Consider the following 288,358-nt stretch of genomic DNA (forward strand, 5'->3'; position numbering starts at 1 on the left):
GTAGCTGTATACATCCTGGGGAGGTTTCCTGGGAGATTGCTCCCAGCCTTCCTTGACCAGACTCAAAGGCCCTCTTACCGGGTGACCGTATAAGAGCTCAAAGGGGCTGAACCCTAGAGACTTTTGCGGCACCTTACGGTAAGCAAACAACAGGCATGGCAAGAGGACGTCCCATTTCCGCCTCATTGGTTCTTCGAGACCCATGATCATGCCTTTCAGGGTTCGGTTGAATCTCTCAACCAGCCCATTTCCTTGAGGGTGGTAAGGAGTGGTGAACTTGTAGGTTACCCCACACTCCTTCCACAGAGACTTCATATAGTTCGAAATGAAGTTGGTGCCTCGGTCTGACACCACCTCTCTGGGGAACCCCATCCGGGAGAAAACACCCATCAGTGCCCGTCCCGCCACGGGGGCCGTCACTGTTCGGAGAGGGATGGCTTCCGGGTACCGTGTGGCATGGTCCACCAAGACCAGGATAAACCTGTTGCCCAGGGCTGTCTTGGGGTCCAGGGGCCCAACAATGTCAATACCCACCCGGTCAAAGGGGGTGCTGACCACTGGAAAAGGTTGGAGGGGAGCCTTCTGCTTCCTTCCGCTTTTCCCACTTGCCTGGCAAGTGTGACAAGTCTTACAATGGATGTCTACATCCCTGCACATCTGAGGCCAATAAAAATGGGTGACAAGCCTGTCATAGGTCTTGTCCTGCCCCAGATGTCCAGCTAACGGAACGTCATGAGCCAAACCCAGTAGGAAGGCTCTGAAGCGCTGGGGTACCACCAGCACACGGGCTGACCCAGGCTCAGCAGCCTTAGGCTCGCTATACAGGAGGTCGTTCTCCCAGTACACAAAATGTGACCCTGACGGATCACCTGAGGATTGGGCTGAGGCCTGCTGCCTCATGCCCACAAGAGAAGGGCACACTTTCTGTTCCGCACAGAATTCCTCCCTGGAGGGACCACCATCCTGCTGCCAATGGGTCAGCTCGGGCAGGTCTCCCAGTTCGGCAATTTGTTCCCCTGTGGGCTCCAGGGCATCCCCCTCAGGGTCTACCTCCTCCTGGACCACGGGAACTACGGGGGCCGGTTTCCCGCGCCTCCTGCCTCTTCTCGTCACAGCTGGGTCCTGGGCCGTACTTTCAGGCTCCGGGACCCCATCAACACCCTTACTCGCTGTCATGGATCGAGTGGTTGCACACACCCACTCTGGCACACCCAACATTTTCAAGTGCGCCGCTCTCTCCACCTTAGCCCAAGGGGAGTCTTCTAAATCATTGCCCAGGAGACAATCGACAGGCATGGCGGGCCTCACAGCAACCTGAAGAGTACCTGAAACTCCCCCCCATTCAAAGGAAACCTGAGCTACCTCACACTCTTTCTGGGAGTTGTCGGCAGCTATCACGGGGTAGAATGCGTGGGGAACCACCTGCTCTCTGGACACCAAGTGACACTTGACAGCTGTCACACTCGCTCCGGTGTCTCTGAGAGCTTCCACTCTATGGCCATTAATGGTCACCCACTGCCTATATTTACTAGTGTTACTAGGCAGAGGGGGTGGAGGGACCATTTGCATGTCTCCTAGCGAGACCAGGGACATTTCTGCGGGACCCCTCCCACCATGGACAACCATCTCCTCCCCTCCCAGGGCTACACTCGCCAACTGACGGGGGGTGCACGCGGCGGTGCATTCGAATCCTTTTTGGGACACTGGGGGTCATAAAACCGGTGTCCCACCTGCCCACAACCGTAGCAGGTTAGGGGGCCCCTATGAACAGGTTTACCCGTCGGGCCCCTGGCTTCTTCTCAGGGGGAGGCTGGGAACCTTTCCCTTGGTTCCCTTGGGGATTACTTTGGGGCCCTTTCTGAGACTCCTTCTGTTTACCCTTGTCCCCCCCACTCTTCTGCTGGGAACCCTGCCCACCTTTGGCTGAGTCTCCCACTGGACCCTGGTGGACCCTGGTACTGACCCAGCGGTCCGCCTCCTCAGCAAGTTTTCTAGGGTTAGATATCTTGCTATCAATAAGGTGCTGGTGCAGCTCTGGAAAACAGTTATTAGACAAATGCTCCCAAGCAAACAAATCATAAAGAGCTTCATAACTTTCCACTTTGCTGCCCTTTACCCAACCATCCATGGCTCTGCAAAAATAAGACACATATTCAACCCACGTCGTACCAGGCAACTTCTTACATTCTCTAAAAGCTTGTCTGTACTTCTCGGGGGTTAGGCCATACCGCAACATTAAAGCATCTTTCATATGAGCATACGACATCCTATCCGCAACAGGCATGTCTAACAGGGTATCTCTTCCCTCATTCACAAAGCGACCCCACAACCCCGCTCCCCAATTCTTCTCAGGGACCTGGTGGGCCAACAATGCTAACTCATATGCTTTAAACCATTGACCAATATCTTCATATTGGTGTAATCTTTTATCACATCTTTCGGAAAGTAAAACTTACTTTCTGCAGGCCCAGATGGAATGCTGCCACCAGAGGGATTCAACTCTAACTTCTTAGCTTGGATATCCAGCTCCCTCAACCTGGCTTCTCGCTCCAAAGCTAACTTTTCTCGTTCAAACTCTAACTTTTTGATCTCCAACTCAGCTTCCCTTCTACCTCTTGCATTTTCTAACTCCAACTGCCCATTTATCTTTAGCCTTGCCATTTCCATGTTGTAAGCTCGCTGTTTCGCCCTTTCTTCTCTTTCTTCAGGGGAAAGACCTTTGGAGGAAACACTGCTACCGGGAGAGGACACAGGCCCATTCACTGGCACCTCCTCATCCCCTTCCCCTGTGGGTACCACCACCACATCAGAGGGATTTCTGGACTCCCACCAGGCCTGTAATGCTTTGCGAAAATCATCTTTTCTCGAGAGGCCTGTGGTAGGAACTTTAAACTGGTCGCAAAAGTGTTTCAGCTCATCTTTCTTGTATTTCTTAAGCTTATTCCTCTCAAACTCCTCCACAACAACAGCAGGGGCAGTGACTCCGTTGTCACTCATGGTTAAAACTGGCAGTGATAAACTATAAATGTAGGGCTTGCACAGCGGTTATTAACTCGTGGTATTCAACAGTTGATTTGTGTAGCGTGCAAACAGGGTCTGGCGCTGTCTGTACCAACCAGCGTGAACTCGAAACTAATACACAGCTCCTCCCATTGGGAGGGGACACCCAGTTGCACCGCTCTTGCTTATGACACAAAGTCTTTCTCAGTATTCAAAAAGTTAATCCTTCCTCATTGTGGGGTTCCAAAGAATATTTTATTTATCATTGAATTTTCTCATTCAGCATAGATTTCCAATGGTATATATTCAAATATAACAGAGTCCAATAACACTCCTTCCCCTGCATTTCGGGCTAATCCTGAAGCCCTTCCTCAGGGGATACTAGTCCGTACATTAGCGTGGTAGCGCTGTTTTGAGTGCTCTGGTTAACAAGCGTGCTTCCGCGTTACAGTCGGGAACCCCCTGGTTCCCGACTGTAACGCGGAAGCACGCTTGTTAACCACGCTAATGTACGGACTAGTATCCCCTGAGGAAGGGCTTCAGGATTAGCCCGAAATGCAGGGGAAGGAGTGTTATTGGACTCTGTTATATTTGAATATATACCATTGGAAATCTATGCTGAATGAGAAAATTCAATGATAAATAAAATATTCTTTGGAACCCCACAATGAGGAAGGATTAACTTTTTGAATACTGAGAAAGACTTTGTGTCATAAGCAAGAGCGGTGCAACTGGGTGTCCCCTCCCAATGGGAGGAGCTGTGTATTAAAACTGGCAGTGTTCAAAAAATCAAGCTTCAGGAAAGCGTAGAACAAAAAATAGGATCCTTCCCAATTAGATTGTGACTGCGTTATGGTCTGCTTTCACTATGTAGCGCACACTAATCACTGTACGTGAGTCATAAATGCAAGGTCCAAATCCTCACCGCTGCATCCAATTATCGAACCGGCTGTCTCTAGTTGGCAGAGGTATGCACTTCTGACAAATAGGGACACTCCTTTTCTAGTCAGGGCAAGGGGATCACACCCTCCGATAACTGCTGCTCACCCCCTTGGTAGCTTGACAGAGCAGAATAGGCTTATCTCAGAGGCTGTGCGTTAAGCAATTATGACCACATACAGTAATACAGTGAATACACTACAAATGGACGCGACACAGTAGTATTATAAAAATAAGTATTTTTATATAAGGCTTAGCACAAGACCAAATAACGAAAAACTGTACACAATCGGAATAAATACGTTGGGAAGGGAAAAAGGATAGTTCAAAGGTAGTTTCTTCTTTAGCACAAAGTCTTTAGTATCAAGCAAATCTTCTTCTTGGAAACACAGTTCTTAGCAACAGGGTAACTCACATGGGAGCTACACGACGTCGAGGCCAAGATAATCCAAAGGTTCGGCGTCGACCGCGAGGAGCGCTACGTCGAGCCTGAAATCACACTGACCCCCAACAGCACAGTACCTTTAGAAAAATGAAGCACACGATGATCAGCGGCGTCGAGCAATCCGGCGTCGCGTCTTCGGTGTCGATCAGGCCTCAGCAGGCGTCGTCGTTGATGATGCGGTTGCACAGAGTGAGCAGCGCTCACGGCGTCGAAGGGCACACAGGTGATGCGATCAGCAGCGGTGCGGACAAGAGGTCCTCTGGAGCTAGAGCCGTACTCCCACTCACTGGCGTTGCTGCTGGCGTCGGTCGGGCCCGGCCTCCGGTCGTCGTGATTGCTGGTTCTTTCAGAGGTGCTGGATTCACGCTTCCAGCAAATAGCACTTTAGCAGATGAAGTCCTTTAGACCTGTGACTTCAGCAGGAGACTGGCACTCTTCCAGTCCTTGGAGATTTTCTTAGCAAGCGTGAGAGTACACACACAGTTCCTCTCTCCTGGTTCCTTGGCAAAAATAAAGAAGCACTGCAGGATTCCCCCAACAACAGCACACTGGCAGAAGGGGTAGGCAAGTCCTCAGATTAGCAGGCCTCTTGTCCTTGGTTACAGGGTTCCTTGTCAGAAGTGATCTAAATTCTTGGTTCAGGGGTCCTTCTCTTATACCCCTTTCCGGCTTTGATCCCTTTGTCCATGCAGGGGGATTTCCCAACATCCTGGGTCTGTTGTGGGTGGAGCCAGGCAGAAGCACCTGGCCTATTCACTGAGCAGGGCTGGGTCCTCAGACGCCCAGCAGGAGGTGGAGCCAGCATTGACACTGGCAGGAGCAGAGCTATCGGCCTCCTGGCAGGAGGTGGGGCTAGGATCGTCCATGGCAGGAACAGAGCCATCAGCCGCTTGGCAGGAGGTGGAGCCAGCATTGTATCAGGCAGGGCAGGCTATCAGCAACTACTCTCCCCCTACTCTCAACGCAAATGTCCCACTCATCCCACACTGACTCATCCAGTCCTGTGGAGCCACCCAGCTCCTGTCACACACACGCAAGACCAGCAGAAACCAGAAATGGTTAGACAAGAAAATAGACACTTTCTAAAAGTGCTATTTTCGAACCCAGAGTCCAAAAACCATCCACACCAACGGATGCGTAATTAAACCCCGAGTTCAGGGATACCAAACTCGACATTGCACCATGCTCCCCGAGCCAGCTAGGATCATAGCATTAATAATCCCGGCGGCCCATTCTACCCAATGGAGAGCAGGCTACCTCGCAATAGTGAAGAACGAAGATGGCGGTAATTCACTATTAGGACATGCCAACTTGGTCAGGCGTGTCCTACCTTATACTTACAATGCACCCTGTCCGCGGGCCTACCATAGGGGTGACTAACATGAAGTCAAGGGAAGGTTTGAGGGGCTGGCAAGCAGGTATACTTGCGCAGCTTGCGTGACAGCACTAGGCTGCACGTGGGTCTCGCAATGACCGACCCGTAGACATTCTTTTACGAGGCCGCTCCTGTGGGTGGCACAACACGTGCTGCAAGCCCACGAGCGGCATTTGTATTTACAAGCCCCGGCACTCCTGGTGCACTAGACTAGGGACTGACAGTAAACAAAATAAGCCAAACATGGATACAATCAATACATCAATTTAACATCGGGAGCACTTGCGCTGTGGCACTGATCAGCAGTGGCACGGCGCCCAAAGCATATACCAGCAAAACATCGAAAAACAGTGGAGGCAAACAGAAAAAATGGAGGAGAGATTCAAGCCAATGATGTCAGGTCTAACACGCCTCTTTAGTGCTGCATATATGTACTGAAACCTACAGTTATTTATTCACCTATTTATGGTTGGTGAAACATGGGTGAAATACCCGCAGGAACAAATGCCATGTTATTTGGTTGTCTCCTTAATGCGTTTTTACAGGTGCTGTCAAGAAGCAAGGCGAAGGATAGGCCTGTGGTTTTCTGAAAATATATTTATCTAATATCTGATATTTATTGAATATTTACTATTCATCTAACTAATATTTATTGATCCAATATTTAATATCTATTGATTATTTAATATCTATTCATCCAATATTGATTGCAAGTTTTGAGACATATGTATTTTAAATGAGTGATTTCCCTGATCCTGCTCTATCTATCTATCTAACTATTTATCTTAATACAAATTACTTGTTTTTATACAAGCACTGGAGTGGAGTCATTTATTGCGTGCCCATGTTTCTGTCTCAGTGTGAGTGTGTGCTGCATGATCGCTTAACACATGTGCTTTCGGATGCCTACCCGCTCATGCCATGCTACCCTAGTGGGCTGGTGACCCCAGTTCCAACACCCTTGCACCGCAATTGTGTCACTTTATGTGACGCAACTGTGGCGCAAAGAATGCGCCCTATTTACAACGTGACGCATCTAGGAGATGCGTCACGTTGTAAAGCCCTGCGCCATAAGGAGGCGTTCCTGCGCAGGGGGGACGTTCCTGCGCAGGAACGCCTCCTGAAAGTGGCTGAGTGAAATCTATCAGATTTCACTAAGTCACTTTCAGGCCAATGCTGCGTCAAAACCCTGCGCCTGCTTGAAGCAGGCGTAGGTCTTGATGCAGCATTGTGTAGATGGGGCACCCCGAGCCTTGCTGGAGCTGCGTCGCGCTTGTGACGCAACTCCAGCAATGCGCCACATTCCTGGCGCAGATGTGTCACGCATCTGTGCCGTTTTTGCACCATTGTGCGCCGCATTATAAATGCGGCGCACCATGGGTGGCGGAGCTGTGGCGCACTGTGGGGCACGTTAACTGGCGCATCCCTGGGGATGCGCCAGTTAACATAAATCTGCCCCATAATCTTGGAAGTGATTACATTTTTGTAGGGCATTTTAACAAGGAATGAGTGCCTGCTACCTACGAGTCTCAATGGCAATGTTGTTCTTGAAGAATTGTGAAATGATACATTTCCGTATCTCTCTACAGAGACCACACCGTAATTTATTAGTCGAAAGGTTCACTAGAGTGTTGGTGATGTGTACAGCCTACATACAAAAGAGGAAACATTGTTGAAGCCTCGAAAAATTGGTATACATATCGGATGACACCTCATGTTGCAACTAGAATTTCTCCTATGGAACCACTGAAGGGAAGAAAGGCTTCATAAGAGCTGAGCCCATTTTGCTTGATTTTCAAAAGTTGAAGTTGTCAACTGTTGTGTGACATGTAGATTAAAGCTAAGCACAGGGCTGATGAAAAATATGATAAAGTGCAAGACAAAAAACATTTGGTCAAAATGAGTGTGTATGAAAGACTAGTGAATAAAGCCTCCGTAAATGTCCTCTATTACTAAAGAAAGGTTAATGGAATTTTAGAGAACCAGTTAGTGTACAAGAAGTCAAAGGTAATGCTGTGAAACTACGAAAAATAGTCAGTGATGGCACATGGGGAGGCTGACAAACGTACCTGACACAACCTTGTTAAATTGCCAACAAGAACCGGTTTTTCTTCATTAGGGTCAAGCTTCTTCTGCAATGTCTTTCAAAGGAGCTCTTCAAATATGTTCAGAAGCACTGCTCATTTTATTCTCTTCATCACAGCAACCGTTTTTTGAAGGGCCATCTCTAAGGCTGACAGATTTATTACTGAGGTTGCTTGGAAGCTACAGAGCTGCTAGCATTGGAGTTTGGACCGAAGCTGGAGTCTCTACTTCGGCTCAATATCCAGTTATTTTGTGCAAATCACTTATGGGGATATTGCCAAGGACCAGCAATACCAATCGCAAATGCCAGTGAGAGGCTTGTTTTATCGCCACCTAACCCTGACAACTATGTCATGTTAGCGGCGTATTAACAAGCCGTCGCTACATGGCAATAGTATCAGGGAACGGCGTTGAAAACTGGTGCGAAAATCAGTGCGAAGGCGATAGGAAATACGGCGTTATCAGGCGAAAACTACCGATAGGCCCATTAGCATCAAAACAACACACGTCAGCCTGTCCAACATGAGTTTTTTTGCCTCTAAAGCAAAAAATAGCCTATCAGGCAACATCCAATAGAAAATAGGTATAAAAACCAAAAAAATGCCGAATGGAGATGCCTGGACCAAGTGCAGCACACCTCAACAACCTCTGCAAGCCACCCAACATCCAGAATGACCAGGATGAGAGCCAGGATCCCTCACTGGACCTGCATCTAGAGCCTGGATGCCTCGCTGGACCAGCGTCTGGAGCCTGGAGCCTGGATGCCTCACTGAACCTGCGTATGGAGCCTGGATGCCTCGCGGACTTCCGTCTGGAGCCTGGATGCCTCACTGGACCTACATCTGGAGCCTGGATGCCTTACTGGACCTGCGTTTGGAGTCTGGATGCCTTGCTGGACCTGCGTCTGGAGCCTAGAGTGGGATGTGGAGGAGCTGTGGAGTCGATGAGCCGTGCCGATAGATACAATTGCTCATACCTGGTGGTGAAGTCTGGCAGGTCGCATGGAGCCACGTTGCTGACCTGTGTGAGAAGACGGCCTTGCACACCTTAAAGCTGTTAATAGTAGAGGCGCTCCTGCGCACCAACGTAGGGAGATCTGCTTCACATACTATGATCCACCACTACACCGGATTGCACGGAGGAGATTACCAACGGTGGGTGCTGCCTCTCTGCATCACAGGCCGGATGATATTGGGCTGGCCGGACGCTGTGGAGGGTGAGGCCCCAAAGCTGCAACGAACTTGTGTGGCGGGAGCGCTGCAACTTCACGCCTAAGAGAGAGTGCAGCGGATTGCACCACAGTGTCAATGTTGAGGTAAGGAGAAGGTGGGACGTGTAGTGCAGGACGCCTGGGGGTCGAGTCGCCCAGGCCTAGCACACGTAGATGACACACCCCCAGTGGCAGCTCATCCACTATGGCGGAGGAGCGTCGCCCCACTGCTTTCAAGCAGTGCAGACAAGGAACAATCATCACATGATGATAACTTACTGATGATACCGTGCTATGTTTACTTTGCGGGTGGGAGGGTGGGTAAGACTTCTCCAAGCACGGGGCAAGGCAGGGGTGGATTGACATGTCCACTCAAGTGAGCAATGACTTTTTGGTCGGCCCACTCAGGCCGCCCAAAGCAGTCATGCGCACTTCCCTGTTCGTAATGCAGGCTGCGTTACAGCCTGCATGGAGAACATGCCCACCCCTCCAGCCCCTGGCTGCATGCCTTGTCCCGTTGCCAATTACCAATCCCACCGCCGCATCCCAGCATTGTGATTGGCTCAGGGGAGGGAGCCTGGCTGCCTTCTACCTGTACTGGAAGCAGACGCAGGAGAGCAGGAGCAACAAAGACACAGGACCCGGCTTTGAGGTAAGACTTCCCTTATTAAAATATTTACAACACCTGCTCACACACACATCCCCACGTCCACGCCCCATCCAGTGTTCTTTCCAGCGTTTACCACCTCCCAGCTGTCCTGCCCCCCCAGCACTTCTCAATGGCGGCCGCTGTGCTCCCATGCACAGCGGGCGTACCACTCGTGTGCCAAAAGCACGTACGTGGTTGCAACACATGCCATAACATTGCATTCAATTCCGAGGCATACTAATACTAGGCACATTGCAACAGTAGAGTAGGTGTTGCATAGCGGAGACATTAATATCCCTATTCCCACTTAAGTGAGAGCAAACCTAACCTTTGCACCCCAAACTCAACCATGTACCCTGGAATTCCTTTGTGACCATAACATACCTAAAAATCAAATTTGACCCAAACGCACACCCCATTTTCCATATTTTACCTCAAAACACACCCCAATTGCCTATTTTACATCCGAAACCCATAGCCATCAACCCTGGACGCCACCTCGCCTGGACCAACCTCTGCTCCGGTCCGGACCTCGCCATCGCCACCACTGACAGTTGCAGTATCACCCACAAGGAGCACCCAGACAATCAAGGAGGAGGCATTGCCATCACCTGCAGAAACACACTCCGACTGACCCCGCACTCTAATGACCCAATGGTGATCATGGACCACCTCAACTCCCAGATCTGGACCAAGCCGAAGCACATCCTCTACGGCACCCTCATGTTCAGGCACCCCGGGCCATGCCCCCCCATTCTCCAATACCATTGTAGACCTCATTACACCCAAGGGTCTCCCATCCACTGACAACATCCTACTTGGTGAACTCAAGTTCGACCAGGCCAACCCCAATGACCAGGACACCATCCCCTCCTGGGGAAGGTCCCCTTCATCGGACGCAAGCAGCAAGTCCCCTCAACAAGCCACATAGCAGGACACACTGTCGCGCACATCACCTCCGCCAGCGGGAACTTCAACTACAGCCACAACTTCGGACTCTCCTGGAATGACCATCATTGGTAACATCACATCTTCACCTTGCCCACCGGACGCCATCACCATCATCACACCCCCTTGCAGCTGGATCAAGGCCACTGAAAAACATCTTGTCAACTTCCTCCGCACCAACACTCTACCAATGCTTACAGGCGATGACACCACAGTGCGCAACCACCACCGATTGATCTCCAACAGCGCCGACATTCGGGCACTCCTCATGAATGGCACTGGGTCAGTACCTTCCGCCTGCCTGATTGCAGGTGTGAGGAGGACGCAGTGCCACAGGGATAGGCTGGCACCATGCATTGATGGAGTTGCGTCATGGTTGGGACATGATGGCAGCAATGCATGAGTTTAGCTCAGTCAGATACGTCAGGATTCCTGACATATCTGTCATTACTTGCGTCATGGAGCGCTGTCCAGTGAATACAGCACATCCATGCTGCGGTCCAGCACCAAAACCTGCTGAGATGAGGCCCCAAGTGTTATCCCCATTTTTAAGACCAGCTATTTTCTGGTCTTAAGTAACTAACTCTAACAGCAGTTAGGGACAGTTTTTTTGGGTCTTCAGATCTTCAAGGATCCCCTTGTGGATATGGAGTAGTGGGGTTTGCAGCTGTTTTTGCATGGAAACTCCTCTCCTGCATATAATTATTGCTACCGGAAGTAGTGATCTTTACAACTGACGTTTTAGCCTAAAAACTGTTGCTAACGTCTGTTAGCCACAGCTTGGTAATAGGGTGATAAAATTATTGCGGTGATAACTCCTTGTGAATATGCCCCTTAATCTCTTCTTGCCTACAAAAACTACATTGAATGTGCCCTTGTGTATTGTAACTGGTGCTCATGTAAAGCTATTCAATACTATATAAAACTGCAAAAAAACTAAAACATTAGTTGCATTACGTTTGCGTTAATGCGGTAAGTATTCATACAACAATGCAATATATAATGTGCAGATATATTTTGTTTATTTAGTGCAATTATTAGTGATCTACATTATGTGGTACGTTTACTAAACGTTCAGGCAACGCAGGACAGCAAGCAAAGTTGCTGTGCTGCGTTGCGTGAAAAAAAGAGGAAAGAATTGCAAAATATTAAAAAAAATGTGTGAGGTGGACCACCCGTAAGGAAAATACGAAGGGGTGTGCATATAATGGACCCCACCGATATGTGGGGGATGGTCACGGCTGTGATGTAAAACAAAAAGTAATAAAGGCGGCCAGGAACGGAAGTGGTGGTTCCTTGGCCAGTGACTAACGTAAATGAGCCTGCAACACTTTATGATATTAGCAGCCAGGCTGATCTTGCAAGGCCTACACCAAAACAGAACAGATAGGCCAAAATATCACAAAATACCAAAACTGAAATATCAACAGGTAAGTAAGTCTAGATATTTTTTTATACCTAACTCCACATATATGTACCTACGCGGTACATATGTGTTTAAGGTATGTAGATGTGGAGTTAGGAATAGTAAATCCCACATTTCCCTAAATGTACTTACATTAGGGAAATGTGGTTCTCTCTATATTCTGTTCTTGATAATTTTGCATCAGCGATATTCTGGGTATCAATATTCAGTAGCAATATCCTCTTTGGAACATATTGCTGGAGAAAAACAGGTTTTATCTTTCTAGTTACTTGTGTCCCATCATGTTGTGGGTTTATGCATTGTGTGAAGAGGAGCGAGCACAGAATACTTTAGCCAGTGTAATATGATCTATCAAATCCAGTGGAGCAGCATTTGAACCCTCCCTCTCTCAATACGGCCTGATAGCTTTACTTTTCATGCTTAAAATATAAAAAGAAAAAATCCTATAATCAAAGGTGCCTCAGCCTGTGTGGCAACAGGTGGCACAGTAACCTATAGACCACCAACATCATCCTTGGCACCAGCACTTAATTTGTCCCAAAACAATAAGTTCCAGGGCTCTCGCCAGGAGGCCACTGCATCTTGAATTACATATTGCCCCCATCATGCTGCCAAATATATTAACAAAACAACTGCTAACCATCATATTCCTAGAAGTGTCACATCTCAGAATATTTTAGGCCTCCAAACCTAAATGAACGGCTTGGGCGGCAGGTAATAGCATTTTTTAATGCACATTGGATTAATAGGTACCTGTTGGTATAGTAATCTCTAAATTAGCCAGCCACACCACTGTAGCAGACTGCCAAAAGCATCGGTGTTGACAAATAAGTGCCGGTGTTGGAAAGGTGGGATTTTTATCTCTAGAATCAGAATAGTATCTCTAGAATCCCGCCACAGGTCGACTAGACCTTTTTACCTTTCATAGAGTGTAAAAGGCAATCTCTTTCAACAGAGTAGTATCAATTCGAACCATCCCCATTGCTTTCCCCAAAGAACCACTGACAAAAAGTCAAGTTTAAAGATTTATTATAAAGCCAAAAGCAGTTGTGTATATAAACACCTCAGTAAAAGGTTCAGAAGGTAAACAGACACTAATACAAACATGATCCTACGGAATAGTCTCAATTGACTAAGAAACAATACAAGTATCAATTCCAAAACCACCAGACTAGCAAGAATTGCTATAATCTGGGTTTTAGTAGGCATCGAAGAAAAGAAGAAATACATCTAGATTAATCTGTCCCTATACTATACTAAGTGACATCCCTACTTAACAAAGTTCCCTCCTAACAAAGGTGTCAGCCGTGGTGACTTCCAAAGAAGCACACTCACTTGGTTCAGACTTAGCCTAAGAACCCATCTCGCATAGAAAAGCTCTCTGCCTACCCAGCATCTTTCTTCGCCCTCATGCGCATCTGCTCTGCTCTCCTTCGGGGTGCTGTCCCTAATAAAAACCCACAATATGGACGACACGCCCTTAGGTACGCCCATCTTGAAGTATTAACTTTCAAAGAAAACTCCATTACGACATCTTCATCCTTGTTCGTTGAAAAACGTCCCTGGGTCCCAGAGTCTTCTCCTCTTGAAGTTGCTTCCCTAAATTCCGCAGCCACTCATCCATGTCTAGGACTACAATCCTAACGCTCATACACAATGGGCCCATCTCTACTATCTCTAGTTAACCTTGCACCTGCAAAAGAACGCACATAAATCGATTCAGAGTTCCATGCTACTTGAAATTCATTTTCTAAAGCAACCTTCTAGGAAAGACATTTCCATGATTTAATGTGAAGTGAAACACTCTTAGTTCGGCCTACACAGTCTTTCTCCCCACCTGGGCCTCTGCACGTTTTCGGGATATCACATTCTAACATTGGCAAACATTTTCCCGTTCATTAGGCCTTCATCATTATAATAAAAAGAAAACATTTTCTAAATTAACACTTCTATGTCGTTATATCAATACAATAGTGAATTTCTAAACAAGCATTTATACATCAATGACTTATCGAACATCCTTTAAATGAATTTGTATTTCACTGCAAACAATATTTCTAAGTTAACATGGCATTAGTACTTTCAAAACACTTCACGTTACAGCTATGTGAATTCCGGCACATGGTTTCATAGATCTGCGTCACATTTAAACATGGTTATAATCCTCTATATATGTGGGTGCTGATTACTCATGAATATGGTGCACCCCTACAATTTCTAACACAGTTTTGCGCTCTCTCAGTCCCCCCTTTGATGACCTGTGTCATCACCACCAACCCAACATACCTTAGGGAAGGGACCGAGCTACACAGGACTTGTCGCAAAGTTGCCTCACCTGAGCATCTCTAATGCCCCTAAACTACGATATTGATTGTCTTGCAAGTTTTCCATTCTCCTTGCCAACCTATTTGACCTATACCATTTATACAGTTTCAGCAAACCCCATATTCCGATCACACATGCCACTATGATGGTAAGGGGTTTCAATATATATCCAAGGAAACTCCTTCCCAGGCTTGCAAACCAGTTTCCAACACTTCCAAATCCTTTACCAACTTTCTCCCATGCATTCTCTTGCGTCAAATCCTCAATTTCGTAATGAATTGCAGTAATGTTACATATATATTTCTTCAGATCCTTGGAATTATCTGGAATATACGTGCAACATTCCTGAACCTTTAAAAGTTTACAGACTCCGCCCTCTTTCGCCAAAAGAACGTCTAAGGCAAGACGGTTCTGTAAAACCATCGCCCTTATCGGCAACATCTCACCCTCAATCAACACCAATGATTTTGCTGTACTCATTGACCATACATCCACCACAGTTGCCAACCGCCGTATCTTTACGTCATTCAAGATCACTCCCAACATTGGTATTGCAGCTCCAAACACATCCCCCACTATTGCACCAGCACTCTCTCCTCGCTTCACCCTCGTCAATTGTCCACCTTCCACCAGAGCAAAGTCCTCGGTGTGGTATATCTTAGGAAAAATAATCGCCAGGTAACATGTCCCATACCACTTATCCGGCAACCTCACGTATGCATTTTTCCCACAGACAAAGTACACCGTAGGGATCACTTGCATCACACTCTTTAGGAAATCCTTGGTGTAATATTTTAATGTGAAAGTGTGTTCACAAGTTGTCTGGCCCACATACACATTTTCATAATATGTCTTCGGTCTGTGAAGGCATAACTTCCCTTTCTGTACCTCGTCCAATGCTATTGGACCATAACTTCCCCTCGTCTTGTGTAATTTCTCTTCATCAGTCCAATCTACTTTACATTGGCCTGACGCCTGCAACTGCTTCTGTTTTTGGTACCTATCCTCTACCTGTTCTATGAACTTCTTCTCTACCTCTGCCAATGAACAGGTCAAATTGTGTCGATGAGCATACAAGGGGTCTATTCCTCGCGTTGGAATGAAAAAGTATCTAAGTCTATCCTCTGACTTATAATAGTCCCACTTGTTCAAATGCTTATAGTTTGGGACTTCCGGTAGCACAGCATCATAATTCGAGAAGAAATATTTAAAATGATTCCGCCCATAAAATATGCTAAGCAGCAAACTACATGAAATTCCATACGTCAATGGCAGGTGATGGTATCTAATACCCTCGTCTACTGAAGCTGGCAACTGCATACACACATAACAATCTTTCGCTTCCATCGCATCAATGTACTCATACAACAACTTGGCATACGCATTCTTTCCAAAGTTTCCTTTGGACAAATCTGCATGTAATCTACGGCTTTCTTCTGCTAGCAAAGCTTTCTCGGCTCCTATGTTTACCTCTTTCTGGCTAAGAGTGGTGGGTGTAGGTGTTCCCTCGACCCCCGCTTCCTGCCCTTGTGGTGCTAAATAGGAAACTAAAACTACTAAGAATATAAAGAAAATCACTACCCCTATAAGTGTGCCTATAATACATTTTGCCCTACGAGTCGGGTTCCCGACTTCCATGGTCTCAGACAGTGTGATTCGTTTCCAGCAGCAACACCAAGTCTCTTCCTTGGCCTTATGAATTTCTCGGACCACACCTAGAAGCAGAGATCCCCTTTCAAATCTTCATTTCCATTTTGCATACAGGTGACCTTGACCCTTCTCTGTCCTCTAAGGGATGTCCCTAAATTTCTTCTTCTTCTACTCGGCTCTAAGTAATTTCAACAGCTATTTACAAAGCCTTTACTGATCAACTATGAGATTTTCTCCAACTGCACAGAGTACATAATCCAAGAGTTCCATGCGAAGGACTACAGATTCATAAGAAGGTATCTCAGGGCCAAATGTAGGAAAAACGAGTCTATTCAGGATTAAGTCATTTATCTTGCTTAGGAAAGGGGGATTAGGAATCGTGATTGTCAGTATACCTTCAATTTCCAGTCCAGGTACCAACAGTATCACTTCCAACTTAACATTGGGAGTCTTATCGGTCACAAGCACCGACCTCACCCTCCCGGATCTCAGTACATCTGGCATTTGTCAAAGGGTAGGTCCACTCCGGAGTGGCGTATCTTCGACAAGGTACTCTCACCCTCCTTGATCTCCTCGGACCTTTTTCTTCTGATTCTTTGTTTTCCCCTTCCAGGTCTGATTCTTCAGATACAGGTGCAAGATCTCTTTCAGAGGTCAGCCTAACGTTCAGCCTTTTCCGCCTTTCAGGCCAACTTGCCTCTGTGTTTTTCACTCCTCTGCTTCTCGTCGGCACAACCTGCTCATCACTGCCTTCAGCTCTTTCAGGGTCGGGATCACCTTCACAACAGCTTCCCCCTTCAGAGGCGGATTCTGTGTCACTGCTGTCGTGATCTCCCTCAGCTCGGTCAGATGAGTTACCAGCTTCTTCAGACGCCCCCACAGCTTGACTTGTCCCCTCTAGTGGATCTTCCTCCACAGCTGGATTTCCTTCAACGAGAGGAGCTGTTTCTTCCAGGGGCGCTGGGACTCTTCGAGTGTGAGAAGCATGTATCCAGTTCGGCAATCCACCACACTTTACGGCAGTGTTCGTCACCAGGATAACTTGAAACGGCCCTCGCCAGCGCACATCCAAGCAGCTCTTCCGCACCAGGACCCAGTCACCGGGACATAGGTCGTGACAAAGGTCTCTAGAAGCCGGGATTTCAGCAGTCTGCACCTGAAGAGACACAGAATGGATGACATCAGATAGTCCCTTGCAGTAGTCAAGAATCAGATCATCTGTGATATTTAGCAAGGCTGCTGAAGGGACGGACGGCAATCTCATAGCTCTTCCCATCAACACCTCATGAGGTGAGAGTCCTGTCCTCCTGTCTGGTGTACTACGCATGCTCATTAACACCAATGGTAAAGCATCTGGCCATTTCAGGGACGTGGATGAGCACACTTTCGCCATTCGAGCTTTGAGGGTTCCATTTATTTTCTCTACTATGCCAGAAGCCTCTGGTCGATAGCTACAATGCAGTCTCTGGTCAATATTCAGTGCAGAGCAGAGCATTTTCACAACTTCACTGTTAAAATGTGTCCCTCTGTCCGATTCCAAAGAGGTCGGGACCCCGAATCTAGGCACTAACTCCCTCAACAATAATTTTGCTACTGTGAGTGTATCGCACCTACGAGTTGGGTATGCCTCAACCCATCTGGAAAATACACATACAATCACCAAAACATATCTGAGGCTATTACACTTCGTCATCTCAATGAAATCCAGTTGCATTCTGTTGAAAGGCCCTCCAGACCTCCCAACATGACTTAAAGTGACTGGTGTCCTTTTCCCAACATTCATTTGTTGACACGTAACACATCTCTGACACACCGCTTCCGCAGCCGTTCTAAACTTGGGATTGTACCAAGTCTGCCTAAACACTCGTATCATTGCATCCCTTCCCAAATGCACAGGACCATGTATCTGTCGAGCCATCGGGCTCACTAGTTCATTTGGCAACACAGCTCTCCCATCAGCTGAAATCCACAAGTCCAGATCCCCTTGGTACAACCAGAAGTCACCCACACTCTTTTTTCAAAATCTGACGCTTGTTCCAGCATCTTCCTCATTTCATCCCAAGTATCTGCCACTTCAAGTATCATGTTTAGCTCGGTCCCTTTATGCGTTCCCTCAATGACTTGATCAGTAATTGAGTAAGCTTGTTCTGCACAATAGCGTGCAACTTCATCCGCATAACGGTTTCCCAGGGACACAAAATCAGCACCTTTGCTATGTGCTGTACATTTCACCACAGCGATTTCTGCTGGACCCTGCAGAGCTTCCAGCAGTAACCTGACAAATTCTCCATTCCTAATAGGGGAACCTGATGATGTCATGTAACCCCTTTGAGACCACAACTGACCGAAGTCATGAACTACACCAAACCCATATCGGCTGTCGGTGTATATGGTGACTCGAATTTTGTTGGCTGCCAAACAGGCACGCGTCAACGCAACTATCTCAGCCACCTGAGCGGAGTGTACTCCTTCTAAACAGGCAGCTTCGATTATCCCATGAATCGTGCAAACAGCAAAAGCCGCCCTTAAGTGTCCAGCACTGTCTCTTATGCATGAGCCATCTACAAAGAGAATTTCATCAGGGTCTTCCAATGGCTCATCGACAATGTCTGGTCTAGGTTTGGTGCACAGTTCAGTCACCTCAAGGCAGTCATGGTCTTCACAATCATCATCTAACACATTTGGCAATGGCATCAACGTAGCAGGATTCAAAACCGAGCACCTCTTTAGGGTCACATTCTCCGCGGCAAGTATGACTTGCTCGTAGCGTGTGAGCCTATTGTTGGTAAAGTGCTGCGTTTTGGTCCTGGTCATTAACAGCTCTACTGAATGTGGAACATGTACCACCAATGGATGCCCCATCACTATGCTTTCACACCTCTCAATGCTGACACCTGTTGCAGCAATGGATTTGAGACATCCGGGCAACGCTGCGGCTACTGGGTCTATGGTAGCCGAGAAATAAGCAACTGGTCTACGGACACCTCCATGATCTTGGGTTAAAACTGCTAACGCGCAACCCTCTCGCTCGCAGCAGAACAATGAAAACAATTTGGTGTAATCAGGCTTTCCCAGAGCCGGAGCACGGCACAAGTCCTCTCTCAACTCAAGGAAAGCCATCATGCAGTCTTTGTCCCATGGTACCGGATCACTCACGTCCTTGAGCGTCAGTTTCTGCAAGGGCTTCGCCTTCAGGGAGAAATTAGCAATCCACTGGCGACAGTAGCCAACCATTCCCAAGAACATTCTAACTTCTCTCTGTGTAGAGGGCACCATCATTTTCATTATTGCCTCTATTCTGTCAGGAGACACTTTCCTTATTCCCTTTTCTATTCTGTGTCCCAGATACTGGACTTCAGACAGACAGTACTGTAACTTGCTGGGAGATACCTTGTGACCATTTTCTGCCAGATGGTTCAACAAAGCGATGGTGTCTATTCTACAGGCATCTTCTGTTTCTGATGCAACAAGGAGGTCGTCTATGTACTGTACGAGAACCGAGTTCTGGGGCAGTAATAGACTCTCAAGATTCCTCTTCAACAATTGATTAAAGATCGATGGGCTCTCTGTATACCCTTGAGGGATACGACACCATGTTAGCACGCGATTTTCCAGCTTAAAAGCGAAAAGAAATTGGCTTTCCTCATGTAATGGTATTGAGAAGAATGCCTGACACAAGTCAATCACTGTGAACCACTCAGCCTGTGCTGGAATCTGAAACAATATCAATGATGGATTCGGTACCACTGGACAGCATGGAACAACTATGTCATTCACTTTTCGTAAATCCTGCACAATCCTGAACTTCCCTCTAGGCTTCTGCAAGCCCATGATCGGAGAGTTACACGGACTGCCCATTACTTCCTTCAGAATTCCCTGTCTAATCATAGATTCAATCACAGGCTTTATTCCCGCAATTGTTTCTGGAGTCGGCTTGTACTGGGGTGTTCTTGGAAATTCTGCATTAGGTCTCACTTGAATCTTAACTGGCTCCACACCTTTGATCAATCCAATCTCCTCTCCTGTAAAGTCCCAAACTTCCTGTCTGACTGTCTCTCTCAAATACCAGGGGAGTTCCCCCACCGTTAATGCAGGATACAGTTCTATGCACACACAAGTGTTTGCAACCTTAAAGGCAGCATCATCATCATTCGTTTCTAGCTCCACTCCCTTAGGTGTACAGTGGATGGTGCAATTGAGTTTACACAACAGATCCCTTCCCAGCAGACACACAGGACTAGAGTCGCACACCACGAACTGGTGGTTGTCCCTAAAATTTCCTATTTTTACTGGGACTGGCTCAGTCAATGGGTTTGTCATCCTTCTATTTGCAACCCCTACAACCTGGATAGTTTGTCCGGAAAGTGGCAAGTTAGGAACTACTGCGGACCGTGCGGTAGAACGAGTAGCACCCGTATCCACCAGAAAGGTGGTGGGGTGTCTGGCTACGTCAGCTTCCACAAAGGGTCCTCTTTGATCTATCTCTAGCACTGCTCCTAAAGTACAATCTTCCCCTTCACTCAGGCACCGCCCTGTCACTGGGTCAAAGTGGTAATACTCGTCTCCGTCTACCAGGAGAGGCATCTGTTGGTAAGCCTTGTTCCCTGCTGCAATCCTCGGTGGCTGGGGAACTGGAGCTCTAGGAGCGGAAGTCCCTCCTTTTGCCGCCTTGAGCTTAACTACTGTTGTTCTCTGCACTTGCGGAACCTGACTCTCCTCTTCCTCCTCCTGTACCTGGTTTTCTGGGTTATGAGGAAACTCGCGCCTCCAATGTCCGATCTCGTGACATTGATGACACCTAGTTGTCTTTTTCAGAGTCGCCAGGTCCACCCTTGGCCTTGGACCATCCTCGCTGTCCCTTTTCTGACCGCCCGATCTTCTTCCTAATGTTCCATTTCCAGACTGACCCTGTCCTCCCGGTTGCATCTGGACTAGCATTAGCTTATCTTTGAGCTTCTTAGTCTTAGAGTCTATCTCATCACTGCAGTACCTTGCATACCTCAGGATCTCGTCTAAAGGTTTGTTCTACCAACAAATCAAATGTTGTTGTATCATTAGACAGATCTCGGGTCTCAGTCCCAAAACAAACTTGGACACAAACTGTCCCATGTCCTTCGGATCCATCACATCCAAGCCACTGCACTGCTTGAATATCTGCAACAGTCTCTCATAGTACTCATGAACTGTCTCCTTCGGTTCTTGCCTAGTTCGGTCTATTTTCACCCAATCTATGTCTTGTGGTGGCACCTTTGTTTTTAACCACGTGATCACTTGCTCGTATTTTATCATTACTCTTGGGGAAGGTCCATTTGTGAGTGCGTCTCGTTCTGGCTCCTCTGTGGGCCATTCAACACTGATCTTACATGCTACCCACAGATCTACCGGAACCACAATGTCAAACAATGTGTTCAAATCAACCCACAGTACCTTCGAAATCTTGACAAACCTCTCTACCTGCTTGTACCATTCTACTGGGCTCTCTCTCAACTTGGGAAATGTATTCGTGAAAGCAGCCAAATCTCCCCTACTCCAGGGTACGTGCACATATCCTCCATGAACTACTTCCCTCAAGGGGTATGCTTCTGCATGCATTAGCCCTGCACCTGGAGGAGTCTCTATAGTGCTCCGCCTAACACTCTTCTTTTTTGACCACCTTTCCTCCCATTTATCCAGTTGGACCCATGTTCGGATTCCCACTATTAGTTCTCTGATGTGGGTTTTTAATCCGATCACCCTCTTCTCGTCTAGATCTTGATCTGAGTACTGCAGCCTATGGCCACCCTGCAAGGCCTTTGTCCTGGTCAGATCCACTGAGTATTTGTTCGCTAGTTCCGTTAGCTTCTCGTGAGCTGTCCTAGCTCTGCGAGTAACATCTTTCGCTACAAACAACAGTTCATCTGGTTCGTAAAGTTCTATTCTTTCCAGGGGTATTGTACCTTCCACTATCTCCTCCACCTCTGATTTAAGTCTCAGCATCTATTCTCCTTGCCTTTATTGCTGCCCTCAATGTGCCTTGACTAGAGGTTTCACTCGAGTCTCTCCCCTTACATTCCTGACTCACTCGTCTGTCCTCCTCGGGTGTGTTATGGGGAGCACTTCCTCGCTCCCATCTTTCACGGTCCCAGTCTTGTCTTCTATCTGTAGATGCAGGGGGGGACGCTCCCCCATTTTCCTCCCCCCTATAGTCCCATTCATGCCTGCTTCCATTAGACGTTCATCACCACCCCCTTTTCTGAATCGTTTTTGGCCACTATAGGTGTGGCAGGGTATACTCAGACATGAGTCCCTTTCTCACTGCACCATCAGGATTCAAGCAAGCCGGGCCGAAGACGGCTGAAATGCCAGAAACCGGTCCCCAGTAGCTTGTTTCCTTTCTGGTGAAGAATTGGCTTGGTAGTTTAGTCTGCCCTGTTCCCATGATGCACTGGGCCAGGGACAGACTGATTTGCATATAGCCAGGTTCTGAGCTGGGATGGTGCAGTGAGATAAATAGCGGTGATGGATCAAGCCCTGATCTTTGGACTGGGTAAGAGTGGTCTGCTTAATTCAGACACTCTGTTCATCACCACCCCCTTTTCTGAATCCATTAGACGTACAGCGGGACACCCCCCTGTTGTCCTGACTTTCATTGCCATTTCCATCCCATGACCTGTCGCTTTGGGTATCCGCGATCGTCTCCCAAGTTCGCAGATCTGGTCTTAATTCTCTGATCGGTCTTGGCCGGGGCCCTCTCAAATCCATCGGTCCCCTTAGACCCCCCTGTTCTCTGGATGAGTCTGCCGATGCTGCCAAAGGGGCGCTCCTTTCTACAGGTCTGGACCATTGGTTCCACTCGTCAGCCACATTACTTCTATCTTCGCTGATATTCCTTTCTCTATCTATTTGTGGCAGACTCTCGTTTTGTGTCTGTTCTGGGTTGTACACTGACACTATGGGACCTATGGTGACAGGTACCGTAAGAGCATCTTGTAGCCTTTGAGCGCTGGCCCCCTCTTCACGGTGTACCTGCTGTACTGTGTATCTTCCCACTACTCTCACTTCTGGGGTCCGTTTAGGACTCCACCGTCTACTACAGATGTCTCCCTTCCTTTTGGTGGTTGTGACCTCCCTTCTACTTCTGGATTATATGGAGGTGGTCTCTCAGGCAACAGTCTCTCTATCAGACTGTCTTCTGTTTCACTATCATCATCCTCTGTACTCTTTTTCTGCGTTTCCCCTGCATTGACCAACAGTGGGTACAGTCTATCTCCCTCTATGGTCTGCACTCTCCACCTCTTGGCCAGTGCATCCCACCTCGCATCCTGTACCGCCCTAACTGATCTCTTCACTGTCTTCTATCCCTGTTCTTTTCGTGGGCTGCCCTGATCCATGTATTTAATGCTTCAAACTGTATTGGTCTAGGCAAAGGTCGCAAAGAAGACATAGTCGCTTTTAACTGGTACAACACTTCTAGTCTGAATGTCCTGTACCTAGGAAAGGTCAATTCCTCACTCCCGTCTGTCATCTTACACCAGTTCTCAAGCCACAGTATGGTATGTAACCCAACATTCGTAGCCATGTAATGGGCTGGCGTATCCTCGGGTGGAGCCTCTTCCCCACCCCGAGGTTCTAGCCTCTTTTCTCCCGAAAAACAACTTCGCAATCCTTTTAAACATTTCATGATGAAACCCACAATTTTTCCTTGTTTACTATGCTCGTTTAATTCACAATGATAATCCACCAATCCCAGCGCGGCTTCACTCTAACCATCCTATCACAGCGCGGCACTTTCTGACGTCACTCGCTTCCCGCTAACTGCCCAATCTCAGCGCGGCTCCACACTAGCCGTCCTATCCCAGCGCGGCTCTTTCTGACGTCACTCGCCTCCGTTTTGCAGCAGTTCCCCTCCTTCCTCCGCTCGTCTCTCGGTCATGCATGCGTCCCAATCATACACTTGAAATGATTACTTCCGACCAAGCAACCACTTCTTTTAACTGTACGGCCACAGTCTAACTGTAATTGTCACCGACTTTGCAAATGTCCGTCCGTTTAACGACCAGACAGTCGCCTCTCTGATAGGTTACATACACACGGCAACTTCCGACCAGCGTCCGTTTCCCACGCATTCACACATTCGTTCCCCCTATCTCGGTCCTGCGGGCGATCAATGGTACCTCATGACCCCCTTTCACTGGTCGACAATTACTGTAGGTGTTCGATGCACCTGAACCACTTAAACTCTCCTTGAGCTTAAGATTTTCACCGGTTGCGCGCGCTCACAACCTGATCTCCTTTCACACTACAGGCACTCAACTCCGCTAGACAATACAATTCAACAACACAATGCACACCGCAATCTAACTCGCTTGACCCTTTTCATACTCACTCTCTTACGACCTGCTGCTTTCTGCCTCACCGTCACTCTCCGTCATTTTCCGTGGAACGCCATCCTCTGTCCGCTGCTCTATGGACGCACATCTCCAGATCTCTATGGGCCTTGGGGAACTCTTAGCCTACTCTAGATTACCCTCACTCCAGAAGATAAACCATCCTACTCTGCTACCAACTGGAAAGGTGGGATTTTTTATTTCTAGAATCAGAATAGTATTTCTAGAATCCCGCCACAGGTCGACTAGACCTTTTTACCTGTCATAGAGTGTAGAAGGCAATCTCTTTCAATAGAGTAGTATCAGTTCGAACCATCCCCATTGCTTTCCCCAAAGAACCATTTACAAAAAGTCAAATTTAAAGATTTATTATAAAGCCAAAAGCAGTTGTGTATATAAACACCTCAGTAAAAGGTTCAGAAGGTAAACAGGCACTAATACAAACATGATCCTACGGAATAGTCTCAATCGACCAAGAAACAATACAAGTATCAATTCCAAAACCACCAGACTAGCAAGAATTGCTATAATCTGGGTTTTAATAGGCATCGAAGAAAAGAAGAAATACATCCAGATTAATCTGTCCCTATACTATACTAAGTGACATCCCTACTTAACAAAGTTCCCTCCTAACAAAGGTGTCAGCCGTGGTGACTTCCAAAGGAGCACACTCACTTGGTTCAGACTTAGCCTAAGAACCCATCTCACATAGAAAAGCTCTCTGCCTACCCAGCATCTTTCTTCGCCCTCATGCGCATCTGCTCTGCTCTACTTCGGGGTGCTGTCCCTAATACAAACCTCACAATATGGACGACACGCCCTAAGGTACGCCCATCTTGAAGTATTAACTTTCAAAGAAAACTCCATTACGACATCTTCATCCTTGTTCGTTGAAAAATGTCCTTGGGTCCCAGAGTCTTCTCCTCTTGAAGTTGCTTCCCTAAATTCCGCAGCCACTCCTCCATGTCTAGGACTACCATCCTAACGCTCATACACAATGGGCCCTTCTCTACTATCTCTAGTTAACCTTGCACCTGCAAAAGAACGCACATAAATCGATTCACAGTTCCATGCTACTTGCAATTAATTTTCTAAAGCAGCATTCTAGGAAAGAGATTTCCATGATTTAATGTGAAGTGAAACATTCTTAATTCGGCCTACACAGTCTTTTTCCCCACCTGGGCCTCTGCACGTTTTCGGGATATCACATTTTAACATTGGCAAACATTTTCCCGTTCATTAGGCCTTCATCATTATAATAAAAAGAATACATTTTCTAACTTAACACTTCTATGTCGTTATATGAATACAATAGTGAATTTCTAAACAAGCATTTATACATCAATGACTTATCGAACATCCTTTAAATTAATTAGTATTTCACTGCAAACAATATTTCTAAGTTAACATGGCATTAGTACTTTCAAAACACTTCACGTTACAGCTATGTGAATTCCGGAACATGGTTTCATAGCTCTGCATCACATTTAAACATGGTTATAATCCTCTATATATGCGGGTGCTGATTACTCATGACAATTACAATTACAATTTCTAACACAGTTTTGCACTCTCTCAGTGTCAAGCACTAGAAACCACCAGTTCTAAAAAAGCACTGCCCTAAACTATATATGGTGATTGTGGACTACAGCTGCCTGAGTACAGAACAATTGCAATTGTGCAGTGGCCCACCAACATGTGAATCAATTAGTTAGGACCAAACATCCTGGTCTCTGATAAGCAAGAGCCATCAGGTAAGAAGGGGTCAGGATGGGAGAAGCTTGACTTCATGCTGGTGATCTGGAAGGCAGTCCAGGGTGGGGCAGGCAAAAAAAGGGAAAAAAAACATAGAGAGGTTCTCGCGTAACTAGAAGGAGCAAGTTAGCGCTCTAGTCTATCCACTGTAAACGCCTACTTAAGGCGCCCATGGCGCGGACGCGCTGAGGAGAAGTTGACTGAGGGTCAGAAGCGCTGTGATACTGTCACATATTTTAAAACGCCTTTTATGCTGCCACATTTGAGTAAAATTGCACTGAATTGTTTTAACTACTGTTGTTCCATTTTCATATGTTTGTCATAATTAATACTCACTGGATTCACAGCCTACTAAATTTTGGGGGTAGTTGGCCTGACTTCACGCCAGTGATCTGGGCGGCTATCCAGGCCGGAACAGCCAAGAAAAAGGGAAAACACCATAGAGAGGAACCAGTCCTCTGGTAACCAGAGAGAGCAAGTTAGTGCTCTAGTCTATCTACTGGAAACACCTACTTATGGCGCCTGCAGCATGGACATGTAGCAGATTTGTGCAGCGGGCGTGCTGCTGGCACACCAAAGGCAAGCCCGTCTTGCCCCATCCGTGCCCACACAGGGCCAAGGGCCAGGAACCCTGCCCATTTTACGCCAGGACCCCCCAGGCACGTACAATATAATACAAAAGAGCTATCACTACTGAGACCAATAGTTGCCGCTCAGTGCGCTCACATTTTCACTGCAGACAGTTTAATTGACAAGAGGACCATCTGAGGCCATTGTAAGGCCACTGTAAGTAAGGGCACCACAGACAAAAATCCACAATCACCTAGGCCAGAAGAGCATGCTCAATGGATAATGGGGCTTATAAACAGCAAATCTCTCTCTGGACACAAGATAGAAATTAGGCGTCTAATCGAGGAGGAAGATCTAGACATACTTTTCGTAACAGAGACCTGGTTTAAAGACTGCTCTGCACCTGACCTAGTCCGATTAGAAGACAAGATAGGGGGGGAAGATAGGAGGGGGGTGGCCATCATTTATAAAGATGAATACCAATGTTTGAGCTCACGCTTGACCATAATCAACTGTGCGATAACACAATTCAGTATCAAATTATCTCCCACCTATACCTTCTCTAGGAAGGTTGTCTACAGGACTCCTGGTTCCTGCAACACCTTCCTAGAGACTTTCCCTGACCTCATAGCAACTACTATTGCCAGTAAAGGACCCAGACCGCATTCGGGGACTTTAACCTACACCTAGATGAACTTGGTAACGCTTCCACCAATAGATTCACTCAAGATATGGAGGCCTTGCAACTTAGATGGATTATGCGATCTGGCACTCATGAAAAAGGGTACATATTAGATGCACTTTTCTCCAATGAACCTAAAATAAATGTAGGTACTCCTTTGCCAGTTCCATTTTCCGACAATTTTTTCATTCTCCTTTCCCTAGCCACAACTCAAACTCAGCACACGTTCCATAGCTCCATTAAGGCAGGTAGAAAATGGCCAAGGATCATACCAGATAATATGATTAGGACCTTGGAAGCCCAGACTCCGAGCCTGACAGGAAATCTTTAGGAGGTAGACAAGATATGGTCTGATTGGTTCAACCTAGTGGCAGAACAACGTATTCAGAAAGACAGGCCAAGAACTAACCAACCCAGGAAAAAATCTGCATGGTTCAACCCTCACCTAGCCTCTTTGAAAAAAACATGTAATAAAAATCGAACTAGATTGGGACCAAAACCTATGACCCTGACACCAAAAGTCAATATAAGAGGGCCATTAGACACTAGTACAATGAAATCGAACAGGCCCAAGCCAAGCACTTCAAGGAAAGAATCAATTCAGCCCTCAAGTCTTAGAGGGAACTTTTGAGGGTCATTCGATCCCTAACCTCCATCGAACAGGAAAGTTCCTCTCATCCGTACTCAAAAGAGCGATGCGACGAGCTCGCAATTTTTTTCAAAAACAAGGTGGAAAAGATCTATATATCCATTCAAGGGAGCGCTGATACAGACAGCATAGATGCTCAACTTGGAATCTGAGACCTTCTGGGAATAGATAAAGGGCCAATCCTACATCATTTCCTGGTGTTAAGTCAGATATCCACGACCTCAATCTTGAGGAATAATAAGACAGGCTCCCTCCAAGACCCAGTTACCCCAAACATCTTACTGCAGGGCGGTAATACAGTACTGGACACTACACCTAAACTTCTCTCGCTGTCTCTTACACAAGGGATAATTCCCAAAAATTGGAAACACGCCATAGTTCGTCCACTACTAAAGAAACCTCATTTGGACCCTTCAGATCCGGGAAATTATAGGCCAAAACATGGTGTTGCACCACACTCAAATGGGATTTAGACCACAACATAGTACTGAATCGGCCCTGGTGGTGGTCACAGAAGAACTCAAGGGAATCCTTGATCAGGGGGGTGTAGCCTCAATCCTGCTACTTGATCTTAGTGCAGCGTTTGGAACTGTTGATCATAACACCATGATCTTCAGACTGAAGGAGGCAGGCATTGGAAACAGTGCCCTAAACTGGCTGTCCTCATTCTTAGAATATAGATCATTCCAGAGAATTGCAGGCGAGCACCTTTCAGAAGTCATACAAGTATCATGTGGAGTCCCACAGGGATCCGACCTGAGTCCTATCTTATTCAATCTATACATGCAACCGCTGGCAACCACAGTGCAGAAATTTGGTCTATCCATCGTATCATACGCAGATGATACCCAGCTGGTACTATCGGTTATGGAGGGCCATCGGTCCAATCACAACTAATTGGCCCCCTGCATGAAAAAAGTAGCTGAATGGATGAACAGGTGCAGCCTAAAACTTAATGGAGACAAAACAGAACTGATGTTCCTGGGAAACAATTCTGTGCCCAGGAATATCATTAGCTGGCCCGCAGAACGAGGCAGTCCCCTATTCCCAAAATTTGCATTAAAAACCTAGGAATGGGGGGCGTGGCCAGCCGCCAACGAAGATGGCTGCCTAGAGAGCGAGCTCTGCTTCACCCACCTCTGTCCCCAGAAAAAATCCGGCCTTTTATCTGACCTGAGACGGGTACATTTCAGTGCCCCTGACATCGGAGCTGAAGAGCTGCAGGACTGTGCCTCGGCCGGGCCCCGATTCCTCTCCGGCCCAAAGATACAGCCTCGGGCCTCCGCGCCGGACCTGGTGGCGAAGGACTGGAGCCTGGGGCTGGGGAGGCGAGACTGCTGTGGGCCCTGGCTTGAGGCCTAGTTGCCCAGGAAATAAGGTGCAGCGACTTTCCAGGACTTACGACGTCGGAATCCCACGAGGTAGGAGGACACTGCGTGGTGTGTGCTGCTGCCCCGCCTCGCGGGCACTGAGGGGCGGTGACTGGGACCCGTGGCTCCTGATCATCGGAGGCCCGTCCTGAGGCCCAAACAGAGGGGAGTTGGTGTACTAGCGGGGCTGTCCCACGGGGAGCGCTACCCACGGTGCAGTCAGCTTAGGGCCTGCACAAATTCAATATCCTGACACTGCCTGGGCCCCTGGATAGACGAGTCTACACAATCCACGTGTGAAAGGAAAAGGGGGCCCGGAGACAGTGGTACCCCGGGGGCACCTCCCTGACGAGGAGTTAAAGGCAAGATAAAACCAATGTGGCTTGACCTATATAGAAGGCATCATACAGGGCAGGCCCAGTAATGTCCTGTACAAGTTGAGGAGGCGATTCCAGACCTCGAAGTAGGGGGGGCGGCCCCTGTGGGAGGGGCTGACTGCCGGGCCTGCGCCAACGCTCCTCGGACCTGGCGGCTGACAAGGAACTCCGCCGCACGGCAACGGGGAGGGGCAATCTTCCATTTCGCCATTACATATGAACGCAGCCTGGGGTGGCCCTGAGAGACCTGAAAGGCGGCGTGGCCTGACCCGAGGAATAGAGGTCAGTGCTCACTGGGCATAGCAGCGGACGAGTGAAAAACGGAAGACCTCCTACTCTGGGGTGACACCTCAGAACGGTCCGTAACGCCAGGTGTGGCAGCTGGAGACCTCACCACTACGCCAATATGAGGCCGAAAGGTAACGCAACCACCCAAACCAACAAGTTGGACAAGTACCTGGTGCCTCTGGTGCAGAGCCAGGCGGGCAATGCTTCTGAAGACCAGGCTCCCCAAAAGGAGGCCACCCTGACCTCGCTAATGGCGGCGATCCAGACACTTGGTACCAATGTGGAGGCTAAAATGGACAAAATCTCCATAGAAGTAAATCTCCTCCGTACGGACCTTGGCAAGACCACGGAAAGATCCAAGACCAACGAATCGGATATCAAGGCGCTTCAGTCCTCGTCGAAAATCCTGGAAAAGCGAGTAAGCGAACTGGTACACCAGCACTGGAAAATGGCTCTGAGGCTAAAGGATCAACAAGGGAGGGCCCGTCAAAGCAACATCCGAGTAGTGGGTGTCCCGGAGGAAACGGAGGGGCCCAGCGTTGAGCTATTTCTGGAAGACCTCATCCTCGCCCATCTAAAGCCAAAGCGCCTGTCAAAACTTTTTACAGTTGAACGAGCCCACCGTGCGCTGGTCCCTAAACCCAAACCGGGGCACAGGCCAGGACAATCATTGCAAAAATCCTGAACTATAGGGACCGGGACGCCATCCTTCAGGCGGCGAGGCAGAAGGGCGACTTGCACTACGAAGGGGCCATGATCCGGGAACGGGGACTCAAGTATATGATGTTCTTCCCAACTAAGCTGAAGGTCATCGTGGGAGGTAAATCCCTGTTCTTCACATCACCGTCGGAGTCCCAGAACTGGCTGTACAGCGACTCACCAAACGAACAGACGCAACCGGAGGGGGGAGCATGAAGAGACACCCAGCCTGCCTCCCCAGGATCGACAGCTGAGAGGCCAGAAGTGGATGCCCAGAGCCAGCGTTCCCTGGCGGTCAAGATCGGCCAGCCCCAAGTGGGGACCTAACCAGGACAAAGAAGGTCGCTCAGGGAGATGAACACTAAAGGTGGACCCTGCTGAACTGTAATGTATAACCTTTTTGTTGGGGGACTATTACCACACATCGAAGCTGGTGGACATAGCGCTCTTTGCCTTCTATTCCAGTGTATGTTATATTGTGTCTTGGGAACAGTAGTTCTGTGCAATAGGGGGGCAGACGGGGTGGCGGCTAGAGTTGGGGCTGGCGCACTCTTCCCCTACAGGAGTCTTAGCGGGAGGGGGCGTTCTTCTCACTCCTGAGTTGGGGTTGGGCGAAAGGCGCTCTGCTAATTGGGGTTGTGGGTAGTTTGAAACCTACGGAGCAGGGAAGCAGGGTGGGGGGAGTTGTGGTAGGGGGAGGGCAAGTTTTACGGGGACCAGGGAACTGGGGGGTTTGTTGTCTGGGATGAGTGGGGGAGGAGGGGGTGGGAGTTGGGGTGGGGGGTTTGGTGAGGGGCAGGAGGGGTAGTTTGGAATGGTCACACCAGAATTGCGTAGATACATGTGTACAAAATATCGGGAGTCACGGGGCGGGTGTTTCAATTAGAGGTGCGCACTGTTATGAAGGTGGATAAAAGCCTTAAGTTAATGAGCTGGAATGTCAACGGACTGGGGGACAAGCTTAAAAGAACTATTGTGTTGCAATTTGTTAAATGGCACCTCCCCGACGTATTACTACTGCAGGAAACTCACCTACTGGGTAATGCATGCCACGCACTCAACAGGTGGGGATACTCCTTGGCGGTACATGCAGGCTTCACCTCTGGGTCAAGACGGGTGGGAATACTTCTACGTCACTCATTTCCTTTGGTTACTGACCAGGTATTCACTGATCCTTTAGGACGTTATGCGGCCATCTCAGGGCGCTGGGAGGGACGCAGGATAAACTTAATTACAACCTATATCCCACCTGGTCTCCAAACCCAATCATATCAGGACTTGGGAAAGTTGCTCCTCTCTATTCCTGAGGGGCTCCTTCTGGTGGGGGGCGACTTTAACGCTGTGGCCTCGGGAACCCTTGATAGGCATCCCCCCCGGAATACACCCCTGGGACACAAATGGCTGTCTGACTTCCTTGAGGCCTTTGGTCTTACCGACCTTTGACGCCTCCGCCACCTGACGGACATGCAGTACACTTTCTTCTCCGGCCCACACCTTTCATTTTCCCATATAGATTACGCACCTCTGCAACCCGACATAACGGTCCGTGAAATCACCCATCTAGCAAGAGGGATATCTGATCACTCACCATTGCTCCTTCACTTCTCCATCGGTGACAAACAAGAAGGTTGTGTAGCGCCGATTAACGCGTGGCACCTCTGTAGCGAAGATGTGAAGAAAAAGCTCACTCTTTCGATTGAACGATATTTTGAGGACAATGTGGGCACGGTGGACACATCGGAGGTACTCTGGGAGGCCTTTAAGGCAGTGCTGAGAGGGGAGGCCCTCTCTACAATTGCTGCTCGCCGCAGGGACCGGGAGGAGGAAATAGTCACTATTGAGAGAGATCTCCTTGCGCTTGAAACAGTGGCTCAAACCGGAGGAGACTCGGGATGATCCACCTGATGCAACTCAAGGCGGAAGAGTACAAGGACCTGGCCACCGACGCGGCTAGGACAATGGCTAAATATAGGGATGGTAGAATCTATGACCAGGGAGACAAGGCAGGGAAACTTATAGCCTGGCTTGATAAGAAGCAACAGGCTCAGAGAGTGGCGGCAGAACTCAAAGATAACTCGGGGATCGTCATCACTGAACCCCGTGAAATAGTCAGGGAATTTGCGTCGCATTACCAAAGAGTCTACAGTACGGGCTCTGACAGGCCGGAGGAGGACTCGGTTGCCATGTTGACCGATATCCTTATGCCCACCCTCTCTGAGGCCGAACGAGATACCCTGGAAGCGCCACTTACAGTAGACAAACTGAGTCGGGCGATAAGAGAGCTCCGGTCGGGGAAGGCACTCGGGCCTAATGGTCTGCCGATAGAGCTGTACAAGCTCTCGCCGGATGGCATCAGTCCCTACTTGAAGCGTATGTTCGATGAATCTAAGGAGAAGGGCATTCTACCGCCTAGCAAGAGGCCATCCCGAAAGAAGGTAGACCACTAGACTCTTATGCCTCTTACAGGCCTATTTTGCTGTTAAACGCGGAGCCCAAAATTTTAGCCAAAGCTCTGGTAAATAGGCTAAAACCTGTTCTGCCAGCTCTGGTCCATCCGGACCGATCGGGCTTTATGCCCCTGAACACTGCACTCAACCTCCGGCGGCTCCACGGGGTGTCTGCTGGGAAGAGCGACACTCTTCAAAATCATGGCATTGCCTAGGTTTTTATATGCCCTGCAAAATTATCCGGACGTGGCTCCGAATTCCTATTTCGCGTCCATTGAAGCCACACAGAGAGAACTGCTATGGTCTGGGAAGCCTCGTATTTCACTTTAAAAATTGACCATGGGTTGGTTTGATGGCCGCATTGTCATTCAGTACATCCGAAAATACTATTGGGCTGCACACCTTTCGGCCATCAATCAGGGCACATACTGCGACGGGAAGGACCCTGGATATGGAATGGACCGGTGGCTGCTGCCGGGGGGTAACTTCGAGGCTGCACTCTATTCTAAGCCCGGTAGGTACCAACTCACTGGGCCCACACAACACTCGATTCAGTTATGGCACATTGTACAGCGTAGGATGGGTTCTGCTGATACACTCACGATGGCCACTCCGCTATGGGTCTCTGAGAGGCTGGGAACTCTGGGTCGAACTAAGGGATTCCGTAATTGGGACCTCATTGGTATTTCACACAATAAAGATCTGTGGGGCCCGGATGGAGTAGTGTCCTTTTGCCTCTCTTCAAACTACTTATGAACTGGCACGTACAGAACACTTTCGATATCTGCAGGTCAGACACTCCCTCCAGGCGAATATCCCCTCAGGAACTCAGCCCCCTGACTCCTCCCCCCTGGAGGATAGACTGTTAGATGGCCACCTCCCCGAACACGCCATATAACTCACGTATAAGAAAACTCCCCAGACCTCTTACTGCCACTCAAGGGGAAATGGGAAGCTGACGGTCTGGAAATAGATGACGAAGAGTGGAGGACTGCGCTCGCTTCCCCTAAGGAAGTAGCTATATCGGCCAGGCTCCGGTTGATTCAGTTAAAAATTCTCCACCGAGCATATTTCTCAGAGACCCGACTTCAACGAATGGGCCGTATTGAGGATGGGCTTTGTAGAAAGGGGTGTGGTGAAAGAAGGACCTTCTTCCATACCCTGTGGGAATGCCATGTGCTGCAGAAATACTGGAACCGGGTGGTTCGTTGCATGCAAGATGTGTGGGGGTGGTGTTGCGACTGGAAGCGAAGAGATGCCTGCTAAACATTTGGGAACCCACTGATCTGTCGCCTCGAGGGAGGCTGTGGGTCGCACTGGCTGTGCCATAGCCAAAAGAAACATAGCTAGACAGTGTGGGGCAACGAGGCCACCGAGACTGGGCACATGGAAGACTGACATGGACTGGTGCATGCTTCAGGAGAAAACTGTGTATGTGGCACATGGATGCCCGCGAAAATGGATTGAAGTTTGGTCCAATTGGAACGAGTATAGAGGCAATATATGTGATCCTCCTCCAATTGTCCCAGTTGATGAGCAGCTCGAATTGTGAATTGATATGTGATGCACTGCTTTGATTATTTTTACACAAGTAATATTTCTTCTGCTTTGTGTCTCCTGATTTGCACATATGATTATGTGCAATTTGGAAACAAAGAAGCAGAACAGAAAAAGAAGAAATACAATATTAAAATAAGAAAGCCACAAAGTGGGTGGTGCAGTGAAACAGCATGTTATGCTTCTTTGTTTCCAAAGAAAAATTGCACAATGAATAACTGAAAAATGAGTTGAAATGGATGAAACCCAGTGAAAACATCAATAAAAAGAACTTTGTTCACTCAAGATAACTTGTACCGTGCTATCTTCTACGATCAAGCAAAATATAACCATTGATGGGAGTGAACTGAAATATTGGGAAAGGAGGAATACATGCTTGCAACCCTTTTTACCTATGTTCTCTAGAGGCTGGGGAGGTCCAGAGCCTTGAGTAAACTTTCCTCCAAGAAACATTTGGGATTCATGTCCAGTCTCAGGATTCCTGGACCTTATTTTCCTTTTCTCATTAACATAAGATGCATAGACTTAATATCTAGCTCGTTTTAATTTTGACATTGGGAACATTTAGTATTTGTATAATATAATGAAATTGGTGCATTGTCACTTGTTTCCAGATTGATTGACAAATAGACCGAATCGTGAGACCAATTGGAATATCTACAGCAATCGCCGTCACCACTCTGAAAATCACTACATCAGGTATATTAGAAATATATTTCACAGAGCGGAAACACAATTAGAATATCAACAAGCAATTTCAGTATAATTTGTATATTTCAATTGCAGAGTGTCAATTTCGACTTTTAAGGCTTGGAGCATCAAGGAGCTCCTTTGAAATTGAAACAATTGTGCAGAATTACCTTCAGATTGGCCTTTTCGCTAAAAGTAAGCATGTAAATGTTACACATCATATCCCTACCTTCACATGGAGAGGTTGGGATAATTAGTATACTTGTTAGATTTTGAAAATATACAGCATAATGTGGGGGTCGAAAATGATGATCACTAAACATATTTGCCTCATGTATGCTGGTTTGTTTGCACACAGGTTATCTTTGTTTTGTTGTTTGGTTAATGGATTAGAACTGAATTAAAATGTCATATTTATAACTGTATGCATTGTTCTCATAGGGTCTTTGCTGGATGCAATTTTTACTGTCCTGAAGTCTGATAGTCTGAGGGCCTTTTACCACAGAAGACCGAAACGTCGACTGTACCGTCCATTTCCCCAATATTGGTTATACTTTAAGTGATTGTTGTATTTATCAGGAGATACGTCACTTTTTTGATCAAATCTGGAATTAATGTTTTTGACTCATGAATTATAGGTTTAATTGCAATTTACCTTTTTCATGTGTTTGCATTGGATTAATTTCAGTTATGATTGTACCCTACCTAATGTTATTTATATATGAAAATATATTTATATTTTGATTATATGATATTCCCTTGTTTGTCCTGATTTTGTAGTTTTTGTCTCTCTACGCATTTATTGCAGAATGTATTCAATTAATTTCACTACTAGTTCAAGATTTGTTAAAACTGACCTATCCAAATATTCTGAATACAAGCTATTACAAGTTGCAGTGCTTAAGTAAAATCTCTTGTTGGCACACCTTACCCGATACTATTTATATTGCCCAAGGCTCCAAGGGTTTATTGGGTCTCCCCACGTTACTATTCCAACTTTCTTAAAGTGACATTCTCAGAAATGCAATTTTAAATCCAACTTTACTATAAGTTGTGTTTTTAAATTGTCAGTCCAGAGACACCAAACTCGAAAGGTTTATCTTTCCCAATCTGAAATTACACTCATAAAGTGTAATAAAATAATCCCTATGTTAACCTATGTGACGGATAGACCTTGCAGTAGTAAAAAACGGATTTGAGTTTTTCACTACTTGGACATGTAAAACTTGAAAGTACATGTCCAACATTGTAAATACACTTCACCCTGTCCTAGGGGCTGTCCAGGGGCTATCACAGGTGTTGCGTATATGTATTAAAATGTAAGGTTTGTGCCTAGCAAGAGGGTTAACTTGCTAGACACGTACATTTACAAAAACCTCACACTCAGACTCTGCAATGGCAGGCCTGAGATATGTTTAAAGGGCTACTTAAGTGGGTGGCACATCAGTGTTGAAGGCCCTCTAGTAGCATATAACTTCCAGGCCATTGGCTCATGTTGTGTACTTTACTATGAACTTCCATTTGTGGATAAGCCAATGTTACCATGTCTTAAGTAGAGAACAAATGCAGTGGTAAATTGCCGAAAATCCTAAAGCCAACAAAAATGTAGTCAGCAAAACTGGAGGTCAGAAAGCAATAGAAGTCAGGGGAAACCATGCCAAGGATGTCAGGTCTAATTGGCAGTGTAGCCTCCCCATGTGCAGGAGTACATTCAAAGTGAAGGCCAGTCTCCACATACACATCAAATAGCCATTTTAAACTCGCAGTGCACAGATTAAGCCTTAAATTCTAAGTGACGTTTCCCTGTTTCGAGGTTTAGTTTCAAATGCTCAGTACAGCTTCCCATTAGCAGGTTTAGTTTGAAATTCCCAGTGCATACTCTTCATGCATAGATTGTCTCTTGAAGGCCTCTTTCACTGTACATAAGCTGAAGAAAGTGCAGGGGCCAACATTTTCAAGCCTCTTTCTTCAAACTCCTACATCTTGTATGTCACATATACAGGTTCTTTTTCACCCTGCTTTCTCCCTTTGCCAATTTCTTCCCATTCTTCTCATCGCTCTTCTTTCTGCCTTTGCATCTCTTACTCTAGTCAGATTCTGATGATGTTAACGGTTATGTTTATGGATTAGTAGAGCACATGGCTGCCTTAAGGCTTCCCAGAACTGAGGAGAAGGTGCTGTCGGGAAAAAGGGGAGTTATCAGGGGAACAGCCATGTTTTTAAACTTTTCCTCAAAATTAGTTCATCTCTTAAATGTCACATTGCTTTGGGTAAGGAGTTCCACATCCTGGGAGCCAAGTGTGGGAAAGATCATCCTCCCCATCTGGACCTCTTAATTTTGTCATCTTCATGAGTAGGTCTGAGGAAGATCTCCGAGACCGACCAGGAACATATGGAGTAAAAAGAGTTATCAGTTAAGCAGGACCCTTGTTGTTCAGAGCTTTGTGGGCTATACATAAAGCTTTAAATTTGATCCTGGCTTGGATTGGGAGCCAGTGCAGTATTTTAAGTAAGGCTTTAACTGACTCTTTTCTGGGAATACCACAGAGCATTCTGGCTGCAGCATTTTGAACCGCCTACATCCTATTCACTACATATTTGGGAGAGCCCAGATAGAGGAAAGTGCCGTAGTCCAGCCGTGACAGAACCAAAGCCTGCACTACAGTTCCCCGTCTCTGTTCAGGGATAAGAGTTAAAATCTTTTGAATCATGCAAAGAATCCCAAAACAGGTGGCTGACAGTTTTTTGGCTTGTATTTCCATGGAAAAGCTGTGGTCTAGCCACATTCCCAGGTTTTTTTTAAAAATTCTTTTTATTAACAGAAATAAAGTTTGATGGTCATCACAGTTATGATACAGTATAATCATATGTTCACCAGGTGTATATGGCACTATAGATATGACTGCATGTAAGTTGGTTACGGACAGCTTGTCTTGCAATACTATCATTTAGATATACAAGAGTGATCACTAGACTTCGTTGTAAATAATGAGTATACTGCGGCAGTTAGCATCACTAAGATGGCCCCCACGTTAGGAAAACAGTGGCCTTAACACTTTCGGTCTTTCCACGTTTAAATTCCAGCTGCATAAATTAAAAAATGCATTGCCACAGCGGGCCGTCTGCACGTAGACTGAACGGAGGATCGCTGCCTGTTTTTCCATTCGCCTTGCGAAAAATAAGTTAATGCTATTATGAGGCTTGGGGGCAGATGTATCAAAAAACCATTTTGCGAGTCCGTAATAGCGATTTGTAGCGAATCGCTATTTCAGAATCGCAAAATGGTATGTAACAAAAATATTGCGAGAAAATAGCGATTTCTTAAAAATCGCAGAAAATAATGCGGGAAATGTGCGAATCGCATAATTGCGATTTTCGCAATTTAAGAATTCGCAAAAACGGGAATCATGCAATGCTGGAACAAGTTGATGACATCACAAGCAGGAAGTACCAGTGATTGCTTGCACCTGCTACCCAGAGCCACACCCAGTGGCAGTTGGAAGAGTGTGCTGAGGCAGAGCAGACCTGTTTGTTCAGCAATGGAGTCACAGAAGTCACAGGAGGAGCAGCCAATTGAAAAGAGAAAAAGAAAGCAGAAGTTTTCAGAAAAGGAGAAAGAAGTGCTAATAGAAGAAATGGTGTGTAACCATGAGGACCTGTTTGGGAAGAAATCATTTAAGGTACCTGACTCCAGGAAAAGAAAAATATGGCTGGAGATCCAGGAGAAAGTCAACTCTGTAGGAGTCACCACTCGCTCCATTGATGAAATCAAAAAAAGGTGGTATGACATGAGACTCAGATCCATAGAAAGACTTGCGGAGAGGATCAAAGATGCCAACCTGACAGGTAATGGAACTTCCATGGTGGACAAACCCACACCCCATGAGGAACTGATAGAATCCACACTGACAACTGAAAGTGTGAGTGGAGTGGCTAACATAGACAGCTCAGAACCCACAGCAACAGCACAAGGTAAGAGGATTTGAAAGTGCACCCATGTTTGTGTACAAAGAATGTGTGTGTGTGTGTGTGTGTGTGTGCACTGCATGTAAGATTACCATTAGTCCATTAACACTGTGAAACAAGAACAGAGCAATGCATTATGGGAGTGGTAGTCCCATTGACATAGTAACACTCTCAATCATAGTCACTTATATTACTTTTTAAATAGGGACTTCGTAATGCTGAAACAGTGCAGTACAAGTAATACTCTGCCATGAAAATTTTTAATTTGTCATGAACACAAATTCATATTTTGCACTCTACATTCACAGGACATACCAGTGAGGACAGGACTGACAATGATGTTGAATTGTCACCTCCCCATGTGATGTCAGATATAGAAAATGAAGTCACTAATGCCCCTGTGACCATACAAAGGAAGCGCCGACGAGTTCTACCTCTAGAACCAATGGGAGAGGATGAAAATTCAGATGTAGAAGCAGTGTCCAATGAGACAGTCACTGTGTCCTCCCAAGATGCACAACAGCAATCACAAAGTCCAAGGAGGGCACGTGCATTCCGTCTTGAGCCATCTGTAAATAACACAGGACAAAGTGAAGTAGTGACAGTGTTTGCAGGCCTTGAGCACAACATGCTTGATGTACAACGCCTTCAACATAAGGCACTGAGATCTATCAATAGGCAGCTAGTCAAATCCAACAAGAACCAGGAACGCATGGTTGATGCCATAGATAAACTTTGCCTGACACTTGTCAACACAGAGGAGGCACGGAACAGGGCTGCACAGGCTGCGCAGGACACAATGCACAACTACACCAAAGCCATCAACAGGCTATGTGCAATCACCAGCAACTTCACACGTCGCAGTGTTAACATGCAGCGTGAATTGAGTGAATGCACACGTTCTGTTGGAAAAAGTGTGGACAATATGACATTGGTACTGGAAAGTATGCAAACAACCCACTCTGGTGCAAGGGCTCTCCTGTGCTCGGGAGAAAGCGAGGACAACTCCAGTAGGAGTAGCAACAACCCCACACCAACAAACATCATGGTGCAACGCAGGAGTGGAAGGCGTTCCACTACTGGAGCAGAGCAAGAGGCCATGCCTCCACTTGAGCAACATGCTGCCAGCCGCCAACGGAAAAAATGAATTACCATGTTGAAGTACCTATGCAGCAGTCATGCATAGATACTATTTTTTGTTTGGTGTTAGTAGTATGGATATGTAAATTCACAATGATTAGAAATAATTTAACATACATATAGCACTGTTTGCATGTTCTGAATAAAAGAACAATAGCAAAGTGAAAATGGTGTTTAGTTTTTTTTCTCACCTAAAAATAGTTACGTGTAATCTCTGCCCTCCTTTGACGACCAGCCATGGCTCCTACTCCGGCCACTGCCATTCTTGGGGGAGGGTTATCATCATCATCATCAGATATGTCTGAGTCACTCACTTCAATTTCTGTGCCTTTGTGGATTGCCATGTTATGCAGCATTGCACATGCTGTCACTATTTTGCAACATGTCTCTGGATTGTATTGCAATGCATCTCCACTTTTGTGTATGCGTCTGAAACGGCTTTTCAGAATTCCAAATGTACTGTGAAAGTTGAAGGAATTGATGTACATAGACAGCATTCATTCCCCTTCTTCTCCCACTCCTCTCCCTGTGAGCACCATGAATACCGTAAACTATTGACCGTATCACTCTGCCAGTAAGAGCCCATACCTATGTGCATATGCACAGCCATTCTAGGCACCATGGCCTTTTACCCGTTGGAATCCCCGGCTTCCCTCCTGCGCGTATCTTACACCCCCTCTCTCATGCGTAGTCCATGAAACCCTCTCCCCCTGCGCGACCCTGCTGTGAAAGGCAACTCTCCTGCTTGACCCGCACAAAACCCCCCCCCCATTCCCTCTTGAAGAGGCATCCTTCGCCTTGGCTGACGTAGCCCTCCCCAGCTGCACCTGACTGCCCCCGCTCTCTCTCATGTACGGGTCATCAGATCTCTCTCTCTCTCTCTGCGTGACTCTGTCCCTGTGTCCACCCTGGCTACCCCTCCCTTCTCCTCACATGGGCAAGTCATAAACCTTCTTCTTCTGCAAGACCCTGTCCTTGAGAGCCACGACCGCGCCTGACCAACACCTCCTTTCCTTCCATGAATGCCCCTCTGTTGACAAGCCTTCCCTCCGCGCTCGATTGTCCACGCAGCATGAATACCACTCATTTGATGACCCCTTCCCCCAAGCCCGGCTGACCACACATGTCCGAGGCCATCGCCTAAGCCAGGAGATACCATTTACTGCCCTTATTGTATGAAGTCACTCCTCTTCAAAGGACCCACTATTGATCCTGGCCACCCCACCCCCTGGCTATGATTAGGCGCGCACATCCTAAACTGTTGATGAAACACTCAGCTGCGTGATTGCCCTCCCCTCTTATCAGCAGGTCAAGGGTCCCTATTGTGAACACATGTGGGGTAGGATTAACAAGAGGATTATAGGGTTATCTTTCCTTCGTTTCACAATGCTGTGACTGAAATACCAAATGTTTTGTAAGGTATAAAAGGTTGAGTCTCAGCTCACTTGTTAGAGCACCTCCCGAAAGACACTGTGTTTCGTGTCGGAAATGACTGGCTCTCCTCATGAGAATTAAACTCTGTTCCTGATTCCTGCTTCCAGCGCCCGTCTCTTTATTTGATAATTATTTAACATGGGAACTAAGAGGCGGTTTGCGCCAGCGGCCTGGGCATCGATAGAATTATGGGCTCATTTTCCACAATTGGCGCCCAACGTGGGGCCCATCAGTGACATGGGGTTCGGTAAGAGAGATCCAGACGAAGAAGTGAACATCTAAACGATCGGGGTATGCCTGCCTTGAGAGGGCCCTCGCCCGGCTGCCGATCAAAAAGAACTTCACCAATTCTGAAAGGACCTCTCTTGAGTGACCTATTGTCCTGACTGGAATCCCACAGGAATGCTACATGGAGTAAGAGAACAATCGGGCGCTGGAGGAGGAAGACGAGGAACTGTCCGTATGGTCCGGTCCGGGTAAGATTAAGTAGGGTGTTTTTACGCCTGATTGGTAGGGTGGTTCTATCCACCTGATTGATTGATTGTATTGGAATCGGTATTTGTATACTGATATTGTTGGTATTGGTTCATTTAGCTTTGAAGGCTACTTGACATATTGGTTCTCTTCTGGAGAACGAGACATTCTCTGTTTGCAAACAGCGGCGAATAGGAACGTCGTCCCTCTTTGCAGATAGAGAAGGGTAGGTAATGCAGACTTTTGTCCCCGTTGTAATCCGTCATGCCTACTTTTCTCCCCACTGGATTGTTTGAAATCGATTAACAATCGATTGTTGCTCTTTGAGATCTTCCCTGTCTACAAACTGAGACGAGTAGAAATATTCTGTCTTCCTTTCTGGATAGCGAAGGGCAGGTAATGCAGACGTTTGTCCCCGTTGTAATCCGTCATGCCTGTTTTTCTCCCCACTGATTGGTTGGTTGCCTGGACATTGTTGTTCCAGGAATTGTTTCGTTTGAGGTATTTTCTGCCTGCAAACAACGTGGAGTAGAAATATTCTATCTAGTCTTTGCAAGTAGTAAAGGGTAGGTTATGCCCCTTTGTGAATTCGTCAGTCCTACCCACTCCCCACTGTTTGGTTATTTGGGGGGTAGCTCGCATGGTCCGCCCAGGAGACTACCCTTATGGAGGACATATGCTCCCCGCTCATGGGCCATTTAGTGGTAGTAGACCATCTGGTCCGTCCAGGAGGCTACCCTAGTAAGTGGAAGTACATCGCTCGGTCTGTCCAGGATGATACCCTAATGAAGGAATATATGTTCCCCTTTTGATCGATAATCTAGTTCCACCCCGGACCATTTATTGGAGGGAACTCGTCTGGTCCGTCCAGAAGTACCCCCTAGTGAAAAGGACACATAAAAATATGAAGTGATCACCGTTCCCTACTAACAGAAAACTTTAGCTCGAAACACGCTAAGGAAGAGAAAGAAAAATAAAAAGAAATCAGGCTAAGTCAGTAACCCCCTGATGAGCTTTTGACTTCGCTAAAAATAAGAAACATTAGAAATAGTTCGTAATAAGAAATGTAAAATGGTGAGAAGTTTGAAAGCAAAAATAGCCACGAGGTAGCTAGGCTTCACTGCCTATTCCTGCTCCCAACATGTCTGCCTCATTGCCCGCCACGCCCAAATAACGGTCACAGGAAATAGAAACAATTCAATAGGTACCTACCCCCATTCCGGAAGCTCCCGAAGTGCAACAGGTCCGCGGTTACGCCCATCCGGAAGGCGAGGCCTCGAGGCACGAGGGGCTCGCCTGGCCACGGTCAGTAGGAGATGATGTTGGGCAGGCGGTCCAGAGAATGGCAAGGACCTCTCCATCTCTTCTCTTCTGCCGCCCTGCAGGCCGCGGGGAGAGAGGGGGCTGTCTTGCCTCGGCCGCCGACCACCCCTCTCTCTCACCCGATCCGGCTTTCGTCGACGGCCGAAGCCAAAGCGAGGATGGCGGCATTTCTTTCAGCTATAATGGCGGCAACTACACCCAACGCCTGACAGTTGCAAGTAGTCCCGTCACATGCCATCGCCTGCATAGTTACAGGTAGTCCCGCCACATGTCGACGCCTGGACAGTTCCAGGTAGTCCCGCCACATGTCAAGAGAAAAGGGGGGGATGTCTTGCCTCAGCCACCGACCCCCCCCCCCATCTTCAATGGCTGGCACGGCCAATATCGAAGCGACGGAGCCGAGGAACGGCGCGGGGTCGCTGGAAGGGGGAGGCGGCGCGAACGAGCCTCCCCCACCTCCCTCCAGGTGGAGGCTTCCAGCGACACCCCAATGCTCTTTGCTTAAAGAGGGTCAACATCAAAAAGCGGTCTTCTGCCCAGGACGGGCACGCACCCCATGCCTTCTCTCCTCAACCTTGAAGATTCTATGAGAGCCGGGGGGCACCCCGATCCCTCCTTATGGGTGCCCCCGCCCCCTTCACTGGGAACCACGACATCGGTGCAACTCCTGCCGGCGCCAGCGTCGGATTGGAAATGGCTAAAATGCAGCCACGGCACAGACTTGTTCAGTTCCGGAGGAACACCAGAATGACCCGGTAGGAAAATTGTTGCCGCCCTCCCCACTCTTTGACTCATGGTCCATATTTGTTAGACTGTTAACCACATAGCACAAAACTTTTTGAACTGCCAACGGAAGGTTCTGGGCCAACCATGCGAGACTAGAGACATTCTGACTGTGCTGGAACTCGCCTGACCCCATCCAAAATGGCGCCGGCACAAAATGAGACTTTTTGAATAAACTTTGTTGCACCCTGATTGCGCAGCTTTTTGTCCCGAGATATATATGCAGTTTTGGATAATGAAAGTAGATATGAAGGATATTGAGTATGTGCTTGGACAATGAATTGACTTAGGGTGGGTACTGATTATGAGTTGGAAAATGAATTGGTGTAATTTAGACAAAGAATGAGTATTGGATAATGAATTTATGAATTTATTAAAGATGAATTACTGACATGCATCATGCTTGCTCTGTAGGGAAGTTTTAATACGATTCTATTGCACTGCTGCACTTTTATGCAATGAACTGCCACCAACTTCGTTCTTCTTATGTACAGTTTCAATCTGCTTCGTAGCCGGCCCACTGAGTTGTAGGCCTGTATTTGTACCTCAACACTTTTTATTAAAAGTATTTTGAAAAAGAAAGCATGGTTGTAGCAGTTGCATTAATGAGTTTTGGATGTCTTACTACTGTGAGCGAAGAATAAGTATGATGAAAGATGTAGATCAATAGGATCAGATATTTAGCAGCTACATTGTGTGTCACAGGCAGCCAGAGAAGTGTTTTAGACACCCTTAAAACGACACCACAGAAATGCCACCTGGCCGTCACCCTTGCACCCGACAAAGAGGGTTACGACCAAGTAACCCATGTAGATATGCAGATCGTCAATGATTATCTATCTGACATTACTGGTCCCTCTGGGCTTAAACGCCAAATGGTAAAGAAATGCAGTACGCGGAGATAGGTCGAGTATGTGGTAGGTAAAAACATTTTCGGACTACTGCATGCTGATGTACTTTGAATGCTGCCCCCCACCCCTTCTTTTCCCTCCCTTCTGCAGGTCACGTCAGAACGTCGGCTGAAATATGGGAGAACGATGGTCGAAGCACCGACGAAAAGGGAAGGAGGGAATATGTGCATAGTCCTCATAACGATAAGTTTTTTAAAGACGTAGACTTAAACATGACTGTTCCTCCTTAGAACATAGCAACTGGGAAGATGGACTGACATAAAAACTGGACAGGTACTGAATGACGAAAAATTGACTGGAAATGACGCGTTAAATAATGTAACTGGACGTTTGACTCGGTAGGGAAAGGACAAGGAAAAATATACGGGTAAGGGTTACCATGACACCACCCGTCTGGGAAGTTGGAAATGTTGCTGATGTTCAAAATACACTGCCCCCTTTCTCACACTCTTATAGATATAGCCAAGCTGTCCGACTGTTACTTGCCGTTGCCTCAGCCTGGAGAACTTCCCACCAAAGGAAGGAACTGAAAAATGGTTTAAAATCCAACCATGGGTAAATAGCGCGACCAGGTTAATTTCTGATCGACCAACCGAGGTGTGAGTATTGGTAATTGGGAACGCTCGCAGACGTGACAAGCGAGAAGGAAAAGGAGGGAAGGGTAGAAAGAGCTAAGCACATAGACAAATAGGATAGTAAAGATACGTAGGATATAATATGGAGTTTGTTGGCCACCTGTTGTTTTCTGTTTTGTTGTGAATGTCTTATATATGTGTAGTACATGTGCTGTCTTCCCTGTCTGAGTATGTGTGTATGTAATGTACGGATTTATGTCTTCCCTCTGTCTGTATTTGCGTGTTACCTGACCTTTGCTGTTCTGTGTTGTGAGCGCACTAAATGACCTATTTTCGTACACGTCTCTCTCTCTCTCTCTCTCTCTCTCTCTCTCTCTCTACATGTCATACGTGTACCGAATGGCTCATTTAGATTGCGGACGACTCTCACTCTCTATGAGAGTCTCCCTATTTTCTCTCCCTCTTTTTGGTAAAATTGTGCCCCACCGGCACCAGTCTGATTTGATACATATTGAACGCGAAGGTGTTCAGCGAAATTGACCGAAACTAAAATGATTGTATCTCGCCATATTACTGCCTCTCCTTTCTGCAAAATGAATGAACTTGAATTGGCTGAGAAGGAAAGGACAGGTAAGACGACTAAGGTCCCCCAAATCTGGCCATTTATAGGGGAACTGTATGTCAATGGCACCTCATAGCATCATCAGAGACGAACGCCAGCGTCTAGATTGACCCCCGAACGCCCAGATTGCCCTACCCCCTTCTTCACCCAAGCGCGAGCACCCGATGCATCCCCGCCCCATTCTTAATCGACCCCCAGCTACTGTCCCGGATGTAAACACAATGACCATGCGCAACTGTTGTCCCTCGAAAAGGGAAAACTGTTTTTTCCCTGACTATCGATGATAGCGCCCCCGCCCTGTTTGAAAAGGTTAGCCAGCCTTGAAGGGAAATGTTAGACTGTTAAGACTCAGGTTAGAAAAGACGAGTCTCCCTGGAGGCTCCGAAATGTTGAAATTTGATGACATACGCAGTTGATGAGAGTCTGACTTTCCTCCATATGCGACCTGTGTAGACAATGAATAAAGCTTGGCTTGAATTCAGTAGGAATGCCGACATATGCACTGCTTGGTAAATGAATCTCTGACTGTGACCAATGAGCGTATCTCCCAAATGCGTAGAATTGAGGGAGGAATTCACATGCGTAGATGTCTTCTTCTGCCATTTCTCTAAAACCTTGTCTTGTACCTATTCAAAGATTCACGAACACCGAAGGAGGTGGGTCAGATGTGATGTACAGCCTGACTGCGGATCTTGGGACCCGTGTGACCTCGACCAAAGGTGGAGCCGCAGAGCAACAGGATACGGGACGAGACCGCAATTTCAACGTGTAAAATGAAACATGATGGGCCGCCTTGAAGCCCTCCGTCTGCTAACCCACGTGTGCCTGGAGTCTCTGTCCCCCTTCTTTGGGCCCGATTGAGGGGCCTGCCTGCTTGTCATCCTTTGCTCCCTTGGTCCCTCTTGTGTGTCCCCGGAACCCTGACCCAACTCCGCCCTCCCTCCTATCGACTATTTGAACCACACTCACCCTCTTTTCCACGTGACTTTTTGCCAAAAGGAAGAACCGCATTCATATGGGAATAGGGTGTTGCCACAGAAATATAGGTGCCGAGCATAAGGCGCCGCCGAACGGATTGTTTAGGGAACAGGACTGTGGTCTAACAGCAGAGGACTGACCGCACCCTGCAACGCGAAAGGATAGAACTGAGCTGGACCCATAGCTCCACCGCCGGTGCTCAACAGCGCCAACGAAAGTACTCGGACTAGAGCCTACCAGTGATGGCTCAATGATAAAAAGACACTGTGACGAAGAAATCTTGTATATTGAACTGAATTCCGCTCTCAACTACCTGGTCAAAACTGTTCATTGGTCACATTTTTAAGTTAGAAAGATTTATGCTATGTAGTGCGTTTAATTGTCAGGAACACAACGAAAATGCAATTTCCTATGTGCTGCATTCTGCCCATCACCTCGACTGTCTATGATTGTACGCCAAATGCTAGTATCGACAAAATGCTAATTCATCAACGATGCCTGTCTACCTGTAAACCCATCAATTGCAAAAATGACTGCTGTTATGTAAAAAGGGGCGACTGTGAAAGTTGAAGGAATTGATGTACATAGACAGCATTCATTCCCCTTCTTCTCCCACTCCTCTCCCTGTGAGCACCATGAATACCGTAAACTATTGACCGTATCACTCTGCCAGTAAGAGCCCATACCTATGTGCATATGCACAGCCATTCTAGGCACCATGGCCTTTTACCCGTTGGAATCCCCGGCTTCCCTCCTGCGCGTATCTTACACCCCCTCTCTCATGCGTAGTCCATGAAACCCTCTCACCCTGCGCGACCCTGCTGTGAAAGGCAACTCTCCTGCTTGACCCGCACAAAACCCCCCCCCCATTCCCTCTTGAAGAGGCATCCTTCGCCTTGGCTGACGTAGCCCTCCCCAGCTGCACCTGACTGCCCCCGCTCTCTCTCATGTACGGGTCATCAGATCTCTCTCTCTCTCTCTGCGTGACTCTGTCCCTGTGTCCACCCTGGCTACCCCTCCCTTCTCCTCACATGGGCAAGTCATAAACCTTCTTCTTCTGCAAGACCCTGTCCTTGAGAGCCACGACCGCGCCTGACCAACACCTCCTTTCCTTCCATGAATGCCCCTCTGTTGACAAGCCTTCCCTCCGCGCTCGATTGTCCACGCAGCATGAATACCACTCCTTTGATGACCCCTTCCCCCGAGCCCGGCTGACCACACATGTCCGAGGCCATCGCCTAAGCCAGGAGATACCATTTACTGCCCTTATTGTATGAAGTCACTCCTCTTCAAAGGACCCACTATTGATCCTGGCCACCCCACCCCCTGGCTATGATTAGGCGCGCACATCCTAAACTGTTGATGAAACACTCAGCTGCGTGATTGCCCTCCCCTCTTATCAGCAGGTCAAGGGTCCCTATTGTGAACACATGTGGGGTAGGATTGACACGAGGATTATAGGGTTATCTTTCCTTCGTTTCACAATGCTGTGACTGTAATACCAAATGTTTTGTAAGGTATAAAAGGTTGAGTCTCAGCTCACTTGTTAGAGCACCTCCCGAAAGACACTGTGTTTCGTGTCCGAAATGACTGGCTCTCCTCATGAGAATTAAACTCTGTTCCTGATTCCTGCTTCCAGCGCCCGTCTCTTTATTTGATAATTATTTAACATGGGAACTAAGAGGCGGTTTGCGCCAGCGGCCTGGGCATCAATAGAATTATGGGCTCATTTTCCACAGTACGTTCTATTACCCCACGTGTGGACCGGTGTGCCCTGTTGTAGCGTCTTTCACTTGCATTTGCAGGATTCAAGTATGGGGTGAGTATGAAATCACGCACTGCGTAGGCACTATCACCTGCAAGTTAGAGAGGAAAAAGTGACTCTAAGTTCCATTACATTGGTTGGGTGGAAGGGAGGATGGATGAGTATTACTTACCCAGCAGGTATCCATCTCCAAACTGACCAGCACTGAGACGTCTATGTATTGCACTATGTCTGAAGATGTAAGAGTCATGTGTACTCCCTGGAAACTTTGCCACAATGTCCTGGATTATGTATTTCGCGTTGCATATGACCTGGATGTTCAGTGAGTGGTAGCTTTTTCTGTTGCGGAATACATATTCAATGGCTGCTGGTGGGGTGATGGCAATATGGGTTCCATCTATGCATCCAATCACATGTGGAAATCTTGCAATTTGATAGAAATCCAACTTGGCTTCCTGTATGGCTTGATGTGTATTTGAAAAATATATATGATGTTGAAGTCTACTGATCATTGTATTCAAGAAGACATGGAAGAAACGTGATAGGGCACTCTGTGAGACTCCACCAACCTCTGCTATTACTGTTTGAAAGGAGCCAGAAGCCAAAAGGTGCAGTGAGCACAATACCTGCACATGTGTTGGTATTGATTGTGTTCTGGCAGTTGGGTGTGTCAAAAATGGTTTCAATTCAGTAATGAGGTCAAGAATGGTGTGAGGATGTAGCCTGTATTTTTCATATATCTCCTCCTGTGTCTGCTGGAACAGCGTAATGCGTAATCGGAATATCCTTTACTGACGTTGTCTTCTTTGGCCAAGAGCTTGGATGCGCATCCTCCTGGCAATCAGGTACAGTCCCGCCATTTTGGAAACAGTGAAAATGCATTCTGGGTGTTCATTTATAGGTTTTTTTTTTTACCACCTGCTTCTACCTGGTGTTAATAGCGATTCCTTAATGTGCAAAATAGGCAAAATCGCAATTTGCGAATATTTCTTACATATCCATGCGAATTTCGCAATTATGCGACAATGCAAAATCGGAATTCGCTAATAATTCTGCGATTTCTCCATTCTCGCACATTAGGAATTCGCAAACATGCGAATTCCTATTGTGCGATGCGAATTCTTTCATACAGGCCTATTTCATTTTTGCATGTCGCAAACGCTGAAAAATAGAGATTCGCAGCTTTTGCGACATGCAAAACACTTGATACATCTGCCCATTGCTGTCTCTTAATGCGAAGATTCAACTGACATGGAACTTTATTTACTCAACCATAATACTGTGGTTCTTTCAGACGATTGTTAGATTGTCATTGTAAAGTGATTCAACTGAATTTAATGGAATCTCCTGTTGATTTAACCAGATAGCCATGCGATATGATTATAACTTTGAATGGCTGATGTATCTTAGAGTATACATGCAGCAACATTAATTAGCCATTGTCAGCGTTTTTTATCATCCTTGGAACGTCGTGAGCAGAATGCAGTGATACTTTTCGATACAACCTGTAGAAGGATACACTGTCATCTGAACGCTAAGAGTGAGTCAACTGCTTTTGAAGGTAGGATTTATTCCCTGTTGATTCAATCAGATGTGCATTTGAAACGAGTAAACTTTTTAAAGGTCTTTTTAATTACATATCGCCTGTACGGCAACAGCAAACAGCCATCGCTATTCTATATCGCTGCGCAAGAACTGTGAATAGGTTGTAGTGAGACTCCACGACTTGACCTTTAGCAGTCTCTTTTGTCACCGTGGAGTAGCGTTTGGTTACTCAATACCAATTTTAACATTCAGCCAGTGAGGAAAATATAAGTATATTGGCGATCCTCAGGTGTCAACGAATAAAGCATGCAGACGGGACTGAATGTAACATCTAAGTGAAGTTCCTCAAGTAATGAGATCATATGAACAACTTAAATAGATGAGTAACAAGTAGACTTACGATTCCAATATCAGAAGTTCTACATAAGATGCATAGACTTAATATTTAGTTCGTTTTACTTTTTACATTGGGAACATTTAGTATCTGTATAATATAATGAAATTGGTGCATTGTCACTTGTTTCCAGATTGATTGCCAAATAGACCGAATCGTGAGAGCAATTGGAACATCTATATAAATCGCCGTCACCACTCTGAAAATCACTACATCAGGTATATTTGAAATATAGTTCACAGAGCAGAAACACAATTAGAATATCAACAAGCAATTTGAGTATAATGTGTATATTTCAATTGCAGGGTGTCAGTTCCGACTTTTAAGGCTTGCAGCATCAAGGAGCTCCTTTGAAATTGAAACAATTGTGCCAAATTACCTTCGGATTGGCTTTTTGCTGAAAGTAAGCATATAAATGTTACACATCATATCTCTATCGTCAACATGGAGAGGTTGGGATAATTTGTATACTTGTTAGATTTTGAAATTAGATGAAGATACATCATAATGTGTGGGTCGAAAATGAGGATCACTAAACATATTTGCCACATGTATGCTGGTTTATTTGCACATGGGTTATGTTTGTTTTATTGTTTGATTAATGGATTAGAACTGAATTAAAATGTCATATATGTAACTGTATGCATTGTTCTCATCGGGGTCTTTGCTAGATGCAATTTTTATTGTCCTGAAGATGGTCTGAGGGATTTATACCACAGAAGACCGAAACGCCGAGTGTACAGTCCATTTCCCCAATATTGGATATACTTCAAGTGATTTTTGTATTTATCAGGAGATACGTCACTTTTTTGATCAAATCTGGAATGGATGTTTTTGACTCATTAATTATAGGTTTAATTGCAATTTACCTTTTTCATGTGTTTGCATTGGATTCATTTTAGTTTGATTGTACACTACCTAATGTAATTTATATATGAAAATATATTTATATTTCGATTATATGTTATTGCCATGTTTGTCCTGATTTTGTAGTTTTTGTCTCTCTACACATTTATTGCCGAAATTATTCAGTCAATTTCACTACTGGTTCAACATTTGATAAAACTGAACTATCCAAATATTCTTAACAGAAGCTATTACAAATTGCACTGCTTAAGTAAAATCCCTTGTTGGCACACTTTACCCTATACTTTAAGAAAGTTGGCATTTTCTTACTTCAACCATTCTATGTTTCTGCCTGTCTCTAAATACACGTCTGGGGTGGATGACAGCTGGACCTTGTGTATTCCCTCTAGACATCCACACACAGTGGGAGCTGTGGTGTGACTCGATAGGCCTTAATGGTCCATAAACTGGCTCAATCGGGGGGGGGGGCGCAGCTAAGCAAAGCCCCATTTACACCTGAATAGGCTGTGCCTTGTCTCCACACAATAGGCCTAAAAACCCCATATTGTCACTGCAGCCAGCTTGGAACCAGGGCAGGGGAGGAAGGGTATTTCCTCCACTACAAAGCCACTGTCTAGAACAGGCTTGTAAGCTACTATTAGCTCTCTAGCTACCTGTATGTATCTCTCTTGTGTCCAGCCCAGCCTACTAAAATAGAAGTTTTTCATTGACTGAATTAATATTTGTATGCCAACATTGAAAGGTGCGTATTAGAGAGACAAATGTGTGTATTTTCAGGACTGATAAGCTGATATTTGAATTTCCAAAATATATTTGCAATTGATATTTGAGTGATAAATCATGTGGCATTGACGCAGTTTATTACAAATACTGTTACCTTAGTGTCAGGGGCATTTAACTATAAATGTTTTGTATTGCCCACCTAAAGGCATTCCAAATTGGCATGGCCTTTTTTACATGACTGCTGACAGTTTTGTCTGATGTACTGATGTCATCACTGAGGGTGATTTTACATACAGTATACACTGAAGTAATCTGTTTGCGTGATCACAATTACAACACTAATATTAGTAACTCAGGATGATTTTTATTGATCATAAGTAGCTCTTTTTACAGAAAAGGTTGAGGACTCCTGGTCTAAAAGCTTCTCCCACCTTCCAGAACTAGGGTATAAATACTGGAATTCAGACACCACCACTTCAGTACACTTCTTGACCTGTGGATAATCTGCCAGTAAGAAGGACGTCTGCGCTGCTGAAAACACTGTCACTCTCCTGGACTCTTCCTCTGCTGTGCTGACCTGCGGCCTGCTGCCCTTCTTGCCAGGTAGTGAGAAGGACTGGACCTGAATCTCTCCAACCCAGAACCAAAGTGACTTCAAGGGCTTGCCTCACATTTTCTGAAGCTTCAGGGGCACAAAAGATTTCCAACTCACCTGCTACAACACCTGGACTCTGCCATCTGTGAGTCTACCTTGCCAAGTGGTACCTCCCCAGTCCTGGTAGCCTGGAAGTGGATCTAAGGTCCTCTGTCTTCTGTGGTCCTTCTTGGAATTTATGACGGACGGCCAAAGCCTTGCAAAGCAACATAGCGCAGAAAGTGCACCAGGATTTAAGGTACTTAGTTCAGCGGGTGCAGGTAGGTCCCTGTAGCTGGCCCATGCTCCATCATGGTCGGACTGAACTAGTTACTTTGTCCCGGTCCGGCACAACCAGAAAACCATATTTGGTGCTGTTAGAAGCCGGCGTTCCGGCGCTCACTGCTGTAGTCAAGTGCGCAACCCGGACCCCCGCTCCCAAGTTAGGCCAAGAAAGGACACTGTCCGAGATAGCCCTGATCACTCCCTTAGTAGCTTGTCACGAGCAGCCAGGCCTATCTCCAAGGCACGAGTGTTCAGTATGTGCAACCATGCCCAAAGCAATCCCAATGATGTCACCACAAATGGACTCCACACGACTTTGTATAAAACCCGTATACTTTATATAAAAATATATACAAAATGACCACACGATACAACTCCCACATATATACACTTGGTACCATTGTTTCCGGTGGGTTGGGCGGTCCTAATGCCCAACCACCGCTTCTAACCAACAGTTAAGCTGACTTTTAACCATTCTCAACAGGTTAAGTACGTCGTATTACTAGATTCACACATGTAGGAATACTACACTACTTAACGATAGGTTCCTGTACAGTGCCACAGTGAAACAATGCAATGCATAGCCTCAAGATCATGTACTGGGTCAACACAAGATAATGCAACTCGGTTCGCTACTAGCATGCCCTGTTCAAGGAAGAAATACAGCAATGCATCATGCTGCAAGTTCGTACAGTGCGATAGGAAGACAATGCAATGCATATCACCACCAGCATGCCCTGTGCAAGGAAGGAATAAGGTAATGTGTCACAGTGCAATTCAGTACTGTGCAGTAAACAACAACTGGAGTGCGCTACGCTGTGATCCTGTATCCTGCAAGAGAAACATAACGTAGTATGTTGTGCACTAACCCCTGAGTTCGTTAAGCACCTCTAGTGTCAGACGTTGTCCAATAGTTCAATAGTTTGTTAGTACTTTGTTGCCCCCAACACAGATCAACGATGACACCCAAGTTCCACTCCGGGCCCTGTCCCCTGTACTGCCCCCTCCAGGACCAGCACAGATCAAGATCTGGGCCAAAGCAACAGGCGCACACAGCTGCCAGCAGCGAAAGGTAGAGAGAGTGTCCCTCCTGGCCCACACCCCGCCCCAGGCGATGATCCACTTTACCTGGGGGGGCACGACCCCACTCTCCTCTCCTGCCACAGTAGTTTGGCCTTACTCCAGAACCTTGTCACCATGGGCAAGGAGCGCTCGGGCCAGTAGATCAGCTCCTGCAGGGCTGCCGGTCCATGCTGCCAACGTTCAGCAGAAACTCCTTCCACGAAGCCTTACACATGACGCTGGTGCTACCTCATGTTGCCTTTAATGGCCCGATCACTTGGCCCTCCTCTCCAGTGCTGTTAGGACTTCTTTGCCACTATGTCCCGGCACTCTTCACTAGTGCCTGGATTGCACTGCACCACGCACCCCCAGCGCGTCCCGAATCCACAGGCGCTCCAACACCTGTAGCCGCACCAATACACGCATCCTGCGCAGCAGCGTCTTGATCCGCTCCGAGTGTCCACGATCTCCTTAGGCACCCCTTTGGAGGTCTCAGGCTGCCATGACACGGTCCCACCACTGCGCCACTTGAGACTTCCTGGAAACTCTTATTTTCCTGTGTTTCCGAACAGGGAGCTAGCTCACCTTGGGCCCTTGGTGTACAGTACACAGAACACAGCCAAGTCCTGCTCAGGAAGAAGGGGGGACATGACCCACTGCAGCGCCCCTTCAGTCTCTCCTCGGTCAAGAGCTATAAACTGCCAACAAGCCCCAGATCACGAAGCACGGTTCAAGTGTCTCCCGCAGCCTATTCAGCAACTCCTCCTGAGGCAGAGGATTTCTTCCCAATCGCGGACAGGTCAAAGACGCCAGAGACTCGACCAGTCCACGGCGTCTTCAAAGCTCTCCCAGCACTTCTTTGAACGATACCAAGACCATTCTCGACAACCTCATCAACATAACCAAAGTCTTGGGGTTACAGTTCTTCCAGTTATACCCCTCATTGTCTTTGAAGTTCCCTTGTGCTCAGGGGTCCCCGACCCCTTCCTAAATCAGTCCTGCGTATCTCCCCCCAGTGTCACTGTCCTCTGTTTGATACTGGGGTCCTGGATCTTTAATCACTCGGAGGGAGATGGGTCTATTGTTTTATGGCTCTGAACCAGACCTCTTCAACTCGCAAAGTCTCTCCTTCTCCCTGCACCAGGTGCCGGGCAGGCTGGCGCAGTCTCCACCCCTTCCCCGGGGAATGACCTCCCTTTCTCATCTTTCCCAGATCCAGGCAGGCAATTCACATTCTGCTGAGACACACAAAAAGGTCTAAAGCACAAACTCAGCCATTTTCTCAAACAGCGGTTTCTGGACACACAGTGACAAAACCATCTACCCAAAAAGATGCGTTATGACACTGTGAGTTCAGACATACCAAACTTCACTGTTCCATTTTCAATTCTTGGGAAACTAGGGTAACAGCCTCCCTCATTCTGTCCCATGGGCAGGATGGCCTTTTACCAGGGAAAATGAAATGGAGTATTTTCCACTGTCAGGGCCTAGCACCCACACTGGCACAGGTCCTGCCTTTTACCTACATTGCACTCTGCCTAGGGGTTACCCAGGACGTCCTACAGGGGTGCCCCATGTGTATGTAAAAGGGAAAGTAAGGCCTGACAAGTGGTAGCACTTGTCAGGACAGCATGCTAATTTAGCATAATGCACGCAGGCTGTTAGACGGACCGGGAGGGTCGGCCGAGGTTACGGGGAGAGGTCTCCAGGGAGAGCCGTCTCCAACGACTGTACAGATAAGTAACTTCCCCCCCACAGACGGACACCACACAAGGTTGAAGGTTAACGAGACTTTATATGCAATTCTTAGGTTACGAGGATGGATACAAGGAGGTCTGGACTCAGGGGTCCCCTCGGTTCTAGTCTCTGGTTTAGGAAAGGGGTAGCGGGACAGTCTTAGTTACCAATGAGTACAAAATAGCTCTCAATCCTCGAGCTCGGCGTTCTAGATGATCGGGCCGTGGAGGAGCCAAGCAGGTCCCGAGATGGATGAAGGAAGGACGACGGTCCGCGGCGGAGCCTGCAGGTCCCGATGGAAGATGACGGTTACAACGGTCCGCGGCCACGCCAGCAGGTCCCGACGACGATGGAGGATGAAAGTTACGACGGCTGTGGCAGCGCCAACAGGCAGGACGATGGTGCACAGGACAGAGCTATGGCAGCGCCAGTAGTCCGTCCAGGATGAGTTCCTCTTTACGTCTCTCGACTCCAAGATACAACTGCCTTCCTGCTCTGGAGCTGCCCCAGTTATAGGGCTGGCGTGCTTTGATGTCCGGACCCTCGCACTTGGAGGTCGGGAGGTCCGGGATGGTGGAGTCCAGACACCCAGCAGGGGGGTGGAGCCAGCGCCCGGGGAGGCGATGGGCGAGCGGCACTTGGTGGGGGAGAGCCATCGGCACCTCTTTCTCCCATTGACTTGCCAAGTAGCCCGCTCACCTCCTGGGTGGAGGGTGGTGCCGGAATGTCTGAGGCCGGGCCAGGCCCAGGGTTGAGGTCGATCGGGGGCCAGGCGGCCTCGTGGTGGAGTGTCCAAGATGGCGCCCCAGGCTGGGCGCGTGGGCCGGCAGTGGATCGGACCCTCGAGGTCGGCAGGCTCGAGGGCAGGGGTCCCTGAGGGGACGGAGGACGTGCAATGGTGGTGTGTGATACTTGCGGGACTGGGCTCAGGCCTGGTTGGGCCGGGGGAGAGCGGCCCTTCATGTGGCCTGTCCAACATGCGTCCCCCCCAGCTGAAGGCGGGGAGAGTTACCCATCCTCTTGGGGACTCTCCTCGTCGAGGCGGAAAAACCGGGACAGGCCATCCGCGTTGGCGTGATCTGGCCCAGGCCGGTGTTCGACTGTGAAGTCCATACCTTGCAAGGAGATGGACCAGCGTAGCAACTTTGGGTTCTCCCCCCGCATATGCATCAGCCATTGCAGGGGTCGGTGGTCGGTCTGCACCCGAAAGTGGGTGCCGAAAAGGTAGGGCCGGAGCTTCTTGAGGGCCCATACCACAGCGAAGGCTTCCCTCTCTATGGTGCTCCAGCGTTGTTCCCGTGGTAGGAGTCTCCGGCTGATGAAGGCCACCGGTTGATCAAGGCCTTCGGTGTTCACTTGAGACAGGACTGCCCCAATGCCCTGGTCGGAGGCGTCCGTCTGGACGACGAACTCCCGGCTGTAGTCTGGGGCCTGGAGCACAGGGGCGGAACACATGGCGGCCTTTAATTGTTCAAATGCAGTTTGACACTCTGGGGTCCAGGTGACTTTCTTGGGCTGGTTCTTTGACGTGAGTTCTGTGAGGGGCCCCACTATGGTACCATAGTCTTTTACGAACCTTCGGTAGTAGCCCGTGAGGCCCAGGAAGGCTCGTACCTCGGTTTGGGTGATGGGGGGCTGCCAGGCCTGGATGGCGGCAATTTTCAGCTGTAGCGGGGCCACTAGGCCGCTTCCCACCTGGTGTCCGAGGTAGGTTACAGACCCTTGCCCAATTTGACACTTGCTGGCCTTGATCGTGAGGCCAGCTCGCTGAAGGGCTTGCAGCACTGCTCGGAGGTGGTGGAGGTGCTCGGTCCAATGGTGGCTGTATACAGCGATGTCGTCTAGGTAGGCGGCGCTGAATCCTTCGAGCCCCGCCAGGACCTGATTGACGAGCCGTTGGAATGTTGCTGGGGCATTCTTCATGCCGAAGGGCATGACCGTGAAATGGTAATGGCCATCGGGGGTGGAGAAGGCAGAACGTTCTTGCGCCCGGGGTGTGAGGCCGATCTGCCAATAGCCTGCTGTCAAGTCGAAGATGCTGAGGTAGCGGGCAGCTCCCATTCGGTCGACTAGTTCATCTGCCCGGGGGATGGGGTGCGCGTCTGTTCTGGTGACCGCATTCAAGCCCCGGTAGTCGACGCAGAACCGGAGTTCGGGTGTGGTGCCGGGGGCAGCTGCTTTGGGGACCAGTACGACAGGGCTGGCCCAGGGACTGTCTGAGGGCTCGATGACCCCGATCGTGAGCATCTTGGCTATTTCTTCCTGGATGCAGGCCCGTACCCGGTCTGGCACGCGGTAGGCCCGGTGGCGGATAGGGGGGCTGTCCCCGGTATCCACATCGTGCACACACCAGGAAGTGACACCCGGGGTGAGGGAGAACAGGCTGGCGAACTGTGATAGGAGGGCTTGACACTCCTGGCGTTGTTCTCTGGTGAGGGCCTCTGAGAGCCGGACCCCATCCACGGAGCCGTCTTGCTCTTGAGTCCGGAGGAGGTCAGGGAGAGGCTCGGAGTCTTCTTCAACCCCAGTGTCTGTGGCCATCAGGAGGCTGAGCTCTGTTCGCACAAAGTGGGGCTTTAGTCTGTTAGCGTGGAGGACCCGGAGAGGGTTCCGGGAGGATTCCATGTCGATGAGATAAGTGGCAGGACCCTTGCGCTCTATCACTTTGAAGGGCCCCGTCCATTTGTCTTGCAGGGCGCATGGCTCAGTGGGGGACATCACCCATACCTGTTGGCCAGGTTCGAATTCAATGGATGAGGCATTCTGGTCATACCATTTTTTCATGTCCTCTTGACTGGCCTCTAGGTTGGCCTTCGCTAGTTCTCTGAACCGCCGGGTCTGGTTGCGGAGGGTGAGGAGGTACCGGAAGACATCTGGAGGGTTCTTTAGCGGAGGCATCTCCCAGCCTTCTTTGACGAGACTGAGCGGCCCTCGCACTGGGTGTCCATATAGCAGTTCAAATGGGCTGAAGCCCAGGGATTTCTGGGGGACTTCTCGATATGCGAAGAGGAGGCACGGCAGCAGCACATCCCACTGGCGACGGAGGGGCTCTTCCAACCCCCCGATCATTCCCTTTAGCGTGCGGTTGAACCGCTCAACGAGTCCGTTCCCTTGAGGGTGATAGGGGGTTGTGAATCTGTAGGTGACCCCGCACTGTTGCCAGAGGGACTTCATGTATTTGGAAATAAAGTTCGTGCCTCTGTCGCTGACGACTTCTCGGGGGAAGCCCACACGGGAGAAGATCCCCATCAGGGCCCGGCCGACCACCGGGGCTGTCACAGTTCGCAGAGGAACAGCCTCAGGGTAGCGGGTGGCGTGGTCCACTAGCACCAGGATGAATCGATGGCCTTGTTTTGTGCGTGGGTCCAAGGGCCCCACAATGTCTATTCCGACTCTCTCAAACGGGGTAGTGACCACGGGAAAAGGTTGCAGGGGAGCCTTTAGTTTGCGGCCGCTCTTCCCACTGGCTTGGCACGTGGGGCAAGATCGGCAATGCTGGTGCACATCGTTTCTCATTTTGGGCCAGAAGAAGTGGGTCACTAGGCGACTGTAGGTTTTATCTTGTCCCAGATGTCCTGCCAGGGGGACATCGTGGGCCAGGTTTAACAGGAAGTCTCTGAAACGGAGGGGTACCACTAGTACTCGGTTGCTCCCCAGCTCGGCGATTCTTTGCTCGCTGTACAGCAGATCATTGTCCCAGTAGACCCAATGAGTTCCGGGGGTATCCCCTGCGCTTTGGGCGAGCGCTTGCTGGCGGAGTCCCTCGAGGGAGGGACAGGTCTTCTGTTCTTTGCGAAATTGTTCTTGCGTGGGCCCCCCTTCTTGAGGCCACTGGTCGAGGTTAGCGAGGTCGGTAGGTTGAGCTGGTTCGGCGGGAATGTTACGGTCGGTGTTTTCGGCCGGGGCGACCGGAGGCGGTGGCGCCGGCCATTCGGGTTCTTCTGGCTGGTGGTTGGCACGGGCGGCCATGGAACGGGTGGTGACGCACGCCCAGTCTGGGACGCCCAACATCCCCAGGTGTTCCTTTCGCTCCACGGCGGCCCACGGAGAGCTTTCCAGGTCATTGCCCAGGAGGCAGTCTACGGGGGCATCGTCTCGGACCGTCACTTTCAACATGCCGGAGACCCCCCCCCATTCGAAGGGGACGCAGGCCATCCGACACAGGCTCTCCGAGTTATCGGCTGATCGTACAGGGCAGAGAATGTTCGGTAGATACTGTTCTGGGGCCACCAGGTGACAGCGGACGGCTGTTACACTGGCCCCGGTGTCACGAAGGGCTTCGGCCTGGTGTCCATTGATGCTCACCCATTGGCTGTACTTCTGGGTGTTAGCGGGTAGGGGGACCCGCGGGACCATGTCTTTCCCCCCTAAGCAGGCTAGAGTCATGGCGGCTGGCTCCCACTCTTGATGCTCTTGTTCGTACTCTTCTTGTTCCTCGGAGATCTGTTCTTCCCCTAGGGCTGCAGCGGCCACTTGGCGGGGTCTTGGGCTCTGGTACTGCGGGCAGTTTGGGTCGTTCGCATAGTGGCCGACTCGTTGACATCGGTGACACGTGACATTGGCTCTGTACCCCGGTCGCGCTGGGGTGCTGCCCCGGTTGGCCGGGGGGGTGGTGTTGGTAGCGGGGGCGACCGGGGCGTTGTCTCTTCCTCGCCCTTGGCCCCCTCCTCCTCCTCTGGGTCGGTGCTGACCATTGTTGTTCCGGTTCTGTTCGTAGGACCCATTCCGGCCCACTCTGGTGATCTCCCACCGGTCAGCTTCGGCTGCGAGCTGCCGGGGATCCGTTAACTTGCTGTCGAGGAGGTGTTGGCGGAGTTCAATGAAGCAATTGTTCGACAGATGCTCCCATACCATCAGGTTAAATAGTTGCTCGTATGTCGTGACGTTGCTTCCTCGGATCCAGCCCTCGAAGGCTCGGCTAAAGTATGTTACATAGTCCACCCAAGTTGTACCCGGGATGCGGGTGCAGTCTCGGAACCTCTGACGGTACATCTCGGGTGTGAGACCATAGCGGGTGAGGAGGGCCGCTTTCATATGGTCGTAGGAGGTCATCTGGTGGTCCGGGAGCTGTAGTAGGGTGTCGCGGCCCTCATTGAGGAATCTTCCCCAGAGACCGGCTCCCCAGTCGCTTCTATCGATCCGGTGTGCAGTCATAGCGATTTCATAGGCTTTAAACCATTGCTGGATGTCGTCCTCTCTGAAGTATTCTCGGACAACATCCTTGGGGATGTGTACCTTTTTGTCTGTGGCCCCTGAGGTGGGGGGTCGCTCGGGTACCCCTGCTTCTTTATTCTGCTTGCGTAGGTTGATCTCGGCTAGGTTTCGTTCGTGTTCGTACGCTAGTTTTTTTTCCTCGAGCTCCCTTTGTCTCTGTTTCTCCTCTCTTTCTTCTCGGAGACGCAGGTGCTCTAAGTTGATTTTTTGTTCGGCCAACTTAAGTTCAACGTCCATTTTAAGTCGGGCCATTTCTAGTTCGTGTAGTCGGGTCCTTTCTCTTTCCTGGATCTCGCCTTGCGAGAGACCCGTTCTTTGCCCTTCCGGGGCCGTGGTCGTTTTTTCTACGGTGCTTTGATCAGGGGTTCCGGCAGCCCCGGTTTCTGCCCAAGATTCTAGGGCATGCTTAAAATCGTCCTTGGTACTCAGTCCGGTGGTAGCGATACCCAGTTCGATGCAGAATTGTTTAAGTTCACGATGGTTGTACTCCTCCAATTTCTCCATTTGGAATTTCTCGGTTGATCCGCTCTCTTTCGTGGTCATTGTGACTTCGTCGTGGGGTGAGCTACTCTCTGTACGTTTATGCGGTGATTCGGATCGCGCCGCTGGCCACCAATGTTAGACGGACCGGGAGGGTCGGCCGAGGTTACGGGGAGAGGTCTCCAGGGAGAGCCGTCTCCAACGACTGTACAGATAAGTAACTTCCCCCCCACAGACGGACACCACACAAGGTTGAAGGTTAACGAGACTTTATATGCAATTCTTAGGTTACGAGGATTGATACAAGGAGGTCTGGACTCAGGGGTCCCCTCGGTTCTAGTCTCTGGTTTAGGAAAGGGGTAGCGGGACAGTCTTAGTTACCAATGAGTACAAAATAGCTCTCAATCCTCGAGCTCGGCGTTCTAGATGATCGGGCCGTGGAGGAGCCAAGCAGGTCCCGAGATGGATGAAGGAAGGACGACGGTCCGCGGCGGAGCCTGCAGGTCCCGATGGAAGATGACGGTTACAACGGTCCGCGGCCACGCCAGCAGGTCCCGACGACGATGGAGGATGAAAGTTACGACGGCTGTGGCAGCGCCAACAGGCAGGACGATGGTGCACAGGACAGAGCTATGGCAGCGCCAGTAGTCCGTCCAGGATGAGTTCCTCTTTACGTCTCTCGACTCCAAGATACAACTGCCTTCCTGCTCTGGAGCTGCCCCAGTTATAGGGCTGGCGTGCTTTGATGTCCGGACCCTCGCACTTGGAGGTCGGGAGGTCCGGGATGGGGGAGTCCAGACACCCAGCAGGGGGGTGGAGCCAGCGCCCGGGGAGGCGATGGGCGAGCGGCACTTGGTGGGGGAGAGCCATCGGCACCTCTTTCTCCCATTGACTTGCCAAGTAGCCCGCTCACCTCCTGGGTGGAGGGTGGTGCCGGAATGTCTGAGGCCGGGCCAGGCCCAGGGTTGAGGTCGATCGGGGGCCAGGCGGCCTCGTGGTGGAGTGTCCAAGATGGCGCCCCAGGCTGGGCGCGTGGGCCGGCAGTGGATCGGACCCTCGAGGTCGGCAGGCTCGAGGGCAGGGGTCCCTGAGGGGACGGAGGACGTGCAATGGTGGTGTGTGATACTTGCGGGACTGGGCTCAGGCCTGGTTGGGCCGGGGGAGAGCGGCCCTTCATGTGGCCTGTCCAACACAGGCCCTACACTGAAGACCTGTGTTCCCTCTCTGCGCATTTCATTAGTACTAACTCTGGCACACACAGTGCACATCACTTAGGGATCTTGCTAGTAAGGCAAACATACCAATCAGAGACAACCAAACATCACTTCAATGTATACAGAGAACATCTATACTTGCACACTGATTAGCAGTGGCAAGTACTTACAGCATCTAACATCACAGCTCTATGTCAGGAAAACAGTTTAGGGGAAAATAAAAAAGTTTATGTGAATTTTAGCCATCAAGGCCAAGTCCAACAGGTGCTTTGTGGGTTTATTTGGTAATTTTACCAACACTTTAAAACTGCACTTCTGAGGATCTACTTTTTGAATGTTTGTCATTTTGGTCTTCTTTTGTTCATTAAATTAAACTCTATTTTTCTAACCAGGTGTGGTATCTTTTTGGGTGGTGTTTGCACAATTTTGCTGTTTGAAGTTTTGACCAAATACTGTACACAATGCCTCTTAGGTTAAGCCTGACGGCTCTGTGCCAGTCTACCAGAGGGCGAGCACAAGTTAATTTAAGGTGTGTATCTGACTTCCCCTGACTAGGATTGTGGTTCCTGATTGGACAGGGTGCATACCTGTGCCAACCAGAAACCCAGTTTCGAACACTGGCCATGTAAGACCTCATATGCAAGTGTGGATGCTGAATTTGATATTTGAGTCTCAACAAACGGCTTCACCTGACAATTCAAATCAGTGTCTCCCCACTGGTTATCAGCATTAAGCCTTTGAGGCAATAGATGCGCTTGAAGAGGCTGCACTGACTATTTTAAGAAAAAAATGTTAATTGGAAGGCTGCATTAGGCATCCACTGCAGGCTACACTGTATATTACAGGTCTCTGTTAGGAGCTCACATAGTTCATTTGATTGCTTCAGAAACACCTTTGACATGGACACAGACCCGTTGGTGGCACACAAAGCACTGACATGAGCTGAAAACGAATGCTGACACATGGAAAGGGGAGAAGTACATCATCTCTACTATATGAAAAACTGTAACAAATAATTCTAACTGGCATCACAAAGCTGAGAGAGCTCTGGTTCAACTAGGAACTGCTGGTCATGGAATGGGTGACAACATTAGAACAGACCAAGAGAGTGTACAGAAACTCAATGTTTTAGCAACTCATATTCAATTATCTACACCAAACCTACCTGTCCCCTGAAGGCTTAGGGATGGAATTCATAGACACACATGACACTTGCACTAGATGCAAAGCTCTCAGAGCAGACATTTTTCCATATGTATGAGGGTACCCCAAGATTGAAGACTTTAGGGCTAAAGAAGTATCTACATTGTCAAACCTCATGGAACGACTCTTCATATGTAGACCTAAACCATGCCTACTGGGTCACCTACCTAGATCGATAAAATAGGCCTGCACATTAGACACCTCCCATAGAGGTATGATTGAAAGACATACTGAGATGAGCCAGAGAAGAAAATGAAGCCTTTACCAAGATACAATGATGATTAAGCAAATATGTGACTTTTAACGCATGACACATCAATTTTAGCTGGTGACACAAACAATAGGCCACCATGAACACTGTGACCAATCAATAGGTGCAAACTCAAAATTAAATCCCATGCCATCACCTCATGGACTACATCCTGCTCGGGGACCTGAACTTCCACCTCGAAAACAGCCAGGACCCAGACTCCACCACACTCCTAGAGAACCTCTCTAACCTATGACAGAAACAGCTCATCAGTACTCCCACCCACAGAGCGGGCCACACCCTCAACCCCATCTTCGCGGTGGGATCAAACATCCGCTTCAGCCTCATCACCCAGCCCCTCTGTATGAACCACCACTGCGTCCATTTCACATTCAACACTGCCATCGCACCCAAGCCCGCCCCACGCCTGCCGCGACTGAACTGTAGTTAGGTCACCGAGGAACACCTGAACTCCGCCCTCCTCCTAGACCCCCCAAGGCCACGACCGACACCAACACTGCAGCCAGGGAATTCCACCGCTTAGTCTCCTGCTGCGCCAACAAGCTGGCACCTCTCTGCCACACCACCAAACAATGCCCGCTGATGGCCGCTTGGTTCACCACCCAACTCCAAGAAGCCAGACTCTCCTGCAGACGCTTGGAGAAAACTTGGCGGAACCAGAAGACCACAGAAGCATGGAACAACCACAAGAGTGAAAATTTGGAAAAGGAAAACACCGGGCACAGTACTGTTAAACTTTAGAAAGGGCATATGGACTCTGAATGTCTATATGTTATAATTCTTTATAAATGTCATCAAAGGAACCATTTTGTTTAGTATATTCATATTTTATTCTTTTTTTGGTATAACATGATTATTATGGTTTAAATACAAAAAAAGCTTCCATATCAAAAAGTTACATATACAAAATTGCTAAATACATATTACCAAATAGTAATGTTTTGAACCACAATTACATAATCATCTGATACTCTGATATGACATTAGACAATCTTATGACTATATCTCCTAATACAATTGATCTGGCACATTGTGGTACTCAGAGATTCATAATAGGTCTGTGGCCGATGGCTTGATAATTTGCATAATTTACTATAATACAATGTGCAGAGATTCGTGACACATGTTGAATACAACGCGTTTTGGCAATGCCTTCATCAGGACTACGTCACAATGGGTTACTAGACAGGGAATATATAAAAATAATTTTTATTCCAGAGTAAAACATAGCCCTTACAGATATTTATACTATATACATAAAGACCTATACAAACAGCATATAGCTAGTCATGAGTTTCAACTATAGAACCAGTCCTGAAAACCGGGAGAATCTCAATTGTGATTGACTAACATGCTCATGCAAACTAATGTGTTTGGTTCCTGGAACCAAAGTAATATAAGAAAATAAAAAATACTCTATTCTCGTGCATATTTCTACTTACGTCAAATTCAAATTATTCATGCAAAACACAACCATGGATGACCACAAGTGGTGTGGTCGAGCCATTGTAGTCACAAGTGCGCTTAGTATGAATGAAGTAGTCCAAGGGTCCTTATTCTATGTCAGGACCGGAGGCTTCAGATTATGCTATATCTTCCTTCGCTTTATTAACATAAAGACTCCACAGCAGCTTAGGAAAAGATATATAATAGTAACAAAAATGCTTTAAGGCCTAAAGCATTTGGCGGAACATTCAACAGATCAAAAACAACAACTCCCAAGAGTCTCTTTGTATATTGGCAGTCCATAGTCCTTCCACTCTGTCCATCACCGCTATAAACCCGGCCTTCTCTTCCTCTTCCTCCTCTTTCTTCGCTGCTCCCACAGCCAGATAAGTGCTTTGCATGTTTCCTTTATGGTTTTACTGATTGTATTGTGTGTACGATCGTTGGGGGACTCACCCCATGGTTTATTTTCCATTGCAGAGTCCCCGGTCGCGGGAACGTTCTATCGTTCCTACGCGATCTTTCTTCCCATTTGTGTGCAGTGAGTAAGTAAGCCGCCAGGGGGCGCCCTCGCGTCTCGCCGACCCTTCGGCGCGCCTCCGCAGTTACAGGGGCCGTGCCGTGGAGTCTGCTTGCGCAGGAGCCAACCCTCGCGTACCCCTCTGACACCTGGTGATCCGGGTCTGTACCTCCCTGTGTTCTGACGCCCTTTTGGGGTCTGTATTGCGGCGCTGACCGCGGAAAACACCTTCGGGTGAATTTTGTGCACCTCTTTGATTGTGTGTGGCTTGGCGCGCTTGAGGGGTGCGGAGACTCGGTCCCGGCGAGGAGAGTCTGCGCGCTGGGGGGTTGGTGCAGCCCCACCTGCCACGTAAGTTGGCCCACAAAGTGATCGCAGCCAGTTGGCCTGCCCATATTCGAGACTTATCTCGACTAACGCCCTTCAGGGTGCCCCGGAATTATTCCTGTACTTCAGGATGGAAGGAGAGTACGAGGAAGAACCCTACTCCTACCTGCAGGACGACGAATTTTACCAGGCGGTGGATAATTCCATTTACCGCTGCGTGACGGAGGTGGTAGGGCCTATGGAGGACCGCCTCTCCGCCCGCATCGTGGAGGAATGCGCGAAGCTGGCGTCCGCACATGTGACTCCAACCCCCGAACTCCCGGGGACATCCGGCGGGTTGCCGCCCGCACCGAAGAGGCCCTGTAGGGAAGGCCCGTCCTCGGAGGCCCAAGGAGTGGACAGGGGCGCGTTTGAGCGTCTCCGGGACGCCTTCCTGGCGAAGGCAACGGCAGTGCCCCCTGCTCCCTTGGCGCATCCGGGTGCTTCAAGGGACGTGTCGACGGCCCCCGCTTCTCCTGTGTACGACTCTCCAGACACCGATGACGACGGGGAGTCGACCCGATCTTGGCTTCCGTCGTCCTCTGCCAAGGAAATGCCACGAGATGAGTCGGGCATGCTGGACCCGGACGAGATCGTCCACCCACGCTCCGCGGCTTGGACACCGGGGGAGATGGTGGCAAAGTTTGTAGCGGGCAGGCTGCGCAAACCGCTGGAGAAGGAGGCAAGGGGTTGCCTGCGTGGGGAGTGCCCTAGACCAACTTTGGAGGGTAAGGTGGCCATGACCCCGGAGTTGGATGCCAAGATGGCCACCTTCTTGGCGAAATTTATGAAAGATCCCAGGAAGGGCATCGATCGGTCCTGGCGAGCCTGCCAGGACAAGCTGTTGGATGCGGTAGGGCCTGCCACGAAGATCCTCGATATGGCGGAGGAGGCGAAGGCAAATGGCACCATCATTTCACCGGAGGTGCTTTATAATTGGGCCCAAAGGGTGATCGTGTTCCTAGGCAACGCCAACTGCGCCCTGTCTACTGAACGGCGGCGTTCGCTCTTGATTAAATTGGATCCGAAGTTGGGGGACCTGGCCTCGTCGGAGGCGGGTGCAGTTGCCCAGGGAGGCCTCTTTGGCGAGCCCTTTATCAGGGAGCTGGGCAAATTCGTGAACACGTTGACATCGCTGGACAAGGCTCAATCCAGCATTAAGCGGGTGTTTCACCAGCGTTTCTCCGGAGGGGCCGGTCGCGGTAGGGGCCGCGCGACCGGCCGTGGCCAGCAGGCCACCAATAAAGGACAAGGCTCCGGCAGAGGCCAATACCAGACCTCAGCAAACTTTAACAACTTCTACCCCACCAGGGGGCAGCGCTTCGGCGGCAGAGGGTTCAGGAAGAACTCTGGACAAGGAAATGCCTCCGGTAAGTGTCCTTTGTTTGGATCAAGTTCCAATTGGGGGGAGGTTGGCAACCTTTTACGAGGAGTGGGAATTGCTCACTGCCGACGCTTGGGTCTTGCAAACTGTACGTGGGTTCCACATAGAATTCTACGACCAGCCCATGCAAGCCGTGCCCCCACGTCCAATGGTGTTTTCAGAGTCAGACGCGCGGTTGATAGACGGGGAGGTCTTGGAACTGCTCCACAAAGGGGCCATCCACACGGTTTCCTCAGCAATGTCTTCTTAGTGGACAAGACAGATGGGGGCAAAAGACCTGTGATCAATCTCAAAGAATTCAACGGGTGGTTGATCTATCGACATTTCAAGATGGAGGGTATCCACCTCCTTCGAGACGTGCTCCTCCCTCATGATTGGATGGTGAGACTGGATCTCAAGGATGCCTATTTGGTCGTCCCCATCCATCCCCCGCATTGTCGTTTCCTTCAGTTTATATGGAACGACAGGGTGTTCGAGTTCACCGCACTGCCGTTCGGTCTGTCGTCGGCCCCCTGGTGCTTCACGAAAGTTCTCCACCCAGTAGTGGAGTTTCTCAGAAGTCAGGGGGTCCGAATGTTGGTGTACTTAGACGACATCCTCCTCATGGGGCAGTGCCCGGAGGTGTTGGCGGGCCAGCTTCGGCAGGCCGTACACCTTCTCCAGAGACTGGGGTTCGTGATCAACGGCTCCAAATCGGTTTTGGTTCCCACTCAGAAGATCATCTTCCTGGGTTTCGTGGTGGACTCGGTGCAGGCGGTCTTGAGCCTGCCGGGTCGAAAGGTCGCGAAAATACGACACCTGCTTCGGCAGACGATCACCAAAGATCGCACTTCCTTGCACCATATCGCCAAGGTTGTAGGGCTTCTGTCGTCCTCCATCCAAGCGATTTTCCCAGGCCCCCTGCATTACAGGGCGCTCCAGCGTCTGAAGGCGCACCACCTACGTCGTGGGATGAGTTACGATCAGTGGGTTCCCCTCACGGACGAAGTGAAGGAGGAAATGTCCTGGTGGCTGTCTCACATGGAGGCATGGAATGGTCGGGCGATCTTCGGATCGGCCCCGGACCTCGTCATAGAGTCCGATGCCAGCAGGTCGGGCTGGGGCGCCCGGTGCGGGGATTTCTCCACCGGCGGCGCCTGGTCGTCAGAAGAACAACGATTGCATATCAACTGTTTGGAGCTCCTGGCGGGCTCCTTCGCAGTCCGTTGTTGGACCAAGGATTCGGTCAAGGCCTGTGTCCTTTTACGGATGGACAATGTTTCGGCGGTTCGTTATGTGAACCATCTAGGGGGTCCTCGTTCCCGCGCTTTGGCGGATCTGGCGAAGGACTTCTGGGACTATTGCCTGTCGCGTCACATTGCGGTGACGGCAGAATATCTACCGGGTCAGGCCAACCAAGTAGCGGATTGGCATTCCAGACACCTCAGGGACGCCAGTCAGTGGAAACTGGATCCGGGGGTCTTCCTGTGGTTACAAACTCTCTGGGGTCCGTTTTCGGTGGACCTGTTTACGTCCCGTCTCGACCACCAGCTGCCGCGTTTTTTCAGCTGGAGGCCGGACCCTCTGGCGGAGGCCACGGACGCCTTTCTACAAGATTGGAGTCGGGAACGGCCGTTTGCGTTTCCCCCGTTCTCCATGATAATGCGAGCGGCGGCCCAAATACGCCGCCAAGGAGCGGAGTTGGTGTTGGTTACACCGCTCTGGAGGTCTCAAGTGTGGTTTCCGGTTCTTCTGGAACTTTCTTGGGATTTTCCAATCCTACTCCCCCTGTTTCCTCTGCTCCTGACAAATCCGGATCGGGAACCGCATCCTCTCATCACGCAGAGTTCTCTCCGCCTCGTGGCATGGAGGCTCTCAGGAGACGCTGGTCGCTCCCAGGCCTTTCGGGGTCTGCTGAGCACTTGCTCTCCAAAGCATGGGCCGATAGTACGACGAAGCGCTACAGATCCCCTTGGCTTAAGTGAATGCGTTGGTGTCTACGAAGGGATTTGGATCCCTTGGTCGCAGGCCTCGTTCCCGTGCTGAATTTCCTGGCTCACCTAGCCGACAAGGGCTTGGCCTATAGAACAATCAATGCTATTCGATCGACGATTTCGGCAGGCGATGTCAACATCGATGGTCACCCAGTAGGGGAGCATCCTTTTGTTTGCCGGCTTCTGCGGGCTATTTGTCTCGCGCTGCCTCCTGAACCCAGGTACTCCGTCCTTTGGGACGTCAATTTGGTTCTGAACTTGTTCTTGTCCTGGCCGGCCAATTCCTATCTGTCCCTTAAGGAACTGTCGGCAAAGTTGGCTATGTTGTTATGTTTGATTTCTTGTAGACGCGTCTCTGACGTGCGCGCGCTGGATATATCTGCACGCATTTTTTCCCCGGATGGGGTAACTTTTACCGTGGGCCGACGCACCAAAACGTCGTCGCGATCCATTTCCTATCCAGCTTTTCTTGACACTCCTAAGTTGTGTGTTGTGCAATGCCTCAAATGAGTGAAGGAGACAGGAGTATAACCCATAGACCAAAATGGGACTGGGTGTGTAAATTATAACAAGAAACAATGTCCCACTAGGTATCAATAACAAAGACAATTCACATTTTTTGCATACAGTACGTATTGCAAGAAAGGAACACCAGGGAGTCTCAATACGTTTTTGTGAAAAAGTTGTTAATCACCAGTTACATTAAACACGGGAAGCACAGTTAAATGCAGCACTGTACATGAAAAACATCATGAAGCAACCCAAATAGCACTTGGTGAAAATGTGATGACGCAGTGATAGTGACGACGCAAGTGAAAGTGAAAAAACAGCGTGGTCGGCGCAAAGTGATAAAAACAATCAATTACAGGCTTTCACATTAAATATATACAAGTGGACAAGTTCAATTTGAGATGGTGATAAGCCTATTAGTAGTGCGCCGTGAAATCGCGCTGTTGTTGTCGACGGCGTTTCGATCCTCTATGATTCGGGATCCTCTTCAGGACAGGGTTGGCGTTGAATTGGGGTGCTGCATGGGGAAATAATTAATTTTAGGAGATCGGGCATGAAACGGAGGCTAGAAAGGGAACGTAGAAGTGAGCCGAGTGATCTTGCGCTTCACAATTAGCATGAAGTCAAAAGAGGGAGAGGGGGGGCTGGGGATGGGGGGGGGGGGGGAAGGGAAAGGTATTATTAATTCGTGTGGCCAGTGATGGATGGAAATGATTTATGGGTGCTTAGGGATGGTTGGACTAGGGTGGAAGAAAGGGAGGGGTGGGGGCGGGGGATAAGTGGGGGGGGAAAAAGTTTAAGTTGGACAAACCTGGAAATTCGATACAATAACTGGATCCAGGGGTCGGTCCTTCACAAGTTAAGTGTTCAGGAGCCTCGTGTGTTTTAACGAGTTTAGTTGCAGGTAACTGTGGGGCGCCTAAAAATAGGAGAGGAAATGCATGGATCGGTCTATGGGTTAAAATCAGGCAGTTAGGCAAAGGTACAGTTTGTCCCTAATATCAACGGATCAATGTGGTTTCGTAGGCAGGTTACCTGAATTGCTGGACGATGAGCGTGAGGGGATCACGCTGGGCGAATAATGATTCCTCCGTTTTAAGTGGAGAGCCTGAAGGAGGAGGGAAAGAGCGATTAGGCGCGTTGGTGCAGGGCCCGGAGCGGCGATGGCACTTAGCGCGTTGTTAACGGGACAAGGGGTAGTCAGTTACCTGGGTGAGTCAGGTCGTGGCAGCCGGTTCAGTCTCGGCGGTGGCGTCCCGCGCGAAGTAGCGGGGTGATTGCAGTTCGGTAATCCGGAATCCTATCCTTGGACATTTCAAGTGCCAAGGATGCAGTGTTTGCGAACTCACTACTAACACCAAAGACTTTTTGTATAATGAGAAAAGACATGAGCTCACATGTCATACCAACTGCAAAACCACTAACGTGATTTATGCAATTCGCTGTCCCTGCGATTTACTTTACATTGGCCAAACCACACAAATGGTGAAACAGCGCATTATCCAACACAAGAGCCGAGTCAACTGTCAAGTACTGTCAGCCCCCCTTGTTTCACACTTTATTGAAAAAGGTCACCGGGACACTGACATTAGGTGGCAAGTAATTGAGCATCTCACACTTCCAACCAGAGGTGGCAACATAAACGCACTCCTAAATCGTGCTGAATGTAAATGGATCTCACTCACAGACTCCGTAAATAGGGGCCTGAATACTCTTGATGAATGGAGTAGCACGGTCATTACTTGAACCCCCTTGCAATTCCATGAATGTCTCCTTTCCTTCCCCATCCCGACCATCACTATGAGTCTTGTGAAATTACAAATACTTATATAAATTTCCCCTACCTTCTATACTAGAATTCTGTCATATTCTAAACGTCCAGGTAAAATGAGCGCTTGCCTTTTAAATGTGTACATTGTGATTTGGCTCGTAAATTGTTTTCACTGTGACCCTGTAATATGAGTCTAATCATATAGTCATTCTGATGCAATTTGTGAATTCTCATCTAACTGTAATTGCTGCAGTGTGTTGTATGAAATATTTTCACCACGTTTACCTACTCACACGACTAGACTCAGCCTATGGGCGGTATCTTCACTCCTGTGTCCCTCCCCCTCCCGCCCCCCTCCCCCTGTAGCCCCACCCCCCTCCGGACCGGTTACTTCCTGGTTCGATTACCGAACTGCAATCACCCCGCTACTTCGCGCGGGACGCCACCGCCGAGACTGAACCGGCTGCCACGACCTGACTCACCCAGGTAACTGACTACCCCTTGTCCCGTTAACAACGCGCTAAGTGCCATCGCTGCTCCGGGCCCTGCACCAACGCGCCTAATCGCTCTTTCCCTCCTCCTTCAGGCTCTCCACTTAAAACGGAGGAATCATTATTCACCCAGCGTGATCCCCTCACGCTCATCGTCCAGCAATTCAGGTAACCTGCCTACGAAACCACATTGATCCGTTGATATTAGGGACAAACTGTACCTTTGCCTAACTGCCTGATTTTAACCCATAGACCGATCCATGCATTTCCTCTCCTATTTTTAGGCGCCCCACAGTTACCTGCAACTAAACTCGTTAAAACACACGAGGCTCCTGAACACTTAACTTGTGAAGGACCGACCCCTGGATCCAGTTATTGTATCGAATTTCCAGGTTTGTCCAACTTAAACTTTTTCCCCCCCCACTTATCCCCCGCCCCCACCCCTCCCTTTCTTCCACCCTAGTCCAACCATCCCTAAGCACCCATAAATCATTTCCATCCATCACTGGCCACACGAATTAATAATACCTTTCCCTTCCCCCCCCCCCTCCCCAGCCCCCCCTCTCCCTCTTTTGACTTCATGCTAATTGTGAAGCGCAAGATCACTCGGCTCACTTCTACGTTCCCTTTCTAGCCTCCGTTTCATGCCCGATCTCCTAAAATTAATTATTTCCCCATGCAGCACCCCAATTCAACGCCAACCCTGTCCTGAAGAGGATCCCGAATCATAGAGGATCGAAACGCCGTCGACAACAACAGCGCGATTTCACGGCGCACTACTAATAGGCTTATCACCATCTCAAATTGAACTTGTCCACTTGTATATATTTAATGTGAAAGCCTGTAATTGATTGTTTTTATCACTTTGCGCCGACCACGCTGTTTTTTCACTTTCACTTGCGTCGTCACTATCACTGCGTCATCACATTTTCACCAAGTGCTATTTGGGTTGCTTCATGATGTTTTTCATGTACAGTGCTGCATTTAACTGTGCTTCCCGTGTTTAATGTAACTGGTGATTAACAACTTTTTCACAAAAACGTATTGAAACTCCCTGGTGTTCCTTTCTTGCAATACGTACTGTATGCAAAAAATGTGAATTGTCTTTGTTATTGATACCTAGTGGGACATTGTTTCTTGTTATAATATAGTGCAATGCCTCAAAGCATATGAAGATCTGACCTTGGAATTGCGCCCCCCGGGCGAACGTCAGTTGTTGATTGCCCTGCGGAAGCCACACAAAGCTGTCTCCTCCCCCACTATTGCTCGGTAGGTGCGGTGGGTCATGCAAGAAGCAGGCATCAATACGACTCTCTTTGGAGCACACTCTGCCAGAGGGGCCATGGCCTCTAAGGCGTTCTCAGTGGGTTCTCGCTTGGAGGATCTAATGCGAGCGGTAGATTGGTCCTCGGATTCCACCTTTAAGAGGTTTTATTTTAAGCCGGTGGTGGATTTGGCCCGGTTGGTGGTAAGTAAGCTTTAAACTAGCATAATCTGAAGCCTCCGGTCCTGACATAGAATCGAAATTTGCCTAGCTTACGTAACGGTAAGTTTCAATTCTATTAAGGACACGGAGGCGAGGATTATCCCACCCAGGCTACACAGTGGTGTCTCAACCCACCCGTATGTCAGTAAGTAAAGCGTTTTCCTTTACATTGTCTGTACTGTATTAGTCACTGAATGCTCCTCGCCTTATTGTTGCATTCCTGGGCCACCTCGCTTACGCTGTTCCTTTTTTCGACAGGCAACGAGGGTGCTAAGCAGGATCAATGAGGTTTAGGCGTGATCTGCGCGAAGAAAGAGGAGGAAGAGGAGGCCGGGTTTATAGCGGTGATGGACAGAGTGGAAGGACTATGGACTGCCAATATACAAAGAGACTCTTGGGAGTTGTTGTTTTTGATCTGTTGAATGTTCCGTCAAATGCTTTAGGCCTTAAAGCATTTTTGTTACTATTATATATCTTTTCCTAAGCTGCTGTGGAGTCTTTATGTTAATAAAGCGAAGGAAGATATAGCATAATCTGAAGCCTCCGTGTCCTTAATAGAATTGAAACTTACCGTTACGTAAGCTAGGCAAATTTCGATTCTTATGCATCTACCCTCATCTATATGGTTGGTTGTGTTAGTCTATCTGTAAATTTAATGATATAAAATATTACCTTTGCTAAACTCTCATTTGTGGATGATAGAATTGGTGCGTACTTATATAAATGGATAAAAAGACATGCCCCTTCGATGTGGGGAACTGTATAAAGATAAAAAGAAGAAAAGAGCAATAGGTACATATTTAGTCTAGGATTGGTACTACAGGTTCTCAAGATTAATATCAGGCCACTCAAGTGTGATGGGGTACTATTTACCTTAAACCAAGGCGTGAAAAAAGTTGGCCTCTATATGATGGCTGAATAGTCAAGTCGATTTAAAAAATACTGTCCTACAAAATAACATATTGAGATCCACGGTTAATGATATGTAAATCACAGGGGTCTCATAGCAAACCATCCTACTTCATTATGATGGATACGGGTATTAAACCTATAAAAGAATCTTACTTCTATTATTGCAAACATGCTCATAACCTAAGGTGTCACACTCTGTGGATGCTTCAGGATCTGCCTTGACCGTTAGTCTATAGTATGAATGAGGGATATCCTTACACGGGGGACCTACCTATGTTACAAAAAATAGTGTTCTTATTAAACCCGCATTCTGACTATTGTTGTTTATTACAGTTATGGAGATTTATATTCTTGCACTAACCTTGTGGTGGGAATCTTGAGCAGGAATTTTTAACATGTACTATTATTTTCTATGATCGAAATGAGTGGGACTCAATGGCAGCTGGTATTAAGTTTACCATGTCTCCAAAACTGCAAAGAAAAGAGGCAAACAAAGGTATATGTCTCTATACTGGAGAACCCATCAATTGCAATGTATTTTCTATATGTCCCTCGTATCTACAACCCTTTTACTAATCATCACTAGACCTTAGGAGAGGACGGTGACTGATACTTTTATTAAATATAAGAACAGACACAATCACAATGGTGTACTACATATCTCAGCCATCGTGATCGCTACAATTATACTATTTGTTAAGGCATCTGCTCATGTCACTATATTTTTTCAATTAACTCTGTGCTCATCACTATACACTAAAATAAATGGAGTAAAGAAAAATAGGGAAAACAAATTAGGCATGTATATCCATGAAACATTGATGTACATCTGAGCCCCATGAGCTGACGTGCTACCGTCAGTTGTGAATCTTGTGGCGTCCTCAATGAATGCTGGTGGTGCAAGATAATTAATATCAGGGAGGACAATACACATGGTCAAGATGCCACCTTGTGAGGTTAACCCGAAACCAACATATAGACATTCAGAGTCAATATGCCCTTTCTAAAGTTTTAAAGTACTTTGCCCGGTGTTTTCCTTTTCCAAATTTGTACTTTCCTTGGTAGGGTTATATCCTAATTTCCAGCGGCCCGTTCGATTTCCAGTAACAACCACAAAAGTGCCCTGAAGGACTACCACCAGCATATTATAAGGGTCACCAAAAGGACCGTCATCAGAGACAAAGTCAGGACCTCCGCATCCAATGTCAAGAAACTGTTTAACGTCATTCAGCAGTTTGCACACTGTCTCACGTCGCATGCAGCAGTTTGCAAAACCCACCAGCGAAGCCACTGACGTCACACCCTCCCAAGACTTCTGCGACAAACTCAGCTCCTACTTCCACCTGAAGATCAAGACCCTCTATGAAAACTTCAGTGAGCCAGCAGAAAACATCACCACACCACCCACCACTGCCGAGAAGCAGACCATCACCTCCTGGGCACCCGCGTCCGTCAAGCTCATTGCCTCAGCCATGAAGAAGACGCACACAGGAGCCCAAACGGAGCCCTGCTCCCACATCTTCCACAGGACCGCAGCTGTCATCGCACCCAAACTAGGACAAGCAATCAACTCCTCCCTCATATCCAGCATCGGCCCAGACAACTGGAAGTGTGCAGAGGTGAAACCCCTTCTCAAGAAATCAACAGTCGACCCAACTGACCTGAAGAACTACCGGCCCATCTCTCTCCACTCCCTCGCAGCCAAAGTCACCGAAAGACTCGTGAACGCCCAGCTGACCGCCTTCATCGAAGAACACTCCATCCTAGACTCATCCCAGTCTCGCTTCCACAACAACCACAGCATCGAGACCCCCCTCTTCGCTGCCACCGATGACATCCGCATGCTGCTAGACCAGGGACACACCGCAGCCCTCATCCTCTTAGACCTCTTCCACACTGTCTCATATCGCATGCTAGCCGCAAGACTCCACAACAAGGAATACAGGGATCCGCCCTCGACTGGATCCAATCCTTCCTCTCCTGAAGAACCCAGAGGATCAGACTCCCCCCTTCCTCTCCGATCCCACTGACATCATCTGCGGAGTACCCCAAGGATTTTTACTAAGCCCGACGCTCTTCAATATCTACATGGCCCCCATTGCCGCCATCATCAGACAGCACAGGCTTAGCATTGTATCCTACGCCAACAACACCCATCTCATCCTCTCCCTCACAAGAACCCAGAAAACACCAGACTCTGCTTCCAGGAAGGAATGAGAAACGTAGCAGCCTGGATGAAGTACAGCTGTCTAAAGCTCAACTCTGAGAAGACCGAGGTCCTCATCCTCAGACCCTGCACCTCTGCCTGGGACAACACCTGGTGGCCCTTCACCCTCGGGAGCCCACCCACCCCGACAGACCATGCTCAGAACCACAGTATAATCCTAGACTCTTCCCTCTCCATGAACCGCCAGATCAAGGCTGTCGCATCCACCAGTTTCAACTGCCCCCGCATCTTCCGTAAGACCTTCAAATGGATCCGCCCGACTGCAGAAACACCGTCACCCACGCACTCATAACCAGCAGACTAGACAATGAAAACGCACCCTACGCCGGAATCAACAAAACTCTTCTACACAAACTCCAAACCATCCAGAATGCCGCAGTCAGGCTCGTTCTAGGGACAACGAGCCACAAACATATGACACAAAACGTACAAAGCCTGTACTGGCTCCCTGTCGAGAAGAGAGTCACGTTCAAACTCCTCACCCACGCTTACAAATCCATCAACATTGGATCCAATTACCTCAACTACCAAGTATGTTTCCACGTACCCAAGAGGAACCGATGCTCCGCTGACCTCCCCCTGGCAGTGGTCCCTTGCATCCGCAGAAACCAAACCGTCAGGAGACCTTTCTCCTACGTTCCAGCCAAAACCTGGAATGAGCTCCAGGTCAACATCAGACACTCCCCAACTCTCCACATGTTCAGGAAGGACCTCAACACCTGGCTCTTCAGCTGACCCGGAGCTGCCCCCTAGCGCCTTGAGACCCTCACGGGTGAGTAGCGCTCTCTATAAACCACTGATTGATTGATTAAATATCTGGGAAGCACATCAGTGATATGACGAACATCTAAGAGTGGTGGGCAAGCACTACAATACCAAAAATATGAACTGAATTTAAACTCTTCTATTCCTGCTATTATAAATAATCACACAAGACAGACCTGCCTGTCCAAACTTATTTTGATTAAGTTTGCATGTATTTGTTATCCAATATGCTCTTATAACAGTAACACCTGCACAAATACATTCATCTTGATATATACTGATTTGTACATCTTTCACTTATACGAATACACAAAACCAATGCAGGGCATTTATACAAAAAAAACACTCAGACTTTTTTTAAAAATCTTAGTTATTACCACCACTACAGACTAGCACATCCTACAGACACCAAACCCTGTATCAAATATTTGTGAAACACTTGTGTCAACTCTTTAATTAACTAATTAGGAGAGTTGATGCATAAGATTGGGACTGTCAGTCTTCATAAAACTTGGTGAGTCTTTGTAAGACTTGGTCCAAGGCTAATAAAGAAATCAGCACGAGACAAGGATTCCAGGTTAAGGCAGCATGGGTTTGTTCTAAAATGTATTCATTACAGAAAGCAAAAGTAATTAGTTAGTCATATAGGAATAGGAATTGAACAAAATAATCTAAGTATAACTCTTCACATTCAAATTAGGTATTATTTCTAATTATTAAAACTCACCTGCACTTGTAACTTTTATTGTATTGTAGCAGATAAAGAGGGAGTTTCATGTTGCCTATGTGATGGATTAAGTGCAAGCTGTTGCTGAATAATTATAGGACCACATCATCTCCAAAACAATACCAGTGAAATGAATACTCGAATTACTAAAGATCTTAGTATTTTATAGTGAAAAAATGTGCAAAGATCTAAAAAGTTTAATGGGAAGCTTGGTGCTGCATCTCAGCAACTCACTTTTCCGTGTTTGGTTTTATTTTGCAGTTCAAGGCCACTGCTCCTGCCAGGGCTCGACTGGAAGCCCACGGCATTCCTGGCAAATGTTGTCAGACAAGTCCCGGTACGGTGCACACCAAGTGCAGCGACTGAGCTGACCACTACAAAGGGGACTATGGGAAACTCTCTTGCCAAGTAAATTTGGGAAAATGGCACATTCTACAATATATTTGTACCATGCGCCAGGATACAACAATCTTCAATGATCCCCTCACTATCGCCCGCAACAATGCCTCTCATCTCTCCATAGCCCCTCTGTCACACATATTCAATTTGTTTTATAGCTCCTCTGATACCCGTGTAGGGTGTCAGAGCACTTTACATCACACACATACAGAGACAATGAATCATACTTGTGTAAATCAGTATATAGAAAATGCTACACAAGGCAAAAGTGACTACAAGGTGAAGGAGTCACATGTCAATCATAGTGGTATGCATTTTTTAAGAGTGCTTGGTCTGGAGAAGCTCAAACTCAGGATTCAGAACATAACACAGTGGTTAGCATTGACTTTAATAATAAGAACTTATTTCTAGCCAGACAAACCGTTTTACCAGCATCAGGATAATGAAAGACTGGGCAAAAAACATAACTTACTAACTTGTAACATGCAGTTTGCATGCAGCTCTTTGATGGCAGTTCATAGCTTACTGTACTAGATTCCAATTGTAACATAACGTGCACAATAACCCAATAATCTCAGTTATAAAAGCAGTAACCTACTGAGCTATGCACATAAAATATTGTTTCTTTAAATGCATGCTACACATTATTTGCAGCAGGCATATTAACCATGTGCACTCCCTTTGATGAGTCAAAGCTACCACTGGACGATACTCCATTCTCTCTAAAGCAAGTACATTACTCACCGGAGTTAAGTTGGCACTTTTATTGTTGCCCGAAAACTGCTGATTATAAAAGGAACTTTGCAGTGCTTTTAAAACTGCTGAGTGATGACCCCTTGGGAATTTGTCACGGACCCCTGGGTGAACGAGGTCCACAGTTTGGGAACCACTGCACTATGGTATATTTAAAAAAATCACACAATTAACTCTCTCATTGAGTTTCAGTATCTTTACACAATAGATGTTTAAATTGCTTTGCTGCTCATGTCTAACTATTCTTAATATATATCATTTGTCCACACTTTTGAGTATCTAGCTCGGTGGTTCCCTACTTGAAGTCCGGGGAATCCTAGGGGCCAGCAAAGACTCCTAAGGGGGTCCACGACTACTTAGAAAATTAATATCAACAGATCAATAACATGTATATAAATAAAGAACTTAAATGTACAATTAAACATTTTAAAACATACTGTATATGTGAAGGAATTTGAAACTTGAGGCCAAAAATTAAATTAGTATCTTCAGATTGATTCGTGGGAGCAGTGCAAATGCATCAAACAGAAAACAGTATGAATGATGAGTGGCCGTGTTAGACCTGGCATCTTTGGCGTGATTACCCCCTTCTTTTTGCCTCTGCCTCCTGTATTTTTGATGCTGTGCTGGATTCGTTTTTGCTGGTTTAGATGCTTTGGACACTCTGCCACTGCTGATCAGTGCCAGAGTGTAAGTGCTCCCTATGTAAATTGTTATTCTGATTGGATATACATGTTTGGCATATTTGTATCACCATGAAGTCCCTAGTAAAGTGCACTGGGTGTGCCAGGGCTGGTGATGACAAATGCTACTAGTGGGCCTGCAGCACTGATTGTGCCACCCACAGGAGTAGCTCTAAAATGGTGTCTCAGGCCTGCCACTGCAGCGCCTATGGGCAGTTTAGAACTGCCATGTCCTCCTGGTCAGTGTCCCCACTGACCAGGCCTAACCCTTCCCTTTTCATGCACATCAGTCACCCCTATGGAAGGCCCAATGTACCCCCCTGGGCAGGGTGCAGTGTATGTGAAAGGTAGAGCATGTACTAGTGCAGGTACCATGCTCTGGTAGTGAATTACAGCCATTTTCGTTTTTCACTATTGTAAGGCTATCTTGCTCCATAGGTTAACATGGGGGATGCTGGCTACAGTGGTTAACAGCATTTCTTCCCATAGGAACAAGATAGGACATAAGTATCTAGTATCCCTGAACTCAGAATTTAATAATACATCTTTTAGGAAAGGTGGTTTTTAAATCCTGTGTTTGAGAACAGCACTTTTAGAAAGTTGCTGTTCTCTTGTCTGACCCTTCTGTGTGCCTGGGCCTGTTTGTGTATTGACTGTCTGGTTTGTGAGTGACAGGGGCTGGGGAATTCCCCCAGAGGCTGGATGAGTCAGCACTAGGCTGAATGAAGAAATTGCAACCTGAGTGGTGGGAGGAGTTAGCACCTGGGCTGAATAGGGCTGTGCCTGCCTGCCACAATGCTGGCTCCACCTCCTGCTGGGCGGCTGACGACCCTGCCCCTCACTCTGAATGGAAAGATGCAGCCAGCAAAACAAAGTGCTCAGGATCCACCCAGAACTGGTTCAGACCGGGCTCAGGGCCCACATGCACAGAGAGAACAAAGACTTTAGGGGTATAAGTACAGGACCCCTGACAACAGAAAATTAGATCATCCTGGAAATCAAGAAGGAACCTCTGCCAAGGAGAAAGCTGACTTTGAAGAAGGAAGACTGTCCTGCTGTTGCTCTGCCGGACTGACCTGCTGTTGCTTTGCTGCCAAGGAGAGGGGAAGGACTTTGCTGTGAGCTGTGTCCCCTGTCTTGAAGGAATCTCCAAGGGCCTGAGAAGAGCTGGCTCCCTGTTTTGAAGTCCCAGGAACAAAAGGACTTCACCCCCAGTCTCCCTGAGCTCTGCTGAGAGAGTTCTGTCCTTCCTAGAGTGCTTGATCCAGTTGTGGGGCCTCTGGAAGTTGAATCTGAGCTGGGAAGCTTGAGACTAAGCTGAGAAACTTGTGAAGCTGAAAAGTGTCGCATCGCTCGCTTGCGGAGCGCATCCCCGACAGTGCGAGAAGTTTCCCGCCGCTACGAAGGTCGAGATCGGCGCAGCGTCTGACATCGCTGCCGGAGCCGTCGCACCCTTCGTTTGCGGAACGCACCAGACCGGTACGGGAGAATCGAACATCGCTGCGAGTGTCGTCGCAGAGCCTGTCGTCTGGGTGAGAACGCCGCGCCGCTTGCTTGCGGACCGCATCACTTCGCTGCAGAGATCGCTGCAGAAGCATCTCACCGAGGAGCTGCGAGAGAGAGAGGATCACCGCTGGACCGCGCATCGTCGCCCCGGAGATCGTCGCAGCCCCTACGAGATCATCGCATCGTACCTTTGCGAGAACAGACTTCCCACGGAACCTACGCACCGGAATCTACGCAAGCTGTTTTCCTCCCCATACAGACCGGATTCGTCGCCGCACGCCCGCTGCTGCAGCGGGGCTGTCGCATCGCCTCCCCAGGGTCTCAGGAGTAACGCATCGCTTGTTTCCACTGCACCAGCTTCCTACTTGTGGAACTTTGTTGCATCTAAAAGGTACTGTGAGTAAACGTGACGCAACTGTGAACTTTTCACGCATCTGTGGATCATTTGATCACAACTTAAAGAACTTTGATTACAACCTGAAGAACTCTTTTAAAACCATATCCTTGAATTGTGTATGTTGGATTTTTGCCGTTTTTGGTCTTGTGTAGTTTAGAATAAATATCTTTATTTTCCTAAACTGTTGTGGAATCAGTTTGTGGTGTTTTCACTGTGTTACTGTGAGTGTTGGTACAAATACTTAACGCATTGCCTTTGGTTAGCCTAGACTGCTCAGGCCAAGCTACCTTGAGGGCGAGCAGGGGTTATCTAAGAGGGTTATCTCCTCATCCTGACTAGAAGCAAGGGTCCCTATTTGGACATTGGTACCTACCTCTGCCAACTAGAGACCCCCAGTTCTAACATTGGTGGCAGCGGTGGGATTTGAACTTGTATTTGTACTTGACCCACAGTAATTGGTGTACATCACTAGTGAGTGCAGACCATTACGCCACCGCATACTACTGGTTTTTGAGTTCTTGAATTCTGTTGTTGAGTAACTCTTCGAAAAGCATCATGTCTCAGAATGGGAAGGCACCCAGTGAGAGGGCAGAAGCAGAATTAGAGTTTTGCATTGAAGATTTGTGTTCATACAGAGTTGAGCAACTGAAGAAATTCTGCCTTGAGTTTGAGTGCCCCATAAAAAGCACCTACAGAAAGGAGGAGCTACAGAGAATCTTGAGAGCCCATTGGGAGGCACAAGAGGAAGATGATGTGGATGTAGAAAATGCTTTTCAAAGCACAGATCTGCCAGTGGGCAGAGTAGGCTCAGGAGCTGGCAGCAACCACTCCGGTAGGGGCCTCACCCCAGAAGAGTTACAGGAAAATCAAAGAATAAGAGAATATGACTTGGAAGTCATGAAAATGAAACTGAGGCAATTGGAGTTGGAGAAAGAAAGGGCAGCGGAAGACAAGAGAGAGGCCCGCGCCTTAGAGGAAAAGAAATTGCTTTTGGATCATGAATTGAGAATAAAAGAGCTGGATCTGAAAAATAAGGAGGTGGATGCCAGTTCTAATGGTGGCAGCGCGCAGCCAGTGCATGGGGGTAAAGTATATATTCCCAAAGACCTGGTACAGAATTACCATAGGAGTGAGGATATTTATGCCTGGTTCACTTCGTATGAAATTGCATTGAAGATGAATGATGTGCCTGACAAGTATTGGGGGGCGGGCCTGTGGAAACATTTTGAGGCATCTGGGAGGAGTGCTCTAGAGCCTTTAGAGTTGACAGGTGCCATGACCTACCCCAATATGAAGGAGGCCTTATGTCTCAGGTATGGCCTTACTCCAGAGCAGTACAGACTGCAGTTTAGAAACTCCAAGAAGAAAGAGTCTGAGACTTGGATGGAGTGTGTGAATGGGTACTCGCGTGCACTGGAAGGTTGGATGAAGGGCAGTAAAGTAACTGATTTGAAGGGGTTGTTGCATTTAATCAGTTGGGAGCACTTGAGTAGTCTTTGTGTTCCAGAGCTGCGCCAGCATCTTTTAGACAGCAAGCTGACAGACCCCATTGAGCTTGCTAAGGAGGCGGACCGCTGGTCCAGTACCAGGGTCCACAAAGGAATTGTGGGTACCACAGCCAAAGGTGGGCAGGGTCCCCAGCAGAAGAGTGGGGGGGACAAGGGTAACCAAAAGGAGTTCTCGCAAGGGCCCCAAAGTAGTTCCCAGGAAAAGGATTCCCAACCCCCCAAGCCTAAACAGCCATGGCCCTCTAAGGGTAGGCGGGACAAGAGAAATAACCAGGGTCCCCCTACCTGCTATCACTGCAACGAGGTGGGCCATATTGCTCCGAAATGTCCCAAGAAGAAGCCCGCACCCACTGGTGCTCCCGCCCCAGCATTAGCTAGTGTAGCTTTGGGTGGGGATTTGGTTTCTAGTGATTGGGGAGAGCTAGCAGTCATGACCCTTGTCTCGCTAGGAGACCGAGAGATGGTCCCGGAAACCTTACTGCCCTCTAACACTAAAAAATATGGGCAGAAGGTGACCATCAATGGGAGGGAGGTTGAAGCTCTGCGAGACACCGGAGCCAGTGTGACATCCGTGAGGTGTCAGTGGGTGTCTGATGAGCAAATCATCCCTGGCGTACTCCGCCCTGTAGTGGCCGCTGACAGCTCAGTGCGCCTCTGCAAGATAGCGAAGGTTTCCTTTGAATGGGGAGGAGTCTCTGGTCTTTTGGAGGTAGTTGTCAGTGATGCCTTGCCTGTGGACTGTCTGTTAGGCAACGACCTGGAGAGTTCTCCATGGAAAGACATAGAACACCGAACTCACTTGGAGATGTTGGGTCTGCCTGCGTGGATCTGCGTGACCACGCGTGCTATGGCAGCCAGTAAGGGTGAATCAGCAGAACTGGAGCCTGAAACAGTGGCCCAGAGACCTGCCAGGAGAGGAAGAGGCAGAGGGCGCGGGAAACCAGCCCCAGCCGTTCCCACGGTCCAGGAGGAAGCAGAACCTGAGGGGGATGCCCTGGAACCTACAGGGGAACAGGTGGCCGAACTGGGAGACCTACCTGAGCTGACCCATTGGCAGCAAGAGGGTGGTCCCTCCAGGGAGGAGTTCTGCCAGGCGCAGAAGGAATGCCCTTCCCTCCTCTGTCTGCGGCAACAGGCTGTAGATCAGGCAGCAGGCGGAGCAGTCAAAGATCACTATGTTTACTGGGAAGGTGACCTACTTTATAGCGAGCCTAAGTTTGCTGAGCCCGGTGCAGCCCGTGTGCTGGTGGTACCCGAGCGCTTCAGAAACTTCCTAATGGGTCTGGCTCATGACGTGCCTCTCGCAGGACATCTGGGGCAAGACAAGACCCTAAACCGGCTTGTCACCCACTTCCACTGGCCCCAGATGAGGAAGCACGTCGGTTCCTTTTGCAGATCTTGCCAAACCTGTCAAGCTAGTGGCAAGACTGGAATGAAGTTGAAGGCCCCCCTTCAACCCTTCCCAGTGGTGAGCACCCCTTTCGAGCGGGTGGGCATAGATATCGTAGGGCCCCTGGACCCCAAGACAGCCTTAGGCAACAGGTTCATCCTGGTCTTGGTGGACCATGCCACCCGGTACCCGGAAGCAGTCCCTCTCAGGACAATCACAGCACCCGTGGTGGGCCGTGCATTGATGGGGATCTTTTCCCGTGTGGGGTTCCCCAGAGAGGTGGTCTCCGACCGGGGTACCAACTTCATCTCTAGGTACATGAAGTCTCTGTGGGAGGAGTGTGGGGTAACTTATAAGTTCACCACTCCTTACCACCCTCAAGGAAATGGGTTGGTTGAAAGGTTCAACCGGACCCTGAAAGGTATGATTATGGGCCTAGCGGAGCCCATGAGACGTAAGTGGGACGTCTTGTTGCCATGCCTTTTGTTTGCCTACAGGGAGGTGCCTCAGAAGTCCTTAGGGTTCAGTCCCTTCGAACTCCTGTATGGCCACCCTGTCAGAGGACCTCTCTCGCTGGTGAAGGAGGGTTGGGAAAAGTCCTGTGGGAAAACCCCCCAGGATGTGTTCAGCTATGTGCTGGCCATCCGCAACCAGACACAACGCTTCAGGAAACTCGCTCAGGCGAACCTGGAAGCAAGCCAGGAAGAAATGAAAAGATGGTACGACCAGAATACCACTCTGGTCGAGTTTCAACCTGGGCAGAAAGTGTGGGTGATGGCGCCAGTGGAGCCTTGCGTGCTCCAGGACAAGTGGTCTGGGCCATACGAGGTGGTGGAAAGGAAGAGTGAGGTAACCTACCTGGTTAACCTGAAGACTCCCAGGCAGCCCCTGAGAGTTTTGCACGTGAACCGCCTCAAACCACACTTCGAGAGGTCTGAAGTAACCATGCTCATGGCTACAGATGCAGGGATGGAAGAGGATAGCGATCCTCTCCCTGACCTCCTGTCAGTTAAGGAGCACGATGGGTCAGTGGATGGTGTGGTCCTCTCGCCCACCCTGACCCCAGAACAGCAGAATGACTGTCGCCAAGTGTTGGGTCAGTTCTCCTCTCTGTTCTCCCTGACCCCAGGAGTCACCACCTGGTGCGTCCATGATGTGGACACTGGAGACAGTCTGCCGGTAAAACAAAAGTTTTACAGGGTAGCCGACAAGGTCAGGGCCAGCATCAAGGAAGAAGTTTCCAAGATGTTGGCGCTAGGGGTGATTGAGCCCTCCAGCAGCCCCTGGGCTAGCCCAGTGGTCTTGGTCCCCAAGAAAGCTGCTACCCCCGGTGGCCCGCCAGAACTCCGGTTTTGCGTGGACTACCGTGGGCTCAATGCGGTCACGAAGACTGACGCACACCCTATCCCCAGAGCTGATGAGCTCGTGGATCGGTTGGGAGCTGCCAAGTACCTCAGTACGTTCGATTTGACTTCGGGGTACTGGCAGATTGCCTTAACTGATGGGGCCAAAGAGAGGTCAGCATTTTCAACGCCAGAGGGGCACTTCCAGTTCCGTGTCATGCCCTTTGGGTTGAAGAATGCCCCTGCCACGTTCCAGAGACTGGTTAACCAGGTACTGTCCGGGCTGGAGGAATTCAGCGCCGCATACCTGGATGACATTGCTGTGTTCAGCTCCACGTGGGAAGAACACTTGCAACACCTCTGCGAAGTGTTGAAGGCTCTGCAGAAGGCAGGCCTCACTATCAAGGCCAGTAAGTGCCAGATAGGGCAGGGATCTGTGGTGTATTTGGGACACCAGGTAGGGAGCGGCCAGGTGGCGCCCCTACAGGCAAAGATTGATACCATTCTGGCTTGGGAGCCCCCCAAGACCCAGACAGAGGTGAGAGCCTTTTTAGGACTCACCGGGTATTACAGACGGTTTGTCAAGGGATATGGCACCATTGTCGCCCCCTTGACAGAACTCACTTCCAAGAAGTTGCCCAAAAGAGTTGACTGGACTGACGCCTGCCAAACTGCTTTTGAGGCCCTGAAGACTGCAATGTGCACAGCACCGGTGCTCAAGGCACCTGACTTTTCCAGTGAGTTCATAGTTCAGACGGACGCTTCAGAGCATGGTGTGGGAGCAGTACTCTCACAAGCCACTGAGGAGAATGGAGACCAGCCAGTAGCTTTCATTAGTCGGAGGCTACTCCCCAGGGAACAGAAGTGGAGTGCGATTGAAAGGGAGGCTTTTGCTGTGGTCTGGGCTCTGAAAAAGTTGAGGCCCTACCTGTTTGGGACTCACTTTCGTGTTCAGACCGACCACAGGCCCCTCAGGTGGTTAATGCACATGAGGGGTGAAAATCCAAAACTGTTGAGGTGGTCCATCTCCCTACAGGGAATGGACTTTACGGTGGAACACCGCCCTGGTACAGAACACGCCAACGCTGATGGTCTGTCCAGGTTTTTCCGCCTTAGTGAAGAGAACTCCCAAGAGGGTGGGTAGTTCTCCCCACTTTCAGCTGGAGGGGACACGTGTTAGACCTGGCATCTTTGGCGAGATTACCCCCTTCTTTTTGCCTCTGCCTCCTGTATTTTTGATGCTGTGCTGGATTCGTTTTTGCTGGTTTAGATGCTTTGGACACTCTGCCACTGCTGATCAGTGCCAGAGTGTAAGTGCTCCCTATGTAAATTGTTATTCTGATTGGATATACATGTTTGGCATATTTGTATCACCATGAAGTCCCTAGTAAAGTGCACTGGGTGTGCCAGGGCTGGTGATGACAAATGCTACTAGTGGGCCTGCAGCACTGATTGTGCCACCCACAGGAGTAGCTCTAAAATGGTGTCTCAGGCCTGCCACTGCAGCGCCTATGGGCAGTTTAGAACTGCCATGTCCTCCTGGTCAGTGTCCCCACTGACCAGGCCTAACCCTTCCCTTTTCATGCACATCAGTCACCCCTATGGAAGGCCCAAGGTACCCCCCTGGGCAGGGTGCAGTGTATGTGAAAGGTAGAGCATGTACTAGTGCAGGTACCATGCTCTGGTAGTGAATTACAGCCATTTTCGTTTTTCACTATTGTAAGGCTATCTTGCTCCATAGGTTAACATGGGGGATGCTGGCTACAGTGGTTAACAGCATTTCTTCCCATAGGAACAAGATAGGACATAAGTATCTAGTATCTCTGAACTCAGAATTTAATAATACATCTTTTAGGAAAGGTGGTTTTTAAATCCTGTGTTTGAGAACAGCACTTTTAGAAAGTTGCTGTTCTCTTGTCTGACCCTTCTGTGTGCCTGGGCCTGTTTGTGTATTGACTGTCTGGTTTGTGAGTGACAGGGGCTGGGGAATTCCCCCAGAGGCTGGATGAGTCAGCACTAGGCTGAATGAAGAAATTGCAACCTGAGTGGTGGGAGGAGTTAGCACCTGGGCTGAATAGGAATGTGCCTGCCTGCCACAATGCTGGCTCCACCTCCTGCTGGGCGGCTGACGACCCTGCCCCTAACTCTGAATGGAAAGATGCAGCCAGCAAAACAAAGTGCTCAGGATCCACCCAGAACTGGTTCAGACCGGGCTCAGGGCCCACATGCACAGAGAGAACAAAGACTTTAGGGGTATAAGTACAGGACCCCTGACAACAGAAAATTAGATCATCCTGGAAATCAAGAAGGAACCTCTGCCAAGGAGAAAGCTGACTCTGAAGAAGGAAGACTGTCCTGCTGTTGCTCTGCCGGACTGACCTGCTGTTGCTTTGCTGCCAAGGAGAGGGGAAGGACTTTGCTGTGAGCTGTGTCCCCTGTCTTGAAGGAATCTCCAAGGGCCTGAGAAGAGCTGGCTCCCTGTTTTGAAGTCCCAGGAACAAAAGGACTTCACCCCCAGTCTCCCTGAGCTCTGCTGAGAGAGTTCTGTCCTTCCTAGAGTGCTTGATCCAGTTGTGGGGCCTCTGGAAGTTGAATCTGAGCTGGGAAGCTTGAGACTAAGCTGAGAAACTTGTGAAGCTGAAAAGTGTCGCATCGCTCGCTTGCGGAGCGCATCCCCGACAGTGCGAGAAGTTTCCCGCCGCTACGAAGGTCGAGATCGGCGCAGCGTCTGACATCGCTGCCGGAGCCGTCGCACCCTTCGTTTGCGGAACGCACCAGACCGGTACGGGAGAATCGAACATCGCTGCGAGTGTCGTCGCAGAGCCTGTCGTCTGGGTGAGAACGCCGCGCCGCTTGCTTGCGGACCGCATCACTTCGCTGCAGACATCGCTGCAGAAGCATCTCACCGAGGAGCTGCGAGAGAGAGAGGATCACCGCTGGACCGCGCATCGTCGCCCCGGAGATCGTCGCAGCCCCTACGAGATCATTGCATCGTACCTTTGCGAGAACAGACTTCCCACGGAACCTACGCACCGGAATCTACGCAAGCTGCTTTCCTCCCCATACAGACCGGATTCGTCGCCGCACGCCCGCTGCTGCAGCGGGGCTGTCGCATCGCCTCCCCAGGGTCTCAGGAGTAACGCATCGCTTGTTTCCACCGCACCAGCTTCCTACTTGTGGAACTTTGTTGCATCTAAAAGGTACTGTGAGTAAACGTGACGCAACTGTGAACTTTTCACGCATCTGTGGATCATTTGATCACAACTTAAAGAACTTTGATTACAACCTGAAGAACTCTTTTAAAACCATATCCTTGAATTGTGTATGTTGGATTTTTGCCGTTTTTGGTCTTGTGTAGTTTAGAATAAATATCTTTATTTTCCTAAACTGTTGTGGAATCAGTTTGTGGTGTTTTCACTGTGTTACTGTGAGTGTTGGTACAAATACTTAACGCATTGCCTTTGGTTAGCCTAGACTGCTCAGGCCAAGCTACCTTGAGGGCGAGCAGGGGTTATCTAAGAGGGTTATCTCCTCATCCTGACTAGAAGCAAGGGTCCCTATTTGGACATTGGTACCTACCTCTGCCAACTAGAGACCCCCAGTTCTAACAGGCCTCTATTGAATTTAGAAACGCTCCAACCTTTCTATTAAAATTAAAATGTATATTTTGTTTTATTTATATGTGTTTGCGAAATTAAATAAAATGTGTCATCATTTGTGTATTTGTTTGCTGAATGCTTTTTTACTGCATTTTTTGTGTTTTGTTTTGCAGTACAAATTGTCGACAATGTTTAGGCCAGGGCTCCCGGCTTCCAGTAATGACTCAGTGGGGGTCCCGGCTTTCCAGTAATGATTCAGTAGTATGTGTTTTTCTTCCTTGTCATGTCATAGTTCCCAACCAGTATTGGCACTTTCACTTTAGATGTTCCCATCCGTATCCTTTTTCACCCTTCTTGAGTATTATTCGTTTAGCAAGTTATTAGAGGAGGTGTGTTAAATTTTAGGACATCACTTCTATGGGGAAATCTCTCCAAGTTGCATGACATTTAGGGAGTTTTATCATGTTCTTTTTTAAACAATTACAGGAGAATATGTCAGTAATAATTGCCTTTTTACTGATTTCTTTTTTCTATTAACAATTTAAGTGAAAGTCATAGAAATATGTTCGCTTTTTTTACTAAAGATAACCTCATATATTCCCTTTTGGTTTTCCAGCAAAATGGGAAGGTTTGACTCAGTTGTTTGGCTTTAATATGATTTTTCAATTGAAAAATATATTTTGTAATTTATCTTGAGTGGTTAATCACCAGCTGATCAATGTCAAATTCCTAATATTGTTTTATTTTTTTATTTTATCAGGCTGTTTCTTCAGAAAACTTGAATTAAACCTTCCATTTTCGTTTAATATTTTCATTCTTAGTACCTAGAACTCACTTCTTCTCAATACTAAAACTCAGCTGCTCTCTCCCAGCCTTCAGGTAAAACCTGAAAACTCATCTTTAGCACTTCTTCCTGATTAATGTGGACCATCTCCTCAAAATCCTTACATCCAGCCATTTATGATGCAACCTTATTATTGTGGCTGCTACTCCTCCTTCATTGCTGGGTAATTTTCTGTTTTCTATGCCTAAAGTTCGGTTGCTTTTATGCCGTTTCTACTACATTATAGTGTAAAGGCCTGAGTCTGAGGCAAGGGTGAAGGAAGAGCCAGCCACCCAGGGAAGGCAGCAACCAAGCCCAACCAGAACAGACCAGAACATATGAAAAAAAGGGTGACACAGCCGCAGGCAGAACCAGGACCAGAAAATAAACTAAGATTCAGTACTCACCACTGGGGCAGGCAGACACCACCCCACACCGACTACCCCCACCAGCCAGCCCAGGAGCCCTCCACCAGACCAGTGACGGGCAAAGAGGAAAGGTCTGCAGCATCCGGCACTCCCATGCGGCCCCACAGCTCTAGGGAGGAAAAAGGGAGAAATGCAGGACCCCACCCTCCAGCCAGGAACACCGGGGAGACGACAAAGACAGGTCTGAGTCATCCCACAGCAGCGCGTCTTCCAGACTGGCCCAGCCACAGGAGGACGCAGCCTCCAACCCGGAAAAGAACGGGAGGACCGGAGCCCTGGCCACAAAGTACCGACCGCCAAACAATGTGGCTTCCGCCAAGCCCCGCGGCCAGGAGACCGCGCAGCAGGACGTCGAGGACAGCCCAGCAGCCCGACGAAGACATCCAAAGTGCAAGAGTTAAGTGTAACCAGCAAGATCCACATCCCATTCTGTCAGAAGACAGAAAAAAAGAACAGGCAGAATGCTGGTTTGTTACAGTTTATGTCCCAGTGGGAGGGGGTGGGGTTAGGTGTCTCAGTATTCTCCTGTTCTTTTTTCTTTTGTGAAGATGGTCATCTACACTTTGTAAGGAATGAGACGAGGACTGTAGGGACCGGGAGGTAATGCATGAGTTATATGTGAAGCACTCAAGTGCGGGTGCATTATATCAAATAGTTTAAGAAATAAATTACAGGAGAGATTTCCCGTACCCTTCTACCTACAACACTTCAGTATTGTTTTGACCTTGAAAAATTATAGAAAATAACAACAAAAGAGTGTTCCTGTACAGTTAGGATGGAGGTATGCACGGAGCACGAGGAGTCAACAAAGCCCATTTGGTTTGTTTTTAAAGCCCTCACTCACCGACCTGGTTGGTGACTTGCTTTATCATCGGGCCCCACCGGGTGTGACCGAATGTCACCCCGGTGTGCTGCGACGCCAGAATTACTGCGGAGCTGGTCTTGTGAGGATGGAGGGGCTATGTGATAGGTAACGTGAAAAGTGTGAGGAGTGGTGGTTTAAAATTGCCTTGTATGTATCAAAAATTATTTAATAGGTGATCATCAAGGACAAAGTTAAAAATGTGATGGTAGACAAGGCCAACTAATTGGATGGTCTTGTACCAATAACATTAAGTGAAAGTGTAGTTGGTCAACATGTTTCAGCCGGTGTGGTATAATTAACCTGGCATTCGTCAGGACCTAGAGTGTAAACCCCGGTGGTATGGGCACGCTAAGGCCCACCCAACCGTAGGCCTTGAAAGTGAAAAATAGTGTCTGTGAAGTAAAAAAGAGGAGGGCTCCACCAGCCAAAGGCGGGAAGCGAACAGCCTCAAGTCTCTAAAATTCAGAGACCAAAATTAAAACCTGTGAAGATAAAAGGTACAGACAAACATAAAGAGAGACAAACAAGAAGTTAAAATCATTTGTCAGTAGGCTCACAGATTAACGCCTGTGACTTGTGCTCAGAGTGCCATGGGGTGCACAACTCATACAAACTAGCAGAGGTGCTGCCTGTGGTCAAGACTTGAAGGTTAATAACTAAGCCTTTAGTTGTGACTGAACAGTCTCACGTGTGGACTATTAAACTTGCCAATAGTGCAAGTGAGAATGGGGGGTTGTGGTGGTGAAAGAGGAGGGGAATGGCAGTGTGATAGGCATTCTCACACAACTCTATCACTCGGGCGATCAATGGGCCAAAGGCCGGTGACCACTCAACAAAAACTTTAAGGGTGAGAAGGGAAAGTTCTCACTTCACAGGGGATGATATTACACCCCATAGACCACGGGAGGGGGGGGACAGCGCTTTTTGGCACATCCTAAAGTAAGAGGAGACAAAGGATAGAACAAGGGAAAAACACTGTCAATCTGCTGCAAAGAGTACTTAGCTCGTATAGTCTGTGGCGGTCGCGGTGTCACTCACGCCCACTACGCCAGTCTCCCGTTGATACACCTGATCAGCCCTCGGAACCGGGTCTCGCCAATCCAGGCTTGAGGAGTGCGAGCCGTTTTATGGGAATGGGTAGGTTACGCTGCGACTGCGCTTCCGGGTTGGGAGGCGTGTGTGATGCGCATGCGCCATAATTGATGGAGTAGAACGTAAACAGACTAGAGAGAAGCGTACCCACTTCCGGGTTGGAAGGTTTGTAGTGCGCATGCGTAGGCAAGGTTCAGTTTCATGGAACAAATGAATAAACAGACTTGAGTGGGCATAGATATAAGTTCATGGAGTGAAGGAGGCAATGCACAAGTTATATTTGGTGAAAGGCATGAGAGACTGAGTCTGAGTTTATTTGAGGACAGAGGCCCAGGGTATATCGTCATTGAGACCATTTGTGTGAGTCCCCAAGCGGTATACCCACCTCCGTTCCTTTTCAAACAGTCTGTCTGCAATATTAGAACCTCCTGTGATTTGAAAAATTATAGACAGCACTAGACTTTCTAAAATGATTCAATTTGTCAGATCCCTTGATTTAGACATTCTGCTCCAACATCTCTATGAACATTATTAAAATTGAATTAGTGTTGAGAATATTAGAAAGTATCTTTACAGGTTTGCTTCTTGGACACATTGGTTTTTGTTAAAGTTTGTGATTGAATTCTGGAAAAGATCTTTTGAAACTAGGCTTCCATTTGCCAGGCAGTAACTCTCTCCTACTGCACCCTGCATACTCTTTTTCTGTTTATGCACTTTGGTCATTGAAGTTTTTTAAGTGCATGTTCACTGATAATTTGTTAACTGTAGTAAGCATGCTTATGCTTAAACGTCTGAAAGAATAGTCTTGACAACTTCACTGCAGAGTCTTTAATCTCCCCTAGGGTCACTGTGTGTTTTAACAATATACTCTGATTATCTGGATCCTTCTAGTATTCCCTGTCCATAGAGGTCATACTCTTTGTACAGTACATATTGCTTCAGACGCTCCGGTAGTGGGAGGAATGTCATAAAGACAGGGCATCGCAGCCGCAACCGCCCCATGCAGTCCCGGATCTTCAAACGGCAAAGATGTTTCAAGGCACGAGGATTCACTGCAAATAAACAGAACATGTTAGCTATTTCCCCAGCTCAACATAGCAGCATTAACTAGAGATATATCACATTTTGTTAACATAATTAGACTCCTTTGATTGCATTCTTATTGGAAACATGTTTGGATATCCACATGCATCCAAGATTGCATTGATATACAGTAATGAGAAGACCTGTGTTTTTTGTCATCAATATTCCATTCAATATTTTCCATTTAGAAAGGAATAGAGATGCACACTTGCAACTCATCACGGGTACAAAACAGAATATCTCGAAGTATAATAATATGTTCATTTACTATCAAATGTAATATCATATTCACCTACTTGCAAAAACACCATTTTATGTAAGCAACTCTAAAAATTATGAAAAAGAGCTTTTTAAATGATCTGAGGAAGATATTGTATTTTCAAGTCAAGCTATTCAATCACAGAGCAGTGATTGTCACCTGTTGCATTCTGTTAACTGGTACTCTGACCCACTGAAGCAGACATAGACAACAGCAATCTATCACAGAGCACTTATCATTTGGTGATGATGGGAGAAAAGCGACCAAGGCTATCAGAGTGCTTTTCTGTCACATTCATCACCTCTTTCCTCTTCCTGAAGTAAACATATAAACAAACATACATTTTTGGAGTCATGAAACACCTCCATTTCAGATTAAGAAAGTAAAACCTGATAGATAACTCCAGGGGTGTAGGACATACAAAGCACCCTTCTGAGAGAGTCTACATGAATGTTCTTCTTCCCTAGAATATTTTGTCTGTCAAAAATGGATATTCGTGTCTAGGCAAAGAAACAATATCTTGGTCCATTGCTGCTAGCAACTGGGATATCATACCCACCTATTGGATTGAAACTATTTCAGCTGCAAGATTGTCTGTCTTTAGCAGAACCTCTCTCTGAGGGTCCACTAATACCTGGTTGCATTTCTATTTGCAGACAATCGTCTGTAGCTTGAAGGCATTGACATTTTATTTTGATACCACAGGCTATGGGTTTTCAAACAACCTGTAGCCTCCAACCAAACCATGGCATTAGTAGGCACTATCTCTTCCAGGGTCTCCAACGGAACCAGTCCGAACCTAGATTCATTGCAGCTCCTTGACAATCATCTTGGGGTCACACCTCAGTTAGCTCAAATCCATTCTGGTGACCAAGAGACTAGAATGTGCCACACAAGGGAATTAGGAGCATTCTTCTTGACACAGCAAACAAAGATCCATATTGCCTTGTTTCTGTGCCTCGAGCCAGTGTCATGCAAGCAACTGGCCTGTTAACTGGACAAACTTATCAGGACTGCAACTTCTTGACTCTCACAGGATGCAGAAAGGCAACATGATTTAGCCTTGTAAATTCCAAAAAGTTTAATTGAAACCAAAATGCCCTATTCTTTCAGCATGCGTTAAGGAATTTTGATTTGGTATCCACAAAATGTTGAACCTTTGGTCTCTAGAGATGATGTTTTCCCAGATACATTAGTTCAGAAAAATATTGGTATTTTAATGAAAAAAATGAATCCTTTCCCCCAATGAGTGTTTTTGCTGCTTCTTATTTTTAAACAGAAAATCACCATACTGTGCCCTATAGCGAAAAAACAACACTTCATCCTAAAGTACTAGTAAATTATAAGCCGATATCCATCCCTTCCTTTTTTACAGTGGCGGCTCCTCTACTAAGGAAGAGGAGCGTTGCCCCACTGCTTTGCAGCAGTGTACATTAAGTAAAAAAGAAAATCAGGATAACTTGATGTTATTATGTTTTTATTGTTTCCTGCTGTGGCAACTTTGCGGGGCAGGTCAGAGCTGCTCTGCTCTCAGAGCAGGGGGAGTAGTGGTGGGCACTTTGAAACTGCGATAGAATGTTTGGCTAGCCATCTCTGCATGTTCTCCACCCAGTTTGCATTACAGCCTGGGTGAACATCCCCAGGCTCCCAGCCCCTGCCTGAGCACCGAACCAAGGCGGTCAGAGCAATTAAAATGCTGCACAGCAGCACTGTAAATGGCTTAGAAGACCCTGGGTGCTTCTTGTTCCAGCCTAGCACAGAGGAGAGACGGAGAAGAGATGCGGCGATATGGTACGCTTTTTATTTTTACACCGCCTTGTCCTCCCCACCCCCCTGCACCTTCAATCTATGCCAGCCACTGTGTTGTAAATGGTATACACCTGTTACAACGCAACTTTTACAACTACCTGTACATCCGTTGTAAATGTATTATGTTGGTTCTTGCCATAGTTCTCTATGATCCTTAGTCTCTATCCACTTTCTCTGTTCTAGAGTTAGTATGCTGGCTTTCTACATTCTATCTTCTGCTGTTTGTCAGTTGTGAAGATTGGTCAGCAGGCGTTGGTATTACTTTTGCTGTACTCCTGATTAAACTCAGAACTACTTCTCCTTAACTCGTTGAAGTCTGGACTCATTCATCTACAACAATTTTGGCGACGATGGGCCTGCTGTCCTACATCGGAGAAAGTTGTTTAATCAGATTCACGCTAATATAGTGCATGTTTCGTGTCAGCAGAGATATCCGACTAGAAACAAACCCAGCGATTTCCTTCTCCTTTCAAACGGTGAGGAGTCAAGTATCGGAGGGTGTTTTGGTCGATATCAGACATAAGGAATTTAAATTATCTGGAAGACTGCATCGCAACCCCTTACCTGCATGTAGTGCGCGCAATCTCCTAGCAACGCTCCAATGTTCCTTCTGCCACGGAAAGCTTCCACCTTTCAACCTGGATGACGATGTGCCAATGTGACGCATCACGTTGATCTCTACGTGTGCTCCTGGCCTCGTTTTTGTCTGGCGGCCATTTTCAATGTTGATTTCATGTTTATTCCGATCAGTTTCAGCGATTTTTATCGGAGTTTCCACAATTCTCTACATTTTGGGATAAATTCATCTCCCAAGTGCTGTGCATGAGGTAACATTATCTTTAATATTCATTTTGATCGGAAATTCGAGGTGGAAAGCGTTTTATTTACCTGTTTACTGTGGCAAAGAGAGAGTTTTTGTTTGCTCATAATACAAGAGTATACTTTTATAATTTAAGCAAGATATGGCACAACAAATTAACGTCACTCTTCCCCCTCCATTTTTAAATGAGCCCGGAAATCCTTTAATTTCATGGGAGGACTGGTTTATCATATTCGATATTTACTTGGAGGCACTTGATGGGCAGGAGTTCTCTGCAAAGAGGAAAAAAGCTATTCTCTTATGTACTTTGGGCAAGGAAGGACAAAGGATTTTTAGATTTTTACTGATTGCCTTGCTTGCAAGATAATGGTCAGGCCACGCCTGATGAGTACAATGAAGCTATTTCAAGGCTGGAAGTCCGATTCTCTAAAGAGGAGAATCTTGTTATGAACCGTTATAAATTTTATATGCAAAAACAAAAGCTGGAGGAGTCTATTGATGATTTCGTTGCACGTTTGAGAGAACTTTCCATCAAAGTGCAAATTTGGAGCTTTGAGCTATAAACTTATTCGTGATCAGTTAATTGTGCAGTGCAATAATCGCAAGATTCAAGAAAGATTGTGGGCAGCAAAAAATCCAACGTTAAAGACGGCTATAGAGCTTGCAAAAGTGATTGAAGAGTCTGAAAAGTGTATAAAGGTTATTGAAAATTCAAAGAAAAAGAGCATGGAACAAGAAATTTCAGAAGTTTCTGAGAAGGACTGTGACTGTGATGTTGAGCATAGTGTAGATGCCTCAGTGGCTGTTGTTAAAAACAAATTTAAGACCAATGTGAAAAGGGGTATCTCCACTAATAAGTTTTGTACAAGATGAGGGAGTAACTCCCATTCTTCAGAGGCTAGGTTCTATTTTGCAGCCAATAAGGAGTGTCTCAAGTGTAGTCGTCTTGGTCACTTCTCAAAAATGTGCAAGACAAAAAATAAACAAAAGGTTGCTGTAGTGAAAGATTACATGGAAAATTATCCGTCTGTGAGGAACAAACTTTTAGTAGTTAATGATGTTGCTGTTGTCAATGTTGATGACAAAAGACAAAATAGGCCTAAAGCTGTCTTTATGATAGATGGGTGTGAAGTGTCACTCATGGTGGACACTGGTTCACGCTACACTATTATTCCTCAGTCCACATTTAAAGAGTTGTGGGGTAACAAGCCTTTACTACTGAGTGACATTTCTCCTATGGGGTTCCAGGGAGACACCACAGATATTGTGGGGTATTTTGAGTCTGACATAATATTTAAAAATAGATCTACTCATGGTAAGGTATACGTATCATTTGATGGCCCTCCGATCTTGGGGTGGGTCCATCAATATGATTTGTACATTATCATTAACCCAAGAGCACGTGACCAAGTCATGGTTTTGGAGGATTTTCCCACTCAGTTAGAGGACATCTCTATGGAGACTATTCTTAATGAGTTCTCTTCTGTTTTCAAAAATGAGTTCGGTGAATTAAAGGGTTATTCTCATCTTATAAAACTAAAAGACAATTGTCTACCTGTTCAGCAGAAATTGAGAAGGATTCCTTTAGCTATTAGGCATGATGTGAAAATTTTGATTGAAGAGATGTTACAGAGTGGAGTTATAGAACCAATGGAAAGCTCTTCATGGGTTTCTCCGGTCGTGATTTCTAAAAAATCTGATGGAAAATTGAGATTCTGTGTTGACCTTAGGTCCTTGAATAAATGTGTCATCGCTGACACGTTTCCCTTGCCAAATATAGGCGAGTTGGTCTCCACTCTTGACAGTGCTAGATTTTTCACTAAACTGGACCTCAAGAGTGTATACCATCAAATTAAGTTACACGACACTTCCAATCCAAACACTTCACTGCTTTCGTCACCACTGAAGGAATTTTCCAATTTACACATCTTCCCTTTGGCCTCATTTCAGCGGCCAGTGTATTCCAACGCATGGTTTCAGAAATTTTTAAAGGGTTAAAAAAAGTTTTTTACTTTCAGGACGACATACTGGTTTTTGGTAATTCTGTTTCTGACCACAATCATATGTAAAAAGAGGTTTTGTATAGCATTTGTGATGCTGGTCTTACATTGCGTAAGGAATGTGCTTTTCTCGTGGAACAAATTGAGTACTTGGGTCATGAGATTTCTGCCCTTGATATCAAGCCAAAGAATGATCTTTTGTTAGCTATTCGTGCAGCTCCTCGTCCTGTGGATAAGGACCAACTTAGGTCATTTATGGGGCTGATAAAGTATCACTCTAAATTTGTAAAAAACTTCTCAGAGAAAATCATTAGTTTGAGGGCCCTTCTCAAGAAAGGGTGTAAGTTTGTCTGGTGTTCAGAGCATGACTCTACTTTTAATAAAATCAAAGATGATATTTGTGAGGCCAATGTGTTGGCACCTTTTGATACCAAGCGTGTCTCTATACTTATGGTTGATGCGAGTGCAGTTGGTTTGGGTGCAGTGCTTTTACAAAGATATGGGTCAGAGGAACGTCCTATTGCTTTTGCTTCAAGGACTTTAACAGTGTCTGAACAGAATTATAGTGTGATAGAGAAAGAGGCTTTGGCAGCTGTTTGGGGTGCACACTATTTTGGCACATACTTATGGGGGTTCAGTTTTATTCTAAAAACAGATTACAAGCCATTGATTCATATTTTATCTCCGGGTGGTGCGATTAGAGGTTCACCTAGATTAGCTAGATTAGCGGCAAAGTTGCAGGATTTTCATTTTGAGAGTTTGTATGTTCAGGGTTGGAGGAATGTCCAGGCCGATTGTTTTTCAAGACTTGCTATCAATAATGAGGAAGACATTTCACAGCTTGAATGCATGGATGAGAGTGTAGTTTGGCTTGAGGATGTTGTTTCAATTGGTGAGGGTTCTTTTTCGCAAGATGAATGGATCGAAGCTATGCAAGGTGATCAGATCTTGAAGGAGGTCATTTCTGTGCTTAAACAAGGCTCTAGGAGGGAGAGTTGTCTTCCGGTGCTTGTTCGGCCTTATGTTAAAGTTTTGGATGAACTTTCTACTTGTAGCGATAATTTGTTGTTGCGTAATGACAAAATTGTTCCTCCTTTAGGTCTTAGAAACAAGCTTTCCTCAATTGCCACGAGGGGTATCTTGGGCAAACGTTAACTCAACAAAGATTGAAAGCAAATCTTTGGTGGCCCGGGATGGATTCCCAAGTTTCTCTTTAGGTTGAACGTTGTGAGACTTGTAAAGAGGGTGAAAAGAGGTTGAAGGTTGCTGTTGGTTCATCCATGGGAAAGATTTTTTCTCCTGATATTCCGTGGCATACTATTTGCTTGGATTTTATTAGACCTATGGATGAACTTAAATCACACCAACGGTTTGCTATAGTGTGTGTTGATGTTTTCAGTAAATGGTTGGTTGTTGAGTTTGTGAAGGATATTACCACAGACACTACTATTAAATTTATGAAGTCACTTTTTCAAGCGGAAGGTTATCCTAGTGTCATTGTCAAAGATAATGGTACACAGTTTGTTTCACACAGTATGTGTTCTTTTTTGTCTTATTGCGGTGTGTCTCATCATCGTACTTCTCTCTACAATCCACAAGGCAATGGCCTATGTGAGAGGATCAATAGACTTGTTGAAGGCACTATCCAATTGGCTTTATCCAAAGAGGGTAATGTGTTAGACCTTGTTTATGAAATGATTTCTCCTTATCGCACCACTGTTCATTGTGGAAAGAGTAAGTCTCCTTTTGAAGTAATGCGTGGCGAATTCCGGGGACTAAGTTTGTTCCTTGTTGGGTGAAGGATCTTATCTTATCACCAGAAATTTCTCTCTGGATACCGAGGTTTCTGGTGCTAAAGTTTCTTCTAAAATTACAAAAGGTGATTTTGTTAAAGTAAAACCAGGAAGGATTTCCAAAGGTTTGACTAAGTTTGGAGGTCCTTTCTGTGTTAAAGAGGTGTATCCTCATTATGTCGTTCTCTCAAATGGGGAAAAATGGAACTTGAGGAGAGTTGCTTTGTATAAAAAAATAATTTGTCTGATTCTAATGTTTGCTTGATAGATTCTGTTCCCAATTCTTACAATAATAACAGAAGTAGATGTTGTTCCCTTCTCTCTCCTTCTGACAAGTGTAATGAAGGGGGTGGTGATATCTCTGATTCTGGTTTTGCACGTTCTCATAATTCTATCATTGAGAATGTCAGTGCAAAAGCTCAAAGGTATCGTAAACCACCTGCTTACTTAAATGATTATGTTTGTAATTAGTGTATTGTTTTTAGTTTTGCAAATGGGGGAGATGTGTTGTAAATGTATTATGTTGGTTCTTGCCATAGTTCTCTATGATCCTCAGTCTCTATACACTTTCTCTGTTCTAGAGTTAGTATGCTGGCTTTCTACATTCTATGTTCTGCTGTTTGTCAGTTGTGAAGATTGGTCAGCAGGCGTTGGTATTACTTTTGCTGTACTCCTGATTAAACTCATAACTACTTCTCCTTAACTCGTTAAAGTCTGGACTCATTCATCTACAACACACTGCTGCTTTTTTGCCAAGATCACAGGAACAATAGTAACTGAACAATCGCAGAATTATTTAGAACAAAATATTCTCTAGTTTTTATCCAGACTTTCCTTCACTGAGACGGAGTAAATCAGCATTACTTGACATCAGAAAGTAAATGCAATTGCTATTGCTATGTGGTTGGGCCACTCAGCTAGGTTTAAACTATTTGAATTACTTCTCCTTTTGATACCGAAGACCCTAGCTGCTGTGTAAGGGGCTAGAGTCAGTTGTTAATGGCAAAGCTATAGATTGAATCTATTCCCTTTTTTTTAAATTGTGTACAATGTGACCAAATGGGTCCATTAAATCAGTCACTCCTAATGTTTCATGTAGGGCATGGGTACTCACAAACTTTCCCTCGGAGGCCAAATTTACAGTGTGGTTTTTGGCAAAGGGCTGCACCGATGGGGGTGGGGTCAGTGGGGGGACGGGGCTAGAGCAAAAAAAAACCTGTGACCAAGAGGTTGAACACAGGCCCCTGCAGCGGAAGCACTACTCCACTGAGCCATCAGACCCGGCATACACATGTCTGTCTGTCTGTCTGACCGTCTGTCTGACCGTCTATCTGTCTGTCGGTCTGTCTGTGTGTCTCTGTCTGTGTGTCTCTGTCTCTCTCTGTCTGTCTGTCTGTCTGTCTCTGTCTGTGTGTCTCTGTCTGTGTGTCTCCGTCTGTGTTTCTCTGTCTGTGTGTCTCTGTCTGTGTGTCTCTTTTTATCTTTCTGCGTGTCTCTGTGTCTCAATCTGTGTGTCTGTGTACCTTTGTCTGCGTATCTCTGTCTGTCTGTCTCTGTCTGTCTGTGTGTTTTTGTCTGTGTGTCTCTGTGTCTCTGTCTGTGTTTTTCTGTCTGTCTGTGTGTCTGTCTCTGTCTGTGTGTCTCTGCATTTCTCTGTGCCTCTTTCTGTGTGTCTCTTTCTGTGTGTCTCTGTCTATCTCTGTGTCTGTCTGTGTGTCTCTGTCTGTGTGTCTCTGTCTGTTTGTCTCTGTCTGTGTGTCTCTGTCTGTGTGTCTGTCTGTATCTGTCTGTCTGTCTGTCTGTGTGTCTCTGTCTGTGTGTCCCTGTCTGCGTGTCTCTATCTGTGTGTCTCTGTCTGTCTGCATGTCTCTGTCTCTGTGTCTCTTTGTCTCTCTCTGTGTGTCTGTGTGCCTCTGTCTGTGTATCTCTGTCTGTGTGTCACTGTGTGTCTCTGTCTGTCTGTATATGTGTCTCTATCTGTGTGTCTCTGTCTGTGTGTCTCTGTGTCTCAGTCTGTGTGTGTCTGTCTGTCTGTCTCTGTATGTCTGGCTGTCTCCGTGTTTCTCTGTGTCTCTGTCTGTGTGACCCTTTCTGTGTGTCTGTGTGTCTCTGTCTGTCTCTGTGTTTTTGTCTGTGTGTCTCAGTGTCTCTGTCTTTGTGTATGTGTGTCTCTGTCTGTTTGTCTCTGTATGTGTGTCTCTGTCTGTGTGTCTCTATGTCTCTGTGTGTCTCTGTCTGTCTGTGTGTCTCTGTCTGTGTGTCCCTGTCTGCAAGTCTCTGTCTGTGTGTCTCTGTCTGTGTGTCTGTATGTCTCTGTGTTTCTTTGTCTCTGTCTGCGTGTCTCTCTGTGTGTCTGTTTATCTCTGTCTGTGTATCTCTGTCTATGTGTCACTATGTGTCTCTGTCTGTGTGTCGCTGTGTCACTATCTGTGTGTCTCTGTCTGTGTGTCTCTGTGTCCCAGTCTGTGTGTCTCTGTCTGTGTGTCTCTGTCTGTCTGTGTGTCTCTGTGTTGAACTGTGTCTCTGTCTGTGTGTCTCTGTCTGGCTGTGTGTCTCTGTCTGTGTGTCTCTCTCTCTGTGTCCGTATGTCTCTGTGTCTCTTTGTCTCTGTCTGTGTGCCTCTCTCTGTGCGTCTGTTTGTCTCTGTCCGTGTATCTCTGTCTGTGTGTCTCTGTCTGTCTCTGTGTCTCTGTGTATCTCTGTGTCTCAGTCTGTGTGTCTCTGTATGTCTGTGTGTCTCTGTCTGTGTGTCTTTGTCTGTGTGTCTCTGTCTGTGTGTCTGTATGTCTCTGTCTCTATGTCTGTGTGTCTCTGTCTGTGTGTCTGTGTGTCTCTGTCTGTGTGTCTGTGTGTCTCTGTCTGTGTGTCTTATGTCTCTGTCTGTTTGTCTGTGTGTCTCTATCTGTGTGTCTCTGTCCGTCTCTGTCTGTGTGGCTCTTTTTATCTTTCTGCGTGTCTCTGTGTCTCAATCTGTGTGTCTGTGTGCCTTTGTCTGCCTATCTCTGTCTGTATGTTTGTCTCTGTCTGTCTGTGTGTTGTTGTCTGTGTGTCTCTGTGTCTCTGTCTGTGTGTTTCTGTCTGTCTGTGTGTCTGTCTCTGTCTGTGTGTCTCTGCATTTCTCTGTGTCTCTTTCTGTGTGTCTCTTTCTATGTGTCTGTGTGTCTCTGTCTATCTCTGTGTCTGTCTGTGTGTCTCTGTCTGTGTGTCTCTGTCTGTTTGTCTCTGTCTGTGTGTCTCTGTCTGTGTGTCCGTCTGTATCTGTCTGTCTGTCTGTCTGTCTGTCTGTCTGTGTGTCTCTGTCTGTGTGTCCCTGTCTGCGTGTCTCTGTCTGTGTGTCTCTGTCTGTCTGCATGTCTCTGTCTCTGTGTCTCTTTGTCTCTGTCTGTGTGTCTGTGTGCCTCTGTCTGTGTATCTCTGTCTGTGTGTCACTGTGTGTCTCTGTCTGTCTGTCTGTATCTGTGTCACTATCTGTGTGTCTCTGTCTGTGTGTCTCTGTGTCTCAGTCTGTGTGTGTCTGTCTGTCTGTCTCTGTATGTCTGGCTGTCTCTGTGTTTCTCTGTGTCTCTGTCTGTGTGACTCTTTCTGTGTGTCTGTGTGTCTCTGTTTGTCTCTGTGTTTTTGTCTGTGAGTCTCAGTGTCTCTGTCTTTGTGTATGTTTGTCTCTGTCTGTTTGTCTCTGTATGTGTGTCTCTGTCTGTGTGTCTCTATGTCTCTGTGTGTCTGTTTGTCTCTGTCGTCTGTGTGTCTCTATCTGTCTATGTGTCTCTGTCTGTGTGTCCCTGTCTGCATGTCTCTGTCTGTGTGTCTCTGTCTGTGTGTCTGTATGTCTCTGTGTTTCTTTGTCTCTGTCTGGTTGTCTCTCTGTGTGTCTGTTTATCTCTGTCTGTGTATCTCTGTCTATGTTTCACAATGTGTCTCTGTCTGTGTGTCGCTGTGTCACTATCTGTGTGTCTCTGCCTGTGTGTCTCTGTGTCCCAGTGTGTGTGTCTCTGTCTGTGTGTCTCTGTCTGTCTGTGTGTCTCTGTGTTGAACTGTGTCTCTGTCTGTGTGTCTCTGTCTGGCTGTGTGTCTCTGTCTGTGTGTCTCTCTCTCTGTGTCCGTATGTCTCTGTGTCTCTTTGTCTCTGTCTGTGTGCCTCTCTCTGTGTGTCTGTTTGTCTCTGTCCGTGTATCTCTGTCTGTGTGTCTCTGTCTGTCTCTGTGTCTCTGTGTATCTCTGTGTCTCAGTCTGTGTGTCTCTGTCTGTCTGTGTGTCTCTGTATGTCTGTGTGTCTTTGTCTGTGTGTCTGTATGTCTCTGTCTCTATGTCTGTGTGTCTCTGTCTGTGTGTCTGTGTGTCTCTGTCTGTGTGTCTGTGTGTCTCTGTCTGTGTGTCTTATGTCTCTGTCTGTTTGTCTGTGTGTCTCTATCTGTGTGTCTCTGTCCGTCTCTGTCTGTGTGGCTGTGTGTCTTCTGTCTGTGTGTCTCTCTCTGTGTGTCTGTATGTCTCTGTGTCTCTTTGTCTCTGTCTGTGTGTCTCTCTCTCTGTGTCTGTCTCTGTCTGTGTGTCATTGTGTCTCTGTCTGTGTCTGTGTGTCTCTGTCTGTTTGTCTCTGTCTGTGTGCCTCCGTGTCTTTGTGTGTCTCTGTCTGTGTTCCTCTGTGTCTTTGTGTATCTCTGTCTGTGTGTCTCTGTCTGTGTGTCTCTGTCTGTTTGTCTGTATGTCTCTGTCTCTGTGTGTCTCTTTGTCTGTGTGTCTGTGTGTCTGTGTGTCTCTGTCTGTTTGTCTGTGTGTCTCTATCTGTGTGTCTCTGTCCGCCACTGTCTGTGTGGCTGTGTGTCTCTGTCTGTGTCTCTCTCTCTGTGTGTCTGTATGTGTTTGTGTCTCTTTGTCTCTGTCTGTGTGTCTCTCTCTCTGTGTCTGTTTGTCTCTGTCTGTGTATCTCTGACTGTGTGTCTCTGTGTGTCTCTGTGTCTCTGTGTGTCTCTGTGTATCTCTGTGTCTCAGTCTGTGTGTCTCTGTCTGTCTGTGTGTCTCTGTATGTCTGTGTGCCTCTGTCTGCGCGCCCCAGTGATCGGACCTAGTCCGTTTTCACTGTTGTTAGTTCACCAAGAGACAAACGCGTTTTAAACTCGGATAGCCCGGTGTTGGGCTTGAAATCGGCAGGGAGTGTACGTAGGAGCTGGTGATAAGCTTTAAGGTAAGAAGTGGCGTCCGCGAGGGATAGCGGAGGTAATGTTTTGAACTAGAAGTACGAAGTTAAGGAGTGTTTTATATTTGTTGTAGGTGGCACTTTGAATAGATACGGAAACGCGGTGGTTTCCAACTAAAAAAGAATCGAGGTAAGAGGAAGCTTCATGAGGTGGCTCATTGGTTTCAGGGTGCGGGTAGATGAATTTAGCAGGCATTTATAGTTAGAATTTTTGTTTACAGGAATTACAACTTCTTGGTTCTGTTGTGAGTATACGCATTTGTTAACACATTCACTCTTGAGGTGAGGTGGTGGAGTTTCCAGTTTTAACAGTGCATGATGTTGTCATTTTTCCTCTATATGAAATGCAAAGTGATTGTTCGTTGTTTTGTGTATCCGAATGTTTTTGAAACTTGAATCTGATGAAAAATGGATAATATTATGAAATTGCTGACATTAGATGTTCATATTTACAGGCCCCTGAGGAAGAGTCCAATTAGGACTCGAAATGCATCGGGATACATCAACTATACGTTGTCAAGAAAGACTTTGTTGATACAGTGAATTTTTGAAATGTTTTGTTTTTCGAATATATGTTGGAATTTATTGAAAATGAACTGATGATTAAATATCATACTTTCAAATAAGAATGGTGAATTTGGTTATGTGAAAACTTAAATTGAAAAAAATAGGATGAAAAATTAAAATGATGATATTTCTAGTGTGATTCACTAGCAGCAACAGTGCGCAGGGGTTGAGTGGTCCATCCACTCAAGTTAGGTTGGTAGTCTTCCCAGCGCTCTGCCATCTCACCCTTAATATTTAATATGGATAAGATTCCCCTGACATATGTGATTATGGCTCATGGTCTTCGGTATCAAATGTGCACAAATTATGCCCACATTTTAGTAAAACTGTTTCCTGAGTCCTTCAATGCCTCTGCAGTTATTGCTTGCAGAAATGAAATTAGGCTTTGGCGCCTTATTTATATCAGGGTAGCGCTTTTTTTGACGCAGTCAGACTTAAAACTTTTTAAGCATTTACAAAGCCAGGCAAATGTCGTCACTTTGTGTTAGGTAGGTGTTGCATAGGGCGGTGCATGGGCGTCCACACATGGAGTTTGACATAAACTCATTTACATAGAGATGTAGACATGATTTGCACCACAATGGTGCACCGGCCTGAGGATGGTGCAATGAGGAGAAATATCGGCATCTCTCCACCTTATTTCATCTTTTCATGCACAGAGAGGAAATAGTCTCAAAGGATAGTTTTGTGCAGGAAGATACTCCTTCCTGCACAAAAATTATCTTTACCACAATGTAGACACACTTGCCCTATGGTGAAACAGTGCCTGAATCGGTAGTAGGCAGCCCATTTCTTTAACGCATGACACAGCCATGCTTTCTCCAGGTGGTGCAACGCAGCACAGCAACTTTGCGTGCTTCGCTGCGCTCTGCCACCTCTTTCATAAAAGGCCCCTGGATGTCAATGAACCAAGTGTTCAATTGCCAATAAGTTAGAGCTTTTGTTCTCCAGTTTAGGTCTGCTGAGTCTGGTAAAACTACCATACCGTCGCAATCAGTAAGAATGTTGGATGTTCTATCTCATGCTCCTCTTCATTTGACAATCAGATCACTAGTTACTAATGCTGCAGACAATCACTTCCATAATCTGTCAAAAGGGGTCCTGTAGGTATGGGCTGCACATCGCATTTTATTAATCCTTACTGCGTTTTTTTCTTCTGCTCAGAGATTTATTTAATTGTACAAAATGTAATTTCAGCAAGTAGTGAAAAATAATGCCTACATACTGTACAACCGTTTGGGGAGTTTTAGCATCTGTCTGATCATCGTAGAATACTTGATTGGCCGCTTTTAAAGGAAATTAGTATTTTCATTTGAAAAACTCTACAGGAGCATATAATCATTTGGTTCATGGATGGTATTTTGCATAGCGCCAACCTTGTTGCAAAGGTAGCAGAGTGCTCTATCTGGAACATTAGCAGAAACATTGGGGCATATTATCAAGGGGGTTTATCTCCGCTTTTTTGGCTTTAAAAGCCAAGAAAGCGGAGATAAAATTATCTCCCTATTACCTAGCTGTCACTAACACCAGTTAGTGACAGCTAGTAGGAGATAGCGACCATCTTGGGCCCCACTTTGCATGTCAGTGATATTTATCACTAATGACATGCAAAGTGGGCGTGCCAAGATGTTAGCGACTGGAAACAGTTGCTAACATCGCTATCTCCTATTATGAACTTTTGGAGATATTCGCGCTAAGCACGAATATCTCCAAAAGCTAACACCTGCCCTGAGCAGTTCTTAGCCATGTTATCCAATGGGAGGTGGATAACATGGCTAAGAGCATTAGCTCGGTAATGCATGAATATCGCGGACTTTTCAGCGATATTCATGCTTTGCGGCGATTTTTATCGCATTTGCGTTAAACCTTGGTAATACCAAGGTTTATTTGCGGTAAAAATCGCCGCAGCTCAGCGGTAAATTTTTCTCTCTAACCAAGCAATAGCGATAATTATCGCTATTGCTTGGTAATATGCCCCATTATTATTATTATTTTTTATCTCTAAAGCACATGGCTACCCAATGGGCCTCACAACGCTAGCAAACTATACTAGTCGCCATATCATGACAGTGAATTAGATGACCAGTAAAGTTTCCTTAACGTTCTCTGTAACTTAATAGCCAGTGAGTTTCATAGTTTGGGAACCAGGTAAGCAAAAGACCTACCACCACCTTTTGATTTATTGACCTCGGGAATTGTCGGGAGGCATAGAGCAGTAGTACGCAATGTCCTGTTGGGTATTTAAGGATGAAGCAGATGTTGTATTAGCCACAGGCCCTTGCTGTGCAGAACTCATCATCATCACTTTATTTTGCCATTACAAAAAAACGGCATAAAAAGTATTCTACATACAATACACGTAAAATTGTATTAATCATAAAGGCTTTAAAAGTACAAATATATGTACCGTTCATTAAAAGTTTCCAATTAAAAAGATATGACTTGGTACAACACAATTAAAAAGAGAGAAAATGGGTATGTAGAGAATTCATATGTTAACTTCAACGTATTCATAATGCGGAAGTTGTTTTCTCTTTTTTATGGCACACCACAAAAACAAAGCCAAGCAATAGCATGTAAAAGGAGTGTAAGAATAGAGAGCTGGGCAACATTGTCTGATATTAAGACTACGCATAAGCGGGAGGATATATCTTTTCCTTTCCTCGTTATACAGACTGCTGAAGAATAGGAGATGCAGTTCCACTTGACGGGACCGTGCATAACCTGGGCAAAACTGAAAGGGCATCCACAGAATAAGAATTGCAAGGAAAGCCTAACATAAAAGGAATATACTTCAAGCGAAACCTCAGCAATAAGTGTCTGTGTTGTGTGTCATTGGCAACCAAAAATGGACTGCGGCAGTCCATCGTGGACAAGGTGAATGTAGTGTGAGTGCTGAAGAGGACAATGGAAGAGGTCAAGAGGCGCAGGAATGACGTCAAACACAAAATCAAGTTGAAACTCGCCAATAACCAGAAGGCAGCAATCCAGACTGGAGGAGGGAGTCCTACGCCACAGGAGTAGCTGGACGATATGGAGGAAATGGTGTCCACAGCCATCAATGGGGAGATAGTGGCTGGATTCGGGGGACAGGACACTGCTCAACATGACTGGACCCAACAGCAGCAGGGTGAGTAACGACCAGGGACTGGGGGGATGAGGTAGAAGGGCGCAATGGCACACATGCACAATTGAGCTGAGCACATCTGCAGACAAACCATGCCCCAGACCACAACTCCCACCAATAGACCAATGTATCCAAGTATGCAACATCTCAGCACTGTATAAGCACAGAAGTCAAAGGCACATCACAGGAAAGGGATAAGGGGCAGCAAAATCAGAGCAGCGGGCCCACTCCCCCAAAATGCAGCACACACACATAACATGCAGAGCACACTGACAATAATGTGGCACAAACTGCAACACGCAATGGAAAATAGAGCTCCCAGGCAATAGTTAACATATGCAATGCAAGAAATGAGTTAAGAAAATTGAGAAATTAAAAAACAATACATTTTAATTATATAAACAAATACATCTGTATTGTAGTAAAAAGTCATGAACCAATGACGGTAATTAATACATACCATAAAATAATTGATTACACTTACAAACCGCAACACGTCCACAACAGAACACAGGACACAACTGGTGCCGACTGGGTGTAGACACTGGCCAAATCACAATTGGCATTGCAGGGAAATGTGAGTTGATAATGTACAAGTCTAAAAACACACACGTCTGTTGTCGAAATGTCCACTGTCCCCATCAAATAGGCAGCTCCTCCCAAACAGCCACGATGTACACAGTCATGCAGTCTATATGTAAACATGTAAAAATGCGACAACATACATGTGAAAACATTGTTAAACTGCATCTCCCCTTCACATTGCAGAGGGGGAATCAACACCTCCTACAGAGCAGCCCGACCCTCTCTTCTCTGATGAAGAAGAGGACCACCACAGCTTCGACTGCGACGCCCTCCAAGAGTTCATTGACAGCCTCCGCAGCCCACCTCCAGGAGCAGGGCAGCCCAGCGGTAATGAGGATACCGCCACCCCCTGCACAGACCACACAGCAGGCAGCACCCACCACCACGGCTGCCGCCCAGGACCCCCATGAAGAACACATGGCCTTTCAACGCATTGTGTTGGGGTGCCAGGAGCAGCTGGCTGAACAGGTGCGGGTGGGCTTCGACCGCATGGCAGGTAAACTATATGCCATATGTGGGTGTCTAAGTCCCATCAGGGACCACTCACAGTCCCTAATGGACACTCACAGTCCGCTCCATGCTCTCCAATGGACCATGGCTGACATCGCTGGAGCCCTGACTCAGAGAATAGAACAACTGTCCAGTCAGAGTCAAATCAAATCAGATGTTTGTTAAACACGACTACTCACCTGTAAGGGTCTCAAGGCACTGGGGGTGTGGGGGGGGTTCACAGGTGCCAGTCCATCATGGAGGGGTCTGTCGAAGAGCCAGGTTTTGAGGTTTCTTGCGAAGATGGGGAGCGATGTAATCTGTCTGAGATGGAGCGGAAGGTCCTTCCAGGCACTGGCCACGCGGAAGGAGAAGGAGCGGCCTCCCGATTTGGTCTTTCTGGTGTGGGGGACCTCGCGTAGGAGAGCTCAGCTGATCGTAGGGTCCTTTGAGATGAGTGGAATTTGAGTCGGCTGTTCAGGTATGCTGGTCCTGTGTTGTGGAGGGCCTTGTGAGCGTGGCTTAGTAACTTGAAGGTGATACTAGCTTTGATTGGGAGAGCGTGGAGTGTGCGCAGGTGCTGGGAGATGTGGCAGTGGTTTGGTAGGTTGAGGACAGGTCTTGCGGCAGCGTTTTGGATATTCTGTAGCTAGCGGTGAGGTTTTTGTTTACTCTGGCATAGAGTGCATTGCCGTAGTCAAGCCTGCTGGTGACCAGGGCGTGAGTGACGGTCTTTCTGTGTTCGAGGGGGATACATTTGAAGGTCTTACATAGGAGGCGGAGGGTGTGGAAGCAGGAGGACGAGACAGAGTTGATCTGGTGGTCCCTTTTGAGCTCTGAGTCCAGGATGATTCCCAGGTTGTGGGGGTGGTCCGTGGGGCTGGGTGGGCTTCCGAGGGTGGGGGGCCACCAGGTGTCGTTCCAGGGGTCTGGGTTTGGGCCCATGATGAGTACTTCCATTTTGTTTGTGTTTAGTCGTAGGTTAATGTTCTTCATCCATTTTGCGACAGCTTCCATGCGAGTGGCTCTAGGTAAGTCCCATGGGAGTTGGGAAACATGCAGAGGTTAATGGAGACCATGGAGCAGGTGAATGCAGAAATGGCCATGGCTGCACACCAGCGAGTGGTAGCTGGGTTCCTCAATGACTTCAAAACCATCCTCATGGCATTGCTGCCACAAGGCCTGGCGCTGATGCATGCTGCTGCTACCACTCCATCCACATGTCTGCCCCCTGAAGTGTCAGTGTCACACAGTGTGGAAGACATTCCACCTCCGGCCCCTGAGGTGTCACTGCCACACAGTGCTGGTGAAAGGCCAGCACCACCCACACGTGAAGAACATGGAATAGCAGAGGACGAAGATGCAGATAAAACCGCCTTCATGATGAGAAGGACGCAGTAGCATTCATCTCCGTCATATGGCCTGTTTCTGCTTGGTTCTTCCCTCTGCCTCATCACCTTCCACTGTCCCCCGATGCACCCTTTGACACTCGACATGGACTGCCATATACTGTTTGATTGCCAATGACACAACAATCAGACTGCGGACTGAACAGTTCCTCTTCCTTTGGACTTGTCATTCCCTGAAGGACTCTGGCTGACCCTCCACGGGCCAACATTGTAAAGTGGGGTTGGCACAGCCCTGTACTGCTCCAGATGCAGCACTCCACTGAATGTGCATTAAACATTCCCAATCACACAGATGTGTTGTGTCTATGGTCTTTCAAGTGTGGAAGTATGGATGAATGTAGAGTCAGCAAATTCCTCTTACGCCCATGTGGCTCATGTCGTTGGACTTGAGTCACAGGGTGACACATTGCCGAAGGCAGGTCCGGGTGGTGCCGACACAACATGTATGTATGCATTTGTAACTTCCTTGTCCAGCCTCGTACAGAACAACGCCCAGAGCCCCGGGATCATTGTTCACACTCCTACGCAGGACTTCCATAAGCCAGGCCAGCCCACTTCGCTTAAGCTCACAGGGGGGACGGCAATGCTGCATGTCCCAGGTCTTCCCTGTGGTGATCTGCTGATGACAGCATGCCACAGCCACTCCCTCATGGCTGGTATTCACTCACACCACACCCATCCAGCACACGCATCACAGGACATGTGACCCTGCCAATAAAAATGGGCAGGCTCACATGCACGATGCCATTTTCAACCTCACTTGGGGTGTATCCGTGTGGTGTGTATGGGGGCCCAGGGGCCTGCAATATCACATTCCGCTGGCCCGGAGGTGACATGATGGCATAGGCACCACAATACCCAATCTTAGAGGGTCCATGGCTTGTGGGGCACAGACTTGGTGGCACCGGATACACTGCAGCCGGCACAGGCTCACCGTCACGGGACAGTGACTTTCGGTGAACTGAGGTAGGGGCAACTTAGGTGCTGAGCGGGTGTGTAGCCTGCAATGATGCCACGTCCCGGCAGTTCGGACTGCTCAGGTTTTGTGTGCCCTGCTGGCCCGTTGTGTAGGCCTGAGCCAGTGGACAGTGGGGGCCTACCGCCACGTGGCGTTCCCTCCTGGATCACAGAGTTAGTGGCACCAATGTGGCTGAGTGGGTGTGCAGCCTGCGATGATGATGGGTGCACTGGCATGTCCTCTGCCATGGCGAAATCAAAAGTGAGACCTGGTGGCCTGGGGAGCGAGGCTGCATGATGCCATGTCCATGGGCACCGGGCTTGTGGCTTGCAGCGGCACGTGATGGGCCCTCATTTCTGCACACCAGTGGCAGAATGTGAGGAGTGAGACCTGGGTGCGCAGGGGCGGGCATGCACCACTGGGTGGCGGGTCGGGCTGGGGTGCATCTGCCTGGGTGCACAGGGGCAGTCATACACCGATGGGCGGCGAGAGAAGATGGGTGCATCTGCCTGGGTGCGCTGGGGCAGACAGGCAATGATGTTGTGTGCAATTGTATGTACATTGCCATTTATGTATCTGAACTCTGTTTCATATGATGTATCTGTTTCAGATGTGGGACCTGGTGAACTGCACTACATACCGGCACGTGGTTGGAGACACACTGGTGGCAGCAGGTGAGCAGTGTGGCCTGGGTGCGCAGATTCAGCACTCTGTCTCCCTGTCCATCTCTTCTGTTATCTGTGTCTCTCTCCCCCTCTCTGTTCGTCTATCTCTCTCTCCCCCTCTCTGTCTGTCTATCTCTCTCTCTCCGTCTCTATCCATCTCTCTCTCCCCTTCTCTGTCTGTCTTTCTCTCGCTCCCCTCTCTGTTTGTCTATCTCTCTCTCCCCCTCTCTGTCCATCTTTCTCTCTCTCTCTATTTCTCTCTCTCTGTATCTCTCTTTCTCCTTCGCTCTATCTCTGACCTTTGATGTGTGCAAGATACACCTTCTCATCATGATGATTTGTCTTGCAGGCAGCGACCTACGGATTGTCCTGAGGGCAGCTGCCATGTGTCTTCATTTCTGTTCTGTGTTCATTTGAATAAATTGTCATTTGTTAATTCGAAGGTGAATGTGTGCTGCTCATTTTTGTGACGACACATGCATGTCACCAGATGTGATTGTGCGACATCAGGCAGATTATTTAGTACACGATTCTGTGTAGTTGATGTGGCATGTCTTTGGCCGGGGGGAGTGCCCGGGGAGGGGGGTCCTGGGGGTGGTGGCAGTGGGTGCTGTGGTCCTGTTGGGGCTCCCTGCTGCATGCGCAGTGGCTCCATGGTATCGGTTGCCCTTCAGGAGTGGCTCTGGCCTGGGCTCCCTTTTGTGGTGCAGGCTGTGGTACGACTTTACATCAGGTCAGAGCAGGGGTTAATTTCCTGCTGCTAATGCGTCTTACCTCATGTTTTTGTTTGTATCACCGATCTGGATGGTTGTTGAGAATGTTGTGGAGTGGTGTTGTCGTGGCTTTTGGCACAGGAACGCCTACTCTGCATCTCATTAGCGATAGTTGTGGGTGACATCTGTGGAGATGTTTTTCGCATCTGCTATTGCAGGTAAACTGGTGCGTTGGACTGTTAGCACCAGCTTGTGAATGGGGTGATAATGTTATTGCGACTTTGGCTGCGATAAAGTGCAGGTAACTCTGCGATAACTCCTTGAGAATATGCCCCTCAGAGTCCCATCTAGCTCTCTTTAGTTTTTAGGTCTCGCCAAGGCAGCGCATGTGCTATCTCATCGAGAGATGCTGTATACAGTATAGCGGGGAAGCTCTGCCCACTTTCCGCCTATCTTTTTGATTGCCCGTAATTCTAAATGCTGCATTCTGATTGGTTTTCGGCAATTTAATCCCGCCTCCTGATGGCAATGTCGTCATTTTTCTCCTTCCATGGCTATTGGCCCCTTTACTTGGAAAACGCTTTTGCTCTCCTGCCTCCCCAATCCCTCTCACAGTCCGTGACTTCTCTGCCCACCACCTCACCCCCCTCCTCCTGTTTGTACATTCTTGGACGCACGCACTTTTGTTTAAAATGCAATAGGTCTTGCATAATTATGAGTCCTATTGCATTTGTAAATGCTTTTTTTCTCCTGGAGTTGGCTGGGTGAGTTCGCACTATATTTTGCCTGACCTGTCCAGCCTTGTCCAAAATACATGCACATACAACTTTTGTAAGATGTTCTAGGAATTACGGCTTTCTATAAGAGTCTCTATCCTGTCAACACTTTTTGGAAGACACTGTGTGGCCACGCGCTCCTACCAGGCGACAAAGCCACCACACCCCTTATATAACTGCATACGTCAAAAGTTATTTTTGCCTGGGCTATAGTGTCAGGGCTTTTTTAGAGGCTTTATAGAGCTTTCTGTGAAATGTTAAGGGTGACACAGCTTTGTGAGTCACTACATTGTTAACTAATTTGTGATACGCTATAGCATGACACGGAAATTTTTGATGAGGTGCTCTTTTGTCCATGTCATTGATGCAGACTGGATTCACTATAAAAGATCCTTCATAAAAATGCACTCCTCGGACTATACATTACCAGACTATCCCGTTGAACCCATTTTCTGTGCGAGTGGTGCCTTTGGTGCTTAGACTCTACTTGCACTGAAGGACGTAACGATTTGCTTCTCCTTCTGTAAAAGTAGGATTTTGAGTAGAAAATGCATAGATTAAACTTGTTTTGGACAAGGGTATACGCCTTACAACGCATAATTTGAGATTACTGCTACTAGTCATCTGAACTAGGGTTTCGAGGCGCCATTCTGTCTCTGACATAGCCACTGCTCCAGTAATTTGGAAGTATGTCTGTCCCTAACTGCCACTGTCGTTGGCCTTCGGTGCACCGGTTCGGATGACAAGTTGCTGTTAGTCACTAGGTTGCGTTCTAAAAAATGTGCATGAAAGTGTCCCCGTGCATGCGCAGTCAGCACGTGCATATGCGGGGCACGTGCACATGTGGGAAGCACCAGTGGGTTCGGGTCCGTATGCCAGGGCATGTGGCAGAGAAGGGGCTTCCATGGCAGGGGCATGGCGTGGGCATGTTTGTTGTTTCCCCACATAGGGTCTATGGCTGGCTTTGACCTGCAGCACGTGTTTTCCTGAGGACTGTAGTGCCCGCGCACCCACAACTGAAAACACACACTGGGCAGCAGAGCCCATCTGGTGCTGGAGACTGATTATTAAACATATTTAGTTCAAGTTTTCAGTAAAAGGTGAGCTCTGAAGAACCCTGCTCCGGACTGCCCTTGTGGTTAGTGTGTACGACCTCGTGCAACAGGTACACAACTGTTGGGTAACCACCTGGTGAAAGGAGAGAAACATGAATATGAGCATGTGTTAGCAAAAGGGGGTTTAAGAAGCGGGATGGGGTTCTAACGCTGTAAGTGTTAATGAAAAATCATTTATTCAGCTCAGATCAAGAAGGGGCTTATGTACAAGCCTCTTGCACCGTAAGTATATCACTTTTCTCCATATTCCCCATTTTCCCCATATTCCAAGCCCCACTTGGGCTTGGAAATAAGCCTTGAAGTAGGAATCATGGCTTTCCGCCTGACTAACAAACACCCATGGGGCCTTGGACGTTCAGAAGCGTTATGTCCCCCCCAAAAGCAAGTCACCGAATATTATAATACCGCGAAGTCACACCGGGTATCGATTCAATCAATCAATCAATCATAGCATTTGTATGGCGGGGTCTCAAGGCGCTGGGGGGGGGGGGAGGGTGGGTCTGCTACTGCTCGAAGAGCCAGGTCTTGAGTTGCTTCCTGAAGGATAGGTGGTCCTGGGTCAGCCGGAGGTGGATGGGGAGGGAGCTCCATGTCTTGGCTGCCAGGTAGGAGAAGGATCTTCCTCCGGTGGTGGCTCTGTGGATGCGTGGAACGGCGGAGAGAGCGAGGCTGGTAGATCTCAGCTGGCGGGTGGGAGTGTAGAAGGTCAGGCGGTTGTTGAGGTACCTGGGGCCCAGGTCGTGGAGAGCCTTGTGTGCGTGGGTGAGGAGTCTGAACGTGATCCTCTTGCTAACGGGGAGCCAGTGTAGGTCTCTCAGGTGTCCGTAGATGTGGCTGCGTCGGGGGATGTTCAGGATGAGTTGTGCGGAGGCGTTCTGGATGCGTTGGAGTCTTTTCCGAAGTTTGGCTGTGGTTCCGGCATAGAGGGTGTTTCCGTAGTCCAGTCGGCTGGTGACGAGTGCCTGGGTGACCGTCTTCCTGGTTTTGGTGGGGTTCCATCGGAAGATCTTTCGGAGCATATGCAGGGGGTTGAAGCACGACGACAAGACGGCGTTGACTTGTCTGGTCATCGAGAGGGAGGAGTCCAGGATGAAGCCCAGGTTCCGAGCGTGGTCCGTTGGCTTGGGAGCGGTGCCCAGGGCAGGGGGCCACCAGGAGTCGTCCCAGGCGGAGGGAGATGATCCCAGGATGAGGACTTCCGTCTTGTCTGAGTTCAGTTTCAGGCGGCTGTTCTTCATCCATTCGGCGACGTCTTTCATCCCTTCGTGTAGACTGATTCTGGCGGTGGTGGGGTTGTTTGTGAGGGAGAGAATCAGCTGGGTGTCGTCGGCGTAGGAGATGATGTTGAGGTTGTGTTGGCGTGCGATGGCTGCGAGTGGGCTCATGTAGACATTTAAGAGGGTGGGGCCGAGTGATGATCCTTGTGGTACGCCGCAGATGACTTCGGTGGCCTCGGATCTGAACGGGGGGAGGCGGACCCTCTGGGTTCTTCTGGTGAGGAACGAGATGATCCAATTCAGTGCCTTCTCTTGGATTCCGATGTTGTAGAGGCGCTGCACTAGGGTGCAGTGGCAGACCGTATCGAACGCTGCGGAGAGGTCCAGGAGGATGAGGGCCGCTGTTTCCCCGTTGTCGAGCAGGGATCTGATGTCGTCTGTGGCTGCGATGAGGGCGGTCTCGGCGCTGTGGTTGGCTCAGAAGCGGACTGCGAGTGGTCGAAGGATCCGTTCGTCTCGAGGAAGGCCGCAAGCTGTCTGTTGATGGTCTTCTCGATGACCTTTGCAGGAAAAGGGAGGAGCGAGATGGGACAGTAGTTCTTGAGGTCGAAGGGGTCCGCTGTTGGTTTCTTCAGGAGGGCGCTGATCTCGGCGTGCTTCCAGCTTTCCGGGAAGGTGGCGGTGTTGAAGGAGGTGTTGATGATGTCCCGGAGTTGGGGTTGCGATGATGGAGTCGGCTTTGTTGAAGACGTGGCGGGGGCAGGGGTCGTTGGTGATCCGGAGTGGATGGTGCTCATCACGCTGGTGGTGTCTTCGGTGCTGATCGGTGTCCAGGTGCGGAGGGTGGTGGTGGGGGGCGTTGGCTCGGTGGTTGGGTGCATGGTCTGTGCGCCGAAGCTGTTGTGTATGTCGGGGATCTTGCTGTGAAAGAACAAGGCGAGTGAGTCGCAGAGGTCTTGCGAGTGAGTGATGTTGTTGTTTCCGGCGCTGGGGTTGGAGAGCTCCTTGACGATGCTGAAGAGTTCCTTGCTGTTGTGGGCATTGTTGTCCAGTCATTCCTTGAATGCTGTCTTCTTGGTGGTGCAGATCAGCTGGTGGTGTTTGCGGGTGGCGTGCTTGAGGGCAGTCATGTTGTCTGTGGTCTGGTTGTTGCTCCAGGCTTTTTCGAGGGTACGTCAGGTCTTCTTGGAGTTCTTGAGTTCGTCAGTGAACCAGGAGGATTTCTTGCTGCCTGGTATGCTGGGAGGGGTCTTCAGTGGTGCGAGGATGTCTGCGCAGTTGGTGATCCACTGATTGAGGTTGCTGGCTGCTTCGTTGGGGTCCGTTGTGCTGACGGGAGGGTTCTGGCTGAGGGAGGTGGTGAGCTGGTCAGCGGTGATCTTGTTCCAGCTCCTGCGAGGGGCCTGTTGCGGGTGGTGGTGGGTCGTAGTTCTTCTGAAGTTGAAGTGGACACAGCTGTGGTCCGTCCAATGAAGTCCGGTGGAGTGGCTGAAGGAGATGTGCTTGCTGGAGGAGAAGACGGGGTCAAGATTGTGGCCGGGGCAGTGGGTGGGGGTGTTCACCAGTTGCTTGAGTCCGAGGTTGGCGAGGTTGTGCAGCAGGGTGGTGGTGTTGGTGTTGTTGTTGTTCTCCAGGTGGAAGTTGAAGTCCCCTAGGAGGATGTAGTCAGTGGAGGGGACGGCGTGCGGGCTGATGAAGTCTGCAATGTCTTCGCTGAATTGTGTGCGTGGTCCCGGGGGTCTGTAGATGAGGGTGCCTCTGAGGGTGGTCTTGGGATCGGTGTGTATCTGGAAGTGGAGGTGTTCGGCGGCGGTGTCGGTGTCGTCAGAGTTGGTCGTGATGCGGATGGTGTTCTTGTGTACGATGGTGCCTCCTCCGGGCTGGTTGACGCGGTCCCTCCTGGTGATCTTGTTCCCGTCCTGGATGGTGATGTTGGGGGCTGAGGAGGCGTTCATCCAGGTTTCCGTGAGGAAGGCGACGTCTGGTGAAGTTGTGTTGAGGAGGTTCCAGAGTTCCACAGCGTGTCTGTGGACTGAGCGGGTGTTGAGCAGGATGCACTTGAGGTGGTTGTTGCTGGTGCTCGGCTTGGTGGGTGCGGTGCATGTTCGCAGGTCGTATGTCCGTCGGGTGGTCTTGCATCGGCGGGGGCCAGGGGTCCTGGTGCTGGGCGCGGTCCAGGTGCAGACGGGCGCAGACGGGCTTGCCTTCGGCGCACAATCGGCGCTTCCGCTGCGCGCGTCCGCTGCGCGCGTCCGCTGCGTGGTCGCTCCAAGGGGATCATAAGAAGGAGCCGGGAGGGAGGAGCAGCTGGGTGGCAGGAGCAGGGCGGCGAATGGGCGGGCGGGGGGCGGGCCGCAGGGAGCCAGCACAATCAGCAGGATTTTAGGAAAATATTGCGCCATCTTTACACAGTGCTCAGCTCCCCTCGTTGTCCCCAAATCACTGCGAATCACACTTTACCCAGAAGCCACTTTACTTTCTCATTGTTGAGCTTATGGTAACTATATAGCCATTTCTTCTAAATAAAATGTTCTTTAAAAGACAAACGCTGCATTGAAACAGGACATTTCATGCTTCGGAAGATGGATATAATGGTTCGTACTGGTCTGCAACTCAGCACTCATTTCCAGCTTCACAATAACTTTTGTTTTCAATATCATTTTTTGTTAATATTTTTCTAAAGGCCTTTGTTCTTTTAGATTTATCTAGCACTATGTGCAGCACACAGTGGCTTTAGCTGCCTTTGTTATGAAAGCAAACACACACAAAAAACAGAATGCCTTATCTATTTTTGTGAAGTGAGTAGCAGGAAAGAAAAAAAACAGCTTATGTGAAAAAAATGTACAATTATACACTTTTTTGAGATCTTTCTTTTTGGTACCTGTTAGAAATTGGATTTTTGGTAGGCTAGGGTGCAGGCCAAAGCCAGGCAAAAACCACCACTCTAGTCAGGATAAGGGAGTTGCACTTCTAAAATAACCCCTGCTCACCCCTTGGTAGCTTGGCACGAGCTGCCAGGCTTATCTTAGAGGCAGTGTGTAAAGCATTTGCACATAATCAACAGTTATGCAGTGTACGCACTACAAAAGGACACCACACCAGTTTAGAAAAATAGCCAATATTTTTATATACTTTGACAAGACCAAGGGCCAGATGTAGGTACATCTAATTTACCGCCTCTTAAATACCGAATCATACCGATTCGGTATTTATGAATCAGTAAATTAGAAGGAGGGAGATGTAGGTAATTTTTTATTTTGAATTACCGATTTTGTAACATTCGGTATTTACCAATTCGGTAAATACCGAATCGGTATTCACCTTTGATTCCTATGGGCTTTGGAGCCCATAGGAATCAATGTGAAATACTGATTCGGTATTTACCGAATCGGTAAATACCGACTCCAAAAAGGGTGCAGGGTGTGTCACTTTGACACCCTCTAGCACCCCAAGTGCAGGCTTGTGTGCCATGTGGCACACATACATGCCCTAAGGGCATGCCTGTGTGTCACATGGCACAGGTGTGCATGCACAGATGTGCATGCACACCTGGATTCTGTATTTTACCACCCAATAGGATTGGGTGGTAAAATACCGACTCTTAAGGGCCTGTGGCACTCTGTGGAGTGCCACCTACATCTTGATTTACCGAATCTGTAAAATTACCGATTCGGTATTTTACAGAATTGGTAAGTTTACTGATTCGGTAAATTTACCGATTCTGTAAAATAATGGCCCCTACATCTCAATCACCAATTACCGGTCGGTAACGGTCACGGGATCGTGGGCCAGCTACGGTGTCAGGAAGACCCGCAAACAGTACCTGTGAGAAATGCAGGGCGTTGAGGCCCTTGAAGTCACTTGCGTTGCAGGTCGAGCTCCTCTCTGGTGGAATCAGGAGTGCTGGCGCCAGCAGGCGTCGGGTGCTACAATGCGAAGGGCAGCGGTGCAGCGTGCGGTGCCCCCAGGTCACGGTGCGAGCAGCGGCTCAGTGGTGGTGTCAGATGGCGGCATCAGTGAGACAGGGTCACGGTGCAAGATGGAGGTGGCGCTCGCCATGGTGCTAGCAGGTCACCGTGCAAGCAGTGGTATCATTGTTGCAGAAGTGCTGTAGTCGGCTGACAAGCGGGAGCCGATGGTGCCCGCGTCGGTAGGCCAAGGCTGCGGAGCGGGATGAGGGCGGTGCGTCGTGTGACTTTTGAGCTGTGCCCTTGAACCACGGTGCAAGCAGTGGCATTGATTTTGGCGTGGAGCTCCAACGTCCGGGAGGCCAAGACGTCCTTGTGAAGCAAGGCGATATAGAGTGTGGTGCCCACAGGTCGCAGTGCGAGCAGCAGCCCTGTGGCGGTGTCAACAGGCGTCCTCAGTGTGACCAAGGTCGTGGTGCGGCGTTGCGGTGGTGCTTCCTGCGGTGCCAAAGCTTCGGCGTGAAGCAAAGCGGTGCGGTGCCCACAGGTCACGGTGCAAGCAGCGACTCGGTGGCGGCATCAACAGGCATCGTCGGTGAGACCAAGGCTGCGGTGCGGTGTTGTGTTGTGGTGGTGCCCTCTGCGGTGCCGTCAGGACACGGAGTGGGCAACGGCATTGTAGACATCGTCACGTTGCTTTTCCTCTGTTTGCAGCATAAAAACACACAGTCCCCAGTGCTGCGGGCAGAAGAGCTTGAAGTCTTTGTTGTTCCTAAGACTTCGTGAACAGAGGGTAAGCTCTCCATCCAGCCCTTGGAGAGACTCACAAATTAGGTTGCAGAAAGTCCAGACCAGGCCTTTCACTGCCCAAGACAGAAGCTGCCACTGCAAGTCAGCCCAGCAAAGCACCCACCAAAGCAGTTGTTCCTTTTTGCAGCTTCTCCGGCTCTTCTTCTTGGTAGTCTTATTGATCCAGATGAGTTCTAAAGTCAGGGGGTCTGGGACCCAGAATTTGTATCTAAAAATCCTTTGTTTTTTCAGGCAGAGGGTGTCTGTGTCTGGCCAGATCCATTTCTGCCTTCTCTGGTGTGATTTCCAGCAGGAGGTGGAGACTGCATTGTCAGAGGCAGACCAGGCCCTTTGAGGTGCAAGAAAATCTCCTCCACCTTCCCCCATCGCAGCCCAGGTCTATTCAGCCCTTTCCTGACCTACCTAGACTATCTGGAGCCCCTCCAGCCCCCCAGCCTTCTGTCATCCAAAAGCCAGACAGGCAATCCACATTCCAGCAGAGGCACACAGGATAACTGAGCAAGAAAATAACCACTTTCTAAAAGTGGTTTTTTCAAACGCGGAATGTAAAAATCACCTTCACTAAAAGTTGCATCTTTAGATTCTGAGTTCAGGCATCCTAAATGTTATTTTCTTACCGAATTTCCAGGGCCAGTTATGTTTATAAGATGTTATAAACAAACGTTCCATTCTGTCCTATGGAGAACTGGTAGCCTTGCAATAGTGAAAAAATAAATTGGCTGTAATTCACTATTAGGACATACCACACACAGCAGGGCATGTCCTACCATTCACATACTTTGCACCCTCCCCACAGGGGTACCTTGGGCCTACCTGAGGGGTACTTGACATGTAAAAAAAGTGAAGGTTAGGGACTGGCAAGTGTGTGCACTGGCGAAGTCGACATGGCAGTTACAAACTGCGTGCAGACTCTGCAATGGCAAGTGTGAGTTTCGTTTTAAGGGCTACTAACAGGGGTGGCACAACCAGTGCTGCCGGCCCCGAGTAGTATTTGATTCACCTACCCGGCACACGAAGTGCACTTTACTAGGGGCTAACAGGTAAATGAAATGTCCAAACATGGAAACACTAATTATTATTACAATTTACACAGAGAGCACATGCACTTTACCACTGATTAGTAGTGGTAAAGTGCCCAGAGTCCTAAAACCAACATAAAAGGGTCAGGAAAAAAATAGGAGGGAAAAGCAAAAAAATTGGGGATAACCCTGCAAAAAGGGCCATTTCCAACAGTACCAGAGCCACATTTACGATTTTGATTTTTGATCCTGCAGTGAGGTGTCGTCCTCCGTTAATTGTTATTTGAAAAAAAACTTGTAGCGCAAATAAATATGTAATGCTTCACAATCACACAACTGTGATAATGATCATGTTATTCCTGAATTTGACTAAATTTGGAATGCACTCATCATCGAAATTCTACTAATACTTTTCACAAGTGTTACGGATTATTTCTGAAGCCGATGCCGAGACAAACTTTTTTTTGCTTAAAGGCCTTATTTCGTTGGGGGTTCTGTATTTGGTGATGGTGTAGCCGCTTAAACTGTTATAAAAGCAAAGTTATCAATGCAGAAAATACCTGTCACCCGATAGGTTTCAAATAAACCCCAATAAAGTCCTGTTTCACTACAGCAAATATACTTGTGGTTGCTAGTGCACCAGTTGGCACATAACATCTTATTTTTAAAGTTTCATTTTTTTTTCATTTTCCAATCTTTATTTCGGCCATTTGGCCATAAAAGATACACAATACACATATAAAATCACAGGTAATCATTTCGTAAAAGAATAAAAACCATTGGAATACATGTGCTAAAAAATGCTATACAAACTATGCATCTAAAAGGATTTTTTAAGAGGGACCCAACACCTTTAAAATACGGTTACGCGTATGCCAAACATTGGTTAGAAATTTTGTTAAAGCAAAAACAGTTGGGCCAGAAATATCAGATTTTAAAATCCTGTACATAGGTGCGTATTCCCTGCAGCCCATATTCCTTATCAACGGGAGAAGCCAGTATTTTCTTGCTACCTTGTAGGCTGGGCAGAAAAAAGCCACATGCAAGTCGGTTTCCTCCGTTGTATCACATACCGGACACTGCTTTGTGGTGGGAGCCGATGACCAGGCGCTTGTAAAGGACCGGAAGGGCAGTGTGCCGTATCTCCATTGGAGAAACAGCTTTCTGGCAAGTACAGGGAAAATAGGATCCAGTGCCTTCTCAAACCTTTACAGATCCTTGCTTTGCAGAAATACGGAGGATAAGGACCCTTCTTCCTGGGTAGCTTGGGCCCTGGCAAATTTGTGTTCGTGAAATACATTAGCCAGGGACCTTTTGGAGATGTTTAGTGCGGCATTCGCCGGCTCAGTCCATAAATCAGGGAGCCCTAATTCCATGCAAGTGACTTGGATGTTTTTGATCCAGGGGATATTGAGCGCTTTTGGGTGATTCAAAAGTTCAACCAGTTCTGCCCTGTATTCTGTAAGGTTATTGCTGCTCCACAGCCTGCGCCAAAAGGCTATGGGTCTCAGGCTTATTTCATCTGCTAACCGTCGTAAACCCAAGTCAAGCCTCAAGGGGAGGAGCGGGGTGCTGGTCGGGAGTGCGGCTATCTGTCTTATAAACTTGTTTTCCGTTAGTGACAGACTCCGGCAAGGTGTGTGACCCCACAGTTCCACCCCATACATAATCGCTCCCCTAGCCTGGGCCTTATATATCTGGATTAGTGCCCCCAATGGACGGTATGTTGAACCGGTCATCATCCGGGCGATACCTCCAGTGGTTTGGATGAGTTTGAGGTTAGCCCTACTCTGATGGGATCCCCAAGTCATGGTTTCGTTAAGAGTCACACCAAGGTATTCAAAGGTGGCTACTCTCTCGAGCCGTACAGCTCCCAATTGCGGATTTGGCCGCAATTTTTGGCTCGGATTCAAGACCATGAATTTGGTTTTTGCCGCATTAATTTCTAGCCCCCTGTCAGTACAGAAGGCCACAAAGGAATCCAGAATCCTCTGTATACCCATGGGAGTTTTAGATAGCAGCAGGGTGTCGTCCGCAAACATAATTGCGGGCACCCTGCTGCCATTTAATTTGGGGGCGTCAGTATAGTCAGTGGCGTTCAGGTGGGCGATTACCCCGTTGACGAAAAGACAAAACAGGGTCGGTGCCAGCACACAACCCTGCCTTACCCCCCGGCCAACGGGGAATCTATCGGTCGGTTCCCCCGACCTCCCGCACCTCACTCGGGCGTAATTATTGTGGTGCAGCCTCTGTAAGATAAATAGGATGTCCGGGGGGACGCCCATCTCTGCCAGGACGCTCCAAAGTTTCCCCCTGGGCACCAGGTCGAAGGCGGCCCGTAAGTCCACAAAAATTGTGTACAGACTACCGCCCTCGAATTTTGCTGCCCTCCAATAGATTAGGTTTAATCTGAAAACATGGTCCACTGTGGATACCCCCTTCCTGAATCCAGCCTGGTAAGGACTAAGGGCACCCACTTCCTCCATCCAGTCCTGGAGCCGGTTCAGCAGAACCCTACCAAACAGTTTCTGTGCCACGTCTATTAAACTGATTGGTCTGTAGTTGGCTGGGAGGAGAGGCGAGCCCTTTTTAAAGATGGGGACCACCTCTGCCCCCAGCCAAGTACTAGGGATTTCCATGCCGCCGAGCACTCCATTAAAAAGTGCAGCAAGGTAAGGGGCCCAGACAATGGGCTCCTGTTTAAACATGTCCCCTGGTAAACCATCCAGTCCTGGCGCCTTTCCGGAGGCCAGAGCTGAAATGGCAGCAGTGACCTCGCCCAACGTAATTGGCTCCCCTTCATAACCCGGCCAGCCCACATCAGTGTCAACAGGAGATTCTCCCGGCTCAGAGCTGTATAGGGACTGGAAGTGAGCTTGCCACACCCCTGGGCAATGTTGGGCTCTAGTGCTGATTGTAGATTCCCCGATCCCCCGTTCACTATCCTCCAAAACAGGCGTTGATTTTGGATCGCTAGGGCCTTGGTGAGTTCTTCCCACTGGTTTTCCTCCCATTCGGCCTTAGCATGGGCAACGAGTTTCTTATAAGCTCGCCTGCTTTGCTTAAGGCTATCCCCCCCTGAGCCCTCCTTGATTAATCTGAGGAGTTCTGTTTTTGCCCGTCTGCATGCTGGGTTATACCATGATGTTTTGCCTTGCCGCCCCCCTCTTGGCTTCCGTGAACTACATGTGAAATGAGGTGCCGCAGCTTTTATGAGGTCCTCATGCGCCTTGTACAGTTTGTCCTGGGAGTCTTTGTTATTTACCTCGGTATCCAAGCTCCCCACAGCTTCCAAGATGGGAGTTATCCCTTCATAGAGCATGGGGAGTTTATTCTTGCTTGTAACCAAGTGCTCCCACCTGATTCTTCTCCTGCTATTATCCAGGAGAAGCGCAGGATTGTTCCCTTCCGCGTTGGTCACGGGAGCTTGGGGGCCAGGGTGAGCAAGGTCAAGCTCAAGTGCATTGTGGTCACTGTCGGTCCTTTCCCTCACCCTAAAGTCCTGGATTGTCGGCCACTTCACCATTTGAGCCAAGACATAGTCCAGACGGGACTCTCTTCCCGGTCTATTGTAGGTGGTTTTACTAGGTATGTCGGATTTCATTCGCCCGTTGCAAGCTCTGATTCCGAACTTTAAGGTGAGGGCTGTAATTTGTAGTGCTAGTGGGGTCCAAGCCTTCGGGGGTGGAGCTTCCACTAGGGGCACTGCCCATCTGGCCTCTTCTTCCGATGATAACCCGTCCAGGAGGCCTGGGAGTGGCTCGAAATGAGAATTAAAATCCCCTCCCACTACATAGAAAGAGTCACTTGGTAGATCAGATATATAGTTGGAGAGTTCATCTATAGTCAGTGATTCCTTTGCGATTCCCGTTGGCCTAGAATAGATGTTAATGAACAAAAGTTTGACTTGGTTGGGCCATAATAATGAAACCACAAGGATATCTTCAGAGTTAGCCGACAACCGTGTGGCCACGCAGCCCAGGTGAGATGCAACCCAAGTCGTAAGCCCCCCTGACGGACGGCCTTTGCCTTCCCACCTCGCTGGAATGAAGAATGACATGTAGCCTTGGTGACCATAGTCCTCTCTGGCCCAGGTTTCCTGGAACATACATACATCTCCAGTCTCGATATAATTTGCCCAGTCCGGATCACCCAGTTTATTGGCCAGTCCAGCAACATTCCAGCAGATTAGCCTCAAATGTTCAGGGGTGTCAGTTGCCGCGCCAGGAGGGTTGGAAGAGATGGTTCCAGACTCTACTGCAGTCGGAAGTTTTGGCACATTACCAACAGTAGGGGCAGATGGCTCAGAAAGTCTACAGGAGCCGTTCTCCACAGGTATTGTCATATTCAGTATTCCAGAGGTGTTGTCGACATTGTGGGCAGATAGATCAGAAAGTCTGATGGTGCCATTATCCAGAAACACTGGATCATTCAGTGGGCCAAGGGTTTTACCAACAATCGGGGTAGATGGCTCAAAAAGTCTGCAGGAACCGCAATCCCGGGTCACTGGCTTGTGAGTGGAAAGTCAATCGACCCCATCCAAGCCATTCAGGCAATTGAAACGGTTGAAGTGAAAATAGGGTGTGTCCGGCAAATGAAGATTTGGGCGTTGTACATAATCCTTGTGTCTGCGTCTACGTTCCACCCTTGTCCATTCATCATGCGGTGGAGCATAATGCATGCGAGTAGGGGGGAAAAAGAAGGATACTGGAAGAGTCTGAATGGTGGAGTCCAGTGATCTATTTATTCCTTCACAGATGTGCAGAACAGTGCCCGGATCTTTAAAAGTTACCAAAATACAATCCCCTATTATTGTTTTTCTGGTCTTCCCTAACCAAGGGACCCTTCTAACCATAATAATCTCATTATTAAAATGCGATGGCAGGGGTCGATTCCAGTTTAGCCATTTAATGACCTTTTTCTTTAGGGATTAGTAGTCTTCATTTTCCCCTGATCTTAGATGGGGGGCACCTGCTAGGACCACCGTTAGACTATTAGCTTCTGGGGGGAGATCTGGTCTCCGTGGTCTTTGGGCTGGTCGGCCCGGGGAGAGTAAAGGGGCGCTGCGAGCTTCTTGGTGGCCATCGTTAATCCCTAGCTGGGAGCTTTGAGGGACAGGGTCTATTGGTTGTGAAGGCCTATTGGTTGAGTTACTGCGCGGTGCCTGGACTGAAATAGCCATTAATGGCTGCAGTGGGGGGGGCAGTAGACACACTCTGTGGGGGGACTTTGTTGGCACCCTGTGGGGCTCCTATTTTAGGAGGGTTTCCTGTGGGGGGGTGAGGACCCACATTTTTGGATTGCTTACTAACTAAGGTGTTCAAGGTAGTAAGAGATGTCTCTAATAGAGTGAGCCTAATCTCAACTTTTTTGAGGCTATCACTAATAGGCTGCAAAAGGGAACGAAGTAGGAATTCTATACTCCCTATAGATGTGAGAGGGGGAGTTGTATTGGATGTATTGGCTACTAGGTCGTTGTTAGTATCAGCTATGTTGGAACTTGGGGCCTTAGAGGGAAGAGCGATAGTCACAATCTCCTTGTCCTTCCCAGGTTGGAGTGCGTTTATATGTTTTTTACCAAAATCTAGATGGGATACTTTGGTTTTCCCCCGCCCCCCCATTGACTTCCTACTCCGTTTGCTAGGTGGAGGCCTATGCAACTCCACCACAACACTTTGTTTTGGCTTACTTTTCTTAGTTACATGCAAAGGGGGAGTTTGGGTAACCAAATTAACGGGGGTGACACAAGTCATGGGAGGAGTTGTATCAATAGACTTTCTGGACACCAACCCAGGGTAGCTAGGAATTTCCCGAAGTAAGAAGGGGAAATCCTCAAGGGTCGGGGGATTTAAACTATTGGGGGGCGTACCTTCCTCTTGGGAAATAGGATACGGGATGATCTCAGTCAAGGGTCTGCTCTTCATAGACTCAATGGAGCGCCGCCGCTCCGCCCTGCGTCTCTCTAGAGAGTTTTCTTTACCCGCATCTCCCTTGGCAGATTTGAAGTAATTGTCCAATGTCCCTGTGTTGCTGCCCCCATCCCTTAGTGGAGTTTCGCGTGGTGTCGGCGAGGGCATCGCCTAATGAGAGTGGTAGTTGGAAATAAAAGGTAAGGGATATGGCCCAGCCCGGCCTCCTTCGGCCCCTGACGGCCACAGACGGTCCCGCCCTTGTCCCGGGTTTTCCCCGGCGCTCCCGCACGCTACCGCGCAGCGGTATAGGCAGTATCAATTTATTAAGCACAGCGGAAGGGGAGGAGCAGACAAGGAGAGCGGCCCAGGTGTTGAGAGTTGGGTCTGGCAAGCGCTCCTGGGAACTGTAGTCCCGGTCCAGCGCCTGCTCTCGCTCGCAGCCCTGCCTGTCACTCGCCTTCTCAGGGACACCGTCGTACTTCCCAGCAGTTCTTGATGGATCGCCCCACACGAAGCGGGACCCGCGCAGCGGGTTCCGCGAGAGGTAGGCAAGTCTTCACTGGGTTTTCAGATGCTCCTTCCAGCAGGCTCCAACAAATGGCAGAATAAGGGTCCCAAGTGCTTCACAAGCGCCAGAGTCTTTAAGCACAGGGGAAGGGGAGGAGCAGACAAGGAGAGCGGCCCAGGTGTTGAGAGTTTGGTCTGGCAAGCGCTCCTGGGAACTGTAGTCCCGGTCCAGCGCCTGCTCTCGCTCGCAGCCCTGCCTGTCACTCGCCTTCTCAGGGACACCGTCGTACTTCCCAGCAGTTCTTGATGGATCGCCCCACACGAAGCGGGACCCACGCAGCGGGTTCCGCGAGAGGTAGGCAAGTCTTCACTGGGTTTTCAGATGCTCCTTCCAGCAGGCTCCAACAAATGGCAGAATAAGGGTCCCAAGTGCTTCACAAGCGCCAGAGTCTTTAAGCGCAGGGGAAGGGGAGGAGCAGACAAGGAGAGCGGCCCAGGTGTTGAGAGTTGGGTCTGGCAAGCGCTCCGGGGAACTATAGTCCCGGTCCAGCGCCTGCTCTCGCTCACAGCCCTGCCTGTCACTCGCCTTCTCAGGGACACCGTCGTACTTCCCAGCAGTTCTTGATTGATCGCCCTACACGAAGCGGGACCCGCGCAGCAGGTTCCGCGAGAGGTAGGCAAGTCTTCACTGGGTTTTCAGATGCTCCTTCCAGCAGGCTCCAACAAATGGCAGAATAAGGGTTATTCATTTTACATGTCTGGGGAGAATAGTACTTGTGCATTCCTTGTTTGCTGTATTTATGTAAAAGGTGTTCAGTAAATAAGGGTACTGTACTGACGGAGCCACCCGGCCCGTCCACACACGCACGCACCCAGCCAGGGGGCGGGTCAAGCCCTCAGGTATAAATAAATGGGCGCGAGACCGTCTCGAGGTCTTCGGCCCCTAACTGCTAGCCAGGTGTCTGAGTCGGTTATTTGCGCAGTGTATTTTAGGCCCCACTACGAGGCATAGGTATCCCCTGCCCCTGGCAAATACTACAGGTATTAGCTAACAAGCAATAATGAACTCATCGTAAATTAGGCGCGAAAAAACCCTGCACTCTGGACATTGCTGATGTTAAATACCCGGGACTCCAATGTGCCTGGTTTTCACGTGTAGGACAAAGTACACTTAAGAGCTATTCCAGACGTGCGTCTCCAACCTTTCTTGATATTGTGCATCAACATGTATCTAAACCTCACACTCTCTCAAACGTCATATATTAACCAGGACATATTGAAGCGGTGCGTCACTCTGCGCGTGCACCCACAGACCGTGTGATATAACCAGGAGGTGGTAAAGTGAACATTTCGCTTAGCCAGTCTCTCGGACCTGTTTTCTTTCCTCCATATCAGCATTTTTAAGTGAGCCTGTTTTTTTCGGCACTTCATCCCCGATGCCCATTGTATTGGTGGAAAGAATTTTTAAACAAGCATTTGCAATGCAATAGGTCTTGCATTTACGCGATTTTAAGCTATTGGCATTGTACATGACAATGCATTTTCTTTATGTTAAAAAAAAGGCGCTGACATTTACAATGTCAATAGCTCAATTTCATGTAAATGCGAGACCGATTGCATTGCAAATGCTTGTTCCGTTATTAACTCCTTCAGTTCAGAAATATTAGTTATTCCCCACACGCCTGCCCCATATGTGGCAACAGATATTGATTTTGCCTCATAAATCTTTTTAATTGTATCTATGGGTTTAGATGCAAGTTTTTTTATGAATCTGAACTAAGCCCCTATACTTCTCTCCATTAGAAGTCCTCTGTTCACCATCATATTTTGCCATGTATTTTTTGAGTCAAATAGTTATCTCACATAGGAAAAGGCATCCACCACCTCCAGTTTTCTCCCTTCTATAATTAATCTTGGCTGTTTTTTAAGTCTTACTCCTGCCATAAGCACATAAGATGTAGCTTAATTTACCCTGAGGTCTAGATTCTTCATGAATTTAGTATACATATCTATGAGACACTGCAGTGCATTGCCAGTCCTTGTCAATAACACCATGTCATCTGCATATAGGAGTTACAGCACTGGAGAAAAGGAATTTGGTATTGATGTGGGAAAACCTTCATGTTATAACTTCAGAGATCAAAATGTAATAGATGGTCCGTGAAGAAAACTCATGATCAAATTGGCCCATTTTAGTGTCAACTGAATTTATTATCTCGAGCATGTTAGTTATTAGTTGTTTATTAAGTGCATTGCCATATTCTTTGTGCCTGACATGGGGACAGGATCCCCGAGGTCATCAGTCAGGCCACAGATGGAGGAATTGGCCCTAGTACAACTATGGGTGTTAAAATCACCCATCCATATTATGTCAAGAAGTTTATGATGAGATTTTATAAGATGGCCAATATCCTTCTCGATTGGTTCTAAAAACTGATGCAGTTTTACCTTCCAAGTTGTTGCTATAAAAGTTAATCCTCCCATTGCGACATTCGCACAGAAGAATATGGTAACTAGGTGGAACATTTAAAAAAGTAATTATCTTAATCCTAGCTATGTTGGCTATTAAGGTGACCATGCCTCCACTTGGGTGACCCACTCTAGAGGTCACCATATCTCTCTGGAAGGTGCAGTACCCATCTAAGCTGATCTGATATATTTCCCATGTTTCTTGGAGACATAGGATGTCGAAATTTGTTACAAAAGATAGCCAATCGGGGTTGTTTTTTTTCCGGTTGTAACCCGCTATGTTTCATGAAATTATTTTTAGGGTTTTGGAAGGTACTCTCAACATGAAAGTTTTCAGCTGACTAGCGGATATAGTATGGGAACCCTGGAGCTCATTAGTAAGTTCAAATGATACAGGTTATCAGTCGCATATTTCAAGATCACTCAGAGCTGCAAATCAATTTCTAGTAGGCAGAGATAGAATTCAATGCATCACAGTGGGGATTGGAATAATGAGGTGAGTCGACCCTGGACTGAGTATTTACAGCCTACCTTTGTGATTTGTAAAAGAAGCCAAATGGCAGTGCAAAAATTCGAGTGTCAAGCTGTGAGTTGTTAGGCAGTGTGCTCAATAAATGCTCAACCAACCATTAGCTATTGAAATTTACAACTATACAGTCCCCCCTATGAATTTTGGGCCATAGCCTATCCAGCTCACTCATCTGGCCATAGTAATATGACTGTATAGCTTGTATCTACCCATATGAAATGTTGACAAGCAGTTTAAGGTCTTCTCCATCAATTGTTCCATAGATTTTTGCTGATCTGATCTCAATTCGGGGATATTAAGTAGAATAATTCAAAAGGGCATGCTGCTGGTGGTAATTCTAATCTACCAAATAGTTTCCCTCGCTGTATTTGTGGGACCACAACCATAGTAAGTAGCAGGCCCACTGGCTTCACGCCCATTACTACCCACAATGTTACTAACAAAACTTGCTCTCCCTATTTGGCAGCCATTTAACAGCCCTAATGCTGGTAATGTAGAAATGGTCTGTGGGGCGTGATGGCTCTTTATTACATTTCCTATGGTAGTCACAGCCACAAGTTGCCTTTGATTGTCTTAAGGAACACCCAATCTCTCTTTGGGTAGTATTTGTGATGATTAAGGTTCAACCTGTGGGTATGATGCAGGAAAATGAGTTGGATGCCCAGTGGGCAACTGAGGTTGTATTAGATTGCCCTTGTGCACCCTTCCCCTTTCTGTTTGGTCACAAGCCAGTTCTGTATTAAGTAAGAGAGTTAATTATACCTCTATTTTGGATAGTCTACTCAAAAGCGGCTCCAGAAGTGAATTAAAAGTCTGTTCCAGTTTCTGGCATAGGTTGTCTCCTGAGAGTAGTGGGTGTGAGCTAGGTGCAACATCAGAGTATGCACCCTGAGATGTATCTGAGAGAGTAATGTTAGGGACTTAAGATGTATTGAATGACTTAGATGTGACAGCTTTCATGGCCCTCCCCCTTTTTCTCTAGCTGGGTTGTTCCTCTAAGGGACTACTATCTACCCCAGTGGTCTTAGAATTCTTAGTCAAGGGCCACATGCTAAGCACTGTATTATGACTAGACAGTTCTTCTATGGTGGCCACTCCAGTGGAGTCAGAGATTTCAGTAATAGATCTTACCTCTTCCAATGAGAGATGACGCTCCGTAAGCTCAATCTCCTTAGAGAGCACGTCCGCTGCTCTTAACAGAAAAGGGTCCAGCGTGTTGATGATTTCCCCTCCCGGTTCAGGAGCCTTTACTTTTTGCTTAACCATTCCACAACTGGAAATATGCTGGGATCAGTATCTAAAATGTTAGCGGGCTTGCCCAGCTCAGCCTCTTTTGGGCGATGATGAGTATGGACGGGCCCGCATTTAGCACGGGCTTTGCACAAGCACTACCTTGTGCACGTACCACAGGATGGTGTCACGTTTTTAAGCGTGCTCAGGTTCAGAGATTGGTGGGAGTAGCAGTCCCCGCAGGAGCCCAGTAATTGCAGGCACAGCCTTTTTCCCCTCTAGCGGGCAAAGTCAAGTCAAGTCAGAAATTTATATAGCGCGCTACATACCCAGAGGGTCTCAAGGCGCTTGAGGAGGGGAAGGGAGTTATTTGTCGAATATCCAGGTTTTAAGTTGCTTTCTGAAAGCTAGGTGGTTCTGTGTGAGACGTAGGTGGGTGGGGAGAGAGTTCCAGGTTTTAGCTGCGAGGTAGGAGAAGGATCTACCTCCCATGGTGGATTTATTGATGCGAGGAATGGTAGCGAGGGCTTGGTTGGAAGATCGAAGCTGGCGAGGGGGGGTGTAGAAGGAAAGTCGTGTGTTGAGGCATTCGGGTCCAAGTTCGTAGAGTGCTTTGTGGGCGTGGGTTAGGAGTCAGAAAGTAATCCTCTTATTGACGGGGAGCCAGTGGAGGTTTTTCAGGTGGCTAGAGATATGGTCTTTGCGTGGGATGTCTAGTATGAGTCTGGCTGATGCGTTCTGGATGCGTTGGAGTTTTTCCTGGAGTTTTGCGGTGATACCGGCGTATAGGGGGTTTCCGTAGTCCAGGCGACTTGTAACCAGTGCATGGGTGACTGTCTTTCTGGTTTCGGTGGGGATCCAGCGAAATGTTCTTTTGAGCATGCGGAGGATGTTGAAGCATGAAGATGAGACTGCGTTGACTTGTCTGTTCATCGAGAGAGAGGAGTCCAGGATGACGCCCAGGTTTCATGCGTGGTCCGTTGGGATGGGTGCTTTTCCAAGGGCCTCTGGCCACCAAGAGTCGTCCCAAGCGGAGGGAGAGGTGCCTAAGATAAGGACTTCTGTTTTGTCTGAGTTCAGTTTCAGACGACTGTGCTTCATCCACTCTGCTACCTCTTTCATGCCTTCATGTAGGTTGGTTTTGGCGGTGTTGGGGTCTTTGGTAAGTGATAGGATCAGTTGGGTGTCGTCTGCATAGGAGATGATGTTGAGGTTGTGTTGGCGAGCGATTGTTGCGAGGGGGCTCATGTATACGTTGAAGAGGGTGGGGCTGAGTGAGGAACCTTGGGGTACGCCGCAGATGACTTCAGTGGCCTCGGACTTGAATGGTGGGAGGCGGACTCTATGGGTTCTTCCGGTGAGGAATGAGGTGATCCATTCCAGTGCTTTTCCTTGGATCCCGATCTTATTGAGGCGCTGTAGGAGAGTGCTATGGCAGACTGTGTCGAAGGCTGCGGAGAGGTCGAGGAGGATGAGGGCGACTGTGTCTCCGTTGTCTAGTAGAGTTCGAATGTCGTCTGTTGCTGCGATGAGAGCGGTCTCCGTGCTGTGTTTGGCTCGGAAGCCGGATTGTGAGGAGTCGAGGGATTTGTTGGTTTCGAGGAATGCGGCTAGCTGGTTGTTGACCGCTTTTTCGATGACTTTGGCCGGGAATGGAAGGAGTGAGATAGGACGGTATTTTTTGAGTTCTGTGGGGTCAGCTGTGGGTTTCTTCAGGAGGGCGCTGAGTTCGGCATGTTTCCAGCTTTCCAGGATGGTTGCGGAGTTGAGGGAGCAGTTGATGACGTCTCGGAGGTGTGGTGCTATGATGGAGTCTGCTTTGTTGAAAATGTGGTGAGGACATGGGTCTGTGGGGGATCCTGAGTGGATGGAGTTCATCAGGCGGATGGTGTCCTCGATGGAGATTGGGTTCCAGTTGTTAAGGATGTTCGAGGAGGGTGCAGGTACGGAAGAAGATTGGGTGGGGTAGTTTCCGGGTTGGATGTCGAAGCTGTTGTGGATGTCTGCAATTTTGTTGTGGAAGAATGAGGCTAGGGAGTCGCAGAGGGCTTGCGAGGGGGTGATGTCGTTGGAGTTGGCTGAGGGGTTGGTGAATTCTTTGACGATGTTGAATAGTTCCTTGCTGTTGTGGGCGTTGTTGTCTAGTCGGTCTTTGAATGCGGCTTTCTTGGCAGTCCGGATCAGTTGGTGGTGTATGCGGGTGGCGTTTTTGAAGGCGTCCCTGGTGCTGGTGTTTGGGTCTTTTTTCCAGGCCTTCTCCAGGGAGCGACAGAGTTTCTTGGATTTCTTAAGATCATCATTGAACCAGGAGGCGTTTTTGCTGCCAAGTTTGATTTGACGTTTTTTCGGCGGTGCTAGGATGTCGGCGCTGTTGGATAGCCATTGGGTGAGGTTAAATGCTGCTTGGTCGGGGTTTGAGGAGTGGGTAGGTGGGTTTTGAAGAAGCGAAGAGAAGATCTGGTCGGTGGTGATTTTGTTCCAGTTTCTTCGTAGAGTACGTTGAAGTCGGTTGTGAGTGGTGGTTTTATTGTAGAAAAAGTGTACGCAGCTGTGATCCGTCCACTGGAGGGTAGTGGTGTGACTGAAGGAGACATGTTTGCTGGAGGTGAAGATGGGGTCGAGTGTGTGACCTGCGATGTGGGTGGGCGTAGAGACAAGTTGTTTAAGTCCGAGGTTCGCGAGGTTGTCCCGAAGGGAGGTGGTGTTGCTGTCGTTGCTCTTTTCCAGGTGAAAGTTGAGGTCTCCCAGTAGGATGTATTCCTCGGAGGGGAGGGCGTGTGGGGTGATGAAGTCGGTGATAACGTCGCAGAATTTTGCACGGGGTCCTGGAGGCCTGTAGAGGAGAGTGCCTCTGAGTGTGGTCTTGGGGTCGGTGTGGATCTGGAAGTGAAGGTGTTCGGCGCTAGCTAGGTTGACGTCTGAGCTGGTTGAGATGCGGATGGAGTTCTTATGGACGATAGCGATGCCTCCTCCTGTTTGGTCGATGCGATCCTTACGGATGATCTTGTATCCTTCCGGGATGGCAATGGTGATGTCAGGGGCTGATGAGGCGTTCATCCATGTTTCTGTCAGGAAGGCGACGTCGGGAGAGATGGTGTCTAGTAGATTCCAAAGTTCAATGGCGTGTCTGTGGACTGAGCGGGTGTTGAGCAGGATGCATTTTAGGTGGTTGGTGTCGGGTCTCTGCTTGGTGTCGGTGGATGAGGAGTTGGGTTTGGTGCCGTCGAACTTGCAGGAGTTGCATGAGAAGGGTTCATGGGTGTGTCCAGGAGCGGCTTGGACGCAGTTGGGGGAGCGGCCGGGGTTAAGGGCTAGGAGGGTGGAGGCGCCGTAAGTAATGCGGGAGGGCTGGGCATTGCGAGGACCAGGGGCTCTGGCGCTGGGCGCGGTCCAGGCGCGGACGGGCGTAGACGGGCTTACCTTTGGCGCACCTTCGGCGCGAATGGGGCGCGTTCGCTGCGCGTGCGGACATCGGTCATAAATGGAGAGAGGAGGGGGCGGAGCATGGGAGGGGCAGCAGCTGGGAGGCGGTAGCAGGGAGGAGGGGCGGGCCAGGGAACAAGTAAACAAGATGGAGGGTCAAAGGGAGAGAAAGGCAGGGGCAGCAGATGCACCACGGCACCGGGGGCACAAATCAGTTCCCAGCGTGATGTAAAATTAAATAAATAAATCCCAGCGCGACTCAAAATAAATAATTATTTCACAGCGCGAGTCGAAATAAATAATTAATTCACAGCGCGAGCGTTGGCAGCAACAAGTGCCGTGGGCCTGCGTCAATCTTTTCAGCATTTTACTCAGGGATAGGGGTTGGCAGGATAATTAGTGCCCAGGGGAGCCCAGTAATTGCAGGCACATCTTTTTCCCCCTCTGGCAGCAAAACCCACGGGAGCGTTGGTGGTTACAAGTGCCATGGGCTGGTGTTGCGCTTTTAAGCATGTTACTCAGGCGCAGGTATTGGCTGGAGTACTAGTCCCCAGCGGAGTCCAGTATTTGTAGTAAATGTAAGGGGGGTCCCCGTGGGAGAAGGTTATGAACAATACCAATTTAAAAAATTTCAAAAGTCTAAGGTGATGGTTCAAAAAGAAAAGAATGTTGTCATTTATTCAACAACACAACATTATAATTGGTGAAACATTGTTGTAATCATTACAAGAGAAATGAAAAATCGAAAAATGAAAAGGCCCCAATATGGGAGGAAGGAAAGGGAAGGGGGTGCTCAAAGGTTGTGAGAAAGGTTAAGAATATTACACAGATTTGAACATAATGTGCATCAATACATAAGTCAACAAGGAATTAGGAATTATTCCAAAAACCAAACGAGCCTATATCAATTAAGGCCAATCTTGCAAAAGTACTTCAAATAAGGACGTTCTACGGTCACATGAGTGGTTTAATGTAGGACAGGGGATGTGCCGGACGTCCAAAAATGAAGAGGCGTCGACGTTTCGATCCCTTTGTATAGGCTTAATTCAGTCCTTTGCCGGGGTCTTCATCAGGACCGTTACAGTGGGGGAAGGAACGGAAGGGGGCCGTCCTGTCTGAAAAATTGAAAACCAATATCAGGAATAGGGTATTAAGGTTAAAAACTTTCACAGTCACTGTCCTGTACACCATAAGGGTGACTTATTTGAAAACAAACTAATACCATGGAGTCCGGGTCATAAGGACCTCTGGACTGGAGGGACCAAGAGTTGAGTAGGCAATAAATCAAACTCAAACCCATTAGTGTACATTAGAAATTATCAGAATGCACTACTTGTTAAAACGAGGGAAACATTAGCCAACGGAAGAATGAAGTCCACTTAGAGTAGGTGGATCACTAATGCACTCAGTTGAAGAAACCAGTACATTAACATGGTGGACAAATGCAATGAATTGTAAGTGATTACCTTGAGTCAAGTTAACCACACTTCGTCAAGATAAACGTCAGCAGAAACAATTGGCAGCGTGCTGGTGTAGTAAAAACAGCTGGGCAAATCTAGATCAAACCAGATACTATGGGTTATTGATAATTAAGACACTAGTGTTGTAACGTGCCGAGTCTCAGAGGGTTTAAAATTACCTAAGTTGCAGTTAGCCGCCTTGCAATAGGAGGAGCATCAAATGAAAGTAATTGCTGTAAATAGAGGTGGACGCCGCACTTGTTAATTGGCAAAATGACTGGTGAATCTAAATCAAGCCAAACGTGTCAAGACATTAGTTGAAGGAAAACGTCTTACTAATACACAACGTAGTGATGTGTCAGAAACGGGCCACATACGCGTAGGTCCATACCTTTTAGTGGTGAACCAGGAAAAACAGGATATACGCGGCGGTCATCAATTGACTGTTAAATCTAAATCAAGCCAAATGTTTCAAGATATTAATTTAGGAAGGTGTATCTATGATACATAACATAGTGATATAGTAAACATGAACCACTGTGGCATTAGTCCGTACCTTTTTAAAGGTCCACGTAATGACTGTGTGAACCGAGAAAGGGTGCACTCGATGGTCGCCAAGAACAAAGGTCGACTGGGTGCCTCCACAATTATCTGAAAGGTTAAAGTATAACAACGTTTTACCTTTCTAAAGCTATTCAAAACGTGTACACAAGAGCGCATCTGGTTACACACTTACTGGGTACACAAGAGCGCATCTGGTTACAACACTTACTGGGTACACCGGGATCGAGGCAACAGGACTTCTTGCTGCTCGTAAAACTCCGAACTCCGTCAGCCGCTACGCGGAGTTTAGGGGCGGAGCCTATGGCGTTACTTCGCCGATAGAAATAGAAGAGAGGTTGTCGTGTGTGAACAAGGTGGGAGGGGAATTAGGTAATAGTAATGCATCGTCTCCACCATGCTTAACAACTATAGGTGATCCTAGACCAACAAGGGGTGAGATAGCTATATTTTGAATTAAGCACATAAAAAAGCCTAATTTATTCACATAGAAAATAACGCGGTATTGATCAGTGGAGCCTCAGTCATTGACTGAATAAAGAATTTTGATATTGCTCATCCCAAGTATCCAAGTTACTTAGCCCATAGTCATGTTGTAAAACACAGTACTCGCGCACTACCCTTGCAAGGGAGTGAAGGCGAGCTGGCACATGATAATTTGCCATTAGAAATAAATAACACACCATTCGACGTAGCCGGGAAAAGGTTGAGGAACCAGAATAATCCATTGTTATGATGTAAGACATTGTTCTCGCGCACTACCCTTGCAAGGGAGTGAAGGCGAGCTAGTACATGATTGTTTACCATTAGAAATACATAACACACAATTAAACGTGGTCTGGGGAAAGGTAAGATTGTATTACAGAGTAAAACCAGAGGATGAGAATACTCGTGCACCTATCAAGCATGGTGGTGTAGACGAGTAACCAAAAATGAATTTCCCCCTCTGGCAGCAAAACCCACGGGAGCGTTGGTGGTTACAAGGGCCATGGGCTGGTGTTGCGCTTTTAAGCATGTTACTCAGGCGCAGGTATTGGCTGGAGTACTAGTCCCCAGCGGAGTCCAGTATTTGTAGGCACAGCTTTTCTGCCTCTGGCAGGCAAAACCGACCGGTGCAGTGACGACTCTGCAGAACTCAATGAGCTATGTATAGGGCCTTGAACTATATCCTGTTCAGAACAGGAAGCCAGTGCAAAGAGGCGAGTGCTGCTGAACAGATGTAATTTCAGCAAAACATGGACCACAGCATTTTGTAGCACTTGAAGTCTTCTCACAACACACTCAGAACTTCCACAGTAAAGAGAGTTGCTGTAGTCTATGTGACTCAACTAATGCTTATACCACTAGTGTCTGTGAGGACAAGGGCAAACACTGTAATGTTTTCCTAAGTGTTCTCAGGATACCAAAGCAGATGGCACCTAGCTTCCTCCAAGGTAAGCTTATTGTCAATTCAATACCCCAAGAATTTATACTGCTTTTTTGGGGATGGAATGACTGCCTAATGGTTCTGGCCTGTGCAACGCGGCCCAATGATTTAAATCAATTCCAACCACTAGCACCTCCATTTTAATCCCATTAAGCTTCAGACAACTGGCTGATATCCATTCTGCTACATCATTCAAGTAAGAATTATGCCAACCAGAGTCTGCATCTGTTTCAGGGGTAAGACAGATGGCAATCTGCACGTCATCTGCATATGACTCTATCGAGAGACCAAGCGATTGTACAATTTCAGCCAAGGGACAGTCATTCAGATGAAATAAAGTAGGGCTCAGTGAAGATTCCTGAGGTATTCCAGACTTTAGAGTAGGGATTTTGAGCAAAAAGGTTTCTTTTAGGCCTGGAAACTCCTGCCATCTAAAAAGAGGCAAACCTTTTCAAAGTTAGGCTAACCACTCCTGCCTGGTCTAACTTATGTACTCAACAAGGATGTGATACAGTATCAAAAGCCACACCGCGCTCTAATAACATCACTGCCGCTGACCCACCTAGATCTACTATTTTTCTCAGTTCTTCCATAACAACTAGAAGTGATGTCTCTGTGCCTCATCCTGGCTGAAGCCTGTTTGGGTAATGTGAAACGTATTGTGCTTTTCCAAAAAGGATGCTAGCTGTTGGTTGACAAATTTTGTAACACTTTACTTATACCCTGCAGCATGGATATTAGCCTGTAGCTATCAGTTAATGAAGGGTTCAATGATGACTTCTTTAATAATAGTCTCACTACAGCAAGTTTCCAGGAAGACTGCATTATACCGCTCTGAAGTAATGCACTGAATATGTCTGGCAAGACCGTGTAAACTACATTTTCCCTTGCGTAACTGCAAAAAGTGGGGCAGGGTGCAACGGGGAACCTGCTTTAACTGTCTTCCCATGACCGTCCACATCTTCTTTCCTAACAGACAGATATAGTATCACTGGACGAGATGGCAAAGAGAGGGCCTTGCAATGATCTGCTTTATCTGCCAAAGTAGCATACATATTGTTCATTTTATCAAGGAAAAAATTGGGCAGCTCACTGCAATGGGTTTCAGACGGAGGGGATAGATAGATATAACAAAGAGCAAACCATTTGTCTGTAAAGCTTTAACAGTAGAACTAAAGAATAAAGAGATGATTAGAAGTTTGTCTGATGGACAATCTTGAATAGTAAGGTTTGCAGGTTTTTCTTGAAAGAGAAGGTCTTGGTTGAATCTGATGTTCTCAGATAGCTGGTTCCATAGTCTGGGAGCAAGGCATGAGAAGGTCTGGTTTAATGTTTTTCTCTTCAGTCTGTTTTATGTTGTAACTCAGTATGTGCCCTTTCTGCTTTTTGATTCATTTGTATGTGATTGTTGTGTCTTTTTTCTGGGATAGGTGTGCTGTTTAAATTTAAAAAATACACATGTCAAAAAGAGTCCTATGGAACTTTCTGCATTAACAGTAGATGAAGCCAGAGTCCTTCAGATTAATCTTCGAGGTGAATATTAGGAGGAGTTTACATGGTTTATAAGTATACCCACTTGTCTGACAAGGTTTAACATCATGTACTAGCCAGTCTGGGGTTAAAAACTGATTGATCTGGCATGCATTAATTCCACCAGTGGAGCAAGAACTTTCATGAATGGTCATGGTGAGGATTTCAATCCATACTATAGAACTTTGAACTGCAATTGGGCACTGAAAAGTGTAGGAACTTCTGATGAGACTGGGAAACTAGTATGTAGGTGTAGATGTTCTCCTGACCTGGAGAAGTGAAAATCTTCTTGCATTATCATGCTGTAAGAAATAGGATAGCTGGTTGAGCGGGAACCCTTCTGAAGCAGCAACCACCATTCATCTCAGGGTGAAGTCACAAGCAAACCTTACGTTAACCTGTGTTCAACACTTGGGTAGCTTGGCAAAGAGCAGTCATGCTTAACTCAGAGGCCATGTTTTAAGTATTTGTGCAATACTTCAAACAGGAACACAGTTACAGTACACCACAAAAAGAGCCCACAACAGAAATGGAAAAATAGGGCAATTTCCAATAAATAAAACACCACCAAAATAACACAAATCCAATCAGTAGAACCAGGGATGTTGAATTTTAAATATTTTAGTAAAAATAGCGCAAAAAGGCATTAAATGCCAACTGTGGCTATCTGGTCGCGCCAGCCCAGGACAAAGTCTCGAGCTCAGCATGAACGCGATGGAGCGCAGACCAGCTACATAGACCCAGTTAGTCCTGTTGAATAAACTAGTTCCAAACCTTGATTGCGGAGTGCTTTAAGGATCCGCGTTGAAGATGCATCACGCAGCCAAAGCGATGTCTTGGTTTCGGCATGCGGCGATTTGAGGTTCTATTGCATCATCATCAAAGATCCCATTGACAAGGGCTTGCAATGCGAAGTCAAGAGTTGGGGATGCATTGCACAGTCCGAGCAATGCGTCGGTTCTGAGGAGCTGCAAGGCTGTGGTGCGAAGTCTGGCGTCATCGTTAAGGCTGCCATCGATGTGGAATGTGAGGGCCTACACCGTTGATGCGTCCCATAGCAGCAGTTGCCCTGGAGAGATGGGCTGTGTTGGATGCAGGTTTTGTGTTGGGTTCCATCAATGCAGTAGTGGTGATGTGTCAAATCCACTTGGAGTTGCACCATGCAGCAGAGGAGATGCATTGGTTTTGCTCGGTTCACAGAGGATGGCAGAGCACCTTAGGTCCACTTCCAAGGGTCCAGGCTTGGGGTGTCACCACTTGACAGGGTAGACACACAGATAGCAGATTCCAGGTGCAGGTGCAAAGTTGTTGGAGCTTTCTGTCCCTAAGGCTCAATTCAGGAGGCCAACCAACTAGCCCTTGGAGTCATTATGGAGTTCTGGGGTCAGGAGGTGCAGGTCCAGTGCTTCTCACCCAGTCAGGAAGGCAGCAGGACAGCACAGCATAGCAGCAGTCCAGCAGAGTGGCAGTTATTCAGCAGCACAGCAGTCGTTCTTCCTGGCAGAGTATCCACAGGTCCAGAAGTGTACTGAAGAGTTGGTTTCTGAGGTCCAGTATTTATACCCAGTTGTGCCTTTTAGGTGGGGGAAAGCTTCTAGAGGTTTTCCTTTGAAGTCTCCAGGCATTCTAACGTCTGTGTCCTGGCTCCAGATTAACTACAGGGGATATGCAGTCCTTTGTGTGGAGGCAGGACTATTAAGGTGTAAGTGAGGAAGTACCCACCTCCTTCCTCCCATCCTGCCAGTTATGGCCCATCAAGCCACACCTAAGTTCCTTATTGTATGTGGTTGTAGGAGGAATAAACAAAGCTGTCATCTACACCAAGTCATATGACCCAGGTGCAGGCTACAGGCACTATATGGTTACCGGTGGTAAAGTGCCTAGAGTCCTAATACTAGTACAAAATAAGTCAGTAAAAATGAAGGTGGAATCAAAATGTTGGGGGCAATACCATCCTAATGCTGACAGGGCTAACACATGCCAATTATAATCCAAAAGGTAACTCAATTTCCATACTTATTAAACATCTTTAAATTGATGATAAAGCAGAAAGCACTAATAGGATTCACAACGAGAAAGAGAATGTAAACATTTCTTAGCCAAAGGTTGGTAACAAGATTGACTGCTTCCTTCTTGGGAAGGTCATGGGACCACAACAAACAACTTTGCAGTTACAAGTGCATCAGAAGATATAAAGAAAAATAAGACTGGATCCCTCCTGGGAGATCACAAACTCTGCCCTTTGAGAGTTGCATCTAGACGTCAAGCACCAGATGAACACTTGTTAGAATTTTGGCTTCTGCAAAATAATCTTTTGTTGTGGCACAGTTCCGCCTGATTCTTAAAAATCGCCCAAAGGGGAGGTTATCATGTAGATTATTTGGGCTGGTGACTGGTATATCTCAATAAAATATTTTTATGAGACAGAAACGTTGATGATTTCTCCTCATTTACATGACTTATGGCATCACGCTGGTGCTGAGTCCTCAAGATTTTGTAAATAAGGAACTTGGAATTTTGACTGTGGATTGAAGAACCCACACAGTGAAGAGGAGCTTACACCTCTCGAAGGTCCCTGGATTTAATTTAATTTTGGTGTAGGTAGGATCTTTTTTGGTGGCAACAGTGTTGATTTATAGTTCTATCTTAATTGTTTTTGTTTGCTCTCATATCATTGACTAAAATATTTGTGTATAACAGTACGTCGTCATTCATTTATGTCCATATTTCTATCAAGGAAAGTTGGATGTGTTTACCAACACTGATGTGCAAATAACTCCTCCAGGAACATTTTGTCATTGGCACTAGTGGGCTTGCAGCACTGATTGTGCTACTCACACAAATAGCACTTTAAACAAACCTATAAGTCACCCCTAATGTAGGCCCTAGGACGCCCATAGGGCAGGGTGCTGTGTAATCAAAAGGTAGAACATGCATGTTTAAATTCTGCATGTTCTGGTAGTGAAAAACACCCACATTACTTTTTCACCAATGTGAGGCCTACTCATCTCCTAGGTTAACATAGGGAATTACTTATTGCACTTTATAAGCTGTAATTCTTGATTTAGAGGGAGTAGATCTGTCATGTTTCATGTCACTGGAATGGTAATGATAAATCCTCTCTGTGCGCATGCAGCCAGTCTCCAATTCACCTCTGGGGTAGGTGACAGCTAGGCTTTGTGCATTGCCTCTAGATAGCCACGCACAAAGGGAGCTTATGTGTGACTGAGTGGCCATCTGTAGCCTGATGGGCCATCCTGGACAGGATGTACTTCCAAATGTGTTGCAAAATGCATACTCTATTTTGTAGCTCTTTAACGAGATTTTGAAGTAAGAGACCCCAAATATTAATCTGTTATAACTTTACCTTGTTGTGTGCAATTTAATAATTCTTGAAATCACAATTGGCATAGTTTGCCTTAGCGAACATATTCAGGGCTTTTGAAGTACGTAGGTGGGGGAGCGGACACACCTGAATGGGTTGTATCCTGTGCACACACAAAGGGCTGCATATCCCTCTGGATTGAGTCTAGAGCCAGAGCTGGGAGGGATACCTTTGTGGACTTCAAAGGCCATCTTTAAAGTCAACCCCACTTCAAAGGCGCAACTGCCCGCCAGCTCCGCTCCGCCAGCCTCGCCCACGCCACTGTCCCACGGATTCGCAGAACCACCACCGGAGGAAGATCGTTCTCCCACCTGGCGGCTGAAACATGGAACTCCCTCCCCGCATACCTACGAATGACCAAGGACCATCTCACCTTCAGGAAACACCTCAAGACATGGCTTTTCGAGCAGTAGCAGCACCCCCCTTCAGCGCCTTGAGACCCTCACGGGTGAGTAGCGTGTTCTATAAATGTTCTGATTGATTGATTGATAGAAGTACTGGGACTCTGACCATACCAACACAGTACACTTCTGGACCTGAAACCAACTTGCCTGGAAGAAGAACTGCTGTGCTAAGGACTGCCACGCTGCTGGACAGCTGCTCTGGAAGGCTGCTGCCTTGCTGAGATGGCCTGCTGTCTGCTGCTCCCCCTATATGCTACTTCATCACTTAAAGCTACTTTACACATTGGCTCTTAAATTAGGCTTACCTGCTCTGTGCCAACCTACTAGAGGTTGAGCGCAGGTTAATTTATGGTGTCTTATCCGACTTACACTGACTAGGATTGTGGTTCCTGCTTGGATACGGTGCATACCTCTGTCAACCAGAAACCCAATTTCTAGCAGAAAGTAATTACAAGTCCCAATACTTTCTGTGGTGTGACAGGCAAACCTTAACGGTTCCATGCATGTAGGGACTCACTCTCCTCAAACATTAAGTAACTGATGGCAAAAAAGATATTTCATCTCAATTTCCATATAAATTGACTAAAGAGCTTTATATAGTTGATTGTTTAATATCACATCACCTATCATTTCTCAAAACACATATAGTATTCATATAGTATTCATCGGTCCAGATTCCTCCTGTTTGCTGCTTGCTGTTGTGCTTGGGGGGCTCACGGGGAGAGCCACGTATCACCTGCTGCACCTAAAGAAGTCCAGTGGACAGCCTGTAACTTGGAGCACTGCTAGGGAGTGGACTACTACTCACATCTCGCCCAGCAGTCAGCTACCGATTCCTGTTTCCGCCTCACTGACGGCAAAAGTGCGTCACGCACTAGTGGCCCCGTACTCCTCGGTCAAATTACCTGCTTGCTGTTATGCTGAGGGGGCTCATGGGGAGAGCCGCATATCACCTGCTGCACCTAGAGAGGTCCAGAGGAGAGCCTGCGACTCGGAGCACTGCTAGGGAGTCAGCTACTGATTCCTGTTTCCGCCTCCCTGACGTCAAAAGCATGTCGCGCACCTCTCGATCACCTAAGCAAACTGTAACTCGCTCCAAATGTCAAAACTCTCGGGCTAATGTTGGAGTTCACTCTCCTCCTGCCTATGTCAAGCCGCCCACAAAATGGAAAAAAGGGGGTCGAAGATTAGCTATAAAGCCAACTTACACTATCTTACAAGAGGTTGCAACAGCCTCCATACTTCAATGGATGCACTGCTATAAGAAATGGAGCAGTCTTTCATCCGCTTATTTCAGCACCTTTCAGACAGGCTAAGTAAAATTGAGGCAATCTTGGAGTCCTTAAATCTAACTATAACAAGCACCAACTGTCACATTCGGGATGGGGCTATAGTGACATCCCTGCCCTCTGAGTCTACTGTAATACCTCAGCATTCCTCAACCATACGGGATAGTGTGAGATATGATAGTGAGGCCCTTAGCTCAAGAGGTCCACAATCAGCAGGCCTGAGGGCAGGTGAAGTTCAAAATCATCTTCAACCTTTAAATATGCAAGTCACTCACCCCCCCCCCCTCATCACTCCTCGCATCCTTTGCGACCACAAGGGGCACCTAGCCCATCTTTATCATCTTTTCCATCAACAGCGTTACGCCCCAGAGACTCTGACATTGGAGCAACGAATGGAACAAACATACCTTATGATTTGAGATTGGACCTTCCCCTCGCTGCCTGCCCCTACGTCATAGTCCTGGCGAACGTTCCTAAGCTAGCGGTTACTCAGACAGAAACCCCGGATCAGCTTATTACCAAGGCATGTCACTGGATCAGTAAACATGGGGGGGTCGAAGGGAGTTATTATCGTGTACTCTAATGGCATGACAGGTGGCATGGATAGGGAACGCTCAGAAAACCTTTCAGGGGAACTATGCGGTTGTTAATTTTAACTTGCATCATCTGGTTCAGCATCTGTTTGGGCGCTTACCTGATACAGCTACTCAGCAAACCCAGATCCTTGCATTTCCACTTGGCTTCATCTACAGACCTGATAGACCCTTTAATAGGGCCCAATCTTATTTCACCTCACATAGTAAAAACTATCAGGATACCCCTCACTTTTCCCCAGGCTGCCCCTTTACTCACCTCCCAACTAACAACCGGTTTAGCTCCCTATCAGAATTGGACGGGTGTCACTGACAGAGGGGGGGAACAGGACCATTACTAATCTACCTCAAAGTCCTAGGGACCTGGGGCCGGACTCCCCTAAATCTCCTTTGGCAACTTCCAACGACACACCCATTCCCAGCGAATATGTTAGACTAGCCTCTTGGAATATTGCCGGACTAAGGTCCAAAGTGTCTAACTTAGATTTGTTAGCAATCATCAGTAAACATGACCTTCGTTTGCCTCCAGGTAACATGGGAAATAGGACCAATCTATCTAGATGGCTATCGCTCCTTTTATACTCCAGCCCGCCCTTCTGTCTCTGGACGTGCCAAGTGAGGTATTTTAACTTTGTTAAAAAACACCTTATAATTAGCAGACTTATCATTTTCTAATGTTTTTCCCTACTACCATTTTCTTTATTTAAAAGAACCAAGTGGTGACACCATCCTTTTAATCAATTAATATATTAACAACTTCAATGCGATCATGAAAGAGATCATTAATATGTTGGAAAGAGATGTTAAAAATCTCTTTAAGAGTCTTAAGCAGAATTCAGTGACCACCACGCTATAATTGCTAACCTGGTATGGGGAGGAATTATACCGGAGCAGTCAATACATATTAACCCAGTGATAGCAAGAAAAAATGGGATAATTCTAAAATGGGAAAGGATAGCTAAAGAGAAACTTATCACAGGGGTTTTCGGTAATAGTCTTGATGACATTATGATCTGTCTAGCAGCAATCATTAATCCAATAACAAAAAGAACAGCCTTTGAGAGGATACTATCAGAGGCTAAAAAGTTATTAACTGCCAAAAACTTTCACCACTCTCCCACTAATGGAAGCAAAGGAAGCAGAATCCCTAATGGATAAAGTGAATCCTCAAGAAAGCCACATTTGCCATCCTACCATCCCTGATTAATGTCTTGAATCAGTCTCTGGAGACAGTCATTGTCCCAGCGGCATGGAAACATGCCATTATCAAACCACTGATAAAAAAAGCCAACGCAGACTCATCACAGCTAGTTAATTACTGCCCCATTTCCCTGCTGCCTTTTGCGGGTAAGCTGGTGGAAAATCATGTTAATAAATCCTTGGTGGAGTTTCTGGAAACAAATCAATGCCTCCACCTAACCCAGATGGGATTCCGAGCACAACACAGCATGGAATCTGCCCTGGTGGTGGTAGTGGAGGAATTTAAGGCATCATTAGATATGGGGAATTCAGCTGCCTTACTCCTCTTGGACCTGAGTGCTGCCTTCGATACGGTAGACCACCACATTCTACAAAGGAGACTCTCAGACATCGGGGTACAGGGAACTGCGCTCAAATGGTTAACATCATTCCTGGAAGGACGAGCATTCCAAGCCTTAGAGAACACAACCTTCTGAGTTGTGGGGTACCACAGGGCTCCTTGCTGAGCCTCACACTTTTTAATGTGTACATGGAGCTACTAGCGGAGATTGTCCAAGAAATTGAATTCTTCATGACGTCCCTTGCGGACGACACTCAATTGGTGACCTCCCTGGACCCAAAAAACAGTAGGGACTCCAACAGACTATAACCTTGTATGGAAAGAGTCAAGGAGTGTATGACAAAAAGTTGCTTAAAGCTAAATGGAGACAAAACTGAGCTAATAGTCCTTGGGAACAAGCAAATCCCCAGGAATTCCATAAGCTGGCCAGATTGAATAGGGCCTAAAGAAACTATCAAAAACCTGTATTTCTAGCTAGACAAAGATCTCTCTATGGCAACACAAGCTAAGAAAGTTGCAACAACCTGCTATGGACTCCTAAGAAGTCTCTGAAAGATCCTAAATCGAATCCCTATGCAGCACAGGAAGATGGTAGTCCACTCTGGTTATGTCGCGGCTGGATTATGGTAATGCACTATACCTGGGGGCACTGAAATATGTGACCCAAAGACTGCAGGCGCCCCAGAATGCGACAGCATGGCTACTGTGCAATTTTCCTACTCGAGAGTTGGTGAAAACACACCTAAAAGAACTACACTGGCTCCCCGTGGAAGCCAGAGTCAAAGCTCTACCCAACAGAGGCCCTAGGAAAACAAAGAGTCTATTATCTCCTTACACTCCAAATAGGCACTTGAGATCAAGTTCAGAAGGGTTCCTAAAACCAACTAGGGCCGTAAGGGAGAGGGGGGCAGGAAGATCTTTTTCCCACCAAGTCTACAAACTCTGGATCTCCCTGCCACACGAGCTTCGAATAATAGACAAAGAAATGTAGTTCCGCAAAGCAACTAAAACATGGCTGTTCAAACAATATCTCTAAGACCTGCCCAGTCCCACCTAACTAGCTGTCTCTTAGCGCCCGGAAGCCTTAGAGCAGCCATGCGCTCTACAAATCCATAAAAATAGTAACAATAATAAAGCCTCAACCTAATAGCTAATAGTCCTTGGGAACAAGCAAATCCCCAGGAATCCCATAAACTGGCCAGATTGAATAGGGCCTTTCTGGGCTTACCTGCTATTCGTGAGGAGCCAGACTTGTGCTGTGTGTTTTCCTGCTTCCAGCCATCTACATCAACTGTTCGCGACACCCGCTTCGCGGGTGCCGCTCACCGCCTCTTTTGCCCCGTCCTCCCTGGTGTGAGCGGATCCACAGTCCGTGGTGAGTAACGCGCTCCCAGGTTGAGGATTATAACAACAGTTTGTGCGTGGAGCCTACCGAGGGACTGCGAGGTCCAGCAGCCTCAGCTGCACACAGCTGCTGCCTCTTCCCCCGGCGGCCACGCCCCCAGCCTCCGCATTTAACACCGCCTGGGTTCCTGGTTCACTGGCGCTTTCTGGGCTTACCTGCTATTCGTGAGGAGCCAGACTTGTGCTGTGTGTTTTCCTGCTTCCAGCCATCTACATCAACTGTTCGCGACACCCGCTTCGCGGGTGCCGCTCACCGCCTCTTTTGCCCCGTCCTCCCTGGTGTGAGCGGATCCACAGTCCGTGGTGAGTAACGCGCTCCCAGGTTGAGGATTATAACAACAGTTTGTGCGTGGAGCCTACCGAGGGACTGCGAGGTCCAGCAGCCTCAGCTGCACACAGCTGCTGCCTCTTCCCCCGGCGGCCACGCCCCCAGCCTTCCCCTTCATTACTGGCTTCAGTTCTACCGCGACGCGGGACGCGCGCGGGGCGACTACCGGGGCGAAGACCGGGCAAAGAGCGGGCCGTTTAAGGCCGTTCAAGGACGGCAGAGGACGGCCCTGGCCCAGAACTCTTGTGTCTTCGCCCCTGTCTACCATAACGTCTAAAATGTCGACCATACGCAACAGAACTCGAAGTTGCGCGAAAAAAGCTACGGCGGTAGCCCAGGTGACTGGACCTATTGATCTTTTTATTTCACGCGTGCACGAGACTATTGACCAAAGTATTGTATTATTGGAAAAAAGAGTCTCTATGGACCTTGCAAATGCTAGGCGCTCATCCTTGGGCCCTTTGGCTAAGGTTAAATCTCCTGCGGTGCAGACATTGAATAATTGCTCCTTACCCGTAACTATGCCTACTAACAGTGTTCCGACTGTACCGAATACTGTCGATCTATCGGTTGCCCCATCAGACTCGGATCCGTCCTTTGAAGACCTGGAGGTTACACCAGATCTAGAAACCTGCCAGTCACCTGACAAAGGGGAGCCGAGTCTGAGTGGGTCTAATGATACGGAAACAGTCCCTGTACCCACTGTTCCCCGGAGAAGGGCTCCTAACCCGCCTAAGGTTACATCGAAGGGCAAAAGTAAAGCAAAAGCACCAGTTAGGAATCACAATTTGATTTCCCCCACTCCACAAATGACTTCAGGTATTCCGTGCTGGGTACAAAACATGGTTACTGATTTAAAACTAGACCTTGAAGCCACTTTAGCAGCACAAATCAAACCTTTAATTTCTAAAGTGGATAGGCTTACTTCCTTAATACACTCCAAATGGCCACAAAAAAAGCAGGGACAAGGGCATGTTCAGTTACAAGGGACCACAGAATTAGCCCCCGAATGTTTAACGAACATCCAGTCCCCCAAAGACGTACTAACTAAGGTTCAAGGTAATGCAGCCCCTGGGAACCCAGTTATATCCCTTGAATCGCAAACAGTGAACAACTCGGTCCAACCAATAACTGTATCGATTCCAAAGGAGAATGTCCCTGTTCTGGCGAACCAACACTCAGTTGTTGATAACATTGCCACCACAACCATTCAAGCTAAAGAAGTAGCAGGGAAACCCAATCCAACCTCTGCACAAAATAAACCTGAAGGGCCTAAGCCAAAGCAGGCACGCTTCAGGTCTATTAATTTACCACCAGAGGTTTCTCCTTTTGTTGTCGTGTTGACAGCAGTTCCCCCATTGAAAGAGGGAGTAAAAGAAACGTTTACCGAGCTTAGAAATAAATGTGCACAATGGCTCCATCTACATAAACCCCTACCTAATAACATGAACGGTGAAATTCTTACCGTGCGTAGAGGGGATTGGGTGGGCAGAAGTAAGAAATCAATAGTAGGGGACGTAATAACTGTTAATTTTAGGGATGTAGGGGCAGCAAGCTATGTATGTAATGCACCCAATAGTGGTCCTGCGACCCAAATTAAACCACTTCCTTTGTCGTATTTTTTACCAAAGCCTGCACGACCTAACCCTCCCTGTTCCACTTTTCAAAGTAACAGTGGCCCGGGGTTTTTTCCACAGCAAGCCGTTAAACCTTGGCTGCAACCACCTTATCCGCCCCCTTTTTTCCCACATTATGTTAATTTACAGCAGCAACTATCAAATGCCTCACCTTTTCCTATGCATCAAGTCAAAGCCCACTGGCAACACCCTTTTCATTTTCCGCCACCTGTACCTCAGTCTGCTTACCAATGGCAGCAATCTTTTCAGCCACCACAATTAGACAAACACCCGTGGCAACAAACGTGGCAGGACCCGCCCCACTCCCAAGACCCCTTGTCTGCACAATTCGCCCACCCAAACAGATACGCCGTGCTAGATGAGGTAGACTGACTTAGCCCTCTAGAAGCACTGGATCTAAACATCCTTAAGTCCATTCTTGATAAGGAGTGTTCCTCTTCCTCTGTCACGCCTCCTGCTGTACCTCACGAATCTACTATATTGTCACTACCAACACCTACCCAGTACATAGATAACCAGGGTGGCTCTGATATATGTATAACTACAGCTAGCCCGAGCCAAAGTTCAGTTACCACCTTTCGGGAAGAGGGTCCTGCCTTTCTACCACCAGCAAATCAGTCGGAGCTATCTGTTGTTGGTAATCCCGGTAAACCAGCAGGAATCTCTCTTATTTCTTGGAACATCGCTGGTCTTGCCGGCAAATTAGGTACACCCTTTTGGACCAGCTTCCTGGGTGAGGGATTTGACCTAATCCTACTTCAGGAAACTTGGTGTCCAGACCCTATTAACATTGAAGGGTATGCATCCTTCTGTCTTAGAGCAACCAAATCTAGCTCGGGAAGGGCTAAGGGGGGACTTTTATTGTTAGTGTCAACCAAGCTGTGTGACTGTACGGTCAAATATAGTACGACCGTGGGGACATACAGCCAAGTTATTAGGATGGAGTGTAGGAAGAATATTGACTTAGTCATTGTTAATTTCTATAATAATATTTTTGATACTACAAGGGGGGATATTTTACCGCCTTTAGAAAGGGAAATCATTAAGGCTCTGGACATCTCGAAAAGAAAGGCTGAGGTGGTTTGGGCTGGTGATTTTAACTTGCAGCCCTGCCATCTGTCCAATGGGAACATTTGTGGCTTCGATACAGCATTAAAAAGCCATTGGGGAGACCAGGGGGGGAGGGAGGATTCTCCCCACTTTAAACACTTTCAACACTGCAGTTATGGTTCCACTATAAATAATATGCTAGTCACGCTAGACATGACCCTGTTAAACTGCAATGTCAATAATCGGGCAATTACATGCCCTACATTTACAGGCAGAGGTGCAGGTTCATTCATAGATCATATTTTGCTGTCTAGCAGTGGAGATTACACGGATTTGTATGTGAATGAAGAAAGTCTCAGTGACCACAATAGCTTACGTGTTACCCTCTTGGGGCATGGTACTTCATTGGTTCCGGGTGGTAAATGTACAAATGATATAGTACCTACTAGACCTAAGGGCTTAAGGGTCAAATGGACTGGTCTAAATTCCAAAGTTAAACAGAAGGAGGTTGTTACTCTCTGTAAGAACCAAATTAGTTATTGTTTGGATGATGACAGTGACTCTGGCTGCTTAATAGATTATTTTGTATCCATGAATAGCATTATTGATGGTATTTTTACTAAGATCCCGTCAGCTAAGGGCGGTCCAAAGCAGGGGTGGTTTGATAAAACATGTATAGTCGCCCTCCGCGACCTAAAGAATGCGCTAGGCACTAGACCACGTGTTAAGACGGAGATACAATACCTCAGGGCTTGTTATAAAACAGCCATTGGTAATAGGAAGAAGGTATTACAGTCCGAGGCATGGGACAAGCTGAGGGAGGCTGCTGAGACCAAAAACAGTAAACTTTATTGGGAAACAATTAATAGCCCGTTTCTCAATAAAGAAAATGTTCCAGAACTGACCTCTCACGTGGCATGTAGCGACTGGGTTACCCATTTTTCTAAAATATTTAATCCAGAAAGGTCAACCTCTGAGTTATCTCCACCAGATCTAAGCCCATGGTTGCCCCTTTCGATGGATATAACACTAGATGAATGCCAGGAAGCTATCTCTTTAAGTAAAGGAAGCAAGGCCCCTGGCCCTGATGGGGTTCCGCTGGATTTATACAAAGACGAAATAGCGTTATGGGCTCCCATTTTGACGCGGGTTTTTAATTGTGCAGCTGAAAGTGAATTTCCCTCTACTTGGGGTCAATCGATCATCATTCCTCTACATAAGAAAGGTGACAAGTCAGAGGCCTCTAATTATCGTCCAATTTCATTATTGGACGCCTCTGTAAAGGTGATGAGTAGGATTTTGCTGAAGAGGCTAGAAGACTGGGCAACTGATTTTAACATTTTAACTAGAGTCCAATATGGCTTTCGCAAAGGCCTGGGTACACTGGACCAATGCGTTAATCTGGACCTTTTAATCAGTAAATATACTGTGGCTAAAAGTGGTAACCTCTTTTTATGTTTTGCTGATCTGAGCAGCGCATTTGATTTAGTTAACCATAATATTCTCTGGGAGGTTCTGCTTGATGCAGGGGCACCAAGGGAAATAGTGAATTTTTTAGCTAGATTGTATGAAAAACTTTCATGTAAAGTCCGCTATGGCACCCTTGGTGAATGTACCCCGTTTTTTAGAGTGTCTCGGGGCATACGTCAGGGTTGTGTTTTAGCCCCGCTTTTATTTTCCCTCTTCATTAATGGTGTTGACCGATCCCTGACTGACATCCCAGCAGATGCCCCTGTGATTGATGGTAAACCTGTTCCGCTGTTACTTTATGCGGATGACGCTGTTCTTTTATCTCGAACACAGTTGGGCCTTCAGCGCCTAATTGATAATTTCATGCAATTCATTCAAGCTAGGCGGCTTCGTGTGAATAAAACTAAGACATACGTAATGTCATGTGGTCAGGCAGCCAAGCAGGTTAAGCATACCTTCTTCCTTGACAAGGAAAAGCTAACTTCTGTTAAATCCTTTTGTTATCTGGGAATAACATATAATAATAGTGGGTCTTGGAACGCGGAATTTGATGCCGTAAAAATAAAAATGCTACGGTCCACTAGTAGCATATTTCGTTTTGCCTCCAAACTCGGCTCACGAAGTATCTCTGATATGGTGAACATATACAATGTATGTTGTGTTTCCTCTGCTCTGTATGGGGCAGGGGTATGGGGTCACTGTGAGGGTATTTCCCTGCAGAAGGAGGAAAACAAGTTCTTAAGGAGGCTGTTATGTGTTCCCCCTTCTGCCTCCATCCAGTTGATCCATGAAGAAGTTGGGATCGAGTATATTTCTGACTTAGCAGCAGTTCGGCCACTCTTATTGTGGCGTTCTATTTGGGCTAAGCCAGAGACTCGATTCACCAAGGACATTATCCTTGATTGTATAGGTTTGGACCACTCCTCACGTGTATTGTGGTTAAGATACATACATCGTTGGTATCTACTTCTTTTTAACATTGATGTGTTCCGTGAGCCTGAAAAGGTTGTCTCCATTTCAAAAAAAGAAATTAAGATCACGTTCCTTAATTTCCGAAAGGCCGAACGAGACAAAGCCGTTGGCAATCTTGTTACTATGAAATTTTATAAAGACCTAAATCTAGTACCCGGATTACAACCCTATCTTGTATTTGTGACTCGCCCTTCTCACCAGTATGTCCTAACACGGGTTAGATTGGGCATTGTACACCACTTGGTTGCCTTTCCAAACACTAAAACTAGTTCAAACATACCCTGTCCATGCGATAGCACCTCCAGGCAAAGTAGTTGCCATTTCTTGCTTTTTTGTAAATTTTATCAGTTTTTTAGGTTAAAATACCTTAAACCCATTTTTATCAAATATAACATTTGTACCACACAAACAGCATTGATATTTTTATCTTCACTAGAGAACGAGGAGACTTGTTTCTTTTTGGCTACTTATATTTTAAAATGTACAGCTGCCAGGAAAAGTATCGTATTATAATGTTGTTTACTTACCTGTCTGTACTTATGCTATACAGCTGCCAGGATCTGTTAATGATGATATTACTGTTAAACACTCCTGTCTGTATATATATGCTCTCACTTTTATGATCCATATCAATTCCTGTAATTAAGGTATTATAAAACATAAAGTGGTCCACTGTATTGAATGCTTACTTAATAATTTTAATGTACAGTTCCCATGAAAAGCCTAGTGAGCAACTCCTACTGATCCCCAGCTAGTCATTGTAAGAATGTTCGTATTTTGTAATAACATGTTGACCTATAGAGGCATGATCACTTTCTACTTGATGCACTTTAGCCTCTTTTTCTTCTTTTTAGGAATGACTATATGGCGTCCTTTTTAATATTTCAATTATGTATTTCTGCTTGTATGATTTGTATGTACAAATCGAATAAAAGCTTTTTTGAATTGAATAGGGCCTAAAGAAACTATCAAAAATCTGTATTTCTAGCTAGACAAAGATCTCTCTATGGCAACACAAGCTAAGAAAGTTGCAACAACCTGCTATGGACTCCTAAGAAGTCTCTGAAAGATCCTAAATCGAATCCCTATGCAGCACAGGAAGATGGTAGTCCACTCTGGTTATGTCGCGGCTGGATTATGGTAATGCACTATACCTGGGGGCACTGAAATATGTGACCCAAAGACTGCAGGCGCCCCAGAATGCGACAGCACGGCTACTGTGCAATTTTACTACTCAAGAGTTGGTGAAAACACACCTAAAAGAACTACACTGGCTCCCCGTGGAAGCCAGAGTCAAAGCTCTACCCAACAGAGGCCCTAGGAAAACAAAGAGTCTATTATCTCCTTACACTCCAAATAGGCACTTGAGATCAAGTTCAGAAGGGTTCCTAAAACCAACTAGGGCCGTAAGGGAGAGGGGGGCAGGAAGATCTTTTTCCCACCAAGTCTAGAAACTCTGGATCTCCCTGCCACACGAGCTTCGAATAATAGACAAAGAAATGTAGTTCCGCAAAGCAACTAAAACATGGCTGTTCAAACAATATCTCTAAGACCTGCCCAGTCCCACCTAACTAGCTGTCTCTTAGCGCCCGGAAGCCTTAGAGCAGCCATGCGCTCTACAAATCCATAAAAATAGTAACAATAATAAAGCCTCAACCTGACCCTATTAAGTACACTAAAGTAAAGCAGGAAAGACGATACCTGGCATTCATGGATCTCTCAGCAGCATTTGACTGCGTAGCCCATTACCACCTCTGGGAAATAATGGCAGAAATGGGTATTGACGATGCGATAACCACCTTTATTAGAGAGATCTACTCCTCAGCATCGACAACTGTGCCCTATGGAAACCAGGGTGAGTGCTCTAGGTTGTTCCCAATCTTGAGGGGAGTGTGCCAAGGGTGTGTTTTCCCAATTCCTCTTTTCCATCTATATGAATGGGGAAGAAACACCCCTGCTGAGTACCCCACCGGACATCCCATCGATTAAGAACATGCGCACCCCAATTCTGCTGTAAGCAGACAACGCTGTTCTGATTGCCTGCACTGGCCGAGCCCTACAACAACTATTGGGTACTTACATAAATTACATGAGTAGTTTAGTCTTAAAAACAAATGAGGCGAAGTCTCTTGTCTTAATAACTGGACGTAGAGAGAGGAGGGCCCCACACTTTTACATAGAAGGTTGTGAATTAGCCCACACAAATACTTTCTCGTATCTCGGAATAACCTTTGAGAGACAACTATCTTGGTCAAATATGATAAAAACTAGGGGCCTAGCACTGCAAAATAGTATAATAGCCTCCTTTACAATGAAACTGTGTGAAAAGCCCCTTGAGATGATCAAAAAGGTCTCCTCTGCCAAATCCATATCAGTGGCAACCTACGGGGCAAGAATATGGGGATATGCTGACGCCCACTCTCTCCAGACTATTGAAAATGGAAAAGACTCATTGGCCTTCCAGTTAGCTGTTCCTATTTTTGTTGCCATGCCGAGCTGGTTGTCCCTTGTATTGGGACACATAATTCGGTTGGCACCCATATTGCTGTGGAACTCCATTTGGAGAAGAGCTTCAGTAAACCTTACACAGAGATTAATAGAAGACTGTCTCACCCTGGAACACACGCTAAGGAACCTATGGTTATCATACCTTAAAAACAGCCTCACCTCCCTCGGTTTAGGTCGACTATTTACATCCCCTTCAACCTGTATTACAGTATCAAAAATATAAATCAAAACATAATTTTTTAACCAAAGGGCACTTAAACTGCTCGAAGGCATCAGTAAAATTATATTAGGAGAGTCCTATTGAACAGGAAGGTGCCCCAGGACATTTATTTTTTGTGACAAACTCAGGCCATCGATTTATCCTGGTACGGTTTCGTTTGAACCTAATTCCTTCTATGTTTTCCTATCTGGCTAGCATCTACTCTATAGTTGACCTTCCACCCTGTCCGTGCGATAGCTCCTCCTCCCAATCAAATGTACATATTTATTTTTTTGTAAATTTTATAAGGTGCACCGCAAAAGACTTATCTGGCCGCTTATGCGTAAACATAATTTTACTCAATGTCGCCCAGCTTTGTATTTCCTACAATCATTACCTAATGAACTAGTATGTTTTACCGTGGCCTCATATTTACTTCTTTCATGGAAAACTAGGCGTCTGGATCACTTCATCTTATGAACTATGAATCATGCATCTTAATTTTGTTCTCAAACTTAATGTATTTTATCAAATTACTGCCACCATTCTTATTATGAAATTTGTATTTATTAATTGTATACTGTATATTGTGCATTTTGTACTTTTATGATCTTAAAAATGTAAGTATTGAATAAAGTGATTTGACTTACTGACTGACTGGCATATATCATCTTTCTTCATTTTATTTTTCCAACCTATCCCTTCTAAGGAGATTGCTATTATAGGTTAAGATGAGTATCCACTTGTCAGGGAAGAGAGAAAAAATTAAAAGTCATACACATCCTACAAAGCTGTGATTAGCATATCACATGGGCCAGTTCGTATGAAATTCCAATTTAGCATTTCCTAAATAGCGAATCCTATGAAACCGCTATTTAGGAAATGCAAAATACAAAAATTGTGATTTCCTAATAGCGATTCTTACTAGGAATAGGTATTAGGAAATCGCTATTTAGGAAATATCAAACCTAAAGGTCGATAGGTTCGAATGGTTTTGCTTTTCCGAATTTGCAATTTCCTAATAGGAAATCGCAAATTAAGATATGCTAAAGCAAGGGTGACTATCTGCCTAAGGCCACCCTTGATGCACCCCAAAAAAGTAGTGGGCATGTGTGTGCTTATAGCACCTTAAAAAAAGCACATGATTACCATAAACTTGGATTCAATGGTAATTGATTTCCTAAATGCCCATTTCGCATTTTGGACATGCTTTCTGCATGTGCTTAGGAAATCACAAATAGGAAATCCCAATTTGCTATTTCCTATTTCGGTATCTCAAAATGCACTTTCTACTGGGTAGAAATTGCATTTTAACGATTCCCAAACGGACCAAACAGCCCACCTCAAATGTCTTTTCCTTCAAAAATAAGTTTTAACCATAGGATTAGCATAGTGCTATCCATGCCGAGCTGGAAAAATTACAAAGTCTTTTGCCATTTTCACAGCAAAGTCTTTAATCATACAATTATCCAGTGCCATCCACCCAAAGCTGAAAAATGCAAAATCCTTTTACCACTCCAGGCACAGTATTAGAGCTCTGGATTGATAAAATCAGCTCTTTCCTATGGAGTACTCTACAACACAACCCACATTCTAAAACTGTTCACCCCCACTTGTTGTGAGCAGATTTAGAGTGTTGGTGGTATTGTAGGGTGCTCCATATGAAGGAGAGTTCTCCACATAAAACCTAGGAACTACCCAGAGTTCTATAATTCCATTTTTGCATAATTGATGTGGCACCCTAAGCTATAGAAAAGCTGATAATTAGTTTTTTTTTTCTACATAAGAGACTCTGACATTCTTGTTAGGCTTTATAGATCTCTGGTGCTGGTGACAATCAGGTTCAAGATGTTAGGGTTAATATTTAAGGTATTGAACAGATTGGATCTTCTCTGCATTTCAAAGTCACCATTCACCAAAAAGTTATTTTCCTTTGGAACAAAAATGCTGATTGCTTCTAGGGTCCAACTGTAAACAAGTTGTACTGAGGTTTATTGTTTTTCACTGGAGGCCAAACAATGGAACTTCCCTTTATTTTCCATCCAACTTGAGACCTGGTCACTCATCTTTAAAAGTCACACTGCCAGTGTAAGTCCTTCTAAGATTATGGGATTAATGGTCTGCATAGCTGCATACAGCTTTCTCCCCAGATATGCATGCACAGCATGCTTATGCCTCTATTTATGTGAAAGCTAAGCTGCTATGAGGTGTATAGCTCCCAAGCCCTGTCACTACACATGTTAAAAAAATTGAGTCAGGATCTAAATGTCCAGAACCATTCAGCTGCTCCAAGCCCTGATTCATTTTTTACTTCTGGATTGAGCTCAAGTCCCAATCTTTCAAACATTACATTGTCCTTGTATCACATCCTTAGCTCACAGACATGCTCTAAGTGCTCTCCCATTCCCTCCCAACCTGTAACTCTTAATGCTGCTCTGCGCCTCTAATTATTCATTTACATGTACTCCCTCTGTTCCTTTGTCTGTTACTTTCTACATACAGCCTGATGGATCCCCTCATATGAACCTCAATGATCGTATAACACTTTGGTGCTTTGAAGCTAGGCTTGCCCTTTATAATGCTTACATACCTGAAGTCACATAGATACATAATCAATAAATTGTATTAGTTCAAACTCTGATGTATGAGTCAAATGACTTCGATCTACAACAATCAATACCATTCTCTCTCAAGACCATTAACGATCAGGACACACCACTCAAAGTGATATTAATGTTTATTTTTAGTTTTGCTGTTGTGGTTGGATTTGATGGAGAACCTTTCTCAGAAAGACCAAAACACCAGCCAAAAAGTTTAGTGTGTAGTAAGGTATCAGTTCTGTACATTCTTGGTGAAATCAAAAAATAACACAAACAGCTTATGAAAGTTGTTTTGCCTTACTTCATAATCAATGGTGCCAGATAACATAAAGCAACAAGACACTGGGTGAAATGTAAATAGCACAGACAGGAATATATAATAACCTCCAATGTCATCAAATTACATCAGAAGTTCTCAGCAAAGAAAAATACACAGAATTAATTGTCTTGAATGTTTAAGATAAAAGACACCCATAAGCAATAGTGCAATAGTCGAGTTGTAGTTGTGGGCCTTATTGTACATTATCCAATTCAATGAGATTCCTAAAAAAAACAGATAAGCAATGCTGCCTTTTAGAGATGGTATCGGAGTGCAGGTAAAGGCCAAGATTTAATATATCATGAGAACCCAAATCTGATGGCCATACCTTTCGTCAGGTAAGCTCTACCTGAGATTGTGCTATAGGTGAGGACTATAAGGAGGGTAACTGACCATTTAATTTGTTATTGAATGAATCCAAAGTCAGTAATTGTATTAGCAGATGGGTGTGCTTGGTATTTCAACAACCTCTCTATCATGTCCCTCTAAAAAGGAGTTTTCTGATGTGAAGGCTGCCACTGAGGGCCTGTACTAGTAGTTATTGACTGCACTCAGTAGAATATGATTGATTACCCCACTCTCAGCATTGGAATGAGGGAGCAGAGTATCAATGTTACCTTTAAGCAATGCATTGAACGCACTTAGAAGTTATGATGCATTAAAGCCCACTGCCAAGGGCTACACTGGCAATCATTTGCCTTTTGTCACTCCATTGGCTTCAGTGAAGTCTCATAGTATTACAGCGTTCCATTAAGGGAACAAACAATGTTTTGTGTTTCTGATACTTACTCAAAATTGTGTTGATTTCAGGCCAAAGCATCTGTTCTACAAGAACACCTTTTAATTTTGAGCAGAGTTCTACATGGTCAACATAATCAAGTAGCGCCCGCACCACATTTCCAGAGAGATGTCGCAGCCAGGTAAGTGTTATCACTTCGCAGAACTGAGGAAGAAACCAAGGAGTGTGTTAACAGGGTACCCTTTATAATGCAGTTATTTCTGCAAGTGATGCTTAGAACACAAATCATAAATGAAGCATGCCTTATGTATAGTTTATCACCAGCTGTTTAGGTCTAGCTTGATAGAGCAGTTGTCAGCTTGACCTATTGTTACCAATTCTTTGCAATATACAGATGGGCTTTGACTTTAAGCACTATTACTCTCTCATCTCATGCTATTGACCGGCGGTGGCGATCGGTACGCATTTGTAAGGAGAATTACCCCCACTATATTATGATGGCGGGGGTATCGCGGTGAACTGAAAGTCCGTCAGCCTCTTTTCCGCCAGCAAGCAATCGTCACGATTGCCTGCCGGGCGGAGCAGGGGCTCTAATATGGTTGTGGTGCCTAGCAGGCACCGCCAACCATATTTGGATGGCAAGTTTTAAAGGCTGTCAGGGATTATGTTTAGGGTCTTGTTGCAGGCTCCCCTTGTGTCTGTGGAGGTGAGGTGCACGAAAAAATTAAATAGAAATAGAGGGAGGGGAGAAAAGGAGAGAAAGAAAATATATAAAAGTGTTATAATGTTTATGGTGTAAGATCTCCCTAACAACCAGAAGGTCCCACAACAGTGTTTCCTCTCCCCTAATGTCCCAATGCAGGGCATTTCTGGTGCACGATCGCGCACAGCGTCGCGATCGTGCACCAGGAATGCCCCCACTAGACACCAGGGATGTCTTTTCCACTGCAAAGGAAGCGGCCGCTTAGGCAAGGGTCGCTTCCTAAGGGGCACATTTGAATTCAGACTTTTCTGCCCCCCATGGGGACATATCGGTTTTTTGGCCAATTCTGGACCCAGGAGGGGGCAGAAAACCCACTAGAGCCAGGGAATTTGTTTTTTAAAAAATCAGAAGCGACGCCTTGGGCAAGGGTCGCTTCCAGGGGGTCAAATTTATTTCAAAATTACATTCTGCCCCCCTGGGGACAGATAGCCTGATTTTTAGGCGTAGCTGGCCCAAGGGGGGGTGGGGGGGGCAGACAAGCCCACTAGAGCCAGGGAATTGATCCCTCGCTTCCATGGGCCAATTTCATTTTTAAAGTATATTCTGCCCCCCTCCCCCCCCACCCCCCCCAGGCAGATCAGTTTGTTTAATTGGCCTTTCTGCCCCGGGGGGCAGAAAACCCCACTAGAGACCAGGGAGTGTTTTAAATTTTAAATCGCTTCCTTATGGGCCTGATTAATTTGTAAGACTTTTCTGCCCCCCCCCCTTGGGTACAGATCACCTCTATTTTTTGGCTTTTCTGGCCTCAGGGGGGAGCAGAAAAGCCCACTAGACCCAGGGACTTAAAAATAAATTAATTGGTTGCTTCCAGGAGACATATCTTTGCTTATGTGTTATTCAGCCCATTTATTTGGCCTTTCTGCCCCATTTGTGTAGTGACATAGCCAGTGTATAATGTGTATTGTTTTTATTTCTTGTGAATTGTAATGTTTTATTTCCCCCTTTTTGTTCTAGTTCAAGGCTTTTGCTCTTTAGACTGTTGCAGGTTGCGATTTAGTTACTGGTGGTTCTGCTGTTTGTGTAGTTGCATGTGTTTGGTAAGAGACTTTTTTTGTACAATTACAATGCAAATGTGTTTTTTGCAAAGCGTGTAATAATACCAGTATGTTTGGCTTCTGTTGTTTGAGTGTCTGAAATGTTTTGCATTTGTGCTTGATGCGTATTTTGTTTTCTGTAGATTCATTTTTTTTCTTCTTCTTTCTAGTGGAATATGTTGATTTTTGCTGTGTCTTTGCAGAGTAGGTGCTGGTGAGAGTAGCTGTCCCTTGTAAGTGAATCGTATAGTTTTTGAGTATTTAGATCTTTGTGATAAAGGCACACATTTGTTTACTTACTTTGCACAGTGTTGGTTGTTGACTTGTTTGTGCAGTCTCCTTTCTTAGTAAGGATAATGGCTAGCCGCAGGATTAATGCTCAGCAGATTGTTGGAATGCTTTTTGATTCTTCCTCCGACCATGGTCCAGCGACTGACTCTGATTCTGAGGCAGAAGTGGGAGGGGAAGATTCAGGCAGTGATTTTCTCTCCACATGGCATCATCCGATGATGAAGATACTCTCAGTGCAGATGAAGCTACTCTCGGTGCGGATGAAGTGCCTGTGTTAGAGGAGGACATTTATGTGCCTATAGTGCGGCAAGAGACATCTTGGCTGCAGCCTGGGGCTGCAGGACTTCCCGTTGGTATAATGAGACAAGAGGCAGCTGGGTTGCAGCCTGGGGCTGCAAGGCTTCCCATTGAAAGTGCTGACCTCTGGGTTGCCCCAGGCATGGTGCAGCTGGCATTGCCAGACTTTACTGGTGTTCCAGGGTGTAGGGTGAATACTGAAATCTTTTTGCCGATACATTTTTTCAGTTGTTTATGGATGATGTGTTTTTGGCAGAGATTTTTGAGCAGACTGTTTTGCATGCCGAACAGTTTTTGAGGGACAACAGTGCCAGCCTTAAGCCCCACTCTAGAACTACCCGGTGGGCTCCCACAAACCTGGAAGAGATGACAAAGTTCTTGGGTTTAACTTTTTTGATGGGCTTGCTTAGGAAGCCATCAATGGCTTCAAATTGGTCTACTAGTCCCTTGATGGCAACTGCTATATTTCCGGCAGTCATGAGTCGTGATAGGTATTTGCTTCTGCTTCGGATGATGCATTTTGTCGATAATGGTTTAGCTTTGCCACGAGATCACCCTGATTGTGACCATCTTTTTAAGATTCGGCCTGTCATTAATCACTTTGTTGATCGTTTTTCTGAGATCTATGCTCCAGGGAAAGAAATTGCAGTGGATGAATCTTTGGTGTTGTTCAAGGGCCGCTTGGTTTTTAGGCAATACATTCCTTGTAAGAGGGCACACTATGGTAATTAAGCTGTTTATGCTGCGTGACAGTGGGACTGGATATGTCTCTAATTTCAGGGTGTACACCGGTAAGGAATCCAGGATTAACCCCCCTGGTTGTCTGTCCACTTTTGGAGTCACTGAGAAAATTGTGTGGGAACTTGGTAGAGGATTTTTTAACAAAGGCCACCATTTATATGTAGATAACTTCTACACTGGTGTGCTGTTGTTTGGGGAATTGGCCAAAGTGGACACTGTTGCTTGTGGCACAATCCGCTCTAACCTTAAAGGTTTCCCAAAAGAACTTGTTTGTCAAAAGCTTGTGCGGGGACAGTGCAGTGCGTTGCGAGGAGCTTCTAGCTGTAAAGTTTTCAGATAGGAGAGATGTCTACATGCTGACTACCATCCATGATGAAAGCACTGTACCTGTGACTTTTTGAGGTCAGGTTGCTGAAGTGCGCAAACCTGTGTGCATTTCTAGACTATAATAGGCACATGGGTGGTGTTGACAGAGTAGATCAGAGGTTGAAACCTTACGCTGCTCTTAGTAAGGCTTACATTTAGTACAAGAAGTTGGCTATCCACCTTTTGTTGTGTTCCAAGATTCTTGTCCTGAGTCAAAGATGACTTTTGCTAAGTTTCAGGAGTCTGTAATAGGCAGCCTTGTTTTAGTGGAACAGGCAAGTGTTCCTAGAGTTGGAGTGGTGGGGGATGTTGCTAGATTGAAAGATCGCCACTTTCCTGATCACATTCCTTCCACACCCTCAAAAGACTTTCCCAGTAGGAGATGTAGAGTCTGTTGGCAAAGAGGTATGCGGAAGGAGGTCCGTATGTACTGCCCCGAGTGTCATTCTAACCCTGGGCTATGTGTGCCTGCTTGTTATAGAATGTACCACACTCAAAATAATTTTTGGGAGCATCCATGAGTGGTAAAGTGAACTGCCTGGCCTCTATTGTTTAATATTTTTTATTCAGTTTCAAGGTTGGCATTTTTGTAGTGTATTTACTTTCAGTTTTTGTGTTAGTAGATTTTTATCTATTTGCAGTTTGTTTGTGTTTTCTTATTTATATAAAATAATTCCTAAATGTCATGGCGGTGTGCATGGAGTGGCACTTGTCTGGCAGTGTGCGTGGTATGGCGCTTGGCTGGCGGTGTGTTTGGATTGGCGCTTAGCTGGTGGTATGCATGGACTGGAACTTGGCTGGCGATGTGCGTGGACTGACGCTTGGCTGGGGGTGTGTTTGTACTGGCGCTTGGCTGGCGGTGTGTTTGTACTGACTCTTGGCTGGCAGTGTGTTTGTACTGGCTCTTGGCTGGCGGTGTGCGTGGACTGACGCTTGGTTGGCGGTGTGCGTGGACTGGCGCGTGGCTGGCGGTGTGCCTGGACTAGCACTTGGCTGGCGGTGTGCGTGGACTGGCGCTTGGCTGGCTGTGTGCGTGGACTGGCGCTTGGCTGGCGGTGTGCGTGGACTGGCGCTTGGCTAGCAGTGTGCGTGGACTGGTGCTTGGCTGGCAGTGTGCGTGGACTGGTGCTTGGCTGGCGGTGTGTGAGTAGTGACTTGCTGCTGGTCACTACACACACTGCTAGCTGAGCGCCTTTCCATGCAATCCATCAGTTTGTGTAGTTGCTGTGTCAGGAATGTGGGCGTGTGAAAGTGATGGGTCCTTGAATGGCAGTGTGGGAGTGTTGTAATGTGATGGGACCGCGGCTGGCGGTGTGAATGTTTTGTATGTGTCACACGTATGAAAGGTGTATGAATGGCCTGTAAAGAGGTTGGTGCCTTGTCGTGGCTTTACAGCTCACAAGCTGTGAGTCAATGGTTCAGTTTCTCGTCCTTTCAATTATTAACAGCGCATTTCATTTTTGTGAAATCACTTGCTAATTCAATTGTATATACTGAACCATCACTCACCCTCGTGCCAAATCCAACCAGATGTGTGTGTGTTTGAGGATTAGATGGCTGTGCAGTAATATTTGTCTTTTTTGTCTTTCTGAAGCAGGGTGTACCTTGTCGTTTTTTGTGAACGTTGTGATGTGGTGGCTTCGTGTCTGGTGGTGTGAATGGTCTTGTGTGTATCACGTATGAAAGGTGTGTGAATGGCCTGTAAAGCGGTTGGTGCCTTGCAGTGGCTTTACAGCTCACGAGCTGCGAGTCATTGGTTCATTTTTTTTGTCCATTTAATTGACAGTGCATTTCATTTTTGTGAAATTTCTTGTTAATAAAATTTTATATACTGAACCATCACTCACCCTCATGCCAAAGCCAAACAGTATGTGTGTGTGTTTGAGGAATAGATGGCTGTGCAGGAATCTTTGTCTTTTTAGTCTCTCTGCCAAGGCGTACATTCCATCTCAGAAGAACCTACCAACTGTATATATTGTCGTAAACCCATGGAAGTACATGGTGATGTCTCTCTGGTGAATTCCAACAAGTTATTTGATCCATAATGTCCTGCAAACCTCAAAATGTCTGTCACATTTTCCTTGCAATATTGTGCCAAAACTCTCACGCTGCAGAACTAAACAACAAATTTTGTGAAAACAATCTGGTTTTGCAAGGGGTGTCACCTGGGTTTTTGGCGGTGTGCATGGAGTGGCACTTGTCTGGCAGTGTGCGTGGTATGGCGCTTGGCTGGCGGTGTGTTTGGATTGGCGCTTAGCTGGTGGTATGCATGGACTGGAACTTGGCTGGCGATGTGCGTGGACTGACGCTTGGCTGGGGGTGTGTTTGTACTGGCGCTTGGCTGGCGGTGTGTTTGTACTGACTCTTGGCTGGCAGTGTGTTTGTACTGGCTCTTGGCTGGCTGTGTGCGTGGACTGGCGCTTGGTTGGCGGTGTGCGTGGACTGGCGCGTGGCTGGCGGTGTGCCTGGACTGGCACTTGGCTGGCGGTGTGCGTGGACTGGCGCTTGGCTGGCTGTGTGCGTGGACTGGCGCTTGGCTGGTGGTGTGCGTGGACTGGCGCTTGGCTAGCGGTGTGCGTGGACTGGTGCTTGGCTGGCAGTGTGCGTGGACTGGTGCTTGGCTGGCGGTGTGTGAGTAGTGACTTGCTGCTGGTCACTACACACACTGCTAGCTGAGCGCCTTTCCATGCAATCCATCAGTTTGTGTAGTTGCTGTGTCAGGAATGTGGGCGTGTGAAAGTGATGGGTCCTTAAATGGCAGTGTGGGAGTGTTGTAATGTGATGGGACCGCGGCTGGCGGTGTGAATGTTTTGTATGTGTCACACGTATGAAAGGTGTATGGCGCCGATCTAGGCAAGCCTACCAAACCCACACATTTCTGAAAACTAGACACCCGGGGACTTTCAGGGAGGTATGGCTTTGCTGGAGTCCCTCAGTGTTTTCTTACCCAGAATCCCTTGCAAACCTCAATTCTACCCGAAAAAATCACTTTTCTCCCACATTTTTGTGTGGGAAAGAGTGGCATCACCGGGCTCACACAAATTTCCTACCACCCAGCATTGCCCCAGGTCTTCCCATAAAAATGGTGCCTCACTTGTGTGGGAGGCCCAAGTACCCGTGACAGGAAAGGGCCCAAAACGTAGTGAGGCGACATCAAATTTGCCTATCTCCAACCACCTGGTTTTACAAAGGTGGGGTCACCTGAGTTTTTAGCCCGTGCTCGGGCGGACATCTAGGGAAGCCTTCCAAACCCACACATTTCAGAAAACTAGACACCCGGGGGCTTCCAGGCAGGTATGGCTTGTGTGGATCCCCCAGTGTTTTCTTACCCAGAATCCCTTGCAAAACTCGATTTTTGCTGAAAAAATCACTTTTCTCACACATTTTTGTGTGGAAAAGTGTAGCATCACTGGGCTCACGCAAATTTCCTACCACCCAGCATTTCCCCAGGTCTCCCCATAAAAATGGTGCCTCACTTGTGTGGGAGACCCAAGTACTCGCGACAGGCAAGGGCCCAAAACGTAGTGAGGCCACATGAAATTTGCCTATCTCCAAACCACCTGGATTTGCAAGGCGGGGTCACCTGTGGTTTTGCCCCCGTGCTCGGCGGCCATCTAGGGAAACCTACCAAACCCACACATTTCTGAAAACTAGACTCCCGGGGGCTTCCAGGGAGGTATGGCTTGCATGGATCCCCCCAGTGTTTTCTTACCCAGAATCCCTTGCAAACCTCGATTGTACCTGAAAAAATTACTTTTCTCACACATTTTTGTGTGGGAATGTGTGGCATCACCGGGCTCACACAAATTTCCTACCACCCAGTGTTCCCTCTGGTTGCCCGATAAAAATGGTGCCTCACTTGTGTGGGAGGCCCAAGTACCCGCGACAGGCAAGGGCCCAAAACGTAGTGAGGCAACATCAAATTTGCCTATCTCCAAACCACCTAGTTTTGCAATGGGGGTCACCAGCGTTTTTGGCCCCATGCTCGGCGGCCATCTAGGGAAACCTACCAAACCTAGGGAAAACTAGACACCTGGGGGCTACCAGGGAGGTATGGCTTGCGTGTACCCCCCAGCGTTTCCTTAATGTTTACTATGTTTAACTATGTTGATATTAAAAAAGTTATATTTTTGTGTTAGATGTTAGTGTATAATGGTATAAGATACCGATATTCTCGGGTTCGATATGTTTGACAAGATATTTATGTCCCACAATGTATGTAGTTTAGATATTTTCTCAGGGAACTAGTCCAAGGGTGTCTGCATTACAAGGAGAATTGTTTTTGTGCAGGAAGGTATACCTTCCTGCACATAAAAAAACTCTTGTGGCATTTTCCTTTTTTTATGTGTGTTGTAGAAAGATGAAATAATGAGTAGAAAAAAGGATTTTTCTCCTGTTACGCCACCCTCTGAGAATCGTAGAGATTTCACGCAATCTCAGGTGTACAAACCTTTGTAAATTCGAGATTGCATGAAATCCATGGGCGGATGTATGGAAACATCCATGTTCCACCCATGGAAAGCATTCCAGAATCAAATGTAATGCAATGCAAGCTGTTGCATCGTGTTACATTTTTTTTTACAAAGCTACTCAAGGTGCCACAAATTGCCTCTGACGTGACTTTGTAAATATTTACTATTATTTTGGGTCATGGATGCGCTGCAAAAGTGGTGCAACTATGGGACAGATTACGATCTAGTCATGAAAGCATTCTGACCAAATCTGTTCCAGAAAGCTTGCCGGACAACTCAGATTGGGGGAGTCTGACTGAGCGATTTAGATGCATCCGGATGCTTCTGGATATGATTTGGTCAGGTTCCCATTGAATTCAATGGGAGCCTGTGCTTTGAACGAAAACACAGGCTCCCTTTGAAGAAAGGGGTGGCGGGGAAAAATTGTGCACCCTGTGACAGGCACCCCTTGGTGCCTGCCACACTGTGCATGGTAGGAAAGGGGATCCCTTGGGCCCCTGGGTGAAGGAGGGCCTGCTTTGGACCCCTAAAGGCAGATTTCGACAGCTGTTTCATCTCAGGCAAACCGATTTAGAACGGCTGTCCGAATCGGCCCGTAATCGCTTGCTTAGAAACCATGTCAATAGAGCTGTACAAATTGGCTCCGAAAGGCTCAACCTGTACGAATACTTTTTGGAACTGTTTTGGACAGCCCTAAGTGTCGGTTGAACTGGGTAGGATTCAGTCAGAAACAACAGTTCTGAGTCAGATTCGGAAAGCCCGAATCCGATTCGGAGCCCTTCCGAACGGGATCATAATCAGCCCCATGACATAAAATGTTAGTAAATCTGGCCCACATGATCAAGCAGAAACACATGGTTCACAATAATTTAATTAATGAAACAGAGGCATTACTTATCTCTTCACAGGGATGTATTGTTTTTCCACTCCTTGAAGTAACATCTTTAAAAATAAAGATTGAGAGTCAGAGCTTGTTCGGCTTTGCAATAGCGAACCTTTGTTGGAGCTGCAGCCCTGCTTCCTTCTCAAGAATGATTTGCAGTGTCTGAGAGTCTAAAGTAGGTCAAACTACAGGTCAGGAAGATAGCAGCTTCTATAGGGAGGTTGTTCATGCTTGGATGGCTGAGTGAGAGCTGTGCATGTCTCAAGATCCCTTGGCCTAGCTGGGGTCCCAGGACTGTCAGCTCTGCTCACGACTGTAGAGATGAGGAGAGCTGGGAGGAGTTGATGCCTGAATAGGATAGACATACAAAAAGCTGTCAGGTGCTAGATGCTCTGCTGTCCATACCATCAACATTGACCTGCCCAGGTGCTATTTCCTCTGTTCTCCACAAAATGATGAAAGGTCAGGAAGTGGAGTCAGAGAAGATTCGAGAGGACAGAGCAGTGGTCTTCTCCTTCCACGAGATACTCCTCAGGAAATCTGTTCCCCTTTTGCAGTGATTACTATGAATCCATGCAACATGCTTTGGAACAAAAGCATGATTTTTTTAGTTTGAGAACCTGCTCTATTCCAGAGTTTCTCATGAAAATGACCACATGGTGGGTGGTATACGTTTTTTTTAACTTGGAGATAATCTTTGAAAATGGCTGCACTTTGAGAACTGCGGAGCACCACATGACTAATTGAGGATACGGGGTATATTTACAAGCCCATATCGCCACCACAATGTCATTTTTAGTTACGTTATGGTGGCGATATGGGCTCTGTCTTATTTACAAGGCAGCTTTAAGCCACTTAACGTGGCTTAAACCCTGCCCTGTATCCCCACACTTTTTTTCATAAAGCCCCCTGGATTTGGTCCCCCCAGAGGTTAATAAAAAAAAATCAGACCAGGTTTTTTTTTTCACGGGTACACGTACCTACGCATATCCCGCAATTTAAAAAAATATATATTTTTTTGGCCTTTGGGGGTCCTTTCCGGGATCCCCTGAGCAGGCCTAGGGGGTCAGGGTGTTTCTACCCTGCCCCCTTTACATTTTTGTTCGCATTTCTTTTGCTGCTTTCTTGTGCCTTAGTTCTACCAAGGCACAAGATGGCTGCCAACACTTCCTGGTTTGGAGTGTTGACAGCCAATTAGCATAAAGCTCTTGCTTGGGAAGTTATGCGTACTGTACGTTTATAGATATATCTATGATTTTACTTTAGATTTTCTCAGGAACGGATTTACACCATTTAACAAAAAGCGTAATCTGCGAACCGAACTCTACCTTTTTGCCAAATTTGGTGTAATTCCGTTCAGCAGTTCGAGCTGTAGCCCGTCTTAAAGGTCCTATGGAAAATTGCATGGGGAAAACACGTTTTGGGATCCCCTTTTTTCTCGGCCCCGCTTGACGAATCGCCACCAAACTCTCAGGGAAGGAGCAGAGCAGAGCAGGCCATTTTCTTGGAGAATTTTGCGAATATTCGTTTACCGGCGTCAAAGTTATTCCAAATAGAATGTTGCGGATTTTCTATGGAAACTATGTCCTAACTATAACTACCTACTGGCGGCCGCCAGTAGGTAATATATACATATATATATATATATATATATATATGCACCAAATGCTCCGACTTTACTGGAGCCCAAGATCCTGCAGAGGGGCCTCATAAGGAATGGGCACGGGGCAGTCCATCAATACATCACTGTAGCACAAAGTAGTGATGCCCATTGCTCCAAATGCCATTTATTTCTCAGGTACAAAAGCGCCTTGTTACATCTTCTATCCCATCTTCTAACGTTTCGGCTAACTGCCTTGCTTACAGAAGGAAATGAATAACTTGAAGGTGTGCTGAGGCACGCTTTTTCAAAGATGAAACAAGTGACTAGATTTTAGCTACTACAAGCCCCATAGTGCTTTGTGTTAATATTTCACAGTTCAAGCTGGGAGTCCTCAGCTAGTCTTTACCTTGGTGGTACACAAGCACTGATCTTGAGACGGGAAATACTGGAGTCAGTCAGGTGAGTAGAATCAGTGTTTGAATGCTGATAAAAATACGGACTTGAAAATCAAACACATCCTGGCAGGAAATAATCCTGTCTGAATCTCTTCCTTGCGCCTCCCTTTTTGCACCATTGGCTTCACCTAAATAGGTTAGGTGCGCGAGTGGATCAGGCTCCTCCGTTACTATGCACAAAAAGTTCCCACGTTACTGGAGCCCAAGATCCTGCAGAGCAGCCTCACAAGGAATGGGCACGGGGCAGCTCATCAATATATCACTGTATATATAGATATGTATAAAATAAAATAATACCTATTGAATATATTAAATAATAAACTTAAAAAAATAAATGTAATATACATGTTAACAAATATAACAAATTAATTAAAAAAGTTAAACACACATATAAAATAATTATTAATATATATATATAATATTTACTTTAGAACAATTAATAAACTATTTTTTTTTAAATTAAATACAAATTTTCAAAACAAAATAAATAAATATATATATATATATACCAATACCATAAAATCTAATTAAAATAATTCTATTATAAATTAAAACATTATACTATTTAAAAATCTTTAAACATACATTTCCTGCTCCAGTCAGTGCAACAGAAGGGTAAGTGTTGGATAGTGGAGGGGTAAAATTTACTATTCTCACACCAGTGAGTGCAACAGTAGGGAAAGTGTTGGATAGGGGAGGTTTAAAATGTACTATTCCACCTCCAGTCAGTGCAACAGTAGGGAAAGTGTTGGATAGCAAAGTGGTAAAAATTACTATTCCCCCTACAGTGAGTGCAACAATAGGGAAAGTGTTGGATAGCGGAGGGGACATAATTACTTTTTGCACTCCAATAAGTGTAAGAGTAAGGAAAGTGTTGGATAGGAGAGGGGTAAAAATGACTATTCCCACTCCAATGAGTACAACAGTAGGGAAAGTGTTGGATAGCGGAGGGGTAACAATTACTATTCTCACTCCATGGACTGCAACAGTAGGGAAAGTGTTGGATAGTGGAGGGATAAAATGTACTATTCCCACTCCAGTCAGTGCAACAGTAGGGAAAGTGTTGGATTGCGGATGTGTAACAATTAATACTCCCTCTCCAGTCCGTTTAAAATTAAAAACAAACAAAATATCAAAAACAACAAAAAAAATTTAACAAACAATTTAATGGTCATTTTTTTTGAAATACAAACATATTATAATGTTAAATACATACAAATATTATATTTAATAAGAGAATTTTTTTTTCAAACAAATAAATATTTGCAATTAGAAAATATTTAGAAACAAAAACATTCATTATTACATCAATGTATTTTTTATTTTCTTCCCCATAACACCACACAAGTCACAACCCACATCTACATTTAAAAAAAATGTACTTCCACAATTAACATAATTATTCATCAATTAAAGAAATATTATTAATTAAAAAAACAAATTAACACATAAAAATGAATTAACTTCCCAAACTTTACCCCTATAATCCCCACATCCCAGAGCTAAAATTGAACAATCAACAAATTAATTACACAATAAAAATGTATTTTCAATTTAAAAACTAATAACATTGACAACTAATTATAAAGTAAGTAAAATTAATTTACTCCCCACCTTTTACCCCAATAACACCAAAACCCACACACAAAAAAATAAACAATTACCCTAATTAATTATCAATTCATTAATTATTAATTAATTAAACAAAAACGACTTTCCACCATTTACCCCTATAAACCCCACAACCCACACCTAAAATTAATTACAAAATGTACATATTTCATTTTCAATTCATTAATAAATATTAACAACTAAATATAAATTAATTAAACTTAGATTACTTCCAACCCTTTACCCCTATGAACCCCACAACCCGCACATAAAATTAATTACACAATTTCCATAATTTTCAGTTAAATAATTCATTTCAATTAACAAGTAATTATTAATGTTTAGTTTTCAATTTTTAATTAACTAAATAATATTAATTAACAACTAACTATTAAATAATTTTAAAGAAATTACTTCCCACCCTTTACCTCTATAAACTCCACAGCCCGCGCATATAAAATTTACACAATTACCATAATTAATCACCTTTTAATTAATTAATATTAATTAACCAAATAATACGTAATTAATAATAAAGTACTTCCTACAATTAACACTATAAAATCTCAATTAAATAAATATTAGTAACTACAAACTAATCATTAATTTATTATAAAAATTACTTCCCACCCTATTCCCCTATAAACCCTGAACCCACTACAGAACTAAAAAAACTAAATGTAATTAAAATAAAATTGATTACTACAAAAAATGTAACATGTACATTAAAAAACATAAACAGTACTTATACTTAAAAATACATCACAAACATTTAAAATATATACTAAAATACACAACACTAATTAAAAAATCGATATTTTAAACAACTATATTTTTGTAAACGATATTAATGGCGTCTATATTTTTAGAAACAATATTCTTTACCTTAAAATCAATATTCTTGACCACAATATTCTTGCTGTCGATATTTCTGTGTCAGATATTTACAACTCGATATTTTTACTTCGACATTTCTAACTCAATATTTTGTCTGAATACCAATAGCAGGCAGCGCCAAAATTAAGACAAGGGATAACCTGGTCTTCAATAGATGAAACGAGGAGAAATGCTTTATTTCTCCTCATTTTTGCTGTTTCTATTTGTGCTGCATTGTGCAGCACACATAAAAACAGGAAAACACAATTGATTATTGATGTGCAGGAAGGTGTCTCTTCCTACACATAAACCAGTAAAAAAATGATGTTTTGCAACTTCATTATGTGCTGCATTAAGCAGCACACATAACATAAAAGGAGACCTTCCTGCACATAAACCATCTTCCCCTCAATGTGGACACCCTTTCACTATGATGCAAGGGTTCCTACGTTGGTGCTAGGCTGCTCAATTTAGCACCAGCACAGGGGAAAACCCAGTGCAGCATCATATTGTTGTATACAAGGTGCAGCCCAGTGTTTCTGAAGTGGCGGAGTGTGGCGTTGCCAAGGAGGCTAACGTCGCTCTCCGCCACCTTGTTCCGAGTTGCCATTTTACCACCCTTTTCACAGTGGTGAACCCATCATGAAAAGGGTGGCCTAATGACAACAAAGGCCCCCTGCCAATTCGGGCCTGTTGAACATGCGGGGGGGCACTACAGGATTTGCACCCCCCTTCCTGCATGGTGTGGTATCTATGCCACACCATGCAGGAAGGACAGACCGCCACTCTCAGACCACTGCAGGATCACCTGCCCGACCAGGAAAAAACTTCTGATCTGGCAGACAGTCTTACCAAGGATTTTGCGGTCCCACAGCGAACATCATGTGCACCGTCCGCTGTAAGCGCCTAATTAGACCTTTGGTCTGCAATTATGAATGCCCAGGATGGTAGTAGGGGCCCAGTAAATACTGTCACTTTTTGGATCTGTTAAATACCTCCTATTCTAAGCTTTTACATAACATGCAGAATTCTGCGCTTACTTCTCTAAATTCAGCTCGCCTCCACAAGGATATCTGTCACAATATAGCAATTGAGAAATCGTCATGTATAAATATTGCATTCACAATATTTACTACCACCATTTCATTAAAACACGTACATAGAGGGAACAAAATACTGAACACCACATCTCTTTAGCATGATGATATAGTGGTAGTTGACACTATGGATTCAATATTGTTGCAGGTAGAAATTTTGACCATAATATTCTAAAACCGTTACTCCACCATTGTGAATTACCGACCATTTCCCCCCCATTATACTTCTGCATGTTTGACAAGCCAACATGAATCTGGGGAAAATCACAATATTTATTGCACCAGGAATAGGGAGATCTCTGCAGAACTCAAAATTATTATCCCTCCACATAGAAGAAACATAGGGGGTCATTACGATGGCGGGAGGACTAGAGTCTGCCTGCCATCGCAGCGGTAACTGGGACTGCCCACCTGTAAGGCGGTGGTTTCGCACAATGGTTTACGTTGCAACCACCACCATCCAGGACCCACTACAATACTAAACAGCCATGTCGTGCATTTCCCTGCACAACGTGGAAGGCACCACGCAGTGCCTGCCACTTAGTGCAGGGAAATGTATGGGGTACAATGGGTACTCCCCAGTTGCACCACAACCACCCCCAACACAATGGAGCCCTCCACGGGCCACTGAAGCCAATCCCCGCCAGCCTTTTCATGGCAGTTTCACCGCCATGGAAAGGCTGGCTTGAGCCAGCGTTGTAATTTGGTGGACGGTGCCTGCTAGGCACTGCCATAATTTAAAACATGCAGGCCAGTCTGCCAAGCAATATGAACGATTGCCTTTGGCAGAACAGTGGCAGGCGGTCTTTGCGGCTGCCACAGTACCACAACGATTCCCCCGCCATCGTAATATGGCAGGGGAAATCAACCCCCTAGGTTTTGGGTTTGTGAAAGAGGGATTTTGCCCCATACTTAATTACTTAAAATCGGGGCCTTAGTTGGATGTTGTGTTTGGTCTAGATTGAAAATCTAGAATCCTGTACTTCACTGCTTTGTTTACATTGAGCGGCGGTTCTTTATGAAAACATTATTAATTTGTTAATTGACAATAATTCTTTCCAAATAAATACTGATTTAGTAACACTGTTGAAATCTGCGACTCATATCGATTTTATTATTTATTATTCACATCGTCCTGAGTTCCCTTTAAAATGCAAGCTGCCTATAGTCATTGTTTATGCCGAAACATTGACATACACCAAAGTAAAGTGTCACAAAAAATGAGCAAGGGGTAGAATTTACAATTAGCAGCCAAGATCTTCCTCAGTGTCTGTCTTTCTTAATATAAAATAATAGAATAATCAAAAGCCAACTGCATTCCACTACATTTAAAACCCTGGACTTCTTTCACAAAATGTTTTTATGCATATATGTATCACTCAGGTGACCAAAGCGTTGTATGTGAAATTGGAATTTAAGATCCAAAATCAGGATGAGCAGAAATTTCTGAATGTGAATTCTACTTACTAATTGGGAAGATCGAGAAGTATTGATTATTTCTTCCCAAAGTCATAATTGTGGGCATTCACAGCCCAATGTTTTTGTTCACCCAACTTGCTACATGTTTTTACCCTACTGCGAAAAAAAAGTAAAAGTACAAATGCATATTTCTGCCTCCAGATTTCCAAACTGTGAACAATATGAAGGGATAAATGTAAGACAGTAGGAGCATGCATGGAATGGATTTTCATGCACACGCTTGGGATATTGTGTCTATCCCTAAAAGTCAGATATCCATCGAAATCATATGAAGAAAACCTATGAAGCGTAGATTTCCTACTTTTATCCATGGATAATGTGGGCCGTAGATTTTCTAATTTCCATTTTAGTATTGTTATACTTTCCCATCACTCACTAATTCAGATTGCCCAAACTCACATATGTGTGAGTCACAAAAAAAGAGAGATACACACTAGCCTACTTGTCATTTAGAAGCAATGCAATGGACTACAACACATGTCATCACCACACATGAATAGCTTGCAAAGTACCATGGTGTCTTTAATAACAGGAGAACTCCATCCTTCGTATCCTTCCGGGGTGTGCTCCTTGTTTCCATAACAACAATCAAAGCATAGCTTCACGTCATACCCATAGTTGAGCAGCATCCTTAACATAACTTCATCCTTGAGGGTATACTGCAGGGCTGAGGGAAAGTGCAAGGTGTTAACGCGGCAGAAGTAGTTCACATTGGCCCCATGGCGAAGCAGCATATTTATTAACTCATAATTGTCCATTCTCAAGGCCAATTGAAGGCAGTTGACAGGATCCTGGTTGGGCAGAGCTCCAGCATCCAGAAGCAGTTTAGCCGAGTAAGTGTCTCCATTTGCAACAGCAAAATACAAAGCCGACCTTCTCTGATCATCATATCCTTTGCGAACTCGAGGGTGCAGCATGAAATTGACATCAAAGTTGGATTTAAGGAGGAGCTCGAGGCACTGAGGATGTCCTCCTGCCGCAGCCGAGTGAACTGGGCTAATACCACTTCTCTTAATGGCATCAAAATCAGTCACTGGGATCAGTGTCTTCAGAGCTCTGAGAGAGGACAAAAGAAAACAATGTATGTCACAGGGTTTGTGCTGTATACAAAATTGACCTCCACAACAATTTGCTAAAAATCATCCTTTAATTCAAAAGCTTTTCAGCACTCATTGGGCTCGCTGTAGTTGTTAGGATTCCCTAAGCACAGTGGTAAACTACTGTAGTGGTCTACAAATACAGCATTTCCAAAGGGTTGTAAGCGAAGGTTAGCAAATTCCAAAGTATTTCACAAGGCTTGCATAAAACGATCTGGGGCTGCACAAGCAGGTGCAATATCGTTCAGCAGGTCACAGAGTGTCCTGACTCAACAATAACGCACCAAATTGAATCTACAGCAGTCCTTAGGTGACCAAGAATGGCACGAGCTGGTAGACCTTCTTGTCAGTCTCTATACTGGAAATTATCAGTCCCTAGAAGGGATATAGGTTGCAATGTGGGAGAGGACAAATATGGAGTTGGGGTTGGTCTAATGGCAATCACAATTCTTTTCAGAATGCTTGAATATGTCAAGGGCAGCCACCATTAGTAGCCACAGTCTAGGCTCTGCGCATCATCGGACAGCCTACAATTAAGCTGCAGCTATAGCTATCTTGCTTGACAGCTTACGCTTGTTCTGGCCAGATATCACTTTATTGCAATTATTGTTCCCTCCCCTGTACCTTTGTCTTCATCTTACAGATGCACTTTCTTTCTTCTCGATCCGTGCATGTGCCCAACACTGCCTGTTTCTCTTTAACACCATGAATGCAAGACTCCCTCTCATATAGAATTGAGTTGTTTAGTATCTAGGTATGCACAACGTAAATGACACACACACACATATATATATATATATATATATATATATATATATATATATATATATATATATATATATATATATATATATATATATATATATATATATATATATATATATATATATATATGTATGTATGTATGTATATATATATATATATATATATATATATATATATATATATATATATATATATATATATATATATATGTTTTATTTTTTCTGTGAATTAAAAATATTTATAATTTCTTGGTATTTCTTTTCTTTTTAAAATGCTTTTTTGGCTGTTGGGTCACTGTGGGACACCAGGACCAACTTTATGGGGTCAGGGTATTCCTACCCTGCCACATTTTATTTATTTTTGTAAGTTTTTTAGGACTCTTTCGAACCTGAGTCCCAAGATGGCTACCAACACTTCCTGATCGGATTGTAGGCAGCCAATCAGATCTCAGCATTTACCTGCACGAGCTTGTAATCTTCAGTGAAATCGTCGCAGCCACAGATATCACTAACTTTATTTGCTTATATTTCCCAGCAACTTCTGAACAGATTCACTCCAAATAACTGAAAGTGTGAGCTGCTTAACAAAATCTAGCATTTTGCCCAATTTGATTTAATTCCATTCAGTGGTTTAGGATGTATGCGTGTTGAGAGGTCCTTTTGGAATTAACATTGCAAACACACTCTTTTGAACCCCACTTTTCTCAGTCCCTGCTTCATGAATTGCCCGAAAATGTTCCGTGTGCAACAACATTTACCACAGCACCTTTTTTTGGAACATTTTGGGAAGAGTCGTGTAATAGAGCCAAAGATATAGGGAAGTAAAAAAACGCCTATCCTATAGAAACATGGTCCTAAATATAACTACCTATTAGAAAAACCAGTGGTTACAGGGACATTATAGGTAGGCTCAGATTTTACCTGTACAAAACCACAGAAATTCAGCTGTTATAGTTACATGAGCTAACTATAACTTACGCCCCGCATTGCACTGCTTATGACCTCACATATTACATCACTCATGACACGGTCAGTGAAATCACTGATGACACCCAGAAACTGAAGAGGGCATTCTTGCTGTTTGCTGCTTGCTCCTGTCTCCCAGCTTCATACTCTGGTGGGAGCTTAAGCCCAGAGTCTTCACCTTCACACACCGGAACGTTTCCCCGAGACGCCTTGGGGTTGCCTTCCACCTTGGTGGGACTAGGAGTCCCATGGTGCACCAAGTGTCACAGCCGTCCCGCTTTCGCTACCGCAGGTGAGGGGGAGGTGCTTCCATCGCGCTACATAGCACAGCCTCTCCCCTGCGGCGGGCCCGTCCTGCCCGTCATCGCTCGTAGGCGGCTGGGCTGGCCCCCCCCCCTCCCTTGATATCGTGCCTTTGGATGTGTCGAGCCTTAATCCATTCCTCTGAAGGTACTGTTTACACCATTATTCTTAATACTGCTTAACAGTTGCATATTTCGGCAAAAAAACAAAGAGGAACTTTTGAGAACGCTTAGCTACATCTCCATTGACATTCTCTGGAACTTGTGCTTTGTGGGGGTGGCTACTTATCCTGATAAATCTTTCCCTGAACTGTGAAATAAATGAGCTGGTTACCAGCAGCCCATGGGAATGGATTAACTATCGATATGTACAATGTATGTGCCAGGAGCACTAGAGGTGGTAGCTCACGGACTCTCCTTGCCTTGGATAACCTATTGGGAGACAGGAATGTCAGCTATCCGCTGATAATTGGTGGTGATGTTAATGTTACATTCAAACCGCTTGATTGGGTGGAGTCCCTTGACGTGTCCGAAGAGGACATAGTTTGGAGGGTACCCTCGTTGGAGTTACCCTCAATCAAAAAAAAAAGGTCCCATGCTGCCCTCCACCCGAATACAATCTCCCTGGAATACAAGCTAAGAGCTACTAATGGTCGAACCAATTCCATCAGAAGTGGTGGAATGACCTTTATAGGAACAAATGGGTCAAGTCGGATCGACTATATATTAGTGGATCTGACCCTGTGGCCCCAAGTCCAGGACATATTTGTACACCAGACAGTGATCACAACTCCCTACACTTATCTATTAGCCATCTATGGAGGAGTATTTGGCAGGACTATACTGCCCCACTATGCACAAGGGAGTTGAGTGCCACAAATGATAAGCGTCGGCTTAAATGCCCATTGATCTTGGCAGACAAATTTAACTCATTTCATGCTCGTGACGGAACCACTCTGTCACGAGCCACGGGCGCACTGTGCTAATGACGGAGTGGTTCTGTCACGCCGCGGCCGCTCCGCCCACGCTGCATCAATTCCACGCCTGCGCCACTGAATTAATGAGCGGGTGGGGCCGTGACGGAACCACTCCATCATGAGCACAGCACGCCTGTGGCTCGTGACGGAGTGGTTCCGTCACAAGCATGGCGGCGCCGCACGAGCCCCCTCCCCCCAAGTGCAGCGGAATTACCGCCGCGGCCAAGGGGTTAAAATGCATACGAAGTTCTAGCCGAGCATTTAGCGACATTAGAACCAGCAAGTAGCATTTACACTCTTTGAACATCTGTAGTGCCCTTCACTGAGCTTTCTTCGAGCAATTGGCTACCTTCTTTTACACCCCCCTCTTGAAGACCAGATCCTTCGGGGTAGCCGCCATAAAGCAAATGGTATACACCTGTTACAACACAACTTTTACAACTACCTACTATTACAACGCAACTTTTACAACGCATACCATTACAACGCATTGCGCTGGGGGGCGCTCTAGGATAGGGAATAAGTATAATTTACTATCCAACACCTTCCCTAGTGTCCACGGGGACTGGAGTTGGAATAGTAAATTATACTTACCACTATCCAGCACCTCAAAGCGCTATGCATTGTAATGGTATGCGTTGTAATGGTCGCGTTGTAATAGTAGGTAGTTGTAATGGTATGCGTTGTAACATGGTACATCCAAAAGCAAATCCGTGGTACAATATAGACTGTAGGCTTGCTAGAGCGAGATTGACCACAGCTATTAAAAATATGGACTAAGTAAGCATCTGTGACTGCAGAAGGACCTACAAACAGGCACAGGGTACAGCCAAAAATTTATGGGATGAAGGGAGATGGTAAGAGCTAGAGGAGGCTATGGGTCATCCTGACCCTCGACAATTCTAGCTGTTAGTGGCCAGACAGATTTCGAACGCAACCCTACACTGGCCAACAACATTACAACATTAGAATGGTCCAATCATTTTAATGAGCTATATTCTTTAGGTAACACTACCAGGCCTGGACGCCCAGAGAAGCACAATTTTATTTACCAGGAAAGTGATTATGAGCTCCTTAGATGCTATTATACCCGCTAAAGCCCCAGGCCATGATGGCATTCCAGGCGATCTCTTCCGCACTGACAGGGAAAACTGGGCAACTTATTTTATGAACTTGGCCAATGACATAGCGGGAGCAGGAAAGATTCCAGATTCGTGGAAGGGGGCGGAAGTAATCCCAATTTTCAAAAAACGGACAAGGTCTAAGCCGTCCAACTACCTCCCAATTAGCTTGATAGATTGCACTCAAAAGGTCTTCTGTCGCTTGCTTTTAACTCAAATCCAAACCTGGATAGATGAGAAAAACATCCTCTCTCCCTTACAGGCAGGCTTTCGACAGAAGACCAGCACTATTGACCAGGCTTTTCGCCTTCTCTTGCTATATTGGAAGGTAGTTGTGTTGGGCAAAGTCAGCTTATATCTTGCCTTTATAGATCTTAAAACCGCCTTTGACCTTGTCCCCAGAGACCAACTTTGGCAAACCCTCATGAATATGGGAATGCCCCTCGAAATTTTAGAACCTTTGGTCAGGTTGCATGATGATAACTTTACAAGTGTGAGGTGGGGCAAACTGGGGCAACTTACCGACCCAATTAAGATCTGGCGCGGGGTACACCAAGGGTGCGTTTTGGCCCCTACCCTTTTTTCCCTTTATGTCAACCAGATAGTCGACTTTTATGCTCAACTCCGGCTGATGCTCCTTCATTGGTGAACCAGAAGACAGCTACTTTGCTGTTCGCTGATGTTACCCTTTTGGTATCTAAAACTCCTATGGATCTCCAGACGCTCTTGGACAAATGTAAGGCTTTCTGTGATGTGTAGGGCTTGGTTATTAGCACCCTCAAAACCAAGGTGATGATAATGAATCCTCTTAAATCTAAATGGAACCTGGTCCTAGATAATGTCCCATTGGAGAGGGTTAGCTCCTTTGAATATTTGGGCGTAGTGTTGTCAGATAGCATGACCTGGAATAATCAGTTGAACAAGGTGCCCCTAAAAATCTCTCAGTTGACAGGGGCATTGCGGCGCGAGATTTGCTTATCATATACGAAGCCCGTAGCCCCAGCCCTTAAACTCTATAGCTCAAAGGTTGTGAGTAGTGTACTCTATGGGGCAGAACTGTGGGGTCTGGTGGACGAAAGGAAATTAACAACAGTTGAAAACAAGTTTCTTAGGAGTCTTCTGGTGTTGCCCCAAAGCACCCCCCTCCTTTCTTTCAAACAGGACCTGAGAGTCAGGTCTATACATGACCAAGTGAGTCTGTGCCCCTTGCTTTTCTGGTATAGGTTGGTCACTACCCCCGACCTGGCCACTTATGTTGCTGCTTTTAGCGAAGTGTTCGCCCTTGACAGGAACAAAAAAATTGGGTGGATAAAATATGTTAACACTGGTCGGGCAGCAATTGGCCTCCCTAATGAGCCTACTAGCTCTCCACCACGGTATTCAAAGGACCAGTTAAAGCGTCAATATTGGCTATGAGTAGAACAGACCACCTACTCGAGAATCCAGCATGGTTGTTTAACTAATGTTTTTTTGACATAAAATCCTCTAAATGCCTTGAGGAATATCTTGATGTCTTTAAAGTGCCTGGGGACATGAAATTCTATACCGAGTCTAGGTTTGGCTGTTTATCTATCAATGCCTTTACCAACCTTTGGCTAAACAATACCAGCCAGCCCAAGGGATGCCCATCCGGCCCCGACCCAAACCAAACAGTGGGCCATGTTTTTTTTGCATGTCCGGCCTACGACAGACCAAGAAGGAATTGGTTGGCCCCACTATGCAGACTGTTGGGGACCCATAGCCATCTTGATGCACTACGGATTTTAAGATCGGATACGAGATCATCCTTTGTATGTGCCATTGCAAAATGTATTGCCCTGTTCTGGGCCATTAGGCAAAGGTTCCTGTCCACTTTTCCTTGTGCCAGGGACTAGCTGTAGTAAAAATCCCATGACTCGAGGGTGCTTTAATTCCCAGGATCCTGTTTTTAACTGCCTTCTTAAAGTTGTTTTTTAGATCTTTTTAAACTGTGGTTATCGTTAGTCATTATCGCACTCACACTTTATTCCTGTTTTATCCTTTTCACTTGATTTTACACACTTGGAAATGCTGCATCTTAGCGATCTCCTCTGTGTTTACAAATCTCATTACATGATACTCGACTATTAGAACCTGGTGTATTAAATATCTACTTTTACTTGTGTTAACTGTATCATGGGTTCCACTGCTAAGGAAGAATATGTGCGTATCTTTTATGGTTTTACAACCGAAATAAAGATGACATTTATTAATGACATCTCAAATGACAACACTGATGACATCATCCAGTGAGTGTGCATTCTAAGAATTTATCAGTGTTAAACATATACACTAAGCTACTACAAAAGTTTAATTAGTACACTAGAACTACTAATGAGTGATAATACTTTTAACATATAATATGTGAGGAGCTGTGTGTATGCGTGTGTGAGTGGGTGTCTGAGTGGCTATATGGGCATGTGAGTGGCTGTATTATTGTATAAGTGGGTGTGTGAATAGCTGTTTGGGTGAGTGAGCGGCTGTGTGAGTGGCTGTATGGTTGAGTGAGTGGGTGTGTCAGTGGCTATATGGGTGAGCGAGTGGGTGTCTGAATGGCTGTATGAGTGAGTGACAGGGTGTGTAAGTGTGCTACAAAGGTGAGTGAGTGGCTCTTTGAGGGGGAGTTTGGTTAAGTGAGTTGGTGTTCGAGTGGCTGTATTGGGGAGTATGTGTCTGTGTGAATGGCAGTATGGGTGAGTGAGCAAATGTGTGAGTACTTGTATGATGTGTTTATGGGTAGTAAGTGACTGTGTGAGTGACTGTGTGATTGGCTGTGATTGGTTGTATATGTAAGTGAGTGGCCGTTGAAAGGCTGTTTGGGTGAGTGGGTGTGTGAGAGGCTGTATAGGTGAATAAGTGGGTGTGTTGTAGCTGTATGAGTGTGTGGCTATGTGAATCGCTGTATGGTTGAGTGACTATTTGTATGAGTCACTCTATGGGTGAGAGTGAATATTTGAGTGTCTGAATAAGTGAGCGAGTGGGTATGTCAGGTGCTCTATGGATGAGTAAGTGGATGTAGGAGTACTTGTATGGGTATGTAACTGGTTGGCTGAGTGTCTAATTTCACGTATTTGGAGGTTGTATGGGGCGTGAGTGGGTGTGTGAGTGGTTCTACGGATGATGTCATCAGTGATGTCATTTGAGATGTCATCAGTGATGTCACTGACCATGTCATATGTAATGCAATATGTGAGGTCATAAGCAGTGCATTTCCGGGGCATAAGTTATAGTAGCTCAGGTAACTATAACTGCTGAATTTCTATGGTTTTTTATGAGTGAAATCTGAGCCTAACTATAACGTCACTGTAACCTTTGTTTTTTTAAGTCAATTTCTATGTTCTTTTAACTAGTACTCGAGTTTGCAGAGTGGAGGAGAGGGGGGTGAAGCCTCTGACCAGCTCTCTGGAATCCTGCTGTATGGGACTTACTGGAGGTACCAGGAGGGCTTCTTGGCCACCAAGGTCCCTCAGCATCCAAGAGGACTTCATCCCCCAACCAGTAATACGCCAGTAGGTGCGTTTGCAGAGTGGTGGAGAAAGGGGATAGGGCTTCCGCCCAGCTCTCATCAATCCTGCAGTGTGGGCTTATTGGAGGTAACAAGAGGGATTCCTGGCCCCCAAGAACCCTCAGCATCCAAGAAAACTTCATACCCCAACTAGTAGTGCACCAGGCAGCGTGTTTGCAGAATGGAAGAGAAAGGGAGTGATACCTCCAATGACCTCTCAGCAAACCCGCTGTGTGGGACCTACTGGATGTAACAGGAGGAGGAGTTGTCCCCCTATGACCTTCAGAAGTCAAGGGGACTTCATCCCCTAACTAGTAGTGCATCAGGAGGCATGTATGCAGAGTGGTGGTGACTTACTGGCCAACTTTTTTTAAACTTTTATTAGTGGTGGTGGGTCACGTGGCCCTCATTCCCAGGGCCAATGATAGCCAGAAGGACCTCATCCCCCGTGGCTTGGCCTACATGTAATAGTGGAGGGGGTCACATGCCCCCCCTCCCAGGCTGATTTAAGCCCCAGGGACTGCATCCCATGAGGGCTGGCCTTTTTTAGATTGTTTTTTTGAAGGGAGGGGTCCGCATGGCCTCCCTCCATGGGCTGATTTCAGCACCAGGAGCCCGTACCCTGTGCCCTGGCCATGTATGCTAGATGTCCCCATTTTTACTTTGCCCAGACTTATTTTGGCACCAGAGACCCCGTACCCCAGGGCCCAGCCATGTATGCTGGGTGTCTCCATTTTATCTGGGACTCGGTTCAAGCTGAGTCCCAAGATGGCTGCCAACACTTCCTGGTTTGAAGTGTTGGTAGCCGATCAGATCTCAGCACAAGATTGGGAGGGGTAGCGGACCCTCCCTGTCTCACAATATACAATTTAAAAAATCTTAAAATAACTCTGCAACTACTGAATGGTTTTGCACCAATTTACAAAAAGGTCACTTTCTGGACCAACAGCTACCTCTCTCAAATTTTGCTTAATTCCGTTCAGCAGTTCAGACTGTAGCCGTGTCTAAAGTTGCTATGCAAATTAACATGGGGAAAATATATTTTGGGCCCTCTATTTTCCCGGCCCTGCTTGACGGATCACCCCAAAACTTTCAAGACAGCAGCTGAAGTGAGTGGCGATAAACTAGTTTTGAAAATTTCACGAGGGTTCATCGAACAAAACAACAGTTATTGGCAAATGAAAAACTCTCTTCCTATGGAAACTATATCCTAACTATAACTACCTACTGGCAAACTCCAGTAGGTAATATATATATATATATGTATATATACATAACTTAGGTTACAGAGACGCTATAGTAGGCTCAGGTTTCACTCGTACAAAACAAGAAAAATTCAGCAGTTATAGTTAGCTGAGCTGACTATAACTCACACCCCTGCAATGCACTGCTTATGACCTCACATATGGCATCACTCATGACATGGTCAGTGACATCACTGATGAAATCACTGCTGACATCTCAAATGACATCATTCATGACATCATCCAGTGACTGCAAGTGTTTTTAAAAGGTTTATGAGTGTTAAATATGGATCTTCTTCAATCAATGGGGGTGGGGAGAAGGAAGTTACTGATCCATCCAGTTTCCTTTGTTTCAAATCTGTAAATCAGTGGGGGGGTGAATCACTTGTCCTGCCAACCTGGATTCCTCAGGTGTTCGGTACGTCCCTTGGTAAAAAACCCTCATGCACTCGAGATGGAGTCGGAAATAGCGGTATATCTTGATTCTCCGCTATGATGCTCGAGTGTCTGCATAATCACAGGGTTGTTTTGTATGCAGCCTCCACCAGGAGGTAGTCATCCAAGGTTATGTGCAGTAGTGTCCAGTGATTAGTGACAAGTGGTGAATTCTAAAATAACTCGGACAGCCAGAGGATGAATTTAATATTCTGGATTCGAGTTAGAAATGGAGAAAATATTCTTGGTATGCGTTTTGAGAGTTACTAGGGTTCTCTACGCTACCTATTTTCGTGAATAAAAGGTCGACATGTTTCAGCCCTTGTTTGTCAAAATGATCAGTGGGCTTTCTTCAGGACCGGGGTGCAAGGGTGAGAAGGCGACGTATTAATCCCTTCTTTGTTGGAGTCAATTGTGCCTATGAAAAAGAAAACGTGTCACCTTGGGGGAGGGTTCGGGGACATATCTTACATACATATTAAAAACTGCCAGCTCTGTGCTGGGGGTGAGTTAACTGCCTCGCCATACAATGCTTCGCCATTATCCTGTCTGGAGTAACCACATACCCAAACCCATTCCTTTTAATTGTGGGTTTTGTTTAGAGTCATCAACCCTCATTCATTTGGTGTAGTTCCTCATAAACCACCAATATTTCGAGGTTATATTTCAAAAGAAAACATTTCTTAACCCCATAGTCGACATTGTATTTTCAAAACCATTACGTATTGTATCTTGATGTACTTTCATGTGTGTGCCCTTTACTGGCGACCATTCATCTATGTTCACATATAGAGCGATGTATAATGGCTATCGCCCAAAACCTTTAGTCAAATTGGTCTACGATATTAGCCTGGGTGATACTTAAAGAAAACCCGTTTTGTGCCCAAACATATTATTTAACGCGCTTAGCCTAGCATGCAGTTCACATACCTCTGCACGTGTTGTTACGTGCTTCCGCGGGTACCCAGGGAGTCTGTAGGGAGGTCTTTTCTAAAATTTAAGAGGGAGGCAGGGTTGGTAAAAAGTAGAGAGATGTCGGTACTTATCTGCTCTATAGGAAGCGTTCCCCTCGTGCTACCTGGAGATCCTCCTTCAGCGCCTTGTGCTGACTCTGCCGTCCTGGACCCGGATGAGTTTCCAGGTTCCCGGAGGGTCTTTATATTTTCCTATTCTTCCGAGTAAACAGGGAAGAAAGACTGTTATGGCTGCTTTTATTCTTTTACGGAGGTGCCGTAGTAAAGTAAAGTTATTTAGTTTATGAGAAGTATTTACTCATATTTTTTGTATATTAAGGAATTTGCGGGTACTTTGTATTTCTTATACTGTTATTTGACTAAATCGGGCACATTATGTTTCTGTTGACTCTATGGGTTATAGACTTAATTTTGTGTACCTTTAAGTTCAACATATAGTTTTACGATATGCTTGTTGTTTTTTGCACAAGTTGAAGCTAGTTAGTGATTCTGGGGGAATAGCGTGTTCTCTAGAAGGTTGCATCTACGCATTCTCTATATTTTTATTCTGATCTTAATCAATGTTATCAGTTTGTTTATATGGGATAGGTGTTCATGGTCTACTCATACTTGCCCATGGAACGCTGTCATTCAAGCCTCGTACATCCGTGCCCAGTCGATGTACCCATCTCTGTTCTTTTTCGAACAGGATGCGTTCTGCATTGTGGTCCTTGATCTGCAACGTCTCCAGGATCAACCACTGCAAATCGTCTACTGTGTGGCCTTTTTCCAAGTAATGTGCTGCCATTTTCATTGTCGCCTTCCTGCATTTGACGTTGCTGCGGTGTTCGCTGATTCTTATTTTTGCCCTCCGGCACGTCATCCCGATGTAAATCATACTGCAGGGACATGTGATCATATAGATTATATGACTCGTATTGAAGTTCGTGTGGCTCCGCATAGTCCATTTCAGATTGGGTAAAAGTTGTAGTTCTTTTGTTGGTCTCGTCAATGGACAGACCGAACAGGAGCCACAGGGGTAATGTCCCACAATGGGTGGTAGATTCCACAAAGTAGTATCTCTTGGGGGGGCGATGGCTCTCGGTCTCGTGTGGACCAGTTGGTCTTTCAAATTCCTAGTTCGCTTATTGGCGAAGCGTGGCTTTGGCCAAGTTATGTTTGCAGACGTGAGAATCCGCCAGTGTTTATTTATGATCTTTTTCACTTGGTTTGCTACTGGGCTGTATGTAGTTACACATGTAGGGAGATTTTCCTGTGGAGATTTTTCTATGTTTTCTAGGAGGCCCTCACGGTTCTGATTTCTCGCTCTCTTTTTGCACTTGTTTATAACCCTTTCCGGATAGTCACGTGCTTTTAATTTAGTACAGAGGTCTTTAGTCTGTGACTTATAGTCTTCTGTTTTGCTACAATTCCTCCGAAGCCATAAAAATTGGCTATAGGGAAGGTTCTCCCTTAATGGACGGGGGTGGTACCACAGCTACCACCCCCGTCCATTAAGGGAAAACCTTAATGTTATAAACAAGTGCAAAAAGAGAGCGAGAAATCAGAACCGTGAGGGCCTCCTAGAAAACATAGAAAAATCTCCACAGGAAGATCTCCCTACATGTGTAACTACATACAGCCCAGTAGCAAACCAATTGAAAAAGATCATAAATAAACACCGGCGGATTCTCACGTCTGCAAACATATCTTGGCCAAAACCACGCTTCGCCAATAAGCGAACTAGGAATTTGAAAGACCAACTGGTCCACACGAGACCGTGAGCCATCGCCCCCCCAAGAGATACTACTTTGTGGAATCTACCGCCTATTGTGGGACATTACCCCTGTGGCTCCTGTTAGGTCTGTCCATTGACGAGACCAACAAAAGAACTACAACTTTTACCCAATCTGAAATGGACTATGCGGAGCCACACGAACTGCAATACGAGTTATAACCTATATGATCACATGTCCCTGCAGTATGATTTACATCGGGATGACGTGCCGGAGGGCAAAAATAAGAATCAGCGAACACCGCATTAACGTCAAATGCAGGAAGGCGACAACGAAAATGGCAGCACATTACTTGGAAAAAGGCCACACAGTAGACGATTTGCAGTGGTTGATCCTGGAGACGTTGCAGATCAAGGACCATAATGCAGAACGCATCCTGTTCGAAAAAGAACAGAGATGAGTACATCGACTGGGCACGGATGTACGAGGCTTGAATGACAGCGTTCCATGGGCAAGTATGAGTAGACCATGAACACCTATCCCATATAAACAAACTGATAACATTAATTAAGATCAGAATAAAAATATAGAGAATGCGTAGATGTAACCTTCTAGAGAACACGCTATTCCCCCAGAATCACTAACTAGCTTCAACTTGTGCAAAAAACAACAAGCATATCGTAAAACTATATGTTGAACTTAAAGGTACACAAAATTAAGTCTATAACCCATAGAGTCAACAGAAACATAATGTGCCCGATTTAGTCAAATAACAGTATAAGAAATACAAAGTACCCGCAAATTCCTTAATATACAAAAAATATCAGTAAATACTTCTCATAAACTAAATAACTTTACTTTACTACGGCACCTCCGTAAAAGAATAAAAGCAGCCATAACAGTCTTTCTTCGTGTTTACTGGGAAGAATAGGAAAATATAAAGACCATCCGGGAACCTGGAAACTCATCCGGGTCCAGGACGGCAGAGTCAGCACAAGGCCCTGAAGGAGGATCTCCAGGTAACACGAGGGGAACGCTTCCTATAGAGCAGATAAGTACCGACATCTCTCTACTTTTTACCAACCCTGCCTCCCTCTTAAATTTTAGAAAAGACCTCCCTACAGACTCCCTGGGTACCCGCGGAAGCACGTAACAACACGTGCAGAGGTATGTGAACTGCATGCTAGGCTAAGCGCGTTAAATAATATGTTTGGGCACAAAACGGGTTTTCTTTAAGTATCACCCAGGCTAATATCGTAGACCAATTTGACTAAAGGTTTTGGGCGATAGCCATTATACATCGCTCTATATGTGAACATAGATGAATGGTCGCCAGTAAAGGGCACACACATGAAAGTACATCAAGATACAATACGTAATGGTTTTGAAAATACAATGTCGAATATGGGTATAAGAAATGTTTTCTTTTGAAATATAACCTCGAAATACTGGTGGTTTATGAGGAACTACACCAAATGAATGAGGGTTGATGACTCTAAACAAAACCCGCAATTAAAAGGAATGGGTTTGGGTATGTGGTTACTCCAGACAGGATAATGGCGAAGCATTGTATGGTGATGCAGTTAACTCACCCCCAGCACAGAGCTGGCAGTTTTTAATATGTATGTAAGATATGTCCCCGAACCCTCCCCCAAGGTGACACGTTTTCTTTTTCATAGGCACAATTGACTCCAACAAAGAAGGGATTAATACGTCGCCTTCTCACCCTTGCACCCCGGTCCTGAAGAAAGCCCACTGATCATTTTGACAAACAAGGGCTGAAACATGTCGACCTTTTATTCACGAAAATAGGTAGCGTAGAGAACCCTAGTAACTCTCAAAACGCATACCAAGAATATTTTCTCCATTTCTAATTCGAATCCAGAATATTAAATTCATCCTCTGGGGTTCCGAGTTATTTTAGAATTCACCACTTGTCACTAATCACTGGACACTACTGCACATAACCTTGGATTACTACCTCCTGATGGAGGCTGCATACAAAACAACCCTGTGATTATGCAGACACTCGAGCATCATAGCGGAGAATCAAGATATACCGCTATTTCCGACTCCATCTCGAGTGCTTGAGGGTTTTTTACCAAGGGACGTACCGAACACCTGAGGAATCCAGGTTGGCAGGACAAGTGATCCACCCCCCCACTGTTAAATATGGATACCAAGATGTATTGGTAAATCAGTGATGTATGAGTGCCTGTATGAATGATCCAGTTGGTGCTTGCCTGTCTGTATAAGTGAGTGATTAGGTGTCTCAGTGAATGTATAGCTGAGTGACTAAGTTGTGCGAATGTCTGAATCAGTCTATCAGTTGGTGTCTAAGTGGCTGTAAGGGTTGGTGAGTGGGTACATGAGTGGCTGTATGGGTGATTTATTGGATGTTTGTGTACCTATATGGGTGTATGAGTGACTGCATGAATGAGTGAGTGGGTGGGGGAGGTGGTGGTCCCCAGGGCAGGGGGAGTTCATGAGGCCCCTCCTATATTATTGTAATTGGCCCAAGGAGGTAGCAGCCTTGAGGAGGTGGGGGTCCCCAAAACTGCGGGTGGACCAAGTGTGCCCACCCACAAACATAATTAAAAGTGCCCCCGGAAGGTGGTGGTCCCCGGGGCTTTGATAAGCCCTAGGAGGGAGGCCTGTGTGCCCCCTCCTGTATTTATTATACGCCCCCAGGACCCGGCCCAACCAGGAGTTATTCAGAAGTAAGCGTTGTGGTCTGCACTTGCTTTTTTAATAAAAACATTTGCAGCATAATTGCGGATCCACCAACAAGTTGCGGCAAATTGTTTAAAAAAAAGCTTTTTACTTTTGCCAGGGTCCCTGAGGGACCCCCCCACCATATCTGGGTGGTCAGGGTATTCCGAAGATGGCTGCGAACACTTCCTGGTTGAAGTGTTGGCAGCCAATCAAATTTTAGTAGGATTTGCGAAACGTTCAATAAAAGTTTTGTGGAGCAAAAATTTGTCAAGCAGCGCCAAGTTATTCGCAAAACAAAACATGCTTTCCCTATGGAAACTTTGGTCCTACCTATAACTACCTACTGGCAACCGGCAGAAGTAATAGATACATATGTATACAAGGCAGCTGTGTCTGCTGAAAGCGTTATGCCATTCTTGACGGATTAAATAAAAATACATAAAGAAGAACTAATCCCCAAGAGTGTCTGTGTTTACGTGGCAGCATGATCTGGTAACATACATATATATATATTCTCAAAGATGAATTGGACATGCATTGCAGATGTGACCTCAAACATTACATCCCTTCCTATGTCTATGTTATACATTTTATAACGGTTTTGGTCATTTAAAAGAGTAAACGTAACCCCATTATCCGTAACATTCTCGTTAGCCTCCAATATGAAGTCTACTTTCAATGTGCTGTCTGCCATTTTGCACCTCGTCACCAAATTTTTCCAACTCAAAGCTGACTTTGCAATGCAAATTGCCCCACTGAAACTTATTTGTAAAATACCAGACACTTCCGGTGTAAAAACATTTTTTGGGGGCATAACCATACCACAATTGTCCTTTTCTATAATCATGTCTGCAAACATCAATAGTTGTTATCTCCAATACTGTTGGTATAAGTCATTTCATATTTAGTTTTCGCTTCCACATCCAGCTTTGATGGATTGCAAAAAAGGGGCATTTAATTACCATTATATGTGTGATAGTGCCAGAATATATATTATGTGTTCTTACTAACTAACATTTAGGGGCAGATTTATGTTGGACTTGCGCCACGTTTGCGTCACGCAACAGCGGCGTAAACGTGGCGCATCCCTGCGACCTATTTACAACGTGACGCATCAAGTCAGATGCGTCACGTTGTAAAGCCCTGCGCCACATGTGGGCGTTCCGGCGCAGGGTGGGCGTTCCGGAGCAGGTGCGCCTCGCAAAAGTGGCTGAGTGAAATCTACAAGATTTCACTCAGTCACTTTTAGGCCAATGCTGCGGCAAAACCCTGCGCCTGCTTGAAGCAGGCGTAAGGCTTGACGCAGCATTGGACAGATAGGGCACCCCCGAGCCTTGCTGGAGCTGCGTCGCGCTTGCGACGCAACTCCAGCAATGCGTCACCTTTACGGCACAGATGCGTCATGCATCTGTGCCGTTTTTGCCCCATGGTGCGCCGCATTGTAAATGCGGCGCACCATGGGTGGCGGAGCTGCGGCCCACAATAACTGGCGCATCCCTGGGGATGCGCCAGTTATTGTAAATCTCCCCCTTAGTTCATAGTAAGAGTGAGAACATTGAAAGGCTGTTTGAAAACATTATTGTTTGACTTACAGAAAGTGTCCTCTGTAAGCAGCCCTGTGGATAGGCAAGTGACCAGACTGTTGAGGTATATTGGCATCAGCCCCATAATCCAGGAGCAGAGATATTGCATCTGGGTTTCCTCCAGCAGCAGCTTCGAATATTATGGAAGTACAGTCAGAAGCCTGAGAAAGAACATTAGCACCTGTTGGGAAATATAGCAAATGTAATCAAGTTGGACATTTAATGAATATAAACCTCATAATAGTATTACTTAAAGCATGAGAATTAAATTGTACACTTTAACAAAAAAGTGGTTGGCCAGCATTTGAGCAAAGTCAAGTTGACACAAATCACATTTCTTCACTTTATTAACTAATTTAGGGCTAGAAATATATCAATGATGGAGATGTATTTGGACAACACTGTCACCTTCGCAATATCATTATATTGTTCATGTTTTAATCAGTGGTTAATTTGTAAAAAAAATAAGTGGTAGGGCTCTCGTCAGGAAGCTGCTTGCACCAGCCCATTTCTCCTGTTTTGTCAAAAACATAAGTGACGGGGCTCTAATCAGGAAGCTGCTTGCATCAGCCCATTTGTCCTGTCAGAGCCACCTAAAACAGAGCCAACTGCTAAACCATGAAATTGGGGAGAGGGTGTGGCATAATGACCAGAGCTCCAGACTCTGGAGCTGGGGAACCATGTTCGAGTCTTGGAGTCGGCTAAACACCCTCTGATTCTTGGCAAATCAATTAATCTCCAGTAAATTAATACGTCCTTAACTGGTATTCATGAAAAACGGTCATGTTGCTAATTAAGGGCCAGTGATGAGCACCGGAAACCACTGGCTCAAATTAAGCACCGGTTTTAATATGATAGTAGTAGTTGTTCTGAAGCCGATACCTTGTGGGAATTGCCTGCCACCCAATTAATGCACCCCAAGTCAAAGTGAGAGTGCATTATGGGGGTGAAGGGCAGTTATAACAAAGGTAATGCCCTCTTAAACATTAATTATTATTATTCCAATCTCATCATTGAGAGAAGTAGGATTTAATCGACAAACTCATTCAGCTGCAGAGTAAAAGAAAACTAAACAAAAGTCTGTGCAGTTGCCAGATGTACTAGCAAGCAATGTGTACCGTAAAATGAGCTCCACAACAGCAGCAAAAACATCACATAATTAAGAATGATAAAAAGTAAGACTTTACTGCCAGTTAGGGCCCTCTTTCTGAGTGAGCTGATTGGAAGCACAGCTTGAATATTCCCCTGTGTCTTCTCTGACCCATACAGGCGGGACACATGATATAGTGGCTGACATGCCTCAAGACAATAAGTGGTAGTGGTCCCTCTGGGAGGGGGCAGCACATGAAATGTAAGATGACATGCATTTGTTAAGCTGGGGTTGGTGCAGCAGACAGAAAAACAGATATTTCTGTGCACTTGTGTGTGGCAGCTCTCACTACATGTGTTGTCATGGCTTTCCCCATTTTCTGTAACGCATATTCCATCAATCCATCAAGAATGCCACATATGTGTCACTAATGAGCCATTACCATGCAGTGAAAGACCTTACACCATTAAGAACCCCCCAAAACGGCTATCTAGGAACTATTAGGAAGGGATTAATAGCATGTCACCAAGAATGCACACAAATATGCCACTGATTGACAGCAGGGATAGCCACAACTCGGCCCAGGGAGCCTTAATTTAATTTAATTTAATTTAATTTAATTTAATTTAATTAATTTAACTACCGGTAACATCGAGGAAGCTGCTGATTCAGGGTCTTATAACATCTAGACTCGATTATAGTAACGCCATCTTTTTGGGCGCCCCTGAATCAACCTTTAAGACCCTTCAACAGGTCCAAAATGCAGCGGCAAGGCTGCTCATGGACATTCCGAGGACGCAATCAGCGAAACCGGCATTGAAGGCATTGCATTGGCTCCCCGTGCGGGAGAGAGTGACCTTTAAGGCACTTTGTACCGCTCATAAAATTCTCGCAGGTAAAGGTCCCCTTATTTTAAAAAATCTAGTGACTCCCTACAAAGCTGGCAGAACGCTGCGATCAGACACGAAACATCTCTTGATGGTGCCTAGAGTCAAAAAGGCCCGCACTGGTGGGAGAAGATTCTCATTTAACACGGCAAAGCTCTGGAACTCGCTCCCCCTAAAACTTCGAGCTGAGCCCTGTACACTGCGTTTCCGCAAAGGTCTTAAAACCTTTCTGTTTCCGGCATAACGCCTCTATGCTGTCCCCTCTACCATCTGATGTTGTCTGGAAGCGCCGGGATGCCCAAGGTTAGCTGCGCGCTATATAAGATTTTAAATTAAATTAAATTAAATTAAATTAATCTTAAACCCCTAATTTACTGGGTAAGATTTCCATCTAGCAAGGTCCTATATTCATGTAAGAATGCATTGTCTGATGAACTGTAAAGATTCGATCTGAGATGTAAATTACCTTGGTTTATTTATGTCAAGTCCTGGTTTTACAAGCTGGACATCAGAAAGGATTGGAACAATCCTGAATCTATCACCAAGGCCACGCTGGAACAACTGAAATTAAGGTATTGGCCGCATGTGGGTGAAAGGTGGCTGTCGAGTCTAGCTCAGGAAGCTTGACCGCAACATTTCTTGAATTTAAATGTACACTGGACTAACTTTGAACGTTTGTTGGACAAGAGAGATTTAACAGAAGCGAGATCATTATTCTTCAAATTCAGACAAGGGTTTCCAGTTTTTTGAAGATATCTGGTCTCCACCAATCACTACATAGGACCTAACACTAAATAACTGCTATTCTGCTTCTTACCCTTCCGTATCTCGGTATCCATTTTGAGATGCCAGCGCCAGCGGTGTGAGCCCGTAGGAACTGCGTGGGTCGGGGTCAGCTCCAGATAGAATCAGGAGCTGAACGATATCCTTGTGTCCCAGCCGCACGGCTTCATGTAGGGCTGTCCTCTCATTGACACATCGCAAGTTTACATCTGCACTGCAGCTTATTAGTGAAGCGGCAATGTCATATGATCCATGGCGGATGGCTGGAAGGTGAAAATGGAAACTGACATTATTTTAAGGTTTTTCACAACAGCTTATTATAAGTAAATCAGATTGAAAGTTGCACAATAAATTCTTTGTTATTGGTATTCAAAGGGCTTCTTACATTTTACCTGCTTATGTAAACCATAAAAAAGCCACTATGAAAGAAAATACAAAGAATACTATGGGCCTTGTTATGTGCCCCTAGGCACCCATAACACACATCACATGCACATATTCATACTGAAGCTGAGCATGGTGGCATTCTGTGAAACAGGGGATTTGAGTGCTCATGATCAGTCTCAATGCAGTTAAGAAATGTGGGACCCTATTATGTATATATCATGTTTAGGACGCACATTCGCTGTTTGTGTCTGGTGCACCTTAAAAAGGGTGCGCCGGCGAAAGTAGGGAAAGTGCGCCCTAATACATAGATTGCACTGCACCCAGGGCAGCCGTGAACTCATGCTGCCCTGGGGTAGCTCATTCAAGTGAAATACTGAGCAGCTTTAAAGAAGCCGCTCCAAATTTTTTGAGTGCAGGGGGCAACCTGCCTGCTTTTTTAAAGGGGATAAGAGATCCCCTTGCATGCAGGTGTTGTCAGTGACTGCACCCGCCTGCAAGGAGATGTCTGGGGGGTCCATGGAAACCCCTTTCCCCCTGCCAGAGGGCTGCTCATAGTGGACTTACTGACAGTGAGCCACCTTTTAAGTGGTGCACTGTCGGTGCACCTCATGACAGCTGCTTTGCCTCTGCGCCCATGTCTGTAATAGGTATACCCTCACTAGAATGGGTCACGCCCCCATGCAAATGAGGAAAACCCTCTGAAGGTAGCACTGTTGTTTTAAGTGCGCCAGTGCTATCAGTATCACAGAAGGGGTTACACACGTTTCTGCTGCCCCTTATGTAATACCAAAGTGCCCCGGGGGCACGCAAAGCAGACGCAAACAGCTGTTGCGCCCCCAGGACACCTTCTGTAATACAGCCCATGGTATCTTCAGTGTGTGGCATCTCACCCACAAACCTTCAGAGGCCATATTTAGAGTTGGGTAGCAATGGAAAATCATCCAATTGGAGATCTAAATGTGCTAAATCATATGTTGGAGAGCAGAAATCACCTGCATAATTACCGCCACCACAGGGATAGTATGGCATAACTTATATACCAGCAGAGTCTCTCCCACAGGAAAGCCCTTCTACACATCATTCCACCTGGAGGAATTTCAATTATCGCCCAAGACAAACTCTGGCCCTAAAAAACTACCACAACCATATTCTAAGTTTTTTCCACCGATTTCTGTAGTTAAAATGAAGTCCAGATCAAACATCAATTTAAAAAATAAACAGAATAGTAGGTATGTTAATACTTCAATTTCAAATGTACATTTTTATTTTGGCATTTGTTGAAACCCTCATTTATTTGACCTCAACTTTAGTTGTTAATGTAAAAGCACCTCTGTTTCACAATATAACCTTAGTCTAACTGGCAGTATTAGAAATGTAAATGTGTATATATACTAAAACTCCCAGTAAATGTAAATTGATACTTGCATAGCGCACTACTCACCCGCAAGGGTCTCAAGGTGCTTGTACGAATACAGCTGTGGAACCCATCCTGGCTTTCCCTGTGAGGCGTCCACTCCTGGGCACCCCCAAGGTGGAGGCCAGGCATCCTTAGCGTTGTGGGGGCCGTTGTGGAGATTAAGCAAGCTATTGCCCAGAGTTGCAGAGTGGGACTCCATGATTGGAATAGGCACCGAGGCGAGAATTATCAGGTCCGTGGAATTTTGAGCCCAAGACCCGCCGAGGCGGGGAATTGAACCCTGGTCCCGGGCTAGACCTCTGCATCAGGGTCTGTTGGCAATCACAGAGGGTTATAAAAACAAACAGGCTGGAGTAAGTGGCTTTTCTGTGAAATCTGTGCTGATACAATGCAATGCCTGTGACTAAGGAGTTCATAACGCCGAAACGCGTACAGCAAGAATGAATTTCTGAGGAATCTAATGTTTGTTTGCCCATAATAATTCAGTTTTGAGTGAATGAAATGAAAGTAGCATGTATAAAGTGTGTGGTTACCTGTAGGGATCCCAGCGCTAGCAACAGCTTAGCTTAGCACTTTGCAGAATTCAAGGGAAGAGATGTTTTCACTTTCTTTTGAAAGATCAGATAATCAGACTCTAAACGTATGTATAAAGGATGTATATAAGAGAAGAGGCGGCCCCCACTTTGAACTCTTCTAATTTGTGGGACTGTGACCAGTTGCTTATTTTCAGATCTCAGGGATCTGTTTGGTCGGTAGAGCTGGATGAAGGAACGCATCATAGGAGAGTCTTTACCAGAAAGTGCTTTATAAGGGGATGGAGCGGCTAACGTGATCCACGCACGCCGCCGCTGCTGTGCTTCCTGTTGTGCCGTAGCCCCGCCCTCGGAGGTAATGGTGGTGCCGAGACGCTGAGACGCTGAGAGACGCCGAGAAACACCGAGAAGTAGGCGTTTTGCACCTAATGGCAAAAAGATTGATGGCTCTGACGGAGCCCGGTGATTAACGACCCTGTTCCTGTTCCGAGCCAGCTTCGGTCTTTGAGATTGAATTCTCGGCAGACAAGACAAGACAGGTGGTGTTTGATGTACACCGGAGAGGTATCGTGGGCCGTGCCCTGTCTCATTTTTCTTGACTCTTTGTGTCTGTATCTGGCATCTGGAGGATTTCTCCGTCTTGCTCTTGCTTCGTTCTGCAGCCCCCATTTACCAGTCTCTGCAGCATTTCTGTGCTCGGCCTCTGACCTCTGACCTCCAGACCTCCAACCCTCGCTGCTCTGCAGTTCTGCGTGCAGCTCACTGCTGGTTGTTGTGTGTTGCCGTGGTTATTATTTGCCCCTCTCATCTCCCTCTCTGCACTTTTCATTGATACTGAAGCTCTCCCGGGACCCAGCCTCAAGCAGGGGGTCTTTTTCACCGAGAGGTTGATTGTGATTTGAACCGACCTGTCTTGTACCTGTCTTGTCCCTGACTGCCATTTATACCCCTATTTTCGTCAACAACCATAAAAAGAGAGGAAGGGCATAGCGGCCACCGCCTGATTATGTCAGTGAGAGCGAGGGGTAAGAAGGCTAAGCAGGACTATGATCTGCTGAAATCAATCAACAAGACCCTGCCTACTGATAAAGGGGTAAAAAAAAACAGACGGAAAAATCAACAAAAGAACGCCCTAAGGCAGAAGACTGCTGAGATGCATTCAGACAGAAATAAATACGAAGTACTAAGAGAGGAGAATGAGACTGTGGATAGCGAGGATATCGAAGTCAATGAGGGCGAGGTAGAGGTGGAGGTGGAGACAGGTGGAGATACGGGGATCCAGGACCGCCCCGGCCATTCAAAGGAGCCAAGCCTGACAGTAGCTGCTGGGAAAAGTACAGTGAAAGGCAAAAAGGACGATCTGGAGACGGAGGAGAAAACCGTATGTGCTAAGATGACCTTGAGGGGCGCTGCAGTCAACAAACCATCCACATCACAAGGCACTGGGAGTCAGTTAAAACAATATCCCCTTTTCTCAAAACCCCTTCTCCAACAGGGGCAACAGGGGCAGCTCTCAAGTACCCCGATGCGGGGTGGGCCAAAGTGGGAGGGGAAAAAAGATGCCCCGGGACAAAAGGTTCATAGCACTGAAGGGGTACTAAACAACTCCACAACGCCTGAGATGCCCGAGACAACTCCATCAAAGGGGGTAGATAAGGAGTTGGAGCATTCCGTGCACTCCGAGGAAATCATATCTGCGGCTCCCCTAGCACTTATAACATCGGCTCTGGATACCAGCCAAAGCCCCGAACTGATCATGAAAACTGCTAGCCAAGAGTTAAGTCAAGAGCTAAGCCTGCGGTCATCGCAAATATCAAAAGAGGATGACCTACTCTCCCTTCCTAACACCACAAAAACGAATTCCATTGAATTTCTGCTTGGAACTATCCTTCAGGAACTAAGAGATTTTAAAGAATCTCAGGCACAGGAGATTGGCCAATTACACACTAGGCTCACAAAAATGGAAGAGTGCTTTGGGAATCTTCCTTCAAAGATCATTGAGGCTGAGACTCGGATCTCATCCCCGGAGGATTCAATGTCAACAATGCAGAAAGATCTATCAGCGGCCAATAGGGAAAGAGCCCAGTTATTGGAAAAAATGCAGGACCTCGAAAACTACAATCTGAGATCAAATTTACGTCTGGTAGGTATACCAGAGGGGGTGGAAGACAAGGACGTAGTCAAGTGGTCGGAGTCTCTCCTGAAAACAGCCATACCGGAGCTCCAAGGCGACTTGACTATCACTAGGGCACACAGAGTCCCGGCATATAAACCCAATAACTTGAAATATCCGCGTACAATTCTACTTAACTTTTCAGATTTTAGGGTGAAGGAGAGAATTCTAAACACAGCATATTCCAAGAAATCATTCAATGCAGAAGGAATAAACAATTTTCGAATTTTCTCGGATATGTCAGCGGCTTCTGCCCACAGACGTCGAGACTTTGTCAAAATTATAGACTCTTTCAAAAGCAAGGGAGCCCAGGCTACTATTGTGCAACAGTCAAAACTCAAGGTCCTGGCTAAAGGGAGGTTCTTTATTTTTACAACTGTCCACGAAGCTCAGTCCTTCCTGGAAGGATTAGGAGGATAACCCAGCAGATCTCCAGCTGTATCATGCTCCTAACAGATTCAAGAGTTTAGTGTATAACAGCTCTGATCGTAATGGGGGGGGGGGCTGCCCATAACAGGAAGCACAAAAAGGATGCAATGCAATGGCATCCAACAAGAAGAAACAGAAGGAAAGGACGGACGTGGAACACGGGGGGATCCGTCCAACTGAGGGGGGAGGAGGGGGGTCCGGGGTGGTGAAGGGAGGTGTTGCAAGGGGAAAAACGAGAGTTCAAATGCAATATGTTTCTCTACATTTCTATGACTACAGTACGAGCAATGTTATTCTTTTTCATTTTTTATTTTTATTTATTTATTTTTTTATTTATTTTTTATTTTGCACAAATAATTCTTTGCACTTGCCATTTTTGCCCGTATGGATTATAATAAATTGTCAAGTTTCTTCGAGTATATTTGCTTATTTTGCACTAGAGGGCTCTTAATCCTTCAAGTCTGTTCTGCTATTTGTATCAGCCTGCTGATTAATTGCATATTTGCACAGTTGCTGCGCGTTTGCACATTTGTACATTGCAATTTAGATTTTTATGATTGTTTCTATCAATATCTGCTGCTGCTATTACATTATTATGTATCACCTATCGGTTATATACGTCGTTGTTGCTGTTTATATATTTATAGATTTGCACATTTGCACACTTCCTGAGGGCCTAGCCCATTATCTCGAGTATGCCCGTTTGCAGATTTGCACATCTAATCTCAGATTCTCTAGGAATATTTCTGTGAATATTTGCTGCTATTATGCTACCGGCCTATATTGTTATATACATTTATATTACCTATTGGTTATATTTGTTGCTGCTGTAGTTTTTTGTTTATTTGCAGATTTGCACACTTGCACATTGGCTGAGGGCCACGTTCAACATCTCGTATATGTTTGCTTGCATATTTCCACATTTAAATCCAGTCTCTTTACGAATACTTCTGTGAATATCCGCTCCTATTATGTTATGGGTCTAGACTGCTATATATATATATATATTATTTATTGATTATATGTGTTGTTGCTGTTGACTCTATTTTTGTAAATTTGCACACTAGCGTATTAGTTGAGGGTCACGCCCAACATCTCGAACATGAAATAATATGGTGAAATTTATTTCTTTAAACGTTAACGGATTGAATAACGCTCGTAAAAGGAATGCTATTGAGTGCTGGCTGAAAAACCTTTCACCAGATGTCATCTATTTACAAGAAACCCATCATAAAGACCATGCAGAGTCAGCTAAACTCTTCAAAAGCTGGGTGGGCTATAACATATCTGCCCCTGCTGGGATGGCTCAGAGAGGAGTTTCCATACTAATAGGGAGACATGTAGGGTTTAATCTTGAAGGGTCTTGCACGGACATTAGAGGTAGATGGGCAGTTGCACACGGTAAATTAAATAACGTCAGTGTTATTCTTGCTACAGTTTATGCACCAATTCTTGACGACCCTCAAGCTATTCTACAAGTAAAACAGGCAATAACTGGTCTGCCCGGGCCAATAATCTGGGGGGGAGATTTTAATCTATTGCAAAACCCGAGATTGGACTCGACTAAGAAAGATCGTCGTCAGAATAAACCCCAAGTTGCTTTAGCAGTCCAAAGTTGTAAAATAGATCTTGATCTTATTGACCATTAGCGAAAGTTAAATCCTATCAAGCGCGAGTACTCATGCCACTCAGCAAAATACAATTCAGCGTCAATGTTAGATTTTTTTCTGTCATCCCATGATTTAGTATTATACAATTATGCCCATCTACCTAATGCTTTCTCAGACCATGCAGCTCTTAGTATGGAGGTCAATCTGGGGAATCATGAAATTAGATCTAAAAGTAGATGGTTTTTTAATAAACTCAATCTTCTGGACCAACAATGGTGCACAAATATTAATGAAAGGATTGAGCAATTTTTTATACAGAATAGAGGTTCAGCCCCATTAAATATAATCTGGGATGCTTTTAAAGCAACTCTTCGTGGAATAATTACATCTAAAGAAATCCCTAAGCTGAGGGCAAAAAGGGAGGAGAAAATCAAACTCCAAACCGAACTCTCACAGGCAGCCCAAGAGCATTTTAGGGTCAGATCTAAGATCTCTGGTCACAAACTTAACGTGGCAAAATGCAAAATGAAGAACTTTTATTATGAATTAGGCGAGACAAATAGCAACCTATATGCACAAAAAATATATGAAGAGAGTGAATATTCAGGAAAGCTTCTGGCCTGGCAATCTAAAGAAAAGCAGGTTCACAATAGAATAGATCAGCTATCAGATCCTATTACTAAAATACAAGTTAAGACCACCACCTCTATTGGCGATCTGTTTTTAAAACACTATGAGGGAATTTATCAAGTATCTGAAGGGGCTACATTTGACTCTACCTTGGAAATTTTTTTAGAACAACTTGAAATACCTAAATTAGATCCTGAGGGCATTAATTATCTTACTCAAGACTTCACATTATTGGAATTAGAGGAAGTGATAGAGTCTTTCCCCAACGGTAAGGCCAACGGTGAGGATGGCCTTCCCATCGAATTTTTTAAAAGATTTGAGGGAACACTACGCAAAGAACTTCTGAAATTAGTTAATAACTTACTCCAAGGTGGTCCCCCACCGGATTCCTTCCATATAGCGGTGATGGTCAGTATTTTAAAAAAGGGAAAGAACAAGGAAAATATAAATTCATACCGCCCGATTAGCCTTCTGAATACAGATTATACAATTTTTACAAAACTTTTAGCAAACCGATTAAACAAAATAATAGGATCCCTGGTAGCTCACGATCAGTGCGGTTTCATCGCAGGCAGACACCTTCATTCCAACACTACATTTTTATTGGAGGCACTAGATTATTTTAAAACTAATAAGGTGAAGGCTCAAATTTGGTTTTTAGATGCGGAGAAAGCCTTCGATCTAGTCTCTTGGGATTGCCTGTTTGCAATTTTACGTAGTTTTAATTTCCCGAATGTTTTCATTTTTCGCTTACGACAATTGTATGTGAATTCTAGGGCACAAATTATCATTAATAATACAAATATTGGGTCCTGTAACGTCACTAGAGGTACGCGACAGGGATGTCCCCTGTCGCCAATTTTATTTGCATTATTTATCGAACCTCTTGCAATCGCCATCAGAAATATTAAAGCTAACACAGCCCCAATATTAGGAATGACAAATATAAAACTGTATGCAGATGATATTGCCCTTTTTATAGATTCTAAACCCTCTAGTCAACGGAGGATTTTAAAAATCTTCTCTGATTTTCAAAAGCTGGGGGGTTATAAAATTAATGTAAACAAAACGGAAATTATTCTGGTGAACTGCACTATAGACACTTTAGCTCCGGAATTCAGGCGGATATATAACACAAATCCCAAAAGATATCTTGGAATATTTGTATCAGATAGCCTAGACGACCTTTTTGCACAAAATTTCTTACCTTTATTAAAAAAGGTGGGCTCACTTTTAGACCGGTGGAATTTGTTACCCCTGTCTATTATAGGACGGGCATCGCTAATTCGTATGTCGGTATTACCCCTCTTTAATTTCCTTTTTTGTGCAATTCCCTGCGCAATCCAGGCCTCTTATTTTAAAAAAGTAAAAGCGCTGATTTCTTCTTTCCTATGGGCAAAAAAATCTCCCAGACTTGCACTGAGCACTTTGTATTTATCATCTACACAAGGAGGGTTGTCCCTCCCAAATATTAGAGAATATTATTTTGCATCTTTTGCACATTATAGCCACAGGTTTTCTGTTTTAGATTTTCACGAGACGGATGATTTTTTTATCAAAAGGATGCTGCTGGAATTGAAAATTTATGACCCAGTAAGAATCACTAAAGATCCAAAAAAAGTACGCTATAAATCCCTGCAGTGGATCTTTAAGGTGAAAACTCAGTTTTTTAAGTTCTATGGATTACCTAATTTTAGCAGCAAGACAAATTTAATGAATTTTAGCTTGGGAGACGCTGGATGTATGGACAAATATATATTAACTATTTGGAAGGAGAATGGCTTTGAGAAAATCGAAGACTTCCTCTTGGGTAACAGATGGAAATCCTGGGATGAAATCAAGAGTCAGTTAATCCATTCGCACTGCATGCTGAACTGGTCCTTCTTCAAGATAATTCCAAAATTTAGAGAACTCACTATAGGAAATCTATTCATGAAAGAAAATATTTCCACTATCCTTAACAACAAAACACAAAAGAAAATGAGTATTTGGATTAAAACACTAAGAGAAGGTAAAGATCAGGACCTCTACAGCAAGATTACTGAAAGATGGAAAAAGAAGGAAGATATTACAATTAATCAACAGATATGGGACAAAATAAATAAGTTTAATAAAACCATTTTTCGAGGAGCAAATTTTAAACGCATGCAATTCTTTAACAAATGGTTGATATATAGAACTCCGTCCTTTTTGCATAATATCTTCCCCCAAATAGCTGACAAATGTTTCCGATGTGAAGGAAAAGGCACGTGGAAACACATTGTTTGGGAATGCCCCAAAATCCAGGTATTATGGAAGGAAATAGAAAAATATCTCTCAATTGTCCTTAAAACTAATATTGTCCTGGATGAATTGACTTCCGTCCTAGGTTGCTCTTCTATTCACACCCAACACGATGAGTCCCTTTTTATAGCTTCTTTAATAGCTAAATCCCTTATATTACAGTCCTGGAAAACAGACCTTGTCCCATCTTTCCAAGCATGGAAGATAAAATTACTCCGAATCCAGGATAGGGAAAGAAAATACGCTTTAAGATCAGGGGCTCTGAAAAAATATGATAAATTTTGGAGTGGTTTTGATCCTTAAATTTGCCTTACTGCTATTTAATCGGATTTAAAATTGGTTTATTGAGTTCGTTATGCATATGCACGATGCACTTTACAAATCTAGCTATGAAAAATTAATGGAGAAATCTTACAGGGAGTTTAAAGTTCCTATATTATTTTAATTCTAACAAAATCTTTTGATTATTAGTGAAAGTCTGTTGCCTGTTTGCTTTTACACAATTTTGCACTCTATAATTTAAATGTTATAACTAAAAAACTGTATGGTTGTTTTCAATATTCTTTTCTTCTAGACTGTATTAATTGGATTTCAAATATGTCATGTCTCTTGTACTGTACTGTATTGTTATATATGAACTCTCAATAAAAAAAAAATAATAAAAAAAAGAAAGTGCTTTATAAGCGATGCAGAAGGCCTTAAACTGAACTCGTTTTTTAATAGGGAGCCAGTGGAGGGTGGCGAGAGCAAGTTTGGTAGGCATGAGCGGGAAATCCGTTACGCCCGCGGATTTTGCGGATTTTTGGGAAATCCGCAATCCGCGAATTTTGCGGATTTCCCACAAAATCCGCAAAAAAAAATCCGCAGACGTAACGGGTTCAAAAGTTGAACACCCACTCATGTAACTATTTTACAATGGCGCCAGCAAGCTGCCAGCGCCGTTGTAAAATAGTTACAAAGTTAGCTTGCACAGGAACCACTAGATAAAACGAAGCAGGTGCTGCTTTATTTTATCTAAGTGCTTCCTGTGCAAGCTAACTTTGTAACTATTTTACAACGGCGCTGGCAGCTTGCTGGTGCCATTGTAAAATAGTTACATCATACATGCCAACATTTCAGAAGAGCAAAGTGGGAGATTTTAAAAAAAAAATCGGGAGAATGGGGCCTTGAATCGGGTTACTGGCATGTACGGGCTTCAATGCGCGCAATGGCAGGCAGAGAGAGGGTGATCCAAGTGCTGTACACCCCCCACCCGTGGCCTTTCCAGGGCGCACACACAGCCGGCATGTCTGTTACATGAGTAGGCTGGGCACATTGTGTTCGCACGAGTTTCTGCAGGTTCGCAAGGGTTTTGTACAATTTCGCAATTTGCGAAATTGTACAAAACCCTCGCGAACTTGCAGAAACTCGTGCGAACACACACAAAAAAAGCCGCAAAATCCGCGAGAATTCGGGGATTTTGCGGATTTTCGCAATCCGCAAATTCGCAAATCCGCAAATTCTCGGATTGCCAATCCGCAAAATCCGCCCATGCCTAAAGTTTGGCCGACATACGCCTGGAAATGTTCAGCGATTCAGAAAAGGGGGTGGTGATGAACAGAGTGTCTGAATTAAGCAGACCACTCTTACCCAGTCCAAAGATCAGGGCTTGATCCATCACCGTTATTTATCTCACTGCACCATCCCAGCTCAGAACCTGGCTATATGCAAATCAGTCTGTCCCTGGCCCAGTGCATCATGGGAACAGGGCAGACTAAACTACCAAGCCAATTCTTCACCAGAAAGGAGACAAGCTACCGGGGACCGGTTTCTGGCATTTCAGCCGTCTTCGGCCCGGCTTGCTTGAATCCTGATGGTGCAGTGAGAAAGGGACTCATGTCTGAGTATACCCTGCCACACCTATAGTGGCCAAAAACGATTCAGAAAAGGGGGTGGTGATGAACAGAGTGTCTGAATTAAGCAGACCACTCTTACCCAGTCCAAAGATCAGGGCTTGATCCATCACCGTTATTTATCTCACTGCACCATCCCAGCTCAGAACCTGGCTATATGCAAATCAGTCTGTCCCTGGCCCAGTGCATCACGGGAACAGGGCAGACTAAACTACCAAGCCAATTCTTCACCAGAAAGGAGACAAGCTACCGGGGACCGGTTTCTGGCATTTCAGCCGTCTTCGGCCCGGCTTGCTTGAATCCTGATGGTGCAGTGAGAAAGGGACTCATGTCTGAGTATACCCTGCCACACCTATAGTGGCCAAAAACGATTCAGAAAAGGGGGTGGTGATTAACAGAGTGTCTGAATTAAGCAGACCACTCTTACCCAGTCCAAAGATCAGGGCTTGATCCATCACCGTTATGTATCTCACTGCACCATCCCAGCTCAGAACCTGGCTATATGCAAATCAGTCTGTCCCTGGCCCAGTGCATCATGGGAACAGGGCAGACTAAACTACCAAGCCAATTCTTCACCAGAAAGGAGACAAGCTACCGGGGACCGGTTTCTGGCATTTCAGCCGTCTTCGGCCCGGCTTGCTTGAATCCTGATGGTGCAGTGAGAAAGGTGAATCATGTCTGAGTATACCCTGCCACACCTATAGTGGCCAAAAACGATTCAGAAAAGGGGGTGGTGATGAACAGAGTGTCTGAATTAAGCAGACCACTCTTACCCAGTCCAAAGATCAGGGCTTGATCCATCACCGTTATTTATCTCACTGCACCATCCCAGCTCAGAACCTGGCTATATGCAAATCAGTCTGTCCCTGGCCAAGTGCATCATGGGGACAGGGCAGACTAAACTACCAAGCCAATTCTTCACCATGTTCAGCAGCAGGCGGGCTGCGCAGTTCTGTACAGTCTGCAATCTTCAGCTTGTTGGAGGTAGAGCTCCAAGATATAGGGCGCTGGAATAGTCAAGCCGCAACAGAATTAGTGCTTGAACCATCAGCCTTTTGGTGACAAACAGTAGCATAGGGAAGCTCTTTCTGATCAACCTCAGCATTCCATAGCAACTGGCTGTGACTTTCGGGCCTGTTCTTTAAGGTCTAGATTGTGGCCCAACCACACACCCAGGCTCTTAATATGTTCTTTGGGGATAGGAACTGGACCCAGACAACTGGGCCAGAGATGATCTATATTCAGGGGGGCTGAGTTGCCCATGAGCATTAACTCAGTCTTTGACCCATTAAGTTTTAAATATGAGTTGTCCATTCATTTGAATACCTCTTCAAGATATGAGGCTAGACCTGGTGCAGAGCGATCGTGCTGATTGACGGAAACAACCAACTTGGTGTCGTCAGCATAAGTAACTATTTGTACCCTAAATGGCAGTACTATTTCGGCCAAATGGCCCAAACTGATATTGAATAGGGGGGGTTTAGGGACGATCTCTGAGGTACACCACAGGTTAGGGGCATCAGCTTTGACATTGTATCTGCAAAGGATCTGTCTTCAAGGAAGGACTGCAGCCATTTTAATACAATTCCTGTCACTCCCACATTCCTAAGACGTCGAATCAATAGCTGGGGGTTACAGTGGCAAAGGTTGCGCTGAGATCTAGGAGAATAAGGGCAGTGCAGCCTCCACCATCAAATATTCTTCAAGATTCCTTCATGACACTTACAGTGCACTTCCTTCCGAATTGAGGATCATTGTTGTATATATATATATATATATATATATATATATATATATATATATATATATATATATATATATATATATATATATATATATATATATATATATATATATATATATATATATTCACTGAAAAAACCATAGGTTTCACACCAGTTATAGTTACCTGGAAATTTTACTGACATAAAACCATTGAAATTCCCACGTTATAGTTAGTTGGACTCACTATAACTTGCGCGCCTGCAATGCACTGCAATGCACTGCTGATGATGTCACATATTACATCACTCATGACATGGTCAGTGACATCACTCATGACATCACTGATGACACCATCCTTGTGGCAGAGTGACAGACCTCCTTAAAGTGTAATGTAACCCTTAAAACACATATTCAAAAATAGAAATTAAAGTCATGCACCCCAAAAACCAATTACCTCTTTAAATAGTCCATACATGATTAAAGTGAAAGAATGGCCATTAACAAAACACTATGCATTGCTAAATTGCCAAAATTACAACAATTATTAGGAGACAAGTTATAAACAAGTTATAGTTGTATGTTGCTTAATAAATGCGTAAATGCATAAAATTAGGACATACATAATATTAAAGGGCATTTTAAAAGAGGGTAATTATGGTATACAGGTTACTGCAAGGCTAGAATAAGGTGCAAAGCGATCCAAAAATCACAAGATGTATACTTGATTATAATACCTCATATGTTAAAATTTAAAGGCATCACAGCAGGTGAACGTATCATCATGTGTACAGGATCTTCTGATTAAAACCACATATATTATTTTAAATATGTGCAGGAATAAAGCCCAAAGTGGGCATAGTGTTGACATACAGTACTTACAAATAGATCATACTTGCCCCGTCTGTGTCTAAATCTCATAGTGTACATACATAATCAACACCAATTTATGTTACAGGTTTAAATTAAAGTTACATATTAGCTTTTTTGTGCATCATATTATCATCTCAACTTTTGATTAAATCTATGCATTGTCTGCTTATGTTGGCCAAGCCCTTGATTAAAAATAACAGTGTAAAATGAATGTGTTTTTTCTCATAAAGAAAGGTGTAGGCTAACATTGTATGAATACTGTCAATCTCTTCAAGCAGTTCATATACAAATCTGTGCGTACGATTACAGAAAATTGTGTGTAAGTCCCCACTAATATTTAGACCATTAGGTGACTTAATGTCGAGACTATGAATGTATTGTTGTTCTACCTGTCTCAGCCTAACTTCTCTATTTTCACCCCGTCTAAGTTTAGGAACTGCATCAGTCACAAAGTTTGCCAGACAGTTAAGATTGTTATTATGTATTGCTTGAAATGTTGAGCCGCATGATAGTTGGGGTCAGAGTTAACACTAGCTTTGAGATGTTGGAGAATCCTTACATGCACCTGCAGCTTGGTACCTCCCACATACTGTACTTTGTCGGTGCATTCCAGGATATATACAGCAAAATCAGTTTTGAAAGTATAAAGATGAACAATTTTGACAGGACTGTAATCAAAGGCAGTTAGGTAATGTGTTGTATTGGACCCAGAGCAACCTGCTTTGCATGAACTGCACTTATAAAAGCCAGTCCTGGCTGAAAGCTCATTTTCAGTCTGAATAACCTCAGGGCTACTGCTCACCAATGCATTGCTCATGCTGGGTGCTCTTCTAAAGGTCATCATGGGTTCTGTGGGAAGTTTGGATCCTATAATTGATCACTCATCATCAAAAGTCTTTATTTCGGTTTTATAGTACCATAAAAGAAAAATTGCAAATATAAGCATATTTCAATATTTAAAAGATGTGTCCTAGCATCAGAGTTAAAGTGGCAAGCAATCCAAATATTTACTATCCAAAGTGCTAGTGCGAAATACACAGCCATCTGTTCAGATCGTTTGGGTTTCAATTAATTTACTTCCTTCACGTCAATAAAGTCGATAGGGCCCTCCTTCTGATGGACCATAATTTACCCAGAAATATTTCAGTTGCACAAGGAAAGAGTGGTCTCGCATCTGACTTCAGAATACGTAGGGCTTCTTTATGACTATGTGTCCCTAAGTATCTACATACTGGGATAAGCCAGTTCCTTCTGGGTCTGGCGTAGGCGGGACAAGCAAAAAATACATGGTCTATTGTTTTCTTATAGCTAGGGCAAGAAGGACAACCCTTGGGCTGTGATATATTTATCCTCCAGGTATTAGTGAAGGCATTGATAGGAAGGCAACCGGGTCTAAATTGAGTGTATAATTTCCTATCTCTTGGCACTTTTATTAAATCAAGGAAGCTTTCTAACTGGCTGCTAGATTTAATATCAAAGAACATGTCAGTTAAGCAGCCATGTTGTGTATTCATGAAGTTCTTCTGTTCTACCCTAGCCCAAAACTGCAGTTTTAGTATGTCCCTAGGGTATGTGGGAGGGCAACCTTCTTTCTCCTTAGGCACACCTATGTCCGCCCGGATGGTATTGGAGTAGTTGATCCACCCAATTCTGTGATTTGTGTCCAGGGCAGAAACTTCATTAAAAGCAGCTGCATAGGACATCAATTCTGGAGTTGTAACTAATCTGTGCCAAAAAAGCAAGGGGCGTAGGTTCACCAGATCATTGATAGACTTGAAACCCATATTGAGTTTCAAGGGAAGGAGGGGAGTGCTCTGAGGGAGTGATAACAGGCTTCTAAGGAACTTATTTTCTATTATCGAGAGGATGTTAACGTTTATAGAGCACCACAGTTCGGCTCCATAGAGTACACTGCTTACTACCTTACAGCTATACAGCTTCAGTGCAGTTTAAAGGCCTAATGTACGCGAGACAATGCTCCCGTCCCAGGGCCCCAGGTAACTGGGAAAACTTCAGGGATGCCCTCTCTAGATGTTTCTTTCATACCATTCCCTCAGATAACTTAATCAGATAATCAAAGGAGCTCACTCGTTCGAGCGGGACATTATCAAGAATCAAGTTACCCTTGAAGGATATGTGAGGATTTAGCATCATCAATTTAGTTTTAGTTGTGTTGATGACCAAACCCCTCTTGTCACAACTGAATCGGTCAAAATAATGGGCCACTGCCTTCTAAGAATGTATCTGATTTGTTATTCTTCCATGTTAAAAGACAGTATTAATTTCAAATCTGATTCTTTATTACTGGTAATGCATTCTACATTCTTGGTAGTCATACTGCCCCAAAGGAGAATAGATGCCCTGCTATCACGATTCACCCTTGAGATGGCTTGATCAAGGGTTTTTGTTACATACCCATGGGACAGAAGTCTCTGTTTAGCCTCCTGTTGGCACTTGATTAGATTGTGTTGTTGGCTACAATATCTTTGCAGTCTTAACATTTCCCCATAAGGGATACTGTCCTTAAGGTGTCTGGGATGAAAACCTTTTCCATGCAATATTGAGTTGCCAGCTGTAGATTTTCTGTATGGCTTGGCCTCAGTTTTGTTCATGGCTACAAAGAGCTGTACATCAAAAAATTCCCTGTTTATTAATACTGGCTGTAAATCCTAAATTTAATAAATTGACATTGATTTTTTCTGCAAACTCAGCCACACTATCTAGTAACCCATTCCATATGACAAATAAGTCATCTATATAGCCTAGCCAACAGACAATTTGGCCTTCCCAGTTGCCGCCATGCTCCCCCTTGGGTGCCTGCTCCTCCACCATCCCATTTGAAGACATGCATAACTAGGTGGAAAACAGACACCCATGGCAACTCTTCTTAATTGTTGGAAAATCACATTATTGAAATGGAAATAATTGTTTTCCCAGCACCACCTGATCATACATAATAGCATTTCACTATGTTTGTACAGTTTTAGTGGTCTGCTCCTAAAATAATATTTGACCACTCCCAGTCCATCATGGTTTCTGATGCTGGTGTAGAATGATGATATGTCCAGTGTCATGAACAGATATTTGTTGTTCCAAGGCATATCGTAAATTCTTCTTAGAAAGCCACCAGTATCTTTAATAAATAATGGTAGGTTACGCACATATTCTTGTAGAAAAACATCAACAAATTGTGCGGTTTTTCAAAAGTACTGTTCCTTGCTGATATTATGGGTTTGCCTGGTGTCGGGGTAGTATTTTTCTGTATTTTGGGAATAAAATACAGGACGGGCATTGTAGGGTGGTCATTCCGCAAAAACTAGTATTACTTTGTTGTTACTAGTCTTTCATTTTTCCATGTTGTAAGATCTTCATGAAATGTATTGGCTACCTCTCTTATATGTAGTATGTTGCTTCTTTTATAGCATAATTCATCATTTAGATGTATGTAGGCCTCTGTTACATATTCAGATGTAGGCCAAAGAATAATATTGCCACCTTTGTTAGCGTTGCAGATTATAAATAAGGCTCCCTGTTTTCTGTTTTTACGGATAAATACAGTCAGAAAACAATGTGTTTTCAGTCTGCATTTATTTTTAAAGTGGATAAATGCAGAAAATTGTGCTTCTTTTGAGTGACTCTCTTTTATGAACTGTAGCCCAACAGCTGAGCAAATGGTCTGCATGGGAAATTAAAAACATGAATGTATATCAACTTACATTTTTGGTATAATGCTAGTATTTTGTGGATGTATTGTTACATAATATTTGGCATCTTAAATAGCTAGATTTTGTGTGTATCAGTTAAATAAATATGGAAATGTACAGTTGTATAACTTCATTTATACACAAATCACAAAATAAATATGGATAAATACAGATAAAATAGCCTAAACATAAATATGGATAAATACAGACGTAAATGTTAAAAAAATAAATACCATAAAACTAGGGGACCTAATTAGAATTTGTTTCTTGTTTTGTAATGTTTTAATGAGAGTCTGGTACTTTCTGTCATGTGATGTGTATTTTCTTTGTGCTTTATTTGATTTATAATTGAGTTTTTTGATTTCCTCTACTATTTTGTCACTCAAGATATCAATGGCATCCCGTGGCATCATAGGCATGAATGTTGATTTAGGTTTGAAGGGAGTCTTCGCCAAGCCAAAGATCTCAACTGACTGTTCCTGAATTAATTGTCAAGTAGATAGTGTATTGTCAGCACCAGAGCCTTCGTTTTGTAGCTCTTGTAAATCAGGTATCATCTGAATATCTCTTATTTGTAGCATGTTGCTATTATCATTGGACACTACAGTTGGTATTGATGTTGTTGTTGATATAATTTGTGGCTTTTCCATATGGTATTTCATACATTTTATTTTCCGTATATATTTATCATATCAATTTGCATCTGACTGTAATTGAAGGCACTTTCCGGACAGTATGATAGCCCTAATGATTGAAATGATATTTCAGCCTTACTTAAAACCGCATCTGATAAATTGACTACAGTGTTCTCATTCTCTCCTGAAACACACAACTTGGACAGTGGAACAACAAAGAGCACTTGTGGCAACAATCACAAAAGGTATTCTTGCCAATGAAATCAGAATCAAAAACTATCTTGTGTGCAAGTTTCTAAAAGTGACCCCTGTCCAAAGAGACCCCCCTTTTTTTACTCAAGGGGCAGTTGTACAAAAGAACTAGATCAAAGCAGCACCACTTCAGAATACACAAGTCTATACAAATAGTTATAGCTCAATCATGCGCAACTTGGAACAATTTCTTCTTTATTATTTCTTTCTTTATAATGCAAACAGCCAACACCTTTCGTCCTGTAATGCAGGACTTCTTCAGGGCATTCCTCAATATAAATCAACCAAATGAAACGATCCAAATAGTATTACGCTTATAAGCTGATCTCGTATCAAGCAGAAACAACAATCTTAATTTGTATTTCAAGTAGAAGATCTGAATGTTGGGTCAAAATGTATTCCAATAAATCTCCAAATACCGATGATCATGACAGAGTCAGTAGATTAAAGTGATATGGTAACCACAGATATATAATGGAAACACTGGTGCACTAGAACCAGCATATTTTTTTTGGACCACTCCAATGTAGCTGCACTTCAACGCAGCGACTACGCCCGGCTCCATATCCTGCATGGCCCTCCCGCCCGTAGTTCCATAGTTGTGTATTCTTATTCTCTTCTATTTGCGTTTCCATTTGGCTCCTTGTCGTTTTTTTTCAGTTTATTTGCTATGGATTTTCCTCCTCTCTCACCATCTCTGGTTGCGTCTCTGTTTGCTTGTAAATTTGGTCCTCACGGCCATAATGTTTGAGGCCTATTGCAGCGTAAAAAATCCAGCTCATCCTTAATTTGATCGGGCCTCCAGATTGATTTCTCATAGCTCTATTATCCTCTGAGTCTGTTTCACTTTTAACAGCCAAACTTAAATCAGAGGCAGAGGCTGTGTTGGAAGCTTGAGCACAGATTTTGTCATCTTGTCTCGCAATGTTCCAATCCATTTGTCGTTGTCTTTTTAGGGAATCCAATTTTTTAGCACATGTAAATATTTGGCCTTGCTCATGGTCAATTTTATCTCTTTGGGATTTGTGTGCTTTCCTTGATTTAATTATGTCTTTCCTGTTTCTTCAATCTTTCATTAATTTCCTCCCAATATTTAGCTATCATATCGCTTTGGTCTGAGCCTTCCAATTCATAAAAATTTGGTCAATTTCTTTTTGCAGTGCCTCCCGGTAAATCTCATCAAATTTGCACTAACCGCCTGAATGCATCTAAATTACTCTCAGCCCATTCTTTGAGCATAGAAGGGTCTGGGGTTTTCAAAACTTGGGGCCAGCATGATCCTTAAACCTCTTGGTATGCGTCCTGCCTCCAGGTATTTTTGGAGGGATTTTCTGTCCCACCACTTTGCCTGTTTGCTTTTCATTTTTTTCCCCAATGTTCAAATGTATATCTAACATCCCCTTTTCTCTTGGCATTGGTAGCCGAAGACTGTCGGCTCGTATTCTCCTTATTTGGTAAGTTTTCAAATAATGCATCAGCAGCTGCCTCTCTCTCTCCCAGTGCGTCAGCAGACATTGCTGCTGCTGATTTATTTTCAACGTTAGACAATCACGCAGGGAATAATACCTTTTCGTTAGACCGGTCGATTCCGAGCACACCTTCCAGCCTGCCAAAATCACGACTTATCACAGTTTGATCTGCTCCACATTGTGCGTCCTTCAACTCGTGCCTCATAGCAGCCTGATGTAATATGTGACGTCAGCATTGAATTGTGAGGGCATGAGTTATAGTTAGCTCAGCTAACTATAACCGCTGAATTTCACATGTTTCGTACAATTGAAATGTCAGCCTAACTATAACGTCCCTGTAACCTTTGTTTTTTTCTGTGAATTTCTAAGGGTTTTTAAATGCTCATTTCTAACTATAATGTCCCTGAAAACTATGTTTTGTTCAGTGAATTCTTATGGTTTTTTTAACTAGTAGTCATTTTTGCAGAGTGGTAGAAAAAGGGGGCTTTGCCACCAACCAGCAACCAGGAATTCTGCTGCGTAGGACTTACAGGAGGTACCGGGAGAGCTTCTTGGCCCCCAAGGTTCCTTGGGAGTAAAGTGGACTTAATCCCCCAACCAGTAGTGCACCAGGAGGCATGTTTGCAGAGTGGTGGAGAAAGGTGGGCGTGGCCTCCAAAGACCTCTTAGCAATCCCACTGTGTGGGACTTACTGGAGGTAACAGGAGGGGTAGTTGGCCCCCAAGGATGTCCTTGGGGGGCCAACTACCCCTCCTATTTCCTCCAGTAAGTACCACAAAGCAGGATTGCTGAGTTCTGATACCAGGACACGTCCTCTTTGTCCATCACTCTGAAAAGTGCATTTCCATTACAACATCTGCATCAGACTACTAGAAATATGTTGCTAATAATTGTGGAAATCAATGGCTGGAAGATGTATCCTACTCCATTGGTGTATAAGCAGACCTCACTATATATAGAGGACCCAAAAACTTGTAGTCACAAAGACATTCAAATAACTCGAAGACAGAAAGGACAACACCTGTGGTTGAATGGGTACAGCGGAATGGACTGCTGTTCCCAGCATCAGAATAGGGTATACCAGGCGAGGATTGACCTGTGAAGTACAATAAAACATGGGGACCATGGATGGAACATTTGTAGTACAGTAATAAGATGGGTAATAATTCCACATCAATGATGCCATTAATTGTAGAAGCTGATTACACTGGTATACCATTGTATAATGTATATTCAAGGCACTGCTCAAGAGTACAGCTAACCTGCACTATATAATATGTTTTTTATACAATTTAATTAAAAATGTTAACAAAGGCACTCCAGCAGAGAGACTTCTGAAACATTCAGCCTCTGAAGTAGGGTTTTGCAAATGTAAATGATGCTGACGTAGGAGTGTAAGATTAGTATTTTTCCAATTTTAAAAAGTATATTTATTTACACTGAGCCTCTGGCAAAATTCTCACTTTTATGTGGGAAAGTCCTTTGCGAAAACCAATCGGAGTATTTTACCCTCTTTTTTGCACAGAAATTCAAGACATTTGTGGATTGTATGTACTGAAACGTCAAAATCAAAACCATGCATAACCAATGAAAAGGGTGATTGTCAATAACGTACTTGCCAGATGTTTGAGATAGTATGGGTGGAATCTATGTGCGCGAGATGAATGTGAAGCATGGTAGCTAGGCATCAGGATGCTATGTTTCGGTTGACTACGATGTTAGTGATGTAAGGGGTGCTGCAAGGTGTGGTCACTGCAAAACATGACAACTGAAGTTTGGAAATGTTCTAGTCATATATGCAGTAGGCTTTGGGGCACAATACTTCTAGTGAATTCCTTATAATAGCAGTTTTAGGCCTGGCTACTGATAACTTTAACTGCCCGCCAGACTGTTTGTTAACATTTTTTTAAATTATACAATCCATGGACTTTTGGCTCCACCCCATAGGAGTATTTCTCTCACCTTATGCTATTGGCTGTTTGGTTTATCATTCTGCATCCAACGGTGTACTTGCTTCGCAATACTTGTAATCCAATTTTACATTTAAAATGTAAACTTGAACATCACATATTCATCACACATTCAATCAATCAATCAATCAATATTTAGCTTTATTCGACCATGATAATTACAGTCATAAAAGCACATATCACACTCAATACATATTAGAATAAAAAGTTAATAGTGAAAATGTACAATTAAAAAATAAAAGGTAAGATAACAAACACACATAAATAATGTACATCATTTAAAATCCAAGAGCATTTCAGATCCTACTGCACCACCTAGGAAGGAGCCTCCAAAGGGTCAAATGACATACTTTTCCTCTGCCACAGCGCCTTTTTCAAGAATTTGGATACCCTCCATGCCACGTGCTCATTCTCTAAAAGTTGTAAAAGAACAAGCTCTGGACAGCATTTACCGAGGCCCTGCTGTCTTAAAAGAGGTACTAGACAAATTTTCCTTAGTTCCGAGAACAACTTACAAAAGAAAACAAGGTTGATAGTGGACTGCTCTGAATGGGAATCACACAGACACAAGGGTAACAATCTTGACCAGTCATTCATTTTAGGAGTAGTCACTAATCTATGTACCGTGCCCAGTCAAAATCTTATCAAGAGCATTCTATCATAGCCACTTGAGACAAAATATAAATGAGGTTCCATAGCCAGAGACACAAGCCTTAGCTGATGTTGAATAACAGTAGTTTTGGAGGCTTCATCTGCTACTCTTAACCCCTTCCCTGCTAATGACGAGCTCAGCTCGTCATGAGGCACGGTTGAGCTGTGCTGATGACGAGCTGAGCTCGTCATGTATAATGGGATTTACTCATAGCTCAGCACAGGGGGGGAAAACCTCTAGCACCCAAGGTGTTAAAGAACCCAACATTTCAAGGCCCTCTATCTTCAGGGTTTGGCTCAAGATTCGAGCCATAGAGCTGGGATTTGAATAAAAATCTGAGTATCCAAGATCCTTCATGAACCTGTAGATAAACCTAAGCCAGGGAATATTCAACTCCACGTCCAACCTGGTACAATCAAGCAGGATATCTCAATTTAAATGGGTCTGATCACTAACCCTTATCCTGTGCCAGAGGAGTACTGGCTCCAGTTTGCTAAGGTCCAGTAGATATGGGAGGCCCAACTCCTCATGACACACAAATGTGCAGCGAGTGAAGGAGAGAATGTACCGGAAGAAGGCATTTTCCATAAGTTGTAAAGGGAAAGAATTAGCGATGCACCACACCCCTGCCCCGTATATTGCTGTTGAAATGCACTGAGCCTTATATATATGTAGAAGTTCGCCAGGCGGCTTCTAGCCCAGTTACTTCGCAAAGATGGCAACGGCACTAGCTGATCTACTAAAGCCCAGTTTTTCAGCTCAATTGAACGGGACCATGTATCATTCTGATTAAAAAGGACACCAAGATACGAGAAAGTACTTGTTGATGCTAGCTTCCTACCATCCAGGCATATGTCTCTACCCATATCCCTACGGGTCCCGGTTCCACAGCTCATTATAAATGTTTTGGAAAAATTAATAATTAAGACCAAATCGAGCATAAAAGTGTTAAAACTGTCCAGAACCCCTTGTATACCATTTTGTGTGCGTGACATTAAAACGGCATCATCTGCATATAAGAGCCGGTAAGGGCCCCCCATCTGCTTGAGGAAAATCTTGTCTACTCTTTAGGAGTGCGTTGGCCAGCCCATTAACATATAGGTTAAAAAGGAAGGGGGCCAGGACACATCCCTGCCTGACCCCTCTTCTAACTGGAAATCCTTCTGTGCACTGACCGTCCACCCCATATCTAACGTTGGCTGAAGCTCCCTCATAAAAACGCTGCAGGAAGTCAATGATATTTGGGTCCACCCATAAGTCAGCAAGGATCTCCCATAACCTGACATGGATTACAGAGTCAAACGCTGCAGTTAAATCAACGAAGACTAAGTAAAGTCCCCCCTTTTTGGCTCTTGTGTATTTCCCTATGATAATGGCCAGCTCTAAACTCTATTCTATAGTGCCCAACCCCTCCCGGAAGCCATACTGAAGGTCAGACAGAACGTGATTTTCGGCTGCCCAGTCCTGTAATCACTGCAGGATGACTCAAATGGAATCAAGAAGGGAAATTGGTCTATAATAGCCAGGATCTTGATGATTTCCATTCTTGAATATGAAGACAATAATAGACTACATTCAGGTCTTTGGGAAGGTAGTACAATCACTGGTGTTAACCAGCTGAGTTAGTACTGGGACCCATAGCAGGACGTTTGACTTAAATAAGTCAACTGGCGCCCCGTCGGGGCCCAGAGCCTTACCCCCCTGGCTACGAGCAAGGGCCAAGACCATTTTGTCTAGCGTTACATGAAGGTTACCATGTTGTAAAGAATGAGCTCCCTGGGGCAGCTGCTCATCGGAGGCTAGGCCATTATATAATGCAGAAAAGTGACTTACCCAGTCTTTTTCTGGGATCGCAATCTTGATGGAAGGGCCTCCACACCCACACATGGGCGGGGGCCCTTAAAATCTTCCAAAAGGCCGCAGAGTCCTTCTTTTGGACAGCTGCATGAAGCAACTCCCAGGCTTCCTCCCTCAGTGACCTATTTCTTATAGCAATAGCCCTCCTATGCAATGCTCTAGCCCTCCTCACCCCCACACGCGATCTAGGTTGTCTATGGAGCTCTACCTTCAGATCCGAGTAACCCTTAGTGCAAGCACTATTAAACCAACCAGGGATTTTCAGCCCATTACAGCATTGATCACTCAGTTAGCTCCTAATCTCTTTGGATATCTCAAGGAAGGAGTGGACTATGTCATCTGTGTTGGAAAGCTCATTCAGACACATGTCAAAGGCTGTTTTGCAGGATAGGATGAGCTGTTTAGTCAATGCCTCTGGGTCGACTTTAGACCAATGAAGAGCGTACCCATTTGTTTTTTTCAACTTTAAGGTACCCTTCACCCGGTTCACTTAGTTCTTCCCCACAGAGCTTTGGGAAGATAAATGTAACTTGAGACAAAGCTGGTAGTGATCGCTCAATGCAATGCTCCCTATCATGAAGGAGAGCAGGCTTGGGGCAAGAGTATGTGAAACCAACATGAAGTCGATGGTGGAAGCAAGGCCTCTACCGTTAAAGGTCAGGGACAGAATCACTGATGTAGGAACACGTTCATTCGCAAATCCCAGATCGTATCGGGACATTAATTCATCAAAAAGGTACCCAGCCTTTGTGTGTGAGAAATTACAGTTGAGGACCCCCTCTGCAATGTGGGTACCACATATTTTCAAATTAGCTGATTTACACAATGCACAGTTAAAATCCCCCAACAGAATAATCACAGTGTCTACAGAGCTCGAGTTGCAAATAACATCCAAGCCCTCACCAATCCGTAAAAGCTCACTCCCCATCTCTCCCACAGAAACATTATTATAAAAGTTTGCCATAAGCACTCTCTTTTTGTGCTTTATGTACAATTGTATAATCTGGTAGTAGCAATCCCCAGCACAAAAAACAATCTTATCCACCACTAGCATGTTAGAAATATACATGCCCAACCCTCCCTTAGGCCTACCTCCCAGACCCTTCACTGCAGGAGTGTTGAAAGTAATGTAGCCAATGATGTGGACTGGTTCCAACTCTGATGTTTCTTGTAAGCACAAGATATCAGTGCTATTGATGAACTCTCACCACAGTGGATTTCAAATCTTGCCATGCAGCCCCGCAATGTTCCAGGAAATGATACTAGTTTCTATCACCACTTTGTTAGAAATAAGGCTAGCTGGAAGAGTGGAAGGGTGGTCGCTTGAACTGTGAGAGGACCCTTCAGTGGTGTGGAACGCGCTAACGTTATTTCTCAAAACGTTTATGTGGGGATTGCTGCGAGTAGACTCCATATGGTTATTTGCAGTGATGGTGGGAAGTGAGTTGGTGGCAATGTTAGGGCTAGGTGTCCTACTACACTGAACTTCAGGACAAGCCACAGGCTTGCCAGACCCCCCTCTGCTGTTTTAGCAGACTGCCTGGGAATCACCAGTCAGCCTACCTCATCCAAGTTATAGAGAGGTGCATAAAAGTTACTCAGAGGAATTGGGTAACTAAGAGGTAATGAACCTCCACAGAAGCCCTCTGTATGGCGTTGTAAAGGTCTAACGGGGTGGTAGAAGAAGCCCAACAGGACAATACTGACCCCCTGGCTTCTAACTGGCCAAGAGCCCGCCCTGTTCATAATTGTGCGGATAAGTGCAGGGGATGCAATAGAAAGAACCACACAGTATCCCATAAGGGACTTGCCGGAATATCCCACCCACCCTATCCTGCGAGCCATTATAAATTCACAAAAGAGTTCGGTTGTCAAGCTTGTTTTCCCACTTAGATAGTGCAAAGATTTATTGCGTAAGGTAGACCAATGTTCAAACTCCCCTTGTGGGAGCGGAGGGACATTCACCCAAACTATTGTGAGTGGTGTAGCTTCCGGTGGAAGGTGAAGTACCTTTGGGCCCATAGCTCCCCCTGCTATCCTCTGGGGTCTTAAGTTCATGCAAGACGGCAGTCCCATAGTCACCTTATGTGACGGCTTTTGATAGGAGGTGGATATTAGATTTGCAGGACTCGGCTTGCCCTGCTGCCGGTTAAAGTGAGTAGGGACCGAGTGACCTGCCAGAGTTTGTAGAAAAACACCTTCAGAAACAATACAATCTAGGTTAGGTTGTGGCCTGGGTGTAAGGAGGTCTGCTTTAGTGCTCTGGTCTGGGGAGGTTTACGCACAGAGGCATCCAGGAGACTGGGTGGCATCCTAGAGACGTATTGACTGGGACCTTGTGATGTTACAATAGGGAGTGTTATAAGACTTTCCAGATTCGCTAATCTGTCCTCAATTTTACTAAGGGTGGCTATTAAGGGGCTCACAACCACTGTAAGGATTGCCTTCAACTTTTGCCAGAATTCTCTCATAGATGCACCTGTAGGGCCGATAGTAACCGCCTCTACAGGGGGTGTGAGCTCAGGAGGCAAGGATTGTGGCCCAGTATTTATCGCGGGTTCCAAGTGGATAGATTGTTTATTACTATTATGCCTAGTATTGGCCATGATCTTCCTTTTCTTCCTGTGAGGTTTCATCCATTGGTATTTTTATCTTTTTGGGCCCTAGTAATAATTTTAGGCCGCGCCCCCCTCCTTTATTGTTTCCTGGGACTCATGTGGAAAAATTACCGGTGACGGGGTTCAGATATAGAAGATGTCATAGGAGCACATGCAACAGGTAAATTAACTTCCTGAACGTACAAAGGAGGATGTAATCCTGCTACCATAGGTTCAATAGGCAACCTTCATTCTGTTAGCGCTATTTCGTGCATTAGTGCTGCATCAGCCCGGGACAAAAAAGCATTCAGGGTACTCACTTCCCTGTGAGTGACTTTCTTTTTGTCATAATATAAAACCTCTAATTATATACAAATGTAAGGATACAAATCTGCTATGTCTAGCAAGTTTTAAGTCCCGGTCACAAAATTAATATACTTAGGAAAATGAAGCATGCCAAAGTCTCACATGTTGCAGGGGGGAAAAGTGTCAGTGGGATGGCCCTGCCTGGCCTCTTACAGCCCCTGCTAGGCACAAATGGGTCCGCCCTTGGCCCGGGCGTCACCTGTGTGCATGCCATGTTGTGTGGGGCAAGACGGCGCTTTAAAGCGCGTTGGCCACACCTCCCCTAGCAGCAGCTACAGCAAGTCAATGCAAAGCGGTGCACCCTGCAACAGCGAGTCCCACCAGGGTGTTGCCATGAGGAGTGAGTCCCGTGGCACAGATCCGGGGCCAAAATCCTCGAGGCAGAGGTCGGCGACCCACACAGGGGGAAACAGTGCAGCGGTGATCGGGCACAGACACAGCAAGGGACAGGAGCAACAAACACTTCAATTTTAATGGCACTCTATCATTCTATATATAAGGCAATCTTCTTTTCCTCTTATATTTTTCTCTGGCAACCTTTAATCAGTTATCAGGAAATGCTCTGGGGCTTCTTGTGTGCAGTGATGAATATCACTATTGGTTGGTATTTAGACTCTCTGTATGTGTTTCATCTTCATCAACCTTCAGGCATTTCTTTGGTGGATAAGTAGGTTAAGTCCAGCTGTGGAGTGTTTTCATTAGCACCCATTAATGGTAGGAGACTATGAGCATGAACAGTAGGTTAACATGGATCATAAAAAATGATTCAAGAAAAAGCATGCCTATATAATGACAGCATGGAGTTATCTGGAAGTTCCCAGGGCTTACACATGTTGCATGCTTAAAGACATCACCAAGCATGCACTGGTGATTTGTACTTCTCCTTTGAGCTTGTAGTAATAGGTTTCTTCTGCTAATCAGGCTCTGATCATTTAATTTACTGCTGTTTTGGTCTATTCAAGGTCGCTTTGGTTGCATATGTTTAGTATAGGTTGATAATTAGAATCTATCCATTAAGCAAATTGTAAGTAGCTGTTCTGTGGAAGTTGTTTCTATTGCATTTGTTCTCTTGGTGTATTTTGCCTGCTGATACCAGGCAAAATCATGTGAGGAGGCAGAATACATTTAGTCCTAACCTAAGCCAGATTTTCACCGACCACCTATGAGAGCCAACACTGGGGTCAAGCGAGTGATTTCCTTTTCTTCAGAGGATGTGAACTCAGATGGTTTTTCAGTAGTGGCAGCTTTCCAGCATTGACCTCATGTCTAGGGAATCCCTTAGCACAGACAACAATGTTCCCCAAAAAATAGCAAAATAAATTACAAATATAATCTTACTCTAGTGTCTACCCCTGTGGTAAGTGATCCTCTGTCATTTTTGCATGTTCTTTACCTTTAAGATAATAATTTATAGTAAATGCTATGGATGTTAAGTGATATCCCTTCATGCCTGCCACAATATAACTCAGCTTGGAGGCACAGAAAGATGCTAAAAGACTACCTGTTTTCTTTTAAAAGTCAATTTACAATCATAGGCAATATCCTGATGGCAAACATAAAGATAATGAAAGTTGTAGGTTAGCAAATTTTATAACTTTCCCTAATAATTTTCTATTATTTATAACCCAAGGTTTATCTCAGAATCATAGCTATCACATTTTATAAGGAACTCTATATATATTGACATAAACAAATTATAAATGTACTGATTTACCTGCAATTAATGGAGAGTCTCCATCTTCATTCTTAGCATTGGGGTTACAGCCATTGTTAAGAAGAAAGTTAACATTTTCTAGTTGGCAATAGTCTATAGCCAGAAAAAGGGGTGTCTCCCCCTTTAGAGTGATTTTCTCCCACACACTAGAACATGAAGCTGAAAGTGAGTGTGAAAAACTGAAATTAGTTTACTGGATAATAAAAGTCTTAGGTTATATTGAAGTGAATGAAAACAAGTAATTAACCTTTAAGAGTTAGTGCAAGAATATCTGTATTTGACTGTATTGCAGCTTCATGCAAAGGAATCCATCCTCTTCCATCTGCCTCTTTAAAGGCATGATAGTGGGAGCTCAAACTTTGTAATGTCTTCTCATCACCTGTAAGAAGTTAAATTAGGGTAAAGTCAGGTTTACTGTACATCGTTTAATTGTACATACAATGTAATACTTCAGCTGCAAACAAATATTTAAACGTAGTGGGGCCTATTAACAAGGGTAAACATGCATGTGTATTTCATTATTTACTTATAAACTTTTATAGAGCGCGAACATGACCCACAAGTGTTTCTGAGCACTTTACACATGGTCAGGGAGAAAAAACAAGCAAACCAACAATAAACAAGAAAGTTAAGGAGAATGGAGAGAGCCCCGCTGAAGGGCAAAGCAGATACATAACAAAACAGGAGCATACATATGAAGTAGTAAACATAAGTGAAGAGAAAGTTTCATGACATGGCCCAGAAGGTAGAGCTTGTGGATTTTAGTTCATAAAAGTATTCATCAGTGAAACTTTAACTTCTTTTTTGACAGATACAGTTGAGGGATTCAGTCTGGTTGAAGGGGCAGGGAGCTCCAAGTTCTCATGGAAAAGCCCTAGAAGGCACAGTTGTATGTTTTCTTTTTATGACATGTCTGTGGTTTTCAGCAATAAGGTGCTGGTGCTTCTAGAGGACATGCAGCTGCCAGGCTTTGTGGGTTATTCAGGTAATTTATATCTGAATCCTAGCCTTATATGGGACCAGGTTTAGGGGCTTCAAAGCTGGTGAGAAGTGATTGTTTCTTTTGGATCCTGTAATGAGCCTTGCAGCAGAGTTAAGAGAGGCCGAGGGGCGGGAGGGGGCAACCTGTATCTAAGTAATCCACAGAGGGTTGCACTTCCATAATTCAACCTGCAGATTCCTAGGGCTTAAGCAGCAGACTTGAAGTCATCAGGGGGAGGAAGGGTTTCATGATTATTTGGAAGTTCGCTCCTCTCATGGCAGTGCTGATGTGCTGCTGCATATTAAGATTCTTATCTAGCTTTATTCTCAGTGATGTTATGGAAGCTATGATATTTGTTACGCAGTTAAAAGCAGTTAGTAGTTTCAAATATTCTTCAATAATGGGGACCGCTTGGGGGCGGGGGGTGATTTGGAGGCATTCTGTTGTTTTGAGATTGTTTAGTCTGAGGTGGTCAGCCGGTTTTGGGTTTTATGAAGTGCAGTGTTGAGGGGCCTGATATCCTCAGGGGAAGAGATTTCCAAGTACAGTTGGGTGTCATTGGTTGTACTACTAGTAAATGTACTCTTACACATTTTAGTAGCTTTACTACTTTGGCCTAGTCACAAACCTCGAGTGTACAGTCACTCAAAAGTGTAAACTTGTATGTGTACACCCCACTGAAATACCCTTTATAAATACCACACATGGCCACTATTGATACTGAAACACACTCCCATAGAAAATAATGAAGGTAGGGATTTAAAATTAGATGGCATAGCAAATAATGTTAAATTAAATTAAATGATTAAAAGAAATTACTAAAATAATTCAACTTAATGTACTATTTACAAAATTATCTAAAAATAAAACAATGGTATTTTATTTTAACAAATTGTTTTAATTAATTAATTATCTGTTAAAATATTATTACATTAAATTTAGATCAATATAACACTTTTAATAATTATGGGGCTGACAACTGACAATTGCTGTGTGCTGTAGTGGCCAGATGAAAAATGTGAACGACTCAATAACAGAACAAACAGTGAAGCAGAGTTGCTGAAAGCCCAAAGAAGTATGTCACTGGTAAAACCTATGGTTGACTGGCATTCTTCTTTATTTCTCTCTTCCACCCTCCTATAAACGGGCTGAATGAGGTCTATATAGTAACATTGATTGAGGTGGCCAAAATCACTAATTATTCAAGCACCCAGAGACAATTCATCCTGCAATATGTACTATACTAATTGCCACTATTATTATTTGAACAACTCTGAGGGTAAGGATTATTAGAGTTAAGTGCATGCACTGCATGCATTAAATTATACACAGTCAAAATCGAAGTCCGTAAAGCACCAACATAGAGCCTGATAATGAATGAGTTGGGAAAGAATCAGATATCTATCACAGATCAAAAATAACGATTCCCCAGGGTATCGTAAATTATTGGGTGCAATAAATAGCACCTATTATCAATTTCTGGGGGATACCATGTGGATTTTGGTGTTTAACAAACCAAAATCTGCATGAGGTAAATGCGCTATGTTTTTCGGCTGCTACATTTCAGCTGGTTTAACCTCCAGAAATCTACCGAAGGTTGAGGTATTTAACACATCCGATAATTATCCGATGCATTAAATACAAACACACTCATAATTCCAACCCCGCTCACAAACAGGTCCTTAGTGTCTGATGATTGATCATCTTCTGATACTTAACTGCATGTATTGCTGTAACTATCTTCTTATGATCACTGTGGTCAGTAGGTAATGAAACAAAGCTAAAAGAGAGGAAAACAATTAAATAATTTTGTATTTGTGACAGACGGTTAAAATAAAGAGATATTCATGTTAGCATAATGCATTGCATCAAAGAGCCAGTTATAAATACAAATGAAGGAAATGTAGCCATTTTAGTAAAGGAGGCACTGAAGATTTCAAAACATAGGAAAAAAAGAATAGGAAATGCTGCATATCTTTCAAGGTTATCACTTCCTCCTTCATTTGAAATAGATTTCAGATTTTTGGGGGATTTGCAAACATTGTGAGAAGTATGCTTGCAAAACCATCAAACCCAAAGATTTCCAAGATTTCTAAAATTCATTATTTCCTAACGTAGAAAATATGCATCTAGAAGTCAGGCACAAATGTGCGTTGTCACATTTAGCATTTTCTTAGTTTTTTCATTGAGAACATATTTTCAACTTTGGAGAAACTCTCACCTCCATTCCCATCCACGAAATGTGGGGGAATACATATATATTTACAACTGTAAGAAATGGATGTTGTGGAATTTCATATTTGAAATATGGACCACATGTTTATGATCTATAATGTATGTCTATAAACACATCAGGAGGTCTCAAGGCCATAGCCTATAAAAAAACTATGTGACCTCCCTCCAGATCTGTGATTCATAGATGTACATAGTATATCTCAACTGCAGTACATATGCACTTTATAGCATATCTATATAGATATATATATATATTTATTGAAAAAAACACAGGTTACAGGAACATTATAGTTAGTCTGACATTTCACTCGTACAAAACCAGAGAAATTCAGCCATTATAGCTAGCTGAGCTAACTATAAGTCGCAACCCGCAATGCACTGCTTATGACCTCACATATTACATCACTCATGATATGGTCAGGGACATCCCTGATGACATCATTCATGACATCTCAAATGACATCACTCATGGCATCATCCAGTGACTGAGTGTTTCTAAAAAAGTTTAAGGATGTTATACATATATACGCTAAGGTGTATTTGGAGAACGATTGGGTGTATGAGTGTCTGTATGGATGTTTTAGTGGGTGCGAAACGGACTGTATAAGTGAGTGATTAAACATGTCGTAATGAATGTATGGGTGAGTAACGAATCTGCGTGAATATGTGTATCAGTCTGACAGTTGGTGTGTAAGTGGCTGCATGGGATGGTGAGTAGGGGCATTAGTGTCTATATGGGTTATTAATTAGCTGTTTGATTACCTGTATGGGTGCCTGAGTATCTGTGTGAGTAGGTGAGGCTGTGTGTGACTCCCTGCATGGATGTATGAATGGGTGAATCCCTAGGTGCATGGGTTCATGAGTGCATCCGTGATGGACTGTGTGGTTGAGTGAGTGTGCGTGTGGCTGAGTCGGTGAGTGAATGGATGTCTCAGTGGTATATGAGTAAGTAACTGCATATGTGAAATGCAGTATATGTGAGTGTTGGTGTATATAAGTGAGTGTATGTGCGAGTGAGTGCTTGTGAAAGTGGCTGCATGGGTGAGTGTCTGCTTCTGTCAGTGACTGTATAGGAGAGTAAGTATTTGTTAATATCGAGTAGTGGGTGTGTATGTGTCTCTGTATAGGTGAGTAAGTGGCTGTGTAATTTATTATTTGTGTGAGTGAGTAGGTCTGAGCAGTTCTATGGGGGACTGATGGTGTATGAGTGGCTGTATGGCTGTATGAGTGGATATATCAGCTGCTATATTGGTGAGTGACTGGCTGTATGAGTGCTTGTATGGGTTGAGTGAGAGGATGTGTACATAGTCCTATGAATCAGTGACTGGGTATGTACATACTGGTATTGATGTATCAATGGTCTCAAGATTGGTAATCTGAAATTTGGAGTGGGTGTAGGGAAAGGGTATATTGGGGTGTGAGTAGGTGCATCAGAGATTATGCGGATGATATAATCAGTGACATCATCAGTGATGTCATTTGAGATGTCATCAGTGGTGTCATCAATGATGTCACTGACCATTTCATGCGTGATGTAATATGTGATGTCATCAGCAGTGCATTGCGGGGTGTGAGTTATAGTTAGCTCAGCTAACTATAAAAGCTTAATTTTTATGGTTTTGTATGAGTGAAATGTCAGCCTAACTATAACATTCCTTTAACCTGTGATGTTTTCAGTGAATACCTACGTTTTTTTAAATGCTCATTTATAACTATAATGTCCCTGACACCTGTAGTTTTTTTCAGTGAATTTCTAAGGTTTTTTAAATGCTAATTGCTAACCATAACTTCCCTGAAACCTGTTTGTTTTGTGAATATATATATACACAAAAGATTTTTAAGATATATTTTAATGTTTGACTGTAATAGTAGTGCCTGGGTGATTGGATGACTGCACGACTAGTGCATGTATGATGGCATGAGTACATGCGTTGTGCCTGGTTGATTGGATGAGTGCCTTAGTGAATGGTTGAGTGCAAGGGTAGTGCCTGAGTGATTGAATGAGAACATGGGTAGCACCTGAATGATTGGATGAGTGTATGGGTAGTGCCTGAGTGATTGGGTGAGTGCAAGGGAACTGCCTGGGTGACTGGATAAGTGCCTGGGTAGTACCTGAGAAAATGCAGAAGTGTATGCATAGTGTCTGAGTGAATGAATTAGTGCAATGATAGTGTGTGAGTGATTGACAGAATGCATGGGTAGTACCTAAGTGAATGACTGAGTGCAAGAGTTGCGCCTGAGTGATTGGATGAGTGTAATAGTAGAGCCTTTTCTCTGGCAGCTTCACTATTCACTGACTGCTCAGAATGTTGGGCCTAGCCAAATATATGGAATTCAGGGGTCCCCCTACTGGGAGGGGAACACTCTAGTGCACAACACAAGGACCGTAGTCTTATTCCATAAACAGATTAGTCAATGGTCTGAAAATATGTATTTTCATAAGTCTTTATTCTCTTGATGTGAATATTTTTCTTGTGTTCATATTCATTTTATTGATTTCAAAACTAACTAGTGTTATGGCACACTAGGTACATCCACATTAGTAATCCTCAACACAGATCCCGATGCATTTCGGGCCAGAGCCCTTTCTCAAGGGAATACTCTACAATAAAAAACATAGAATAGAACCAGAATCAGTATATGGGCATAAAAATAACCCTGGGAAATCAGACTAGTGCATGCAAAAAATGGTGAGAAGATGGTGCGAAAAATAGAAGCCAGGTCACAGAAAAACGTGTAAAAATAGTGCAGGGAAGGAAGCTAAGCCGCTCGAGAAATTGAAAAGGTGAATCAGGTGAAAAGCGGAAATCTGAATTGGTGAGGTAGTACACGAGACCGTGTTAAGAGTGACATGCAGGATTTCCAAGTATGCTTAAACCCAAGAGTGAATAAAACGTTGGGGCGCGCGTGTCCAAAGTCTAATGGTCAAATTCAAACGCGGGTGAAAACCTCGTGCTTTTAGGTTAAAAAGCGGGACAAGAACTCCCCGATTGTTACTTACTTCGTGAATGAGTAAGAAGTGCCTCGCGATGTGCCGGCGAGACGGAGGTGCAGCCATCCAATGTGCGGGTGTGTGGATAGATATCGGAAATGGTAAACATAGAAGAGGGGTGTAGAAAACGCGAGTAGTGAGAGAAACTGTAGAAATGAATAACGGACCATGCAGTGCAAGTGATGGATCCGTTGTACCCGATGGTACCGAATCAGGGTGCTCGCATGAAGTTTCTGGTTGGATTCTTTTTTTAGAAGGTAGAGTAGTTGTTTGAGGTTACTTTCCGCGCTGCGGGTGTTGCCAGAGTTGACAACTGGTTGCACACAACAAACTTTTACCTTGCTACCATTTGGAACATTTACGCTGTGCGAGCTCCCACTCATCTTTGAATTTCTACATTTTCTGTCCTTGGACCTCAGCACGCGCTTCAGGGTGAATTTTGATACTGTGTCAGGGATGACCGATCAAAAAGCAACCACTTTTGCATACACAATAGAAGATGCCAGTAAAATTTACAACTTAATTCAAGAAGAAGTTACCGCGCCTGGCAACACCCGCAGCGTGGAAAGTAACCTCAAACAACTACTCTACCTTCTAAAAAAAGAATCCAACCAGAAACTTCATGCGAGCACCCTGATTCGGTACCATCGGGTACAACGGATCCCTCGTGGCCTGAGGGTCCCACTCAAACCACTTCTCTGCAAGAACAACATCCAATTTGTAGAACGTTGGTATTCGATATTGAATAAATGTTCCCTCGATCTCATTTTATTGATCGTAGAGGAACTTTCTAAATCCTTGGAGGAACTAACCCGTGAGATAACAAACATCAAAAAAGAGCTAACCGATACCATGTCCGCTGAGGAATTGAATAAAATGTTGGAGGACATCAACATCCAACTGGATAAACATACTCGCGAAACACAGGAGAGAAAACTACGCAGATTCAAGAGGGACACCATAGACTATAAGCTCGGCGAGGTGTATACCTGGGCAGAGGTATACGCCCGCCGACGCTCTAACAAACCTTACAATCCTACATCAGCCACGGAAACATCATCTTCAGAAGATGACACCAGATCTCGAACAACCCGTACGACACCAAGTACAGATTCACAAACTCCGAGCACTTCCACTGATCTCTCTGTGCATTTTTTAGAATCAGGTCTGGATCAACAGAAAGATCCCGGGGGGGAAAAACCCGCAGAGGACATCGAAAAAACACCTCCTCAAACAAAGAAGAAACCCAAAGGCAGACGCTGAACATCCAAGACAATCTTGTTATCAACATCTCTTCAACTATTTTAACCAATGAAGAAATCAACATTCTACAAAAGGGTCAATCCTTTGTCCCCACCACCAACATTAACACATTGGAGTTGGAGGTTAGCGCATTCAAACTCATTCGCAACATCCGCTTAAGACACTACTTTACGAACATCGTCTCCACTCCCAGTGAAGAAGAGGACATGCTTAGAGGATTAAGACCACACAGTGTATTCTTGGCACCTCAAAGCCACAAAATCATAGATGCCTTTGAAAATCTCATCAAACAAGATATCTTGAAACTACCGTTCCAATCGACTATAAAAAGAGGAAACCTAACCCGTAAGGAGAGAAACACCTTGCAAAAATTGGCCAACGACAAATCCATCATATTCCAAAATGCTGACAAAGGTGGTGCCCTGGTTGCTATGGACACCACTTTTTATGACCAAGCAATTGATCTTCATATCAATGACAGAGCTACGTATGATTTCTTACCAGGTGATCCCACCAAAGAATACTCACAGGATCTGACACTCATCATTAAGAATGCCTTTGACCAAGGAACAATCAACGAAAAAACTCGGAGATTTTTGACACCACTCAATCCCAAACCACCTACTCTATATATGCTTCCCAAAATGCACAAGCATCCTACGCATCCACCATTTCGACCCATAGTGTCGACCAGAGGCAGTCTACATGAGAATATAGGTAAATTCTTGGACAGATATTTACAACCTTTTGTTCAAGCCACCAGATCACATGTGAAAGACACAACAGATTTCCTCCTAAAAATTGAACCCATTATGAATGAATTCAAAAACACTCCGCTCATAATGTGTACGGTGGACGTTTGTTCACTTTACACCTCCATCCCTCATGACGGAGGCATAGAATCCATTGAGAACACCTTATCTACTTCTGAGCTAGACGCTGATCTAAAAGTTTTTCTTATGCAACTTACAATATTTACACTCTATCACAGCTATTTCTCAGTTAAAGACAAGTGGATTCTACAACTCAACGGCACCGCCATGGGAAATTCGGCAGCTCCTTGCTATGCCAATTTGTACATGCAGCAATTCGAGGAGTCTTACATTCTAAGCCAAACGAGTTGGCTTGAACATGGCAGATTATTCCTGCGCTTCATTGATGACATTTTCCTCCTATGGGAGGGCACCATTGAGTCTTTAAACATTTTTCTAGACACATGGAATCATTTCAATCCCAGAATACAGTTCACATGGGAACACAGTGAAAGACAAGTCCATTACCTTGATGTGGAAATACACAGGAATGCAGGAGAATGGTTCACCACAGTATACCGAAAATCCACGGATAGAAACTCTACCCTCCACTATAAGAGTTTTCACCGTCCTGGTTTGAAGAATAATCTCCCTTATGCACAACTACTTCGTATCAAACGCATAGTTTCTAAGGAAGATCAATGCAAAATTCAAATGAAGCACACACTTGAACGTTCAAAAGCTAGAGGATACCCTCCACCTATCTTGGATCTGGCTTTGACTAGAAGTGAGAAAAAAAGTAGGTCTGCCTTGCTGCAACAAAAACCCAAAGTCCAATCTGACCGGATGGTCGTGGTATCCAAGTATTCCAATACTTCAAATCGATTTCAAGCCATCATTCGTAAACATTGGTCTATTTTGACACTAGAACCAGACTTCATGGGTCTTTTCAAACAACCACCCATCTTTGCCTACACAAGAGGTAGAAACCTGAAAGACCTTTTGTGCAAACGTGACCAGGAAGATAAAATCACGGTATATAAGGGATTGAAACCTTGTCATAACTGTTCGAATTGCAACAATTGCATCCCGGGCAACAGCACATGTCACCCCATGAAAGGACACTCCATTAGACTCAAAGTTAATGCCACCTGCAATTCAAAAAATGTCATTTACCTTCTCAAATGTCCATGTGGCAAATGCTATGTAGGTCACACGGAGAGAAAAATCCGCACCAGGATTTTAGAACATAAAAGTAACATCCGCACCCACAACATCAAATCAAGTGTGGCTTCTCATTTCACCGAATACCGACACACTGTGGCTCAACTAAAATTCCAGGTTTTGGAACAAGTTGAAATCACCCAGAACAACAAGAACAATCTACTAAAGCGAGAAAACTACTGGATCCGATTTCTTGCCACGATGGCGCCCAACGGGTTGAATGATCGCATTGAATTTTTATGTTATTTATAATAGTTTCTTTGTAATGACACTCTAAGATCCTTTGTTTACATTACTCTCATGCTTTATTACGTCCTATTGACCATTCCATCATGGAGGCTGATATATTTTTTGTCCATCACTTGCACTGCATGGTCCGTTATTCATTTCTACAGTTTCTCTCACTACTCGCGTTTTCTACACCCCTCTTCTATGTTTACCATTTCCGATATCTATCCACACACCCGCACATTGGATGGCTGCACCTCCGTCTCGCCGGCACATCGCGAGGCACTTCTTACTCATTCACGAAGTAAGTAACAATCGGGGAGTTCTTGTCCCGCTTTTTAACCTAAAAGCACGAGGTTTTCACCCGCGTTTGAATTTGACCATTAGACTTTGGACACGCGCGCCCCAACGTTTTATTCACTCTTGGGTTTAAGCATACTTGGAAATCCTGCATGTCACTCTTAACACGGTCTCGTGTACTACCTCACCAATTCAGATTTCCGCTTTTCACCTGATTCACCTTTTCAATTTCTCGAGCGGCTTAGCTTCCTTCCCTGCACTATTTTTACACGTTTTTCTGTGACCTGGCTTCTATTTTTCGCACCATCTTCTCACCATTTTTTGCATGCACTAGTCTGATTTCCCAGGGTTATTTTTATGCCCATATACTGATTCTGGTTCTATTCTATGTTTTTTATTGTAGAGTATTCCCTTGAGAAAGGGCTCTGGCCCGAAATGCATCGGGATCTGTGTTGAGGATTACTAATGTGGATGTACCTAGTGTGCCATAACACTAGTTAGTTTTGAAATCAATAAAATGAATATGAACACAAGAAAAATATTCACATCAAGAGAATAAAGACTTATGAAAATACATATTTTCAGACCATTGACTAATCTGTTTATGGAATAAGACTACGGTCCTTGTGTTGTGCACTAGAGTGTTCCCCTCCCAGTAGGGGGACCCCTGAATTCTATTGTTGACTCCCTACACCGCTTGGCCAGACGGTGTCAACTCTGGTTGCACACAACAAACTTTTACCTTGCTACCATTTGGAACATTTACGCTGTGCGAGCTCCCACTCATCTTTGAATTTCTAGCCAAATATATCACAGCAACCCTTCACATGTCACTGTTGTAAGTCTCACCATGTTTCCGAAGGCTTCAATGCGTGTGTCTGTGCCTTTTCCTAGTGTCATGATAAATAAAAAGAAACCTAGAAATAGTAGAATACCTGTGTTTGAGACCGAATGCTCTCTAGGTTTGTGTAGAAGAAGGTCTATGCATTCCTCTCTGCTCATAATACAGGGCATGTGGGTATTCAACAGTCTATTTGAAGGGTTCTGTGGCACCTACATAGATAAGGCATGTTTCATCTGCAACCGAATGATGGAATGCAACTGAGAAGATTTGTGCACCTGTATGAGAAACTATCAGGTTTTTCAGCTAGCATCTTCAGAATACATGTGCAAGTAGACAATACCTGAGTCACGAGAACATGCAGACCTTTAAGCTTGACAGAGTGCGCTTCTCATTGCAAGTAGACACCTACATTTATACGGCCTACTTCAAGTGTACCTCATACTGATACGAAGAAGCCTAATCCCTAAACCCTCTGCCAACATGTCTTAAATCTCACTTTTCTCTGGCAGCTTCACTATTTGCCAACTGCTCAGAATGTTGGGCCTAGCCAAATATAAAACAGCGACCTTTCCTATGTCAATGTTGTATGTCTCACCATGTTTCTGCACCTCTCTTGCCTTTTTCTGCACCTCATTTGCTTCTTTCTGCACCTCTTTCTCTTCTTTCTGCACCTCCCTTACTTCTTTCTGCACCTTTCTTGCTCTTTCTGCATTTCTCTTGCCTCCTTCAGCACCTCTCTTGCCGCTTTTTGCACCTCTCTTGCCTCTTTTTGCACTCCTCTTGCTTCTTTCTGCACGTACCTGATGAGGCTTTGTGGGCTAATAATGGATTAAAGGTACAAGCCTTTGTGGTAGGTTAAAAACCAGAGAACTGATGGATCAATTAGTCCTACAGAAGCAGTGCATTATGGATAGTGTGGTCCGTGGTAATTGATATACAATATGGAGTCACTACAACTGGTTTAAAATGAAAGCATGAAAATATTCCTGCTATGTATTGTGACAAGATCATTGTTGAATTTAAAAGAAACCTGCACAGATCACTATTCCAGGGATTTATATAACAAAATAACATGAACTTACATGACGTCATTGTGAGTGAAGTCTCTATATAGTGTTTATGCGTCTCAAGTTTAAAAGGGTGAACATCTGACTACTTCTCATTTGCATTTGATTAAGACCGATGGTAGGTCAAAATGCGTAATGCATCTATGCATCTCTGCAATTAAAAGATGATGTTGTACTGACGGACTGGTGGGCTCGCTTTCACACTGTGGAATATGTGGTGTGTTTTCTGGTGGAATATATTTATATATACATTCAAACATATATATGTGTGTGTATATATATATATATATATATGTGCATGTGTGTGTGTATGTATGTATATATATGGCCCTGACAAAGGTGCTGTAAGGCACCAAAACACGTTGGTGTTTGTGAATCTGCTGGTCTAATAAACACAGTTTTTCAAATGAAACCGGAGTGCTGTGGTTTCTTGAAGCAGAACAGGAAATGCTGTTTTTGGATTTTTGAAGGGTGCGGCGAAGCGCTGCATACGTGGCACCACAAGCGGTCTGGCAGTCGAGAGGATACACGCCGATCACAGGAGCATAGTACGATCATTTAAGAAAGCAACGGGGTTCAGGAATAACAAAACACGCACCAGTACAGCAACAAACACAAATAAGAGACGCCGATGATAATGAATCAAATGCATCAGGCTCCACAGATAGTCTGGTACCCAGTAGCGTTGATTCTGATGCCGGACCCCAGGTGCAAAAGAAGGGGATATGGGCCAACTCACATTGGCGGAGGAACTCGAATACATGCGAGTACAACGCAAAATGACCCTGAGGAATGCAAACGCATCAACAAGCAGCGGAGGAACAAAAGGCGCAGAGAGTGCCGCAATTGCATCAAGAGGAAGGGGGAGACAACAAAAGAAAAAACATTGGCAGAACAAAAAACAGTAAATGAAAAAACGATCATCAATTTGACTGACACTGAATTAAATGAGGCTGAACAACAATTATTGACCTTGGGACTCTCATACTGTCCAGAGAGCAATTTTAATTATTGCAATATACGTATTGATGTGTTTAAGTTCATTCGAAAGATAAAACTAAAAAAGTACTTTGCAATAAAAACCACTCTGGCCACCAAAAAAACAACTCAGACAAGAGCATCTGCTAGTGGACTGCAAGCCAGAGATACAGTCCTCATGAAAACAATGCATCAACTAAATAGAGATGGGGAGGACTCAATGAACACACAAGATATTGCAATTGAGGAAGGCATCAGTCTCAATGATACAACAGACAGTCCTTTCAAAGCTACCTCAACGTTTATTCGAAGCATGCCCAAAGTTGCTATAGACACCTATGCGGAATTGATTACCGATGGTCTGAAAAAGTTACAAAGCAAAGTCATGAAAACACAAAGTTCAATCAATACAAAAATTAGACCATATAACAATCTAATGAAAAAACTGAAAACAAATGATAATATTATTATCAACCAATCCGACACGGGAGGCAACATAGTACTTTGGGGGAAGAAGGCGTACATAGAGGAAGCTCACAGACACCTTGATGATCAGTTGTGCTATACTTTGACTAACATGAAGAACATCAGAGACATTCAACAATCTTTTTACAATGATCTGAACCGCTGGAAACGAGAGGGACTATTGTCCAGAGATGAATTAAAATTTCTATACAAAGAGCATCCGGTGTTATCAAACATCTACTTTATCCCTAAAGTGCACAAGGGAGTAAATCCGGTACCTTGAAGACCCATCGTTTCACCGATAAACAGCCTATTTGAAAATACTTCTAAGTATATTGACTTTCATTTACAAGAATCTGTAACCTCCCTTCCGGCTTATATTAAGGATACCAATGAATTTTTGTATTCTTTAAATCAATGTAGGTGGTCGGCTGATTACCTACTTATAACCATGGACATAGCCACTTTATACACTAGTATCTCCCACTTAGACGGTATAAATGCTATTAAGTTTTACCTGGGTAAAAGACCTATAGAACAGTACAATCATAACAACATGCTTGTTTCTTTGATAGACAAATGTTTGAATAATAATGTCTTCTTATTTGAAAACCAGGTCTATAAACAATTGAGGGGAGTGGCCATGGGGGCATGTTTCTCCCCCAGCTACGCGGGGCTCCACGTTGGCTGGTGGGAGGAGCATGTCCTCAGGGTCTCCCACTCTGCATTTTGGCTAAATAATATAGTCAAATACTGGAGATACATCGATGATGTATTTATCATCTGGAAAGGTACTAGTGATTTGGCTCATCAATTTGATCATAACATCAACATTAACAATCTGAACTTGAACTTCACTGCAGACATCAGTGCTAAGGAAGCTAGCTTTTTAGATGTGCAAATACAGATAATAGACAATGTTGTCACCACTACTCTATTTATAAAGCACCGCGGGCAATTCAATATTGCATGCGGATAGTTTCCACCCACAGCACACTATTCGAGCCATACCTTATGGTGAATTTTTGAGGATACACAGGGCATGCAGTTCTATTGAACTTCGCGATTACCATCAACTTGAGGCTAGAACTAGATTAATAGCGAGAGGCTATAATCCTCAATCTTTGGATGTAGCAAGAAAAAAAGCTAATAGCCTGAATCGCCTTGAACTGTTAGATCTCCTCAGGGTATCCAATACACAAACCAGTGAATGTCAACAAACCAACACCATCAGACTCATTACGGGATTCAGCCGTCAGGCTAAACAGATTGTTTCTTTGGTTAAGTCACAATGGCCAGTCATTCTTACCGACCCCATACTCATGGACATTCTGCCCAATACGCCAACCATCACCTATAGGCGAGCTTTTGGAATGCGCAACGAACTGGTTACCAACAGTCCAGAGTTGTCCAAAAGTGAGAAATGGCTATCCCCACGCCAAGGCTTTTTCCGATGCAGCTTCTGCAGGGCATGCAATTTCGGAATAAATACTAAGTCTTATACAACCCCCTTCAGTACAAATCCGGTTTTTCTGAGTGCACATTATACATGTAGAACAGAACTGGCAGTATATGTGCTTACTTGCAGTTGTAATTTAAGATACGTTGGAAGCACAAAATTACCTGTGCACCAACGTATTCTACAACATCTAAGGGCCATTGTAAATGCGGACCAAAGCTACCCGGTAGCTAGACATTTCCAGCAATTCCACCAAAAGAATTTGGCTCATATAAATTATTACGTGATCGATGCTGTAACCACCTCGAAAAAAGGTGGAGATTATGAAACCAAACTCAGACAGCTCGAATCACGTTATATTGTACAACTCAATAGCAAGACATCTGGGGGGTTAAACATGGGGGAAGATCTTAGCAATTTTCTGTAAGAACCCTGGATCTTCTCTTTCTTTTGACTGCCTCTTTTACAGAAATGCTCTAACGTTCAGAGACATAGTCCTTTTGGGAGTTTGTTTTACTTAAAAATATTTAAATTTTTTGAAGTCAACAACTGCCATATGTACCATGAGTCCTATTTTCAGTAGATTTTTGATACCACTCTCTCTCTTTTTATCATTTTTTTTCACGTATTCCATTTAATATCACAGGGTTTAATTAATTCCAATAAATAAATTCTTGGATATATTGGTTGGTTGGTTGATTGCTTTATTTCGATATGCATATATCATAAAAGCAGTACAAAAGATAAAAACAGCATGTCGAAAAAAGTATGACTGAACATTAGAAAAAAGAGTAAAACACATTTGGTCAGCATAAATTAATTAAAAAAGGATTAAATTGATATGGACAGTCTTCTAAGTCTAATCAACCAGGCCCATTTTAAAAACTTGGTAACGGCACATACAATAGGAGGGGCTGTATTGGTTAAAAGAATCCGAAGGGCAACAGAGTACTGGCGGGTACCCAATTCTCTGCAGATAGGTCCAAGCCAACGTGATCTGGGGCGACCATAGTCCGGGCATTCAAAAAGAAAGTGTGGCACCGTCTCTGGTTTATCAAGACAAAGGGCACAGTAGCGTGTTGAGGGCTGGGATTTATTCCACCTGGAGCAGAGGTCGGCCAAGGGTAGGGTTCCTAACCGGAATTTGATATACAGGGACCGGTCCATGGCGATTGTTATTATGTCCATGTACGGCTCGTAGGCGACAACATCTTTTATCAGCAGGAAGGCTGCGGTGGTTTTGCAGTGCTGCTGATTACTGATGCGCTTCACACGAACCCACTCCCAATAAAGTTTTTTTAAGGACTCCTTTGAAGGAGCGGAGTGGCTATGCCAGCAGGAGTCCAGGCCAAGGTCCCCTAGAAGATGTTTAATTTCCTTCAGCCATTTGATGCTGTGCCAACCGTCGGAGTGCATCACCTCAGCTAGGCCATAAGCATAAGGTTTTAGCTCCGGTACCCTCCACAGGCGAGCCCAGAGCAAGAGGGGTCGAAGACGGGCCTGATCCCCTATTGCTTTACAGCCAGCATCCATGAGGACTGGAATAGTCGGACTGCTCGATGGAATGGCAAGGAGATCTTTAATGAATTTGTTTTCAGCCTTGCTCAGTAAATCCACTTTGCCTAGGCCCCACAGTTCAGCTCCATAAAGTGATGCAGAAACCGCACGTGCTTTATATATATCTATTAAAGGGGCGACACAATGTTTTGTTGAGTTGTTAAACTCCTTGAGAAGGGCCCCCCCCACCCTTTTATGAGCCATTGTCATTTTATTGATGTGGGCGGTCCAGCTCATCGCATCGTTTAAGCGAATTCCCAAGTAGTCAAATTCTGCCACTCTTTCAAGGGGTATGGAGTTCAGAATGGGAGGACGGCCAAGTTTGCGAGGTGGGTGCATAACTAAATACTTGGTTTTTTCCACGTTAATGACAAGTCCCCTAGTGGTGCAAAAGTCCTGGAAGCGGTTCAGTAGCGTCTGGAGACCTTGGGGGGTTTTAGAGATGAGGAGGGTGTCATCGGCGAACAGCAAAGTTGGAATTTTTACGCCTCCCAGAATGGGAGCGTCTGCTGGTTCGCCGAGTAGATGATCTACCACCCCATTGATATAGAGGGAGAATAAGGTGGGGGCCAGGACACAACCCTGCCTTACTCCCCTCTCGACCCTGATCTTATCGGTCTTTTCCCCATTCAACCCCATCTAACCTGAGCATAGGTGTTGTTATGCAGTTTGATAAGGAGGTTTAGTAAATACGGGGGCATCCCTAGTCCATGTAACACCCTCCAAAGTTCCTCCCTAGGAACCAGGTCAAACGCAGTATTTAGGTCAATAAAGGCCAGTAAAGACTGCCTTTGCCTAGCTCCACCACCTTCCAATATAATAGCAGGAGCCTAAAGACCTGTTCGATAGTTCCGGTGCCTGAACGGAACCCGGCTTGCATATCGGACAGAATGTGGTTTTCATCCACCCATTGTGAGATCCTCCCCAAAATGGCTTTCCCCGCCAGTTTCTGGCTCGAGTCTATTAGGCTTATGGGCCTATAGTTCCCAGGTAGATCCCGGCTGCCCTTTTTATAGATGGGGACTACCTCAGCACCTCTCCAGGAATCTGGCACAGGACCTCCCTCAATAATTGCATTAAGAAGTGCAGAGATTAATACTTGGATATATTACCCTATGAGAATCATTTTCAAACACTTTTCAGTTGTCACGTTTTCCTCTTCACATATTGTTATTATTATTATCATTTTTGATTCAAGCAGACCAAATAGTGACCACATACACAAGGAAATAGTTTTTTCTTAGCTCGTATTATAACTAGAAAATGGAGTCTTATGCCATTTATGTCACCATCAGGGCACTATATCCCAAGGGAAATTATACTTCGAATAATAATAAATCATTTCAACTGACATAGGGATCAGAATATGCTGTCAACATCAGTCAGCATACGGAGACGCTGCGTATTTGCACAATACGATACAAAAGCACTTTTTCGCACTATGCACTTTCATATGCAAAATGTTTGCACATAAGGTTGTTTACATATCGCACTATGCACTTTATCATAAGATCATGTCCCTTATAAATTGAATCCCAATCAGACAACGAATGTTGAAATGCGATTTAACAGAATGTAATGTTTTGGATGAAATGTCTTGCCATACATATTTCCCTTGGGTAGTGCTATAGTATATAACATTTGGGTGACTAGTCTTTTAGTCATGAAACACATTTTTGTGAAGTACTAATTATACATGTATTTGTACGGTTATGATTTTTTCATCAATGGCATTTTGCGCTATGAGCGATTGAATTTGATATAAACAATGGTTTAATGACTCAAGCACACTTAACGAGCTTTTAAATGTTTAGCAATTATTTGTTAACATTTTTTCATTAAGATAACAATGTGTTTGTACTATTCCAAGATGGCGCCCATCTTTTCTTGAATATAGGCTTAGGCAATGTGTGAGTCCTATGTACATTTCCATGTACTTAACTTTGAATTTGAGCGCGTTAATGTGTAACAAACACTATATATATGTATTGTGGTTCACACTCCCGTTAACAGTGAGCAAGGACGCTCTGTCCGAAACACGTCTGTTCGACTTTTTGCACCCTGCACTTTATGATTAAATAAAGCAACCAACAACGAAAGACTGACTTGGGCGTATCCTTTGTGTCCACGCGCTGGATTCTGCGTTTGGGATTCTTGCGCGGCTACCGGCTGGATTGTAAAATATATATATATATATATATATATATATATATATATATATATATATATATATATATATATATATATATATATATATAGGCGCACACTCGCTGCCTTTCCACAATTGTTTTAATCAATTTTTACAGCTTGGAAACAAACAAACCGATCAACGCGTTTCAGTGCTCCTGGCACCTTGCTCACGATCACTTGTTTATATTTTTTTTCCACTTTCAAAGTAACCAATGATATTGGATGTTACCTCACATCCTGTATTACTCTAGGCATTATGGTTTTTGTAGTTTTTTGTAAAAAGAGTCTGTTTTGTGAAGTTGGGTCCGCTAGTTAAGTGCTATTACCAAAGTCAGTTTATTAGGTATTCATTGCATCATGAATATTTGTTGTTTTAGATTGTTCATATCCCTCCAGTGGGATTACTTAACTAGCAGCCAGTTTGTCAGAGATCCCTTTGGGGGTCATTGCATGTTTCTATCCCTGTAGTGGGATTCATCCCAGTTTGATTTCTCCAGTCCTTCCATGCATGTGTCATGTGTCACTCATCTCTCTCTGTCCTTCACCAGCTCATTGTTGATTTCTTAGACGAGGTGGATGTACAACTCCTCCGATTGGTTCAGGCCATGTGGATGTAGGGTTCTGAAGTTTAGGATGTGTCGCGATTCTTTTTTGCGCATAATTTTCTCACGATCTCCTCCACGTATGTTCTTCGGTATTGTCTCTATACCGAAGAATTTTAGTTTTTGCCAATCCGCATTGTGCTTCTGCTCCATGTGTTTTGCCACCGCATTCGCTCTATCCTTGTGTGTCGTTGCTCTGGCATGTTCCATTATTCGCTTCTTTAGCTCTCCCTTGGTGCTTCCCACATACATCAGGGGGCATGGACATACAACGCCATAGACTGTGAATTCTGTCGTGCAGGTGATTAGTTGTTTTATCTGCCATTTTTTGTTATCAGGTAGCGGTATTTCTTTGGTGGGTTTGGCAATTTGACACATTTTGCAGTTATAGCATTTTACAAAGCCTGTGGTTTTCAACCAGTCTTTCTTTTTGCTTGTGCTGCAATGGCTGTGGATCAGTTGATCTTTCAGATTTGGAGCTCTTCTGTAGGTAACCACCGGATGTGAGCCCACTATTTTTCCTACTGTGTCATCCAGATGGAGTATTTTCCAGTTTTTTCTCATTATTTTTACAAGTTCCTTACTGTTTTCTGAATAATCCATAATTAGTCGAATTGGTTCTCGTGTAGTTTTTTCTTTTTCAATTGACTTTATCAGACACTCCTGTCTTGTTTTTGCGTTTGCCTTTTGCCAGCACTTTTCGATATTTCCCCAATTATATTGACGATTTTTGAATCTTTGTTTTGCTTTGGTGCTGTGTTCCTGCCATTCGGTATCTTCACTACATATCCTCCTGATTCGGAGGAACTCTCCATAGGGTATACTGGAAATAAGAGAAGCTTGGTGGCAACTAGTTGCTTCCAATGTAGCATTGGTGGCTGTTGCTTTTCTGTGAAGTGTCGTGTGAATATGGTTTTCCTTGACATAAATACGAGTATCCAGGAAGGTGATCTCGGTGTTGCTGATTTCATAAGTAAAAGTTAATCCGGCCGTACTGGCGTTGATGATATTGAAATACTCCTGGAATTCGTCTTTGGTTCCTTCCCAAATAATCAACAGGTCGTCTATAAACCTTATCCAACACATGATCTTACTTGTGAATTTGTCAAATTCTGGCGCCCAAGCTATTTCATTTTCCCAGTACCCCATCGTGAGACAGGCATAATTGGGACTGAATGAAAAACCCATCGCGGTTCCGCTGCATTGTCTGTATATTTCTTCCCCGAACAGGAAGATGTTTTGTGATAGGCATAATTCCATCATGTCTAACAGCATTTGGTTATGATTTTTATACCCAATATCTCTTTGTTGTAGGAAGTAATTGCAAGCTTTAAGACCCAAGTTATTTTGTATATTTGTATACAATGATACAACATCCATAGATATTAGTTGATAACTTTCTTGCCATGGGGTGTTTTCTAGTCGTCTCAACAAGTCGTTGGTGTCCTGGATATATGAGTTGAGTTCTGTTACGTGGGGTTTGAGAAAGTAATCTATGTAGTTTGAAATTGGTTCTAGCAAAGAGCCCTTTGCCGATAATATTGGTCTGCCTGGTGGTTTGTTGCGATCTTTATGCACCTTTGGAAGGAAGTATATTGTTGCTGTGATTGGGTGGCTAGTTGTAAGGTATTTTTCTTCATCACTGTCAATGAGATTATTTAATTTCCATTGTCTCAATTTTTCATCTAACTTGGTCTTGATTTCTTGAGTTGGGTTTGTTCTTAATCTTTCATAATATCTCGTGTCTTTCAATTGACGGTGTGCCTCGGTGATATATGAGCTTTTGTCCCAGATCACAATATTGCCGCCTTTATCGGCCATTTTTATCTTAATTAGATCATCATTGCAGAGGTTTTCTAACCCTTTTCGTTCTTCTTGGGTTAGATTGTCCTGATATTTGCATCCCTTGATTTTATATAGGTCCTGAATCACCGCTTCTTGGAAAGTATCCACCTTGTTACCCGGTGGTAATTGAGGATAAAATTTCGATTTTGGTTTCAAATTGCTGATGCCTGCTACCTTTTGTGTAATTACTTGACTCAACGTTATTTCTTCCTCATTCATGGTGTCAAGGTTCAGGAGGGTAGTAAAGGCTTCTGCCTCTCTTACCCGCAACCCTGGGGTATCCTGGTTTGTCAAAGTGGAAAAAAAATATAAACAAGTGATCGTGAGCAAGGTGCCAGGAGCACTGAAACGCGTTGATCGGTTTGTTTGTTTCCAAGCTGTAAAAATTGATTAAAACAATTGTGGAAAGGCAGCGAGTGTGCGCCCATTACTTTCGTGAAATCGGAAGTGTGTGCTATATATATATATATATATATATATATATATATGAATTATATTTTCAAAATCATGTTTTAGGATAACATTATGGGGATTTTAATATTTATTACTGTTAAATTTTATCAATTTAAGTGTTTTCGAATATCAAATACTCGCTTGGAATTAGATATCTGAAATGAGCTGCAATCGGTGCTGTTACTGCACGCTTTGCAGTTCCTACAACAATAGAAACCTTTACATCCTGTTCCTCTTGGTTTCTCTGCGTCAGTTATCATGTTGTAGCTCAAATCATCTCTCAAAGACTTACATTTCTTAAACACTTAAATTGCAACACCACGTACTGCGTCTATGCCCTCATGTGTCCCTGTGACAAAATGTACATAGGGAGCACTATCCACCAGGTGAAAAAACGAGTGCTGGAACAAGTGAGGGCCAAAAGGAATCATTATAGACACTACCCTGTGGCACGCCACTTCTTCGAGAGTCATTTTCAAAACGAGAAATTATTGAGAATGATGGTCATAAATTCTGTAACCATGAATAGGAGAGGTGGTAAGCATGAGTTAGTCCTGCGTAAGCTAGAATCAAGATATATATCTTAGATTTTGAAACGATGGGGCCGGCTGGTCTGAATTCTAGTGAAGAATTATCGATTCATCTGTACACATAAATGATTGATGTTAAATTGACATAGGTGAACAGTTTCTGTTTACACTGAGCAATTTTTCTTTCTTTTAAATACCTTTTCTAATTAAGTCTTTTTAACTTTTCACAGATGCAGGGATTGTTATCACCTGTTAGTGACTATCTAAGCCAAAATGACAAATGCCCACTTGGGCTGGAATTTTGATACATTGGAAATTTGCTATGTGTTTATGATACGCTGTTGAACGGAACTCCGTATTTGCATTTGCGTTATTGTTTCTTATGAGATCCTATTGGTGGAACGGGGTATAGTTTATATTACATACATCCCCCTTGTCCCCCTTTTTTCTTGGTTTTCAACTTTGAATAATGCTTTATTGAGCAAAAGCAACTTCTCTGTAACGTCATGGAGAACGGAGTAAATACAATGATTTAATTGCAACAGCATTTTGGGCATATTAGCTTCAAATAATGTGTTTTTTTCAATCAATTATTTACAATGCGGTGTTTATATTTTATATTGTTCACATGTGACAAAATGAAATTAGCAATTTACTGCATGGGGTGCATTGCAATCCCGCGGATCAATATGTATTTCTGATAGGTGAAAAGAATACATATTTCAAATTATTATTGGATCACATGAACTATCGTATATTCGATTTGATGTTACAAAATGGCCGCATTGTTAGAGTGGTATGAACTTAACACTTGGTGAGAGCAGTCCACTTTTAATGTTGACGCACTGTGTTTTAAACTTGCACTATGAGAATTAAATGTTTGACCGTGATTAAGGAGTAATCCGAAACGCGTCGATGTTGCCATTAAACACTTTTTGCAAGCACTCTGAGAGTCTGGTGTTCTTCTTGAATCAGGAGGAATCTGTGCTGAATATATATATATATAAAATCAGCACACTTTTCTTCCAAACCTCCTTTCCGGCGAAAAGAAGAAGCAGACCCCACGACTTAAGGCAGGAAATGATTTTATTTATCCAACCTCCTTTGTTGACGCGTTTCGAGTATCAAGTGCTCTTGTATATATATATATATCCAAGTAAACTCTCTCCCGGGGGAAAGAGCAGAGGCCACACGGGGGGCTGCTTTGGAGAACACCTTTATTGGAGTCAGCGGCATAATGCGTTTCGGCCTGTTCTGGCCTTCTTCGGATGCCTTAATGTCAGGAGGCTAGCAATCATCACTGTTTTAAAAGCCCAACACTTCCTAATTGGTAGAAGCCCGCTCCGCCCCCTCTGTCCTCGTAATTGCTCACCGACCCGTAGCTCATTGGAACCACAGGTCCCAGAATGCCTCTCTTTATCCAGGTAGGTGCCAAGGGGGGGATTTACAGTCCATGTGGAAACGTGGTATGGCGGACTTGCTGTGAAGATTAGAAACTGCCAATTTCCTGTTGAAAATAAGTTCCCAGGTACCTCCTCCGGTCCCCAAACACCACTCCAACCCCACAAACCATGAAACAAATGTGGCAGAGGCAGGAGTGCAAATGCAACTTGCCCTACATTTCACCACCGTGCTGTGTCCTGATGCAGGAGGTGGGCCATGGACGTCCCGATACCTCGGAGTCCCAACAATTCTGCAACAGCAGCTGCCAGCCTTGTCCGTGGCCAGCTTGCAAAGTGGGGGCCTCTGAGTCACGGTGCCGGCTGCCGTGAAAAATATCCAAGTAAACTCTCTCCCGGGGAGAAGAGCAGAGGCCACATGGGGGGCTGCTTTAGAGAACACCTTTATTGGAGTCAGCGGAATAATGCATTTCGGCCTGTTCTGGCCTTCTTTGGATGCCTTAATGTCAGGAGGCTAGCAATCATCACTGTTTTGAATCAGGAGGAATCTGTGCTGAAATATATATATATGTATATAAATATATTCACTGAAAAAACCATAGGTTTTAGGCCTTATATAGTTAGGAATTAACATATAAAAAACCATTGAAATTCACTGAAAAAACCATAGGTTTTAGGCCTTATATAGTTAGGAATTAGCATTTAAAAAACCTTGAAAATTCACTGAAAAAAACATAGGTTTCAGGCCCTATATAGTTAGGAATTAACATATAAAAAAACACTGAAATTGCTCCTATATAGTTAGTTGAACTAACTATATATTTCGCGCATTCGCAATCCACTGCTGATGATGTCACATATTACATCATTCTTGACATGGTCAGTGACATCACTGATGACATCACTGATGACATCTCAAATGACATCACTGATGACATCACTGATGACATCTAATTTGACATCAATGATCACACCACTGATGATATACTTCATGTGATAATACAATGCTCCTCCTTACACTCTAATATAACCTCTGTTACACCTAGTGTTAAATACAGAGTATCATGATTATGCCGTATTTCCTGCCTCATGCACCCTGATTGTGCCATATTTCTTGCCTTCTGCACCCTAATTGTGCTATATTTTTTGCCTTCTGCTCCCTGATTGTGCCGTATTTGTTGCCTTCTGCCCACTAATTGTGCCATTTTTTCTTGCCTTCTGCCCACTGATTGTGCCGTTTGTCGGGTCTTCTGTCCCCTGATTGTGCCGTTTTTTGTGCCCCTGCCCCCCTGATTGTATTATCTTTGCCAGTGTTGGTTCGCTGCTGGTATTGCCTTTGTCCGTGTTTTTTTTTTGCTGCCGTTATTGTCTTTGCCTTTTTTTTTTCTGCCGTTATTGTCTTTGCCAGTGTTTGCTTGCTGCCGTTATTGTCTTTGCCAGTGCTTGTTCTCTGCTGGTATTATCTTTGCCAGAGCTGTGTGGGCTGTGGGAGCTGTGTGGGCTGTGAGAGCTGTGTGGGCTGTGAGAGCTGTTTGGGCTGTGAGAGCTGTGTGGGCTATGAGAGCTGTTTGGGCTGTGAGAGTGTGGGCTGTGTGGGCTGTGAAGGCTGTGAGAGCTGTGTGGGCTGTGAGAGCTGTGTGGGCTGTGAGGGCTGTGTGGGCTGTGAGGCCTGTGAGAGCTGTGTGGGCTGTGAGACCTGTGGGGCTGTGAGAACTGTGTTGGCTGTGAGAGCTGTGTGTGCTGTGAGGGCTGTGAGGGCTGTGTGGACTGTGTGGGCTGTGAGGGCTGTGTGGGCTGTGAGAGCTGTGTGGGCTGTGAGAGCTGTGTGGGCTGTGAGCTCTGCTTCTTTTGTGCCTCGGTCTACCTAGGTGGGCTGTGAGAGCTGTGTGGGCTGTGAGAGCTGTGTGGGATGCGAGAGCTGTGTGGGCTGTGAGGACTGTGTGGGCTGTGAGGTCTCTGTGGGCTGTGAGAGCTGTGAGAGCTGTTTGGGCTGTGAGAGCGTGAGCCATGTGGGCTGTGAGAGCTGTGTGGGCTGTGAGAGCTGTGTGGGCTGTGAGAACTGTATGGGCTGTGTTGGCTGAGAGAGCTGTATGGGCTGTGAGGGCTGTGAGGGCTGTGTGGGCTGTGAGGGCTGTGTGGGCTGTGAGAGCTGTGTTGGCTGTGAGAGCTGTGTGGGCTGTGAGAGCTGTGTGGGCTGTGAGAGCTGTGTGGGCTGTGAGCTCTGCTTCTTTTGTGCCTCGGTCTACCTAGCACAAGATGGATGCCAACACTTCCTGGTTTGTAGTGTTGACAGCCAATGAGCATGCAACTTTCTCTGGAAGCATGCTGATTGGCTGCTACTGTCTATCAACACTCCAAAACAGAAACAGTTGGCAGCCATCTTGTGCCTCAGTAGACTAAGGCACAGGAAAGCAGGAAAACAAATGTGTAGAACTCAAAAAGGGGGCAGGGTAGAAGCACCCTGACCCTCTAGGCCTGCTCAGGGGGTCCCACATGGACCCCCAAGACCCCTAAAAATTATTTTTTTGTTGAAAAATTGCGGGGTGCTCGCACGGTGCGCGCACGGTGCTCGCACTGTGCGCGCTTATAGATATATCATTGATTTCAACTTGAATTTTCTCAGCAACTACTGGAGGGATTTACACCATTTAAGCAAAAGCAAAAGGGTGATCTGCGAATCAGACTCTACCATTTTGCCAAATTTCTTGTAATTCCGTTCAGCCGTTCGGGCTGTAGCCGTATCTAAAGGTCCTATGGAAAATTGCATGGGGAAAACACGTTTTGGGACCCCCCTTTTTTCTCGGCCCCCGCTTCACGAATCCCCCCGAAACTTTCAGGGAAGGAGCGGAGCATAACGCGCCATCTTCTTTAGGAAATTCACATAGATTGATCAACCGGCGCCAAAGTTATTCCCAATAAATAGAATGTTGCGGATTTCCTATGGAAACTAGGTCCTAACTATATATATATATATATATATATATATATATTCACTGAAAAAACCATAGGTTTCACACCAGTTATAGTTAGCTGGAAATTTTACTGACATAAAACCATTGAAATTCCACGTTATAGTTAGTTGGACTCACTATAACTTGCGCGTGTGATGCACTGCTGATGACGTCACATATTACATCACTCATGACATGGTCAGTGACATCACTCATGACATGACTGATGACACCATCCAGTGAATGTGTGCCTTTCTGAAAAATAAATATGTTTTATATATGTATATGTAAAGGTCAATGGAAGAATAAATGTTTAAATAAGTGTCTTAATGGATGTTCTTAAAAAAAATTGATTGGTTAACTGGCTTATTAAGTGTATTTTAGTGAATACATATATTAGCGAATATTGTTTAAATATTTAAATGTTTGTATCAGTGTTTCACTTTGTGTATAAGTGGCTGCATGGGTTGGTGAGTAGCTACATGTGTGTGTATATGGTTTATTAGATGTTTTTTTAAGTATCAGTATGAGTGTCTGTATGGTTTGGTGGGGGTATTACTTAGCACATAGATGCATCAATGACTGACTCACTGTTTGTATGTGTTTGGAAGACGGCATATGTGCAGGACTGGATGGATGGATGAGTGTGTATATGTGTATGTGTTAGTGAGAGAATGACTGTCTCACTAGTGTCTTTATCAGTAACTACATATGTTTTAATCTAGTATATGTGAGTATTGATGTATATAAGTGAGTATATGTGAGAGTGAGAGATTTTAAGAGTTCCTGTTTAAATTTGTATGTGTTTCTATAAGTGATTGTTTAAGAGAGCAAGTATGTGTAAGTTTCCTTAGAAGTAAGGTGGCAGTGTGTGTATAGCTGTATATGCAAATAAATGGATGATCAATAGTTTATTTGCATGTGTGAGTATGTGTGTGAGCAACTTTTGGAAGACTGTCGATGTGTTACAGGATGTATAGGTGTATCACTACATATGATGAGTGAGTATATGTATGAGTGACTATATAGAACTGTTGGTGAATTAGTGGATGTGTATATAAATGGTGGAATTACTGAATTGGTTGTTGTAACTGGTATGGGTATCTCCTTTTTTTTGAAAATTTTAGTTTCTATTTTTGAATATGTGTTTCAAGGGTTACAGTGAAAGGAGGTCTGTCAGTCTGTCACAAGGATGGTGTCATCAGTGATGTCATGAGTGATGTCACTGACCATGTCATGAGTGATGTAATATGTGACGTCATCAGCAGTGCATTACACGCGCAAGTTATAGTGAGTCCAACTAACTATAACGTGGAATTTCAATGGTTTTATGTCAGTAAAATTTCCAGCTAACTATCTAACTATAACTGGTGTGAAACCTATGGTTTTTTCAGTGAATTTAATAGGTTTTTTAAATGCTAATTCCTAACTATAACTGGTGCGAAACCTATGGTTTTTTCAGTGAATTTCATAGGTTTTTTAAATGTTAATTCCTAACTATAACTGGTGTGAAACCTAGGGTTTTTTCAGTGAATTTCAAAGGTTTTTTTTAATGCTAATTCCTAACTATATAAGACCTGAAAGCCCACCTGGAATCTCCAGTATGCGCCAGTGGACTGCATTGCAGAGAGGTGTAATGAAGCCACGACCCTTTTTACACCTCTCTGCAACGCAGCCCCTGTGCATGTTTGAAGAGGGGGAATTAATTCCCTTTGCATACTGGGGGCCCCTGGGGGCCAACTAGCCCACCTAGAACCTCCAATATGCGCCAGGGGGCTGCATTGCAGAGGTGTAATGAGGCTATGCCCCTTGTTACACCTCTCTGGAATGCAGCCCCCTGCTGCGTTTGCAGAGGGGGAACTAATTCCCCTTGCATACTGGGGGTCCCTGGGGGCCAACTAGCCCACCAGGAGCCTCCAGTATGCGCCAGGGGGCTGCATTGCAGAGAGGTGTAATAAGGCCACACCCTTTTTACACCTCTCTGCAATGCAGGCCACTGGCGCGTTTGCAGAGGGGGGACTAATTCCCCTTGCATACTGGGGGTCCCTGGGTCATATCTGCCCAAACACCGATATTCCGAACGATTGAAAATGACTTTTCTTGAGAAACATTTGGATTTGGATTATCATGTCCTATACTTTGGAATTTTTGAAAGACTTTGAGGATGCTATAAATTACTCAAGTCTGCCCGAATTGTGTGGGTAAAATTGATACCTAGTCACTTTGAATAAGAATGTACTTACGTCTCGTCTAACATTTGGAAGAAATATCTAGTTATATGACAACAGGATACCGACATAACTTGAAGGAAATAAGAACGCCCTGAAGAAGTTCTGTTGTACAGAACGAAACGTTTCGGCTGGCTGTGGTACATAAACTTAAGGAAAATAAAAGCATTTGAATATACATCACGATTCAGCGCTTCAATAAGGACTCTAAGTGATATGATTTGATTGAACTCATTGTACAAGCGGTGATGTGCCAAACTTTGGAATATTCTCTACTACTCTCTACTACTCACTCTCTACTACTCTCTACTACTCACTCTTTACTACTCTCTACTACTCACTCTCTACTGCTCTCTACTACTCACTCTACCACTTACTCTCTACTACTCTCTACTACTCACTCTCTACTACTCACTCTCTACTACTCTCTACTACTCATTCTACTATTCACTCTACTACTCTCTACTACTCACTCTCTGCTACTCTCTCTACTGCTCTCTACTACTCTCTACTACTCACTCTCTACTCTCTATTACTCACTCTCTACTCTCTACCTCTCTACCTCTCTCTACTTCTCTCTCTACTAGTCTCTATCTCTCTTCCGCTACCTCTCTACCTCTACCTCTCTACCTCTACACTTCTACCTCTCTACCTCTCTCTACACTCACACATATACACATATATGCATATATATGCATATGCATTTTTATATATGTATGTGTATGTATATATATATAAAAAAAACCAACAAAAATAATTTTTTTTAAAACAGCTACTTTTTTTTTAAAACTGTCATTCTTTTTCCCCATGGTACGCTCCCCGGTACGCTCCTTGGTGCGCGTACCGGGCGCTCCCCCCGCGAAAATCAAATTTTTTTTTTGGGCCCCACTGGCCCTTTTATGGCCCCCACATCAAACCTAGAGGGTCAAGGGGGGTCTACTCTGCCCCATTACGGTCAATTCCCCCTTTGTTTTAGCCACCACTTGTGACTCGATCCTACCGAGACACAAGATGGCGGCCGCTCCGGACTGTTTGGAATGTTTACAGACACCAGAGAGCCAATCAGCTTTCCACACGCAGGTCGCGTAGCGTGCCCGGTACGCGCCCCGGTGCATGTACCGGGGCGCTGCTATAGATGTATATATTTTTTTGAACCTAAATTACCCAAAAACCACTGGAGCACATATCTTGAGACATAGAAAAGGCACATCGGGCTACCAGTCCCTACAATTTTGCCAAGTTTGGTGGAAATCCATTCAGCCGTTCGGGCTAAAAGTGAGTTCGACCGCCCTATGGAAATTAACATGGGGAAAACACATTTTGGGACCCCCCTTTTATCTTGGCCCCCGCTTCAAGGAAGGACCGGAGCTCCGCGAGGCCAATTTGAGGAAATTTTCAGGTAGATTCGTCAACCGGGGCCAAAGTTATTCCAAATAGAATTTTGAGATTTTGCATTGAAAAAAATCCTAACTATAACTACCTACTGGCGACCCCCAGTAGGTAATATACATATATATATATATATATATATATATATCCCAGCTCCAAACTTTCCTCTTATCCTTCAGGAAAGAAAAGCACTCACGAGGATTCTGTAGCTCAACAGCAGTTTATTCAGGACAAACGCGTTTCGGATTTACATCCTTCGTCAGTGTCGTAAGTTCTAAACAAAATACTCGCGGCCATATTTTATTAAAAACATCACATGTCACGTGTCTTTTGTGGCAATAGAGGACGGACTTGGCGTCATTGTGTTTAACGTGGGCGCCATTTTAACACAGTAAATACTGGTCAACAATTATTCAGTTTCATAACAGAACCCACTTTGGGATGTCGGTTAGAAACTCCATTTATGTTACATTTCAACATTAACAAATTTCATCAATTAAAATGATATTCATACAGTCATAATTAAGCCGTGGATCAGCAATGCAGCCTTCTAAAAAGGCTGCTGGTCCTGTATTACCCACATAGAATTATGCCGTGTATCGGCTCAAGCGACATGTTTAAAAGCGAAACATTTGCAGACAGTGCCTCACAGGTCGTTTTCAGATATCACAGTGTTTTATTTACTCAAATGGATTGCCAACTCCTCCCCACTGTTCAACCCTTTCGGTATCTTGGTTCCCAGATCAATGATATAACGTGACTCCAGCCTCCTAAGCTTAAGTAAACGATCTCCCCCTCTAATATTTGCTGGTAAGTAGTCCAAACAATAATACTGCAACAGGTCCCTATTGCTATTGTGTTTGATGGAGAAGTGTCGTGCTACTGGGTAGCTGAAGTCTTTATTTTTTATAGCCCGCATGTGCTCCAATATCCTCAATTTAACCATATTGATGGTGCTTCCCACGTACTTCAGTCCGCAGGGGCACACAAGACAATATACTGCAAAGCTGGTTTGGCAGGTCATGAATTTATTAATCTGCTTGTTTTGCCTCATGCCCTCTACCTTATAGGATCTTACTCTTTTGCTTGCTGCACAGGCTTTGCACTTCCCGCAGGGAAAGAATCCTTTCATTTCCCTGAGGGTGTTTTGGGTTCTGGATGGGGACTTATCTAGATGACTGGAAACCAAGTTATCTTTCAGGGAACGAGCTTTTCTAAAGGTCATGAGGGGATGGACAGGAATGTCTAAGGCAATGACGGCATCTGTTTTAAGTATATGCCAGTTTCTCCTCAGAATGTTTCTTATAGTGTTGGACTCCTTGGAGAAAGTGGTAACCATTCTGAATCTTCCTGTGTCTTTGGTTGTCTTCTCTTTTGTCTTTAGCAGATCTTCTCTTTTTAGATTTTGAACCTTTCTGCGTGTACTCTCTAACAGTCTGGCCCTGTATCCTCTTGCCTGAAAGCGATCTATGCTTCCTTTAAGAGCTATGTTATAGCTTTCCTCACTCGAACAGTTCCTTTTTAACCTCAGAAACTCCCCATAGGGGATACTATCTTTTAGCTTTTGAGGGTGACCACTGTCCGCGTGCAGAATGCTATTCCCAGCAGTGGGTTTTCTGTACAAGGTCCCAGATTAAAAACAGATCATCAATATAGCCCTAGACCAGGCTACCTGCTCCTCCCACCAGGATGTAACAACATATTCACCTTTAATGGGGAGTTGTTTAGACAGACATCCGGGACCGCGATGGGTACTTGCTTCGCCCCCAGCTACGCGAACTTGTTCGTGGGCTGGTGGGAGGAGCAGGTAGCCTGGTCTAGGGTGAACCAAGAGTGGACTGACAAGATAGTGGCATGGCACAGATATATTGATGATCTGTTTTTAATCTGGGAGGGTACCACAGCAGAAGCCGAGGAATACATAGGAATTTTAAATAACAATGAAGTTAATCCTCATTTCTCGGGAGATATCAGTACTACTGAAGTCAGTTACCTTGACCTGAAAGTATCTGTAGAGGATGGGAAGATAAACACCTCCTTGTACAGAAAACCCACTGCTGGGAATAGCATTCTGCACGCGGACAGTGGTCACCCTCAAAAGCTAAAAGATAGTATCCCCTATGGGGAGTTTCTGAGGTTAAAAAGGAACTGTTCGAGTGAGGAAAGCTATAACATAGCTCTTAAAGGAAGCATAGATCGCTTTCAGGCAAGAGGATACAGGGACAGACTGTTAGAGAGTACACGCAGAAAGGTTCAAAATCTAAAAAGAGAAGATCTGCTAAAGACAAAAGAGAAGACAACCAAAGACACAGGAAGATTCAGAATGGTTACCACTTTCTCCAAGGAGTCCAACACTATAAGAAACATTCTGAGGAGAAACTGGCATATACTTAAAACAGATGCCGTCATTGCCTTAGACATTCCTGTCCATCCCCTCATGACCTTTAGAAAAGCTCGTTCCCTGAAAGATAACTTGGTTTCCAGTCATCTAGATAAGTCCCCATCCAGAACCCAAAACACCCTCAGGGAAATGAAAGGATTCTTTCCCTGCGGGAAGTGCAAAGCCTGTGCAGCAAGCAAAAGAGTAAGATCCTATAAGGTAGAGGGCATGAGGCAAAACAAGCAGATTAATAAATTCATGACCTGCCAAACCAGCTTTGCAGTATATTGTCTTGTGTGCCCCTGCGGACTGAAGTACGTGGGAAGCACCATCAATATGGTTAAATTGAGGATATTGGAGCACATGCGGGCTATAAAAAATAAAGACTTCAGCTACCCAGTAGCACGACACTTCTCCATCAAACACAATAGCAATAGGGACCTGTTGCAGTATTATTGTTTGGACTACTTACCAGCAAATATTAGAGGGGGAGATCGTTTACTTAAGCTTAGGAGGCTGGAGTCACGTTATATCATTGATCTGGGAACCAAGATACCGAAAGGGTTGAACAGTGGGGAGGAGTTGGCAATCCATTTGAGTAAATAAAACACTGTGATATCTGAAAACGACCTGTGAGGCACTGTCTGCAAATGTTTCGCTTTTAAACATGTCGCTTGAGCCGATACACGGCATAATTCTATGTGGGTAATACAGGACCAGCAGCCTTTTTAGAAGGCTGCATTGCCGATCCACGGCTTAATTATGACTGTATGAATATCATTTTAATTGATGAAATTTGTTAATGTTGAAATGTAACATAAATGGAGTTTCTAACCGACATCCCAAAGTGGGTTCTGTTATGAAACTGAATAATTGTTGACCAGTATTTACTGTGTTAAAATGGCGCCCACGTTAAACACAATGACGCCAAGTCCGTCCTCTATTGCCACAAAAGACACGTGACATGTGATGTTTTTAATAAAATATGGCCGCGAGTATTTTGTTTAGAACTTACGACACTGACGAAGGATGTAAATCCGAAACGCGTTTGTCCTGAATAAACTGCTGTTGAGCTACAGAATCCTCGTGAGTGCTTTTCTTTCCTGAAGGATAAGAGGAAAGTTTGGAGCTGGGATTTATATCGCGGTACGCCACCGCGTTTATTGCACCCGACCAGGAAGTGCCCCGCCTATGGCGTGTGGAGGAGCGAGATATATATATATATATATATATATTCACTGAAAAAACCATAGGTTATAGACCATATATAGTTAGGAATTCGCATTTACAAAACCTTATTTTACTCACACAAAACCATTGAAATTCCATATATAGTTAGTTGCACTAACTATATATCGCGCACCCGCAATCCACTGCTGATGATGTCACATATTACATCATTCATGACATGGTCAGTGACATCACTGATGACATCACTGATTACATCTCAAATGACATCACTGATGACATCACTGATGACAACATCCAGTGACTGTATGTTTCTGTAAAGTTAAAATATGTCTTACATATTGAAGAATGAGTGGATGTATAAGTGTCTGGATGAAGGATTTAGTAGGTGCATGACTGACTGTATGAGTGAGTGATTAAATGTGTCCCACTGAGTGCATGGGTTAGTGACTAAACTGTCTTAATTTGTGCATCATTATGTCTGTTGTTCTGTAAACTGTTGCATGTGTTGATAAGTAGCTATATGAGTAACTATATGGGTTATTGATTGGTTGCCCAAGTATTTGTATGGGAGACTGAGTGTGTGTGTGGGTGGCTGGGAGGTGTATGACTCTGTGCATAGATGTGTGAGCAGTTGATTCACTAGATGTATGGTTTCAAAAGTGCATGTGGAAACAGCTGTATGGGCGGTTGACTGTGTGCATGAGTGTATTGGTGAGTGAATGGATATCTCAGTGCTACATGTCAAAGTAAGTACATATGTAAAACACAGTACATGTGAGAGTTGACATATATAAATAACTGTGCATAAGAGCCAGTGAATGTGTGAGTGGCTGTATGGATCATTGTGAACTTGTATCAGGGATTGTATAAGAGAGTAAATATGTGTTAGTATATGTTTGAATAAGTAAAGTTTGTATAACTGTATAGTTGAGGAAATGGAGGTGTGATTGATTCTTTGCATGACTGACTAGGTGTGTGAGTAACTCCATGGATGAGTGACAGTCTGTGAGTGTCTGTTTACACTGATTGTATCTAAGGTTATATTAGAGTCTGAAGAGGTTCATCGTATTATCACATGAATGATATCATCAGTGATGTGATCAGTAATGTCAAATGAGATGTCATCAGTGATGTCATCAGTGATGTCATTTGAGATGTCATCAGTGATGTCATTTGAGATGTCATCAGTGATGTCATCAGTGATGTCACTGACCATGTCATGAATGATGTAATATGTGACATCATCAGCAGTGGATTGCGGGTGCGCGATATATAGTTAGTGCAACTAACTATATATGGAATTTCAATGGTTTTGTGTGAGTAAAATAAGGTTTTGTAAATGCGAATTCCTAACTATATATGGTCTATAACCTATGGTTTTTTCAGTGAATTTTCAAGGTTTTGTAAATGCTAATTCCTAACTATATATGGTCTATAACCTATGGTTTTTTCAGTGAATTTTCAAGGTTTTGTAAATGCTAATTCCTAACTATATATGGTCTATAGCCTATGGATTTTTCAGTGAATGTATATATATACATACATATATAAACATATATCATCTGTATATCTATATAAATACAAACATAAATGCATGCATACATATACTTATATACATACAGATGCATGTTATTTACATGAAAGTTGAAAAAACACTAATAAAAGCAAAGCTAAAAAGCCACCACATTACAAACAGAATGGCTTTAACTTAAACGAGGGCGAGATCTATTGCATTTTCAATGCTTGTTTACTTTGGTTCCATCAAGAAGGCATTCAGATGTGTCACACATTTGCCATAAATTCTGAATGTTAGCACTCTAGTTGCACATTAGATCACTGTAGTAAAGCTACTGCTCACCAGGGACGTCTGCTGCTGGTATTCAAAGTGCATGTTTCAGTCTGCATGTCAGAATTTTTTTAATGAAATAGAAGAGGATTTGAGAAGTCACTCAAAATGATCCCTAATTTTTCTTTCTGAAGCACTAATCATACTTTCTATGGCAAAATTAACCCCCTCATGTTGTTCCTTTTTAAATTGAGTGTTTTCAGACTTACCACTTCATTCCAATCAAGATGGCTTCTGGTGTGCCATACTTTTGTCATAAGTAAGACTGTTAGCGCTCTAGTTGTTCTTTAGAACACTCTGGAACATTCTGTCATTGGGCTATACTTGGGGTACATCTGGGTGATATTTGGGCTACATTTAGGCTCTTTTGTCTCTGGTGGCCATCTTGGGAGACTGTATGTCAGAATTTTTTAATGAAATTGAAGAGGGTTTGAGAAGTCACTCAAAATGTGCCCTAATTTTTCTTTCTGCAGCACTAATCATAATTCATATGGCAAAATATACCCCCTCATTTTGTTCCTTTTTAAATTAAATGTTTTAAGAGTTACCACTTTATTCCAATCAAGATGGCTTCAGGTGTGCCATACCTTTGTAATAAGTAGGACTGTTAGCGCTCTAGTTGTTCTTTAGAACACTCTGGGACATTCTGTCATTGGGCTATACTTGGGCTACATCTGGGTGATATTTGGGCTACATTTGGGCTCTTTTGTCTCTGGTGGCCATTTTGGGAGACTGCATGTCAGAATTGTTTAATGAAATAGAAGAGGATTTGAAAAGTCACTCAAAATGTGCCCTAATTTTTCTTTCTGCAGCACTAATAATACCTTCTATTGCATAATATACCCCCTCATTTTGTTCCTTTTTAAATTAAATGTTTTAAGAGTCACCACTTTATTCCCATCACGATGGCTCCAGGTGTGCTATACCTTTGTAATAAGTAGGACTGTTAGCGCTCTAGTTGTTCTTTAGAACACTCTGGGACATTCTGTCATTGGGCTATACTTGGGCTACATCTGGGTGATATTTGGGCTACATTTGGGCTCTTTTGTCTCTGGTGGCCATTTTGGGAGACTGCATGTCAGAATGTTTTAATGAAATAGAAAAGGATTTGAGAAGTCACTCAAAATGTGCCCTAATTTTTCATTCTGCAGCACTAATCATACTTTCTATGGCAAAATATACCCCCTCATGTTGTTTCTTTTTAAATTAAATGTTTTAAGAGTTACCACTTTATTCCAATCAAGATGGCTTCAGGTGTGCCATACCTTTGTAATAAGTAGGACTGTTAGCGCTCTAATTGTTCTTTAGAACACTCGAGGAGGCTGCAGTAGAACACAAAGGAATCAACTGACAGTCTCTGTCCTTGTTGGATGTACATGTTTTACTGAGAATGTCAGACTTCATTTTCACATGACTGAGAAAGATAATGTGAATTTACAGAAAATATGCTTTCAGTTTAGCTTATAGATCCCCTTCCAAACCACTGTGGGAAAATCATGAGATATTAGTTTTCTTTCAAACAATATTCATGATATCACAGCAAAAGGTTTTTTCACATGGTAAAATCACCTTAGAACCCACCACAATTCCTAAAACTAGTATGGTACCATCAACAAATGATTTATAATGTAACTAAAGTCCTAAAACCCTCTATTAACTACAATGCTTTTTAATGAGGTGCTATCATGTATATTGGTCCCAAGATGGCTGGCAACACTTCTTGGATGAAGTGCTGACAGCCAATCAGATCAGATGTGTGGTTAGGCTCCGCCCAGATATATATCTTTTTTTGAACCTAAATTACTCAAAATCCACTGGAGCACATATATTGAGACCTAGCAAAGGCACATCGGGCTAACAGTCCCTACAATTTTGCCAAGTTTCGTGCAAATCCATTCAGCCGTTCGAGCTAAAAGTGAGGCCAACTGCCCTATGGAAATTAACATGGGAAAAACGCGTTTTGGGACCCCCCTTTTTTCTCGGCCCCCCCTTGATGAAACCCCCCCAAATTGTCAGGTGCTGCTCAGAAACAAAATGTTCCATTTTCCTGAAAATTTCAGCCAATTCCGTCCACAAACATCAAAGTTATTAGACATAGAATTTTCAAAAATCCCATAGAGAAGAAATCCTAACTATATATACCTACTGGCGACCGCCAGTAGGTAATATATATATATATATATATATATATATATATATATATATATATATATATATATATATATATATATATATTCAATGAAAAAACCATAGGTTATAGACCATATATAGTTAGGAATTTGCATTTACAAAACCTTATTTTACTCGCATAAAACCATTGAAATTCCATATATAGTTAGTTGCGCTAACTATATATCGCGCACCCGCAATCCACTGCTGATGATGTCACATATTACATCATTCATGACATGGTCAGTGACATCACTGATGACATCACTGATGACATCTCAAATGACATCACTGATGACATCTCAAATGACATCACTGATGACATCACTGATGACAACTCAAATGACATCCCTGACAACATCACAGATGACATCATTCATGTGTTAATACGATGAACCTCTACAGACTCTGATATAACCTTAGATACACTCAGTGAAAACAGACACTCACAGATTGTCACTCATCCATGGAGTTACTCATACACCTAGACAGTCATGCAAAGAATCAATCACACCTCCAATTCCTCAACTATACAGTTATACACACCTTACTTATTCAAACATATACTAACACATATTTACTCTCTTATACAATCCCTGATACAAGTTCACAATGATCCATACAGCCACTCACACATTCACTGGCTCTTATGCACAGTTATTTATATATGTCAACTCTCACATGTACTGTGTTTTAAATATGTACTTACTTTGACATGTAGCACTGAGATATCCATTCACTCACCAATACACTCATGCACACAGTCAACCGCCCATACAGCTGTTTCCACATGCACTTTTGAACCCATACATCTAGTGTATCAACTGCTCACACATCTATGCACAGAGTCATACACCTCCCAGCCACCCACACACACACTCAGTCTCCCATACAAATACTTGGGCAACCAATCAATAATCCATATAGTTACTCATATAGCTACTGATCAACACATGCAGCAGTTTACAGAACAACAGACATAATGATGCACAAATTAAGACAGTTTAGTCACTAACCCATGCACTCAGTGAGACACATTTAATCACTCACTCATACAGTCAGTCATGCACCTACTAAATCCTTCATCCAGACACTTATACATCCACTCATTCTTCAATATGTAAGACATATTTTAACTTCACAGAAACATACAGTCACTGGATGTTGTCATCAGTGATGTCATTTGAGATGTCATCAGTGATGTCATCAGTGATGTCACTGACCATGTCATGAATGATGTAATATGTGACATCATCAGCAGTGGATTGCGGGTGCGCGATATATAGTTAGCGCAACTAACTATATATGGAATTTCAATGGTTTTATGCGAGTAAAATAAGGTTTTGTAAATGCAAATTCCTAACTATATATGGTCTATAACCTATGGTTTTTTCATTGAATATCAATGGTTTTTTAAATGCAAATTTCTAACTATATATGGTCTATAACCTATGGTTTTTTCAGTGAATTTCATTGGTTTTTTAAAAGCTAACATCTGTAGCTGTAAAATGTATTATTCTTTAAATCCCAAAATATATATAGATATTTATTGATAATTTTTTTTTAATATTTTTTTCTTCGCTTCTAGTTCGCGAACCGGGAAGCTTTCCGTTAGCTCATCTTGATGCCGCGATCTAGTACGCGAACCGGTCAACGTTACGTTAGCGGAACAGTGACGCGCCGCGGAAGCGCGATGTATCACGTTATCGCGTAATGCGTCTAATGACGCGTCGCGTTAGCGCTCCCGGAAGTGCTCCGGACAGCGAACCGGAAGCGATCTGGGACGCGGCGCGCGCCGCGTAACGTAAGCGGAACAGGTCATGTGACTTGTTTATCAAACTTCTCATTGGTTCATTTCACTTTTGGTTTCCAAATGATGTATGACTAGGTCATGTGACCTAAAAATAACACTTTTCATTGGCTCAGAACTTTTGTTTTCCCCAAATCAAGTAAACTCCTCCTTATTTCCTCACTCTGACTTTCATCTTGGTGAGAGAAAGACCATTATTCAGAAGTTCCACAATGGCTTCCATTCTTGCTGCAGCTGGTGCACCCCCACCACCACCTCCACCTCCCCATAAGAAGAGAGGACCACCCAGTCAAATTATGACTAACAGAGAGGAGGAAGATGAGGAAGAAGAAGAAGAGGAGAGAGAGGGACAACAATTTGTTGATGAGTTGCCCCGGGTTTCTAAACGAAAAACCAGTTTCATCTGGCAGTTTTTCACCATCCCTCCTGGAACCAAGAAAGTGAATGCAAAATATGCCACCTGCCTCATCTGTGACTACAGATTATCGAGAGGCACAGAAAAGAAGTACAGTATGGGGAACTATACAATGCATCGTCACATGAGCAGGTGGCATCCCTTGAACTACAGCCGGGCTGAGTTGAGGGATCTTGAAGACAATCCGACGGCAACTCCTGTGGCAAGATCTACATCCACATTGTCTTTGACGGGAAGAGAGGCACAAGAGACTGTGCCAAACATCCAACCTAACTTCCAACACATGAAGTTGTCTTGTATTTACTGTGGTGCTATGCTGTCATATGGCAACATGAGTGTCAACCTCATGAACATTGCATATGAAAATCATAAGTGCCCTAATGCACCCAAAAAGTAATTTTCTTTTTTTTTGCTCCAGTTGAGCCGTTTTGAAAGCCTGTTTTTTGTTGTCTCCCCTCCATAAAAAACACAAAAAAAACATAAAACAGTTCTAAAAATACAAAAAAATCAAAAAATGTTCAAAAAATAAAAAAAAAATATAAAACAACAAAAACAAAAAAAAACAGTTCTTTTCAGAACTACCTCCCCTTTCAAACAAAATTGCTAGAATGTTTATCACTCTGGCAAGCTCTATTTCTTTTGGTTCGCTTCAAGTTCGCTGACCGGTTCGCGAACTTTAAGCGAACTAAAAAAATATTTTTTTAAAAAAAAGAAGAGTTAGTATAAGGGAAGTAAACAGAGAATAATGTAAAAAGAAAGACAGCTAGAGAGAGTAAATGAGAGATACTGTCAATGACATCATCAGCAGTGCATTGCGGGTAAAAAGAGTGGAAAACATTTACCTTATAATTCTTGTTACCTTTTTTAAATATTTTTTCATACTTTCAATCTGTAAAACAAAGAACAAACATTTCAAAAAATATTAAAACATGTATTTAAAAATTAGAAAAGACAAGGGAAAAGGTTCAAAAACAAACAGTTTTTCAACAACTTTGACATTTACAGAAGTCTCTGCTTCTCTACGTCCCCTACACAATCCTAAAGATATATATTCGAAAGAAACTGTATCTTGATATTGCTGAACTGAGGCCTATTTTGGAACATGATGTTTTTCTTGCACTGCTAATGTCTCACAATAGTGATGCAATAGCAGCGCAAAAAAGATGTAAAGCCATAATAAAATTGTGTCTAACATTGTAAATGATTGTTTTAGGATGCAAATAAGATGTGTGCTTTCAAGAGCTTTCTTTGAGGTGAGGCCTCTTTTTTTAAAAAAAAAAAAACACTACCCAGAAGTACAGCACTCTAAGCATTAAAATTGATATTTACAGAACTCACCTTACCCATATGTACCACACATTTCTAAATGTATATCATAAGGACAAAAAGCATAACATTAATTATACATGTTAAATGGTTTATTTTTGCTGTTCTCAGAATGTATCAAATTTCACTTAAATCAGTGACTTGAAGGTATTCATCATGTAACAGCGGGGAAAAAAAAACACAATCAAAATGACTGTGTTTAAAAAACCCATACAACCTAAGAAATCTGATTTCAAAACTTCTTAAAATTAACTTACTTTCAATGACGTCGAAGGATCTCCTATAAACAGCATCCACTCTGTTGTGCTTTAAATATTTTCAGCCCGCCACTTTCTGAAAGAAAACCTCCATCGATACGTGAAATATGTTACATAGAAAAAAAACTTCTCTCATTATATCACATGTTTCCACTAGGCCAAATCATGTTGCCGCGATTCGCAAATCTTGTAATTCTTCCAATCAAATCCCGTCATTTTCTATTTTCGCAACTTTCAAAAATAAAATATTTGAGATTATTTTCACAATCCTGGACTACTAATATCTTACTCTTCTTTGTCACTCATGTTCTCCTTTTCCTATGACACTGATACTGCTTACTATGAAGCAGACTTACTTGCATTAGGTTTATATAGTTGAATTTTTAATCGAGACAGCATTGCAGACTTACATTCCCTCTACTTAAAATTTTGGTTTTAAAAACACCAGGTAAGAATTTTTAAGGTCAAACGGCAATTTTTTTTTGAACGTTACAACAGAATCATTACAGAATGACCAGCCGTTTCCAGACTTTAAGTAAGCTGTATAATGTCCTGATGTTGTTGATGGACCATCGTGATAGATAATTGCTACAGTAACAAAAGTCCTCCCTGATATTGACAGCTGAGAAGCCACAAAATTTTTTATTAAAGTTGACAATTTTGTTCCATCAGGCCTACATCGTTGCATCATTAAAATGACATACTGGCCATATCTACGTATAAATAATGTTGACATCATATCACATTTACATTGGCTACACTCCATGTTGTGATCCGCTGCATTTACTAGCTTATTAAAGGAGACTGATTTACTGTCTGGCAAAGTTAAATATATAAATCTTTCTGAGTCTACACTAGTAGTACTTGATACCATACAGTTCTCGCAGTCATGCTGCCATTGATAAGAAAGCCCAAACAGGTGATCTACATCTACACCCTCAACTTGCAATATATCAAGCATATACATTAAAAACTCCTGACAATCTTGCTGATTATTTTCAGAGAAGTCTGTTTGACCTGAACATTCATCTAACAGATAACGAACTTCAGACACACTTTCTACTTTTGTTCGATCAGTGCTACATTTCTCGAAAACAGAATTCAACAAACAGCATAAAATTTGTTCAGAATTCAACAGAATCTGTTCTTTTAAACTCTCTAGTGAAAAGAGAACATTAACCACTACATTTGCATAGCAGTTGACACCAGAACTGTTTTCAAATTGAAAACCGACAACATCTTCAACAGAATCCACTTTCTTTCTGCTAACAATTTTCGGTTCATTGACTTTTAGTCTTTTTGCAACAACCTCCCTACTATTACTGCTTTTTCTACGTTTGCGGCCTACCACACGTTTCTCAAACAAAGGATATTGAGGCAAATGTGGCGCATACTCTCTTCTTAACCTATTGTATTCCTTAACACAATCTAGATCCGCACAAATGTTTGTGACATCACAGTCAATCAAGTACAATCCCGATAAAGTTCTAACTCGTGACAATGCCACATATGCCATACCCTCCTTGAACACAGAACTGCCAATATTCACCAATGCACAGTCTACACTTAAACCTTGCGATTTATGGATTGTCACCGCATATGCCAAGCAAACAGGAAACTGTTTACGGCGAACATATAAATCTTTAACAAGCAAAAACCTAGCAGAACAACGACCAATTTGCTGTACTTCCTCAATGCCATCAAATTTAATTTTTAAAAATTCTATTCCATCTCTATTTCTGTATTTCTCAAAATCAACAACATTACCCATTGATCCATTTACCAGACCTCTTTCTACATGTAAATTCCTTCTCAAAATAATTCGGCAATTTAAACACACATTCAAAGTCTTTTCAAAACCCGCTGTTTTAGATATAGTCTTCTCTAATGAATCCAATTTTGATTTCAAATTGTCTGACAAAATAATTGTTGATCCCATATGCTCTAATTTGTCGATAGCTTCAAGTTTCACAATCTCTTGCTTTTCTAAATTCAACATTTTGTTGTTGAAGATGGCACATTCTGCAAGAGTTGGCATGAGACATATCCCGGATTTCTTCTCAGTAATTTTCTGAAAAATATTCTCAGGCACAATATCTTGTTTGGGATACAAATTTGACAGTAACCGTGCATTTAAAGCTTCTTTCCCATGCTCGGTCACTTTTCCAATTCTAATATCTTGTAGAATATTCTTATAATCTTCATCCTTTGCCTGACGCATATTTTGATGCAGTTCTGCATAATTGAAATTTAACCATATATTGACGTTGCCAATGCTCCCTAGGCACTTCCTGGTATCTTCATGCGTGAGTATTTTGAACACAGGTTGACCTTTTACTGGTGTCAGCTGTAGAAGATCTCCGAAAACAATAATGTGTTTCCCACCAAATAAGACATCATATTCAGTTTTAAGTACTTCTTGCATTCTCAAATGCACAAAGGCAAGCATGACATTGGAAACCATGCTTACTTCGTCAATGATAAGTAGTTTCATTTTCCTCAAAACTCTTGAAACTTCACAGCAAGCATCTCCAGATAACTTGTTGTATTGTAATTTGTTGTCATGCTCCACCGGCAGCATCAATAGACGATGCAAAGTAATACCTTTAATATTATGTGCTGCCAGTCCAGTAGGAGCGGTGACAACACAAGACAGCGATGACTCAGTCCTTTCCTGCAAATAACAAGAGATTGCTTTAATGAGGAAACTTTTTCCAGTTCCCGCTTCTCCACTCACGTACAGTCGGACAGGCTTCAACGACGTACACGAGCACTCTTTCTTCTCATGACTTAATCCGTGCTCAATTTCCTTGGTAACTTCATCATATATTTTCCTCTGCTCAACGTTGAGTTGTTTTTCCAAGTCTTGTAAGTTAACAGAATCCTCCTGAGCATGTGCCATGGCTCTTTCTACTTCATTCATAGCAGTGGCAGCTTCATTTTCGATAATAGGTCCTCCAAGTGGATCTTGACTCAATGAAACAGAACTCTGACTGTCCTGAGAACTGTCTCTGGCAATCTCGGCTGCAATCGTTGCTTCCTGCTCAATTTCCAAAGTTAGCATTTCTTGATATTTAGAAAAAGCAGGACATTCTATGGACTCCTTGGCTGCATTGAAAGAGTCTTCGTAACAGAGGAAATCTCCAAGCAGTTCCTCTTCTGCACGCCAAGGCTTGAAAAGTTGCAAAAGTGCTAAATAGAAAAACTCCTTTTTTTCTGGAGATTCGCCACTTAATTTTCGATGGTTTACTAATTGGCATTTTCTTTGCTTGACCAGGCATCCCTCACTTCCAATTACAGCATACACTCCTTTCTCAATATCTTCTTTGATGTTCCTCTTGAATATATAATTTTGGAGAACCTCATATAGACAAACATTCTCAAGGTGACTGCTTCGATTTGGATAATATGTATCCAACATGTTGGTCTTCAAAATGTCGGTACTGTTTGGTTCCTTTTCTGCCAAATACTCAATTTCCCGAACAGGTTTTAGAACTCGATTTCGCGTTGCAGCAAGACCAAGACTCGCCCAAACGAGACTCCTGGATTTGGCATAGAGACTTGCTGAAGACAATCGATCAGAACATTCGTAATCTCCGATTTCTCGATGCGACAACATCTTCAGACTGAAACTGTACAACTTCTTGCTGAGGCTCTTTTCATGGGAAATGTCCTCCCACATATCCTTCAGTTCGGTCTTTTCTTTTTTGGTGATGTAAGATGTCACATACCGAGCCACAGCCATACAGTTGTCAGCCACAAACTGTATATCCATGTTGGCATTCCACATGGACAAAATCACTGGGTTGTAGTCATTGATGTACTTGGACTCTTCGTTCCTTTTCAAATTGTATGTATTCTTGGGTGATTTCCTCGTCACATTATGTCGCAGCGAAGACATCAAACTGTTCACTCTTCCTTTAGAAATCACCGGTCGTGGAAAGTTGAAACGACATTTGGTGTAGAACTTGTCCTTGTTTCTGAATTTACGACGACAGTACTTTCCACAACGATGGCTTTGGAAACGTAGAACTTGTTCTCTTAGACTTTTCTTCTCCGTTGCGTTTGGAACAGCACACGTAGAATACTGTTCGATGAAATTCATCACTAAGTCATCCGGATCTGTTCCAAATTTAGGTGCATCCTTGATCCACAGCAACATATGTATATGAGGGGCACCTCTTGCTTGGTACTCCTTTCTCCAGAAGAAATCCAACACCTCTCCAAGAGGTGGATTCTTTTTATTTGTGATGAAAGACATCATAGCTTCAAATCTATGATTGAAGTACCTGCATACATTCACAGGATCCAAAGAACACAGTTCTCCAGGTGTCTTGAATTCAATGTTTTCAATATTTCCATTTGCCTCTCGTAGAAATTCAAGTAAGTCATCCCAGCCATACTCGGCACAGCTCAGAGTGAGGAACCATGTCGGAGTTCCTAAGTTCCTCAGCATACATTTTAAGTCACCATGACGACGGTACCAGTACTCATTAGTACCACGCTGACACGCCATGAGATTAATTAAGTGAGAATCCAAAATACTGTCTTGGACATTGACTTTATGCATAAAGTCACTTGCCGAGATGTTTCGCATCTGTATACCACTTTTTAAGATGTGGTTCACTGCATATGACAGTCCAGACAGATCGCTTTCAAACAGGAGATGAAACAAATAGGGAATGCATTGCCGAAACCTAGGATCTTCTGCATACAATCGTAAAGTCCGGTATTCAGACGCAGGAATTTCACGAGGTCGCTCATCATATCTTCCTCCTTGACCTGTGGGAAATAGCTGTGGGAAACACCGAGCTTCCAAACTTTCCTCCCAAACACTAATGGGACTCCCTTTGGCTTGTTTCATTTGAAACAACTCAATAGCATTCCCCATCACTTCCTTGGAATGCAAAGGATGAACACTATAATGTTCATATATTTCTTCACTTTTAGAGGCCTCTACTTTCTCAATTTGGCCAGCACACAAATCGCTATCCTCTTCATCACTTACTTCCTCTTCTGCAACATATACATTCTTATAGTACTTATTATTTTTCTTCAAATACACTGTTGCCTTTTTGACTTTCCTAACATCCACTAAATCTTGCCATATTTTCTTATTCTTTGTCGGAACCCCATTAACCAAGATAACCAGAGGTTCCTCTTCCACTTTTTCTATTCCAATTGTGTTAATGTTTTTGTTCAAATCTAGAGGCAAATAAACAACTCTTCCCTTTAATCCTCTCTGTAAATCTGCTGGAGGCAACTTCCCTGTCTTTGGCTCCATTCTTACAATAGCCTGAAAGGGATGGATACTTTGAATCAAAATAGATTCATAAGTATTTAAATCCTTCAATTCAGAAGGAATCTCAACCAATTCCAGATTATTATGAACTGCCCTAGCAGGCATCTGGTTTTGGTTTAATTTATTACAACAATAAGTACACACACGTTGATCCGATCCCAAATCAAAATAATTTTCTACCATCAAGTATGTGGCTAAATCCTTCCATTCACTATTATTTTCCCTTTCACTTTTTGCATATAAATCCACTACCTTAGTCTGATTCTTATAATAAGTGCGTCGACAACATACACAAGTGAAATTAGGCCTCTCACTTGATTTCATCTGAAACGTGGCAATTTCCTTCTGAAAATTATCTGTACTGGAAACCTGTACATTATCTTCCACATTACCCTCTACTTCAGGGTCAATTTGAACATTCTCATCTTTACTACCAAAGTAACAAAACTCAATTTCTTCACAAAGATTCTTCACATCTATTTCAGAACCATGCAAAAGAGCAGCACATAATTGTTTAAGCATAATTGCTGGACTCTTAGCATAATACAACATTCTCACTAATTTTCTCACTTTATTATGATGCACTGCTAGCATCCTGAAATGATGAAAAACACTCTGGCATACTCTCCTGGAAAGACAAGCCAGTGAATGACCACGCAAACCTGTCATTTGTCTCACTCTGCAAGGATCTAAATCTTGCAACAACTTCATTTTCTGCTTCAAACTTTTCTTATTAAATGTCCGTATAAAATCACAAAGCAAATTGATGGAAACCTGTCGCACACTGCAAATAGAACTACACTTCCAAATGTACACAGGACCCTTAGGACGTCTTCCTAAAACCTCATCACTTAGCGCCTCTTCTGTCTCTGTTGTCACAAGTTGTTCTTTTTCAACTGGACAACCATCCTTCACTTCATAAGCTCGACCACTGATGTCAACTGCATGCACCAAATCATTATCCTGAAAATAAGTCTCCTCATTAAAAAATGCCTCAGAACTTGAACTATGCATCCATTCTCCAGAAAAAACTTCACAAAAGTTAGTACGATTTACTACTCTCTTCCATCTACTTTTTGTTTTGAAATCAGAAATTACCTTGCTTAGTTTCCTAATTCTATTGATTACCAAAATAAACAACTTTCGCTTGATTTCAAAAGCATGATCAATAATTTTCTCTACATTTTTCTTCTTCCTATAAAATGCCGCTTTCTGTTGGCCTTTCTTTTTAATATTTTTCAATAAATTAACTAATATCCTATTACGGAACATTCGTTGTCGAATGTCCCTAAACTGTTGTTTCCTTCTACTATCATGCACAGAGTTATCTCTTCCTCTACCAGTAACATTTGTGATGGGTCTCTCCTTTCCATTTAAATTACTTCTCTTTTTGTGAACAGACACATTTTTTTGAGCAAAATTTTTTTTACTACAAATATTTCTTAAGAATGATTTCGTGCTCTTACCCGGACCTTTCTTGGTGTTTTGACAAGTATTTGGGGAAGAGGACTGCTGCAATAAAACATCATCCTGCTGTCTTTGACGTTTTCTAGCCTTTCGTATTCGACTTCTGGAAGGCATTTTCCAAACTATGAAAGAATCTGCAGTTGAATCTGTGAAAAAATATAATATAAAATGTTATTAACCACTATTACCAAACAGTAAATAAATAACAGTCATCTAAAACTTAATGCCGTACTAATTATTTAACATAGCAAATATTTTCCACCAGCACTGCATCACAAAAATGACACTCAATGGTACAAAACAGGCATACAACACTCATAAATCACTCCCTAATATTTTAAATCATTAATTCAGGATGACGATAAGATGTAGCCTATCTAAAGGTTTGTTTAGGCCCAGATCTTTGGACTGGGGTGAATGTGTGTCATTGATCCACATTCAGTCCATCACCTGTTTTGTTTATTTGAGGTGAGGCCAACACATGGTTGCAGATAAGATTTTCACTGAAAAAAAACCAAGGTAAAAAAACATGTGAAAGCCTACCAATGAAGTAAATCATTAAATGAAAACCAATACATTTCTGGAAATATGCACTACTAGTGCTTCATAAGATGTTTTGGATCATATTTATAAGTTATTTGAGTATCTAGTATGCTATTTTACATTCTTCATGGTGCAAATTTATTGTAAATACGCTCCCACCTGCGCTTGGCAAATTTAGATTTTGATTATGGGAGTTAGATAGGCATGTTAATAATTTCCCAAAAATGGTATATAACCCCAAACAACCTTTGAAGCAAATGCTCTTAGCCATGTTATCCACCTCCCATTGGATAACATGGCTAAGAAGTGCTTGCAAATGTGATAAAAAAAGGCCTGCAATGCATGAATAACGCAGAAAAATCAGCGATATTCATGCATTTTCCAACAAATGCTCTTAGCCATGTTATCCACTTCCTATTAAATAACATGGCTAAGAACTGCTCAGGGCACCATGAGGAACGCTTTCCATTTAAAAAGGGAAAAATAACATCAAAGACACTAAAATGCCTTCTAAATATGAACCCAAACAACCTATGAAGCAATGTGGAAAAAACTGCCGCAATGCATGAATATAGCAGAAAAATCAGCGATATTCATGCATTTTCCAGCAAATGCTCTTAGCCATGTTATCCACTTCCAATTAAATAACATGGCTAAGAACTGCTCAGGGCCCCATGAGGAACGCTTTCCATTTAAAAAGGGAAAAATAACATCAAAGACACTAAAATGCCTTCTAAATATGAACCCAAACAACCTATGAAGCAATGTGAAAAAAAACGGCCACAATGCATGAATATAGCAGAAAAATCAGCGATATTCATGCATTTTCCAGCAAATGCTCTTAGCCATGTGATCCACTTCCTATTAAATAACATGGCTAAGAACTGCTCAGGGCCCCATGAGGAACGCTTTCCATTTAAAAAGGGAAAAATAACATCAAAGACACTAAAATGCCTTCTAAATATGAACCCAAACAACCTATGAAACAATGTGAAAAAAAACGACCACAATGCATGAATATAGCAAAAAAATCAGCGATATTCATGCATTTCCCAGCAAATGCTCTTAGCCATGTTATCCACTTCCTATTAAATAACATGGCTAAGAACTGCTCAGGGCCCCATGATGAACGCTTTCCATTTAAAAAGGGAAAAATAACATCAAAGACACTAAAATGCCTTCTAAATATGAACCCAAACAACCTATGAAGCAATGTGAAAAAAAACGGCCACAATGCATGAATATAGCAGAAAAATCAGCGATATTCATGCATTTTCCAGCAAATGCTCTTAGCCATGTTATCCACTTCCTATTAAATAACATGGCTAAGAACTGCTCAGGGCCCCATGAGGAACGCTTTCCATTTAAAAAGGGAAAAATAACTTCAAAGACACTAAAATGCCTTCTAAATATGACCCCAAACAACCTATGAAGCTCTAACAGTACATATCCTGAAATTTAATTCATTTCAAAATTCGTTTTTAAACACAGCATATAAATCAATTGTATACCTGCATTCATGAAGAAATGACTAAAAATGTCCTTGAGACACATGAAAGTGTTTTCTGGAATGCCCTAGCACCATTTTTGGGACACTATTAACATGGCTAGGTAACTCCCATAATCAAAATCTAAATTTGCCAAGCACAAGTGGGAGCGTATTTACAAGACACTTGTCCCATGAGGAACACTTTACATTTTAAAAGGCGAACACAACATCTTAGACACTCAAATACCTTATAAATATGGCCCAAAACAACCTATGAAGCTCTAGCAGTACATATCCAGAAATGTAATTGATTTCTTAAATCGTTTTTAAAAGCAACATATCTGTTTCAGCTTACATAACAGACCATGAAATGGCCTCCATGTATTACAATATCTTGTGTAACTGCATGCCAGAATGTTACACCAAATATGCAATTATAATTTCTCTTTGAAACTAATTCTATTAGTATATCACTAGAGACAAAACCACATTTTAAAAACACAGCTTTCTTCATCATTTTCTCCTTAAATCATACTATTCTCTATCTAAATTAAATAAATCTTTTCTCACCTTAGCAAATATTTTTTGAGTTTTGAAAACAGTCTCAGAAATACACCAAATTGTCTTCAGCAGAAGAAAAAGGATGCACTCCAAAGGCTGCAGCTATTGAAAGCACAGAAATACAGATATTCTTTTCACATATCTCTCATATTAGCCAATCATACCTCTTCCCTCACTTTTTTCAAATCAAAACCCTTCCCCCCTCTGCCCTGTCTGCCTTGTTTCCATAGCAACCACCTCCTGGAAGACCTCTCATGTTTGCAAATTCACACAACAATGTTTCAATTGAACTCTGAACTCTCAGTGCACCTGCGTATCCAGTGCAATCTTTCATTAAATGTTTCTTCCTTGACCATTCAAATTACATCTTTCAAAGAACACATCCATGCACCCTAACTTTCTGTTTTCAGAAATGGAAATGCACCAATCACTGCTAATGAATCATTAGCATTGTAAATCCACAGTTTTTTTTCTTTAGAAACTCCTACTGTTTCAACTGCCCTTTCATTACCACACTTCATCTGACTGCAGAACAACCTTCTTCCACCATGTTTAACGTCTGGATTGTTGGACATAGTTACATCCACTGGGCTCAAAGGTATGCTGAGAGCAGAAATTTACACAACCTCAATTTACAAGATGTGGAAATTAAGTGGTTGGGCCAAAGAGGATTAAAATGTCACCAATTGATACCATTGGTGAAAACCTTTATGCATTTGCCAAAACCTGACCTGTTAATAGTGCACTGTGGAGGTAATGATTTGGGCACTTTGACAGGGGTAGGTCTGGAAATGCTTTTAAAGGACACCTTGGAGCAATTAATGGCACTTTTTCCTCAAACTGCCTTGGTATATTCCAATATATGCCAAAGACAGAAATGGAGGTGGTCCAACCTATTTTGTCCACAAATTGAGAAAGCGAGGAAGCATGTAAACAAATCTGTTTCAGCTTACATGAGAGACCATGGAATGGGCTCTCTGTACAACAATAACTTGCGTTACTACATGCAAGATATCTACAGAGGAGATGGAGTTCACTTCTCAGATGAGGGCAACAGAATTTTCATTCTGAATTTAAGACTGTGCATTGGTACCTACTTATAAGTACCTAAATGTACCATAAACCCAAAAGCTCTTCTCAGAGCTACCCTACATCTGATCACTCACAATTATTATTTTTCTCTAACTTTTTTCACTAATTTTCCACAAAATTCGCTCCCCGGAGCGCTACCCGGTTCGCTAACCGAAAGCTAACCTCGCGGAATTTTTTTAAAAAAAAATTTTTTTTCCGCACATATAAGCCTCCTCAGCCACGCTCAGAAAACCTAGGGGGTCAAGATAAGTCTACCATGACCCCTTCTACCCATTCTAAACATTATTTGCCCTCCATCTTGTATCTTAATGCGAACGAAACACAAAATGGTGGACTCCCGTGACGCTTAAGGTTCGCTAACCGGGCAGCTTCCCGGAAAGCGGTCCTAAAAAAAGGCGGGAAAGTAATTTACAGAAAAACGACTAGAGACACTCTCACCAAATATAGATTAGCTCATACTACATAACAATCCCTTCCATTCTCACAAATTTCATTGAAATTCCATTTAGCCATTTAGCCTGTAGACCTCTCCAAGTACCGTGAGGTAAATTACTTCACAAAACACATCTGAATTGTTGGAATTGACAACCAATGAAAATGTTACTTTCATTTTCTACTTTTATTACCTGACATTTAATTGGTTATATACCTGTATATATATAAAGGGAGAGAAGGAAACACAGCCATTTTGACTACTACTTCTTGTTGTACCTCCTATTTCAATAGCTTCAAAAAACTTCAACTTCTTTGTGAAGGTAAGTTATAATTTAATATATTGTGCACTATGACTTAATATAGTAGACTTTTTCTGCTACATATACACTATCCCTCTGTAGTAGTAATGTATTTAGATAGACTTCTCTGTTATAGTTATCAATGGAGTAAGGCTTGTCTTGGTTAAATCACATACACTTTTTTTTAGTCCTATTTCCACTCTCATACTATACACTGCCAAAAGATAAATTCACTGATAAAAACTGCCTATCTAAAATTAATCCCAACAGTGCCCTATCTCTACTAATATATATTTTTTTAATCCAAATTTCAGGCAAAATGGAAGGCGAGCAGCAAGTTTCATTTTCGATTGAACTGAAGGAGAGCAGCCAAGACAAACTTGATGACTTTATGGATGACAGTAGAGACCACGAACTTCTACAATGTGTTGAAGCAGTAGACAACTTGCTTCAAAATGAAAAACAATTACACCCTATAATAAATTATGACATTTCTGACAATGAAATGTTAGAAAATTTAATAAAGTATGAAACACAATCATAATAAAAAAAATAAATAAATAAAGAAAACAAAAAAAAACAAGAAAAACAACAAACAATTAACATACAGTATTAGAAAAGTCTTTCATTCTTTTATCCATAAAGTTCGCTGCCCAGAAAGCTATCCGGTTCGCGAACTTGGCGCTTACCACGCAAAAAAAAATTTTTTTTTTTGGACCCTCCTAGGCCCTTTTAAAACCTCCACATAAAACCTAGGGGGTCAACGAGGATCTACTATGCCCCCTTATGGTAATTTCCCCCTTTGTTTTGGCCTCCTCTTGTCTCTCGATCCTACCGAGAGACAAGATGGCGGCCGCTCCGGACTGTTTAGAATGTTGACAGACACCGGAGGGCCAATCAGCTTCTCATCGCAAAGTTCCGTTACGCGAAAGGTTCGCTAACCGGATAGCTGCCCGGAGCGCTGTTACAGATATATATCTTGATTTAAACGTTAATTTCTCAAAATCCACTGAAGCACATATATTGAGACCTAGCAAAGGCACATCAGGCTAACAGTCCCTACAATTTTGCCAAGTTTCGTGAAAATCCATTCAGCCGTTCGGGCTAAAAGTGAGTCCAACCGCCCTATGGAAATTAACATGGGAAAAAGGCGTTTTGGGACCCCCCTTTTTTCTCGGCCCCCCCTCCACAAAACCCCCCCAAATTTTCAAGGTCTGCTCAGAAACAAAATGTGCCATTTTCCTGAAAATTTCAGCCAATTCCGTCCACAAACGCAAAAGTTATTAGGCATAGAATTTTCAGAAATCCCATAGGGAAAAAATCCTAACTATATATACCTACTGGCGACCGCCAGTAGGTAATATATATATATATATATCGCTCGAAAATCCTCTCCCTTAAAGAAAGGAACAGCACTCCGGCAGTGACAGGTCACAGTGATTTGTTCAGCAGCAAACAAACTTTTCGGCTTTAGCCTTCCTCGGTGTTTCTCACCGACACCAAGCAGTTCCTTTTAAATAGGAGTTTGTTAACAAAAGTAAACATCAACAAGGGACCAGCCCTTCAAACACCACAATAGGCGCCATCTTGGAACATGTTATATACCCCCGAGAATCGGAGTATTCACAAGAAAGAAGGGTATAAACACAATAGAGCCATTTTTTATATATATATATTAAATATATATATATATATATATATATATATATATATATATATATATATATATATATATATATATATATATATATATATATATATATATATACGCAATGAAACTCTTCGGCTTTGTAATCCCTTTCCCGTGGGGCACAAAAAAAGAGCACGGACCACCAAGTGCAAATCCTTCAATTTATTTTGCCATTTCAGTCCATGGTACAGCAAGATGGGGCAGCTATATATATATATATATATATATATATATATATATATATATATATATATATATATATATATATATATATATATATCACACAAGTTCTGCCCAAGCTTTGGAAGCGCACACTCAACAGACTGTACCATCCGGTTTATTCACACGGTGCAGGAGCTGGAACTGCTTTCCTCGGATTATTTATATCCTGTAGATCTGACGCGTTTCAAGGCTTTGTGCCTATCTTCAGAGGTCGCTTTTAAAATGACTCGTGCAGTCAATTCTGATTGATTCACTCCAGGTGTATTTCATGCCACGCCCTCAGTGGGACTTGTGCAGTGCTCGCAGTGCATGATGGATTCCGTAGTACAAGCCAGAATAATGTATCCCCTACAGTAGGTACTGCAACGATGCCACAATTTAAAAGAAGGTTTTTTCACCCACAGTGGGCTCCAGAAAGCAGTACATTTTCACCTCAGTTCGCCGAGCCGTATTCTAGTCCGGGCCCAGTGGCGGACGCGGCCCCCTCATTAGTTTAGAGGACGGTGCTACTTCCCGCGACAGGGCTGCAGCGTTTAATCATTTCTCACAAGTTCTGCCCAAGCTTTGGAAGCGCACACTCAGCAGACTGTACCATCCGGTTTATTCACACGGTGCAGGAGCTGGAACTGCTTTTTCGGATTATATCCTGTAGACCTGCCACGTTTCAAGGCTTTGTGCCTATCTTCAGAGGTCGCTTTTAAAATGACTTGTGCAGTCAATTGTGCTTGATTCACTCTAGTTGTATTTCATGCAACGCCCTCAGTGGGACTTGCGCAGTGCTCGCATTGCATGATGGATTTCGTAGTACAAGCCAGAATAATGTATCCCCTACAGTAGGTACTGCAACGATGCCACAATTTAAAAGAACGTTTTTTCACCCACAGTGGGCTCCAGAAAGCAGTACATTTTCACCTCAGTTCGCCGAGCCGTATTCTAGTCCGGGCCCAGTGCCGAACACGGCACCCCCATTAGTTTAGAGGACGGTGCTACTTCCCCCGACAGGGCTGCCGCGTTTAATCATTTCACACAAGTTCTGCCCAAGCTTTGGAAGCGCACACTCAGCAGACTGTACCATCCGGTTTATTCACACGGTGCAGGAGCTGGAACTACTTTCCTCTGATTATATCCTGTAGACCTGATGCGTTTCAAGGCTTTGTGCCTATCTTCAGAGGTCGCTTATAAAATGACTCGTGCAGTCAATTCTGCTTGATTCACTCCAGGTGTATTTCATGCCACGCCCTCAGTGGGACTTGCGCAGTGCTCGCAGTCCATGATGGATTCCGTAGTACAAGCCAGAATAATGTATCCCCTACAGTAGGTACTGCAACGATGCCACAATTTAAAAGAAAGTTTTTTCACCCACAGTGGGCTCCAGAAAGCAGTACATTTTCACCTCAGTTCGCCGAGCCGCATTCTAGTCCGGGCCCAGTGCCGAACGCGGCCCCCTCATTAGTTTAGAGGACGGTGCTACTTCCCGCGACAGGGCTGCCGCTTTTAATCATTTCACACAAGTTCTGCCCAAGCTTTGGAAGCGTACACTCAGCAGACTGTACCATCCGGTTTATTCACACGGTGCAGGAGCTGCTTTCCTCGGATTATATCCTGTAGACCTGACGCGTTTCAAGGCTTTGTGCCTATCTTCAGAGGTCGCTTTTAAAATGACTCGTGCAGTCAATTCTGCTTGATTCACTCCAGGTGTATTTCATGCCACACCCTCAGTGGGACTTGCGCAGTGCTCGCAGTGCATGATGGATTCCGTAGTACAAGCCAGAATAATGTATCCCCTACAGTAGGTACTGCAACGATGCCACAATTTAAAAGAAAGTTTTTTCACCCACAGTGGGCTCCAGAAAGCAGTACATTTTCACCTCAGTTCACCGAGCCGTATTCTAGTCCGGGCCCAGTGCCGAACGCGGCCCCCTCATTAGCTTAGAGGACGGTGCTACTTCCCGCGACAGGGCTGCCGCGTTTAATCATTTCACACAAGTTCTGCCCATGCTTTGGAAGTGCACACTCAGCAGACTGTACCATCCGGTTTATTCACACGGTGCAGGAGCTGGAACTGCTTCCCTCGGATTATATCCTGTAGACCTGACGCGTTTCAAGGCTTTGTGCCTATCTTCAGAGGTCGCTTTTAAAATGACTTGTGCAGTCAATTCTGCTTGATTTACTCCAGGTGTATTTCATGCCACGCCCTCAGTGGGACTTGCGCAGTGCTCGCAGTGCATGATGGATTCCGTAGTACAAGCCAGAATAATGTATCCCCTACAGTAGGTACTGCAACGATGCCACAATTTAAAAGAAAGTTTTTTCACCCACAGTGGGCTCCAGAAAGCAGTACATTGTCACCTCAATAGGAAACATGTATAACATTTGAATAAAAGAGAGCAGTTTGTAACTCACTCAAAAATGAAGCTGCCTTTGAAGAAGGGACGGAATGTCTTGAAACGCGTTGGCAAATGAATTATTCCTGAAGGGCGATGTGAGTTGTCACTGAAGGCTGGAGGGCAGGCTGGCTGTTGTATGCGTTCTGAAAAGCTCAGGGCATTTTGTTGGATCATTAACTTACACGGCGGCCCCGTCGTGACAGGACTGCACCATCTTTTGAACAGAGAGGCTGTGGTTGGAAACCTTTTTCTACCGATGCAGCACAGCGAGCCAGACATAAGAAACTTGCTATCCCTTCAGGATCCTACTAAGGACAATACATGCTTTTATTAATCTTGTGAGTACAAAGCCCACTTAGGGAAAAGTAAGGTGGCTCTCTTTTTTGGACTATAAGTACCATCATGCATTATTAATTGCTCTAAACTAAGCGCAGCCCACTAAGGGTGAAGACCAATAGGAAACATGTATAACATTTGAATAAAAGAGAGCATTTTGTAACTCACTTGAAAATGAAGCTGCCTTTGAATAAGGGACGGAATGTCTTGAAACGCGTTGGCAAATGAATTATTCCTGAAGGGTGATGTGAGTTGTCACTGAAGGCTGGAGGGCAGGCTGGCTGTCGTGTGCGTTCTGAAAAGCTCAGGACATTTTGTTGGAACATTATATATATATATATATATGGCGGTCGCCAGTAGGTAGTTATAGTTAGGACCTCATTTCTATTCAAATAGCGTTTTTTCTTTTGCCAATATCTTTGGCGCCGGTTGACAAATCTTCGTGAAATTTTCAAAACTAATGGGGTGCTCTAGTCAGCTCCTGTCTTGAAAGTTTCAGGGTGATTCGTCAAGCGGGCTGAAAAAAAAGGAGGGTCCCAAAATGCATTTTCCCCATGTTAATTTCCATAGGAACTTTAGACAAAGCTAAAGCCTGAATTGCTGAATGGAATTACACCAAATTTGGCAAAAAGGTAGGTCTTGGTTCAGAAAGAGCCCTTTTTTTAAATGGTGAAAATGCATTCAGTAGTTCCATAGGAATTAGAAAAAGAAATGTTTTGATAGCTGAGCACCGAGGAGGAGTCCTGGGTATTGCCGAGCACGAGCTGACTTCTTATTGGCTACCAGCACTCCAAACCAGGCTGTGTTGACAGCCATCTTGTGTCTCTGTAAACGAGTTACAGGAAAACAGTTAAAAAACATTACAAAACAAGAGAAGAGGGCAGGGAAGAAACACCTTGACCCCCTAGGCCTGCTGAGGAGGTCCCCAAAAAAGATATACTTTTTTTTTAAATGGCAAAATTCACGCTGGGTGCGCGAATCCTGCCGAGAAAATTTTGAAACAATGAAGTGCGGCTCCCGCGCTTGGCTATTGTTAAGCCACCGGGTGGGCCAGGTCCCGGGGCCAATGCCAAATTATATAGCAGGTGCCTGCGGGATCCCCCACAGACCTAGAGATGCCACCTCCCCAGGGCTTCATTGCTGATTTGCGGGGGCACACAGCCCCCCCCCCACACCCCTGGGGGCCACCACCTCCCCGGGGCTTTCATTTCTAAAAACAGAAATGTGTATGGGGGGTCTTGAGCCCCCCCACACACCCTAGGGACCACCATCTCCCAATTAAATGCAGGGGGCACGTGGCCTCAGCAGGCCTGGGGGCCGTCACCTCACCGGAGCTCTGGTTTTTTTTTTTACTTTTGTTTGGGGGGCTCGAGGGGGATCCTCAAATTGAATTTAAAAAACTGCACACACATGCTGCAATGGAAGTGGTGAGTCATGTTTTAAAGAACTACTTAAGAGGGAAGCACAAGAAGTGTTGCAGGCTCACTAGTAGCATTTAATTTACAGGCTCTGGGTACCTGTAGTACGACTTTGCTGAGGATTTACAAGAAAAAGTGAATGAGCCAATTGGAGGTAAGCCACATTTTACCATGCTTAAAAGAGAGAGCACAATCACTTTAGCACTGGGTGGCAGTG

At 44.8% G+C, this 288,358-nt stretch overlaps 1 protein-coding gene across 1 annotated transcript; it reads right to left on the reverse strand.

Moving 5' to 3' along the window:
* Nucleotides 1-94,907: 94,907 nt before the first annotated feature.
* Nucleotides 94,908-231,260, reverse strand: LOC147728823 (dynein axonemal heavy chain 12-like). Its single transcript, XM_086963871.1, has 8 exons — nt 231,254-231,260; nt 229,820-229,951; nt 229,573-229,731; nt 200,449-200,670; nt 197,657-197,852; nt 180,744-181,287; nt 164,314-164,467; nt 94,908-95,518 (listed from the first exon to the last, which is right to left on the reverse strand). Exons 1-8 carry the CDS (start codon nt 231,258-231,260, stop codon nt 95,340-95,342), a joined length of 1,593 nt encoding a protein of 530 aa, XP_086819997.1. The 3' UTR covers nt 94,908-95,339.
* Between the last annotated feature and the right edge of the window lie 57,098 nt (nt 231,261-288,358).

This window comes from Lissotriton vulgaris, chromosome 3_1, assembly GCF_964263255.1.
Source record: "Lissotriton vulgaris chromosome 3_1, aLisVul1.2, whole genome shotgun sequence".
Taxonomy (NCBI): Eukaryota; Metazoa; Chordata; class Amphibia; order Caudata; family Salamandridae; genus Lissotriton; species Lissotriton vulgaris.

Bases quoted from the DNA above. Each gene is read 5' to 3' on its own strand.
- LOC147728823 (XM_086963871.1), bottom strand. The intron at 200,671-229,572 runs GTAAATCAGTAC...TTCACCTTCCAG, and splicing joins AGACTCTCCATTAATTGCAG to CCATCCGCCATGGATCATAT. The intron at 164,468-180,743 runs GTACTTTGCAAG...TTTCTTCCTCAG, and splicing joins CTGTTATTAAAGACACCATG to TTCTGCGAAGTGATAACACT.